The 286,148-nt window shown below is 36.5% G+C and overlaps 7 protein-coding genes across 14 annotated transcripts; 1 reads left to right on the top strand and 6 right to left on the bottom strand.

The window, feature by feature from the left end:
* Window positions 1-53,868: 53,868 nt before the first annotated feature.
* Window positions 53,869-55,795, bottom strand: LOC131429406 (beta carbonic anhydrase 1). Of its 2 annotated transcripts, XM_058593492.1 has the most exons (4): window positions 55,595-55,795; window positions 55,059-55,199; window positions 54,455-54,727; window positions 53,869-54,390 (listed from the first exon to the last, which is right to left on the bottom strand). In XM_058593492.1, the coding sequence occupies exons 2-4, from the start codon at window positions 55,149-55,151 to the stop codon at window positions 53,989-53,991; spliced, it is 768 nt and encodes a 255-aa protein (XP_058449475.1). In that variant the 5' UTR covers window positions 55,152-55,199; window positions 55,595-55,795; the 3' UTR covers window positions 53,869-53,988. The 2 variants fall into 2 exon arrangements, with proteins under 2 accessions (XP_058449475.1, XP_058449474.1); XM_058593491.1 differs by lacking the exon at window positions 55,595-55,795 and having other exon boundaries at window positions 55,059-55,582.
* Window positions 55,796-62,138: 6,343 nt separating this feature from the next.
* On the bottom strand, window positions 62,139-64,499 carry LOC131431131 (ras-related GTP-binding protein A). The gene is made up of 3 exons (XM_058596645.1): window positions 64,211-64,499; window positions 63,747-63,846; window positions 62,139-63,605 (listed from the first exon to the last, which is right to left on the bottom strand). Exons 1-3 carry the CDS (start codon window positions 64,220-64,222, stop codon window positions 62,653-62,655), a joined length of 1,065 nt encoding a protein of 354 aa, XP_058452628.1. The 5' UTR covers window positions 64,223-64,499; the 3' UTR covers window positions 62,139-62,652.
* A 4,352-nt stretch (window positions 64,500-68,851) lies between these two features.
* LOC131432312 (GILT-like protein 1) lies at window positions 68,852-77,113 on the bottom strand. Its single transcript, XM_058598518.1, has 5 exons — window positions 76,864-77,113; window positions 76,628-76,759; window positions 69,824-69,985; window positions 69,076-69,216; window positions 68,852-69,008 (listed from the first exon to the last, which is right to left on the bottom strand). Exons 1-5 carry the CDS (start codon window positions 76,933-76,935, stop codon window positions 68,919-68,921), a joined length of 597 nt encoding a protein of 198 aa, XP_058454501.1. The 5' UTR covers window positions 76,936-77,113; the 3' UTR covers window positions 68,852-68,918.
* A 9,141-nt stretch (window positions 77,114-86,254) lies between these two features.
* Window positions 86,255-207,811, top strand: LOC131432494 (serine/threonine-protein kinase Pak). Of its 5 annotated transcripts, none has more exons than XM_058598803.1 (9): window positions 86,255-86,426; window positions 86,630-87,213; window positions 99,213-99,896; window positions 105,846-106,000; window positions 168,931-169,102; window positions 190,153-190,424; window positions 201,376-202,509; window positions 202,643-202,861; window positions 202,926-207,811. In XM_058598803.1, the coding sequence occupies exons 3-9, from the start codon at window positions 99,782-99,784 to the stop codon at window positions 203,007-203,009; spliced, it is 2,151 nt and encodes a 716-aa protein (XP_058454786.1). In that variant the 5' UTR covers window positions 86,255-86,426; window positions 86,630-87,213; window positions 99,213-99,781; the 3' UTR covers window positions 203,010-207,811. The 5 variants fall into 5 exon arrangements, with proteins under 5 accessions (XP_058454786.1, XP_058454787.1, XP_058454785.1 ...); XM_058598805.1 differs by having other exon boundaries at window positions 86,257-87,213; window positions 201,376-201,595; window positions 201,788-202,509; XM_058598804.1 differs by having other exon boundaries at window positions 86,255-87,213; window positions 190,165-190,424.
* Window positions 207,812-228,185: 20,374 nt separating this feature from the next.
* On the bottom strand, window positions 228,186-232,438 carry LOC131433078 (structural maintenance of chromosomes protein 6). Its single transcript, XM_058599837.1, has 9 exons — window positions 232,263-232,438; window positions 231,919-232,201; window positions 231,001-231,859; window positions 230,747-230,943; window positions 230,066-230,688; window positions 229,351-230,006; window positions 229,081-229,282; window positions 228,428-228,789; window positions 228,186-228,362 (listed from the first exon to the last, which is right to left on the bottom strand). The coding sequence occupies exons 1-9, from the start codon at window positions 232,341-232,343 to the stop codon at window positions 228,338-228,340; spliced, it is 3,288 nt and encodes a 1,095-aa protein (XP_058455820.1). The 5' UTR covers window positions 232,344-232,438; the 3' UTR covers window positions 228,186-228,337.
* An 8,639-nt stretch (window positions 232,439-241,077) lies between these two features.
* Window positions 241,078-265,969, bottom strand: LOC131433079 (methionine-R-sulfoxide reductase B1). 2 transcript variants are annotated; one of them, XM_058599838.1, is made up of 3 exons: window positions 265,695-265,969; window positions 247,448-247,747; window positions 241,078-241,939 (listed from the first exon to the last, which is right to left on the bottom strand). In XM_058599838.1, the coding sequence occupies exons 1-3, from the start codon at window positions 265,888-265,890 to the stop codon at window positions 241,743-241,745; spliced, it is 693 nt and encodes a 230-aa protein (XP_058455821.1). In that variant the 5' UTR covers window positions 265,891-265,969; the 3' UTR covers window positions 241,078-241,742. The 2 variants fall into 2 exon arrangements, with proteins under 2 accessions (XP_058455821.1, XP_058455822.1); XM_058599839.1 differs by having other exon boundaries at window positions 241,078-241,906; window positions 265,695-265,966.
* Window positions 265,970-270,951: 4,982 nt separating this feature from the next.
* On the bottom strand, window positions 270,952-273,976 carry LOC131430016 (ficolin-1-like). 2 transcript variants are annotated; one of them, XM_058594622.1, is made up of 5 exons: window positions 273,797-273,976; window positions 272,053-272,196; window positions 271,856-271,992; window positions 271,565-271,797; window positions 270,952-271,490 (listed from the first exon to the last, which is right to left on the bottom strand). In XM_058594622.1, the coding sequence occupies exons 1-5, from the start codon at window positions 273,937-273,939 to the stop codon at window positions 271,098-271,100; spliced, it is 1,050 nt and encodes a 349-aa protein (XP_058450605.1). In that variant the 5' UTR covers window positions 273,940-273,976; the 3' UTR covers window positions 270,952-271,097. The 2 variants fall into 2 exon arrangements, with proteins under 2 accessions (XP_058450605.1, XP_058450606.1); XM_058594623.1 differs by having other exon boundaries at window positions 273,726-273,939.
* Window positions 273,977-286,148: the final 12,172 nt, after the last annotated feature.

Genomic DNA, 286,148 nt, shown 5'->3' with positions numbered 1-286,148 from the left:
TGGGACCTAGGGGTATTATTATTTGTATTTGCTTGAATTGTCACATGCTTCCCATCCAAGGCTCCAAGACACAGCGGAATCTTCTTCCACATATCTTCTGTTTGTTTCGGCATTGCATCGTCGATTAATTACACGACATATCTCGTAGACAGTCCCAAGTCTGTAACCAAATGCTATGGTTTTTTGCGTGTCTCCTGTTGCTAAATATTTGAAATCATAAGACGAACACAAACTATAAGCCATCTCAATGTTCGTTATACAATTGTTGATTGGAGTTTTCTTGACATTTACAAACAAAACTTGTTAACAAATCAATGAAAATATCTTGAACAAACTGCCAGCCTCTCTCTGGAAGTCACTGCTAATCGGAATGTAGTGTCATGCTTTTTAAAACACGGATGAATTTTACTCAACAGCGAGTTGAAACAGGCTTCTGACTTTCGGAAATATTCCTTGATCTCGTCATTCACAAGCTGCTTATATAAGATGGTGAATTCACCATCAACTGCGCTTTTTCGCCAAAGTTCGTGCATCCAAATCTTCTTTCTTTTTGCCTTTCTCTATAGAAAGGTATTAGGTTTTGCACGATGACGACACAAATGAACTGCTGATGAATCAAGTTCATCTTTGACAGTTGCCGTGTACTTGTTTTGTTTTGCGACTGCAAGTTAAAAATTGAAAAAAATGACGAAAAAGTGCCTGTTAACAACGTATTCCATTGTGAAAATAACTAAAAAGATTACCCTGAATGTGTTTCCAGCATCAAGGAGCGATATATGTATGAATCTGTTGAGTATGAGGCGACTTGCAATTTATACATTCGAACGATGAACTTATGATGAACTTTTAAACTGTAAACAAGTACACGTCGTTCATTCTGTTCATTTTTGTGAGGTTATGTCATGTTCGTGTATTTTTTCTGTAAACATCTGAAAGACTGTGATCTTGGGATATGTGAACACACACTTATACATGCTCGCGAATATTAACACATTCGTTTGGATTCGGCTAATTCGATGAATTTACATACGTACCGCAAAATCAATGCCGTGCTTAATTACACAGTTAACTGCTTGGTCGCACCTGCTAGTAGAATGCAAGTTACAGTCGAAACCAGTAAACTTCAAGCTCATCTAACATTAAGTCATTACAAATAAATATTTCCGTCATTTGACAAATTAGGTTTTTTTCGAACGATGTAAGTATGAGGAATTAAGTCACCTGTATTATTCAAATTTGTTTGGTATGTGGCGCAAAGAACAATTCTTCTTTGTCACAGACATTCTAAATTCAATAGAGGCTAGCGGTATGATAAACCGACATTTTGATACAATTTTGACACATTTTCAAAGCTGTTTTATTCAATTGGTTTTAAGTACTTGAAAGATTGTGCTCAGCACCCTTTTTCGAGACATTTTGCCACGTTTCAGTTTTATAACGTTGTGGTATTAAGAAATTGACATTTTTATAACTGCTTACAACTACACAGTTCGAAAAATTCTTGTGATTTTACATCTTATCAGATGCACATAAATGGAGCGTAATATTTCACACAAATTTATATTCAAGAACATGTAAAATTGTATGATTTGAACATTACATGGCTTTAAAACGAAAGGAATAAAAATCAGAAGATCGACATCAACAACGCGAGTTGAACCGAAAAACATTAGATCACAAAGCACACCAGTTAGTCGACTGAGCCACAGAAGCACATATCTGTTGGCTGGTAACTAGTGAGCTGAGCTGAAGTAGATCGCCCGTAGTGGCACTTCGTGATTGACCGAATGAGTGGAAATGTACAATGAACCAATAAAATGAAGCTTGGGAGAAGCAAATCATTTTCACTGTACATACCCACTCACTACTAACTTTTTATTAAATGATCAATAACGACGCTGGCTACGACCAAAGGCTGTGCTACTGAGGGAAAGGAAGGAATGTTAGTCCGATACTCGTTGTTTCTAGAGACCGCGGGTACCACTGTATCTCCACGAGCATCACGGGATAGGAGATTTGTTAGTAGGGAGGGAGAGAGATCCGGATATGTTTTGGTAAACAATATGATCTCAAAAAACCTGATTTTCGATACTCAGGAGAAATATAATAAGTAGGAAAAATATAAAATATCTCCAAGGAACGCTCTCACCAGTATCCCTTTTCTCCTGCTCGCTCTGCTGTCAACAACGCGTGATAAAACACGACCACTGAAAGAACAAAATAAAAACACTCGCGAATGGGTCCGCTGCAGACCAACCCTAGACCTTCAGTCTGAATGACAAGATCGACTTGTAAACTTTTACACATTCCATAGAAATCCGACAACACCGACAATGACATACAGACGGCGCTTCGATCGGTTAACAGGTTAACATCGTTAAATTTTGGGGCGGCAAATTCACAGTATCCGCCGCTTGAGCATCTTTAGTTTCACGGATCATTATTCAATAAATAGCACTCTCACTACTAAACACATACTTGTCATACCTGCACTATTACTCAAAATAACTATTTCAACCAAATTTTTAACTATACATAGCAAACAACACATTGAAATTATACTTTTTTGAGAGCAGCACAAGGACACCGTATCGCACTCCCAGTGATGCCAACTCTCCATATCTGCTTGGCTGGTAACTAGTGCATATAAATTCATACAGTCTCACTTGCTATCCAAGTGCAAATTACACATGGAGCCAGTAAATTTCTGTTCGATTGGAATATTGTGTCATTTGAGAAATTGAGTAGTTATGAACAAGGATGGCTTTTATCGTATCAAAGAACGTTCAATCTTCACTCTTCACACGATTCAATCAGTGCCATCAAAGAGAAATGGAAAACATCGCAACAACAAACACCCGGCATGGCTCATTTAACATAGAATAGACACCAGTGCGAGAGTGAATTTCTCTCGATGACATTTCTGAGAATCAAAGGTTAGCACGCTGCTGTGGAGATCCTCTCTGAAGCAACAAACGGTCGCTTATTCTCGTTTCGCGATCCGATTCTATACAGGCAGTTGATAATTGCGATAGAATCATTTCACTATTGCCGCTTATTCTAACTATGTGCATATAACCTTTGTATAAGTTTTGTCTATGAAAATGTATGTGAATGCTCCACACAAGGGTTTTGAAATATTGCAACCTAGTATGAGAAACATCAAGATGAACCATCGATTCGATTTTCTGCGATAATTGTTAACTTGCGAACCTCTCTTGGGAAATTCCACACAGCAACGATCATTATCAGACTGTATATTTTTTCATGGGCCGTGAAATACTCAGAGTATGAAGTGGAGCGAAGAAATGTAGAAAAATTCTCTCGCGGTTCATGCATTGAGAGACTCGAGTTCTTATAGCATCTTCTACCGGATTGAAAATGTTGTATAAAATATAGATAGCAATATAGCAGCTTCTGTCAAATTTTCGGCAATCACCAACACTGGTTATGAATAGTATCGTTTTAAAAATTATGTCACCTGTAAAATTCATAATTTCTTTCAGTGTATAATTCGGGAGGAACTGATCTCATATGAGTTAAATTTTGATACTTAAATATAAATACGTTATATGATCACCAAACCTCTTGGAACGTGTTAAAACGTCTCCCACTGACAATATCTGTATTCTATTTATTTATTCATTTGTTTTTTTTTTTATTTACTTATTTATTTATTTATTTATTTATTTATTTATTTATTTATTTATTTATTTATTTATTTATGTATTTATTTATTTATTTATTTATTTATTTATTTATTTATTTATTTATTTATTTATTTATTTATTTATTTATTTATTTATTTATTTATTTATTTATTTATTTATTTATTTATTTATTTATTTATTTATTTAGGAGTAAGCCCACTGGAGCTGAGATTCTGTCATTCTCCTTCTCCAACAGGCATAAAACCTTATCATCCTTTGTATCAACAGATTAACAGTACGGCTGAAAAGTTCGTATCGTTTAATAGAAACACACATTTTTTTTGCCAAAATTCCTTTTTATTATTCAACATAATTGCCATCAGAGACGATACAGCGATTATAGCGATCTTCCAACTTTTCGATACCATTTTTGTAGTACGATTTGTCCTTTGCCTCAAAATAGGCCTCAGTTTCAGCGATTACCTCCTCATTGCTTCTAAATTTTTTACCAGCGAGCATTCTATTGAGGTCTGAGAACAGTAAAAAGTCACTGGGGGCCAAATCTGGAGAATACGATGGATGAGGGAGCAATTCGAAGCCCAATTCGTTCAATTTCAGCATGGTTTTCATCGACTTGTGACACGGTGCATTGTCTTGATGAAACGAAACTTTTTTCTTCTTCAAATGAGGCCGTTTTTTTTTTAAATTTCGTCCTTCAAACGCTCTAATAACGCTATATAATAGTCACTGTTGATGGTTTTTCCCTTTTCAAGGTAACGAATCCCAAAATACAGACGCCATAACCTTACCGGCCGATTGTTGAGTCTTTCCACGCTTTGGGTTCGGTTCATCGCGTGCAGACACTCAGCTGACTGTCGATTGGACTCCGAAGTGAAGTGTTGGAGCCATGTTTCGTCCATTGTTATATATCGACGAAAAAAATCGGTTTTATTTCGATATAACAGCTCCAAACACTGCTCAGAATCATCAATTCGTTGTTGTTTTTGATTGATTGTGAGCTCACGCGGCACTCATTTTGCACAAAGCTTTCTCATATCCAAATATTCGTGAATAATATGTCCAACACGTTCCTTTTTGTAGTACGATTTGTCCTTTGCCTCAAAATAGGCCTCAGTTTCAGCGATTACCTCCTCATTGCTTCTAAATTTTTTACCAGCGAGCATTCTATTGAGGTCTGAGAACAGTAAAAAGTCACTGGGGGCCAAATCTGGAGAATACGATGGATGAGGGAGCAATTCGAAGCCCAATTCGTTCAATTTCAGCATGGTTTTCATCGACTTGTGACACGGTGCATTGTCTTGATGAAACAAAACTTTTTTCTTCTTCAAATGAGGCCGTTTTTTTTTTAAATTTCGTCCTTCAAACGCTCTAATAACGCTATATAATAGTCACTGTTGATGGTTTTTCCCTTTTCAAGGTAACGAATCCCAAAATACAGACGCCATAACCTTACCGGCCGATTGTTGAGTCTTTCCACGCTTTGGGTTCGGTTCATCGCGTGCAGACACTCAGCTGACTGTCGATTGGACTCCGAAGTGAAGCGTTGGAGCCATGTTTCGTCCATTGTTATATATCGACGAAAATAATCGGTTTTATTTCGATATAACAGCTCCAAACACTGCTCAGAATCATCAATTCGTTGTTGTTTTTGATTGATTGTGAGCTCACGCGGCACTCATTTTGCACAAAGCTTTCTCATATCCAAATATTCGTGAATAATATGTCCAACACGTTCCTTTGATATCTTTAGGGTGTCAGCTATCTTGATCAACTTCACTTTACGGTCATTGAAAATCATTTTGTGGATTTTTTTCACGTTTTCATCGGTAACAGCCTCTTTTGGACGTCCACTGCGTTCATCGTCTTCGGTGCTCATATGACCAGTACGAAATTTTGCAAACCACTTACGAATTGTTGCTTCGCCCGGTGCAGAGTCTGGATAACACTCATCAAGCCATTTTTTGGTATCGGCGGCACTTTTTTTCATCAAAAAGTAGTGTTTCATCAACACACGAAATTCCTTTTTTCCATTTTTTTTCACAATAACAAAATTAGCTTCACTCAAAATGCAATATCTCACAAACTAATAATCAGACAGCTGTCAAATTTATACACGTATCTTTTGAAGGTTGGTACTAACTGAAAATGGTATGGATTTAATAGTGGCGCCCTCTCATAGAAACGATACGAACTTTTCAGCCGATCTGTTACATACACCCAAATGATACATAACAATCATCTTATCTTATCATTATTCTAATCTAAAACTTTAACGCCAACCCCAATCATATATATTTATAAATTCGTAAAATTCGTAAAATTTGTAAAATTCGTAAAATCTTTAAAATTCGTTAAACTCTTAACATACGCTAAATACATAAATTTGATCAATTGGTTTTTTAAGTAAAATTCGATACATTTGTTAAATTCGTTGAAGTTGAATAATTCGTATAACTTGGAAAACTGATATAGTTTTTAAAATTCGTACAATTTGTGAAATTCGTAATAATCGTGAAGTTCGATTACTTTCGTCTAAAATGCTGAGAAATTTCCAACAATACCAATTCCGATGGAATTTCAAATGTTTCGACTTGAGGAAAACGTTTGTCTTTGAAACGCACGAGCGCAATTAAACCCAAAAAATAATTCGTTTTGATAACTTGTTCCGACCGCAATTTGTTTATCTAGCGCATCAGGTGTTCGTGTAGATCGAACATGATGCCTTAATTGTTACAAACCGAAATTAGCACATTGAATGCAATCGATCTAAATCCGAATAAAATAAAACTTTCCTGATGCAATCCGAAACCATAACAAAGCAGCCGGAATAAAAGTTCAGTAGGAAACGATAATCATTTGAAATTGTTGAAAAATTAGCGCTGATTAGCTTCTTTCATTAATTCACAGAATAGAAATTTCTTTATTGCATCCCTCTTTCTCCCTCTGTTCGATTATTGAAAATCAACCTGGCGACGGGAGAAACCTTTCCGAATAAGCAAGTGGATGGAGGAGCTCGGATACATAAAAACGAAACAGAAACCCAGCAATAATCATAATAATCGCAACCTGGCAGCTCGCCACCGACAAAGTGGTTCACCCGCAACCCAACTCCACTCGTCCGATGTACCAAAACGAAACCAAGCTAATCGAAATCGAAACATTTTTTCCGACTGATCTTTTTTTCCCTCCAATCGACCGGCTGCGGTGCCGTCGGTGGCAGTCGACCACGCGAAGCGAAACTCAATTTCATCGTGTCGGAGGCCCAAATCGCGCGTGCCATAAATACAATTTCGAAACAAACGGGGCATTATTGGGTTTTACTAAATAGTGCAAACTCACGCACACACCTGTCGCTCGACGACGCCGGCACTGGTGGAACCAACTTTTTGGGACTATTTTTCGCCGAAGGCTCCCTCAGTCGGAGCCTCCGGCGTTGCCAATCGACATGGCGCAATCCTGTGCACCGTTGGAATCGACGCGCTATGTAGTTGTATCAAGTTCATGCACTTGGGAAATTGCATCCATCTGGTTTAGAAAATAAGGAGTGTTTAATCTGTTTATTGTCATGGCGATTACCTGTGGAGGCAACGCTGATGCTGGTGCTTGAGCAAGGTTTGTCGCTTGTGGTCATTTGAGTCTTTAAATGCTAAGCAACTTAGTTTTATGTGTTAACACAGCTTACGGTTTGCTGCTTGATCGAGCATTTAAGTCTCCACAATGACCACGACGAAAAGAGTAAGAAAACTAGGAAATAACTGTAAGAAATATACCGAATGACATTTCTCTAGATTTTCATGACAATCATGTGATTAATCGCCATCGGCGGTTCTTCAATAATCAATGGCACATTATGTCTACGCATGGCTGAAACATTTGAAAACAGACGAATAATTCGTTGTAATTAATATACCAATTCATGACAAAAAGTAAAAGATTTGTGCAATTTTGAAATTTACCGTGATATTTTCAACTGACACAACTCGATAGTTTAATCATTCCGACAATAAGTAAAATTGTAAAAACATTTGATTGTCGAAACATGTCATTTATTGTCAAAATCGGCAACGGAAAGTTTACTATCTGAAATTATAATTTACTATATGTTTCGTTTATTCGTCATGTTTTTGGCATGAATATGTCTTGTTGTTATGTACTTATGTATTTAGCTTTGTCAACACTAAGTCTTGCACGATGAATTTGACGTTTTCAGCATAAAGTTTAACATTTTTAACCATTACCATCTTCAGCACATTCATTTGAGCGCTATTTGTTTTGTTTACAGTTAGTTGAAAATTTTACCTCAGCAAAACAAATGGAATTGAATCGTGAACATTTTCGTGCAATGATTTGCAATTACGATTTTCGTCGTGGATTATCAAGACAAGAGTACTTCAATCAACTTAGTTCGACTTTTGGCAGTAGAGCACCATTGTATGGGACTGTATCTGGTATAACGAATTCAATCGAAGTAGTAGTTCGCTTGCCGTTGAACTCAAATAAGATCGTCCAAAATCAGTTGTTTTGCCAGCAAACATCGATGCTGTGAAAAATATGACAATGGAAGATAGCCATGTGACGTACAGTGAAATGGAGGCAGCCTTGGGCGTTAGTGTGAAAAGCTTATATGTAATTTTGCATGAACGTTTAGTTGCGAAAAAAATTGTTCACGTTGGATCCCACATTATTTGCAAATCGTTAAAAAAAATCGTGTCGATTGGTGCAAAGAAATTCTACAAAAAATCAATCGTGCTTCAAATTTGGTGTATAACATCTACACAGGTGACGAAACATGAATTTACTCATATGAGCCCGAAACTAAACAGCAGTCGACTGTATGGATGGTCCAAGAAGAACCAAATCCATCAAAGATTGTTCGCGCTCGAAGCACATCAAAGAAAATGGTGTCTTGTTTTTTTCGGTATAAACGAACATACTGCTACAGTTGCTTTAGAGGATTGTAAGACCGTCAATTCTGATTGGTATGGTGGTCCATTTGTTTACCAGAAGTTTTTCGTGAAATAAGGAAAACAAACGCAAGGCGCAAAATCATTCTTCATCAGGAGATTGCGAGCTCTCACACATCGGCTCAAACAACCAAATATTTGAGCACCCAAAACGTTGAATTGCTCGGCCACCCGTCGTATAGTCTTGACTTGGCACCTACCGACTTCTATTTGTTCCCTTCCGTGAAGAATAAACTGCGTGGAGAGTTATTCAATACTCCTAAAGAAGCTGTTGAAAGCGTCCAAAAACCGTGTTTTGGGGTACCTTAAGAAGAGTGGAAAAATGTTATGAAAATTGGTTCAAGTGTGTATTGATCATCTAGGAGAATATTTTGAAAATCAATAAAATTAGTCCCGATAAAATATAATACTGTGTTCATTTTAAAGCTTCAAATAAATTAACCTTGTGAGAGAGTGATAGGTTTTAGATCGCGAATAACTCGAGGTGTACTAAACGTAACGACATCATTTTTTCGCTATACCATCAGAAATATGATCAGCAGCTTATGATTAAATGTGAAAATGAAAAAAAGGTACAGAATTTTGCCAGATAGAAATATTCTTAGATGTTGACAGAAATAGATAAAGACTTCTCTCGAGAAATAAGAATTTATATTGAAGAAAAAAAATTTGACTCAAAACAAAACAAAAGTCGTTTAATGCTATAATTCTGATTTTAAAATTATAGAGAAAAATTTGTATATACAAATATTTTGACGAGAGTGAAAAAATAAATACAGTAGAAAGAAATCGACGTAATCATTTTCAAAAGAACCTTAAAGCAGATGAAACGCGTTTTTCTCGAAAGCAGGCTTTGAAAGACCGTATTCATCGTCATTCAAAAACTACTGCCCCAATTTTGTTCAAATTTTGCGCACATTTTCTACATGAAAAAATCCAGACCCCAACGCTTTCCTTTTCGTAGTTTGTTATTTTGAAAAGATTTTAGAGACACAAAATGGTGTTTTTTTCGTGAAAAATCGTAGTTTTGACTTTAAACAATCACCGAAAATTCAAAAATAAATTCAAAAAAAAAATCAAACACAAACATTGGGGTCTAGAAAAATATCTACTCTATCTATGCTGCTTTGATTTGTTGACTTCTGATTAGTCTGAGCTGAGATACAGGGGACACTGCAAATCATGATTTTAAGAAGCGCTCTTAAAAATACTTCTTCGCCGACTTATATCTCAATATTTTTCCACGAAAAAAATACAAAATGTTGTTCGAATGATGCTTTGTATTGTGCAATTGAATTTGAATATTTTGTTCAACGATAGTTCTGGGAAAAAATCGCAAAAATTATGTTTTTTTTTCATCATTTAGAACCACTGGCTTCACACAGTTCGTTGCCAGCACTGTTATCCGCCAGAGCCGTACTAACATTATCGTACCGGTCCATCACATTAGATAAAAACTTGTTTTAATCCACCTAGTGGTGCTATAAACCTTTCTCATATAACTTATGTTTTCATTAATGTTACTAAGGAATTCTTGAATATTGAATAGGAACAAAAAAAGTTAGTTTGGACATACATTATCATAACCTTTTCAATTTTAAACAGTTTTAACCCAAGTTAATAGGAATTTTCCGTTTCTTGCATTTACGTCTAAATGACGGTTTAATATTTTAAACACATCACACCCTGTTGTACCGGAAGCGGAAGTGAGATTTGAACAATGGTCAAAAGCAGTCTTGTTTTATATACGTTGATCCTTTTATTTGAGTCTAAGTTTATGGAAATCGACTTAGCTGTTTCTGAGAAAATAAAGAGAGTCCAATATTTGAGTTTTCGACTACTATTTCCGGTACTCCCGGATCGCAAGCTAGAAACCGGTATAGCTGAAGTCGATTCGTTTGGTCAGCAATTAGCTTAACCTAAAATTAAAGCAGTTAGAAAACAGTTTACGTTCTTTGCATTATCGCTCTATATGTCTGGTTGCAATTTCATACACACTACAATATATTTCCGGAACCAGAAGCCGGATCTGGATAAAAGTCTACATTAACTTATGGAAACATAATACTTTTCATTTGAATCTGAGCTTGTGAAGATCGGTTTAGCTTTCTGAGAAGTTGGAGTGATTTCCGATTTGGAACACTCTTCCGGTACTTCCGGAACCAGAAACGATGATCCGATTTACTCAAAGTCAACGTATTTGTTCATAAACTAACCATACCTGCCTAATTGAAGAGTTACTCGACTATTTGAATGTGTTTAGTTTGATTTTTCCGTGTCATTAATAGAAACACGACCCTAGACATGAAATTTTTATACTTATCAGCCAAATCTTTTTAATTGAACTTAAGCTTGTGAAAATTAAATGAGCGGTCTCTGAGAAAATTGACTTCACTATTTTAGTTATTTTGCTCATTTTACTCTGTAGCTCCGGAACCGGATGTAGAATCTAGATAAAATTATAAGCATTTCATTTGAACCTAAGTTGAAGAAAATTGATTGAGCTGTCTCTGAAAAAATTGAGTGTACTTTTTCTTCATGTGTTTGAATATTTCACCCCGTTACTCCCGAGCCGGAAGTCCGATCCGGGAAAAATTCCTAAGGGACCAAGAGACCTTTCATTTGAATCTAAGTTTGTGAAAATCGGTCCAGCCAGTCCAGCGTACTGAACGAACTGAGTCGAACGGTATATGACACTCGGCCCTCCGGGCATCGGCTAAACAGTCGGTTTTTACACCACGGTGATTGGATAGCTTTTCTAACACATGGATCAATAAGTCCCGAGACTAACAATGGAAACAACATTTTTTTTGCAAATTTGTTTATTATTCATCAACATAATCACCTTTTGGGGTGATACAATGGTTCCAACGTTTTTCCAATTTTTCAATACCATGTTTATAAAAAAATTTATCTTTTGCTTCAAAATAAGCTTCAGTTTCAGCGATGACCTCCTCATTTGAGCCAAATCTTTTTCCCTGGAGCATTTTTTTAAGATCAGCAAAGAGCCAGTAGTCACTGGGGGCTAAATCTGGCGAGTATGGGGGGTGGGGAAGCAGATCAAAGGCCAGTTCGTTCAATTTCGCCATTGTTTTCATCGACTTGTGGCAGGGTGCATTTTGTTCCATCGAAAGCAATCGCGGCACCCACTTGGAAAAAACCTTCTTCATGCTCAATTTTTCATGAAGGATAGTAAATACACTTCCATATGATATCTGTGTCATCTCAGCAATCTCACGGAGCTTCACTTTACGATCTTTCATTATAATTTTTGTCACTTCACTCACATTTTCCGGTGTAACGACTTCCACAGGTCTACCCGAGCGTTCCGCGTCATTTGTGTCTGTACGACCACGTTTAAACTAGGCGAACCACCGACAAATCGTTGCTTTTGATGGACAAGAGTCCGGATAACATTTTTCAATCCATTGTTTCGCTTGCACGGTGTTTTTACCCATTAAAAAACAATGTTTTATCGAAACACGAAACTCGGTTTTTTTCCATTTTTTAAACAAACTACAAAACGACTTTACTCCAACCTCGATAACTCAGCTGTTTCTGGTCGGATCGACATAAAATTTTGACCCGTTTCAAGCAAAGGTTAGTACTCTAGAAAGACGTGGTTACTGGTTTACTACGAGCGCCATCTCTGCTTAAGTCTCGGGACTTATTGATCCATGTGTTATATGAGAAAGACAAAAAAACATATTAAATCTATCAGAGACTGTTGCCTATTAGACAATCTGCATTGCATACTGTTCGCTTCGAATTAGTGGCAATTTTTACATCTATATTAGATGCACTAGACGCATTCTATGGGACAGCACTCAACATAGCGGACACATATTTATAGTCGGTTCTCTTTGGAACCAACATATTAATTTCGAGGAAATGTGTTCGATTTACTACACAGTTCGAAAATATCTTGTAATATTACATCTTATAAGATACACATAATTGGAGCGTCGTAGTACACACAAATTTGTATTCATGAACATTTAAAACTGTGTGATTTTAGAATTACATGGGTTGAAATCGAATGAAACAAAAAAAAACAAAAGATCGATAACAACAGCGTGACTTGAACCGAGAAACATTAGATCAAAATGCACGTCAGTTAATCGATTGAGCCACAGAAGCGCATATCTGCATAATGAATAATTGATACATATAGGGTAAGGGCTCCCTATTTCATCTCATTTTTAAGAACGTTACTTTAAAAACCTGATTTAGCCACTAAAATCACTATGATTTTTTCATATTTCTGCTTAATTAGCCTTGCTCCACATGAAGAATTAATTCACATTTCTTGGAAATTAAAATAATGTTAAAAAAGTCAGCTAAAAACACTTCTGATATGTTCATTACTCTGCTCCTAATTCCATCTCAAAGGATTTTTATTCATCCTATCTTTGGTCCTATATTCTTCCTATTAATTAGTAATGGCTCTAGTACACTCTCAGGCTCAAAATGTCCGAATTTTTTCTTGAAAATGACCTGATGCCAACTATAAGACAACACACGATATTTTTAGAACCAGTTTTGAATCATTTCGACGTTTAAAAATTTTTGGGTCGTTTTCGTTACCTTTCCTTTTAAATATAAAATTTTACTGTACAGTTAATTTGGTAAATTTAACAACAAAACAAAAAAAAGATTTGTTTTTATTTAGGCATTAGCCCTTCTAAAAACAAAATGCAGAGCCAGAGATGCCATTTGTACAGATGTATCTGTTTTGTATAGATTTGTGCGTTGATTTAAATTAGAGTACAGATTTTATACAGATTTCCTAAATCAAATACAGATTTGTACAGGTTCATAAAGAGTGAGAAGTAAAAAATTAGAATTTTCTCTGTGAGTATCTATTACTATTTGATTGCCTTAATTCTTCGAAAGTTCATTAATCAACGGACAAATCGCATGTTAAAATGGATATCTTCGCAAATATGAAGAGTTATCTTTTAACATCATTTTATTAGTGAAAACAGATAGAACAGATATAGACTTTTTATGCAAAGTAATACATATTTTCTATGAAAATATCTAGCATCTCTGTGCACAGCCGATGAAACACACACGCTTTACAGCGACATGACATATAACGGAAAGAAACCACTGCTACTAAATTTGCCACAATGGTTATTTCATTAGTATTTAATACGCTCTTTCTGGTAATATTCGAAACCGAAAAAGTTTTTTTTAAATAAAAATATCAATAATATAATTAAACTAATGTCACGTATACCAAAAAAATACTTGTTGATGATAATTTGAAGAAGAAAAACAATTTTGTTTTGTAACATTATGAGAAAACCTGGCAACTTTGCGAAACCAAATGAGATGAGAACAAAGCGCAATCAAGTGAACTAAGTGAAAAACTTTTATCTCATATTTTTGAAGACTTTTATTGCTTGTCGGGTAGTCTTTGAAGTTTTTAATTATTAATTAAAGCAAAGCCTTGGTATTACATTCCTGTAGTGGAATTTGACCTTCTGTTTCAACAGACTTCGCAGCCGATTCAGAGTGTACAGAACCATTGCATGGCTGGTGCTACGATCTTACTGACACTACGAATCCTTCCAGGTCGGGGCTCGAACATACGACAACTGGTTTGTTAGACCAGTGGCCCATGCATTGAACCGCAAACCCGGGACGTTAATTAAACAAGTGGCAAATGAACATTACTAATTATGAAGTCATCCAGCTTTCAATAGTAGTGTATATGTGCGAAACAGTGAGTTTGTTTTAAATGAAAAAAACGATCATCGAAGAATTTAAAACCATTTCTTCCAATGGAAAAGTGTGACAATAGCTTAAATATTCATTTTTAAACATTTTACAATTTGGTTCAAGTACGTTGTAAGATATTATTCATGTTCAAAGTAATGAGTTGAAGGGATGAGATGGAAATAGGAGCTCAGATGAAATAGGGAGCCCTTACCCTAAGACCATACCAAGATACTTGGTAGCCGAGTGCAAATTACACGAGGAGCCTGCAGAATTCTGCTCGAATGGAAGATTATATTTTTGCTTGCGTTAGCCGCGTTTTTTGTGTGTGCGAATATTTTCTGATGTGAATATTTAAATTGAGTCCTTTGAACAAACAGCATCAGTATTCAATGATTCCTATGTGCGATTCGTAGGAGCGGCAATTTGGACTGCTTGCTTGGTTATTAGAGTGCAAACGGCGTTTGAAAAATAACAATGACAGAATTATTTTGTCGATTTTCTTTGGGTGTCATTTGAACTAAACCAGCGGCAAATATCCGCATGTTGATAGAAATTTTGAAGGAACCTTAGAACGGTGCGGAACATTCAACCCGGAACCCGAAGCAGAATTTCGTGACCAAAAAGTATGTAAAGCTCTTGTACGACCTTGTATTGATGATGAAATAAGGACTTGATCGATGACTAAACATACGTCACGTTCTCGATGATAACATGTTTACAACGAAGAATGCCGGGAAGTGCGTGTACTGCTGTTCATCTGCAAGCATAGATGCAAAGGCATATTTTGTTTTGATTTGGCCAGTTGCCACTATTCCATGGTGATTGCGAACAAAATGGAAAAAATGCAATTGATTCCGTTTCCACTGTTCGATCACTGATGGGCTCCATCTAGTGGAAAGCTCGAGATTTCGTTCGAACTGGAGAAATAATCATCAAATGCAGTAACTCATGTTTTAATAAAAGTGCAGGAAAAACAACCATGAATAAACTTTTTAAACTTATTCAATCACGAATTTTAGAGCTTTTTGTGTTTACCAATCTACATTTAGATAGACTTCTATAAAATATAACTTATGTTTTATTGCGAGCTTTTCTTAAGAAATAAAAATTTCAAATTGCCATGAACGAAATATCGTAGAAGAGGTACAAATTCTTCGAAACTGATATCGAAACAATTCAATTTTTTGGATCTTATTAGCTGATGTCCAATCAAACTCACTTAGACTTTACTGATCTCCGATTTCTAGTCAAAAGATATTGGAATAGAACTTAGATAGATTTTTATAAATCAATTTAACACAGGGATTCAAGAATTACCTTTAAGCCGTCATTCAAGTTATGATGCAAAATATTAAAGAAATTTTTAAGCTGATGTCAGCGGACCTTGAAAGTTGATGATCAAACTACTACACATCTGATAAACTGATCCTCGGTTTACGCCTTCAGAAGTACCAAAGAAGGGATCAAAAATCTATCATAAAATCGATGAGAAATAGATCGATTTCACTTACAATTTCTACCACAATTTATCCTATAACTATATCGATTTTTCTTATAATCGAACTAAAGCTGGTTTTAAATGTTACAAGTAGCATCTGCGAACTCAATGAAACAAATGTATGTAGAAAATGTACATTTACATGTATATTTAAATTTTGAAAACAGTAGGATAAATAGTTCTCACATAAGTAGAACAACATGAGAGAATTGTATAACCATGGAAAAAAGAAATAGAATACAATAGATATTCCGTGGAATTAAACTCCTGTCAAGTTAATTGTTAAATACCAACTGTAGGACACATTTATAATGGAAACAAAAATTTTCAAGATCAAATATACGCAAAAGGATTGCAGTACTGTTTTTATTTTTTGCAAGATCGTCATTTTCTAAATTCGGTGAATATTTTGATAACCAAATTATAAACCTAAGGTTAAGTTTTTTTTGAGAAACCTCATAGCATCACAATCCAAGGAACGTTGATAGAGTAACGAAAAGGTTAAACCCGCTCCAGCCCACCACGCTCATATAATTACTGCATTGAAATCGTTTGGATCCCGCTTTGCTGAAAGAAGGGAGACATTCCTCCAATACTAGCAGCTCAGCCACAGCGGTTAAACTGAGCCTGAACTTGATCGGCATCGGTAAGATACAAACCGAGCCTAAAGACAACACCAACGGATGAATAAAAAAAACCATCGTGTCAGCTGCCCGCCGACCACTAAACAACCCCCTTTTTCGAAAGAAGCCCGCCCGCAACGAGAAATTAATGGTCGACTGGTGGTCAACATCGACACGGGAAAAAATGTTCAATTACAGAAAAATCAAATTTTCGATAGTTAAAATCTTAGGGATTGAAATTTCTGGTGTAGTATCGGAAAATGATTTCTCCAATTATGAGCAAAGCTGTTGTTAAAAGTTTACTTCATTAAAATAAAATATTTCTTTCCGTCTTCCAATCAACACAAGCCGGGGGCTTTCGTTTGCGGAGAAATGAAAAACGAAAGAGAACAACCGCACCGATTCAAAAGGCAAGCCAACAGACACGACCAGATTTGTAGAAGGAAGAAGAAAAATGTAGGTTACGACACACTTTTCCCTGCGCCTTCGTGCTTGAACTATACAACCACTATACAGGCACTAAAGGGGGGAGGGAGAGTTTACTTATTCACTCACTTACTTGTGTACTTGGCTTAGAAGAATATTTGCATGAGAGAGCGCAATTTTCGATCCTACAATGGTCGCTTGGTGATTCAAACTGTTGCCTAGCCGCGTGACGGGCGATATTCGGCTTTGAAGTTGTCGTACTAATCATTCCATTGCAACCTATTTGGAGCTCAAGCAAAATACAATAATCATATTATAATGATAGAGTGGCCCAATATTTTGCTTTTAAACTCATTCGCAGCAGGAGTGTCACTTTTAAATCTTTTGCCTGAGTCAAATGATTCTTGGCATTATATTGATAAAGCTAAAAAAATACTTCTTGATTTGAGCTGTCATTATTTTCTTCTGCATTCAGTGCATTTCCCACATACTAGACTTAACAAATATTTGAAACATGCATTGTTTTACCTTTTTGTTTACTTCAACCTTACGATCTTTTTCTAGCAACTACTTGTGGTATACGAATATGAAACTTATCAAGGAAATCAGCTTGTGTACACACTTAAAAAACCCTGTAATTTTGCATCTTATTAGGTGCACATGAATGGAGCGTCGCAGTTCATGCTAATTTACGTGGAAGAGCATTTAATATTGTCAGTTTTGCAATGACTGAGTGGAAACATATATATACATATATATATTCAAATAAATGATTTATTTGAAATAGATACGCTCAGAGACAGGACTCGAACCTGCGTTCTTATGCAGTTATGGCAGCTTTACGTCAAATCAACTAAAATTAATAAATCATTTAATATTGTGTCTAAAACTCCATGAAATGCGACCGCCGCGACTTGAACCGAAGAAATTGTTGGATCGCTAAGTACGTCTGCTTGGTTGATAAAAGATGCATTTAAATTCATACAGTCACACCTCCCAGCAGAATGCAAGTTATAGCCGAAACCAGTAAAATTCAAGCTGATTGAAATTTTCAGTCATTTGACAAATTAGGTCTTTATGAATTACATTGTATGAAGGATTAAGTCACCTGTAAAATTCAAAATGTTTTGGTGAGTAGTCTTCAGTGCAAAATTGTAAAACAATAACTATAAAGAAGTGCACAAACAACCATCAACATATTGTAATTCACACTCATCTAAATCTTTAGCATAACCTTGAGGCAGTACCAAGTGTTTTAAATAACATAACGAAATAAGAAAAGATTTTTTTTCATACATTACTTCTATATTTCCCGATATACGAAAAGGTGTCCATATGTTGCGTATGCACTTAAAGCTGCCTATTCCTTCTTACGTGATCTTTGGTCAGAAAATAACAATCCTGTTTGAACCGCTGACCGCATATCATCACTGCAAACAACCTTCTCACTACGACAAATTTAGGGAGAGATCAGACAAAAATTAATCCTAAGGTAAGAGCAATGGGAATGCTTTTACATCTGCTGGGACGCCGAGAGGGAAGGATGAAATGAAGGAGTATCCCCGAGCCAGGACTATTTGAGAGAGTCCGAAAACTCGACGATTGATAATTGTGTTTTAATCTTCATAGTAAAAATACATATTTAGAATGTAAATTATTTTGTTAAGTTAATGTATTTAAATCTCAAAATTCGATGTTATTCCCATGGCGACAACTTTTTAAGAATCTTCTTATGTATAGGGCAGACCGGGGCTATAACTTTTTGAAAATCGAAATAACATTCATTACAGCTTGGTTTGTAATCAAGTTATCAATACCGTGGTATAGCTTCAACCTTCATCTACAATTCCCAAATTGTGATTTGGAAAAATATGCATTAGTTTTCGTATCACGCCGTGATCCGCGTAGCTAAACCGGACTATATGGTTTCACACAAATATAAAGAACGAATACAGTAAGCTGCCAAATCTCAAGATACTTTAATAGGCGCGAAGAAAATGAAACTATGTTCAAATGGATTCTCTGTTGTTTTCAACCTTTCGTGAGACATAATTGTACTCATGGCAAATATAAATACTGGTTCGAAACTAGACCTGTTGCTGTACCAGATATTTTTTGTTGAAACCGACTATTTCAACTATGTAATGAACATTTTGCAAAAATTTTTTAGTTATTTTTTTTTATCAAGTGATTTAAAACAGAATAAGAATATAAATATCAATCGGTGTGTCAATGTGTTTCAAGAATTCGTTAAGAATTCCAAATCGAAAATTCCGTGCCCGTTTGAGTATCTTGTTTGGTTTAGCCCCACACAAATAATTACTTTTTTAGACGTAATAATAATTTATTGTCCACGTTATCAAAATCTCTCTGAATCAAGTTATCAAAATCACTTGAAAATAATATAAACAATGATACTATAAATAACACAAATCCTAGCTGCATTTAATACAAATTTACTATGGATAGATGTTAAAATGTCAAGATGTTATATCAAACATTTGTATTGATTATTTCTGATTATATATAAGATTGCTTTTATGTAAAATATTATTGTTGTATCTTAATTGGTTTAAAAATGCATATCGTAAATTATAGCTCATTTGCCTTTTCGTTCAGTAAGAGAAAAACACAAAAAATTATCATAGTCGTTTTTTTTTTGTATAATTATAAAAACGAGCTGCAATTTCAATATAATTCTGATATAGTTTTCAGATCGGGTAATCAATGTATTCAGTACGAAATGGACTTTTAAAATCACTAGCCAGACTGTCGTTTCGATGCACAGAATTCGAATATACCCAAAATTTCAGAAAAAGAAATTTCAGTTAAATCGTTCACGTTTTGACAAGATCACGAAAAAACGCAAAACTGAATTGAATCAGCGTCATCCAGATAACTGACGTCTGCCTGTCACATGAAAGCAAAGTTAATGTCTAGATAGAAATAATTGCTGGTTTATAAGATAGTTAGTGCTTTTCGGTTTAATCCCGTGTCCGGTCTAGATCCGCTCTCCCCTAGGGGTCCGGAATATTGCAGTCCCCTCAGGCCCAAATTCCGCTCTATAAATCTGCTCCCAATATGATAAGCCCAGTACTTTTGCAACAGAAATCTGTAGAAGACCGGTATAAAAACTAACACATATTTCTGTTTGCAGATCTCTCTTTCAAAACTTGCAGATCCCTTCTTCTAAAGATGTCAGTTTGTAACTGTGTGTGTGTATTTATGTAAGGTTGTATGTGTGAGTGTGTATATATATCATCATGTCTACTATCCTACCTATCACCAGGAAGAGCACCACCTCAACTTTTTGCTCGAAGAACGAAAAAATCTGAACTACTCGCACGCCGAGTTGTCAAAATTTTTGAATGTGGAAAGATCGCAAAAATGTCGAACAGTGAGACTAATTATTACAATCGGATCCATAATTTCTTCGTTCGAGATCTTTCAAAGTAAGATGGTAGTGTCTTATACAACTGATGAAACAAGCTGGATTGTTGACTTGCAGTTTGACAGTTGTAGCTCCAAATCATGACCAATCCAATGACTAAAACAACACTATTGTTCCGTTCTGTTCTGACCGAAGTTGACGTATTGGAATCATAGGAATATTTTAGGCCGGATTTTGGATCATCGTCAAGCGGAACCTCAAGAAGAGAGGAACAACACTCAGTAAGACACAGTTCAAGACAAACTGGCATTCGGCGACAAGAGAAATGCTACCAATGAAGCTGTGCAAAATCTGAAAAACCTCTTTGCAAGAATGGCCAGTAATGATCGAAAACACGTTTTCGTTCAGTACGTCAGTATAAACAACAAAACAAGTGTTTTTCAAATAGCAGAAACTTCACTGACAGTCCAGGAAGAAACGTAAAGAAAATTCAAAACGATTATGCGCCCCACTTACAAAATAAGGCCAACCACAAAATAGTCTTTAAGAACGATTTTTATACTCCGAACAACAATATAGACGATATACATTTATGCGGGAGCGGGTCATATCGACGAAAGCCATTTCGCCGAAAGTCGTTTCGCCGAATAGGTCATTTCGCCGAAAGTCGTTTCGCCGAAAGTCGTTTCGCCGAAAGGGTCATTTCGCCGAAAGGGTCATCTCGCCGAAAGGGTCATTTCGCCGAAAAGGTAATTTTGCCGTAAGGGTCATATCTCCTGCATGTTATGTCTCCTGTATAACTGATGTGGCGCAGCCACATAACCGAAGCCAAGATGGCTCGGCGGCTCAAAGCCGCCGAGCCGACGGCAGCTGAGTCGGCCGCCGACCCGCCGTCGGAAGCGGCGGCCTCTTGCATCCAAACCTGTAACCGCCTCGTTTGCCCGGTCTACTCAATACTAGGTTTCTTTGCTTTAGTTAGGTCCGAACGAGCGGTAGCGAGGTCGGACAGCACAGGAACTAAAACGATGTGGCGTGGCCGCATTAGTATTTTTTCATTTTCACTTAATAAACGGAAAATACCACCTACATTTACCTGGTAGATACACCTATGCAATTGCTTTGATGCTTACTAGCTAATAGTCAACAAGTTTTCTTAGGAACTACTCTCTGAGGTCCATGAATCAAATTTTACTCAAGAGTACAACAATCAATCATTATTCAAGAAGTACAATGGTAAGTTAACAAAACGGGCTTTAATGCTATCATCTTTCGTTTGTCTTTAATTTAAATCAATTCTAATTACGATTTCAGGATTCGGCGAAATGACCCTTTCGGCGAAATGGCTTTCGGCAAAGTGACCCATTCGGCGAAATGTCATTCGGCGAAATAACCCTTTCGGCGAAATGACTTTCGGCGAAACGGTGCACTTATTAAGTTGCGTTAAACTTCCATCAAAAATATTCTTTGGGATTGATTTGTTGACTCTTGAAAATACGGAAAGGTTGAACTTTATCGGTTCTAAACAAGGTAGATTATAGATTTCCTCGACATGTTCAGTACAAACGGTAATCAAATAAATTTTATCCAACTGATCCGATCGCTGGTGCCTGACGAACCCAACAAAATAATACAATATAATAATAAATTTTATGGGATTATCAGTCCTTTCATTTCAATTCGAGTTTGTGAAAATCTGACATTTGATTTTATTTGGTCAAAGACTATCGTGATCAGCAAACTAGAGAAATTTATATTCATCTAGTGGTGTGATGATGTCTCTCTGATATTACTCATATGTTTATAAATATTGTTATGGGATTCTTAAAAGAACTTTTCATTCAATTTTGAATGAGAACAAAAAAGTTTATTAGGGCAGCGAAAAGCCTAACCTTTTTAATTTGTAAACAGTGTTAAGCCATATATAGACATTTTTCCGTTTCTCGAGTCGTCACTTTTAAGCGACGGTTTAAAATTTTAAGCCATCATCATCTTACAATTCCGGAACCGAAAGTCGGAGTATATGACCACAGCACTTTTCATTATGAAAATCGGCTGAGTCGGCTCCGAGAAATCGGGAAGAGCTTCGTGTGGGAGCATTTGACCACTATTTTAGGTATTTCCTTCGATTGGCGATAAACTAACAAGGCTCACGTTTTTGGCACTGCTTAGTTTTTATGTTATTTTCATCGTCATTTTTAATGACGGTATGCCATTCCTTCCTTTATAATATCGGAAATGGAAGTCGGATCACAATGAAATTCAACACGTTGAAGATACGTTTGTCAAAATCGGCTCAACCATCTCTGAGAAATTTGATTAAATTTTATCTTAGAGTTATTTATACCTATTTCCTGTACTTCCGGAACCAGAATATGGGCCCGGTGTAACTGAAGTACGATTATTGTGACATCTACCAACAATATCTATAAGCTAGAGAAATCTATGAACGATTTTCGGAAAAATTACAGTTTTTGTATGGTCATTCATGAAAAAACACTTTGAAAATCAATAGTCATATACTTGAATGGTACATGATACGCGGTTCAAAAATAAAATGCATTAATTGCAAAAACATTGTATATTTTCCATCGCTTTCTACACATTTATGCCATCTTCCTGGTAATTTGTGAATTGGTGTTGAGCCACAGAAAATGCATGACCCAGCGAGGCAAAGATATATACGTGATCTGGTGAGTAAGCCGCGTGATCAAGCACTTCCCATTAAAACCTCCAGTGGCTTCTACTGATAAATTCAGGTTAAAAAGTTTTTGTACTCAGAACACATATTCGAGATATGGCTGACCTGCTAGGTGGCATAACCGTTTAACATAAAGTGTTACACACTCACGAGTAAAAAACGAAACCTGAAGAATTTTTTTAATATTGTTTCATATTTTCTATGTTCACTTCTGGTATGTAATACAGAAAAGTATATCGTTCTAGGTAAATTTCACATTTGACCAATGATTTAACACCTGCGCTTGAATTTTTTTTTCAAAGTTCTTCGAGGCACCTCTAACTAGAGGTTATTTGTTTGGCTTCCAGAGTCGAAATCTTCCTTTTTGATTTTTCGAATCCGCGTCAAAAAGCAATGATTTGGCAAGCAATTTATGTGTATGGAATACTTTTGAATCCACTTGCGACTACAGGGAATGTTTACTTCTGGGAATGCTTGCAGCGGTGGACACGGTAACCTAGTACAAAGCCAACTGAGTTGAATTCTTACCCAAGGAAATGTATCCTCCAAACTGTCCCCAGAGCGGACCAATTGAAACTATTTGAACCCTGACATTACAACTTTTGAAAGAGACTGAATCTAAAATATTTGGTAATGACTCTTTAGTGCACAGTTAAATGGCTCTCGGAAATGCCACTACAAACTGTAGTAGAGTATAATTGAGATTAGAATAACGAAATAAAAATCGAAGTTTTTCAAAAACTTAGTACGTATCTGTAATATGTCGAACTTCATCCTAGAATATTTTTTTTGTTTGCAAAAACCCGTAGTCTCCAAAGCCACCAAACTAATGCAGTTTGAATATAAATTTAGAAATTGACCTGATTTGGATTGGTGGACTTTCTTATTTCAAGCATCTCCTGCGGTTTGCCTGCCGACCTGCTGTTGGCCACTTGTTACTTTGAGCCGTTATTGTCAGTCAGATCTTGTCTGCTCCACTCGGCAAGATGAGAGCACGTTGTTAATTTGTCAATCACTTTCGACATCGCCGATCGTTCGTACGTCTGTCCGGTTTGTCCGTTCGTATAATAGACATTGATTAGCACACAGCAAAATGAATGATCAGGGGGTCGTACTGCGATATGCATACAAGTATACATTCAACATAGCGCCACAATGAGTAGCAGGATTATGAGTTTGGTTGCTTTTATCAAATGGCATGGAGGTATTTAGCTTGTGACTACAGAAGCAGAAAAAGTGAAATTTTCCTCAGAAATGCTAATGCTAATAATTTGTATCGCCGCGCTATAATGAACGGGTCGCGGGTTTGCTGTAACTTGTCGTCTTTCTGCTTCGGCTATGCTCGAGTGCTTTTGAAACCGAACGTTTCAGCGCAAAAAATGACACAGTCTCTGGCGTAGAACGGGTGAGTACAGAAGTAATGGAGTGATAAAATCAATACATTCATATTTACATTCACATCTGCATCCCAAAATCATGTTAGTCACATTCTATGCGATGGAATTGATTATTAAATCATTATTATGTCCCTGAGATTAACCTAGTAAGAACCGTCAAAAACTTCTCGTGATAAAAGCAAAAAGCATACGATAATTCCTAATTTAAAACAAATGATTCCATAATATATTCTGATAACTCTCAGCAGTATCAGTTTTAGATATAACTGCTCGAAATTCCTGATTAATGAAATGTAACTTTTGATTTGACAATAATTTATTCATATCAGAATTAGCTACATGGGTCTCCCGCAAGGCATCGAGCACCATTCTTAATCACTGATAAATCAATTTCATATGGCCACCACAATACGTATCGAAAAAAAAAACTTTAAACTTCCAACTCCTCACAAGTTATCCAATGTTTGGTATGATTATAGATGACATACTTACTTAATCATCAACCTCATCTGACGCTGTCATGCAACATACGGACAAAAAAATGTTATAAAGTGAATATAATATTTATCGTCCTGATAAATGATGATTAAACCATGCGATCAAAAATTTTTCCATCAACATTGCGAATCATCAAAGCTTCATTCAACTTTAGGGAAAAAAAAAATTCAATGTACGGCTGTATGAAAAACTGCAAAATGAACATAATTTGTGTGATATTTGTAACGGAAATACCACAGAACACATTAATTTCGATTCAAGAAAACAAACATTATAATTTATATAAATAGTGGAATAGAATCAGAAGAAATGCATATAAAACTCCTTCATTGTTCAACATAAAATTATTCGGATTGTTCTATAATTTATTTTCAGAAATAAATTCATCCGAGCTAGTACAAACTTTTTAAAAAAAAACTGTGTAAAGCATACGAGTAAAAATCCATTAAAAATCACCCTTGCGCAGTGCCTCTACAGGAGAATTCTTACACAAATGGAAATCTCTACTTGGATCTGTTCACTGTGCTAATATTTCAAAAGTAACTGACAGTTATATAGGGGAAGATGAGGTAAAACGGTGTGGTAGCGATGGTTCAATCATATCTGGAAACCTTTAAAAAAACAATTATGTCTCTGTTATAAGTAATTTTTGATGTTCGTTCCATAGTAATTTTCTAGGGTGAGGAAGACGATTTTAATTTTGTAACCAGTGAACTTCATTGCCAATCATTCGGGTTTCTAAAACTAGTTCTAATACAGACCATGTATTTGCAATTTTATAGAAAAATCGTCAAATTTGTCGTTTCAAGAATTCGCTTACAACAATTATCCATAAGTTATCAATTCAATAGATAATAGTGAACAATTTTTCACCTGGCGAATATTTCGTCAACGAAAAGTCTAAAGCTTTCTTCAAAGAAGAAGAGGAAGCTTTATGAGGGTGCATATTGCCCCGTGGTTGTCATTAGATTTAATCCGTTGTTTTGATGGATGTTTACCCGTTGTTTAAGATCATCCTGCCTCTATGTTCAGATAATCGTCAATCGTTTAGAATGTATATTTTTCATGTTTTCCACGATCGGGCGTTATGCCCCGCATATATTTCAATAGACAATTTTTAAGGGTTTTGGAAAATTAGATATTTCATGTATTTTTAAATGTATTCAACGAGTATTTGTACGCAATTTTGAGAAATAATGATTACGGAAGATAGTCATGCATGAAACTCTTCCGTGTTATTCTCTATAGTTAAGATATAGCTACACTTTCTTAGGGGGTGAATTTTACCCCATCTACCCCTAGAAGTGAAACTAACTGAATATTGATTATTTGATCATGCGAATTGTTTTATCATTCAATAGTCGGAATCCTATCCAAAATGCAAATAGAATTTTTTTTTTAGTGTTCGTTCAGTTTGGCTTCGAAAGAATTCGATTTCAGAAACTGATATAAAAGGGAAAACGAGAGGAGAGTTGGCATCACTGGGAATGCGATGCGATGTCCTGGTGCTGCTCTCAAAAAAGTATAATTTCAATGTGTTGTTTGATACGTGTAGTTAAAAATTAGGTTGAAATAGTTATTTTGAGTGATAGTGCAGGTGTAGCAAGTGTGTTTCTAGTAGTGAGAGTGTTATTTATTGAATAATATTGATCCGCGAAACTAAAGATGCTCATACGGCGGAAACTGAGAATTTACCGCCCCAAAATCCAACGATGTTAACCTGTAAACCGATCGAAGCGCCGTCTGCATGTCATTGTCGGTGTTGTCGGATTTCTATGGAATGTGTGGAAATTTACTAGTCGATCGTTTCATTCAGACTGAAGGTCTAGGGTTGGTCTACAGTGGACCCATTATTCTTTCAGTGGTCGTGTTTCATCTCGCGTTGCTGACAGCAAGGCGAGCAGGAGAAAAAGAATACTGGTGAGATCGTTCCTTGGAGATATTTTATATTTTTCTTACTTATTAGATTTCTCCTGAGAATCGAAAATCAGGTTTTGTTTTATTTTATTTTATTTGAAAGCAGGGAAAAGCCCGCTGGTGCTGAAATTTACAATCTCTCTCCAGCAGGCATAAAACCTCCTCATCTTTTTATATCAACAGATTACAAAGATCCAGCAGATATACTGCTTAATACTAAGGGCTTAAAGTAAAATTACTCCCGTGGGTGAAGAGTGACTGGACGGTGACGTTGAAGGCCGCATCCTGCTGTCCGTGAAGGTCCGCGGGAAAACCCCCAAGTCAAAAACACTCGGCAGGTGTCCGGTATGCTGGACATCAAAGACATCAAAGTGGCCCTCGGAGAGCGGTGAATAATAGCAATGCAGGAAAAAAAGGAGAGAAAAGAGAGAAGTGAATATTGTAGTAAATGGAATTACGAAGGGGTTCGAAGGGGTGGAAAGAGGGGGGGAGGCGTTTAGAAAGAAGTCGAAAGCGGCAAAAAAATCAAGTTAATTGTCTCAAAAGATGGTGAAAAGATGAAGAATGGGGGAAGCAAATAGTATTAGTAACATCATAAAGATCTAATTAGTTCCGAAGAAGATGGTGGACAGCCGGGGGATTGAGAGAGTCGAGCGAATGTTAGAAACAAACCTAATGGTGAATATTATTCTTGGTTGCATAATCGATAGAGAATGGAAGCAGACTTACTAAGGGAGCACTAAACTAAACTTGTGGATTAGATACTGAATTAACCCTAAAGCTAAATCTAGAATTTAAGTATTGGAGTTGGAAGGACTGTTTGAGATTGTGTTTAAAAAAACTGTTTTATGGTATTGCGAGACAGGATAAAATCAAATACATGAGAACATCGATTGAATAGACGACACATACTGGAGAAAGGTTCATTATAGCCATAATTAGTGCGAGCGGTTTGAATTCTCACGAATTGATGAGATAGAAGATTTCGAGAATTAATATTTAAATTTAGTTTGCCTAACAATTCGGGGCAATCAATTTGAGATTGCAACAGATCAGCCACGAACATTGCCCTGGAGAGATCTCGGCGAACAGATAACAGGTGTAGATCGTTCAGTTTACAGCGTTCCTGATAGCTTGGGAGGTTGTTGGGATCACTCCAAGGAAGACTACGAAGAGCAAAGCGAAAAAATTTACGCTGAATAGCTAGCGTTTGATAATAGGGGGCCCAGACGATATTCCAGAATAGCGTATTCTAGAATAGAACGAACCAGTGCGCAATATGGTGCTTTTAAGCAATATATGCTTTTAAAGTTCTTTGTGACTCGAAAAATAAAACCGAGTGTCTCGGAAGCCTTAGAGATAATATACTCGACGTGATGTTTGAAACTAAGTTTAGAATCCAAAAGGACTCCCAGGCCCTTTACAGTCGATTTTCGCTTGAGGATAGTTACGGAAATAGTATAGTTAAATACTACGGTTGTGCGTTTGCGAGTAAAAGAGATCACGGAACATTTAGATAGGTTTAATACAATTAAGTTGAGGTCGCACCAGTTGGAGAAAATATCCAACTGTTTTTGTAGGAATCTGACATCTTCGTGATCTTTAATAAGATGGAACAATTTAAAATCGTCGGCGAAAGATAATTTCAAGCATTGCATCGAATGGTTCAAATCGTTTAGATAAAGTAAGAACAAAATGGGTCCAAGATGACTGCCTTGAGGTACACCCGAGTTAGCTCGAAAAGGTGCAGCTATACAGTCTCCGATTTTAGTTATCATACTACGACCAATCAGGTACGAATGCAACCAATTCAGAAATGATCCATTGAATCCAAATCTGTCAAGTTTAGCAATAGCTATTTGGTGATTTATTTTACGTAGGATGTATAACATACCAGGTTGTTGAGATCATATTGTTTGCCATCGCCCACGGAAGGCCCCTCTAGTCTATATACAGCATGCGGGCCACCCGCCGGGTATTCGTAGCCTGGGGGTGTTTCCCGCGGACCCACACGGACCGAAGGATGCGGCCAACGTCATCTGGAAGACTCATGACATATTCAATCCACCGGCCGGTGCCGATCGCCAGCTGAAGGCTGGATCTGCAAAGTCGACCTCTGCGACCCCAATACAACATTATCCAGTTATTCTATCCTAGCTTTAAGCTAGTCGTTAATAAAATTAGAAAAACCCTTGACATCTTAGAGCAGTGTGCCTTAAAAATTATATTATTAAATAAAAAAATATTGTTTACCAGAACATATCCGGATCTCTTTCCCTCCCTACTAACAAATCTTCTATCCCGTGATGCTCGTGGAGATACAGTGGTACCCGTGGTCTCTAGAAACAACGAGTATCGGACTAACATTCCTTTCTTTCCCTCAGTAGCACACCCTCTGGTCGTAGCCAGCGTCGTTATTGACCATTTAATAAAAAGTTAGGAGTGAGGAGTGTACAGTGAAAATGATTTGCTTCTCCCAACTTTCAATTTCTTGGTTCATTGTACATTTCCACTCATTCGGTCAATCACGAAGTGCAACTACGGGCGATCTACTTCAGCTCAGCTCAGTTCTGCTCTTGCACGATTATCTGGAAAAATAATGCGATGACATAATTTTTTTTTTTTTTTCAAATAAACCTTATGATAGCTACAATGATTACATTCGGACACATTTTTGGAAAACTTTTCATAGAAATTCAACGAATTTAAAAAATTTCAACGAAATCGGTTATATGAAGTTATTGAGGGGTTTGGTACACGTGGGTACCGGATTTATGCTAAGTACACATAACTATTTTCATTTTGTACGTAAAAATGGTGAAAAGGTTTTCCAAAAATGTGTCCAAATGTGATCCTTGTAGTTTTATTTGAAAAAAAAATTTCATAACATCGAATTATTTTTTCAAATAAGTGTGAAAAATTACAAAAACAGTTCATTTTTTCAGAGCTATTTTTGATAAGACTCGGAAAATATTTCAAATTTTTCAGCCATTTTTGCTATGCTAAAAGATAAAAGCTTTTCAAAAGTCTGTATGTTTTTGGTTTTTGAAAATTTTTCAAAATTTCAATCTAAAATTTCCTAAAACCACCCGCGCGCATGGTACTTGGGCGATGGCCTTAACATACTTGAACCCGCGAAATAACACAATTGGTCTCTGATTTTTCTATTGGTCATCTACTATTTTGATGCTTCTTTTCGACAAACACTGGAGTTATTATGAACTGATGATTAGTAATATGAAAACCACAACATTATTCATTGTATAACGATGCTCACATTCGAGTTATCCACCATATCGAATGACACATATGACGAGTAAGTGCAGTTTTTTTTCTACCTGTTGATGACCGTGCAGTGCCATTTCCCCCAACCACTTTATTTCAAGGTGTACTATCGATCATTTTCACGCTCCTCCGATCGCTACCGTTAGATGGTAATGAAACCATTTACTCCGACTGTCTATTACGGTCACAGCCAGGAAAAGCCTATCATCAAGCATGAATGCTATTTAGCGAGCTCATCATCAAATCCGCCCCTATGTGCATCGCGAGATTTCCATGCTGCTGATATAACAGCAGCATGGTAAATAAATGTGTTACAAAAAACGAATCATGATCATGGTCGCGCTAGCTTCAGCTCACAACAATGTCTTTTTCTTCATTTTCTCTGAAAATTCTCCTTGGAATGAACTGATCGATCGCAGCAAAATTTATAAAGTTGATTAATTTTCTAAATATATCCTCGTATCAATCTTTCTGTAGTTTAAAGTTGACAACAAGTAAGGTTCTTCGTCATCGTTCGTTGCACCTGGTCCTATAGATCAGCAGCGGCAGTCACACTGGCAGAAAATAACTGTGCCTATTCCAAAAGCCTTACCGAGCTCATGTTGATGCAACTTCTCGCATGATTCAACCATTAGCGCTACAGAATGAGACCGAGTGACACAATTCATGCTATGTGTGTCTTTTTTCTTCATAAAAAATTGTTTTGGAATTGCCGTAGCAAATATCACACATACGTGTGATCTGTGAATTACGATCGCCGATATGCGGAAGTATGTTGTGGGATGTAAAATGTGCCTGTGTATAGTAAAATAATATCGATCTTAATAATAAGAACGAAACAGTTCAATAACTCCACATGTGCCTTGTTGGTGGTACTCTGAGTACCGTTACTGTTTAGTAGCTGAGATGTTGATGCTCAATCATTTGGACCTGAGATACTCACGTCCACGTAATTCCAGGATGATCGTTGCCAATCTAAATCAATTTCATGAAACTCATTATCGACTCACATCCGTGTTTATCGACTTCTATTACGAGAGTAATTTTCTCAATAAACAATATTCCATTCCAAAAATCATTCCAGATCCTGCCGTGTTCGTAGAACGATAAACCTGCTTCGATCCGCTGCATTATGCGGTCCCATGCCTACTCACGATATTAATGAAAGACCCGCAACTCTACCCATTAGACGGAGCGCCTATCTGCCGACACATGCCGACACGGTAATCTTCTTTCTGGCTGTGGCCTGCGGTGATGTCTGGATGTGAGATCGCGGCGTGCGGGAGAAAAAGTAAAGCCTGATAGCAGTGATGACGATGAGAAAGAGGTCAAATGTGGTTTGGGGGCACTACGTCGATTACGGGAGGGGGAGGGTGGGTAGGATAGAAAAACTGACGACGTGTTAGCTTCGTCAGACAATAGCATTTCCAGTGCGGCAGGTTGTGTTTGTTGGAGCAGACTATGATGAAGCGATGATTGATGTAGCGTATAGAAGGTGTTAAGCACGATGCTACGACCTCCTAATAATATCTACAAAATCAGCACCTACTGGGAAGAAAATCGCTCAGTTATTAATCAAGAGCTTCAATGAACACAAATTAAACGTAGCTGATCTACTTAACATGGTACACGAAACTATGTTAATGGTCAAATTAACGCATTGTCGCAGTACTGTCTGGATGCTGTTCGCAAGGCATTTTAATTCTGGAAGTTTTTGTAGTCTTCAACAACATAACACATATCATGCTCGACACTCATAAAGTACCATTTACTTAATATCAGCACACACTGCATATTTTTACTGTGCTCATTCCGGTTTTTATGGCAGAATTTTTGTGAAACCCTCTTCCGTCAGTGGTGATAGTTTTATTACTATTTAAAAAGAATTTAAAAAGCTGTGACAATTGAAATCCAAAAAAAAAAAGAAATTAATTTTGAGCATTCACAATGAAAATGTTGCGTTTCATAAGCGAAAAACTGCATGCAATTCAATGCAAATACAGCAAAATAAACATTCTGAATATTGAATATTGAGACAAAAAACTTTGTTTAAATTCCAGGTTGGTTTACTCTCATGGCGTAATTAGATTAATCCCAATTAAACGCTATTTAGTTAGCATGAATTTGATTTATAGAAGTAACAGAAATGCAAAGTTTTGCACAGCATTTGAACCAGCTCTCTACTGGAAAACCATGTTGGCTACGATAGCACTTGGTAGAGCACCATCTCATCGCACAGTGATGCCTCTCTATACAAAAGTAGGCAAAAATCCCAAACAAGCTGATAAATATTTGCTGGATGAGTGTTTCCTAATAATTTGAGGTCGCTGAATAACACATGGATCAATAAGTCCCGAGACTAAAGCAGAGATGGCGCTCGTAGTAAACCGTCTTTCTAGAGTACTAACCTTTGCTTGAAACAGGTCAAAATTTTAAGTCGATCCGACCAGAAACAGCTGAGTTATGTAGGTTGGAGTAAAGTCGTTTTGTAGTTTGTTTAAAAAATGGAAAAAACCGAGTTTCGTGTTTTGATAAAACATTGTTTTTTAATGGGTAAAAACACCGTGCAAGCGAAACAATGGATTGAAAAATGTTATCCGGACTCTTGTCCATCAAAAGCAACGATTTGTCGGTGGTTCGCCGAGTTTAAACGTGGTCGTACCGACACAAATGACGCGGAACGCTCGGGTAGACCTGTGGAAGCCGTTACACCGGAAAATGTGAGTGAAGTGACAAAAATTATAATGAAAGATCGTAAAGATAAGCTTCGTGAGATTGCTGAGATGACACAGATATCATATGGAAGTGTATTTACTATCCTTCATGAAAAATTGAGCATGAAAAAAGTTTTTTCCAAGTGGGTGCCGCGATTGCTTTCGATGGAACAAAAACAGCCTGCCACAAGTCGATGAAAACAATGACGAAATTGAACGAATTGGGCTTTGATCTGCTTCCCCACACCCCATACTCGCCAGGTTTAGCCCCCAGTGACTAATGGCTCTTTGCTGATCTTAAAAAAATGCTCCAGGGAAAAAGATTTGGCTCAAATGAGGAAGTCTTCGCTGAAACTGAAGCTTATTCTGAAGCGAAAGATAATTTTTTTTATAAACATGGTATTGAAAAATTGGAAAAACGTTGGAACCATTGTATCACCCTAAAAGGGGATTATGTTGATGAATGAAAAAAAATTTTGCAAAAAAAAGTTGTTTCCATTGTTAGTCTCGGGACTTATTGATCCATGTGTTATATTTCTGTCTTGATTATATAAAAAAATGTTCGACCTACCTCAAGTGACATGTTGAACCATGCTCGCTCTGGTGCATCGGGAAACTACGTTTTACATTTTTCCATAGAAAGTTATTATAATTGCTGGAAAAAACCGATAATATACATATATATATATATATATATATATATATATATATATATATATATATATATATATATATATATATATATATATATATATATATATATATATATATATATATATATATATATATATATATATATATATATATATATATATATATAAATATATATATATATATATATATATATATATATATATATATATATATATATATATATAAATATATATATATATATATATATATATATATATATATATATATATATATATATATATATATATATATATATATATATATATATACTAGCTGACCCGTCGAACTTCGTCTCGCCTGAGAGTTGTCAAACGTTAATGTTTCTTTCCATTATTTTACTGATTACTTGGCTTACAATAAACGAATTACGAAAAATTCATATCCAACACATTAACTCCGTCCCGAAGAAGCATTATCATCAAGAATTATTGTGGATATGTTCAATGCTTTTGTTACGCAAAAATTAAACAAATGCACCGATTGCCATCTCATCCTTCGAGTCAGTGTATTGAACAGAAATTGTAGATCTCTCTCAAACTAAAGATTTGACATGTGGGATGATGGATGGGATTGAATCATATCTGACTGGTCGTAGTATGACCGTGAGAATTGGCGACTGCGTTACTCCATCATTCATCGTGAGCTCTGGCGTTCCTCAGGGAAGCCATCTAGGACCATTCATATTTCTGCTATATCTAAATGATCTGAATTTCGCATTGCAATGCATGAAGCTATCATTCGCCGACGATTTCAAGCTGTTTCATCTCATCGAATATCTGAAAAACTCAAACTTCTTGCAGTCACAGTTGGATGTATTTTCTAACTGGTGCAACGTCAACAGAATGGTTATTAACGCCTTCAAATGCTTCGTTATCTCCTTCTCTCGTAAACGAACCACGATCATGTATGATTACACTATTTCGCAAGCTGTACTAAAACGGGAGACATCAATTAAGGATCTAGGAGTGTTATTGGATTCAAAACTTAGTTTCAAAGATCACATAGAATATACCCTCTCTAAAGCATTAAAGATGCTAGGATTCGCTCTAGTTCGCGAGTATGCTGTTGTTGTTTGGGCACCATATTATCAAACAGATAAGCTACGCATTGAAACTGTTCAGTGCAAGTTCATTCGTTTTGCTTTGCGTCGCCTGCCCTGGAGAGATCCATTGATTCTTCCGCGCTACGAAAATCGTTTTGCTATCTGTCCGCCGTGATACACAAAAAGCTGTTTTTGTCGCGGACCTCATCCAATCTCGAATTGATAGTGCAGATCTCCTACAACAGCTAAGTTTTGACATTCTTCGGCGTAATTTGCGGTTTAATCCCTTTCTCAGAATTCCTCGAGCTAGAACTAACTATTCAATACTTGCTCTGATGGATTTAATTTCAATTTATCTCGTAACGCCATTAAAACCCGTTTTCTCCAAATCTTTTCCCGCTAGTTTTATTAGGATAATTAGTCAATATGAATAGTTGTTAGTTAGCTTTGTAGTTTAAATAAGGGTAATTGAAGATTTCGTTATGTATCATTTGGTCAAATGTTATTTGTTGATACAAAAGATGAGAAGGTTTTATGCCTGCTGTAGAAGAAGAACCAAAATCTCAGCTCCAGCAGGCTTTTCCCTTGCTCCTAAATCAACAAATAAACAAATTAACAGATGGATGAAAAAGAGATGACCAAGATAAATACTTTAAATTTACCCCACAAATTTCCAAAAGCAGCCCTCGGGGATTGTTGTTTGTCATTGAATGTTAAGACTTATCTGTACTGAAGACGTTTAAAAATTTAATAGCAAATCCTTAGGGATTATCGAAAGTAATTAACTAATTTTGAACGGTTATCCATAACCTGCTTCACGCTAGTGATATTACTTAGTCGTGTTTGATGAATGTTCGTAGCAGGATAACGACAGGATCAATTTTCGATTAACGAATTAGCGATAAAATGAAAAATACTTGGACATTCGAAAGTTCAAATTACCCTTTTATTAAATATTGTGTCCATTAACTTTGACATGAACGCTATATTCGTTCAAGAATTGTATCAAAAGGCCTCTCATTCGTCGAGTCACCACATCGGTTTGCTTAGTATTCAGTCCTGAGAATCAATATTCTGTTCTAGCGGAGTGAACATGAGGAGTGATTATACCAGTATTCTACTTATCGTTAAAACCAATGTATAAAACAGCAGATCTCACAACTAATGGTTCTTACATGCCACGATTTCTCCTTCAGATATGACATTCATGATTCGCATAAGGTAATTCGTCAAGTAATTAAAAGTTCGAAAAATAAAATGATTTGGCTTAAGCAGCTTACAAATCTGTATGAAATGTTCAAAACGACGAATGTAACAATGAGAGATTTTCTTTGTTTACTTTCTCTTTGGATTATTACGGTACACTTAGCAATCCTTCACTCCAATTATTTACCGATAATAATAACTAAAGCTATCATCTTCGAATCTGCACTGAATAAATTACCGACAAAAAGCAGGAATGTTTCGCAATAATCTAAATAGAAAGTAATCATCTCTCATTGTAAGATTCGTCGTTTTGAGCATTTCATATAGAAATGTCATGAATATGTGCATCCTAAGCAGACCGTTTTGAAGTAAACCGCTCTTGAAAACTTACCCGAATCGGCTGAACAAACTTCAGCATGCTAAATGCCAGGAAAATATTTTCATCTGAACTCATTATTTCAACAGCAGAATCCTATCATTGATACGTAAAAAAATCGTTACATTATTTGATTTGTTCAACCCACGTCCACGATGGCCAACATTATTCATCTAACTACATCTACTGGTAAAAGATAGAACTTTTTCTTTTGTTTACGGTATAGCTCAAACAGTCATGTGCATGCTACCATAAGGTCATTGGTAAGTAATGATTTTGATACCCTATTAAGCACGTGTTTTCAAATGACGAATCAATCATGCATGTAAAATCTCCACACAAATCTACTCGTTGCGCGCCAAACGATTTTTCAAAGATCTAGTATTCTTTTCTTCAACAGCGAAATACTGAGCATCTCCTTGCGCGCCAAACATCAATTGTAGTTCTAGCAATCATTGGCGACTTTTACAGTGGAAAATTCCATTGTCCATACAAAATAACTTTATTGGTTTTTCCCACTTTTCCGGTAAGTTTTCCTAATTTTTTTGATGTACGAACCCGGTGGGGGTAAAAACTGATCAAACAAAAAAAAAGCATCTCAATCCGTCCATCCGTTCTTACGTGATGCGATTACAAAGAATGATCTCTGCATTTTTATATATATAGATATATATATATATATATATATATATATATATATATATATATATATATATATATATATATATATATATATATATATATATATATATATATATATATATATATATTTACTGTGCAATTTTCTCCGAGATGACTGAACCGATTTCAATAAGCTTAGGCTCGTTTGAAAGCTACCGTTAGGTCATTGAGCTAGTTCGAATATTCAATGGCTGTGACTTCTGGTTCCTGAGATATGATGTTATAAGTGACGTAACCTACAAAACACATTTGGGGGTCACCTCTAATTCCGTAAAGCGGTAGTGATCAAAAGTTTAATCACATCGAAAACCTGTTTTAACCCACCTAGTGGTTTTATTATGCCTTTCTCATATAACTCATAACAATATAAACATTACCGTGGAATTGGAACTGTTCATTGAATAGAAGTAGAAAAATTTGTTTAAACTAAGTCTAACAAACTCTACAAATCACCTGTAGTTCCGGACCCGGAAATAGTATCTTTACTTTGAACCTATAAGTTTGTGAAAATCAATATGGCCATCTTGAAGAAAGTTTGATGATTTGCAGTCTTCAATCACCATTTCAAAACCATTTCGAAACCGCATTCAGATGACCGGAATAGCCGAAGTTGGTTCGTTTGCCAGCAACCAATATGAAACGATATTGACATTATTTTATTTTTATATAACTTTTATTCTACCCCGGCTTTACATTCTTTTATTGTTTCGGTCGCACTTATCTTAAAATAGCTAAAATTTGTATCGTCTTTTACCAAAATCACACACTAGTAGCAGACATCCGTAATCGTTTCGTTTTCGTTATAGCGTGTGCGAAATAGAACAAAGCACGTATCGTTCGTTTTATGTTTTCTTCTTCCACGTTGTACGTATCGGTGTTGTACATATTGTCATTCTACATGGCGATTTGAAAACACTTTGACACTCATCACCCTGTAACTGCGGAACCGGAGGTTAGATCCGGATGAAACTTCACAATAGCTTTTAAGATAATATGAGCTTTAATTCAAATCAAAATTTGTGAAAATTGGTTCAAGCATCGAAGAGAAATCGAAGTGAATTCTATTTTTGGAGTTTTTCTTCGCCACTTTCGGTACTTCCGGAACAGGAAAAGGGAGGACCAGTAGTGCTTAATTAAGTTTTTTTTGCCTGCAAATTAACAATCTCTGCAAACTAGAAGAATTTATCAGACAATTTTATGGGATTTGAACCTGTTTTTGACCACAGTTCCTGGAAATTTTCCACTTATCATGTTTTAGTTCCAGAACTGGAAGTCGGATCCAGATAAAATGTTTTACAAATTTATAGGAAACTTTCATTTGAATCTTAGTTTGCGAAAATCGGTTCAGCAATTTCAGAGCAAATTGAGTGCACACTTTTTCTATAATTTTCACATGTGGTAATCCACGTAACTCCGGAACCGAAAGTCGGATCCAAATGAAATTCAATAGCAGGCTATGGGACCATAATACCTTTTATTTGAATCTTGGTTTGTGAAAATCGATTCAACCATCTCTGAAAAAATGAGTGCATATCCATTGCTTTTCTATATGAGAGAGGCAAAAAGTTCCCATGCAAATTTTAGGCTAAATCGGATATGCTGCCCGGCGGTTAAGGTTTGAAATTCTTCTTGAAAAATTACCACATGAAATTTCCGAAATCCGAAGTTGGTTCGTTTGCCATTACATGAAAAATCACGATTTAGTGTAATCTCAAAAAAAAAAACAAATTTGGAAAAATCGACTTTCTTGGACTTAAAAAAAGTTTGAGGTTTCCGAAATTGAATAAATAGTTTCGATGCCAAAAGCCTTAGAATTACGTGAAACGTCGAGAATTAGTACCAACTCAAAATTTTTTTTTGAAAAAATCGCCTGGAAAAAAAATCGACTGTAGGAAAATTATACGTGGAACGGCAGAATATTATTGACTATTCAAATGGCAAGAGACTATTTAAATTTCATTAGGTGAATTAAGAAGGGTTTTAACCTTTTTTCATAAAAATAAAAAATAGGTATAGAATTCGCTCAGAAAATTTTTCCGAGGCCCGGAGGCCGAGTGTCGTATACCAATCGATTAAGCTCGACGAACTGAGCAAATGTCCGTATGTGTGTTGTCAACAAAGAGGTCGAGATCTCAGAGATGACTGGACCAGGGTCGTAGTTAGAGCCTCAGGGACCCTGGGGTAACAAGTGAATTAATATAGTGCAGGGAAACAAATTGGGTTTCTGCCACCTGGGCAACACAGTGCACACGCAGAAAAATGGAGCTTGTTTGAAAGAACAAAACAGTTAGTAGATTTTTAAATTGGATTTTTGTTAATATCTATCTAGAATAAGATTGTTTCAACCCAATTTCCCCCTTTAACATTAACAATGATCTCTGTTTGATGTGAATCAACATTTTGGTCTAACTCAACAAAATAAATTCTGTTCCAGCTAATTTTTTTTTGTTGCAATAAACTACCAATTTTTTGCTTATCAACAAAAGTTGAGTTGATTTTATTAGCAAAATCTTTGTTGATTCAATTCTAATTTATCTTTATGTTAATAAAAAAAATTGATTCCTTTCATCTATGATCTAATTTGTATAATGATACAACACCGTTTATTGTTGAAATAAACCGTGTCAGAGAAACTTTTTCAACTGTGAATAAACAAAATAGTTTGTACGTGTTTCAAAAAGTGAAATTTCATCTGCTCATTTCTTTTCCGTGGAGCATTTCAATCCAAGCGTAAGTATTGATAATCGATAATAATATAAACCTCATTTTACATAACACGTTTTCTTTACAAAAACAAAATTGTTACAGGATATCTCTATTTTAACTGATCTGCAAAGGCATCGCACCATGATTGTGGTTTGGAAATTAATAATTGTAATTTCATTAAATGTAAGTAATTAGAATTACTAAAATAAAATAAATCGAGAAAAAATGTATCAAAAATAACCCTCTAAATTATTTTAAAAGAAATTATTTTACTCTTAACAACAACAACAAAAAAGGATTTTAAGAAACAAAAAGCGTAAGTAGAAAAAATTATCATTTTAGGTTTATATCTTATCATTTACTTCAACTGCCAAGTTTATAAATTCAAAGCACTATAAAGATCACCGTCATCTAAAGTTAGTTCATTGTAAACTGATTTTGCAAGTTAAGTTTACTATGGAATTGTTTGTTAAGAAACTGACAGGAATGCACAAGTCAAATATTTGTTATTTTTAACAAAATCTTTATTGAAAGAAACAAATTCACTGAGACAAATCAAACATCTAGTTTTGTAGTTTCAAGCAACAATGTTTGCTATATGAAACCAAATTTTCTTTTGTCACTATTTCAATAAAATAAATGTGTACCAGAACGAATGTTTGTAGAAAGTTTTGATCCCGTTTTTTCAAAAACATTATGCTGATGTACAATACGTATATTGGCCGGATAAAACGTCATCGCATTGCGCCAAAAAAACACTTTCGTTCCTGAATACCCATTCGATCCCATTTGTACCCAAAAACCACAACCCGATAAATCTACCTCAGTGTCGCCTAATCGAAGATTTCTTCGGGGGTTTGAGCTCCTTGGTGTACAAAAATAACTGGAGAGCCACGAATTGCTAACAGTTGATTGGTAGAATCAAGAGATGCATTCGCAAAGTTGACATGAAGGCCGTACAACGCTCCTGTTCCGACATCAAACGGAAGCTTCACCGAACATCCGATTACGGACCGTTTTCAAATGTTCACTAATTTTTTTTCAACAATGAACAATGTATCTTTAATTTCAATAAATCAGATCTTCCCCAAATATGTTTGTCTTTTTTGACAGCTTGAGAAAAAAATCCAAAATTTTAGTTGCCACCCGTTATATTTGAGTTTAGACAATAAAATAAATGAACATTTAGGGGTTTTTGGTTTGTACGTAAAGTACATATTTAGTTTCGATTTCTTCGCGTTTCGTCTTCGGCTCATCAGTGCTTAAAGCAGTTCAAATTGAACCGCCATCTCCGCCTAACAGTTTAATTTGAACCGCTAAGCAGACGCAAAGTCCACACTATTTATGTGACCCTTTAAGGATATGACACTAGGTGCCATATCCTATCTGACGTCTCGGACGAAAACGAATGACGACTGACTACTGGCCGCCGCAGAATTTGAACATTTAGGGGTTTTTGGTTTGTACGTAAAGTACATATTAGATGGCGGTTCAATTTGAACTGCTTTAAGCACTGATGAGCCGAAGGCGAAACGCGAAGAAATCGAAACTAAATATGTACTTTACGTACAAACCAAAAACCCCTAAATGTTCAAATTCTGCGACGGCCAGTAGTCAGTCGTCATTCGTTTTCGTCCGAGACGTCAGATAGGATATGGCACCTAGTGTCATATCCTTAAAGGGTCACATAAATAGTGTGGACTTTGCGTCTGCTTAGCGGTTCAAATTGAACTGTTAGGCGGAGATGGCAGTTTAATTTGAACTGCTTTAAGCACTGATGAGCCGAAGGCGAAACGCGAAGAAATCAATAAAATAAATGGTTGGAAAAACTGAGCCGCTTCCAACATTCAGCTCATGCAAATTTTAGATTTTTATACACTTAAAATGTATTGCTGAATTTCAGCAAAAAAATTACCCACATTTGCACCGCTGACTGCTCGGTAATCATCGCGACAAAATCTTTTATTGCTGAGAATTTCGGCTATCATAAATTTGTTAACAGTCAATTATTCCCGAACTTGTCAGCAACAATTTTCCTGTTAGCTTGGCAAAATTATTCAGGATAAAATAATGAATGGCTGAATCTGAATCAGCAATGGAGCGTAGAAAGGATTTCGATTCATTTTAATTCAAAATACAAAAATGAAAAGCTAATCTCAAAAGAAAACACTACGGCTAAAAACATCTGTTTCTAGTGCTTCTAAATGCAAATTTTTTATGTATGAAAATCTTTTCACGAAATAACAAAATATTTCAAATTCATAGGGTAACGGCTCCCTATTTCATCTGAGCTCCTATTTCCATCTCATCCCTTCACCTCATTACTTTGAACATGAAAAATATTTTACAACCTACCTGAACCAAACTGTGAAATGTTTCAAAATAATTATAAAAGCTATTGTCACACTTTCCTATTGAAAGAAATGGTTTTAAGCTCTTCGGTTATCGTTTTTTTCATTTAAAATAAACTCACTTTTCAATTTAGGATACATTTTCGTCTCAAGATTTACAGTTCGTCATGTTTCTGAATATCGACTAATCGATTCGTCTCAAAACATGATCACTATTTCGCACAATTACACTACCATTGAATGCTGGATGGCTTCATAATTAGTAATGTTCACTTGCCACTTGTTTAGTTAACGATTTAAAACTTCAAAAATTACCCGACAAACAATAAAAGTCTTAAAAAAAATATGAGATGAAAGTTTTTCACTTAGTTCACTTGATTGCGCTTTGTTTTCATCTCATTTTGGTTTCGCAAAGTTGCCAATTTATTTCATATTGTCACAAAAAATAAATTGTTTTTCTTATTTAAATTATTATCAAAAAGTATGTTTTTGGTATCCGTGACATTAGTTTAATTATATTATTGATATTAATATTTAAATGAAACTGTTTTGGCTTCGAATATTACCAGAAAGAGCGTGTTAAATACTAATGGAATAACCATTGTGGTAAATCTAGTAGCACTGGTTTCATTCCGCTATACGTCAACATAACGCTGTGAAGTGTGTGTGTTTCATCGGCTGTGCACAGAGATGCCAGATATTTTCATAGAAAATATGTATTACGTTGCATAGAAAGTTTATATCTGCTCTATCTGTTTTCACTAATAAAATGTTGTTAATCATAATCAATTATCTGCATAAAAGATTTCCACTTTAACATGTGATTTGTCCGTTGATTAATAAACTTTTAAAGAATCACTGCAATCAAATACTAATAGATACTCAGAGAGAAAAGTCTAATTTTTTACTTCTCACTTTCTATGAATCTGTACAAATCTCCATTAAATTAAGGAAATCTGTATAAAATCTGTACTTTGATTTAAATCAGTATGCGAACGCAAAAATCTATACAGTACAGATAAATCAGTATAAATGGCATCTCTGGCTCTACACTTTGTTTTAAGAAGGGCTAATGAATAAATAGTAACTTTACAGTAAAATTTTAAATTTAAAGCAAAAGGTAACGGAAACGACCGAAAAATTTTTCAACGTTGAAATGATTTCAAACTGGTTCTAAAAATATGGTGTGTTGTCTCATAGTTGGCATTAGGCCGTTTTTAAGAAGAATTCTGACATTTTGAACCTGAGATTGTAATAGTGGAATATTTTGTTTTGATTGCTGTCGCCATTGCTAATTTATAGGATGAATAAAGGATCAACGATAGGATGGATAAAAATCCATTGAGATGGAATTAGGAGCAGAGTAGTGAACACATCATAAGTGTTTTTAGCTGTTTTATGAATATTTGTTAAATTTTCAAGAAATGTGAATCAATTCTCAATGTGGAGCAAGGCGAATGAAGCAGTAATATGAAATAGTTATAGTGATTTTAGTGGCTAAATCGGGATTTGAAGGCGACGTCCTTACAAATGAGATGAAATAGGGAGCCCTTACCCTATATTTTCCAGCTTCACGAGAAAAGGCGACGTGTTTTTTTTAACGCTCTACAGGTAACATTAGATGACAAGTGTCTAGCCGAATTTCAGTAAACAGTAACACACTGTTCTCAGCAAATGGATTTGCTTATTTCGGTATATTTGTCGTTTACTGACAAACTCAGCATGCCAAACTTCGACAAAAAATGCGCTTTATCGAGATATCAGAACATTACTTTAACGAATTTCGGAAAAGAGCATGTGGATTATTTACAAAACAATCAGTAAAATTTCAAGATACCGATTAAGATTAGCATTTCATTATGTCGAACTCGAGAGTCGGATTTAAATGTGTGCATTAGTTGTTCAAAGCCAGTGGATTATTGATTTTGATTGACGTGTAAGCTGTCAGCGTGAAAATATTTTTATTTTGACCACCAGTTTTGTAGTTCGGAAAACAAAAATGACATTCCTAAACTGTCATTTTTGTTTTCAAAACTGCAAAACTGGTGGTCAAAATAACAAAACTTTATTATTTGTGCCAAATTAAATCAATTGAATTCAGGAAACCATCTAATATTTTTGAATCATTGCGTGCGCTGGTTGCTCCATGCAGGTGAGCTTTCCCCACTCTGTGAATTAATGTGGACATTAGATTGACGGGCCTATCCGGCAAATGTGTTTGGAAAATTTTCAAGAATCGATCCAACATAAACCAAGTACACTTTCTAGTCTAGTCAAGTGCAGTTTTGTTGAGCAATAAACCCACGCAAACGGTCAACGAACGTTCCGATGGCTCTTCAATGTCAGCAGTTCAAGATCATCTCCACAGGTGCACGAAACATGTTTCGAAACCAACACCCCATCCGGTGTCCGGTCACCGAGTCCTAACCGTGCTTGTTTGTTCGATTTCCTTCGCGTATCTCACATTAGACACGCGTCTGATTGGCAGACTGCACTTTGCACACACCACCTCGTAAATGTTTCAAAACATTATTGCATATAGATTTCGAAAATGAACGAAATGGAAAAAAATCGCTGCACATATCGGGCGCATCGGAAGACCAAGGCGTGCACGCTTCAATTATTTTCCACACATCGTACGCTGAATCTGCCGCAATATCCGCACCTTCAATATCCGTTAGCGCGAATGGTGGCAGTTATGCCGACCACGGTCATTAAGCTCCGTACTAGCAACGGCAATGAAGTGAAGTGAATGGGTAACTGGAGGTTATGGGTCTTTCAGTGCCTCCGATTGCACATTCCTTTCAAGGTCACGAACTAACGGAATCCATGCATTTTTGTTTACCTTTTTGCACTGCTGCATTTTCTACTGGATTTCCTTTCAGTTTGAAGAAGGATCCCTGCGCTAACAAACAGGTAACTTCAACCTCTGCGGAGAGGTTATTCACCGAATCAAGGTCAATATTCTAATAAACCTTTCGGTTGTTTTGCTTCACCGACAGAGGCACGCCTATTCTTATGTAATAGCCGGCAAGAATTCTGATTTAATCGTTCGAAAAATGTTGCTTTTTCTAGAAAACACGCAGGTACAGGGGTTCGGATGACCGAGCATAAAACGGACATGAGCCGGTTGACTGCCCAGTGTGCACCGGTAACTGGTCCATGTGATTAAGATCGTCTTTCCCGAACACCCCATTGCCACAGCCATCATCATCATCATCATCATCATCAGTAACGTAAACGCCGAAACTGCATCGTAAATCCTGTGAACCCTTTTTCTTATTCTTCCACTCACCTTGCGATTGATTCTTGCTCACCGGGGCAACCTAATGAGGTGATCGTGATCTCGCGATTAAGTCTCCTATCAGTCGTTTTTTTGGTCATATTCAAAGCTTTAGGACACCAACAATGGTGCAGAACATATGAAGCCAATATAGGATATCATTCTTTTTTTCCCACAGTGTCCTGCAATTAGTCATGTTCATATTCATGAGCAGAACGCAATTCTTTAAAGGTCTGCTCCAATACCTCTCAATAATTCAATATCACAGTTTTGTTTACGCAGGAGTCAACAAACCTAAAAAAAACTCATCAAAACTGCTCGCTCAAACCTCGGACCGGACCATCTCCACGACTTCGACTACGCCAGGAGAACTGATTGTATTCGATCTCGGTGGGAATCGTAAAGTGAATAACCTTTGCCACACTGAATGGATGGAGAGAAACATGCCCGTCCATCCCATATGAAGGATGAAGGAAACGAGCAAGCAAGAATCACCTATTAACACACTGGCCCAGAGGTAGTAATTTTGTTTCCTTGCGTTGTTTTTCTAGCTTGTCCGGCCGGAGTAGATGACTCCGGTGGTGGATCGTATCCAAGCAACAGCAGCAGCAGCGGCATCCAAAATTGCCCAAATAACCAGTCAGCCAAGGGCGAGAAACTCTGAGACGAAAAGAGAATCCGAAAAAGGCATCACCCAATATAAGGATATTGAACTGTGTAGTATAATTTATTGCTTCTGATAGATTGCTTTGGAATTAGGTAGGCTACGAGATGAACTTTGTAGAAATTTCGTCAGTCATCCAAACATATTGAAGAAAGGGTACAACTAACTTGAGATTTAATAATATTATACATCTCGCGTTTTTGTTTTCCGGTTCGTACCTTTGAATATCCCGTAGACAATCTTATGTTCCTAATCTGATTTTGTTTTCCACATATTTGGTTGCTTTTTCATTACTGAAATACTACCTTATTTTCCTGAGTTTCGCAATTTCTGTTTCAACTATTTTACCTGTCTTTATTTCTCAAATTTATTATCACTTATTTTTTTTTGGAATTTTCTACACCTATGGCCCCGTTTTACCGTTTTTTTATAAATATGAAAAATAGGTAAAATGGGGACGGGAGGGTCGAGTGTCATACACCAATCGTTTCAGCTCGACGAACTGAGCAAATGCCCGTGTGTGTGCATATGAATGTGTATATTTCTGTATGTGTGTTGTCAACAAAAAAAAGTCGAAATCTCAGAGATGACTAGACCGATTTTGATCAACTAATCGCAAATGAAACGTCTCCCTTACATCCTGAGCGCTATTGAATGTTTTTGAGATCGGACGTTTACTTTGTGAGTTATACGAACTCTTATGTCATAATTTTCAGTTTTTGATAATATCTGTCACAATTGATCTTGAAAACAGAATATGCCTTTAGACTTAGATTCCGCACAGTAATAGCTCTCCAACAAGCCAAAGATTGTCAAAATCCGTCCACTCTTAACGGAGATATCAATATTTTTATGTAAGCGACTTTTAAGCGCTTGATCATAAAGCTATGTTTCGGAGCAAAGTGAAACACGATTTTCAATACTGTTTTATGCAATTGTTTCTTAGCACCTGAATGACTATGCACAGCACCCATTTTCATGACGTTTCGATTTTAGCACGGTTTATTGGCAACCTAATCGTTCGAACATGACATTTATTATTTATGCTTGCAACAATAATTGCTGGAAGCAGGGCCAGTGAAAGGGTACGGTGGGTAGTACTACCCACCCGAAAATTCCAAAGGTGGGTAATTACCCACCTGAAATTTCTAACGAAAAATAATAGTAATATTAGTATCATTTATGACAATAAAAGTAGTTTTATTGTAACTGAGAATAATAAATAAAATCAGAATTATGAAATGCTAGTACTCAAGGTAGAGCAAGGATGTGAAGATATACAACAAAAAGGTGAAGCGTGACAATGGTCACTTGAGCATGCAGAAATCTTATATTTTTGTATATCATGCTTATAGAATGATTTGTCCATGGCCCTGAAATAGGCTTCAGTTGCGGCGATGACTCTCTCAGATCATTAAATGACAAGTAGTCGCTGGGGGCTAGGTTATTGAGAATATGATGGGTGAAGAAACAGATCGGTGCCCAATACGTTCAATTTGACCATTATTTTCATTGACTTGTGGCACGGTGCATTGTCTTGGTTAAAGATGATTTTTTTCTGCCTCACATGAGGCCGTTTTTTATGATTCCATATTTCAAACGCGTTAATAACTCCTAACGCAGAAATTTTGTAGTTTGATATTGTATTTAACCCTTAAATGCGCAATTTTGTTTTACAACAAAATATCGAAAACGTTTCAAGCTTCGAATTTACGCGTCTCATGCAAAGTTATATCCAAACAAAATGTTATTTAAAAATCGACTAAATAATACTTCAAAATAGTGAGTCGTTCTCCCCGGTACGAATAATTACCCACCTGGGCTTAATATGTTTCACCGGCTCTGCGAAAGATTATCTATATTCGGAAGTGTGCAAGAAGCATGTCAGTTTAATTCGTGTTCTCGTTATCCAATTATGCCTCTCACATTAACCACCCGCACTTTAAAAATATTTGAAAAGTCTACGAGGGAAGACAGAAGGGTTAAAAAGTACCAAATTTTGGACTACGTGGTTTATGAACGGTATTCTACATCTAAATTCGAACTATGTTACTTACTTATTTGCACATGTGGGAAGTTACAACTAGAATACTTTAAAGGCGTTTGTGAGCATAGATGTTTATTGGATTCCGCAGCTTTAACAAGTTATAGGTAATTTAAAATCATTGTTATTGTATGCGCAGATTTTTTTAAACGACACAACCAAACAAAAACCGACGTTCTATGGATTTCCTGTCCCAATATTGCTGCTTCTAGTAGATGCGATGAGCACATTTATTGCTCTCGATCTGCAAAATCAAATTTCAGTTTTTAAATGAGTATTTTTCATCAAAAACTCAAAGTTTTGTCAATTATTCTAGCTGTAAATTCTTAATTTTAAAAAGCACTAGTGAAATTAATGTCATATGTGAAAACTCTATCTCTTTAAATATTTAAGTCAATTATAAAAAAAAAATATTTTAAACAAATGAGTTTATAACCAAAAATGATCCAAGTAATTATAGGCATACTTCCATACGTATGAAAAACAATCATCATGTCCTGAAACCCCCACCGAACCTGGTCAGATTAAAGAAGTTTAAATAAAAACATTGCAAAAAATTAAGATGCGTTTTCGATTTTAGTAATATGCATTCTGTTCTGATCCCCCTGGTGGTGTAATGATTCCTTTCTCATTAACGTGAGACTTTTTCTTCAACCTTTGAAAGAAAATAACATTTTTAGATTTTCTTTATTGCATTTATATTCCATTAATCTTTTCATTATTGTTTCTTATTTTACTTGTTTGGCAAATATTATTTGCATCAGTATTATGATTTAACATTTTGTAGGACGAAATTTTGAAAACTAGAATTGAATCGTCCTTAGCTCAACACACTGATTTCATATATGGGACAGAAATGCAAGCATTGATCGATTAGTCGAGTAATCGATTATTAACTCAGATAATCGAATTATATTTCATCGATTGGTTTGAAACTAATATTCGATTATTAAACTAATCGATTTACTTGAAAAATGCAATAGTAATAATCGAATCATTAATCGGAAAATCAATTATTAATCCAGATAATCGATTGGTTTAAAAAAAATATACTCGATTATTGAACAATCGAGTAATTCGAAAAATTCAACATCCATCGACCATACTTCTACACAAATAAAACTGCGGCTTTCGAAATCATCGCCTGCCAGTGCAAAATCATCGATGTTTTCCAGTGCCATCATCATCAGTGCTCACGGCATATTTAAACCCCAAACTGTCCTGCATAAAATCATAATCAGCATAAGTTGCTTAATAATGGTCCGCAACTCTAAAAAAAACATGCAATTATTAAGGAATGTAAGTCACAACAATAATTGTAGTGGGCTCTTTTTATCTAGATAAATTGTCGGGTTAGTGCTTTTCGTAAAGCAGTTTCGAAGCTTGCGCTATAAAACAAACATTATGGAGAGCTTTAAAAGGCGTGAGCTTTTTATGGTAAATCTAGTCTTGCATATATTATTATAACCGATTATAACCCGGGGGTTTGAAAATTTGAATGAAATGAACTGATATCGTCAGTTCCATCAGATTATGTGTTGAAGATTATGGGAAACGCAAAACCAATGTTAGAAATTATTCCACCGTATGATATATCATACACACAAATGTTAGCATCAAATTTTACATCACTTTACATATTATTTGGGATTTTTTTATAGATAGAACCTTTTTAGAGCCTCTGCTAATGTTTTTTCTCAAAATATAAGCATTAGCGCATAGTTTGCACTGTCATTTCTAGTCGTTAGTAGGTCAAAGGTCAGGGATCAAAATACAATTAAATTTTTAAAAACAAACAGCAGATTTAAAACACAAAGAAGTTGGGTAGTGTAGTTTATCTGTTTTTGTTATAGTGAAGCTGTTGGGTAGTGCAGTTCCACAGTAAGTAATTTTTTAAAAATATACATTTCTGCGTATGATATATCATCCGCTAGGACATAATGGGTTTAAACATAAATTTTTAAAATCATGGCGTGGTTCTTTTGAACAGAAGATCCGAAATTATTCTATAACTTTGATTTTGTAATATTATAAATTCTACTTCTGACACATTCCACATCCAAAAGAATTGATATATTCATTTTTTATTAACTATCGATATTGAACCATTCGGCACCATTGTCAGATCATTCGAGGCACTCGGAAAGATACTCCAACTAAACTTCTGAGTTTCAAATAAACGAAAACAAAAAATCAGTTTATATGAAAATATCAATTGAAAGGAAAGACCGTTATGCCAGTTATGCCTCGATGTCACTGTGGGAGTTTAATGAGCGTTTATATTTAGTATTCTATAATCACTATATCAAATATAGAAAATCTTCGTGCAAAAAAAAAACAATTGTTAATCAACCTAGTTGTGTGACATTGCCTTTCTCTTGTTATTCACACAGTCGCATAACCTATACAATCACTTTGAAATCTGATTTTTGAACCGAGGCCCGACTCAGCTCGACGAACTGAGCAAATGCCTTTGTGTGTATGTCTGTAAGTGACAAATAATGTCACCCGATTTTCTCAGAGATGCCTGAACCGATTTTCACAAACTTAGATTCAAATGAAAGGTCCGATGGTCCCATACAGGGTTCGCCATGAAACTTTTTTTTAAACATGCAATAAAACACAAACGGTTCATCCGATTTCAAAATTTATGTTTTCATATTAAAGTACAATCCTTCCGGTTAATTGTGGAATATAATTTCATTCAAATGGCTGCCTCGGCTGGCCTTGCAGTACGCCATACGGTCGGTCCAGTTTTTTAGTACATTTTCGATTGTATGCAGCTTTATTTCAGCTATGGCTGCACGAATGTTGTCCTTCAAGGCTTGAATTGTCTCTGGCTTGTCCACATAACACTTATCTTTGACAGCCCCCCCAAAGATAATAGTTTAACGGCGTCAAATCAGAGCTCCGAGACGGCCAAACGACATCCGAATTTCGACTGATAATTCGATCTTCGAAGACTGTGCGCAGAAGATCGATCGTAGCGTTGGCTGTGTGGCACGGAACGCCGTCTTGTTGGAACCAAATGGTGTCCAAGTCTTCCTCTTCAAGTAACGAGAAGAACCAATCGCTAATTATGGCGCGGTACCGCTCGCCATTGACCGTGGCGCCGGCTCCTGCCTCATTTTCGAAGAAAAATGTTCCAATGATGCCACCAGACCAAAATTCGCACCAAACCGTCACTTTCTGAGGATGCATCGGCTTCTCCATGATAACGTGCGGGTTTTCCGTCCTCCAGATGCGCCAATTTGGTTATTGACATACCCGCCGAGATGAAAATGTGTGAAGCATCCGAGAAGATGATTTTTTGGCAAAAATCGGCGTCTTCTTCAAAGTAAAACTGCACTATTTTTACGCGTTCCTCAAGCGTATACACAACAATTTTCGTTCAGCGGAAGGATAAAACTAAGTTTCCGTCAAATCAGAAGTGACATTAAGGTTACCAATGTCAAAATAACCGCTAGTTCAAAAAAAAGTTAGATGGCGTACCCTGTAGATCGCTATTGAATTTCTTGAACGATTTTCACAAATTAAGATCCAAACAAAAGGTCTTGAAATTCTTCAAACAGTCCCCGAAAAGTTGATCCAGATCCGACTTTTGGTTCCGGTATTATAGTGTGTGATAAGTGAAAACATTTCAATTTCGTGAGGATTTTTTCAAAAGTGATGAAGAAACGAGGTGCCAGTTTTTATAAAATTTACTGGTAAATTGATCTAGTTTTCAGATCTTGTTAGTTAGTGGATATATAAATCTACTTTGGGACTCCCCGGTTTCCGTTTCCGAACGAACCGATAATGAAGAAAAGCTCCAAAAACTGAACTCACTACGATTTCTCAGCAATGGGTAAACCGATTTTAGCAAATCATGATTCAAATTAAAGTTCTCAGTGCCTTAAAAGATACTGTGCAATTTCATCCAGATCCAACTTCCAGTTCCGAAATTACAGGGCAATGGGTATCAAAACTTTCAAACTGTCATACAAAATGATGCAAAATCGGAACGTGCTGGTCCGGAAGAAGAAAACACCACAGCCTAGCGCACAGCGTGCTTGGTTTAATTTTGTATAAGTAATATGAAACAAGCATCATTACTAGGGAGATACAAACAGGTTTTTTTTATTAGGATAAATTCTGGACACATTTTTTGGTAGAAGTTGTTTCAGATTGATTTGAGTAGATAACAAAAGTATGCTTCGGCGCTTACGACATATGTTTGGCAACATTTCTCAAAATTTAATATATTGAAAATAAAACATTTGAATTTGATACAGATTTGGTCAGATCTGATATAACAAATTGTGCTGATAGAAAAAAAAAACTGTATTTGTATTTGTATATTTGTAGGTTGCGTCACTTAAAGACTGTGCCAGAAATTATGGACGCAACCAAAAACCGCTGCCATTTCGCAATGGTTCAGAATCTGTCAATTTTTATGGCTGCGTCCTGTTGTTTACACTCTTCTCTAACCACTTGTGCAGTTGTTTATTTGTTTTCATTAGTTTGTTTCGAAATGCGTGGACTTTTAGCAGAACAACGTCGAAAAATTGTGTACAAATGGTGCACAGAACGCGGACTGTCACTGAGAAAGATAGCAAAAATGGAAGGAGTAAGTGAAAAAGCGTGCGAAATGCAATCAGGAAGTTCGGTGAGGATAACACCTTTGATGATAAACCGAAAACGGGTCGAAAAAAGGTCCTGCCAACCCTCAATTGGATAAACGTATACTGAAGGCGTTCGAGCAATAGAAGGAGGTTTCAGTTCCTGATGTGGCCAAACAAGTGGGCACTTCGAAGTCAAATGTTCTTCGTGCTAAAGAACGTTTGAATCTTCGAACCTATAAGAATCATGGACGACGAAACCTACGTGAAACTCGATTGCAAATCCATGCCGGGACCACAATATTATACGGTGCGAGAAGGGCAAGTGTTAAACCAGTCCGAGACATCGATTGAAGTCGAAAAATTTGGTAAGAAAGCTATAGTCTGGCAAGCAATTTGTAGCTGCGGTAAGATCTCGAAAACTGTTCATTGAAGCAGTGGTGACTGCTTCAATGAACAGCGAAATATACATCAAGGAATGTTTACAAAAACGACTTCTACCCATGATTCGAAGCCACAAGGATCCTGTTGTCTTCTGGCCAGATCTTGCTTCTCGCCACTACTCGAAATCAACGGTAGAATGGTATACAACCAAAAATGTCACTTTCGTCCCAAAAGACATGAATCCACCAAATTGCCCACAACTTCGACCAATTGAGAAATTTTGGGAATTAACGAAGGCACATCTTAGGAAACATGTCTCGGCAGCCGAAACCATTCAACAGTTCGAAAAAGATCGGAAAATAGTGTCATAACTTGTCGCCAAGAATTCTGTAATGAATTTAATATTGAGAATGATATTCTGTTGTTGTAGTCTAATATTATCAGTATATCGAATAAAATTTGAATATCTAACACTTGTGAATTATTTACAGCGAAATCAAAGTGCGTCCATACTTTCTGGGACAGTCTTTACACGATTATATCTCTAGATTAATAATCCAATAGTAGCTTACAAAAGAGCAGTGGCGTACCGAGAAAATTTGGCGCCCGGGGCAAAACAAGATTCGCCGCCCTCATCGTTGGTTTAGTGAGCAAAATAATGCTGAACACCATTGAGCGTATAAATATAAAAAACGCGATTAGTCGATTACGTCACTTTTACGATCGGAACCGAAAGTGTCAGCCATCTGATTCTTTAAGTTGATCCACAATTCAATGTTGGCTTACAAATGAGCCAAAAGTTGTTGAAATCGGTTGAGCCATCTCCGAGAAAGGTATAAAATAGAATAAACCTTTGAAAGGCGCACACACAGACATTTTCCGATCTCGTCAAGCCGAGTAGAATGGTATATAATACGGTGGGTCTTCGGAGCTCTGATCAAAAGTCGGTTTCTCCAGAAATTCTATTACCTTTCTATAGAGAAAGGTAAAAATGAACATAAATATAGCAGAACTGAAAAATGACATTACAAACAGAAAAACTATAACATATTTTATTTCATTTACAAAAACAAACATTCAGTTGAACAATATCAATGGAAGACTATTATCTTTCAATCTATTAAAAGCTGCCCGATTTCCCGATTTCACGAATAGAACCGTCTAACTTCCTCCTGGAGCTTATCGATGGTACTTTCATCGATCGGAATGAACCGTTTCGAGTTACGACTAAAGTAATAAATATCTCCTGTATAAATGTCGAACCACAAGGCATGGATGTGAAGGTCATGGGATTCGAGCCGCTTTTTCAGAAACCCGTATGAGGCGATATTTTCGATCTGTTGCAACGTGTTCACCTGTGACAGTTTATCTTCGATAGCGAACTGATTCTCCGGATCGATATACGCCACAAACTTGCGCAGAGGCGTTTCCGACGAAAAGATCAGTGGCTTGTCTAGGCCTATCTGTCTCAGATTTTGGAATTTTCCCAGACTGGTGTTTGCATGTTCGCAGAGCCACGCTCGCAGCGGCGATATTCGACGATTTTTCTAGAAAAAACAATTATTGTTCGATTGAATTTTTATGACGACAGAATGAAAACGCGGCACTTACTCTGGACGCAAACTCTGGATCTCGCAACTGGTACAACAGATTCATCGCCTTGCAGTCACTGTGCCCGCATACGATGATATGTCGGATGTTGTTCACAACACAACCCAGCTCCAGGGCTGCAGGCTCACAGCTAAAGTATTCGTCCTGAAAGTGTTCTGCATGTGGAATTAGGTTACCGGCGTTTCGCACCACAAACATATCACCCACATGCGTATCCGTGTAACGTGTTGGAATCATTCTACTGTCCATGCATGTGAAGAACACCGCTTTGGGCTGGAAGGAGAAAATGAAAAATAAACCTATATCCGAAACTAAAATTAAGAAAACTTTTACATTCAATTTTTTAGAGTCAGTTTGTTCCTAATCGCATTGAAAATGCTAAAATGTTTATTTTCAATTAAAGAAACTAGAAATTTATGAGTGAAATATTTTTTTTCAAAGAAACCAAATGCATATCTATCAACATGACACAACTCATTGTGCTTTACAACTTTTAACAAAATTTGTTTAGTTCATGTCACCTATCATTGAATTCGATATATGTTATCTATGAAAAATCGGAGATATCACTAGTCAATTAGTATTCGCTCTGAAAGTAGCTCACCTGTGGATTGTCTCGCACTTTTTGGAATTCCTTTACCATCTGCTCACGGGTGGTGTTCCGATAACGCATAACTCCTCGCAAAATTCGTTCCATGTCTATTTCCAAAATGCATTCAGTTCCTTGTTTCTAATAATGTAATATCTAAAACACACTAACTACAATTATTCATTGGACAATTAAATCAACAAGAACTGCGTATATCGGTGCTGTCATAACTGTAGCATGCCGAAAATGAATGCCAAACGAAAATGTTTTGCTTTCAATAATCACTCCGATCAACACAACATCTACAAATACTTCTTACAAGCAAAAAGTAAACATTCACTTTGAACTACTCGTTTCACCAACACAGCGCAATACACGTGCGTCTGGTGGAAGTAAATAGCGGTTGAACACGAAGACGACGACAGTAAGCGCGACAGTTCGGAACTCATACGATGCCCAACTTGTTCGAATTTGCGTCTACGGTGGACTCCGGTTGTCACTGATTAAACCAAACACACAAACACATATCTACATCTATTGTTCACACTTACCTGAGTAGTTAAACCTTAGTCGAAAACGAAATTGAAAGTGTTGCCCCAGACACGCCAAGTTCAGCAAAGTTCATACGCATAAGTCAAGGTCAAAGAAACTGCAGGCATTCAATTAAAGGACATCATGACCTTGGCATCTTTTCGATTAAACAGCATATATTTTCATGCAGTCCGCACTGCCGGACAATCCAACAGTAACTGAACTCATCTAACTGATATGATCACTGGACAATAGGGTGGTACCAGAAGCAGTCCGGCGAGACATGAACTTAATTACTTTCAAAAACAATCTTGCAAAAGTGCCAGTTCAAACAAGAGAAAATGATTTTGAATTAGTCTATTCTAAAATAGTTTGAGCGTAGAGAGGATAGATGAATAATTTCATTAGCAACAGTTAGTTTATGTTCAAAGAAAGAGAGACATGCGCAGAAAAACGTTTTGTTTGTGTTAGAAATTTGATGTATTTCAAATATGCAATACCCAAAAAAAAAGATGGATGGAAGCTCAAATTTAGTTGTAAGTGGATTTTATTTTGATATTTATTTAACAATTTACAATCTTTGCAAGCAACCATCATATTGCTGACTTAGCTTAGTAGAATGAAATTGAAGCGAATCTCTGTTGTAAATAAGACTAAAGAATTCAACTGAAAAAAGTAAATCCAACCAACATTTTGACATTATTCCGGACGTTTCAGAATAGTTATGAAAATGTCAATCACGTGATGTTTAGTAGTCCAAATCTGACTAACCAAATGAAATCATGAAATCAACTATTCTTTTGCCAAATTGCAGATTTATTACTTTCCGTGTGCTAGCCCATTAAATTAGATATATTAACTTGTATGTATTTCGTATTATTATACCAATATAAAAACTCTGTTTTAATCCACCTAATGGTGTTATGATACCTTTCTCGTATAGCTTATATTTTCATATATATTACTATGAGATATTTACAAAAACTTTACTTTTATTTTTTAAATATAAAGCAAATTTGTGTCGAAAAATACCCATTATTCTAAACCGTCTTTAAAAAATGAAAGGTTCTTTTCGGATTCCACTACGAAAAAACTATTTCCTTATGATACTAACGTAATAGCGAATGACCAGATATCGGTATTTCGAACGCTATTTGCGTTCTTCATCAGTGTCAAATAGCGTTCGAAATACCGGTTTATGGTTGTTCACTATTGCGCTAGTTTCATAATGAAATAGCTTTTTCGTAGTTCAATCCAGAAGAAACTTATCATTCTTTTCTAAGACGATTGAGCTCCATTCTACTAACCGCTCATAAACCAACCTTTTATACATTATTCGCTCAGCCGAATTTTCTCGGAGATCGTTTAACCGATTTTAACAAACTTGGAAGCTACTCTTAAGTTGTGAATCAAGTTCAAAGATCAGTTTCATATCACTTCTGGTTCTGGAGATATAATGGTATAAGTAACGTTATCGACAAAATGAATTTTGTTTTTTTTTTCGACAAAACGCGTTTTTGCACAATTTTCTCGAAGACCGATTATAACAAACTAATGTCGTTTTCGCTTGAGAAAACTAAAACTGACCCGAAACAAACATTTCCCACGAAACTGTGTAGGGTTTGCACTTATCAAAGGGAGTGTGAGCAAACCCGATATAAGAATTTCGAAACCGACTCGATTTTCAGTTCAATGACGTTGAAACTAGGTTGGAAACTGGCTTCAAACAAACGGTTTGACATCAGTTAGGTTGGAAACAGGGTTAGGTTTGGTATCAAGCGTAAACGACGTTAGGCTCTTTTGAAATTTACTCTTGGTTTATTAATCAATTTCGAAAATCAAATAACGTTTCACTTCTGGTTTCGGAGGTTTTTTTCTATGCACACAAAATGAAAACCACGTCAAAATGATGATTTATATCTTTGTACAATATTTCAATAGAATAAATAAATGTTAATTTATAGAAAAAAGTCTAAGGATCGTACATAAAAGTTTTGCGAAATACGTACTTTGGAATATTTGAGGAACGATAAAAAAGTTACGATTAAAAGTCAAACGTCTTTCCCAAGTGAGCCCAAATAATTGTACCTCAAACTATATTGCGAGCTTATCAAATAACCTAGTAGTAGCTTTCAAACGAGTCTGAGTCTTTCGAAAACGACTCTCTCATCTCCGAGAATGTTGTATTGAAAAACACTGGGGTTTGCCTTTTATGTCACAAATAACATTACATCTCTCGAACCAGAAATATTCGCCATAACCCATCCAAATTTGATTGACATTGTTAACGTTCAAATAAGCCTAAGTTTATCGAAATTCGTTGAGTCATCTTCGAGAAAATTCATCCGACGAAAAATGTGCGGTTAGTCGTTTACGTCGCTTATACGATTATATTTCCGAAACCAGAAGAACGATTTGATTTAAGAAATTTCAAATGAGCCCAAAATTGTTAAAATCGGCCAAACTTTCTTTTTGAGACAGTTGAGCGGTAAAAAACAATGCGTTTTGTCGGTTACGTCACTTATATCATTATATCTCCGGAACCGGGAGTGACAGTCATTGACTTGATCAATAGCTAAAAAGTAGCTTTCAAACAGGCCTCGGCATGTTGAAATCGGCTCAGCTATCTCTGAAAAAAAATGAGCGGCAAAAATAACGCGTTTTGTCGGTTACGTCGCTTACCATCAAGTGATAACCATTCGATCTTCGAGCTTAATCAATAGCTCAATAATAGCTTTCAATCGAGCTAAACTTGTTAAAATCGACTCCGCCATCTCTGAACAAATTGAGCAGTAAAAAAATAACGCTTTTTGTCGGTTACGTCACTTATACCATTATCCGCCATTTGATCTTCAAATGCAATCCACAGTTCAATAGTAGCTTTCAAACGGACCTAGGCTTGTTAAAATTGCCATCTCTGAGAAAATCTAGCGGTAAACAAATTCCGCATTTTGTCGGTTACGTCACTTATACCATCATATCTCCGTAACCAGTGGTCACAGCCATTTGTTCTTCAAACTTGACCAATGGGCCAACAGTAACTTTCAAACGAGCCTAAGCTCGTTGAAATCGGTTGTCATCTTCCAAAAAATTGAGCGGTATAAAATCGTTGAAAAGTTCACACACAGACATTGTCCGATCTCGTCGAACTGAGTCGAATGGTATATAACACTATGTGTCTCCAAGGCTTCGTTCGAAAGGCGGGTTTTCCAGCAATTCTAATACCTTTATATAAAGACAGACAAAAATGTTTCAACCTGATTTGTTTCTTTGTATCAAATTGATATCTCAAATTCAGATTTTAAAAAATGTTTTTAATATGTCGACTTGTGTTTTTGGCCAAATCAACGAATAAAAACCTTTCGACAGATTCAGAAAATACACACATTATATTTTCACAAATGCATGAAGTGAAGGTCGTCAAAAAGTGAGATAACTCAGAGTTCACAAGTTCCTATCTCATGCTTCCACGTGATTGACATTTGGTCAATAGAACGGCGTCGACTCGGTGCTATTGCCTTTCGCATTAGTAGCAGAAAGAGAGTGTGCAAATCGGTTAGTATGTAATCTCTCATTTACAACGCAGAAAAATATTAAAAATCATTTAAATAGGTTTGACATCCTAGTGTAGTTGAAGTGTGTTTAAACCTTTTAATGTGGTTTTAAATAGCCTTTAATTTATCCAAACTTTTAGTTCCCTTGTTTTGATAAAAACCGTCGGTATCATTTCTTGCATTATTCATAGATTAGTATTTTTCATCTCATCCTTAAATAATTCGACGTATATAGCAAAATACGTTTTATGAGTGAGAGTAACACAATCCGAACTAACCAAAAGTTAAAATAAAAGAGACTGATTTGGCTTGAGTAGCTTACGTTCATGAATAAAATTCTAAACAGCCCGTTTTTAAGTAATTATCCTCAATTGAAAGTTCGCGCGACGCAATCGAACGAACTTCTAAGCTACTTATAGAATACATTGTTCACCTTCTTTGCTGCCTGAAAGTTCATACGGAACTTGTTCAGTACTTTCAAGATGTCAAAACTACCACGTGAACTCTCAAGCAGCGAAAAAGTTCACACGGAACTTGTTCTATACATTCAAGTTCTCAGAAGTTTCGCGTGTATTTTCAAGCAGCAAGAAAGGTAATTGTGGAATTGTGGTTGCTTGGGAACTGTTTGGATATAAATAATTTTTCTAGTTTTATGTAGTTTATGATGTCGGTTTCGGTTGTGAAAATTGAAAGTGACCCATGATAGTTTCATGAAACAGTTTTCAAGAAACTGAGTTGGATTCTCACTTAGCCACGAGATTGTGAGCAAACCCAATATAATGTCGTTTCCCAAGTAACATTTTTAATATTAATAAATACATGTAGCTATCTTCAATGCTACATAATAAATTTTGCATTAAAACTTTAAACTCCACGAAAGCCTACTGATGAGGGCATGTTCCTACCAAGTGGACCATTCTTCATAAGGTTTATAAAGCAAAGTGAAGAATCAGCATAAAGCTGCGTTAAGACTTCAAATTCAAGAAAATTTTGAAACCAGCCTTACGATCAACATAAATTTTATTTGGATGGAATGAACTCCGCTATGAATAAACTGTCGTTTTGATAATATTTTTCTTGACTGTATGTGTGTCATGTATGCTTTGAATGCAATCAGTAAGAATTCATTAGACACATTCATTCATAAGTTTGAGGCTTTAACCGAACGTAAAAACTTCATGCGCTTTTATTTTTATCGTGAATGTATGGATAAAAATAGGAATTATAACTAATCGCCTTGAAATAAATACGGTTTTTGCAAAAGTCTCCATGATTTATGAAAATTTTTTTCTGTGATTCATCGTCTTTTTTGTATAAAACTATTTCGTGGCGATAAAACTTGTGCATACGTTCTGAACATGAGTTATAAAAGTCCATCATCCTTCCTCGTTTTTGCATTTCGAAGTTTATTTGATGTCAATAAAGGCTACGGCAAAGAACATCATAATGGCGGCCATGAAATTTTCCTTAATGCAAATTACACTTAATCTAAAAAGCAATGAATCAAATAGCCCACAACAAGAGTGTTATAAATATAGTTTAGAACCCTCAAATTTGCTCTGAGTGGAACTGTCATTAAATGAACACGCACACACAAAACTAGATTTATGAAATAATTTAACTGACAATAATGTTTTAAAGAATTTTTTTTAAAGCAATATAAAGAGCGTTTGCATGGTTTAATTCTAGTACAAATTGATTTATTTTTAGTCCAGTTGTTAGTCTAGGTAAAAGGTTATATAGAAGCTTTAAAAACAATGATATTACTTGTCAAAAGCGACACTTATTATAGTTGTTATAAAACAAGTAGTGATTGAGCAAGCAATTACAAAACTCCTATAAATTATAATCAAAACCATAAGGCATTCGAATTGTTACTTGGGTTTCGCTTGATGTCAAACCTAACCCAGTTTCTACTCTAACTGCTGTCAAACCGTTTGTTTGAAGCCAGTTTAGAACCCAATTGTAACGTCATTGAACTGAAAATCGTGTAAGTTTCGAACCTGATTCTTATATCGGGTTTGCTCACACTTCCGTTGCTAAGTGTTAACCCAACACCGTTCCGTGAAAAGTGTTTGATGAACCAATTCTGGGTCACATTCAGTTTTCTCAAGCAAAAACGACATTAATATTCAGAAGTGTGCAATATCATACTATTTCCCAAGAGTGCAGTTGACTGGTTCCGAATATTTGGATGCGATTGGTAGAAAATAGAACATTGTATAAAAACTGGGGTATTACTGTCATTTGCAAGTGATCGAAAGTCTCTCTGTAATGTTTGAATCCATTTCATGCAAATATTGCATTGAGGCGGGGCTGGTCGACGGAACGATGAGATCGTAACACAATTTGCATTGTGTACGGAATGGGTCATTGAAATTCAAGTGTTTTAACTCAATCCTTGAGTCATGGAATAAAGTTATTTGCATGAAATAAACGGAACACATAGAAACTTTTTTTTCTGTAAACCGCTGCGAGATAGGTTGAACACACACACATTGATGAAATATATTATACCATGCATGTATTACAATTGAGAGAATCGAAAAACTGTTTATAAAAATCTCTTTTTCATAATTGAATTGATTTCTTCTTGATTCTTAAACCTCAGTCTTTTGAAACTCTTAGTTGCTTTTTCTTCAGTGTACTAATAACACGAACATTTGAGAATCGACGGCCATCCATGGGTCAACCCAATAATTATAATAGCCAAGTTCAACATTCGCTACAACTGATAGAGGTATAATACCTTTCTCACAGTAGCTGTTGTGAATACATCCAAGATTTATTGGAAACGTTTAATGAAATGGTCACTTATCAGTCAATCAGGAGCTCAACACCAAGCATTCTGTTGCTTAACAATTTAGAAGCTAGATTTTTGCTTTCAACTAGAAAAATTCTTGGAAATTATATCAGAGTTTATCGTCGTTTGGCGCACACAAGTTATTCATGCTAGTATTGAATTTTGTCAAAAAATTAGGCGGGAATGGTCTACAAAAAAAGATTTTTTTTTCTTATTAAATTTTTATTTCCTTTTGGCTCTTCCAGTTTTCATAAATTCAATTCATTTCACTTTTTACATTGACAGGTAGAATTATGATTAAATTCCCTTTTGTTTCAGTCAACGAAAAAGGTATGTCGATAGCTCAAACCATTAAGTATATTCTAACCTGGTAGCTCGATTTGGTAGCTGGAAACGCATTTCCTGGAGCCGTCGGAATCAATGGCTGATTGGTTTGAATTTCTTCGTTTGATAAACTTCACTTAGTGATTAAAGCATAACAATTTGTTAAACTAAAACATTGAATCATATTGGATTAAATTGCAACAGACTTCGTTATTTATATAATCTATGATCATGTACGAAAGGCGAAAAGTTCACTGTACTTATGACTATCAGTAGGTCAAATCAGAGGAGAAAACCTGCGGGAAGATTATGGTACGAAGCAACACTATGGCGACTGGGTCAGGATGATTGCTCAGAAGTGTTACTTGAAATAAAAGTATTTCTTTTTGAATAAATATCAGTGGTACGGGTTGGTTGAATTTTGTTGATGTTGAAGCTGTTGCTGCTGAAGGTACTGTTGTTGAAGCTGCTGATGATGCGAGTAGTAATTGGAAGACCCTCCGTTGACCATCCCATGATTGGTGTGGGTACCCGATGAGTGAATGACATTAGTCGAATTCAAACTATTGGGATTTTCTAATTCTTCGAAATATTTCCTAGCATTCCGAATGTTGATTAGTGTGGCTTCGGAGGGGATAGAAGGGTCCGACATGATTACCATAACGTAAGTGTTGCTAGTGAAGGTGTCGATGAAAGCAGCAAATATGCTATTTCTCACTTCCATGGAAGAGAATTTTGCTCCCAACTTAGAACAGGATAATTTAAACTGTTTAATAATATTGGAGACCTTTTCGAATCGATGACTATCTCTGTGTTGCTTTCGTTGGCAATGCGAAATCACTAGGAAAGTAGCTCGTTCAAACAACAGTACTTCGTCGGCATCGACGACATTGGCAAAATAGTTCAGCGAGTGTTCTAGCGCTTTCACGTTAGGAATTAGCTGGTAAACAATGCTGCTCCACGCCCTGTACAGAGTTTCATCCCAAATACTGGTCCGAAAGGCGGTACACTCCAGCGGCCTGGAAAGTTTCTTTAGCTCCGCCTCGCGCTCTTTGAAGATAATATCACGCTGTTCTTCCGCCACTAGATCCATTTTATGCACCAGGCAGAAGATTTTGGCATCCGGTGAGTTGTGCATGATTGCCTCCAAACAGGACTGATAATAGTGCACTTCCTTCTCCAATTCACGACTTTCCACATCGAACACGTAAATCAGAACCTCTACGTTGCGGAAGATGTTATCCTTCTGGGAGGCAAAATATTGCTCCATGAACGACTCCTGGCCACCGCAATCCCACAAATTGAGCACCAGGTTGCCCAGAAATCGCACGTGTGAATGTTCGACATCGACTGGAATCGAAAAGAAAATTCTATTCAATTAAAGGATCTTTCGTAAAAGAAAACAGTTGAACAAAATTGGAATATATAGAATAAGCAAGATTTTATTTATATAATCATACTTTGAAATAAATGTCTATTTTGTATACTCACTTGTCGCTCCTAGTCTTCTAGTGTCCCGAGCAATGTAGTTGGCAAAAATAATCGAGCGCATACTGGTCTTTCCGGACCCACTTTTGCCCATCAACAACACCTAAAATAGCAACACATTATACCATCGACTTATGTTTGTCGTCTACTAATACAATAAAGCATAATTCTATCATATTCCATCAAATTAGGTATTAAAATTGAGCCCAACAATTTGTATCTGATTAAAACAGAGACAACGCAAGCATAAGAGCAAATTGTCCGTTTCTCTGGGTTAATTCTAATCTTCCACTAACATTTCTTAGCAGAACGATAATCGCACAAATATCAATAGATTCTCCCTTATCAAGTTGGGCGTTATATTGTGAGAATTGATTATGGCTCATCCGAATTTGGAATTCCAATTCCGCGATCATAAAGTACGAATAAGGATGCATCAGCAGACAAAAACATTTCGTATCTCTTACCTTCTTTTTCATCTTGTTGACCTTCTGCGTTTTAGTTTCTTCAAAATAAGAAATTTGATACGATGCAAATATTCAGCAACCAGCACGTTCCAAATGACTCCTTGCAATTCCTTCAACGCGCTATGACACAAGCTGAAAACGATGTGGTTATCTAGTCCGTGGTAGTAATTCTATTATCGATCATCCTCTAAATCTTAAAAATTTTGCAATCTCCGTCGTCTTGTCTCTTGGTCTTTTTGACTTTTGTACGGATCCTGATTTTTCACCAACACAGGCTCGGAAACGTGATATCAATTTTGACGTTTCTCTTTCATATTTCGATCGCCAACAGAACAGAGTGCTCATAAATAGGCGTACGCATAGTTGAGTGTAGAGTGTATTAGTTCTTAAACAAAAATCGTTATCGTTCTTATCGTTTATCGGTTTTGATACCCAGTAAATTCATCCGTCGGACGAAACAAAATTAAACGAAAAGAACTCATTAGTGGCCCTTACACGATCATTAAAAGTGTCATTACTAAGTAATGACACTTCTGCTCAAACGCTCGTCATTACTGCATTACTGTACATCATTACTTTTTAGCATTACACGTTCATTATTAATGATGAGTATTTGTGACTACTCCAGCAATAGCAATATTTTTATTTTCGTTTAGCTGAAAATAAATTTGATTTGCCATTGAAACGTTAAGGTTAATGAACTATTAACAATTTAAATCTACACTTTGTCATTTTTTCGCGTATAGTTCTAAAGATATTCATCACTTCCACAAAAAAAATAAGAAGAAGAAATAATGTTGGTAATGATGGAAAATCCACAATTCCATCATTACTGAACTCGTAGACCTTACACGATCATTAAAAGTGCCATTCCTTTTTAGTAATGACACTTTTAATGATCGTGTAAGGGCCGCTATTAGGTATTTTACCGTCACTGCTAAGCTCAATCGGATGAACACATTTTTACAATTCAGCGGTACTGTTTGTAAACAGATTTTTTTGTTTGTTTGTATGTTGACAAACGGATGAGAACGTTCACGGTCCATATCGCCTAAATAGAGTTTCAAAACATTTGTTAACGATTCGTTTCAGAGATTTATTGAATAAAAGTGGCTAGTTATGAAGTGTAAAGATGATTGTTTGAGATGTGTTCCTCGATTTTCTTTAAACTTGTTTGTAAACAGTACCGCTGAACTGTCAAGGATGAATTCTTGTTCATTTGGGATGTCACGATAAAAAATTTAATTAATGATGCAGTTTGCTATCGTACTGCAAAGTTTTGTGAAATATGTGTTATGCTTAATCTTTGTTTCAAAAAATTAAATGATGAGCAACTTTCGAAACACTTCCGTACAACTAGTCCAACGGCTTGACAATCTCTTACATGACGATGGTTCAACAATGAACCTCTGTCTGCCGAATTCGTTGAATCTCATTAATTTCGATTTAATATACTTGTTTCAAACTAGAATATGGTTATTCCAACTAGACCAACGGAGGACTTCTTTGGACGTTTTTTCTTAGAGGGCCCATACAAGTTAGTGATCCTATAACCAGAGATTAACTAAGACATTGTTATGATTCCAATTGAACAGTCGACCGTCCCATGACAAAAGGGCCTAACTGCCAATGACAGTTTCTCTTTGTTTACTTTTTCTTTCACGATTTACCGAACTGATTTTATATATATAGTGTCAGGCAATAACTTATTGCCCTACAGGGGACTGGATGTGAGTTGGGATTTCATTCGTGTGATGTCCAGACTCATGTCCAATCACTACACGTTAGATGCACATCTCCTTCGAATTGGACTTTCCGAGACTAATCATTGTGCTTGTGGCGAAGGTTACCGCGATATTGACCATGTCGTTTGAACATGCGATGAGTATCGTGATGTCAGATCTCAACTAATAAATTCCTTGCGTACCCAAGGTAGACTATCCAATGTCCCAATTCGCGACATTCTTGCTTGTCGTGACGTTCCTTACATGAAACTTCTTTATTATTTCATTAAGTCCATTGGAGTTCCAATTTAAACTTTATTTTATGTTAAACTGTTTTCTCTTTCATGAGTTCAACCAATAGCCAGCTATCCTATATTGAATAAAAGTGTTGAACTGATACAAACAAACCTGAAATAGTTATAAGATCATGTACAAAATAAATGTATTTCATTTAATGAAATTTATAATAGCAACTCGTTTGATAAAAACAGTGTTTAGATTAACTAATGAATACCTACATACTAATATGATATTCGTAATGTATTAGGTTTAAAGTACTATGTATTGTGGATGCCACGACGAAGAAAAACGTATGTATATTGCCTATGAAATAAACGTATTTATGGAAAAAAAACTTATTGCCCTTCATATGTACTTTCTATTGAAAAACTGAAACCAAGGCGTTAAAAATGTAGAACCAATTCGAAACGGTTCTGTTAGTCTTGTATGCAATAATTCGACAAAAAACAGAACCGTTAATAATCGTTAGGCTAAGTTCTCTGCTGGAAATGGTTATTGCACAATTACTGAACAAGAATTATTTAATGATTTGTATGGGACTTTGTAATCTTAAGTTTATCTTTTTTAAAGCGTCTTACGCTAAATTAATTACTTCTACATTTGAAAAAGGCCACAGAATGCGATGCGAGATTGTTCGATATCATGAGCTCGAGTTGTTATTAAAACGAAAACAAACATCGTCATAGTTACGGCGTATAAATCGACTAGAGCTTTTTCCATATCAATTTACAGTTCGGCTGAAAAGTTCGTATCGTTTAATAGAAACACACATTTTTTTGCCAAAATTCGTTTTAATTATTCAACATAATTGCCATCAGAGGCGATACAGCGATTATAGCGATCTTCCAACTTTTCGATACCATTTTTGTAGTACGATTTGTCCTTTGCCTCAAAATAGGCCTCAGTTTCAGCGATTACCTCTTCATTGCTTCTAAATATTTTATCAGCGAGCATTCTCTTGAGGTCTGAGAACAGGAAAAAGTCACTGGAGGCCAAATCTGGAGAATACGGTGGATGAGGGAGCAATTCGAAGCCTTATTCGTTCAATTTCAGCATGGTTTTCATCGACTTGTGACACGGTGCATTGTCTTGATGAAACAAAACTTTTTTCTTCTTCAAATGAGGCCGTTTTTCTGAAATTTCGTCCTTCAAACGCTCTAATAACGCTATATAATAGTCACTGTTGATGGTTTTTCCCTTTTCAAGGTAGTCGATGAAAATTATACCATGCGAATCCCAAAATACAGACGCCATAACCTTACCGGCCGATTGTTGAGTCTTTCCACGCTTTGGGTTCGGTTGTTATATATCGACGAAAAAAATCGGTTTTATTTCGATATAACAGCTCCAAACACTGCTCAGAATCATCAATTCGTTGTTGTTTTTGATCGATTGTGAGCTCACGCGGCACCCATTTTGCACAAAGCTTTCTCATATCCAAATATTCGTGAATAATACGTCCAACACGTTCCTTTGATATCTTTAGGGTGTCAGCTATCTCGATCAACTTCACTTTACGGTCATTGAAAATTATTTTGTGGATTTTTTTCACGTTTTCATCGGTAACAGCCTCTTTTGGACGTCCACTGCGTTCATCGTCTTCGGTGCTCATATGACCAGTACGAAATTTTGCAAACCACTTACGAATTGTTGCTTCGCCCGGTGCAGAGTCTGGATAACACTCATCAAGCCATTTTTTGGTATCGGCGGCACTTTTTTTCATCAAAAAGTAGTGTTTCATCAACACACGAAATTCCTTTTTTTCCATTTTTTTCACAATAACAAAAGTAGCTCCACTCAAAATGCAGTATATCACAAACTAATAATCAGACAGCTGTCAAATTTACACACGTATCTTTTGAAGGTTGGTACTAACTGAAAATGGTATGGATTTAATTCTAGTGGCGCCCTCTCATAGAAACGATACGAACTTTTCTGCCGATCTGTTATACGCACTCTACAGAGTTCATCGAAGGGTCTTATTTGCATGATACATGAAAATTCATTGATCATTCCATCTTGAGTTTATCTCTGATTCTACAGGTTAGCAGATATGTCTGTAATGAAATTTGTCTGTCTAACTCTTAGCTGCTACCAAATTTACAGGACTCCGATTTTTTTTTGCAGATTTCCGATGTTTTCTTTCAAACAGTTGATGAAAGTTTCACAATTTCGAAACTGACACTGCCATTGCTGAGATGTTGCTGACCAGATATTTAAGCTTCAAAAAGAGATAAAATACAAAAACCAAGACGAAATTATTCATACAAAGAATTGCTATCCACATTCTAAGAAAGAATCGACCCATATTTTCACTTTTTCGTTAAGTTAACTAAGTACATGCGTGTTCCATCGAATATAGGTAGTAATCTGAAGGAGCTAAATCTCATGAGTAGCATGCATGCGATTGCACTCCCCTTTGAGCTCCTCTGTCTACTCTCGGACCGAAAACGAAGTGTTAGACGAATCATTGCCATGAGAGAATATCATTTTCCTCTGTCTAATGCCATATTTTCGTCCTTTTAACTGAATGGATCGAGTCAACTAGATCATTTGATGCGTTGTAGCATTTTTTCGGATAAGTGAGAAAACATTTTGTTTTTTGAATGTCAAATAATGTATTTCAATGTCAACGATATAAAAAAAATCATATGGCATTCGTCGAAAATAAACGGTAATAGAAACTAACACGTAGCAATAGCATTGTTACTCAATTCGCAAATGACTCCCAGAAAATCGGTTTGCGCACGATCTTGCAAAGTTTGGTCGAATTGCTGGAATGTAAAAGTGAATGAAATGACAGCGTCAGAATTTCCTTGACTTTGACTCGGTTTGACATACCCCATTGAAAACAATCGTTGGCACGAAACTAGGCGCAATTTGTTGGGTGCGGCGTTCTGCTTCTAATTGTAATAATCTTCCCTGGTCACCTTCTACGCACGTCTGAGTTTCTGTCAGATCTACTCCAGAACGGAAGGCACACTGAAAACAATCAAAATAGAATTAAATATTACTCGTCTTATACAAGTCACCTGTCAAAATCCAGTTCTGACCGAACGACAATCAGTCGTGCTATGATGATAGATAAGCGCCGATTTTGACAAGTAGCTTATTGACCCTTATCATGAAAAAACGTGTGTAATGCACTTTAAAATGTTCTCTTTCTCTCTTACAATGTTAAGAATTGAATAAGAAAACGGGTCTTATCGCTTTATGCCATAAATATGTCTGTCAAGCTCCGATATGAATATCAAATATTCAGTATCTTGGTTTTGCCCTGGTAAGATTATTTTAGTACGTGATGCCCTCTTCATACGATTTTAGCTTTCTTGGGCTGCACAAAATTTCCCGAACTATTCTAACTTTCGGCTAAACTCTAACCCGACAATTATTTTTAATCAATGAAAATTTTCCCGGTTTTATCAAATGTCCTGAAACAAGTTTGCCATTTCTTTTTTCAGTGTGCGTAGCTACTCTCAAGTTTAGATTGGACTACGAGAAAAATAACTATACAACTGTGAGATTTTAATCAAAATTCAAATTCAAATCAAATTTCTTTACTTAATGGTTCTGCAGAAGAAATACTTACCTCCCACCCACGTGGATCAGCATCTGCATGCATCTGACAGGAAACGTACGAAACTTGTCGATCCTGTTCAGGGAGTAGATGTAGTACGCACGATTGAATTCGGTTCCCCTCACACTCAGCTGGACCATGTTGACACTCGAAAGACTCTCCATCGTTGATGCTCTGTTAAAAAAAACAACGTTCAAATATTAATCAGACTTTGAATTGGTCAAGGCAAAATCAATAATATAATGGCAATATAGTTCTTTATCTACAAGCAGATGGAATACCGAACCATTTTATCAGCCCCTTGCTATGACGTCATGAAACTGTGGCCAGCATCCTTCTGCAAAAACCAAAACAATGATGAAGAATGGCTAGCAAAAAATTGGATATTACAATCTACTTGTTTATTCAGTACCCTTGAAAGCACTTCCCCGCAAATTATCGATCAGAATATCATCACTACGATGAGGAAATTAAGGTTTAACTCGAATTGAAATGCTCGAATGTTTGTTTACCATACTCTGAGCGCTCTGATTGCCCACCAAATGCCCCAGATGTTGGCTACGATAGCACTTGCTGAAGCGCCCTATCCTTGCCACCGGGCTGCATTTAATACTATGTTTGCTCGAATCAGCATACGGGCTAACGGAGTTTAAGCAAGTCAAAAAATGTTAATTAAAATACCAAATTAAAGCTAAAAAAATGCAGCATCAGAGCATGTTCATCAGTTTTGGGTTGTATACAGTAGTGATTTAATAACCAGAGATCAACGGAAAGAAAAATTGTCGATCTGGCAACGAGTTAAGTATAACAAAAATTCTGGGACCACGGTGGCACGATTGTCATCTGCATACAATTGGCTTGAAGCCGAAAATTTTGGTTCTTGTTCGCTGTTAAATGCTGTGTTTAAGCAGTGTTCACACGTTCACATTTTTCTTCATGCGGTTGCACCAACATAAGAAAACGTTTTCGATGGAATATAATCAAACTATAATAAACCACAATTTCTTTTTCTTATTCAAAAAGAGATCAAATTACTTGTTTTATAGAGAATGCTAGACTAGAGTTATATTTATATTGGGTTTGAAGAAATTAACTTTTGACACCAGTGTGGTTTGATTGCATGGTGTGAACGAAGCTTAACATATTGTTGACAACAACGCCACCAAAACAAAATGCGTCGGTTTTGTGTGGTATCAATACCCCTCGGTCAGAGTTTGCTATAAAATCCGAACACTCTCTCTCTCTCTCTCTCTCTCTCTCACACACACACACACACAACGACGAGTTCGCATAATGAGAGCGTAGACCATCTCGTCCCGACAACACTCGGGCGTCCCTCTTCATCCGACCGCCAACGCAAGTGGACGCACCGGTAAGTTCCTCGTACCTATCCCGAGAGGACTTTTACGGACTTCCATCCACCAGACTCCTTTCCGAGCAATCCAAACCTGCACAGATTTCAGGAACCAGCTTCCATAGAAGGGGGTTTTTTTCGTGGTCCGGTTTGTTAGCTTGTTAACACATGCTAAAGTTCCGAGCCCAACACATAAATGGCGCTTGTTTTGTTGCAGTCAACTTATTTTCAGTTAACACTAACCTTCAAAAGACAGCTGTTAAAATTGCATGATATACTATTCATTAGTTTGTGAGTTATTGTGGTAAGCCAAGCTAAGCCAAGTCTTGGCATTACATTCTTTTTGTGGAATTTAGCCTTTCTGTTTCAACAGACTTCGTAGCCGATTCATAGCGTACAGGATCATTGCATGGCTAATACTACTAGTAGAGTGACACTACATTTGTTATTTGCAGGAGAATGGATCAAAAACAATTTTGTGTTTTAATTTTACGCTGCTTCTTGATGGGAAAAATACCGTTCAAGCGAAGCAATGACTTGAAAAGTATTATGGAGACTCCGCTCCATCAGAAACAACAATAAAACGTTGGTTTGCTGACTTCAAACGTGATCGTAGAGACACCGAGGATGCAGAACGCAATGTACGTTCAAATGAGGCGATAACATCAGAAAACAAAAAATATCTACAAAATCGTTTTGAATGAACGAAAAGTGAAGTTGCATAAGTTAGATTACATCGTAAAGATATGAAAAGAACGTGTTGTATCAGGTGTACAACTTTGCCTTCGCCGTTTTCCGATAGATGGCTGAACCGGCTGAGGCTGGTCAAAATACATAGATGATAATGCCTTTAAAGTGAGTGTGTACAGTGCCTAACGAATTGTCATCGTCGTTTTAGTGACAGTTGTTCTTGTTTTCATATTATTCATGCTCGAAAATGTCTGTTTATATGCCCAATTCTCACCACTTGCGGGAAGTTTTACTTTTCTGTTACAATTCGAAAAAATGCAGCTGAAGCGCATCGAATGCTCTCAGAAACTTACGGTGATGCTTCTCTGAGTAAAAGAACGTGTCGGGAGTGATTTTAACGTTTTAAAAATGGTGATTTCGATGTCGAAGACAAACATGGTGGTGGAAGAGAAAAGCTTTCAAAGATGAACAACTAGAAGCATTGCTTGATGAAGACCGGGTGAAACCATCACAGGAGATCGCTACCGAACGCAACTGATGCGGCTTAATCGCGCGCTAAAAGAAAAGCGGCCACAATATCAAGAGCGACATGACAAAGTTATCCTCCAACACGACAATGCTCGGCCTCACGTTGCAAAAGTGGTCAAAAAGTACCTGGAAACGCTGAAATGGGAAGTGTTGCCCTACACGCCGTATTCCCCAGATGTCGCCCCTTCTGACTTCCACCTATTCCGTTCGATGGCATACGGCTTGGCAGATCAACATTTTCAATCCTTCGAAGAATTGGAAAAATGGATTGCTTCATAGATACCGTCAAAAGAGGACTTCTTTTTTCGAGCCGGGATCTGAAAATTGTCGGAAAGATGGGAGAAAGTTGACGCTAGCGACAGACAATACTTTGAATAATACATCTGTAAGCACTTTCTCGCAATAAAGCTTTTAATTTTGGAAAAAACGGCGGAAGCAAAGTTGTACACCTGATATGAGCATTTGAGTATGAGAAAGCTCTGTTCAAAGTGAGTACAGTGGTTACTCACTTCACTGTTGACCAAAAACGAGGACTTGTTGATAATTCTGAGCAGTATTTGGTCATGTTTAAACGTAACAAATCGGATTTTTGCGTCAATATGTGACAATGGATGAAACATGAACTCATCACTTCACTCCGGAATCAAAACGATTGTCATCTTAGTGGAGAGCAACTGATGAACCTTGTCCAAAGCGCCCGAAAGCACAACATCGGCATCGAAAAGTTATATCCTTGGTATTTTGGGATGTGTGTGGTGTAATATGTATCGACTATCTTGAGAAAGGAAATACCATTAACAGTGAATATTATATAGCGTTATTGGAGTGTTTGTAGGCTGAAGTTGCAAAGAAATGACAGCATATGGCAAAGAAAAATATTTTGTTTCATCAAGACAACGCACCGTGTCACAAGTCAATTAAAACAATGGCAAAACTACATGAACTGAACTTCGAATTGCTCCCACATCCACCGTATTCGCCAGATTTGGCTCCCGGCGACTACTGGCTGTTCGCAGACCTGAACAAAATGGTCGCCGATTAGAAATTTCGCACGAATGAAGAGGTTATCGCTGAAGTTGAGGCATATTTTTAGGCAAAAGATAAATCGTTCTACAAAAGTGGTATTGAAATGTTAGAGCGATGCCGGAATGACTGCGTTGCTTTTGATGGAGAGTTGATGAATAAAGTTAATTATGAACCAAAAAAATCGTGTTCTCTTTGTTAGGCACGGGACTTTTCGGCCCATGTGTTAAGTATGAAATATAAAGTGTATCACTCAGTATTGTTTAAATCTAGTGGAAAAACAGTATAAAGCGCTTGTAATTTTTTAACGTTTCTTCCAAATATTGTATTATGTTGCTGCGTTAAACACACCAAGAGGTATTCACGATTAAGTTCTGCCCATTATTGTACAGAGTGATTTTTGAAAAGACGTTCCATAGTAAACTAAAACGTATTCACGAAAGTTGTTTAGAGAAAACAATTCTTTTTGCCTTTCTCATATAGAAAGGCTATGCAATCACTGTGAAAATCGACTTTTGAACCGAGGCCGGAAGGGCGGAGTGTCATATACCATTCGACTCAGTTCGTCGAGTACGCAAAATGTCTGTGTGTATGTGCGTATGTTTGTATGTAACGTTTTTTTGCACTAACTTTTCTCGGAGATTACTGAACCGATTCTCACAAACTTAGATTCAAATGAAAGGTCTTGTGATCCCATGAAAAACTCCTGAATATTATTTGGATCCGACTTCCGGTTCAGGAATTATGGGGTAAAATGTGCAAAAAATTGTGAAAATAAGTGCACTAACTTTTCTCGGAGTTGGCTGAACCGATTTTCAAAAACTTAGATTCAAATGAAAGGTCTTGTGTTCCATAAAAAACTCCTGAATATTATTTGGCTCCGACTTCCGGTTCCGGAGTTATGGGGTAAAATGTGTAAAAAAATTAAAATATGTGTTCTAACTTTTCTCATAGATATGACGTGATCGATTTTCATAAACTTAGGTTCAAATGAAAGGTCCTGTGGTCCCATACGTAATTCCTGAATTTCATCCGGATCCGAAAATATAGGGTAAATTGTGCTAAAAATTTTATCCATCACTGAAAAGGGCGAAAAGCCGTAAAAAATGTCTAAATCGACCTCAAATCTTCTCCAATTGATAGTTTTTATCAGTAAACGGTCAAACAAACCGATTTTGGTTATTCTTTCAAAAATCGAAGAAATTTTTTTTAAAGAATACCACAGTACTATATATGATAGTGCGATTGATATGAGAAAGGCATCATTACACCACTAGGTGGATTGAAACAGGTTTTTATAATTTTCGCAGTGGTCCGTTTAACTGCAAAATAGCAAAATAATTCAACTGAGTTGTCATCGTCCAGTCGAAATCTCGAACCTAATGTTCATAGTTTACAACGATAGCTAGTTAAAAAACATTCTTTCAAAATCAACTCTATGCTGGTCTTGGCTAATGCGCTCAAGTGCAGAAATGCAACATTCGAACAGAAATGCAACATTCTGACGGTGTTTCATTGCCATTTCTGCTCAAAAGTGGAAAACCAGAGCAATTCACGCCACCAGTGTTTTTCAATCAAAACCGCCATTAGAATTAGATATTTTCCTTTGATTAAAACAGTATGGTTTTAATCAAGTGATATTCGATTTATGAGCAACGGCTGAGATCATCAGAAATGTCTATATTGTTTTCTGGACTCGTAACGCACGATTCAGAGGTCCGCTTAGATCCATTTCTTTAATACATTCTCTACCGGAACGTTGACGCGTACCGGACGTCAAGACGATTCGTAACGATGACGTTATGTGTGAATATATTCAATTAATTTTGACGTTGACAGTGACGGAGGGAGCTGGACCGTCTGAATCGTACTTAATTGAGCATAAAAATGTATAGCTAAAATATTGAACGAACAATTCAATTCAATGAATTCTAACTACAAAAGCAAGCACCCTACCTCCGGAAACAGGGGTTCGATCCAAATGAAAATTGGAATATTTTTTATGGCATGTTTTCAGTAAGTTTTATCTAAGATGGAGAGAATCGATTCAACCATCTCCGAGAAAAGTGAGTGATAATATTTTCACATTTTTGGTGCATTTCACCATGTAATTCTAAACCGGCAGTCGAATCTAAATGATACTCACGAACTTTGTACGGGACCATAAAACCATTCATTTGAATCTAAGTTTGTGAAAATCGGTCCAGCCGTCTCCAAGTCACACAATTAACTGTATAACATATCAACCTGAAACAAGTGCTCAAACAGAAGAAAAGAATAGTAGATATCTAACTGCACGTACTCAATAGATCATTGATTTTTCTTCATCGTTCCTAACACTATATTATTACATTTTTATTCAAAACTGCGGCTGCGGTGCGAATTCAACTAGTGACATAAAATAATAAGCATCTTGAGGGAACATCGGCCAAGACAGTTTCTGATATCGACAAACTAACTTTTTCCAGATCAGTTCAGCCAATTGTTGTACCTAATTTGAGTGAATAAATGTGCTTCGCCGATTTACCAGAAAACGTTCAACGAATCTCAGAATATAGCGTGTCGATAACTGAGCAACCAGTGAAATTTCGTGTTGACATTCTCATTAAGCAATTTACTATGACGAGATGGAGAATTGGTTTTGAGTGAGAACTAATAATTTGAGTATTTACCGCACATAGATGGAAATACCAAAGTTCATATATAAGCAATGAACATTTTGAAGTACTTTTCTGAGCCTACTTTAAAAGTAAAAAATCACGTATGGAAATTTATGGTGCATTGAAAATACAGTAAAAATTCTTGTCTATGGAAAAACGAAAATTATAGTTCCATAATCTGTGAATAATTTAAAAGACATGTGTTAATAAGGTTTTTTTTGGGATATGATGATGTAACAGATAAATTACATTATCCGGCTGTTTAAAATAGATGTTTAAAGAAATGTGTAGCAAATTATTAACTACATATTCAATTAGTATTACATTACAAAAAGTGTTTCTATGAACTCCAATTAGGCCCTCTTTATTTGGTTCTATAAAATATCCTTCAAAAAATAAGAACACTTTTCTCGCTATCAGTAGACCACATTTTATGGTACACACACAATGAAAAAAAAACTATTTTCCCACGCTGAACAAACCTGAAGGTCATCATCATAATTTTCACTAAATCGAAATAATCGTGGAATTAAAATATAGTGCATTGCAAACTTGACTTACCACCGATTTTCCAAACGGTATAAACTCAATAGTAATGACACTCCTTATATCGTCATAATTCGGCGCTAGTTGATTGGTCACCCAACGGATGCTGTCTGGACACAAATGTTCATAGTATACTTCCACCTTCACCTGGAAATGTGCCGAAATCTATTTGTTAGCACTTATTCTTTTGCAGTAAGATAAACAAAAACTGGGTCGAACATATTTTTAGTTAACCCTTGTCTTTCACTTACGGTCTGTGCATTTAGCAAGGCTACGTTAGTAGCCACGAGGGCAAAAACCAGAACCGAAACGATCAACTGCATGGTTGGTGGATTCTTGCACTATTGTGGACTTAGGAGTTACGAGCACGCGCCTGAATCAAGAAATACTAACAAAACACACCAAACCAGCTCAACTACTGTAAAATGATCACTGCGCTCTGCAAGGCCTACTGATTGAGTTCGAGTATGCCAAGAAACTGAAGCCAATCTCTTTTACTTTTGGGTTTCAGAGGCAGCCCGGAACAGCTGAGCCGAATGTGAAGAAAATGATTGTATTAGGAAGGCGCTCGTGGGAATTTACAGTAGTTTGAGAAGTCAGGGTTGAAGCTCTACTTTTTATTAATATTTTTGAATATTTCTCAAACTCGAACTCAAAATGAAAGCCAAAAGCCATTTAAATATGTCTCTTTTCTAACAGTGCTCATAAGTTGAAATGATATTCATATTTAATGAACATGAAACATACAATGTGGCAACAGTCTGTGTGATTTTAATTCTCGCTTTCCACAATATCCGTCATGACGTCCATGATTTCAACCTATGTTCGGTTAGTAGTTGAGCCACGCACCAGCATTCTGAAACCCACTGGTAGATTGTTGTAGGTCTAGTATACGCTGTACTAAGATATTAATCTTTGGGTATTGAATTCACTACTTGCCAGTATGTGTGTATGTACAGCAAAAACCCGAACGCATTGCAAACAATACCATAAAATTACACATGTTTAATTTTTTGTTATACCGTTTAGTGGCGAGGAGGGGCGTCTGTGTCATACATGATGATGTTCCGTTCGAAGCAGATAACATTGGAAATATTTGGCATGTGTGAATTCCAGCTATAAATTCATTATCTCCTATCAAGCATGTCTCAGATATCAAATCTAGTTATTCCAGCTGTCAAAGGTGCCCGTCAATAGGCGTCTTTGTTTTTGGAGAAAAACAATTAAAATATTACAGAACGGTCCTGTGTTCGATTTCCAATCACTTAACATTTTTTAAGCAAAAGATTTAAAAATCCATAGATCAAGTTGAACGGGTATGTAGCATTATCAGTGTGATTTTAACTATGCTTTACCCTGATGAGCCAAACTTGAGACGCTAAAAAAAACAATTTAGACAACATTGAATTAAACAGCAGCAGCTTCATAAAAAAACACACATCCGTTATTTGTTATTCGAAGAAAAAAAGAATTTCTTTCACCCATTGCTATCATGCATGACGATTTGTAAAGAACCCATCTAATAAGTTCATTAGCACTGTTTGTAGATGAACTCAAATAACTCAGTGAAAATAACAGAAAATTTGATCTAATTCATCGTTTCATGCAATTTTTTTAACACAAGTTTTCATAAACTATCCAACTGACTAAAAGTTTCGATAAAAGGGAACGATTTGGCTTAAGCAGCTTACGAAGTTCGTCAAGAGTATTCAAAGCAGCAAATAATTAAGGAACTGAATTCAGGTTCAAAATCTAGTTCCAAAACCCAAGTTCCGAATTCAATTCCAACATGCAGGTTCTGAATTTGGAAAATGAGTTCTGAAACTGAATTTACGAAATTAAATTCTGATTCAGAGGTCAGTTCAAAATTTCTGATTTAAAGTTCAGATCTAAAATTTGGTTCCAAAATCCAGAACTAGAATTCATATATTAAATTTGAAGTTGAATTCCTGAATCAGAATTCAATTCAGCTTCAAAATCTAGTTAAGAAACCAGTTCCAAAAACCAAGTTCCAGAATCTGGAATTTGGATTTATTTCTAGAGTCTTGATTTAACTTTAAAATCTGTATTCTTGAACTAAATTCTAAAACTGAATGTTGAAACTAAATTTCAAACCTTAAATTAAGTTCAGTATTCAGTTGGACCAGAATCCAGGTTCTGAATTCAGTTCCAGAATCCAATCTAAATGAAGTTTCGAAAAGCGAATAAGAGTTCGACCTGAGCGTTTGAGGCTTTACACCATGCAGAAAGTCTGTTGTTGTTGTTGCTGTTGGTGGAAGATCATGACGTCCAGTTCCGTTTAAAGGACTATTCACACATATCCGGTCCGGTTCAGTGCCGGCACGACACCGTGCACGGATACTGATATTATTTCATTCGTTTTCTAAGCGCACCTATCCGTCACAGTACCGTTTCAGTGCAGCTCACCGTCAGTTTAGCGTCCGTCCGGCAAACTCAAATTCGTCGTCACCGATATTTTTTATTTTCACTGAAGTCGGTATGTTACTGAATTTGCTGTGCCGGAACGAAAACAACACGAAAACGGAACGGAAGGGTTCCGACAATAAAAGAACACTGGCGGCGCACTGAAGGCACTTTCACTGAACCGACACTGAACGGAAATGTGTGAATAATCCTTAAGGCACAAGAAGAAATAATCGATCTTCAATCATATTTCCTTGTTAATACACGCCCAGTTGAACATCGGGATTGAAATGTGCCTAACTATCTCCAAACCGTCGTCCGGATCCGAAGAAGCAAGCAATCATGATGAGTTTTCTTCATTGTTTCCAAAATTTTGAAAAAACTAAATTTTTTAGTTATTTATGATTATATAACACTGTTGAAAATTCAATCATAAATTTCTGATCATATTTCTGATCGTACGAAGAAGGAATTATGTTGATACGTTAAATGCGACTAGAGATATTCACAATTAAGTAAAGTGAAACGTATTCACATCAAAAATCAGATGCGTCTTTTCTCTTCCGCAGGTTTATGTTCTTCCAGCGCTGTAGTGTTGTAGACTGTAATGGGATATATTCATCGCTCAAAATTAAACGAAACGAAATCATAGCAAGAAAATTTATTCATTTCTGTAAAAGCCCGTAGGTAATAATGTAGACATCAAAATATGTATGATGTAACATGGTTTTATCAATTGATGAAATCGATAGTCCAGCGAAAAAAGGACCTAACTGCAATTTAATGCCTCTCTTTGTTTATTTTCTCTTTTGATTATTACGGAGCCATTACTGTAATTTTTTGAAAGTTTACACAATAAATCGAAAGCTTGTGCTTTTAACTACAAAGTTTTTAGAAGAGTAAGGTGTCAAATATAAAATCGATCCGATAAATCGTGAAAGAAAAGGAAAGCAAAGAGAAACTGTCATTTGCAGTTAGGAACTTCTGTTGTCAGACTATCGAAATATCAGTTGATTTTTCGATTGACCGTATGAGCAAGTGGCAGTTTCTCATTGTTCACTTTCTCTTTCGATTATTGTGACGTGATAATTAATAAGTTTTTTTTCATAATAAAAAGTTTTTCTTAGATTTTACAATTCTGTATAAAGTCGAAGGTGTCGGGTAGCATTTTATACAAAGAGTTGAGTGATAAACGTGAAAACCACTTGGTAATTAATAGAAGAGAAAGTGAACAAAAAGAAACTGTCACTTGTTCTTAAGGCCTTTTGAAAAATAATTAAGTATCAAAACATCGCAGTATTTGCATCGATACTAAGATTATGAAATAACATACAAACCAATATAAAATACTTGCTCGGTAATCGTGAACCTTAGAATTCAGTAACGGTTAGTTTGATTAGATCCTTGTTAAGAAACGTCGATAAAAATGGAAGTTTCGCAAGAATAACACGATTACACTACAATACCGAAGGAAAATAAACATGTTTAGGTGTCTTGCGCAGGAATTTTTTTTTGATCCGATTGCTTCTAAAGCGAATCAAAATGCCTTACTCTTATTTAGTATTAGATAAGTTGAATATTACTACATTCAAGTGCAAGTAGCCATGGAATGTGACACGAAATTGTTCAATATCATGCATGATTGAACTCGATTTGTTATAAACATGAAAACAAACATCATCATATTTACGGCGCATATAGCGACTAGACGTTTACTGTTTCGGTTCAACTATTCAGTGAACTGCAACTGGCGGTGACACGAGTTCATCGACGGGTCCTATTAAAATCGTACGCACTTCCAATTTTCGAGCTCAGTAAAGTAAATTGCCGAGACAGATCGGCAACACACAATTTATGTTTTCAGAGATTCACTGATTTTTTTTTTGTGCTGAACTCAACAATTTAACCAGCCCGAATTGCATATTTTACAATTGTACGTCTTTTGAAACATATGTAATGTAATGTATGTGGTATCCTGAATTATGTGATACCCACATTGAGTATGATTGGGTGAGCGTGTAGCAGTGAGTGAGTGCGGAATGACGGTGACATGCGTTGTGTCAGAGGCCGCGAACGAGTGTATAGAATATAAGTGGATATCTACGGAAAGGAGAATATCACAATGTATACTTTTTGTATGTTTATACGAAAAGAAAATGAAATCTTGATTCTCTATTGAATTTTGCTTTTGCCAAACATTGAGTAAAACTTTAGACAGTAAGCTTTTTGTTAACAATTTCCGTAATAACTGCCGTTTGTCAAATACAAGATTGCCGAGACTCCGAAATTTTATCCTTTGCTTAGATGATTACCAAGTACTAGGCGGTGTAAATTAGTTTGCAATTATTTTGACAAAATAAAATCAGTGTGTACACACTTAATTTCGTTCGGTAATTCTTTCATATTTAGACGAATTTTGAACAATTTTGAATTAGCGTAATCTGGTTAGAAACAAAATTAATTATGTGTTCATATTACATCCACCTGCTAGATAGACAATAGTTATTTTAAATATTGGTGGATGCCACGTGTAATTGAAGTGTGTTTAATATTTCAAAAACATTTACCTCAAGTCATGTTTCATGTTCCATATATATTGATCTCCTATAGGATCCTGAAAGAACAATGCGATTATCTGCTATTTCTAGCTTATCTGGTTCATCTGGTGTCAGGGAAATAACCGATGCAACCAGCCAGTTCCAAAGAAATAAGTGTAGTTGAAGTATTAAAATAAAAAAACAATACAATATACAAATGAAATAATACAGCACTTAAAATGAACTAACAATACACTGATTGTAACTTTAGATTCTCCTAAGTATAATCACCCGTATTGTATGTTTCGATCGAATCGGATTATTTCGATCGAAGGCGAAATTTTGCATTCTATTTCTCGATCGAGTTTTAGTTCTCATACAAAAGTATCACGCGCTTTGATAATAGCAGATATATTCAACGGTAGGATCGACTGTCCCATTTCGCTGAACGAAGTTAATATTAATGTGCGACCCACAGCTTTCCGCAACAGTGCTTTTCTTCGACTTCTTATACGACGTACCAACTATGGCGCAAATGGTTCCATTATTGGTTTACAGAGATCGTTCAACCGACGACACGATCTGCCACTCGTTTATTTAAACTGTATCGCAAATCTGACTACCCCTCAGTAACTCAGTATCAGTATCAGTATCAAAACGAAATTGATTGAAATTTTGTAATTACTTTTGTCTCTGAAGCGACTTCTGTAATAAGGACCTACATTCACTTCACTTGATTTCCACCGTGAAGTGATACCCATAATAAGAGTCACAGTCACTTCACTTTGTTTTCACCGTGTAGTGATACCGGTAACAAGGGCCGTTATATCATTTTATTTGCACCACCAGTAATTGTATGCAACGGAAATTTGATAGCATAGCAGTTACCAATCAACTACATCAGCATCTCACACCATCTCTATTAGAAAAATTCAATAATGAATTGAAACTATTGCATAGTTTTCATAAAATATTCAAATTATGCGACTAAGAATTTCTTCTAAGTAGATGAGTTCAGTTTTTTAGCATGATTTAGCAGAAATATAACATAAATAAATGCATTTTTTGTTACTGACTCAATGTATAAAGGATCTTTGAAAATAGCTTAAATTTAATAATGGTGTTTCAAATCGACATCACAGAACGCATTAATTTCATTATCGATCTTTTCTCATTGATTTAAACTTCTGTGAGGGCTCTTCTAGTGTTACGAAATAATGTATTTGGTCTCAATTGAATGCATAGTAGACGAAATAAACATCCTGCTCCACGTTTTTTTCAAGTTCTTGAAACAGTAATTTAATTTGATTATTATCAATAATAAATTCAGTTTCGTCTTGTGTCCGTTTTATTGGAACAGATTTGGAAATACATGACTTCACACAAGAGAATATATCGCTTTTTTTCGAACTTAATTTTTTTTTTGCATTTTCATGGCTACTGACAATCGGGATACTTTTCCAATTTGTTTGTTTATTTCTATATTTGCGGTTCCTTGACAGATAACGCATAGCAACCAGAACAGTGTTTCCTGAAAAGATTAATTCGACGTGAACATTTCAGAAAGGCTTTAAAACAATTGACATATTCTCTTTGCTTACTTTCTCTTTCGATTATATCTGCGTTGTTACGCAATTGTTCGTTACATGTATGATACTATTACAAAGCTGGAGATATTTTCTTTCATTCTATATGCAAGTTTGGTAGCTGAACGTGAAAATTTAGGTGTTATTAACAGAAGAGAAAGTAAACAAAGAGAATCTCTCATTGGTTTATGTGCCCTTATGAAATGTTCAAGTCGAATTGTATTATTATCAAGGGGTCGCTATATTTGTGGTAACTGACGGAAAATCACTCACAGACACTTTTTATTCCGATTTATCTTCATAGTGCCTGGTCGTGTCGTCGGTTCAACCGTGTTTCATCTGGGTATGATTTTAAAGTGTCACGAAGCAAAATACGTACAAATTTTCTGAATAATGTTAGGAATTATCATGAGGACCAATGTGTGTCTGTTGATTGTAAATAAATAAATAAATAAATAAGTATCACTCGATCGAATCAAAGAAGGCACATTTTATCATTCGATCAAAATATTTATATTAGATCGAAGTTGAGAATAGGGGCGAATAAGACCATTGTTCTAAATATTAAGCATATAAGCATCACTTGTTCAATTAATATTAATCATTTGATTTTTACATTACTGACATATGGAATTAGAATGGCCTCCATTAAACGTTATATATGTATTCTATATATTAGGGTTCGTATTGAATACTAGAGATAGGCAATTCGTTCGCGAACGGTTCAAAAGAACTAGTTCTTTTGAAAGAATGAACGAGCTATAGTTCTTTTTTCAAGAACGGTAGTTCCTCAGTTCAAAGTCGAGGGATCTTTTTTTTTTGTTTTTTGAGCTCCCTCAAACTTGTTTCAAGAACGGTACTAAAAAGAAAGTTTCGTCACGAAACCTCAGTTCTACTTCGAGGGACCTTTATTTCCTCGCTTAAGCTTACAAAACTAAGTTCTCGTTGAGTATTTGAACAAACAAACCAACTATGAATAGAACGATCGAACGGCTCTGGAGAACTAGTTCTTTCAACAGAACTCTGCATCACTGAACGGTTCTTTGAAATGAACTGTTTTGCCCATCTCTATTGAATACAATATATAGGGTAACAGAGGTATTTTGGCCACTTCATATATTTTGGCCCACCTAACAAACTATATGGATTCAATCGATCTTAGGTAACCCATGTTGCATCAGTTTGAAGCTAATCACATTAAATTACCTATTGCGGAAGGGTTTTTCAAAGATATTAAAACATTTGGTGGATATTTTTACAAAGTGGGCCAAAATAAAATCGATCCTAAAGCGGGCCAAAATACCTCTGTTACCCTACATGTCATAAATTGTTCCTAAGTTTGTTGTGTGATTATCTGGAAGTGGTTATAAGATGTGCTGATAAATTTGATTAAGTTATTTAATTAGCTATAATTAAAAATACCAATCGTGCAAATACATGAGAAAATCATAAGATGTGGAAATGATAATTTAGCTTTGGAAAATAAACGCATAATAGTATATAACTATAATATTGACACCTTTACTACTACATCATGTTTATCCCATAAATTTAGTTCCACTAATCGTCACTGCTGCTGTCAAGCAGAGATGCCAGATATTTTCATAGAAAATCTGTATTTTCTCATCTTCAAAATCTGTATTTATCTGTATTCACAACTAAAACGAAATTTTCACAATAATAACACCATTTCACGATTGAATATGAATATTAGTAGATATCTGCAATCTTTTTAAATATTTTCTCCTTCAATTCTTACTATCAGCAATCCCTCCCTCCAAGTCTTTGAACAGTATGTATAATGAGCTTTGCAAAACTTTTTGAAAATGCGCAAAGCCCTTTGAGTTATTGAGTCGACATTTTAGTGCCTAAACTGTAAATTCAAGTCAGGTCATAGTTTCTCAGTTTGATAATTACATCGATTTGCAGTTCAAATCTAAGTTCCATATTTTCATATACCCGATGTGTCAGAGTCGTTTTGTTGTCAACATATAGTGATAAAATCTATTCGTTTCGTTTTTTGTTTGGACCCCACTCTTCAATGCGGGTATTTTGGTTTATGTGGTTTCGAGAAAAAACTTGCTATTATTTTGTATTAACCATGTCGAATTTCGAGCCAAATAAAAGCATTTGTGTGGCTAGATATGATATTATTGTTCATTTAAGTGAAAAGGGTAACGAGTTCTTGTTGAGACTTATGGGGATCTTGTTGCAACTGTCAAAGCTTGTGAGCTTTAGTTTCAACATTTCAAAACAGGTTATTTTTATGTTATTGACAAAGAACTTTAAAATCGACCACAAATGTATGTAGATGACGAACTACAATTATCATTGGACTAAAATGATACAAAAATAAAATAAATTATGGCCTAGCATTTCAATTTCATCCTCAAGCTATTTCTGATAGTCTAAGAGCCTTGGGAAAAATTTGAAATGATTTGTAAATGGGTTCCACACAAACAGAATGAACATGCAAAAATCCAGTGCGAAATGCTCCTTTCACGCTTCTAAAGAAAACTGCATTGGATTGTAACTGTCGACGAAATATAAGTATATTTGGGAACCCGAAACGCAGAAATCATGGATAAGGTCAGGACAATCATCAACATCGAGTTAAAGATCGTATAGTTTTAGTAAAAAAAATGTTAAGTGTCTGATGGGTTTAGGAATAGTGAATTACGAACTTTTTGAACCTAGCGAAACAATTAATACCGTCCACTCCATGTAAAATACTAATACTTCGAATAAAAAAACAATTCGCCATCGTTTTTGAAAAACTCGATTTTTTCTTGAAGAAAAAGACATTTACAATTTTCGCAACTTTAAATCAAATTTTGTTCTTTGGTTACGAAACTTTTTTCTCATCTCTAGTACTAAATCCTAAACAATGAAGAAACAAAATCGTACTTTGTATGAAATCTGTATAAATCTGTATTAAACATACGAAATCTGTACAAAATCTGTATTCTGTATAAAATCTGTTTGGACATGTAAAAATCTGTATAATACAGATAAATCTGTATAAATGGCATCTCTGCTGTCAAGAGGTCGCCACCAGATTTGACAGCTCACGCAACCATCTTCAACATCACGAAGGCCACCAATCGGAGAGAAAGAATCCGCAAGAATATCGTATCGCACTGTGGTCGCACGGACAGCCAGAACACACAGCCATCGGACGAGAATCGCAGCCATCTCTGTGCTCTAGTGAAAAAAAAACGGAGAGCTCGAGTGGAGAACATAAAAATCGGATAGATTCCTGTTCCGGTCAGTGGTTTACCGTTTGATAGTTTCTTCCGGGTGCAACATTTTCAATCGGACGATGCATGCGATCCATGCGTAACCCCGAAAATCGATGTTTTTCTACCATTTAGGTGACGGTGAAAATGTTCATGTACGGACGGTGATTTTTCTTCCCGAGTCTTGAATGGCTTTTTTCGATGTGAAAGCTAATTATTTTCTTGATTTAGCCCTTCTAAAAGTTCCGTTAGTGTGTCCGAGTAATATACGTCGTTCTAATACTAAGTGATCGTCGAATTTTTGGATTAAGTGTCGACTGTGTAAATTTTGAGTATCGTTTTTTTTGCAAAAAAGTATCTATCATCCAAAAAAAAGTGTGAATGAAGAAAGGCACTCTAAAAGCTAGCGAAAAAGAGTGCGACGCATGCACCACAGAGAAAGAAAAAGTGGTGTGGAATCCTAGCTAGTGTGAGTGAGAATCATACAATTGCATTCATTGCATTGGACATCCAAAATTGAATTACTGTCCAGTAAAAGTCATTACTCAGTGCCAGTTATTCGCTAAATCTAAGTTAGATCTAAACAAGGATTTACCAAGAAAGTCCATTCAATTCGTTTTCTAAAGGACGGCAGTCAATCGCACACGCACACAACCAAGAAGAATACGAGATTCCTATTCGATTGATTTTTGCTACTGCGGCTCTGTTCTACAGTGCTAACTGGCTTGTTACATTCCGGTTCTCCAAGTTTTAAGGGTAGCAGCGTGCAGGACCCGTAGTTGAAACAACGAAAGCGAGTGCTGAACTGGCAAACGGTAAGTGTCTGAGTCATCGTATCTTTGTGCCGAAAGAGGCTTATCATCAACAAAAACTGTCAGGATTGGCACAGGACAGCTGTCCGATAGTATCCATGCTGGTACTAGAATCACCTAACTTGTGTTCTTTGCAGTAAAGTCTATCCACGCCAGTAATAATTACAAAAATTTTCTAGATCGGAAGAATAATGTGAATTAATTATATAAAAGATATAAAATGTGAATGAATCAATGAAGAATAATAGGATACATTGTATTTAAGAGCAGTTTTCTTCTTTGTATGAATAAAAGGTTGTTGACTGATAGCCTTATTGCAAATAATTAACGGAGATAAACTGTGAGCATCTACAACGCTCTATTTTCGATTTCTTGAAATGGCAATGTAATAGTTATGATTTCAGAAACCTCTATATTTCACACCACAATCGATCAGTGCTATATTTCTAAGCAACCAATAATTATCATTGATCTCTTACATTTTGTTTTTTTTTAACTGGACTTTAACGAATGATATCGTAACATTCCTGAATAAGACGACAAAGAAAAAGTGACACCATGCGAACGTGAGACGTGAAAAAGTACAAGAAAAACAAGCAAGTTATTTATAAATATAAATAAATCTTCTAAGTGCTTCAGCCCAACAGGCATACTTCATTCCACCTCCACATAATCGACTCCATCAGAACCGTGCCTGCTCGCATCGACTTGGTTGCTGGCTGGAAACGTAGCAGCTCTGAGTTGTTCACGGGTTTCCTTCACAGTAATAATGTGCATTAATGGGAGACTTATTCCATCCGAGACGATCACGCACACACGTCGGATTTAGATGCTGCCGGGCGTCAACGCTCGCGCCAACTTATATATCGCCATCAAAAAGATGTGACAACGGCCCGACGACGACGTTATGTCGTGACGCCGCCGACCTCTGTGGCACCTCATTACCTGATTGCTACAGCTGTCTGGACTGACTTTTGAATTCATTCGGCATTGTGAAGAGAAGCACACTTCTTATTCAAGACTAACTTCAGTTTGACCAATCATCTAGGTAGGCAATTGGGTTGGGAGATTTCGGCCAAACGATTGATTGATGTTCAACAATATTTATCGTATTGTCTTTTTGAGGCAATCTTTCTTCATTAAGTTTCGTTGCAGCTTAATTGCATAATGCAATAAGTTATTTTTCTATTCAGGATTTAAATAAGCTCGTGTCATTTTTTTTTAAATTTGAAACTTCAATGACAAAAAATGGTTACAAATTCAATATTCAAAGTATTGTCCATTCCAGTTGAAAACGAATTGCTATCTCAGTTGCAACGTCGAAGCGGCTATATTGATGAAGTTTCGCTCGACGTGCAGAGCGCCAAATTCTTCTATTGTATCGATTTATTTATATTATTGATACGAAATAAGTTTATAAAAAGATCCCATCCAAAAGTCCCTCCCGTGGTTGGTGGGCTTGACGGTATTGCAAACATCATCAGATACAATCAATTAGAGTTAGACTTTAATATAGATATATGTTACAGTTTTAGCTTAATTTTTTAGTTTAATGAATGAAATACGAAAAGTCTTGTTGATGATGTTGATGATCCGGGGTTTCGAGAGGTCGGTAGGGCTTAACTGAGCTCTGTTTTATGTTTCATTTTCATACTACCGGCCATTATTACCAGTGTGAAGTGGAAATTAAATAGAGTGAACGTATCCCAATTAGGTTTCACATGATGACATCAAACGAACGGTAAATGCAGTCCATCTTTGACGTTTATTGGTGGTTTGTGTATCATGGAATACTGTGGAATGAGATCGAATATTGTAGAATAGAATAAAATAATACAGACTGAACCAATGAGCAAACCACTGATAGCTGTCAAATGATGTTCATCCAGTTCATTTTGTGAAGTTGTGTAGTTTTCATGTGAGACCTGATGGGTGAGATACTTTAGCTCTTAAACTTGGAAAAGAAGAAGAATGATGCAGAATACCAGAAATATAAAAAAAGGAACGAATAAATAACGCAAGAGTATAGCTAAGTATGTAAAAAAATACATCAAGTATCCAACAGGTAAACCCATTTAAAAGATTATTATTATTGTTATTACTATTACCATTATTACGTTATTACATTACTATTACAATCATTACCACTACATTTCATACAGACCATTACAAGAACCACAATGTACATTATCACAAAACCAGATCAACGACCATTGTCATTACAAAAACAACAAGTATACTATAAAAACACATTATAAAGACAATTTTATACAATCTATTTGAATCAGCACTAAAAACAGTGACCTGTTGGCCACCATAGCCTAGGAACGTATGTGTGTTGATTTAAAATAGAATCTCATAGAAGCAAATCTTATTAAGGGTCCAGTGTAGAACCGAAGCAAGGGACTGCTGCCACTGTGACTACTTACAAAAAAAAAAGATCCCATCCAAAAGTATATCGTTATTTCATTGTATTGGAAAACACAAGCCCCAATCTTTAGTTTTCACTTACAACGAACTGTTACATCTGATATACACATAATCAATTCTCAGCCTTAAATTTGGTCATGCCGCTTTTTAAATATTTTTTTCAAATGATATTCACTGCTGATTTTTCTGATTTATAGACCATAGCTAGCATTTACTGTAGTCAAACCAATTTAGGCAGTTTCGAAACCTTTTTACATTGTCTATTTTATAATTCAAAATTTTAGTATACAGATTTTTATTAAGATTCGAAGGCGAAACCCGAAGAAAAAGAAGATTTCTTATCTTTCTTTAATAAAAGGGTATGCCATTATGGCGAAAAAGTTGGTGCACGTACGCAACTTATACAGTATATATAAAATTTCAAAAAAGAATTTGAAACAATACTTTTTCATATAATAATAGTATTTGTGAGTAGAGAGGAATAAAATAATAATATTTGTGTGCTAAAAGGAATACAGTTGCAAGAACAAAATGTAAACATTGAAACTATTCAAATCACCTAGCAGAACAGAGTGGACTTATCTCATCTTCATGCTTATTCTGGAGTTAACAAATTGCAATCATGCGACCAAAAGAATATAATGTTCTTGGCATTTTTTTTACATTACAAAGTAAAAAGGAAGCTGTTACATTGATGGATTATGTATAGTAACCCGTGTAGAGTGTGAGATCAAAAAGAAAACTCAATTCGATGTTGTGCTGTTTGTATATATCGATTACTTAATTTGCTCTCGTTTCGATCGTTTTAACGGATCAAAATCGAAAGCAGAAAAAATGCTGTGTGACATCAAACTGAAAACTAGTTTTGCTCTCAGTGAAAGCACATTGAAAACCTAATATGATGTAGATCTTCACGAGCATGAGCTAAAAATAGAACAGTCAAAACAGGTCCGGGATAGTATACATTTAGGCGATATTACTCGCAAGCAAGAAAAAAGATTTTATGCAATCTCCATATTAGTCGCAAGTAAGGAAAAAGATTTTATTCAATCAATCTCCACACTATCGCGGAGGGAATCCGGTTTCGAACTTAAGTGATTTGGAATGCGAACTTTTTGCAATTGCTATGGACTGTAAGTGCTAGATATAAGCAGACCGAAAATGTTCGCTTGTATGACAAGCAGTGTTGTTTCACAAAGTTGTATACAGGTAGTTTCTGTCAATGCACACTCGTTGCGTCGCTTCCATCCCGCATCCACCGTGAATAGCAGTGTGGCTATTTGAGCACGGTATGAAAATGTTCTCTTTGTCCTTCTCATATTCAAAGCTGTATCATTCGAACATTATAACATTAAATTGAGTTATCTACTTGATCTTACACAAGTCGGACATGTAATCACTTTGAAATGCGAATTTAGAGGCTCTGAAGACCGAACGTTTTACAGTGAAATCTTCTACAACACAGAGAACGTGAATTAGGAATCCGGCAAAAAGGTATCCCAGATCATTTGTTTTTTCGACTATTTGGGACAATGAACGCTTCTGACCACAGATAGAATTATAATGTCTTCAGTAAATTTTTAGTTGTAGTCAGTTCGGATTCACATCTCATCCAACTCAGTCGATAAAACAGAACCGCTTACGTTCGGGACAGAAGAAACCAAGTACAGTATTGTGTAGTGAACAATAGAACGACCTCGAAATGAGTGAACCAAACGAACAAAAGCTACCGCCGACACGAAAGAATACAATTGTTGTTGACTTCAGGCAGTGCAAAATTCGACCTTCGATACGAGAATTTGAAGGTTTGCTTAAGGAGCAAATGCATCTTGACATCAAAGGTGTGCATTTACTGTGCTGTACACCTGTGACAGGCACCAACAACAATGAAGCATCCCCTTTAACGAATCCATCATCATCCTTTATAGAACAAAGTACACCAGCTGCAGTTAACAACTTACCCTCCAACCAACCAGCAATTGCAACCAATGTACAACAAGGCGCATCTACAGCAACTAGCAACGAAAAGAAGACGGAAATCGACAACAATACCATCGATGCAGCAATGGATGACGAGACGAACCACGAACGAAGTGCTCCTCAATCCTCGCAGGAAGGAAATGGAAGCTCCTCTCCCCCTAGAAAAAGGGTGACAACGAGATCCAACTCAACAAATTATTTAAAAAATCGGCTCTATCGGCCACGTAAAGCTTGTACGCAAATAGGCCTGAATAAAAAATTTCTTTTAAATAAAAAAAATCGTTTTTGTGTAAACTTATAATTTACAATCATTTAATGCAGAATTAGTCCTGTGACTCAAAATTATGCAGATTTGGTTAGACGGTTTCTTTGGAAGAGTGTATTAAAGTTCCATGATCTATTAGATGACCGATAAAATACTTCTCATAGTATCTAGAGTAAAGCTTGCTTCAAATACAGGGTGATTTTTTAAGAGCTTGAGAACTTTTTTAAACAATAAAACGCATAAAATTTGCAAAATCTCATCGGTTCTTTATTTTAAACGTTAGATTGGTACATGACATTTACTTTTTGAAGATAATTTCATTTAAATGTTGACCGCGGCTGCGTCTTAGGTGGTCCATTCGGAAAGTCCGCTTTTTTATCGACAAATTTTGTTCAGCGATGAGGCTCATTTCTGGTTGAATGGCTACGTAAATAAGCAAAATTGCCGCATTTGGAGTGAAGAGCAACCAGAAGCCGTTCAAGAACTGCCCATGCATCCCGAAAAATGCACTGTTTGGTGTGGTTTGTACGCTGGTGGAATCATTGGACCGTATTTTTTCAAAGATGCTGTTGGACGCAACGTTACAGTGAATGGCGATCGCTATCGTTCGATGCTAACAAACTTTTTGTTGCCAAAAATGGAAGAACTGAACTTGGTTGACATGTGGTTTCAACAAGATGGCGCTACATGCCACACAGCTCGCGATTCTATGACCATTTTGAGGGAAAACTTCGGAGAACAATTCATCTCAAGAAATGGACCGGTAAGTTGGCCACCAAGATCATGCGATTTGACGCCTTTAGACTATTTTTTGTGGGGCTACGTCAAGTCTAAAGTCTACAGAAATAAGCCAGTAACTATTCCAGCTTTGGAAGACAACATTTCCGAAGAAATTCGGGCTATTCCGGCCGAAATGCTCGAAAAAGTTGCCCAAAATTGGACTTTCCGAATGGACCACCTAAGACGCAGCCGCGGTCAACATTTAAATGAAATTATCTTCAAAAAGTAAATGTCATGTACCAATCTAACGTTTAAAATAAAGAACCGATGAGATTTTGCAAATTTTATGCGTTTTATTGTTTAAAAAAGTTCTCAAGCTCTTAAAAAATCACCCTGTAGAATTGGAACAAAGACAATTGCCTGTATTTCAGTTATTTATTATTGTATTCAAGATCTTTTTTATACAAATGTAGCGTTTTCTTCATACTTTTAAGAAAAAATACGGATAAAATTATTCGTCACGGTTTTGAAGGAATTCTCGAATTTTTCCTGTAACACGGCTCAGTAGGCGGCGCACACCTTCTTCGTCCATCGTTTTAGCTATCTTATTCCACCAGGTCGTCATCTGATTGATGTCTTTGACAACGTTTCCCTTTGCCTTGAGTCTCCTCTTCATGATTGCCCAGTATTTCTCAATAGGGCGGAACTGGGGGCAGTTGAGTGGGTTAAAGTTTTTCGGAACAAACTGGACCACTTTCTTTGCATACCATTCTTAAACGGCTTTGCTGTAATGACAGCTTGCCAAATCTGGCCAAAACATTACAGGATGGTCGTGGGATCGAATGAACGGCAAAATTCGTTTTTGGAGACACTCTTTTTGGTATAGTTCCGATGTCATTGTCTTATTTGTAACGAAATTTTTCGTTTTTTTGCCGCAACTGCAAATGCCCGGCCAAATCATAAATTTTCTTGCAAATTTGTCGGCAAAAACAAATTTAAATTTGGCTGGAACATCCCCCCGAGCCGTTGCCAAGTAAAATTTTTGACCTGGGATTTGACCGAAGTCAGCCTTGACACAGGTTTCATCGTCCATCAGAAGACACCCGTTGAACTTGGTCAGCATCTGGTCATATAGTTTCCGAGCACGAATTTTGACCACACTATTCTGTTTCATGGTCCGATTTGGCTGTTTGCTAGCTCGATACGACTTGATTCCTTCCCGGAGTCGAGTTCTCCTCACGGTACTATGGGCAGCACCGAATTTTCTGGCCAAATCACGGTCCGACAGATTAGGATTCCTCTTAATCGTCTTCAAAATCTTACCACGCAATTTCCGGTCGTCAGTTCGACTCCGACGATCGGCTTGAGGCTTCCGAATCGTCGTCAATGTTTTCTTATACCGTTTGATAACGCGCCATACGGTATTTCTGGGCAATTTCAGCTGTTTAGCTAGCCTAGATGCAGACCACAATGGATTTTCCAAATAACTGTGCACAATTTTTTTTCTTTCTTTCGGCTTCCATGTTGATTGTTTACAAAGTACAGTCGATTTTCGGAATGTCAAAAATCATACGTGAAGCTGACAAAATTCCCGACACGTGGGCGCCAAGAGCTTCCAAATCCGTCCACCAGGAGCGCCACAATATGAGCAAAAGTTTGTTCCAATTCTAAATGAAGCAAGCTTTATATGAAGTTCTAAGCATTTATAACTAGGAATGAGAATTGTTTCGAAGAGTGTCTTCGACACAGTTTGTGAACTACTTTGGAATATACAAAAATAAACATATGTTTTCTTGATGGCTCCTATAAGCCACTAAAGTATTATTAAGAATTAGCTCTAGGTTCTGAAATCTGAGACTGAATGCACTGAAAATAATGGTATAAAAACTTTGGAATGAACTTGGCGACGTCGTATGATTACAAATATCGAAACATTTTTTTAAACTGAACGCAAAAATTGTTACAGGATCGGATACTTAACGTGTCTAGAAGGAATTCGATGACGTCAAATATATTTCTCATATCAAATTCTTAAATAACCTCTTTGTACGGCAGACGATCAGCGAGATGGGAATGCTAAAGGCACTATTCAGGTTGACCTGCTTCAGATAAACGTGGTACCGATGATCGCCAATTTATTCAATGCCTCCCAGACGTGTGGTTTGACACCAATATTCTCGTGGTTAAAAAGAAGGAGCATTATTTGCGTAAAAGTTGAAAAAATGTTGAAAAAATCGTTTCTTCGCGGTTATGGTTGCGGTCACTTGCAGGATCTCGGCAGGATGTCAAAGCATTTTTGTAAAAGGTAACAAAGGATTGAAGAAATAATTCTTCCATTGAAAGTTAACTTTATATTTTTGTTTTGCTATTTGAAATTTGCTCAATTTCAAAGGATTCACTAAGTTGTTGATTTTAATATTTTCATTTTTTGAATTTCACAAAACTTCTGCCTTTAAACAGCAAAATGATGACATAATGTGATATTATTTGAAAATTTGATGAGTCGATATCATATTAGGATTTCAATCTGATATTGCTATCAATATCATATTTCAATTTGCTCTAATTTTGATGTCAGACTTTACTCGGGAACACCAAACGAAATCAGAACAAACTCTGTTGCAATGGCTTTTTGTATAAATTTTAATTTTTGAATATGAAGCTCACATATTCAAAAAATACAAACCAACAAATTCTACATTTTCCATTTTGTCGACAACATCATCATTTTCGGATAGGGAAGCAACCTGACCCAGAGAACAGTCAAGTGGCACTTGACGAGAGGGCTTGATGATAAATCGGCTATTTGCTCTGAAAAGATTTATCATGCAAATTTGAAGATATAATTTCATACATTGACGAAAATATTTTAGAACTTTACCTATTGATACCAAATTATTGGATCCAGTACAGTTTCTAAATTCTGTGGTATTGTTTTGAACCGGCACTTCTGGCAGTTCTTCCACTGTTTGAACTGATGAGTCCCGCACCTACTCACTACCCAAAACACACTCTATCAACGTATTCCATCTATTTTTCTATTGATTTTCGCGAATGAGCGCTGGTTTCTTTTTCTTAGATGGTCGATGCATTTTGAAAAGATTGCATTACTTGAACTGTTTGTTTATTTTTTGCATTCCATAGCGACGGTAAATAAGACAACAGAGTTGCGGATAAAGGAGGGGAAGCAGTGTTTGAAATGGAAATTTTTAGTGTTGAAATTTTAGATGGTGACGTACGAAAGTAGTTTTGATCCGTAATTTTAACAATATTAATGTGTGACTAATTGAAAATATTGCCATTTTTAGTGCATTGCAAGGTTTTTTTACCTTTTTTTATAAATATAAATAATAGGTATAGAATTCGCTTAAACTTTAGAAAAAATTTCTGAGGCCCCGATGGCCGAATGTCATATACCAATCGATTCAGCTCGACGAACTGAGCAAATTTTCTTTTGTGTGTGTGTGTGTCTGTATGTGAGTTGTCAACTAAGAGGTCGAGATCTTAGAGATGGCTGGACCGATTTTGATCAAACATAAAAATGAAAGGTCTCCCCGTCACCCTGAACGCTATTGAATTGTTTTGAGATCGGATGTTTACTTTTTGAGTTATACGAAGTTTTATGTCAAAATTTTCAGTTTTTTGACAGTATCTGTCAAAATTGAACTTGAAAACAGAATATATTTTCAGACATAGATTCTGCACGGTAATACCTATCCAACAAGCCATAGATTGTTAAAATCCGTCAATTTTTAACGGAGATATCGAAATTTTTGTATAAGCGACTTTTTCCTCTATTCCAGCAGTAGAAGTTTTAAGCGCTGTCTGGCAAAGAAATGCTTGGGAGCAACATAAAACACGAATTTTTATACTGTTACATACATTTGTTCCTAAGTACCCAAAAGACTGTTTACAGCATGATATTTTGCCTCGGACCGATTTTAGCACGGTTCGTTTTTGGCAACATAATCGTTCGAATGTGCCATATGTAAACCAGATGATGGCAGAATTTTCGAGTTGAAAGCAATCCCATAATTATATTGATTTAAACTACTTACAGCAATAAATGCTGGAAGAACATAACAGTCATATACCATTCGAATCAGTTCGTCGAGATCAGCAAATGCGTTTGTGACAAATAATTTCACTCAATATATTTCGGAGATGACTCAACCGTTTTCTACAAACTCAAATTCATATGAAAAGTTGTATACTTCCAAACAAGGTTTTTCAGTCATACTTCCGGTTTCGGAGATACAGGGTGATTAGTATAAAAATGTCTATTGCACAAAAAGTAATCAAGTTCATCGGGTTAGCAGATTTGGATAGTCAATAACCAAATAAACTTATTTCATTTCTGGTTGTATTCAGTTTTCGTTTCGGAAGGCACTCAAAAATTTAATTCGCACTACGATTTCTCAAAGATGTCTACATTGATTTTCAAACATTTTGATACAAATGTAAACTATACTCAGGTGAATTTGTCTGACTTCGGCTACACCAAATTTCGAATTCCGACTCCAGTATCGAATCGTTTCTCAAAGCTCAATCGTTTTCCCAAAAAAAAAAAGCCAAATCGGATTTCAGAAACAAAAGTTCGAATTAAAATAAATCCAATTTTAACCAATTCTGACTTCTGATTCTGAAATTGTCGGATGATAAACTTTTAAACAAGGATAAATTTTTTAATATTACCATTTAATTCTGTTATAAGTTAACTTATAACAAAATAAATGGTAATATTAAAAAATTTATCCTTGTAAAATCATTCTGTTCAAACACTCAATCGAAATGGTAATGAATTTTTAAAATTCAAAGCTATATAGAAGATGACAATCCCGAAAAGTTTTAAAGTTGAACTCAAAAATATTGCAATTTATTCGTCATATGGCCATACGAATTGGTTTGGGTTATGCTGGTTCCTGAATACCTCTGGAAGTACCTTAAATTACCCTAAACTCTAAAGTGAAAATTACTTCGACATATCATGGAATGTTTAATCGATTGTTACATTTTTAGATTCAAATTCAATCCGATTTGCAATTTCGACATTACAGAGTAATGAGTGATTGATATCTCAAATTGCCACTCAAAACGACGGACATTAGAATAATGTCATGAAAACTGAAACACCGAAGAATATTCATGCAAAGAACACTCTTTACTCTAATAATAACATTCTTCTAATGAAAGTCCGAAAAAGTTTTGCACTAATCATTTTTCAGAGTTGATAGTTTATCGTAAACATATATCAATACGATGAGTGATTATGTCACCTAATTGCAGCAGCAATTCTACGCAACCTATTTACCACTACGCGTAGAAAAAATGTGTTCCATGGTTTGTTTACATCAAGAGCAGGGCAAAATAGCGGAAGGTGGAAGGGAGGGTAGGTGGTTTCTTGGTTGCCATTTGTGGCTCGCTTCCATAAGCAAAGCAAAGTCCTGGCATTACATTCCTTTTGTGGAATTTGGCCTTTCTGTTCCAACAGACTTCGCAGCCGATTCTTAGTGTACAGAATCATTGCATGGCTAGTACTATGGATCCTACTGACACTAAGAATCCTTCCAGGTCGGGGCTCGAACATACAACTGGCTTGTAAGACCAGCGTCCTATGCATTGAACCGTCAACCCGGGACGGACTCGCTTCCATGGTCACCTTAATATACTGAGGTCTTATTTTACGCGTAAAAAAAGCGCGTTACATTGGGAATCCGCATAAAAAAATCGCGTATAAAAAACCGCGTGTGATAGATCAATCGAAGGAGACTTTCGTGCAATCGCGCATTCAAAAACATGGTGATTGATTGAACTGTTTGATTGAAAATATCGATCATTAGAAATTCGGGTTGCCTTGTTCAACATCAATAGCTCGAACAACCCCATGGGGCTGATCCTTGTAGTTTTTTTCAACGAGAAGATACTGTCATTCATTTCTTGTATTGGCACGAGTGTAATATTTTGAAAGCACGACGCTTGATCAGTCACAGTATCTCTGTAATTGCATATTCATACCAAGCGATAAGTTGCTTATGGATTCCATCATACACATACTGTTGATATATCTGATATAGCTGACCTCTCTTAAGATGGAGTTCCGTTGTTCCCAATGGGAAACAGTCATATCCGATTGCCAAATTAGGGCAGTCGACGAAATATGGTAATCGAAACAAAGCATAGCTCTTTCAGTCTGGTAATTCAGTGTTACGACACTGCATTGCGTGCTTGCCTACACAATCAATGAGTGACGAATGACTGACAGTCGAACCGTTTCGAAGAATGCAGATGAAACGCTGACACGAACTTAAACCCTTTTCACGCAATCCGCTCTCAAGTACGCTTAAACTGATTTCGGTAATGCTTTGCAGTTCTTCTGGCCTTTCGATCGGTGCAGTTGACAACAAGTATTGAATCAGTTTCTAGGTTCTTGTTATGATGTGTATTATTTAACCGAGCTATCAGTGCTATGTCAACGTCGAATAAATTACGAAATGAAAGATAACAGATTTCCATACTTATCGATTCACTTGAGTTCAATGTCGCTTTCGTGGAACCAATGATTAATGCAACTTAGCTCACCACATCCTGTATTTTCTTTTATTTGCAGAACTCGCCACCGTCGGCAGTCATCATCACGACCGGACATTTGATGTTGGATTAGCTACTTGCTGTCACCCCTGCCTAGTGTAATGTCAGTGAATTTTATATAACGCCACCAGAAAGAAGTAAAGTGCTTCAAAATCACTCAATTTTATGGTTACCGTCGTCTTTGTGGCTTGGCTTTGGTTTTCTTCCAGAAAAGGGTCTTCTTTCCGTGAGTCAGTATTTTTAGTAGTTTCTCGTATTGGTTAAAAATCAATACAGTCAATAGGTGTTGGTCAAGTGTAGCGTGCGTTTATTTGTGGCAAGCAAAAATACGGAAGGAAGACCAAGCAAGCGGCGAAAACGTTATTTTGAGTGCTATTTTGTGATTATCGTCATTTCGAAGAGAGTGAAAAAAGCAACAACAACAAGAAAAATCGGTGTGAGTCTGTGTTTCTGTTCGAGTCACGCAGTCCGGCGGTCTTATCAACAGCCAGTGCCAGATAGTGCCATCGAAGATTGACCTTTCGATAGCGGTCGGTCTGTTGCGGATAACTGTGTAGTGGCAACGGCAACAACAGCATCAGCAGCAGCATGTCCAGCGAAGAGGACAAACCACCGGCACCACCGGTACGGCTTACCAGCAATCGAGGTGGTGGCGATCGGATCGATAGTACCGCACCGGTGGACATGAAACCTCTGCCCAAAGGTAAGGTTCGGATTGTGTAACCGAAAAAGGATTGCGATGTGTACTTCGGTTGTTTATCTCGGATTTAAGCACTTTCGATTTATGGGTTTACCGGATTTTTTGGTTGTACGAAAAGTAAATGTACTTTTGACGTAATTGACATATTTGGCATCGTTCGCAGTATGGGAGAAAGGGTTACTATAGGTAAAAGGTTGGGTGTCAGACTCGGTGCCCAGATTCTGCACAGTTAGACAGTGCCAAAAACTAATAGTGGACAGGGACTATATGCAATAGCACATTTGTATTATTGCCTTCAAGATATATTTCTAGCACTCGAAAACACCTCGAAAGTACTTCAAACGATAACCAAAAGTAACAGAAGTATTTGACCCGCTTCCAAATGCTAGGCACTAAATGTTGAAATATTGCTGATCGATCGAGAGGTTAATTGTCAATCCCAATCTAAATCTGGTTTGAATTTTCCGTATACATAAACTACAAATATCCCGAAATATAACATAACATTTCTCATCATTTCCTCTAGAAAAATATTTTTTTTTCAAAATTAAAAATATCAGAGATTTTCGACCTAGTCGAAAAGATAATTTCAATATTATTTACGATATTTGACCATCTCAAAACAATTTAAAACTTCATCGGGTGTACGGGTATACCTGTACGGCGCACTGCTTCATCAGTTTGTCTCTGAGATGTGATTTGTTTACATCACCAACATCCAAATGAGAACAAATCGAAATCAAATTATGATAGCTACATCAGATTGAAATCTTAATTTGATTTCAGCCCATCAATTTTTCAATTGATAATAGATTATGTTATCATTTTGCTGTTCGTTTTGGAAAAAAAACATGCCGAGGTTTTGTGAAACTCAAAAAATGATAATAATAAAAGCAACAACTTAATGAATGCATTAAAATAGAACTAATTTCATAAAGCGATACTGAAATGCAAAAGTAAATTTAAATGTAACAATTATTCCTTCAATCCTATGTTGCGTTTTACATCCTGTGACAGTTGGCAGATCATGGTTCCGATCAATAAAAAGATTTTTGTCAACATTTTTGCAGTTTTTACACCAATAATGCTCCTTATTTTCGGTCACGAGATCATTGGTGTATAACCAAACATCTGGAGGACAATGGATAAGATGGCGATCATCGGTGTCACGTTTCTCTGAATCTAGTCCATCTCCTTTAGCAATCTCTTGACATAAAGACTGTCCCAGAAAGTATGGACGTACTTTGATTTCGCTGTAAATAATTCACAATTGTTAGATATTCAAATTTTATTCGATATACTGATAATATTAGACTACAACAACAATTTCTATACAGACTTCTGGGCGACAAGTTTTGACACTTTTTTTTCCAATCTTTTTCGAATTGTTGAATGGTTTCGGCTGCCGAGACATGGGCAATTTGGTGGATTCATGTCTTTTGGGACGAAAGTGACATTTTTGGTAGTATACCATTCTACCGTTGATTTCGAGTAGTGGCAAGAAGCAAGATCTGGCCAGATGACAACAGGATCCTTGTGGCTTCGAATCATGGGTAGAAGTCGTTTTTGTAAACAATCCTTGATGTATATTTCGCTGTTCATTGAAGCAGTGGTGATGAAGGGTTTCGAAATCTTACCGCAGCTACAAATTGCTTGCCAGACCATAGCTTTCTTACCAAATTTTTCGGCTTCAATCGATGTCTTGGACTGGTTTAACACTTGCCCTTCTCGCACCGTATAATATTGTGGTCTCGGCAAGGATTTGTAATCGAGTTTCACGTAGGTTTGGTCGTCCATGATTATGCAGTTCAAATTTCCAGCAAGAATCGTATTGTATAGCTTTCGAACCCTCGGCCTGATCGATGCTTGTTGTTTCGGACTACGTTTTGGTTGTTTCTGCTTCTTATAAGTTCGAAGATTCAAACGTTCTTTAGCACGAAGAACATATGCCTTCGAAGTGCCCACTTTTTTGGCCACATCCCGAACTGAAACCTTCTTCTTTTGCTCGAATGCCTTCAGTATACGTTTATCCAACTGAGGGTTAACAGAACCTTTTTTCGACCCGTCTTCGGTTTATCATCAAAGGTGTTATCCTCACCGAACTTCCTGATTGCATTTTGCACGGCTTTTTCACTTACTCCTTTCATTTTTCCTATCTTTGTCAGTGACAGTCCGCGTTCTGTGCACCATTTGTACACAATTTTTCGACGTTGTTCTGCTGAAAGTCCACGCATTTCGAAACAAACTAATGAAAACGAATAAACAACTGCACAAGTGGTTAGAGAATAGTGTAAACAACAGGACACAGCCATAAAAATTGACAGATTCTGAACCATTGCGAAATAGCATCTGTTTTTGGTTGCGTTCATACTTTCTGGGACAGTCTTTAATGAGCCTTCATCATATCCGGCCAAAGGGCCTCATTCTCTTTCGAGGACTAATAGCGACTGGGACACTTGATCAATCACAGAAGGACCTTCTTCAGAAATTTTATATGAGAAATACATTTGACGTCAACGATTTCCTTCTGGTGAGGTGCGTTAAGCATCAGGTTCTTTAACAGTTTTTGCGTTCATGTTAAAAAAATGGTTTTGACTATTATTTTCGGTTTTCGTTTAAACCGTTATTTTCTCTGCTTCCAGAAATTGGAGATCGATATAGTCAAAGTAGTTGTTTTTTCGTGCATCCATTAACAAATCCTTCAAACAGATCAATTCACCAACCAAATTTCAACCATCCATTTCACCAAACTTCATGGGACCAACCGAGCAAAAAAAGGTCTTAACCCTGGCCCTAAAAATACGTAAAAGCGGTGCTGCAGTGAAACTTCATTCAATTCAATTAAAATCGAATATGTGCACACATTGACGATCAATCTACTACAGTAAACTTCACATTCCTTACACACAAGCTTCGCTGACGTACCGAACAGGCATTCAGTTCTTAATTTGTTTCTCTTTCAGTCGAAGCTTCGCCGTCAGTTGATCTCTTGAAATAACAAAATATCTCATTCAATTCTTTGAGAAAGCGGCGATGAAATGAGTTCATGTAAATATTCAATTTTTTTCAAAAATATCAACTACAGAATAAGCATAAATTAATTGTTTCCGAAATAATTTGAATTTTTTTTAATATTTTGGAACACATTTTTAATATTTTGGAACACATCTCATTACGTTTCAAACAGTCGAAAATTATCGATTTAAACTTGCTGGTGATAATCGAACATTGTTGATGTTCATCCTTAACTATGTTTTTCATAGCAGGATCACGAGAACGTTGATATTGTCGTCGACGAACATTCTTCAACCGAATGAGCAGTTGAAGATTGTCATCGATGATAAGAGATTTTAATTTAGTTTGAGCTTTGGGAACTGAAAGATTTTTAGCTTCGATAATGTAATGATTCAAATTATCAATTGCTGTGTCGATGTCCGCAGAATTTTCTAAAATAGTTTCATGATTCACATGATTTTCAATGTGAGATCTGTAGTCCAACCAATTAGCTCTATGATAGTTGAATATAGAACTAATTGGATTTATTAAAGCTTCGTTGGAAAGTCTGAATGTTACAGGAAGATGATCTGAGTCAAAGTCAGCATGTGTAATCGGTTCACTACAAAAATGACTTTGATCTGTTAGAACCAGATCAATTGTAGACGGGTTTTTCACGGAAGAGAAACAAGTCGGATTACTGGGATGAAGAACTGTGAAGTAACCAGCTAAGAGTTGATTATGGAGTATTTTACCATTACTGTTATTTTGCCTACAATTCCACTGGACATGCTTAGCATTTAAGTCCCCTATTACGAAAAATGTCGGTCGATATCTTGTGAGTTTTTGCAAATCGCATTTGAAGAAATTTAATTGTTCGCCGGTGCATTGGAATGGCAAATATGCTCCAGCGATGAAATAAATTCCATGAATGGTTTCAACTTCGATTCCCAAGCTTTCAATAACTTTAGTATTGAAAGAAGGTAATATTCGATGTTTAATTTGCCGTTGGACAAAAATGGCAACTCCACCACCCATTCCAGTAAACCTGTCAAATCGATGAACCACATAATGTGGATTACTTTTCAATTTCACATTTGGTTTAAGAAAAGTTTCGTTAGAAGATGAACTGGAAAGCGTTCCTGTGTTTTGATTATTTACATTAGAAGAATTAAGTGGTAGTTTTCTACCTGTGACTAGAGCGTAACTGTCATTAGAAGAAGATGATGCCGTGGTCGATCTACCTGTCAATAAATTGTTTTCGTTAGAAGACGAATTGGAAGGCGTGCCTGTTTGTTGTTTTGAATTCGAAGAAATAAGTGCCTTAGAAGAATTAGGCATGGCATTTGTAACGGTTTTTTGATTTTCAGATACTTTTTTCTATAGTTTTCAGATTATTTACATCACTTCGATTGAAGTGTATTAAGTAAAGTTCATGTGAAATTCCAGAGCGTGGTTTAGAAGTACAATTCGCTCTTTTTTCATAAGTATTACTTGGGAAGGGGCAAAACCAGGCAATTCTTTTAGTTCATTTTTAATTTCATCAATACATTGATCATTTGATAAGCCTTTCAAGCCTTTGAAGTGTCTGTCTGATTTTATATCGTATGAATAAAATTTATGAAGTTTCTCGGACAAATATCGGATAAGACGTTCATAGTCATCCAATCCATCAACCAAGACTCGACATTCTCCTCCTCGTCCGATTTGAAATGAGACTTTTACTTCCGAGAGAAAAGAAGAAAGCTCAGTACGGAATGCTTTGAAGTCGGAAATCATCACCGTCACTGGTGGTATAGATTGTTGTTTCTTCCCACAACGACAAGCGTCCATTTTGGTAATTTTTGAAGAATTTTCTTCTATGTCGCTACAATTGGATTAAGGAAGAATCTCGTAAATATTGTTAGACGGCATAGAATCAACGGAAGGGAAGTCCGTCCGTTGTCTTTTATTTTTACATTCAGATTCTATAAGATCGTGAATGTTATTAGAAAACTGTTGAATAACCGATTGTGATTTATTCCGTATTGAGTTGTTTTTAGCCTTAGGCTTGTTGCCTTTCCGGTTGGACGCAGGCATTTTTTAAATGAATGAAATTTGAAATTGAAATCACTAGGCTAAATTAATCTTCGATTAGACTCCTAGTTTGGATAGGTCTTGATAAAAACTGATTTTGTGGTAGTCTGACTGATTAGTTCGAAGAATAGTTCTTTGAATAGCAAGCCTTAGAAAAGGTTGATTAATTTCTTAGTCTTGAAAATGACTGATTATATTAAAATATCACTCTTTGTATGGCCTTGAGAAAGGCTGACTAATTGTTAGTCTTTAAAAAGACTGTTAGTGACTCAGGTAGCCTTGAAAAAGACTGAAGCCTTGGACCAATGAAACTCTAGGTAGCCAGAAAAAAATTCCAGGAACCAAGAGCTATACACGTGCGGTGCGAACGACTGTTCAACACCGACTGAATGTTGTGGCTTTTTTAAAATATCTAAATCCTTATGGGGGCTGGAGATTTTTTTTGAATATTCATTTTGGCACCCGCAGATCGTTCAGCATCCTTTCGAGGTTGCAGAATGTTTTTTTACATTTGTTTTGTGCTGTTTTCACTACTGTGGTTGAGGTTTATTCTTTCCTTCCCATAAGGCCAATGTTGAGAGAACATGGCAAGGCATTAATCTTCAAATAAATAGGGCAACGTGACTCCTGAGCCAATTTGTTCTGATTATGTGCTGATTCCAGAAAGTCGAACTAAAAATATTAACTTCGATGTAGATATAGACCATCGGTAAATGTTCAAAGAAATTGTCAAATGTAATAAAAATGTCAATTCCTTCATACGTTAGAGTAATGCTTACTGAGCCTTAAATTTACTCTCTCTATACGTATATAAATAAACGTTTATAAAAAAAGAGTTGTCTATCTACTTTTCTCAAACATTTTCCATTTCATTCCCCACAGAACCAGATGACGCCGACCGGAAGAAGAAAACGCTCAAAAATAAAATCAAGGTCTCCAAGGCATCCCACAATGACTCGAAACCGAACATCTCATATCCGACCAATTTCGAGCATACGGTCCACGTAGGATTCGACGCAATCACCGGCGAGTTCACGGTAAGCACCCTATTTCGACTATTCCAGCTAGATTCGCACGCATGTGTTACAGCTTGTCTCTTTTGTTAAAAACATTATTATTTGGACGTTACGATCCTTACAATATCCCGCTCTACAATATAATCGTAACCGACCGACACCGAGCTGTGACTCAGCTAACAAAACGTGCATTGACAACGGAACACATGCATATATTAGCTTTTCTGCACTCGTAATTTACATACAGCAAATTCCAATCGGCTCCGGCGATCATCACCACTTTCACTTTTACCCTCTTGTTGGCTGTGCGCACCCAAGATGCGATTTTCTGTTTTATCATCCGGTCGTTCTCCGCAAAAGGTTCGTTTCACCTACTGGTGCCCTGTTGTAAATATTTGCCTCGCTATTTCAGTTCGATCTTTACGCTTTACGATATTGCAATGCTGCATTGTTCGTGTTTTATTTTTGGCAAAAGCTCATTAATCGTTTCAACACCAGTCTGCTTGAATAGGTTGGTATCATTTTTCTTGTTTCGCTTTATCCATCCACACCAACACTGACGACGGTCCAGCCCTTTCGAAACGCTGCCAGAAATAGCGCACCATCCGAGTGATCGATTTATTGACTGATTTATGACGATTGTTGCTCCGTTTGGCCTTAAGCTTCTGCAATATTTATTCTCAGATATCGGAAGCCCGTGTTTGGCGGTACTCTTGCTGCTGATTTTCATGGATGTTCTCGTTATGCAACATCACTGGGAAACCGTGAAACGTTAAGTCGGACGTTTCTTGGATTACATTGTATAGAATTATTGCGTAATCATAATATCGGGGAGACCGGGGCTAAGCCGGAAACTTTAAGGAAATTAAATTAAAAGTAATAAGAATATTGGTATTGTCTCGAAACCTTACGCCTCGCAGTACTAAATAATTGATGTTAAAACTTATTTTAGAGTTTTTATTGAAGATTATTTGAAGGGTTTTTTCAATGAGTTTGCTAATTTGAAATAGTAATTTTAATGCTGATTTTAAATAAATAATTTTAAAAGTTTGCTGATTTGAAATAATAATGAAACGGCCATTTTTTTTATTAAGTAGATAATTTCTTGACATTTAACATTGCAATATGATTTCGAGTATATGGCAGCCACGACTATTTTTCACAAAGGTCACGCTGTAAGTCCAATTTTAGATCACTTTTTCAAATATTTGAGGGTGTTTTTCGGCAATGGCACGTTGAATATTGGTTTCCAAAACATCATCCGTTATTGGTTTATCAACATAAACCAATGACTTCACGTATCTCCACGAAAATTATCGAATGGCGTCAAATCACACGAACGCGGAGGCCAATTCATCGGCCCATTTCTCGAAATAATACTGTCGTTGAAATGTTTTTTCAATAAGTCGATTGTTTTGGCCGCAGTATGACAAGTGGCTCTGTCCTGTTGAAACCACACTTCATTCACATCCATATCTTGAAGATTTGGCAATAAAAACCATTGATCATGGTTCTGTATCGATTTCCATTCACGGTAACGCACCGTCCCGGTCCTAATTTTTAATGAAATAAGAACCGCTGAGTACACCAGCCAAACAGTACACGCATCGGTGATTCTTGAACTGTGTGTGCTCCAAATACGACAATTGTGTTCGTTGATGTATCCATTCAATAAAAAATGTGGCTTATCACTGAAGAGACTTTTGCAGTTAAACAGTCCAATTTTTATTGAACACTGATTTTGAAAATAAATTTCCACGTTTTGGAAGCGATGTTCTGGATGTATGATGATTTGCCAAACAATACTGAGTATAGACGTCACTTCACACTGTCAAAACAGTTTTCAGACAATAGAGTAATCTATGTTGAAAAACCTGTTTTAATCCGCCTAGTGGTGTAATGATGCCTTTTTCATATCAATCATACTATCATATGTAATACTGTGGCATTCTTCTAAATAATTTTCTACGATTATTAAAAGAATAACCGATTCTACGATTCCTAAAAGAATACCCGATATCTTTTCAGCGATGGTAAAAATTTTTTAACACACTTTACCCTATAATTCCGGATCCGGATGAAATTCAGGAATTCCGTATGGGACCGCAAGACCTTTCATTTAAACCTAAGTTTGTGAAAATCGGTCGTGTCATCTATGAGAAAAGTTAGAATACAAATTTGCATTTTTTGACACATTTTACCCCACAACGCCGGAACCGGTAGTCGGATCTAAATAATATTCAGGAATTTTGTATGCGACCACAACACCTTTCATTTGAATCTAAGTTTGTGAAAATTGGTTCAGCCATCTCCGAGAAAAGTTGGTGCACTTATTTTTACGATTTTTTGCACATTTTACCCCATAATTCCGGAACTGGAAGTCGGATCTGATTAATATTCAGGAATTTTGTATGGGACTACAAGATCTCACATTTTAATCTAAGTTTGTGAAAATCGGTTCAGTCATCTTCGCGAAAAGTTTGTGCAAAAAACGTTACATACACACATACGCACATACACACACATATACACATACATACATACACACACATTTTGCGTACTCGACGAACTGAGTCGAATGGTATATGACACTCGGCTCTTCGGGTCTCGGTTCAAAAGTCGGTTTTCACAGTGATTGCATAACCTTTCTAAGGAGTGTATCAAAAAGCAGTTAGCAACATTGATTATTGAATAAAAACCTGTTTTAATCCACCTAGTGGTGTAATGATGCCTTTCTCATATCAATCATACTTTCATATATAATACTGCGATTCTTGAAGGAATAACCGAAATCGGTTTTTTTTGACCGTCTACTGATAAAAACTAACAATTGTAAAAGATTTGAGGTCGATTCAGAAAATTTTTAAGGTTTTTCCCCATTTTCAGTGATGGTATACAATTTTTAACCCACTTTACCCTATATTTCCGGATCCGGAAGTCGGATCCGCATGAAATTCAGGAATTACGTATGGGACCACAGGACCTTTCATTTGAATCTAAGCTTGTGAAAATCGGTCGCGCCGTCTATGAGAAAAGTTAGAACACATATTTTCTTTTTTCTGCATATTTTACCCCATAACTCCCGAACCGGAAGTCGGATCCAAGTAATATTAAGGAATTTTTTATGGGACTTCAAGACCTTTTATTTGAACCTAAGTTTGTGAAAATCGGATCTCTGAGAAAAGTTAGTGCACTTATTTTCACTATTTTTTGCACATTTTACCCCATAATTCCGGAACCGGAAGTCGGATCCAAATAATATTCAGGAATTTTGTATGGGACCACAAGACCTTTCATTTGAATCTTAGTTTCTATATGAGAAAGGCAAAAAGCGAAAAAAACATATTTTGACATCAGTTTTCGATATATTGTGGAAAAATTACGTTTTCATGCATTTCACTGATTATATTGAAGAAAATCCTAGTTTCTGTGAAACGCTCGCACTTTGGACTTGACATTCTTCATTAAATTCTGCACAGTTACTTTTGTGACTTTCCTGGTGGCAGCTATTCAGTTTTTTTTAACTCCTACGTGTTATTTTTTGACAACCACTGTAGAACGGAGTTGGTGGTCGTCAAATAGTGAGATAACTAAGTCCTCACAAGTCCCTATCTCATGCCTCCCCGAGCGTCTATGATGACATTTGGTCAATAGAGCGGCGTCGACTGGGTGCTGTCGCCTTCTGCGTTAGTAGCAGAGTGAGAGGGTGCGAAATGGCTTGTAGGTTGAGGCCCATCCTGAAGTGCAGTGTTTATCATGGTATATTGCAGCATATAATTGTGTTGTTTATTACATCATGTATTATTATTATTATTTTTATTAGAAGAGCGTAACTTACACTGCGATATTACCTGTTATATTGTATCATAGCATATTATTTCATATATTATCGTCTTACACTATTTTATGTTATTATATACTATGTTGTATGGTATTATACTGCATTGCATTATATCATATTATATTGTATTATATTGTATTATATTTTATTATATTATATAATATTATATTATATTGTATTCTATTGTATTGTGTTATATTGTATTGCATTATGTTGTATTATATTATATTATATTATAGGGTTTATTATTAGTAGTACTACGTACCTCTGCGCAAAATATAAATTTGTTTTCCTTATAAGTTATCATTTTTAAAGTAACTTTCAACTAAATATCAAGGTCGTCACAAGCTGAGCTTCATGCCTACACGTGTGTCTGTGGTGACAGATGGTCGATGGAATGCGTTGATGGCAGAATGAGAGGATGAGAAATGACATATAAATTCAAGTAATATAATATCATAGCATATCGCAACATATCATTTTATTTATTCTATTATTTATTATATAATTCATTGTACTATATTATATTGTTTTTTATTGTTATTTTCATTATTATATTTATTGTTATTATTATTAATTTGTCATCAATAATAATAACATATATTATTTTTATAGATGTGGATATTATTATTATTATTAGAAGAGAAATATTCTACTTCCTGCAGTATTGCGAAGATAAGAGCATAACTGACACTACATTAACTGTTATTTTATATCATTGTATTATATTATATTAAATTAAAATATATTATATTATATTATGTCATATTATATTGTTTTGTAATCAATTATATCATTTTATGTTATATTAATTTCATTACACTATGTTTCATTGTATTCATCAATATAAAACATTTTGCACGGAGGCGTAAAGGGGAGGGAGCATCAGGGCATCGGACGAATTGATGACTGGACGAGGGATTGTGGATAGCCAGCCCAAGTCACTTGAAGGAAACTTGTTTCCTTCTGAAGGTTTGAAATGAGTCTGACGCGCCCTTCTCAAACAAACCATCAGGCGGGTTCAAGCATGTATAGCGATATGCTTCATCCATGCACTGGATATTATGGTTGGAAGAGCATCTTTTATTCCCGCGGAATACGAGTAAGTGACTCTACTTACGTATCCGCCCAACCCTTTTTGTTCGCTTTTCGGTAACAGCTATAGTAAGAAGGTGAGTGGATGAGTCATATCGGGGCTACTGTAAGTCTACCCGCATCCACTGGCAAGTCCTTGAACTGATGGTGGCTTCACTTCACATCACATCACATCACCACTGTAGAACGGAGTTGGCGTAGTGGGCTGAAGCCAAATCCGGCCAGAAGAAAGGAGGAGCCTTATGCTTTCTGTACAGTGGCAGCATTCTCTTCTTCAAACATTCTTCCTCGTACACCTTGGCGTTAATTGTGCCCTTCGTGAAGAAAATCGACGACCGCAAACCACAGGTACAAATTGCTTGCCAGACCAACACCTTCTGCCCAAAGTTTTCCATCGCCACCGTGGTGTCAGCGTATCCAGGTCCTGGTACACCGATTTCGTATAATATTGCGGTACGGGCAGCGCTCGAGAGTCTTCCTTGGCGTAGGTTTCGTCGTCGAACAGGATGCATCCATCTTTATTCTGTAGAATCCGGTTTTACAGTTTTCGCGTTCTTGTTTTGGCCTGAACTGGCTGTACCAGGGACTTTTTCGGCACATTCTGTTTCTTGTACGTTTTCAGGGAGTTCCGAACTTTGATCCGTTGAATCATCCCGATGCTGGTGTTGAACTGCTTGGCCAAATCCCGCGTCGACGCCGATGGGTTTTTCCCGATGTACTCAACCACTTTTTAGTCCCGACCGGGCTGGCTGGGACTCGTTTTCCTACCGGATCGGGGCAAATCCTTCATGGAAAGGGTCTTACCGAACTTCTCGATAGTATTTTTGACACTGGTGTGGTGCACTTTCACTCGTTTTGCAATTTCGTTGTACGTGACACCACTTTCTGAGCACCAAGTGTGCAGAATTTTCTTTCGCGTTTCCGGATCAATTCGACTCATCATTGAAACGATAAACCGTACCGAAACCAATCGATTGCGCAGCTTTTATTGACATGTAAACAAACATGTCACCGCAAAACACGCTGCAAAAAATTAAGCCATTTCAGAGTAATAACTGTTTGAATGTTGTTAACTACTTATCGATACATTCCTCATATGAAAAAGACAAAAACAAGCCTCCTTATAATGAACGGTTTTGGTTTAATTTATAGTAAATCTAGTTTTAGTAACACTCCAAGTGGATTTTTTGGAATGTATAGATTAAAGTAGACTAATTCTGAGTTCTACAAAATTACCCAATGCTTAAACCCAGTATTAGTCTACATTCCAAAAAAAAACAGATAGCAAAATTATCCAAATCGGTTCAGTATCAACGAAGATACAGCCATTTGAAAATACCGTACCGACTGTTTTTGAGGCTTGGTGATTGGTGTAAGTAAAATAGGCATGGTAAGAGGAAGATAAGTTATAAAAATAAAACTTAGATATCAATATATTTTTAAGCAAATCTTTAAAAATTTCAAGTCGAAAATTATGTGTCCCACTGAGTCCCACCTTCTTGTCCGGTTTAGCCCCGCACAGGCCATTCCTTTTCGAGACACAATAATAATTTTATTTTCCATGTAAACGAAAGCACTCAATAATCACTGGATTCAGCACGAAATGAACATTCAAAAGCACTAATCAGACCGTCATTACAATGCATAGAAAATTCAGGTAAAAACATACACATTTTGACCAAAAATACGATTGGCGCTAACTCAGTGTCATACAGCTTTCTGACTTCTGTCTGTTACATGAAACCGGATTCAAAAAATCAACCCCTGGCTGGTTTATAAGATATTCAAGCTGTCCGGTTTAACCCCGTGTCCGGACCCACCCCGGGTCTCCCCTATGATTTTATTTGAAATATTGAGTTTTTCCATAAATTTATAGGTCGATTGTTTATGGTTAAATTTGGTAAAAAGGATCTAATAAAAAAGTCGAATCTAAAAAATCTAAGAACTTGGATATTCACCATAAAAATTTAGTACTGAGATTGGGAAGGACAGAAAAATCGCTCCAACAAATATATCGACATCTTCGTTAAAAGTGGACAATCTGCAGCTTGTTGGATAGGTATTAACATGAGGTATCTAAATTTTGAGACATGTTTTGCTCACAAAGTCAATTGTGACAGATATAGTTGGTAATCTACAATTTTGGACATCAAATTTTGTGTAACTCAATACATAAACATCAGATCTAAACACATTAAAAAAATTTCTAGCTGACGAGAAGACTGCGACTAGTTTGATCAAAATTGATCCAGTCATCTCTGAGATTCCGGGATTCGTGGGAGCACACACATGTACACAAACATCCGTGTCCTGTTCGTCAAACTGAATCGATTGGTATTTGAAACTTTCTATATTTTACACAGTATAATATAATAAACTCGTTTTATAACCACTTTGGATCAGCCCTATTTACGTGTTTGGCATCGATACTCAACATGAAATTTTAACCTCGCAACTCCCGCGAATTCCGGAACCGGAAGTCGAATCCGGATAAAATTCAAAGCAAACTGTGAAACCTTTTATTTGAATTTCAATTTGTAAGTCTCATTTTGAAGGTTTCGTCCACAATTTGCGAGCGATACTTTCGGTACCGGAAACTGTGGACTGGTATAGCTGAAGATGGATCGTTAGGCCATCAACTAACAAGTTGAAATACGTATTCCACGTATTCTGCATCTTCACTTCAACTAACAGAAATTTTACTGACTCGCTGCAATTTTGAAACCGAAAGTCCGATCCGAATGAAATTCAACAGCAATCTGAAAGGTCATCTCTAAGAAAACGATTTTAGATCCTTTGTTAAAATTTTAGGTCACAATTTCCTATACTTTCGGATCCGGGAGCCCGAAATGATATTTTGACATCAACTAATGAGGTTCACAGAATTATATGGCTAGTTCGAATGATTCCGATTAAGTCCTTACGTATAAAAACACATTTTTGTCATCTTTTTTTCATTTAGCAATCTGTTCTTCCGGAACCGGAAGTCGTATCCGGATAAAATTCATTAACAGACTATGGATCCATAGAGCCATTCTCAGTTCGTGAAAATCGTTTCAATTATCTTCGAGAAGACGAAGCGCACTTTTTTTAAGTCTCTCTGGAACCGACTTGGTAAAAAGGCCATTGAATTAAATCTTAGTTATTGTAGATCGATTCGGTCACCTGCAGGAAAATTAAATGATTTTTCTAAGCTTTTTTATTGTTTGCGCGTCTTACACGGTAACTCCGGAACCGAAAGAAGTTTATTGAAATCGATTTACCGACTTCTTTGCTTATCACAGCTCAGCCACTTTTTCCACTTATTTTTACGCACTTTACCTTGTAACTCTGGAGCTAGAAGTCAGACCTGGAGAAAAAATCAATAGCGTTTTACACCATAGGCCCTTTTGTTTGAATATAATCTAAGTGAAAATCGGTTGAACCATCTCCGAGAGCGATCTCAACGAACTGAGTCGAACGGTATGTGAACATCCGGGGCTTGGTTCAATAGTCGATTTTTACGGTGAATTCATAGCCTTTTCATATTAAACAGCATTGTTAATAAATCGGATGTTATTAGTTCTACTGCAAGGGTAAATATTCGCACATAACAGAATGTACGTTCGAGTAATTACTGTATTGATTTATACTCAATAAAGAATTAAGGGGTAAGACCACCATGCACGTCACAAAAATTGAACAATTTTCCGGAAATATAGTGAAAGCTATCGAAATTTATTTTTCAGTGTTTGATCAAGTGTACTTCAACATACAAAAATAATTTTTTTTGATTTTTGATTTTTTTAAAGTTCCATGGTTTTGATTTTTTGAAAGTTCCATGGTGGCCTTACCCCTTAAACTCTGATGCATCCGATGCAATCAATCAATTCCCGATGGAGAAATGTTCAAGTTTATAACACATTATATACATGTACAGCTTCGTTGTAATAAATGAGTGGGAGATACCGTCCTTTCATTATTGTGTCGATTTCCGTTTCTCCCCATAATGCAGTTTCCAAAATCTATGATCATCAATAATGCCTGTTATTTATCTGCTGTTGGCACGGAATTTAATCATACTTCGTCTTCCGAAAAAAAAATGTTTTGCGAATGGAGTTAATTGATAGATTGATTTTTACTGTTTTTACAGAAAACTGTTACATTACCAAAATAAATTCTTCCATCAAGCTTCCTATAAAAATTTTATATTTCAGTGAAAGTTTCCTTGCGTTTCTCACGAAAACACCAGTCAGTCTTTCTCATAAATACGGAAAGAGAAATACACTGATGTAAAATTGAAGATTCCATTAAAACACTTATCTTTCATTAAGAAACATTGAAATGTTAAAATTATTAAATTATTATACGAATCATTATTTTCCATAACTCGTGGGGCATAGATATTTGAAATTTTTTTCTTGTTCTACCGCCGAAAACTTCCGTCACACCTAGTAGGTATTACCTACTACGGAACAGTGCCTCCAAAAACTGCAATTTCAATGCAACAAGAAAGCTCGTGAGAACATAACTGACTTTATTGCATATAACACCACTAATTCGTGCCAAATTTATTGGCATCTTTGAGGAGCAAAATTTTTCCTTGATATTATTACTTTATCCCAACAAATTCAAAACTTGTTCTAAATTGTTCAATGATTGCTTTTCCCCACACAACAAATCAGCAAATATTCATGATCATTAATAATCGTTTTCCGGCACTGCTTTTCCTGTTTTTTGCCCGCTGTCGAGTCGAAATTGAATCATTATTACGCTTTCCTAAATAGAATTTTGCCTCAGTTATAACAGTGTGAGTGAATCGATAATCTCCTCTTCCTTTTTTCATGCTATGATTTACTATACAATCATTCCAATAGCAATACAATTTTATCGAGTCTCATAAAATTTGTGTGAATTTAAATTTGTCGTATATGAGAGTTGTACTAAGGCTTGTTCGCAACAACATCTGGAAATATTAAATTTGGAATAAAACAAATTTACTGTTAGTTCAATCCAAGATGCATTTTTTATTCATTTAATTGTAAACTATTAGTCATCTTAAAACTTTACTTAAATAAGTTTACTCCAACCATTAGGCTTTGTGTTCTCAGCAACCGATTTTGCTGCTTCTGTCCGAGATATTCGAAACTTCTCTGTAGCATATTGTTTGTATTGAGAGAGTTATATCTTCTCGAGAGCCCAATACACCTCGATAGGTCGCAACTCCGGACAGCTAGGTGGATTAACCTTTTTCGATACAACATGGGCTCCATTCGCTCCATACTAAAGACTGTCCCAGAATGTATTAACGCAATCAAAAACCGCTGCCATTTCGCAATGGTTCAGAATCTGTCAATTTTTATGGCTGCGCCCTGTTGTTTACACTCTTCTCTAACCACTTGTGCAGTTGTTTATTCGTTTTCATTAGTTTGTTTCGAAATGCGTGGACTTTCAGCAGAACAACGTCGAAAAATTGTGTACAAATGGTGCACAGAACGCGGACTGTCACTGAGAAAGATAGCAAAAATGGAAGGAAGTGAAAAAGCCGTGCGAAATGCAATCAGGAAGTTCAGTGAGGATAACACCTTTGAGGATAAACCGAAAACGGGTCGAAAAAAAGGTCCTGCTAACCCTCAGTTGGATCAACGTATACTGAAGGTGTTAGAGCAAAAGAAGGAGGTCTCAGTTCGGGATGTGGTCAAAAAAGTAGGCACTTCGAAGTCAAATGTTCTTCGTGCTGAAGAACGTTTGAATCTTCGAACCTATAAGAAGCAGAAACAACCAAAACGTAGTCCGAAACAAGAAACATCGATCAGGCCGAGGGTTCGAAAGCTGTATAATACGATTCTTGCTGGAAATTTGAACTGCATAATCATGAACGACAAAACCTACGTGAAACTCGATTACAAATCTTTGCCGGGACCACAATATTATACGGTGCGAGAAGGGCAAGTGTTAAACCAGTCCGAGACATCGATTGAAGTCGAAAAATTTGGTAAGAAAGCTATGGTCTGGCAAGCAATTTGTAGCTGCGGTAAGATTTCGAAACCCTTCATCGCTACTGCTTCAATGAACAGCGAAACATACATCAAGCAATGTTTACAAAAACGACTTCTACCCATGATTCGAAGCCACAAGGATCCTGTTGTCTTCTGGCCAGATCTTGCTTCTTGCCACTACTCGAAATCAACGGTAGAATGGTATACTACCAAAAATGTCACTTTCGTCCCAAAAGACATGAATCCACTAAATTGCCCACAACTTCGACCAATTGAGGAATTTTGGGCATTAACGAAGGCACATCTTAGGAAACATGTCTCGGCAGCCGAAGCCATTCAACAGTTCGAAGACGAATGGAAAAAAGTGTCAAAGCTTGTCGCCAAGAAGTCTGTACGGAATTTAATGAGTAACGTTCACAAGAAGGTGCGCCATCTAGTCTACAATGACTAAGTAGCAGATGTTGAGAATAATATTTTGTTGTTGTAGTCTAATATTATCAGTATACCGAATAAAATTTGAATATCTAACACTTGTGAATTATTCACAGCGAAATCGAAGTGCGTCCATACTTTCTGAGACAGTCTTTATTCCAAAATATCTCTGGCGTAGTGACAAGATGCCAAATCAGATCATAATAACGAGGGTGTGCCAGGGCAGCGTGGGAATGGTAACTGGTCACTTCTTTATGCATTCTTCGCGATATATTACCTTGTTTACCGTTCCGGTAGTGATGACGCTTTGGTTTGCCCGACCACAGCTGCATATTGCCTGCCAAACCAAACAGTTTGAATATGTTACCGAATTAATTTTTAATAGACTTGTCGGAAAATGGTGTATCCAAAGAGTAATTAGTTAGAAGTGTATCGATTAAAGAAATGATGTAAATAGTAATGTGCCATTCAATATTCTCCCCATATGGTTTGAACCTGTAACCTTCTCTAATTCGTAGAGCTGCTCTGTCACTGAATGATTTCACATCGCAAGCAATATTTACCATTATGTGGCTCACTTTGCTCGATAAAATCGTCCAATGTAGCACAATTTCCTGACAACATGAGTCTCATAGTGCTGGCATATTGCCATGGATCCTTTTTTCAGTGTACTTTATCTTTGACAAATTGATCTTAAGTTCGATTCGCAAAGCTTCATTTTTCAGCCCAAGCTACATTCCCACCATCTTCTCAATGTTTCGTACTGTGAAGTTCATTCCGTCGGCGAAACCAAGTTGACTGAAACCTGAGACCTGAAAATCTTACCACAAGTGTTTATCTCCGCTTTTCTTATTACATTATCCTAGGTAATGTTCAAAAGCAAACACAAAATAATCTTCAAACTTTGTCACAAAAAGCCACATTGTACGTCAAAGTTACAAATTGAAGAGTGGAAGTAAATGGTTCTATGTCGAGGTCAAAGGCAATGTTTGTTAGTACTGCAAGTGTCTGCGAAGTCCGTCCGTTTTCTTTTGATCAGAATAATGTGCCTCCATGGAAGGAACTTACATGAAGAAAAAACGCAAAACTAAATAGTCACCACACACGTTCAGTTCAGTTAATTGTTCAGTTTTTTTTATTCCGTCCAAGGTTCATTTGGACTGTCCGGAAAACTGAGCGTGTATAGGCCGCTTTACACTATGGGACAGGAATGCCAGGTAAAGTTTAAAAAAAATTGTGAAAAGATTCGAAATGTCTGCGAACTAACATTACTCAATGAAGTGTGCTGAACAATTTCGGTTCTTTAGATTAGCATCACTCTTCTCAAAGTCAAAAATCAAAATAAAAAATGAGCCCAAATTAGTATCAGAAATTATTTAATAAAAAGAAAAAAAAATCATGAGACAATTTTGAAGAAAGAGAAAGGCATCATCACACCACTAGGTGGATTAAGAAGAGTTTTTTTCTTTTGATTTTCTTCTAATGTATATATAAGAAGATTTCTTTAAATCGTGGTCAAATTTTTGAATAAAACCCGTTTTTATACACCAAAAGTCGTTTCAATTCAATAGCGTTTTATGGGATCTTTTATTTGAATCTAAATTTCTTAAAATCGGTTCAGTCGTTTCTGAATATATATAGGTTTTACCATTTTGGCACACATCACCCTGTAATTCCGAAACTGGAAGTCCAATGCGGATAGAATTCAATAATGTTTGTTCTATATGAGAAAGTGAGTCTATTCATATGAATCAAAGTTTGTATAAATCGGTTAAGCCTTCTCCGAGTAAATCTAGTGCATATTTTTTCCTCATACACACACACAGACATTTTGCGATTTCGACGAATTGATTCGAATGGTATTCCTCGGATCTGAAAAAAAACGAGATTTAGTTTTACATTGATAAAAAACTTTTGAATTTCGATTGGGTGAAATTTTGTCTCGAGGTAGATTATTCCTCGCCTACCGTCCATACATTGCAAGATGGCCACCTTCAAAGAAAAAAAATTTCAAATAAAAGTGGTAAATAAAAAAAGAATGTAAAAATCAAATGCACAGGGTCCTCCATCTTTTATGTTGGTATGAAAACATTGAAAAACTTTGAGAAAAAAAACACTTTTTCTAAAAGTTATGTATTTTTATTCAGTTCGTTTCTTTACGATTTTTTTAGACTAGTTCTTGGAAACAATATCGATTGAGCGACCATCTTTATTAGTAATCACAAATTTTTCTGCGTTTGCCATTACCTTTTCGAGCATCTCGAGTGTTACAGCGTCGATTTCAGCACGAATGTTTGCCTTGACCTCGTCAATAGTTTGAGGCTGGTTGGCGTAACCCACAACAAGAAGACCGGGGGATTAAATCAGGTGATCTAGGTAGCTAGTCAATGTCGCTGCGATAATTTTTTCTGATGTGCACGTTGAGTTAACACAATGGAACGACTGTTTTCGATGTAAAGTGACACGTTGTTGTTTCGGTGTGAAGCGATCCATGGCAAAAAGTGTACAGAATTGACGTTTCCAAAACATATCTGATGTAATCACTCGGTTGGTAAATGTGAAAATTATTCACCGTTTACCTACCGACATAAAAGATGGAGCACCCTGTATGGCCTCAATACGTATTAATTTTCAATCATTCATTTACAAGCCCAGAGAATTTCATGGAAACCTGAGATGTGTTTGTTCCAGTTGGCGCGGAATTCGTCAATTGACTTCTCCAAGTACATACGTAATACACGAATGTCATTCCTCGAAAGAACCTGTCATTCCTTGGAAAGAACCTCGTCGTACTGCTTCATATGTTTTGCGTAGTGCTATCTTTATAGTACAAGAAAGATTGTACTCAACGTAGTTGAATTTTTTATTTTCTAGCGTTAATATGATGATTTCCACTTCGTATTTGGGTAGAAACCGTATATATTTTGCTCTATTGGAATTGTTTAATCGCAGCTTTTGTACCTTGTGTATGTCAGGGTGCAATTTTTGTTTTAGCAAGACTTCAATTTCGCTCACTGTAGATCGAATAATGCTGGTACCTAAGTTAAAAACCATCTTTTTAAGAATTTTTGAATAAATATTTATTGGGATATGAGTTAAAATTAAATTAATAAGATTTAAATTGGGTGTTCAGCCAGAGGTAGTGTAGGGAAAATTGTAAACCTACTTGTATTGTGTAAAACAACTTACCTTGTTCGTGCAATCGGCTTTGCCTATGCTTTTTGTTGTTTAGGTTTACTCTTCTCGAAATCCTCGTTTTGTTCACTACGCTTCATTGTATTTTGCTTCTATCTACGGTATACCTGTTTTCACATACATTTTAGAGCAACAAAATTTAACTTTATTTAAATGTTATCGAATCGATTTGAAGTCGAATGATTTGAATTCGATTCACGAAAGTTAGAAAAAAAAACATAACTAAATTCGTTTCGCTGGAAAAATTTTGATTTGGTAAGCGATTTGCAGTTGCTAACTAATAATCAAGTTGTTGATACAAATGAGTCTTTGAACTCCAAGCTCTTCAAAGAAGAGTGATTTCATGTTTTGGTTTTGATTAACTTCTACCATAGTCAAGATACACTATAGTGCTATCGTTACAACAGGGTGGACTTCATCCAAATAGACCTGAATCCCACCTAATTGCACTCGTGTCATGAAAATTGGGAAATTGTTAAGCGGAAAAAAGTATTGCATAAGTTCCTTGGATTACTTAGCGATAAAAGCTAGTTAAAAAGGCCGCCAAAGGTATGGCCTTTAGTTCACGCAGCGAATTCTCTTTTATGGTCTCTATGGTCTCAAAACGCGTTCCCCGTAATGGCAATTTGAGTCTGGGGAAGAGGAAAAAGTCACACGGGGCCATATCTGGAGAGTACGGTGCTTGGTTGATGATATTGGTTGAGATTTTGGCCAAAAACTGCGACACAACCAACGCTGTTTTTGAATGAAATTAAGCTTTTTTGGCACCAGCCGAGAAGCGACGCGTTTCAAACCCAAAACATCAGTTAAAATGTGTTCGGCTGATCCATAAGAAATGCCCAACAACACAGCAATCTCTCTAATCGGTACAGAACGAATTGCAACACGATTTGCTTCGCCGATTCAATGTTTTCTTCAGTAACAGATGTTGTTGGGCGGCCAGGGATCTCATCATGATCCAAGCTTGTACGACCACTTTTGAAGCGTTTATACCACTCGTATGCCTGTGTTTTTCCTAGACACGATTCACCAAAGGCCTTTTCTAACATTTTCAACGTTTCGGAACACTTAAATCCATTTGCAACACAAAATTTGATGCACGCACGTTGTTCTAAATTTTCATCCATTAAAAAAATCGCCACACGAAAATTTTTCAACTTCTTTGTATAGACGCCAAACAAAAACTAATCGTACGATATGCGTCAAAATTTGACAGAATGTGTATAAAAGTGTTGCCAACGTTGAGAGAATAAAAGTTTACCGATTGGACAAGCGCGGGAATTTTAAAATGAAAATTCCGGTTCTTTTTTGATCATAAGGTATGATACGATGTATTTCAAGAAAAAAACATTACTGAACATACAATAGTAAAGCTCTATTTTGACTGTTTTATTTCATCAAAACGGTTGTTAAGTGAATCAAGCTTCAATGCCTAGTGTTTCTGATGCTATCTGAGTTTGTCCTTTCGACTTGAGCTATTCAGTCATAAGCTATCTCTCCCTCAGGTCTATCGAATATCGATCGTTCGACACAGCATCAAACCAAACAACATCTAGCATATGTCGGGGCAGATACGAGCAACAAATCGATTTATTCGCGACTCGAGGACTTGTTTTATGAAATAATGCCTCAATAGTCGGCATATGCAAACAGCAGACGACTGCAGCATAGTGCTCCGGAAGGAAGAGAAAAGCGAGTTCAGATCCCGTGCTTCTGTTATGATAAATTGATATTCAGAAGTAAGCTTGTCACGAAACTGGCACATGAACGAATAGTACAGAAGAGGATTCATTGGATTGCCGCCTGAGGCAACCTGTGCGTACTGCAAAGGCTAACGCTAAACGCTTGAAAAACTATTAAAAAAATCAATTATTTTTTGTGACGAGGTTCGCTGGCGGGACGGCGGCTCCATCCGTTGAACATATTTGAACTGAACAATCCTTCCTTTTCATGGATCGACGCGTTGGATAAAGAACACCTCTAGCGTTAATCTTTCAACACATTTTATGCTCTATGCTATTCGTTGACACTGTTCGAACACATCTCCAGGTTTATGTAAATTTACCAGCCATCTGCCACAGCGAAGGAATGCACTGAACTCGCCGAAATGTGCTGTAACCGTTTCCGTAAAATTCCAGTCATTAGATAAATCCCATAAGTCTATTAGATGGGGTTTTATTTAATAAACGATTTAGAATGCCACTACTGATATTACAATCATCAACGTTGTGTGTTTGGCCTGTTTTTTTTTCAAAATCATTCAGACTCACCTACGAAGCCCAACGATCCAACTATCGCCCACACAATCAACACTCAAGTTGATATATGAGTGTTTGTATAGGTCCAACGGTTATTAGTTGCCGATGGTGTTGTGTAGGCTGACGCTAGCCTATTTTGTCAGTTCTCAATACGATGCGATCATTTGTCAACTGAGGGAAGTTCCGCCGTACGGTGGAATAAAATATTGAATATCATCTACATAGCACAAACGAATGGATTGTCTTCTCTATCTCTCTCGTGACTGTCTGTATACGATACCCAAATACTGCCTTTCCGTTTCGGCTTGATCTTATCCAAGAATGAGATACTATGACCTAGATAAAGCAAACACAAATATGCACCAGCATTTATGACTTTATGACTACCTTGGAATACGGTGTAGTTTTCGACGTTCTCCAATACGGTTTGGCCTGCGGACCTGAGTAGCGTAATAACGTCAGCAGCATCCAACGTTCCAATTCTTTTTTATGATGCTCGACTACAAAGCTTTTGTCAAGCGGTGGAAACATCTCCTCTTCTAGTCAACTGCATCACTTCGACCGACCGACAGTGACAATGAAAACCGCTACATCCACGGTTTCCCCCCAAAAGCCGTTGCGTTCGTATTAGATCCTACCAACCTACGAACGGTTGAAGCCTAGGTAGCGCGCAAAGTGGAAAAAGACACCGCGCCGTGTTTGTCTCGTACTAAAATTGGATTGGAAGGCGTAGAATTGCCTGCATTTCACACGGATCTATTTGGTTACATGCCTGAAGTGAAAATTCATCACGTCATGCTTCGTTTTCCACCTTTTTTATGACTTTGTAAAAATATATTCAGTTCTACGTTATTTACGTTGGGGTGTTGTTATTAACACGTTGTTTCCAGAAAATGCTCATACCGCTCCAAATGATTAGTGCTACCTATAGCTTGAATGATTCATACTATCTGAGGCTCCTACAGTCAATTGAAGGAAAAAATATACTGAAAACATAATGAATGAAACCAAAACGTTCACTGGACTGTAGATGGAAAAATCGGTCCCGTTACTTTCTTGCACCTGATTGTTGTAAAATATGGTAAAGTGGGGTGAGATGCGTCAGTGTTAAATCACCTCGTGAAATGACAACAAAAAGGTAACTAAAAGTAGCGAATTATATTTTATCTGGAAATATTTATAACCGATAGTAGGGTAACGGCTCCCTATTTCATATTTCATCTCATTTGTAGGGACGTTACCTCAAAAACCAGATTTAGCCTAAAAAATCTCTAGATTTATTTCATATTTCTGCTTAATTCGTCTTTCTTCACATTGGAAATTGATTCACATTCCTTGGAAAATAAAATAATATTAAAAGAATCAGCTAAAACACTTTCGATTTGTTATCTACTCTGCTCCTAAATTCATCTCAATGAGTTTTTATCCATCCTTTCGTTGGTCCTTTATTCATCCTATAAATTAGCAATGGCGACAGCAATCAAAACAAAATATTGCACTATTACACTCTCAGGTTCAAAATGTCAGAATTCTTCTTGAGAAAGGACCTAATGCCAACTATGAGACAACACACAATAGAACCAGTTTGGAATCATTTCCACGTTTAGAAATTTTTGAGTCGTATTCGTTACCTTTCGTTTTAGATTAAAAATTTAATTTGGTAAACTTATATCGTTTTCGCTTGATGTCAAACCTAACCCAGTTTCCACTCTTACTGCTGTCAAACCGTTTGTTTGAAGTCAGTTTCGAACCTAGCTTCAACGTTGTTGAACTGAAAATGGAGTCAGTTTCGAACCTGGTTTTAAATCAGTTTTACTCAAACCCCCGTTGCTAAGTGCGAAATCAACACAGTTTTGTGAAAAGTGTTTGTTTGATGAAACTACACTGGGTCAGTTTCAGTTTTATCAAGCGAAAACGACATTAATAAAAACCTTTTTTAATCCACCTAGTGGAGTAATGATGCCTTTCTCTTATTATTAATATTTTCAAAAAAAATCAGTAGAAGATTCTGTGAAGAGATATTTTTTTAATCTTGAATAAAATAAGAAATTTTCTTTGGGTATGAACTAACATAACCTTTTCAATTTGCAAACAGTTACGTCAAGTTAAAAAAAATTTTTTTTGAATTTTGCATCGTCACATTAAATGATAAAACACACTTTACCCTATGAGACTATAAGAACATTTTATTTGAGTCTGTTTGTGGAAATCCATGAAAGCATCTTTGGGAAAATTGAGTGTGTCTCGTTTTAGACTTTTTGACCACTATTTCCGGTACTTCTGGAACCGGGAACTTGGAACCAAAATAGCCGAAGTCGGTTCGTTTAGTAAGTAACTAATATAAACCTACAAATTGAATCAGTTTTGAGCCAAATCTAGAAGAATTTTACCCTTTCTTGCATTGTTGCTCTAAATGACGGTGTGCAAACTTAAACACACTTTACCCTATTAAAGCATGATGAAACTCAACAGCAACCTACTAGACTACTAGATTTTTTATTTTATGAGTGACATTATTAGGACACTTAGCCCTTTGGGCCACTTTTCACTAGTCAATTTTTCAAATAATTGCATAATCTTTCTATAAGAGAAAGACAATAAGTGTACTTTTATAGAAAAGCATCGTTATCAAGATTTTGTAATAACACTAACACGTAGGTACACATTGAATAAAAGATTTAGTAATTTACATTTTTTTCACCTAAAAAATATAGATTTAAATGTGGCAACCCGGCACGCTATACAAAATTGAACAAAGCACGCTGCGAACGGAGCAAAGCCGCACGTACCGACGCGTGCCAGTTTTACATCGTCATTTTGAATGACGATTTGAACGTTTTGACATTCATCGCCCTATAATTTTGGAAGTCTTATCTGGGGAAATTACTCAGTGTATTCAAAGACAATGAGAGCTTTAATTACAATCATGATTCGTGAAAATCGGCTTAACCGTTGCTGAGAATTCGAAGTGAGTTCCGTTTTTGGAGATTTTCTTTACTGTTATCGGTACTTTCGGAAGTGGAAACCGGGACTAGTAGTCCCAAAGTAGTTTTATATATTCACTAACTAACAAGATCTGCAAACTAGAAGAATTTAGCAGTAAGTTTCATTAAAATGTATACCTCGTTTCGCCATCGCTTGCGAAAAAAATGCTCATGAAATTGAAAATTTTCACTAATCGCACTGTAATACCGGAACCGGAAGTCGAATCATGATTAACTTTTCGGAGACTTTTTAAGAATTTTAAGACCTTTCATTTGCTTCTTAGTTTGTGAAAATCGGCTAAGAAATTTCCGAGAAAATTGAGTGCGCATTTTTCAATAAATTTGCTCATATTTCCTTGTAATTACGGAACCGGAAGTCGGATCCAAATGAAATTCAGGGAAATTGTATGAGACCGTAAGACCTTTCATTTGAATCTCAGTTTGTGGAAATCGGTTTAGCCATCTCTGAGAAAATTGAGTGACATTACACACATACATGTATGTATGTATGTATGTGTGAAGCCACCATCAGTTCAAGGCATTACCAGTGGATGCAGGTAGACTTACAGTAGATCCGAATTTGATTATCAGATAACTTTCATATTACTGCTGTTAAGAAGGCCAAAATGGGCTTTGAGGACCCGGCGCCTTCCAGCAATAACATCCGGCCATATAATAAAAGAATTCGCTGTACCAGCTTAAACCTGCCTGATGGTTTGTTTGTTAGAAGGGTGCGTCTTACTCATTTCAGACCTTCTGGGGAAAACACACAGCTTTCCCCTGTGAATCGGGTTAACATTTCACTCCTTCATCCAGTCATTCACTTGTAAGATACCCTGATGCGCTCCCATCCCTCTTCCCTTACAATGTACTTGAGTATAGTATTATATAATGTAACATAATACACTTTAATATAATTTCCGGCAATATAATACAATAAAACATAATATAGTATAAAACGGTGCAAATGTATTATAGTCTACTATAATATTTTATGATGAATATAATAGTATCATAATGTTATGTGACATAATATAGTAAAATATACCATAATATATTATAATATAGTTTGGTCACTATACGACACTGAATATAATAAAATATTATTATGCATAAAATATAAAAATGTAATACATCACAATGAAATATAATACACTTATAATATTGTGTATTAAAAAAATACCTTACAATACTATATAAAACAATACCAAACATTGTCCCATAATGTAGTATAATATAGTACAATGTAATATAATATAATACCACAAAATACGACGTAATATAATATGATACAATTTAATAATATATGTGTAAAGTGAAATGTGTAGTATGGAAATGAAAATGTAGCTGATAATGATAAAGATTATAATAATGGTAACGTTAGTAATAATAATAATAATAATCATAAAAATAATACTAATAGAAACAATAGAAATACTAATAATAATAATAATAATAATAATAATAATAATAATAATAATACTTAAATACTACAAAATTATATAATATAACATAATATAGTATCATATATTTTAATATATACAATGTCATACAATATAATATATTATAAATCAATATATAAAATAACAGTTAATGTAGAGTGTCAGTTATGCTCTTCTATCTTCGCAATACTGCAGGAAGTAGAATATTTCTCTTCAAATAACAATAATATCCACATCTATAAAAATAATATATGTTATTATTATTGATGACAAATTAATAATAATAACAATAAATATAATAATGAAAATAATAATAAAAAACAACATAATATAGTACAATGAATTATATAATAAATAATAGAATGAATAAAATAAAATGTTGCGATATGCTATGATATTATATTACTTCAATTTATATGTCATTTCTCATCCTCTCATTCTGCCATCAACGCATTCCATCGACCAATTGTCACCACAGATACACGTGTAGGCATGAAACAGGAACCAGTGAGGACCAAGCTCACCTTGTGACGACCTTGATATTTAGTTAAAATTTACTTTAAAAATGATAACTTATAAGGAAAACAAATTTATATTTTGCGCAGAGGTACGTAGTACTACTCATAATAAACCCTATAATATAATATAATATAATATAATATAATATAATACAACATAATGCAATACAATATAACATAATATAATAGAATACAATATAATATAATAAAATATAATATAATATAATATAATACAATATAATATGATATAATGCAATGCAGTATAATACCATACAACATAGTATATAATAACATAAAATAGTGTAAGACGATAATATGTGAAATAATATGCTATGATACAATATAACAGTTAATGTCGCAGTGTAAGTTACGCTCTTCTAATAATAATAATAATAATAATAATAATAATAGTAATAATAATAATAATAATAATAATAATTATAATAATAATAATAATAATAATAATAATAATAATAATAATAATAATAATAATAATAATAATAATAAAAACAATAATAATAATAATAATAATAACAATAATAATAATAATAATAATAATAATAATAATAATAATAATAATACATGATGTAATAAACAACAGAATTATATGTTGTAATATACTATGATAAACACTGCACTTTAGGATGGGCTTCAACCTACAAGCCATTTTGCACCCTCTCATTCTGCTACTAACGCTGAAGGCGATAGCACCCAGTCGACGCCGTTCTATTGACCAAATGTCATCATAGACGCTCGGGGAGGCATGAGATAGGGACTTGTGAGGACTTAGTTATCTCACCATTTGACGACCTAGAGTGACATTACACACATACATACACACAAACCCTCCGGGCCTCGGTTGTAAAGTCGGTTTTCACAGCGATTGCATAGCCTTTCTATATGAGAAAGATAAAAAGGAATTGTTCCTATTTAGGCATTAGCCCTTCTATAAACAAAATGCAGAGCAAGAGATGCATTTATACATATTTATATGTATTGTATAGATTTTTTTCGTTCGCATACTGATTTAAATCAGAGTGCAGATTTTGTACAGATTTCCTAAATTTCATACAGGTTCATAAAAAGTGAGAAGTGAAAAATTAGACTAGAAATTCTTTAAAAGTTTGTTAATCTTCTAAGTCAAAAAGGAGGCGAAAAGTCCTAGCGTCGAAGAAAACTTTTCAATGGAATATTCACATAGCCCCGCCCCTTTGATTATTTTTCAAGATTGCTTGAAAATTTATGGATAGCAAACGTTGATGGTAATGGGTTCAGTGATTTGAAGCTGTGCTTCTGTGCAATCATGCAAAAGAGCAGAAATTATCGTATTCTGCGTCTGCTAAAATTAGTAAAAAGTTGAGAAATAAGTAAAAAGCTACATATAGCCAACAAACACGTTAATGACACTGATATTCATGAATAATCCTACTCTGAAGCCAAGGTTCCTCTTGCTCGAAAAGATGTTCATGACAGCACACGATTAGCTTCCGTTTACAAGAAATGCTAGTGTTTTCCTCCAACAAGTGCACTGAAAGTCATTTAATAACTTTCGAAATATTCGCATTTACTTTCTTGTGGAAAATCAAGTTGTAGATCTTCAACACATAATTTAAAAAATATCTGAAATCTCAAAATCAGTATAATATATATTTAACTCTATCATTCTTACAGTACTACAGTACTGACAGTTCCTCTGCTCGAAGGCGATTTTCTGATTCGAGCCCAACTTCACATGTATTATTTTGCTCTTGCATTCAACTGTCGTTTCCAATTCGTTACATTTAAAGATAAATTAGGTTTTTAAGACTTTCTCATATCGAGTGAAATATATTTTTTTGACACTGAAAAACATATTTTCCCTCAAAATCAATTATCTTCTTGCTCTATCATTCTCCCTGTACATCAAGTATATCTGTTTTCACTATTCATCTCGCATTGTTGTAGTTGCCTTGTGAAATAACTATTCAAATTATGAACGTTTGAAAGCATTAATAATTGTTCAAAGTGACAATTGAACGGGTTATATAGTATTCGAATTAAAATTATATTGGGGTATTTACTGGTTTTTGTTCAGGAATTTCTATAATGACTGAATTATATTTTGTGTATCATGAAAGAACTGAAAATAGAAATGTATTTTGCTGTAAATACGAGAATGATAACGTTTTTCGCAAAACACTCATTGTTTTACCTAATCATCGATATTTCACGCCTTTTTCGTAAATATCACTAAGATTCATAAGTCACAAGTTCAATTTGTTCCATTTCCGAACCCAACCCAACCGGTCGTTGGCGATCAATTTCCACCTGGCGATTTTATCATATTGCAACAGAAATTAATCTTTTTCATCCAATGTTGGTCACTGCCCTGCGAGGTACCAAGATTTAGTTGTTTTTTTCCATTCATCCATCCATTCCAAACTGTGCATACCAACCGGAGTGAGTCATTACGCTAAGGGATCCGACAAACATATGAATGTGAACTAAACAACAACAAAATTTTCAATTTTATGTTATTTTTTCTTTTTTATTTACAAGCTGCCTTTGAGAGTAAGTATATTTGGCGCTTTGATTCTTTTTTTCTGTGGATCTCTATACTATGAAATCTAAACCTTATCTGAATTGAAACACTGTCAAACTCAATTTCACCCCCTGCTATGTAATACCTCTACCGAAACACACGGCCTTTCCATTTAATGTTGACACCACCTTGCTCTAATAATTGGAATTAATGTTGCCTATCAAAATATCGATGTATTTTTGGCTTGTTCTGCTTGTTATTGAACTTGTTTGTAGATGTTGCTATGACCAATAGAAAATAATGTGAAAGAAACTTGTAATATTTGATGTATAAATTATATGAATTCGTTTCAGCAGTAATTTATTTATATTATTTAAATGAAAATAAACGCAAAGAAAAATTTTTTTAGGTTCTCACAAATAAGATATAATAGTTTTTCCGAATGATCTATTTGGTATTTTATTCGCATTTGTCTTGGTTCCCTATTTCCTAATCCGAATGTGCGGCAGAAAGATTGGATAGTAAATATCTGACTATCTAATCTATTAATCTTTCTGAAAATTTAATTCTGAGAATCATGAGGTGCTCTGAGCAGTTCAATCATGAGCGAGCTCTTTCGGATAATCGAATTAGTGTGAAGTGATAATATTTTGTTATTACATTGTAAATTCAAACGTGTAACGAAGGCTTTAAAAATTCAGTCTCGGATCTGACCCAAAATATGTCTCTATAAATGTTCAACTGTTGATCCACAGGAAAGAAGTGGCTCAAATGGATCTCCATATAATCAAAAGGATTACAAGCGAGTACCTCAAAATTTCAAGAGGAATCCAAACAGCTATGTAAGAGATGTGGCGAAAAAAACTGCATTTGAGTAAAACTTTCGTGCAAGACACAAAAGAAAAACGTAAAAGACCACACAAGTACAAAGTTCAAAAGGTATAATGGTCCTATATTTTTCTGGTAGGGTTTAGCCTCGTGCCATTGCTTGAATTATGTTTTGGAGTGATACAAGACTAATGAGCTCATCTTCAAGTCGAATGACTTCAATCCCCCAAACGTACCTGAACTACGTCTTTTACTGGCCCATAATGGAGAAGGCGACTCGGAAACATTGAAAGTAGAATCGGAGGGAGATATGAAGATATATATGATATGATATAAAGATCCCAGTAAGTGTCATAGTAGAACTAAGAATTGGAAACTATATTAAGGGAGGCGAGAATATGGCAAACTCATGGCTGTTGGATTCTGATATGGCCAAGAAATTATATTCCAGCCAAAGCACCGTCGAAATAATTCGTATGCGAGAATCATTTGCTCTTTCGAGACAGTAAGTAATCAAATAGAACCTTGAAGCAGAATCTAGTGGTCAAAAGATGTGCCCGAAAGTTGTAGAATAATATTTTTACGAAATACGAAAGATGCATCTTCATGAGACGTACGTGAACTATGAACAGTCTATCGAATGAACGTTCGATGAAGCCATTGATACTGCCCCTAGTAGCTTATGATCTAATAAGGAATTATCAGCTGTGGACAAAAAATCACGAGTTTCATAATTTAAACTCACATCAATTTCTTAGTGATGCTTGAAACAATTCGGCCATCTAAATGCTATCAAATTTCATCAAGTTTTGAGTTTCGGTTCCAAAGTTACAGATGATAATGCGCTTAACCGAATATAAAATTCCCTGTTGTTTTGAAACGCAACAGAAGAACAATCTAAAAATATATGCACCTATTTCCACTGATTGAAAGGTTCTAGCAATTGATAGCAAATCAAAGTTCACTGACCACATGATTCCTTGATACTCTGTTCCAAAATTTTGTCTAAAGTATTCAAAAATCTTATCCGATTTTCAGTTCCAAATTTAATCCGGATTTGAGTTTCGGATCCAAAGTAACGGATTGATGAGCATAACCGAACATAAAATCCCTTTTTGTACTAAGATACATAACAAGAAAAACCTTGGCGATTAAGGGCACCCTTCCCGATCAGATGCACATAACTAAATCATAACACTAGTATATCAACAGTTGATATATATATAACAATTTGTGTTATTTTGAGATATTTAACAAATGAAAACTGTTGAAAGTTAATACTTATGATAAGAATATAATAACAAAATCAGTTATGATGATTTATTTTCATTTGCAAGACTCATGACAACGTTCATTATTAGAAAAAATGAGTTCTTCCGTTTCTTTATATCGAACAATGATGATCAGAATTTCAAAAAACTAAAAGAAAAGTTGGCTGTGATATAGTTAACTGTGTTAAATTTGCTTTCTAATTTATTACAACTATTGTTATAAATTCCTGCTTTCGGACTTCTGTAGTTATATCAAATTCAATCATAATTGTGATACAAACGTTTAAAAATCTGTTACGATTTTGTTCCCGCTAGAGTCTTTTTTGCTTTGATTTTTGTTATTTTAACAGCTTACCTGCCAGAAATATTTCAAAATTTGTTACAAAATATTTCTGAAATAAATTACATCAGTTGTTATAATTATGTTATTCCCATCTGATCGGGTTAGGGGGTAGGGTCTAAACTATAAAAAAAAAATCATCATTTTCGCTAATTTTTTCCAGAATTATAAATTAAACAAAATAAATTCCAATGTTTTGCATGATAAGAAGCATCATTTGAACAACATTTTGTAATTTTTTCGTTGAAAAATATTTAGAAATATGTCGGCGAAGCGGTTTTTTTGAGGACGCTTTTTAAAAATCATGATTTGCGGTATCCCAACGCAGACTAATCAGAAGTGAACAAATGTTTTTTCTAGACCCCAACGTTTCTGTTTGATTTTCTTATTTTTTTGAATTTTTCGCTAAAAAATCCGCCATTTTGTAGCTGTTAAACCTCCCCAAAGTAACAATCAACGAAAAGGAAAACGTTGTAAACGTGTACAAAGTGTGTGCAAAATTTGAAAGAAAATGGTGCAGTAGCTTTTTATTGACGATGGACACGGACTTTCAAAACCTGATTTCGAGAAGAACACGTTTAAAGTTTTTTGTCTATAAAATCAATAGAAACAATTTATTACTTCAGGGATTTTGTCTTTTATAATTTACTATAATGAAACGTAGTAGAAATCTTGGGCCTGTGCGCCGAGCTCTCATTCAGTATGTATATCACAACACTTTTAAAACATGTATAATAGACGTCACATCACAGATACGTATTTCGAAAACTACTTGTATTTACCATCAGTGTATCAGGTGTAAAAGTTTATTATTCTATCATAAATATTATACTAAACACTCAATGCTTGATCGGAGAAATAGGATGTCCAGCCAGCGACTGGCACCATTAAGAAGGTGACAAGCGATTATAAATACACTCTCCTACTCAATGCTTGATCGGAGAAATAGGTATAAAGCGAGAGGACTAGTGTTTGATGGACAGAGAAGATGTTTGGATGTAAGGTATCGGTCGGGTGACGGCCAGGATGTAGACCATGTTCGATGTACGTTGCTACTATGTCTGTTTCGAGTTTTGGAGTGGCTAAAACAAGATCAGAGTGGCGAAATGGTAGCGCGTATGCACGAAATGCATAAGAACGCAGGTTCGAGTCCTGTCTTTGAGCGTATCTTTTTCCAAAAATTCATCTTTTCTGTTAGTTTTTCTTTCGCTTGGCTTCTCCAATATATATTTCCGCTCAGTCATTGCAAAAACTGAACTCAGACCCTGTTAATTAGTGAAGAAACATTAGTTTACTTTGACCCTATTGCTAGCAATTTTGTTCTTGAATATTATGCCTGATTATTATTTGAGAATACTGCAATGAGATCTTTTCTTCAGATTGATAATGCGATATATCCTTTATAAATTTCTCTTCTCAAGTCTCGTGAATGTCCAAAAATTATTTTCATCTCAAATGTCAGGAATAGTTCGACAACATGAACTTTCAATCAAGGATGGCTTTTATCGTATAAAAGAACGCTCACTAGCAACTCTTCACACGATTCAATCAGTGCCATCAAAGAGAGACGGATATCATCGCAGCCACAAAAAACCGGCATGGTTCATTTAACATAGAATAGACACCAGTGCGGAAGCAAATTTATCTCGATGACCAGTCTGAGAATCAAAGGTTAGCTCGCTGCTGTGGTGATTCTCTCTGAAGCAACAAACGGTCGTTTATTCTCGTTTCGCGATCCGATTCTGTATGGGCAGTGGATAATTGTCATTTTACTATTGCCGCTTATTCTAACTATGTGCATATAACCTTTGTATAAGTTGTGTCTATGAAAATGTATAGGAATGCTCCACACAAGCGTTTTGAAATATTGCAACCTAGTATGAGAATCATCAAGTCTCTCTTGGTAAATTCCACATAGCACTAATCATTATCAGACTGTAATTTTTTTAAGGGCCGTGAAATACTCAGAGTATGAAGTGAAGCGAAGAAATGTAGAAAAATTCTCTCGCGGTTCATGCATTGAGAGACTCGAGTTCTTGTAGCATCTTCTACCGGATTGAAAATATTGTATACAATATTTTATTTTTATTTTTTTTTAATATTTTTTTTTAATATTTTTTTTTATTTTAATTTTTTTTATTTTTTCATTTATTTTTTTTATTTTGATATTGATAAATATCGAGCAGCTTATGTCAAAATTTCGGCAATCACCAACACTGCTTTCAATGCAAATGTTTCAAAGCCATTGAAATAGTATGGAAATGATGTTTTTCCTTACACGAAACATCGTTTCAAAGTAAAATTCGTGTTATGGTTATGGTATTTGATACTTTTGATCCAGAATAACTGTGCACAAATATACTCGTTCGAGAAGAGCGATCAGAGAGCAAACAAGAAAAATGAGTGACTAGATTGAGTGGTAGTGCTTAGCTTTTGTGCAAAATAAAATTTGCTTGTAACCTTTTTGTAGGAAAGCCAAATGACGTAATTCCTTTAATAAGTTATCATAATTCGAAATGATCGAGCACGATTCTTTCACATCGCAAAACCATTCATTTCATCTTCGATTTTCCCGCTCCTCGCTGAACTAAACTTCAACATAACCCTTCTAAAGTTCAACCAAAACACGAATGATACTGTAGATCTGTTGATCCGCCTCGATTTGCTATTATGACGATGGGAAATAAAACCTGAACTTCAATCAACAGGTTTGTTTTCCACTTGATGAAAACGAAAAAATAAGCAAAATGAACGATGTGTTTTTTATAAACAAACAAGCAAGCAAAGTGGTATTCAAATCAAAACAAACAAATTGATTCCGAGGAGTCACACCGCACAGTACAGTGCAGGGCAGCCAAACACGGACAGCGGGGCCTGTTGCGATCCCTTTTCCTAGTTGTGGCAGTGTTCAAAACGGGGTGCCGTGTGGAATCCAGCGGTTTCAGATCGTGTTATGGTTACACTTCGAAATGACTTCAATCGACTGGTTAACGCGTTGGAGTCGATGGAGCAAATTAACAATCTTATTTTCGTTATGGTTTTGTAAACAGCGGAACAGTACTCGCGTCGACGTGATGATCGGGTAAGCGTGAACTGCAATCATTTGTCAGGAGCGCACTTGCATACTTTTCTTATGTTAGGTGAATGGTTTATAATGCGATGATGCCGACAAGAGAGCTGCTTGAGATATAGCATTTTTATTTATTGTTGTTTTTTGTTTTAAGTGAATGTCAAAGTTTTTCGCAGCATTTTTTTTCACACGGATGTGGATTGATTGATTCATATGCAAGTTTTCAGTTCCGAGACAATTTATTTTTGCAAAAGGTAAATCATTATCGAAAAAACGTTTGAAATAAGTTAATTTGAATATAGCACAATAACTGATTAATTTTACTTCAAAATAATCAGATTAAAAGTATTTAGGGATTTTTATGAATTAATTTGTGCTAAAGTTTCGTCTTCGATTCAGCATTGCGTAGCAGTTCAAATAACTACTTTTGCACCTAACATTAAGTATTCGGTCGATGGGCCGCTTCAACCATTAATCTAACAATTACGCCTAACGCGATGCAAAACTATTAAGTTGTTCCTGAATACAATCAGCGAATTTCAAATAGATATTTATTTCAGTCTGAAAGATATTTGTACGCGTTACTTTAAAAGTAAAAACGGTGTTCTAGAGTTGTCCACGCACAAATATATCCACAAATTACGACTAGTGGCTACCGACTCCACGCGACTACTCATTAGTCGCACCCCAGGAACAATCCGCAAATTCCATGGAATCAGGAATCAGAACTAATTGGCTCAAGTGGCACGTTCCCCAAGTTATTTGAAAATTTGTACCTAGCCGTGACTTCTCATCATTTTTCTTATGAGAAGAGAAGGATAAAAGGAACATGGAAAAGGAATTGTGAAGTGGGTGAGATGGAAAAACAGCACAAAACATAAAGAAACAAATCGTTCTGCATCCCCGAAAGGATGCACAGTTAATAAAACCTCCAACCCCCGGGAGGATTTTGGAGATTTTACAAAAGCGACACCATTCTGCATTCCCGGAAAAATGCTCGACGATTCGCAGTATGTATGAGCAGAAGTAAATTCGGCACTCCATGAGGGATGCCAAACAATTTGCTAAACCCTATTAAGGTCAATACAGAAAGGATGCATTCACTCCTGTTTAAAATTAAAACGGTGTCCTAGAGTTGTCAACGGACAAATATCTACACAAGAATACGATGAGTGCGCGAACTCCACGCGTCTACACATCAGTCGCACTCCAGAAACAATCCACGAATTCCAGGAGGACACTGGGAGTTTTGGTTCCATTGTTGTGAGAACATACCGGAAGAACGGATTATTCAACCCATTGAACACAAATATCAAATACTTTTAGTGAAAACGCACATTAAGGAAACTACCAACGCATCATAAATGAGTATTCAATCTAAGACTTCCTATTATGATCTACTAGACCAAATAATGAACACCTTCTCGCACTGAGCCAGTTCTTAATTTGTCATATAAAAAGTGAACTAAGTTGAAATGAGTTTGTTTGAACGAAAACTAACAAGACCTACTAATTTGAATAGTTTCGGTTCTCTTTTAAAAAATAGTATCTCTTTTTCAGCGCCGTTACTAATATGGATTGGTATTTTTAGGTGTTATTGCGGAACTGGTAATCAAAAAGGGATAAAATTCTGTACCAGTTTATGTGAATACCGTTTCTAAATTTTATACAACTACTTCCGGGGTTTTCGGAAACGAAACCGGAACCAGTATAGCTAAAGTAACTGACAAGATCTGCAAACTAGAGGAATTTAATGATCAGTTTTAAAAAATTCTTTCCTTTTCAAAAAGTTGTTTATAAAAACACAGCCTTGAATTTGAAATTTTTTTTTTCTCACCTTCTAAATTCGGATCCGAAGGTGCGACTAAGGTAATAATCGGTCAAGTCATCTTTGAGTAAAATTAATGCGCATCATTTGGATTTTTTGTCTGTGGTTTCAAAACCGGAATTCGAATCAGGATAAAATTTAACAACAGCCTTATTCTCTTTCGTCGGAGTTTAAGTTTGCGTAGTTTGGTTCAGCCAACCATCCACCTGTATTTCTATGTGGCATGGCAACCTAAAGTCTTTGTATCTAAGTTTGGGAGATTCGATTCAACCATACGAAAAAAAACCAAGTGCAATACTTTGTCACGTTTTCTTGTTTCGACGAACTGATTCGAATGGTATATGACAATCGTCCCTCAAGGTATCATATCCAAAGTTTGGTTTCAAAGTGATTGTATAACCTTTCTGTGTGAGAATGGGGTGAAACAGTGAAAAGGGAAGCGGACGATTTTAGTTCACCACAATAATACCCAGATTTCATTGTCAGATTAAATGAGTACTTCAGACTTCAGCTGTAGAAGGAAGGACACAGAAAGAAATAATGAAATTTACACGAGATGTAAATCAATAGTAACATTGAATAGACATGGGTTAAATCGAAATTTTGATTGAAAACCTTCATCGATGCAAAACTAAATGAATATAACTGTATCATTAAATTAACACTTATTTTGCGACTAAATTATATTGAAACGTACATAATTGTAAAGTAATTTTATGTTTAATTACCTGCTCCAAATATGTGCATGAAAATAGATGTAAATTCACAAAAATTTTTATCTGTGTATAATATGATAATCGATCAAGCCATCTCTAAGAAAAATGAATGCACATTATTTTCATTTTAGTACATATCACTCTTTAGTTCCAGAACCGGAACTGAGATCAGGGAAAAATAATAACAGATATAAGCTCTTTTGTTTTCCGCCATTTTGCGAAAATCCCTTGGCTGGCATAAGGGTGACATTGGAAGAGATGGACAACTCCATCTCAGAAGCAAAGCTCTCGTACATGTACATTGAGAAATACCAAACGGTGCTCTTCTTTAATTTGGCCCTGAATATTGATTCAGGCTGCAAATATTGCCCACCATGCGCAGACATTGACCCTTATTTTCTGTCTATCTCTCACCGGGTAGACATAATAGAATTCACGTCATTTTTATACATAAACAGAGATGCATATTTTGTTATTATTTGTAATGCAGTCCTCTCCTGCATATTGAGTACTTGCCTATCCTTTCTAATCGACAATCGAACATATGTAAACTGGTTAATACTGTACCGGTAGTTAAATGTTCCTAGATAATTCACACACAAATCGCACCGCCTCTAGCTACATTAATTGTATTGCTACAATTGATATACACAACGGGGTCAGGCCCTGCCATCACCCTAATGAGCCGTCAAATGCAATGCGATGTCTTTTCACGCCTATGTCCGTTTGTCGCCGGAGGTCTTATTCGAGTTCAATGCAATTGCCTTCATTGGTCGAAGACCGCCTCGTCGACTCGACAACTAAAAGACAGGAAAAATTCTCTAGCACGTTCCATAAGGCGTCTTTGGTGGTAACAGCCGACTGCCATTCCGCGATGAAGCATAGATCACATTTGTACCAGCTTCGCGAAAGCACGTTCGGGTCGCTTTAGCACTTTTCCCGTCAAGTCTTTTACGCGCCAGTAATCGGGAAGGCTTCACGCGGGGCAGCACTCGTCCATACCTACATAATTTCTCTTTTTTTTTCTTTTGTCGCTTCAACCCCTAGCTGCAAAACGTTTGACTGTCGAGGGGGTCCTCGGCACGTTCAGCAGCAGATCCTATGATTTATGACCCCTGCTGCGGTGTCGGACGTCAAGTCTGTTGTGTGCAAGAGACAATTTGAAACCATGCGCGAATGCGAAATGATCCCTCACCCTCGCACCGACCGTCTGCGTCACGCTTGAGCCGTGCCATGCCATAACCGAAACCGCACTCCGGTCCTCGTTCCGCTATAGATTTACTACGACAATCCAAGAGAGCGAGAGATAGACAGAGATTAGTTATGTTGTTTGCACTTTCCGCTACTCCACGAAATTGATCACGCCGATCAGCAGCATTGCTAGCTATGGTACTTGCTGAGAGAGAGGAGAGGATCATACTGTCGTTGTAAAATTTTTGAATAGTGAACTTTTTAGCTCAAACTTTTAGTAAACTGAAACGCGTGAAAGGTTTTTTTCTCTATAAACTGTCATGTTAAAATTGTTCTGCAACCTAATTGTTTAAGAAAATAGTTTGACTCGTTTATTTTCCTTCTACAGGTATTAAGGCAGCTACTATGATTTTTTGTGGTCATGTTAGAAAAATTAACATTCATTTGATAAAGTGCCATATAACAAATTCAAAGTTTGAAATCAATCTAGTGTAGTGTTACTCTTGTTTCTTTAATATACCAAGTAATCTGAGCTCTGCTACTTAGTATAGTCACGCATTAATCTATGAGTGTATATAAAACATTCTTTTATAAACCGTACACCAATTCGGCTACAAATTTATTTTCAGTTTCTATATAATAAAATATTAGATACGTGTATCGGAGCTTTTTAATTAAAACAATGTTTTTTTTTCAATTAAAACTTTTCGATGTTTTGATAAAATCTGATCTAAAAAAAGAAAATCTAAAATGATAATTTTCTTTCATTGTAATATCAATGCAAGAACAAAATATTTATAGACGACCCCTATGCTTTGGATGATGAGCTACAGTGCGCGTACCCCCCTTTGGCGGATGGGGGTGGGAGTCAATTTATACTCCGTATTGACAAAGTCGGACCATACCGAGATCGATCGTTCGCTTATAAATGTAAAAGATGAAAATTATTATGTTATCTGGATCGATCACGTAGTGAACAGGACTAATGCTGCTTGAAATTGACAATAGGTCATTAGGTGGTTTCGAGCATTCTTATGCCTGGAATTGGTCACCAATTTGAATTATCTTGATCCAGTTGGGATTAATGTTAATATATCATATTCGTCCTGAATTTGGTGAATTAAATTCAAAATGGAGGATTAGTGTTATTAGGAATAGGAGTAAATTGATATCTTATGAACCGTTTAGGAACTTTCAAACCTTTCCGATCCGGTTCGGTATCGGTAATGTTTACAAATTGCAATGACGGCGAAACTGATTGATCAGGTGTGAATACACTCTCAAATCGGGATAGATTTGACTGTACTTAGATTTCTCAAACTTGGACACAGATGTCACCTTCTAACTAAGAGTGTGAGATGTGTGTTTCTGAAAGAGAGCGGTTCACGTGGACCATTTCATACAATCACACCTAGTATTTCATCACGAAATACATGTAGTTCTTGTTTCCTGGATGCGTGCTCAACACTAGAAGGCCCAAAACTTAGTATAGATCTAAATTACTCAAAAGCAGTCAAAATGATTGAAAGAAAGAAAGTCAAAAAACTGTGACAGAATAACTGAAAGCTAGTGCAGAGTACCTTAGTGTTTATAGCGTTAAATTGAGAGTTAAATAAAGATCACAGAATTTTAAGAAATCCATCCATTGTGTACATAGTGTGACTTTCCTGGGCAATCTAGTGTTAAATGCGCACCCTTACATTATATAATTTAACGAAATCACTCACATCTGATTTTATTTTATTTTATTTTCATGATAAAAAACACTAAATTAAATTAAATGAGACTAAAAACTAAAACTAAATGAGATTATTGTAATTATTATTATTATCAATCTTATTATTATTCCTTTATTCTTGATAATCTATCAACTTGTGATATTAACAGGTTTCTCCGGTATAGTAAAAAGCAATGCAATGGGGCAAAAGGAAACGTAACGTAACATCGACAAAGATAGAAACAATCAGAATAGATTAGATTTGATAGTAGACCAAACATATCTACATTGATTTAGGAACTTTAAAGTAATAATCGTAAGTACCGCTTCAGACATAAAAGACTATATAGGAAAGCAGGGCCAAGACCGAAGCGGATACAATGCGAAATTTTCCAAAGTTTCATCGACGAGGACATTTAAGACACAGAAGCAGTTGATAGGATGACAAAATACCAATACGATACAGACGCACGACTCAATGATTGACTGATTACAAGGTGAAGCACACACTTCCTGCCCAAGTGACAAATTCTCTGGCGAACTTGCAATAGAAGATATTCGTATCTTTCGTTGTAAATTGATAACCGTAAAGGAATCTGTCGCTTGGGTTACATGCTGGAGAGTTTCCTCCTTCGTTACTAGTGTTCATTTGGGCACCATAGCCTAGTTCGTCCGATATGTAAAGTGCGAATCGTTGTAACCACCCCCCTCGGCCAGAGTAGCCCATAAAGGAAAAAAAAGAACAAAATATTTATAGACGACGAATTTTCAGTTATTTGATATTCTAGCATTCAGAATAGAATAATATCATAAGCATTGATCTTATCTGATTCTGATGAAGTTTATTCAATATTATTTTATTTGAACTACTACTACTTGATCAATTGTACTGAATGAAATTGGAATAACTTAAAATTGGAATTTAAATGCTAATTGGTACATCACAAAACAGAAGCGGTACTGTTTCTCAACCAGGCACGATTTATTTGAACGCACGCCACAAAAGGTTGATTTATCCGAAAAAATTGTTTTCGTCCAATCGCGATCCTTGTATTTCCACCAAATGCAAATAAAATTATTTATTTTTTATTGTATGATAGATACACCAAAGCTTTTTAGTTAATGAAATCATCCAGTTATTCTGGAAATTCCATTCTGAGGTTCATAAATCAATCAGGAAAGCTCAACTAAGAAAATTATTTAAAAGCAATTTCAATACGATATTTAAACAATTGTATTATTCGGCTATTAGCGTAATGACCATGACCTCCACAGCACGGATAAAATTTCTTTCATTCTTACGAAATACTTCAAAATTCACCGTAATAAACACGAGACACGACTCACAGATTTATAACCTTACCGAAAAAAGTATTGATGAACAATGGATAATTTTTTTTATAGTAAACATTGTGTTTCATAAATACCCGAAAAAATTTCATTGAAAACGATTGATCAAAATTTCTGCACTTGAACATGCTCGACGATTTGTCTTTCTCTATCGTTTGTCAGGTGGAAACGTGTAGAATATATTTTGTTTCATTATTACTTGAGAACTTCCCCGAAAATAATCCAATATTTTTCCTAAAATATGGCATTTTTAAAAACTCAACTCCATATCAAAAGTGACACTCTAAATATACTATCAAAGTATCCCATTATCATTTACTTATTTTCTTCTGTTACATATATGATTTTTATTCTTACAACTCATGAACTTTGCTAGGCTTCCAGTCGATTTTATTTTCAAGATAACACTAAATCTCGACATCTCATGATTTTCTAAGACGTCTGACTTCAAGAAGGAAATTTCGAATTCATAAATTTCAAGCACTAGAAAATGGAAAATTTTTGAAAATCTAGATTTACAAACCGAAAGTAGTGCCCAAAAGCTTTGACACTTCAAAAAACCTATAGAAAATTTGAGTAAAATCGAACCACGGGTAGGGGACCCGCCCGGTGGCTAAAGATTGTTCACGATAAAATTATCTCAATTAAAAATCCATTACTGGTGCCCGGCTATTTAAGTGGGCTGCGTGAAGAAACTACGAACTTTTGAGTTCACTTCAGCCATCAGAGTCTATGTAGACTTCTCTGAAGCCGATTCTGCTGCTTTTGTCCATTTCGAAATACTCGAAATTTTCTATGATTATAGCCAAGGATGGCTTTTATCGTATCAAAAAACGCTCACCAGCAACTCTTCACACGATTGAATCAGTCCCATCAAAGAGAGACGGATATCATCGCAACAAAAACCTGGCATGGCTGATTTAACATAGAATAGACACCAGTGCGAGAGCGAATTTCTCTCGATGACATTTCTGAGAATCAAAGGTTAGCACGCTGCTGTGGGGATCCTCTCTGAAGCAACAAACGGTCGCTTATTCTAGTTTCGCGATCCGATTCTATACAGGCAGTTGATAATTGCGATAGAATCATTTTACTATTGCCGCTTATTCTAACTATGTGCATATAACCTTTGAATAAGTTGTGTCTATGAAAATATATGTGAATGCTCCACACAAGGGTTTTGAAATATTGCAACCTAGTATGAGAATCATCAAGTTGAATCATCGATTAGATTTTCTGCGATAATTGTCAACTTGCGCTTCTCTCTTGGGAAATTCCACACAGCAACGATCATTATCAGACTGTAAATTTTTTTAAGGGCCGTGCAATACTCAGAGTATTAGTGGAACGAAGAAATGTAGAAAAATTCTCTCGCGGTTCATGCATTGAGAGACTCGAGTTCTTGTAGCATGGTAGAATGGATTGAAAATGTTGTATATAATATAGATAGCAATATAGCAGCTTCTGTCAATTTTTTTGGCAATAACCAACACAGGTTATAACTTGTTGTTTGTATTGAGAGAGTTCTCTCTTCACGAGAGCCCAATTCGCCTCTTTCGGTACAACATGAACTCGATTCGCTTTACACCATTCCAAAACATCTGCTGTAGTGATACGATGCCAAAACAGGTCGGAATAGCGAGAGAGCAGCGTAGGAATGGTAACAACCGTCTCTTTAAGCATTTCTCACTATATTTCTTTGTTTACCGTACCGGTTGCGATGAAGCTTTGACTTGCTCGACCACAACTGCATATCACCTGCCAAATCAAATATCTTTTGGGAAACTTGACCCTTTTTTCATCCTCAAAAGCTCCTTCACGTCGTTCCGTTGCATGGCAGTATAAAAAGACATTCCCGGAAGTTGCTCAAAGTCTTCCTGTGTTCTCCAAGTATTCGCGAGACAACTTGCGAGACCATGTATTAGCCGTCACGTTCTGTTTATCATTACGATTCGGTGCTGTTTTCACATTTAACGACTTCATACCTTGCCAGTGTTTGATAATATGCATGGAAGTTGAAAACATTTTTATTTTTCTAGCCACAATACGTACCGAAAGATCTGATCTTTTCTGCAATATTAACTTCACTTTTGCGTCCTTCTGATGGTTCCTGAGATTCGTTTTTGTTCCGCTCCCAGCCTTCCTGACTGTTTTTAAATGTATATCGAAATTTCCTAGTTCCAGAGTCAAAACTTTTCAACAGAAATTTGGTTCGAGATGACACGAAATCTCGACGTGCTACGCATTTATAAGACATCTGACATCAAACAAATTTTATCCATTTCGGAGATTCGATCGATGATTTTTCGATATCGGATATCGGTTATCTTTGACCGCTGTGCGGATCCCCTCCCATGGCTCAAATTTTGCTTAGGGACTTTTTTGAGGTGCTAAAGCTTTGTGAAACTTAGAGATAGCCTTTTTTGGAACCACATTCTTTATATCTGTACGTGCAAAACTCGTATATCTATTTCAGGTGTTGTGTAAATTCGATAGTCATTTGCCTATCTTGTGCGTACAGTAAAGAATTTCCGCCAATTTATTTATTTCTCTGGTGAAACAAAAACTGCGATCTTATCATCGGCTGACGATTTGTGTCCTGTCTGATAAATTTCCTTCCTTTGAACGAACTACAATCTTCTTATCGTTGAAAACTGGTTCAATTTGCAAGCGGTGAGGCTCTATGCATAGGGGTTAAGAAAGTTAGTGTAACGATGCGAAAAAAATGCTTTAAAGTGATCAACGATTGTGTAGCAAATTTATAGATAACTAAATGTGTTAATCAATGTTATGGCATATGATTTTTGTAGAACAAAAAACCCCTTACTTTTCGAATATGCCTCGTAAATAGAAACACCTTGAAACTGATACTTATTTCGAATTTTATTTTTAGATTATTCTATTCTATACCAGTAAAAGTTTCATTTTATTGATACCAATTTTTGCCATTTTTTACTCCTTCATAATGGAAAAAAACGTCCTATTTTATACACTGGCATTAGTGACATATTTCCAAAAACATGCTACCATCACTGTCTCCTACGCATAGCCGAAGCAACTCTTTAGGCTGAAACCCAAGCACTTCGGTGACAGCCTTTAAAACTCTGAGGGTCGTACTTTTCTTACCATGAATGAATATGGACCCCGCATCTCACAGCACTCTCTCGCTTAGTCTCGCCGATTCTTCTCCGTAATCGGCTCCGTTGGCCACCCGACCGATGTTTTATTATTGCTTCGACGTCGCGGTGCTTATTGAACGGTTCAGGTCGCCTACCGCCGCCACCACCGGGGACGTCGTTTTCAACGCTCGCTTGGGAGGCTCGCACAGCTTTTCGGTGTCGGAGAAGTCGGAGACTGGCTGGCTGGAGATCGCGCCCAAGGAGGAGGGCGAAACATAAGCACTTTTGCTGGTGAGCTGTTAGTTTCGGTTTCGGTGCGTTTTGGACTGGATGTGTCCAATTTTTCGGTAGATCCTCAGGAAAGCTGCGTTGCTCGATTCGTTCCAGCAATCGTGAATTGATTCACAAGTGATGGACAATCGTGAGGTCGTTAAAGTTTCTGCGTGATATCGTAAAACCCATTACCTAGCTATTACGAGATGCCCAGGTGAGTGCGGCATGGTAGATCGGTTCTCAGCCAAGTGGCGATCGCGGATCACGCGGCAAAAAAAAAATTGAAGAAGCCCTCAAGTGTGTCAGTGTGATGGGAGCCGTGCGAGTCGAGATGAGATAAAGTGCATATGTTACGTGAATGCGTGTCGTTCAGGTGTCGATTTTCTCCGTGTGCAACCGGGAAGGGATTCAGCCGCGCGCAACTGTTGATCTGGTCATTCATTACGGCCTAACTGCACGGACAGGTTCCGAGTACGTTTGACCGATATAGGTGCGATTATGATTTATAGCGAAACATAAAGGTGGTTGAGGCCGGAGTAATTGTTGACGGAGGTGTGTGTTGTTTTTTTTTAATATACTGGTTTTAGCACAAGTGGAACCACGGTGGAAGATAATATTCGTGGGATAACATTGGAACGGATCGACTCCAGGTATTTTTATGTCTTTTCGTTTACTGTTCAAATTATACAATTTACTTTGTGTGTAGAATCAGTGAAATTTATGTCATTTGGAAAAAAAAACCTATCAGCAAATAAAACAATTTAACTCTTAAAATATGATGTTAGTGGTGTTTATTTACAAGCATTTTAAGTTGGTTATTGATTTTCTTTAATAGTACATGCTAGCAAATAGTCAAACATGAACACTGTAACAATTATTTGAATCATTACAGATCGGTCGAAATCATTTTTTGTTTCGTTATAATTTTCTATTTCAAAATTTCATTGGTAATTTCATTCACCAACCCATAATCCGAAACTGAGTTTCAATTGACAATGCAACTGAGTGGTGTTTGTTCTGAGTATGAAGTTTAGTCAACTGATCGGCTGTGTTTAGTCGATTTCACTTGAATGAAATGAAATGAAATTTTATGGCACTGGTAGCAAACTACGATACAATAATTTAAGACTTTGCTTAAGGAGCAAATGCATCTCGATTTAAAGCAGGGGCATTTGCCATAACTAAATAAATCGAATAGCGTAATCTTGTTTAGATTGAACTGTGAAGGCATAGAAATACAGAACAAGTTCGTATGATCTAAAAATCTGCAGTTCGCTCGGTTCTACTCCTCTCGTAAGAGCCCGCGATAGCAAAACTATTAAAACATTAGTTATATTTCTAAATTTGAATGGTGATATAAAAAGAACTTTAACCGTTCGTACAGAGTATCATGTATCGTGTTCAGTGCTATTTCTTTGGGTTGGTTTTTGGAGTTTGTACACATACCAGAGTGGTTTAGTTGGTAGAGCATCTCATCAGTGAGAATAAGAATTCGAGGTTTTTGAACGTTTTATCGCCGTGTTAGCCTATTTTATCGATCTAAAAAATGTGTAATCTTAAGAATCCTCATAATATTCAGTATCTTAAACTAATTGTGCCTAAACAGGTCAGTAGTTTTTCTTGTATGTATTTGTATTTGTGTCCGAAACACGAACCGAATCCGAACCCGACAGCATGGGGTCGGGTTCGAATTCAGAAAATAAAATGTCGGGTTCGAGGCGGTTGCGAGTGCAATTTTATTTATTAAACGGGTACGGGTTAGGTTGGGGTTCAAAAATTTTACTACCAAAGTTGTTTTTTAGAGGTTCGGGTAGGATACGGGTAATGATTTCGATTTTTTATCGAGTACGGGTTGAGTTCGGGTTTAAAAAAAATTATTCTCGGGTTCGAGTTGAGTACGGGTAAGAATTTTTAAAAATCGCTTACCCGAAATATCAACATTGAGAGTGAAAGACCTCCCAATCGTTATTAAAATTGTTGATAGTTGTAATTTTAGCGATGTAGATGCTGATAATATAAACCAGGGGCTCCCAAACTATTTTGAGCAGCTGACCCCTTTGCCAATGTGAATAGATACCTCAGACCTCCCATTACTTACCTTACCTAACAGCTGTAGGCCTGGGGTGTCCTTTGCTGTATCAAGAATACGTCTCCACATAACTCGGTCCATGGCTGCTCGTCGCCAGCCACGTAAGGCACGGATGCTGCTGAGATCACCCTCCACTTGATCGATCCACCTTGCTCGCTGCGCTTCTCTTCTTCTTGTACCAGTCGGATTAGATTCAAGAACCATTTTCACTGGGCTGTCGTCCGACATCTTTATGACATGCACAGCCCATCGTAGACGTCCGATTTTAGCTGTCCGTACGATGGGTGGTTCTCCTAGCAGCTGTTGCTATTCGTGATTCATACGCCGTCTCCACGTTCCGTCTTCCATCTGCACTCCGCCATAGATGGTCCTCAGCACCTTTCTTTCGAAAACACTGAGGGCGCGTTGGTCCTCTGCCAGCATAGTCCAGGTCTCGTGGCCATAGAGAACAACCGGTCTAATGAGCGTTTTGTAGATGGTCAATTTCGTGTGTTAGCGTACTTTTCTCTGCTGGTGTCATTATCGGCGGTCACCAGTGAGCCCAAATACACGAACTCATCAACCACCTCGATATCGTTACCATCTATCAATATTCGTTGTGGGAGGCGTAGTGTTTCTTCTCTAGAGCCTCTTCCTCTCGTGTATTTTGTTTTCGACGCATTTATGGCCAGTCCGATACGCCTAGCTTCAGCTTTCAGTCCGATGTAGGTTTCCGTCATCTTCTCAAGGTTACGTGTTACAATATCAATTTCGTCAGCGAAGCCAAAAAATTGTACGGGCTTTCGGAAGATCGAATCACACCTTCCTGGAATCACACCTTCCAGGCATTCTCGATCGATTGTGTCGTATGCCGCTTTGAAGTCAATGAATAGGTGATGCGTGGGTACGTTGTATTCACGACACTTCTGGAGTACTTGTCTTATCGCGAATATGTGATCCGTAGTGGCGCGGGCTCCAGTAAATCCCGCTTGGTAAGGCCCTACGAATTCCTTAGCTATTGGTGATAGACAACGGCAAAGGATTTGGGAGAGTACTGGACAAGAGGCTATGAACCACATTGGGGCCTGAATTGCGCATTGTCCAGTCGTTTACCAATCAGACCCCCCATAAACAAACTAATTTAGAAATTTCGAAATATTTTTACAAAGTGGGTCAAACTAAAATAAATCCTAAAGTTAAATTCAGGAACTGAATTCTAATACTGAATTCAGAACATGGATTTGGTCCACTTGGTTCTGAACTTAATTTAAGGTTTTGATTTTATTTCAGAATTCAATTTCGGAATTTAGCTCTATAGATTCAAAAGTTAAAACTAAGACTCTGCAATTGAATCCTAAACTGGTTTCTTGACTAGATCTTGAAACGGAATTTAGTGCCATTATTTAAGTTCGGAAGTCGTACACAGAACAAAAAGTAAGATTAGAATTCTAAATCTGTATTCTGCAACGAAATATTAGATCTTGAACTTCGAACCAGAATTTGAATTAACTTCTGAGCCACAATTTTATTTCCGAATTCAGTTTCAAAATTTACTTCCTGGATTCAGTTTCAGAGTTTATTTCCTAAATTCATTCAGATTCAGAATTCAATTCCAGAATTCAAGTACCGAATTCATGCATACTAAAATTGAAATCGGAACTTGGGTTCTGGAACTAGATAGATTTTTTAACTAATTTCAATTTCTTAATTCAGGTTAATTAGGAATCAAAGTTCTGGTGTACTTAAACAAATGCGATTGTAAATATCGCATAAATTTCTCAAATCGATTCTTTTTAGAAACATTTACACGTTCCCAAAGAACTATGCGATGTTTTCCTCCACTGAGTATGTAAATCCAAAAAAAAACAGTTTTAACATTGTTGTTCTCATTTGTTTAACGTTGTTAGTGTGATAGAATAGGTTTGTCGTCAAAAAGTCATACCTTAGTATAGATGCACCGTTACTATTCTGGAAACTAAGTAGTAGAAGTTGCAAATTTACTTAATCAATATTACCATTATTTATATTCGGAAGTGTAAAAGTAAAGTCTTGGCATTACATTCCTTTTGTGAAGTTTGACCTTTCTGTTTCAACTGATTTTACAGCCGATTCATAGCGAACAGAATCATTACGTGACTGGTACTACGATCCTACTGACACTAAGAATCCTTCCAGGTCGGGGCTCGAAAATAGGACAACTGGCTTGTAAGTTCAGCGCCCTATGTATTGATCCGCCAACCCGGGCATTTAGAAGAGATCAGCTTTATTCGTATTCTCGTCCTCCATTTATGTTTCTAGCATAACCCACCCGTCTTTTTTCCGACTTTTATAATACAGACTTCGCAGCCAAATTAATATGTGTACATTTAATGGTTAGTGCTACGATTCTACTTGTGCAAAAAGTCTTTCCAAATAATGCATTCGTCGAAGCAACGGCGGAAACAGAAACTCGTGGTAGATTCATGCTTAACGAATCACTAATTATTGTAGTTACGATAGTTTGTAAAAAATTTGTAATTCAACGTTGTCAACAAGCGAAATATACCGATTGCACCTTTGTCTTGAATAAACAATTAATCGCTCGAAGAATTTGTCTACTTAACAGACTGATTCGATGTTGAAGTTTTTTTTTCGCTTCTTTGTAATTGATGTTTCGCATGATAGTAAAAACAGGAAAATACGTTTTAGCCTAATTCATTTATCGCATTAACGTGTTTCGCTAGCTCTTCACCCGGGACCCTTAATCCTGAAAGGCTTTAAAAATCAACAGGCGTGACTATTTTTTCTGCACAACACTTCGTTTATTACGTATTTGTACCAAGCCGTCAACACCCACATTTCATAACATCGAAACTGGATCAGTTTCGTGGCTTAATTCGATATCGCAATCAACTGAAGGACTCCCCGACTTCAATCGCTTAAGGCTGTGTTGCACAATCCTGACTGGATAGTCCAGATATCGTTTGGTTTGGAACCTTACATACACATTTTCTCTGCAATGTAATAACGTTCACGTTTCCAATCAAACATGACATTCTGTATAAATGCCCGTCGCGCCCGCACTGGCGGACTCTGTCATCATGGTGAGTATGCAAAAAAAAACATGGACACGTTCCCCACGATCCGGTTACCAATCTGCGATTAACAGTAGTTCAAATATTTGAAACCGAACCTGATCGGCACTCCCGGACATCGTGCGGAAAATGCAAGATTTATTTCGTAGATATTTTCTTACACGGGACTTGTGGTTCAAGTTTTCCAGTACAGTTCGCAGTTGAACTAAAAATCTCAATTCTGTCTGTTGGTTGATTAAAACACCTTACTTCGGTTATATGCAATTTGTTATGAGTGCTCCTGTAAGTGCCTTTGCTTTTTTTTTGCTCCGGCTGTAATTGATTGTCTAACAAAATTCGCGCAACTCGACGAGTCGGTTATTAAGGATGATGTCTCAATGTACTTTCATAACAATAAAGTCATTTGGCTAAATCTGTTTGATCACGCTAAATCATGTCGAAAAGGAAACTGCGAAAAAGTTTGCGTGTGTAAATTGACGTCCGATTTATCAAGTCTTTAAACCAAATAACGCAACTGTTGATTTAAGATACTTATCAATATCTCACAAGTCAACATAATCACGCAGACCCAAACCCTCGTCTCGCTTACTCGGGGAAATTTTTGCCAATCACGTGATCATTGGAAGGAAAAAACGTAAAACGATCCACACCACTTATTACGAAATGATACGAAAGATCAAGATTAGTTTATTCTTCAAGTCTTACCCAAATTCCGTCAAGTTTTGGTGATCAGTATGTTGTCCCAACGCAGTAAGGTACACGAAAAAGTTACAAATATTTTCCGTATTCTGGTCATCCACTAACTCCAAACCAGATTAACTGACATAATTTACTGTGAATGTGAAAATACAAATAAATTACTTTCAGTTTTGTAATTCATACATTAAATCTGAGCTTCATCCATCTAAATTTAAATCAAATCGACCAAACCTTGTTTGTCTTTTTCCACGAAATAACACCGCACACGAGTAGCAAGATTAACACATTTGTGAAAACCTAATAGTACCGATGCTTTTGCTAGTTTTATTTTTTGCCGCGGTACTTCCCAAAGAGTTGAAACACGTCAAAGATTGTAGGCAATGCTGCGATCGAACGGTGAAATATCTACGGTCCGATTTCATAAGGATGTTGCCTGAGCCGCATGGTATGCCCGCCATTGCAAAGTCACTTTTTGATGTTCGGTCGGACCGAACTGTGCTACCGCTGTCGTTGCCGCGCTCTGACACACGAACGGACGGAACTGGTCAACTACTTTACGGCCGGCGAAATATGCGATTGTTGAAAACTTAACCAGAGCAGAGCTAACAGGTCAAGGCTGTTGCAGCGAAGCCTGTCAATCTTTTCCCGCCACGGTTCGACCGTGGCTGCAAAAACTGTTTCCATAGCGCATAGTTTAACTAATAGCTAATAGAGTCCTCAAACATCACCGCCCGACCTGTGGTTAAGATGAATTGTTACTCCTAGTAGTACGGACTATACTTCAAAGCGACGAGCCGCAGTTGATTTTAAGTTCTGCTTCGGTCGACAATCATTCACTGAGGGTCTTAAAAAAGTTTTTCAATTTTTGATTCGTTTTCTGTAGCTCAAATTGTTGCTTCAACCCTTCAAAGGATTAGCCAATTTTTCACGTAATGTTAATAATCCTTGAATTACCATACCTGAAGCGAAGTCTTGGCATTCCTTTTCTGGAATTTGACCTTTATGTTTCAAAAGACGCAGTCGATTTTTAGCGTACAGAATCATTGCATGGCTAGTATATTGACACCGCAAATCGCCATACCAGCGTGAGTTTGAAATTCTCCTCCTAGAATATACTTTTGATTTTTCAAACTGCCACTATCGATCCTCATTCCATTCCTATAACAAAAAATTATAACTATGACTCCATATAAGACCTTTTGAACATTGCTCAGCTCGAATTGTAAATTAACCCCGATTGAGCTGTTCTGTGAGCTTTGACGTTATATATAAGTTATATATTACATATAAGAAAGACAAATATAAAAGTTGAGAGTAATGATAGATCTTCAGATCTTTCTATTTTGTAATATATGAACACTATTTCCGGTACTTCCGGAATCGGAAACCGGGAACCAGGATAGTCGAAATCGGTTTGGTTGTCTACTGATAATGACTAACGATTGGAGTAGTCTCAAGGCCAGTTTAGAAGTTTTTTTTACGTTTTTTGTATCGCCGGTTTTTGCGACAGTATAAATTTTTTAATACACTTTACCCTATAATTCCGGAACCGGCAGTCGGATCCAGATTAAATTTGGAAGACCTTTCATTTGAACCTACGTTTGTTGAAATCGGTCATGCCATGCCTGAGCAAAGGAAGGACGTAATTTGAATTTTGAAAGGCCTTACAACTCCATATAATCAGTTCGTGCTCGCATCTCATCCGACACAGTCGAAAATTGCTCACGGCCGAGACGATAGAAACAAAGACAATACAGTGTAGTGAACAATAGAGTGTACGAAATGGGCAAATACGATTTAACAAAGCCTGAAACTTGGCCTACAAGACCAAATTCAATTTGTATTGATTTCAAGCGCTGTAAAATTAGACCAGCAGCAACCGAAATTGAAATCTTGCTTAAAGAACGAATGCATCTAAACGTTAATGATGTAAGTGAGATTCAATTCAACAAGGCGTCAAACTGTGTGTACAGTTTGTTCAAACGTGAAAAATATGCAATTGCATTTGCTTCGATAAATAACGGGGTACACCGTGTTGATCATGACAATGTTAAATATAAAATCCCTGTGTACATGGTGGACAATGCCATAGAAGTACGCGTACATGACTTTCCCCCGCAGGCCAGCGATCAGTTCGTTCGGGAAAGTATGTCGCAGTACGGTGAAGTTCTTTCCAACGAAAGGGAAGTATGGTGGAATTTTTTTCCGGGAATCCGGAATGGCGTGCGAATGGTACGTATGCAACTACGTAAAGCAATTCCATCTTACATCATTTGTGATCAAGACGGGATACATCCATGTAAAACGCTGATTACGTATAAAAATCAACTGGTTGCATGTCAGTTTTGTGAACAACCTGCACACTACGGCAATCCTTGCACTGAAACTGCGAAAAAGACTTCAAACAAAAACAAGGGCCATCGCTCAACAACGGAAACTAGTGAGCACAGTACTCCTGTTTCACCATAAAACCAACCAGCAACTGCCATTAATGTACGACAAGGCGCGTCTACAGCAACTTTCAACAAACCCAAGACCACGAATTGCAAGGAAAACGAAGAAAAAACGGAAACCAACAACGATACCACCGATGCGGCAATGGATAACGAGTCATATGCTCAAAAATGGATCTCACAAACTTTTTCAGAGTTTGCAGAACCGCTGGGTCAAATAATAGGTCTTATGGTCCTACCAAAAATTACTGTATGTTTTCGGATTCAACAAAAATTCAAGCCGTCGCTTAGAGTACGAAGGCAAAAAATTTTTGCAAACCAAATTTAAATAAAAACTAGTATAGTTTGTACCTCATGTTAGTTGGTGGCCGTACGAACCGACTTCGATTATACCGGTTCTCGGATTCCGATGCTGGAAGTATATATAATAATGTACCCACTTCGTTTTCTTAGGGATGACCTACACGGGTAAAGCATTGTTTCATTATGTATTTTATACTAGTTAACGCACATGTTTAGTGGTGGTTTCCTTGGTTTTTTCAAAAATGGAAGAGAAACATTTTGAATAGAATACCATGTAAATATATGAGATACCATGTAAATCATTACACCACTAGGTGGATTAAAACATATTTTTGAATTTGATTTTGTGATAAAAACTTATTTAGTCATATACTATCATGATCGTCCCGGGTTGGCGGTCCAATGCATAGGGCGCTGGTCTTACAAGCCAGTTGTCGTATGTTCGAGCCCCGACCTGGAAGAATTCTTAGTGTCAGTAGGATCCATAGTACTAGCCATGCAATAATTCTGTACACTAAGAATCGGCTGCGAAGTCTGTTAAAACAGATAGGCCAAATTCCACAAAAGGAATGTAATGCCAGGACTTTGCTTTGCTATCATGATCCGCAGCAATTTATTTATTTATCGGCCAATTTATAGAATTCGACATTAAACACATGGTTACTTATTAAAAACATACTCATGAAATAGAAATTTTTACTCACAGAAACCGATCTCATGTCCTACTGTCTGGCAGTGGTTTCCTAGTGTTTTGTTTATACATACAAACAACTTTAGACCAGAACTCTGAGAAAACTCAATCGAATTCCGATGACGCATCATCGATGCGATTAGCCCCGCCTCTATGCAATTTTTGCATCAAATGGATTCAAACATTACAGAAAGGCTTTCCATCCCTTGCAAATGGAAAGCAATCGATAATTACTTAGTTTATGTTCTTTTCCGATTTTATTAATACTGCAGTTTGCATCCAATGTTCTATTTCTTGCCAATTTTATCCAAATCTTCAGAGCCAACCAATTACACTCTTGGAACACAGTATGATATTTTTCCTATACTTCCTCCAGTTACTCTAATTCATAAGACGTATTTTACTTAGAACGACAATTATTTATGATGAGATGAAAAATGCTAATCTATGAATAATAATATCACAACCGGTTTTTATAAAAAAAAAACGTTCCTAATCCACCTAGCAGTGAGGTGATACCTTTTTTTATCAATCTGCATGTGTTTTTTGCATGAATATTCTTCGGTGTTTCAGTTTTCATGACATTATTCTAATGTCCGTCGTTTTAAGTGGCCATTTGAGATTTTAATCATTCAATACCCTGTAATGTCGAAGCTGCAAATCGGTTCGAATTTGAATCTAAACGTCTGACAATCGATTGAACATTCCATGAGATATTGAAGAAAGTTTCAGTTTACAGTCTACGGTTATTTACGGTACTTTTAGAGCCGGTATTCAGGAACCAGCATAACCCAAACCGATTCGTATGGCCATATGACGAATAAATTGCAATATTTTTGAGTCCAACTTTAAAGCTTTTCGGGATTGTCATCTTCTATATCGCTGAAATTCGATTTGGCTTTTTTTTTAGAAAACGATTGAACTTTGAGAAACGATTCGATACTGGAACCGGAATTCGAAAATCGGTGTAGCCGAAGTCAGACAAAATCACCTGAGTAGCTGTATAGTTTACATTTGTTTCAAAATGTTGGAAAATCAATGTAAAAATGTAAACATCTTTGAGGAATCGTAGTGAGAATTAATTTTTTGGGTACAATACAACCAAAAATGAAATAAGTTTATTTGGTTATTGACTATCCAAATCTGCTAACCCGATAAACCTGAATAATTTATGTGAAATAGACATTTTTATACTAATCATCCTGTATCTCCGAAACCGGAAGTTGGATCTGACTCTTAAAAAACAAGATGTTTCATAGAATCTTAAAACTTTTCATTTGAATCTTAGATCGGTTCAGCCATCTACGAGAAAAATGAGTTACACAGTTTTATTTTCGTTTCACATATCATCCTGTAGTTCCGGAACTAGAGGTCGGAACCAGACATAATTCAGAAACCTTGTTTGGGAGTATAAGACTTTTCATATGAATCTGAGTTTGTAGGAAATGGTTGAGTCATCTCCGAAAAAAATTGAATGAAATTATTGGTCACACACGCATTTGCTGATCTCGACGAACTGATTCGAATGGTATATGGCTGTTATGTGCTTCCAGCATTTATTGTTGTAAGTAGTTTAAGTCAATATAATTATGGAATTGCTTTCAACTCGAAAATTCTGCCATCATCTAGTTTACATAGGGCATATTCGAACGATTATGTTGCCAAAAACGAACCGTGCTAAAATCGGTCCGAGGCAAAATATCATGCTGTACACAGTCTTTTTGGTACTTAGAAACAAATGTATGTAACAGTATAAAAAATCGTGTTTTATGTTGCTCCCAAGCATTTATTTGCCAGACAGCGCTCAAAACTTCTACTGCTGGAATAGGGGAAAAAGTCGCTTACACAAAAAATTTCGATATCTTCGTTAAAAATGGATGGATTTTAACAATGGCTTGTTAGATAGATATTACCGATATTACCGTGCGGAATCTAAGTCTGAAAATATATTCTGTTTTCAAGGTCAATTGTGACAGATACTGTCAAAAAACTGAAAATTTTGACATAAAACTTTGTATAACTCAAAAAGTAAACATCCGATCTCAAAACCATTCAATAGCGTTCTGGGTGACGAGGAGACTTTTTATTTGAGACTAGTTTGATCAAAATCGGTCCAGACATCTCTGAGATCTCGACCTCTTAGTTGACAACACACATACAGACACACACACATACACACACGGACATTTGCTCAGTTCGTCGAGCTGAATCGATTGGTATATGACATTCGGCCCTCCGGGCCTCGGAAAATTTTTCTAAAGTTTAAGCGAATTCTATACCTATTTTTTATATTTATAAAAAAAGGTAACAAGTTGACAAAAAGTCTGCATAAATTAAAGCCTAACATAAGAACTACATTAAAAGGTTCAAATGCACTTCAGCAATATAACGTTCTATTTGAAGGATTTCTAATAATTTTCGCATTTCAAACGATTTATTACATACAAACCAACTCGCACCCTCTGATTCTGCTACTAACGCAGAAAGTGATAGCATCCAATCGACATCGTTCTAATGACCAAATGTCATAATAGACGATAAATATTCGGAAGTTTACATTACATTGAATGATGAAGGTTGCAAATAGCACACTGGAAAACTATTCTCTGTGTCTGTTATTATCTCGAAACATTAGGTGCGCAATAGTAAACAAATTTTAAATATAGTGAAATTAAATGGAACATATACATAGTCACAAATCTTGCGAATTATCTCCAAAGATTGAGAATCCGTTAGAAATACCAGATGCCAATCAGACAAACATATCTAATAAGCATGCTAACTACAGTACAATACCACGTGCTTTTCCATAAAGCAATTCCTTACTCAACAAACTCGTCTACTGAAATTCATACCTGGCAGAAGTATTCGGATCAGAGTCGGTATTTTGTGGGGGTGTGGAAAAGCGGCATCATTCCGAAACCATATTAGACAGCAAACCGCTTGTAGGCTTCCTGAGCTGTGGACGGGTTGTTAGTGACGGCTTACCGTAAACCATCGAAAAGATTTTAGCACTGGGTCTCCCACAACGGCGTATATCCAACACAAGTGCATCCAAGTGCAAGAAATTGCACTGTACCTGTGACATGTGGCACGAAGGAGTATTGTTAGTGTAAATGCCCCCACAACTGGCGGAACGATGCAGTAAAGTGACACAGAGGGATATAAAATATTCATACATATAGAAAACCTTTATGAAAATTGCTGTATGAAAAGGTGGTTTTAGTCGCGTAAATAGCCTAGTGATTGTGGAGGTGAGATAGTTACGTGATAGGTGCTAAAATATTGCTCTGCAGCAATAACAGATCGTAGATCATGAAACTGTTCCGTAGCTGAGATTAGGTACTCAAGGCTTGCAAACTAAAATGCATTACAACAATGTTAAAATAAACTGAAAGTGTTTAACCGTTTCTTCAAGCGACTTATAGATAGACAATTACCCGAAGGTTGTTCCTTCCTATAGTTTCCTGACATACGCCACCATTTAATAGGCATATCGTTACATATTTTGTACTACACATGCAATGTTGCTTGGGAATTTGGGGTCTTTTCTGCACACATGTCGACCGTTCGACGGACCAGTTATACTCACAGTGATCCAAACAAGCGAAAACCGAACCCCGTTTCGAATAAGGAAACAACACGCAAGGTAAAATATGCGTTGCACAAGTCTCAGACCTCCTGTCTTTACTAAGTTTATGGTCATTCGATCGAAATTTCAACGGTTGTGGCTAGTGACGTAATTCGATATACGTATAAAATCAGTATCATATCAGTATAAAATATAATCTCTCTGTTTTCGAGATTGACTCTCGAACGAAGAGAATAAACAATTGTAGAATAATTGAGCAGGAGAATCTCGAGTGTCAAACCATAATCACTTTATTTTAACGCACATTCAAAACCCCTGTGGTTTGGAATTGAATTAGACCTTTTGTTTTGGTTTTCTGCTCGAATCGATCCCACAAGTTTCAACGGTTTATCGACACACAACCGAGACCAAGCCACACGATCTCTTTCACCTGCATGCTTGATTGCGGTTGGTGTTGTAACAGTACGTGTTTATTTATTCCCCTACGCTTGATTTATTTTCCTCTGGAATGACAGGAACCAGGGAACGCGGAATGGAGTGAGTATGGGTGTTTCTGTTTTTTTTTCTTTCCAGTATATATATGACGAGGAAATACCCACTCGTAGAGTGAGACCCCCTTGCCGGTTCGAAAGGATCGAGATGAAAATACTGATCCCATAATTATGTGCATTCGCACGATTTACTCCAGTTCGGACGACATCGTGTCGGCTGCTATAGGTAGAAGACGGAAAGGATATTTGCATTTTAAATCAGTACAAATCAGGTGTTCATGCTACAAACGGTGCACGACCAATGGTCTTTCGAATACGATGTGGGCAAGGGACTGATAAAATGAAACGAAAGTAACACTTGTAACACAGAAAGCGACAAATAAGGCGATGATTCTAGCTTTATCCGATTCAAATTATTATTTTAGTTTGAGCGTTAACTGGTGCTGGTGCAGGATGGCTCAGGTTTCGCAAACCAGTTGTTCGAGCACTGACCTGAAAGGATTCTCAGTGTCAGAAGTATCGTGGCGCTAGACATGCAATTTCACTAGCAGTATATACTTTTCAATTTATATTATGAAGTTATTTGACTGGATCGCAAGATTAGTTTTTTAATTAGTTTTAATTTTACGAAATCCCTCTGCGGAACCACTCAACTTGCTGGTTTTTGACACTAATGGGTTTTGCAAAACCATCCATTAAAACATTGGCCGCAGATCAGTACATCACAATGGACGAAAAAGGCATGTCCTTGGATCGAGCATGAGAGAAATAATTGGATAGCGATTGAGCATACCTTACTTGTGCGATATAGTTGTCTTAGACAGGGATCATTCAGTAGTCAATCCAATTCAAGAGTGTCAAATAAAGCGAATCACTTATTAAAATTGTCATTTAATCACTATAACTGCAAAACATTACATTTTATTACAAGTCAAATCCATTCGAACTCTGTCCTCAATTGGGACAAGACTTTCATCATCACAAATTGTAGGTCGTTGCGTTGTCGAAAAGTAACCTACGATTAGAAGTAGTAAGCAAACGATGGTTAGATAGAAACCAACCAATCAATATAACTGGGGAAAGAGCAAAATTATGTCATAACATCCATCTATCTATCTATCTATCACAACACAACAAAATTTTGCATGGCACGACGTCGCAGTTAGTGACTTTCGCTGTCGATTTGCCCGAATGGTGACGTAAAATAAACGACTTTTATTTTCTGCTTCTTTCTTTAGTTGCAACGATTCTGTTCGGCATATAGAAGTATCTGTAGGCGTTCCATTTATGGAAACATGAACTTTCCTTTACATTCCCACTTGTTCTGTTTGGCTGCAATCTGTTGAGAACGATTACACAAAGAGCATCACCAAGTGTACTGATCGAACTGTTAACTGTCAACAAATCGATCACAATAGAGCAATTCCAGTAGCAAGTCAACCGATTTTACCAACTTCGGTCTGGTGGAAACTTTATACACGTTTTTTTTTTTTTGTATGACAAATTTTGCACGAATGCAAAGCCCAGTTTGACGCCAGATTTGTTTTAAAGAAGGTTAGATGTAAGGGGCTGGGGTCCACTAGGAGATTGATAGTACCTATTAGCTCTCTCCGGACAGTACCAGCCTAGATGCCGTGTGGAATCCGGCGGAAAAAAATGAACCAAGAATAGATCCACTGGGTTTCTGCTTCCATGTCGTAAAAGGCGACAATTGCAGGAGTTTCTTTTTCTTTTCAGTTATCAGATATTTTCAATATTTCACTTCTGATGACTCTATTTTACTAAATTATCTTTTCATTCAACCTATCAATTTCTGTCTAGCTACGGAGAAAAGTTTTATTTAGAATGTTTTCTTTTTCCATGTTATTGATTGTCTTTCAGGATTATAAATTGAATGATAAAAATCAACTATTGCACAAATCCGTTGATATTACAAAGTTAATAACAGAGATACAAATACAGATACAAAAGTTAATAACGGTATATTGAATACATAGTAAAAAAAACACTTGATATTAATATTTCAAACAATAAATTAATATTTTTCTCGGTAGCCGGCTGCCCAGATCAACCAATATAACCATTTAATAATTTTAATAAATAATTAAAATAATAAAGCGGAAATAAAACAGAATCAAGACGCGCGTGAAATCTGTTGACCTTTATTTGGTTATTTAAAATGATTTTATAACAACTGTTTAGAATATGTCAATGCAATGAATCAACTATTTTGTCTAAATCCTATTCACTCGTTTATTTTGTATCACGTAATTTCATTTATAAACAAAAATAGGGAAGTTTTTATTCTTTACGCGATAGTATTGCAATTTTTTTTTAGTTTCCTCGAAAAAAAGCTGTGAATCAAGACTTCCCGGGACTTCAATATAGGATATTGTTGAAACGTTCACTCGGGAAGTCAGTGAGTTTAGTGGTGCATCCGAGCATCTTGAAACCGGAACATATTGAGTCGCGCGCGAAACCAATACTGATTTTTTTACTAGCAAATATCCCTCTCCCGTGACACTTGTGGAGTGCGCAGTAGTATATACGGCCTCTAGTAACAACAAGTGTTGGACTAACATCCCTTCCCATTCCTTAGACGATCTACGTTCGGGCCTGGCCGGCGCCGGTACTGATCGATTAATTCTGGGATTACCAGAAGATGTACATTGAAGGATGATTTACCAGTCCCAGGTCGGATCATCTAGAAACTCCCTGTACAATTTCAGCTAATCCCGATCAGTAACGGAGTAGCAAACAGGGGTGGTCGCTCAAGCTCAAGCTCAAGATTTGTTTTAAAGAAAGTAAGATGTACTTTTTCATGAACTTTATTCATATCGTTGCATCTCAAAAGCTATAAATTGTACATGAACAAAGCCCAATAAGTTATCCGCGATCAATGGAGCACCCTAAAAAAATTAACAGTGGAAAAAAGTGAATTTCTTTTTAAAAAATTAGAAAATCAACCGAAAAAGAGTTGGGATGGATATTACCCACGTATCTTTCTCCTGACAGGATCCGCCATGAGTCTGTTAAATTAGCGTGCAGAATTATAGCCAAAAATAGTTTCACCGGGTTCCTGCTTTCATGTCGTAAAAGATTACAATTGAAATTGTAGATCGTTGCTCTCTTTCCCTGCTTTCAGTTACCAGATTTTTCAATGATTGAAAAATCTGTTAATATTATATTCAGTTAATATATTCAAATATCGGAAGTCATCTTGTAATCAAATTGATTATGTTATTTTTATAGCTTCCAATACGCATTAGCCATATGCAATGCAAATTCAGTGGAAAAAAAACCTGTTTTAATCCACCTAGTGGTGTAATGATGCCTTTATCATATTACTCATAACATCATAAATGTTACTAAAATCGCAAAAACAACTTTTCTTTGATGTGAAATAGTGAAGTTCGGACTTAATCTAACAAAATCCTGTAATTCCGGAACCATTAAGGTAGCATTAAAAACTCGTTTTACGAAAGCTAAACCTATTAAAGGTACACGAATGTATCATTCATTTCAACCAATAGACTCTACGAAAATCGCATGTAAAGAACATAAGAAACAATCATTTTTTTGTAAAAATTGCTCAAAAAAATTATGAAAAATTTTTTTTCATGATTTTTATACAATTAGTTTGAGTTTATTGTATTATCTGTGATATGTCAAAGTTTCATTCAAATATGTTTATTCGTTGGAGAATGGCACGGTTTTATTGAAAAAGTGACAAAAAATTTCAATTTGCAATAACTTGTACAAACAAAACTTTTTTGAGTGTTTCTTTTGGCAAGTCATTTTAATGATCATATAGATCTTAATTATCGATATTAGAACAAGAAATAAAAATAACGGTTTGCTCTCAGTTTTATCACGAGCATATCAGAAGCGAACTGGAGGAAGATGAGATTCTCATGCACTTCGTTTGGAATAATGTATGATTGCTGTTGGATTGCACAATGTATGATTGTACTTGACGTTTTTATGCACTACTAAATGTTTGTTATTGTTGTCTGTTGCGAAATTACATGTTTCACTGCCAAATGACTTGAATGTATATTGCACTATAAGTTTTGTTGAGCTGTAGCTCAGTAATTTTCAATGTCGATGTGAGTTCGCTCCTTAAGCAAGTTTCCCATTTCTAGTAACGAAGATCAAATGCGACAACGTTTATGTTCAAAAACGATTGACGTTAGTCGCGCAATCACCTCTTTCTTCTGTTCGTTAGATTTTCCCATTTCTAATCGTCTTATTACTAACTTCATTGTGCTGTTCGTTGTTCTTTTTAATGTCGTTCCAACAGTGAACGATGTACTGAGCCGTATGAATAGAACGTAGCATGCTTGAATTTCGGTAGTAAATGCTACATGTGGATCAGGTTCCTGTCAAAAGCAGAGACTTTACTACACAACAACATGCTACAAACTGTACTACTTACTTGAATTTACTTTAATGGTGCACATCCCGTCTTCGGAACATGACCGAACGAATTGTAGATTTCCAGGATACTCGATCTTGAGCCGTCGTTTTCCGGTCGCTCTGTACTCCCGTTGCGCGTGCATCGTCTTCGATTGCGCACAGCCGTCGCAGTCGACGACCTCTTCCAGGTTCTCTGCTGAACATCACGTAGACCATTCTCTCTTCCGGCATTCTTGCTACATGTCCAGCCCACTGTAGTCTGCCGTGTTTTATAAGCCTTCCAATGTCCGCATCTTTGTATACTTGGTACAGCTCATGGTTCATGCGTCTGCGCCATTCTCCATTCTCTTCTTTGCCGCCGAGTATTGAGCGCAGGATTTTTCTTTCAAAGACACCGAGTACTGGAACATCTGTTTCCTTCAACGAGTATGCTTCGTGGCCGTATAGAACAACAGGTAGTATCCACGACTTGTATATAGCAAGTTTGGTGCGTGTGTGCAAGCTACGAGACTTCAGCTGGTTACGGAGCCCGTAGAAAGCCCTATTAGCAGCTGCAATACGCCTTTTTACCTCGCGGCTAATATCATTATCGCATGTCACTAGCAGAGTTGCAAATTGTCAGTCATGTCAAATGACCTTGACAGACTGACTAAAATCATCGTCAACTGTAATCGGTACGGTCAACGTGTCTGTCAAATGAGATACTCGATAGTTCAATGACCAAGTAGGAGTATACTCAGTCAAAGACAGGTGTCGCATTTTGTTCTCTCTCTGATTCTCCTATTCCCTGTTGAAGTAAAAAAAAAATCCATGAGAGTATTAACATAAACATAAATTGATAAAGTTCATTGTTCTTCGTAAAAAGTCATCGGACTTCGGAGTTTATTGGTGTACATGAATTTAATTCAATGTTTATGCTGCTTGGTTAATATTTAGTCATATCGTAATCAAGCAGTGACAGGAGAAATGAAGATAATATCAATCGCATCGGCAATCAATTGTACTCAATCTATCTCCACCTCGGATCCTACACCGTTTGGGCTGCCTTTTTCTCTACCAGCCACCATGTACTTAGTCTTGGTAGAGTTTATCGTCAACCCTATTCTCGCAGCTTCTTTCTTGAAGGGCACCAAAGCCTCTTCCACAGCTGTACGATCCACACCATTAATATCAATGTCGTCCGCAAAACCAAGAAGCATGTGGGACTTATCGATGATGGTACCGTTTCTTTGCACGCCGGATCTTCGTATGGCACCTTCGAGCGCTGTATTGAACAACAGATTTGAGAGCGCGTCGCCCTGCTTCAATCCATCTAATGTCACGAAAGCATCGGATGTCGTATCTTGACGCTTGATTTCGATCCATCGAGCGTCGCACGACACAGTTTAATTAGCTTTGTCGGAAAGCCATGTTCTAACATGATCTGCCAAAATTCGTTACGTTTCACTGAGTCGTACGCAGTTTTGAAATCTACAAACAGATGATAAGTCCGCAAATTGTACTCCGAAACTTATCGTAAATTTGTCGCAAGATGAACATCTGGTCCGTCGTTGAACGTCCTTCTCGAAAGCCGCATTGGTATTCGCCGACAAAGGATTCTGCCAATGGATGCAGTCTGTCGAACAGAACTCTAGAATGTAACTTGTAGGCGGTATTGAGGAGTGTTTTTACAATCAAGTCGGTGGCCCTTTTTGTAGATAGGGCATATGATACCATCCATATCATACTGTTTACTACAATTTTTCGGTAGGTAGCACTAGAGGTTGCTACTCGTGTGTTTGCTGATAAAGTGAAGCAGAAAAATTAAACAAAGTGGCATTTTTGCAGCAGTAAGTATGTTTCTTGCTTTGTGCATACTTATTCCAGCTTTTTCGGTTCCGTTGCAATACGGTATGCAGTAAATGCTCAACTTCGAAAGCAGCATAACTACATGTTCGAACTTGTTTTTTTTTTATTCATACCATACCGCGTTACGGCCCACTGTGTCGACTGTCTCGAATGAGGTGTGAAAGCAAACTTAAGCTCAAGTTTGAAAATTATTCGGAAAAACTAAAATCTTGTTGCAATGTTTTTACTTTAAGACTGTAAAAAACCAATTTTTTACATTAATTTGATTAGGACCTTTTTAAAATGAAAAGGGTACAGCCGAAATCATTGCATAAATAAGTTGTTGATTATAAAAGCCATTTGAACACTACAATTATACCTGAAAATCAAAAACGATGAATTTGTCCAAAGTGGTTTTTCTTTTAGCTGTTCTGGAAATATTTAGGCATGATATTCAAAGAACTTGAATTTTGGTTTTAAACAAAATATTGTAAAAATAAACTATGTGCTTTTCAATTCCATTTTCGATTTTCTAATTCTTCGAAAAGTATTCATTTGTTCAGTGTATATTGAATTACCTAATTAAATTAAATTAATAATTTCGTTTTAGACATTCTGCATTTTTTGTTATAAAAAAGGTCATGAAATCACTGTGAAAATCGACTTTTGAATTGAGGCTCGCAGTACCAAATGTCATTTTTCATTTGACTCAGTCCGAAGAGATCTCAAGATATCCGAACTGATTTTTACAAACGTAGAAAGGTCTCGTGATCCTGCTATTAAATTTTATCCTGATCGAACATCCGATTCTAGACTACCAGAATAACATGTGCAAAAAATGAAAATATGCGCTCTCAATTTTCTCGAAGACCACTTCATCGATTTTAACAAGCTTATATTCAAATGACTGGCCCCACAGTCCTCCGGAAAATTTTGTTTGAATCCGACTTCCGGTTCGGGGGTAACGGCGTAAAATGTGTAAAGAGATTAAAAACTTCATTTTCTCAGAGAATGCTTGAACGGGTTTCTCAAATTTAAACTCAAACGACTGGTCTTATGGTCCCATAGATTAAATTTTATCTGTGTCACAGATTTTCAATACATCGATGAAAGAATGAGAATTGAAATTCTGCTGAAGACGTTAGTTTGGTAAGATGAAACCAAACTAGAAACATAGAAGAAAAAGTGACGTTTGCAATTATACTCTCTCATTTTTTCGATGAGAAACGAAAATGCTTCGTCTCTCTTCGTTTGTTCTGGTGTCGGTCATTTACAAATGAGACAGTAGAACATTGAAAATGAGACTGTTGGAATGGTTTCTTTCATTGAGAATGCGTGACAATTTTAAGCTCTGGTCGTAATAAGTCATATGAGAAAGGCATGATGACACTGATTGGTGGATTGAAACAGTTTTGTAGTACAAGTAACAGTGTTCAATTTGCAACGATATGGATAATGTGTATGCAAAAATATATCCGCTTTTTGAAAAATACAGGCCAAAGTGGAATTGGACTCTATTCGAGTATTTGTACCCAAAAACCGACCGGAACCCGTATTGGTCGGGTTCGGGTTTAGAAAAAAAATTGATTGTAGAATTCGGGTCGGGTGACGATTTTTGTCATTTCAAACGGGTACGGGTCAGGTTCGGGTCTAAAAATTTGGTCGGGTTCTGCTATTCGAACCCATTTTTTCGGGTTCCAGTCATGTACGAGTAAAGATTTTTATTTTTTTTATCGGGTACGGGTCGAGCACAGGGCCAGCTTCGATTTTAAGAAATTGCTTAACCGACCATCTCTAGTGTACAGGATATGATGTGTCATTAAATATAATATGATTTTACAATCTTTTTAACAAAAATGACCATTTACAATATTTATTCCTTCTCCAAGAGCGAGTGGCCCCACACGTGACATTAATTCAATACTCCCATCGATTGAGAACTAATTGGATTACAATTTAACTAAAAATACAATAGTTTAGAAATGTTCTGCAAAATTTGTACTCCGAACAGCTACGCAATGTAGAAGGAATAATTTATACAAAACCGAGAAACACTTTCTCTAAAATTTCAGTTATTAATTTATGGAATTGAGGCCAAGTTCCAATTAGAAAAGGCAAAAGCTATAAATAACACGCTCAAAGCCTATATCAAGCTCTCGCATGTTCTCTTAACACTCACAACAATATAATTATTGTTTCACCGTGTAGTAATTACCCACAGATTTAATTAACCATGATACTGTGTAAGGCCAAGAAATTGCTAGTCACTCTAAGCCTGGGTATTCAATACATATAACATGACATTAGTAGTGTGTGTGTTTGTAATCAAAGCACGTAAAATGTAGGAAAGTTGCATTGAAAAGTCAACAAAGTTCCTCCTTCGACGTAATGTTGGTTCTGCAACTTTTCAGAAGTATGAATATTCTAAATGAACTGACTGTCAAGCCGAAATTATACCTTTCATTACACGAATACCTGAATAACCTTGAAAAACCTCAATCGGTACCTAAAACAAAATAAGTATTTAGAGTGCTGAGCTTATGTGAACCACATGTCGATTTGAGTCAATAGCACATCTTTTACTTACTGCAAACATAGAAATTCTTATCTGTTCGAGTTTGTTTGATATAAAGATTCTTCACAGTGAAATAAGAATTTGATATTGATCTATTCTTTGTATATATTCTTAAAATAATAAGTGCTTCCTAATACGTCAAAAAAAGCCAGCCACCCTAAATCCAAAACACAAAACATCAGGCACAGCGAAAAATTCGCTGCCAGCACCACTAGCCAACTCTGGGATCGCGCCATGCTTCGCTGCTGTAAGCATAATTCGGCCGCACCGTCCTGTACCACCAGCCATGCTGCAAACTAAAAACTGAACGGACAACCTCAGACTCTCGTACCGCCGCGCAAAACGACCAAATTGCAGTCTCGGGAGTTTTCGTTTGAATTTTAATCGGAATAGAATTAAGTCGTTCCAGTGCGCCACCATCGGCTGCCTGTCGCAGTGTTTGTGCGGCTGTTCGATCGATGGTTTTGCCATAAATCTTCTCCTCACGATTATCCCTTGTTATTCCCTTAAGTATTCCATTCAACGTTTCACCTTTGGGGATAAGTGGCGAAATAGTGGTACAGCTTTCAATGTTGCAGTTCGGCTTACATTTGATTATTGTTTATAGGTGTTCCGTTTCTCTTGATTCGACTGGAAAGCTATGCATAAAGTATCGGTAGTAGTTTTTCACTCTTTCGTTGCGTCAATACTAGAATGTAAATGCATATTCAAAAATAACATTGTGCCAAAAACTCATCCGAAAATTCGTTAAGAGTTTATGTTAATGTATTGCAATTTTTCTCTATTTTCCAGGGTATGCCAGAGCAATGGGCGCTTATGTTGAAGAACTCTAACATTAGCAAACAGGAACAGAAGAAAAATCCCCAGGCGGTACTGGATGTGCTCAACTGGTTCGACAACAGCAGCAAACAACGACCCAGTTCCAAGTATATGACCCATGGTTTGCATACCACAACGCACTCTGGTAAGTTTTCACTGCAATTTAACGTTCGCTCCATTCTTCTTATCCTTCCAAAAAAGAAAACAAAAATAAATACGATGAGTTTGACTTTTTCGTTGATAAATACAGGGAATGGAAATTGTTGAACTTTGCAGTTTTTCGATATCCTCGTATAAACTGAACTAAAAACTTTGACTACGCTTTATGTTCATGAAATTCGTTTTGTGAATCGAAAAATGTTTCTCTTAGAACTTTTGCTACAATCATTCGAATGCCATTGCACTGAAATGAAAGGTGTCTGATTTAAAGGGTGATTTTTTAAGAGCTTGAGAACTTTTTTAAACAATAAAACGCATAAAATTTGCAAAATCTCATCGGTTCTTTATTTTAAACGTTAGATTGGTACATGACATTTACTTTTTGAAGATAATTTCATTTAAATGTTGACCGCGGCTGCGTCTTAGGTGGTCCATTCGGAAAATCCGCTTTTTTATCGACAAATTTTGTTCAGCGATGAGGCTCATTTCTGGTTGAATGGCTACGTAAATAAGCAAAATTGCCGCATTTGGAGTGAAGAGCAACCAGAAGCCGTTCAAGAACTGCCCATGCATCCCGAAAAATGCACTGTTTGGTGTGGTTTGTACGCTGGTGGAATCATTGGACCGTATTTTTTCAAAGATGCTGTTGGACGCAACGTTACAGTGAATGGCGATCGCTATCGTTCGATGCTAACAAACTTTTTGTTGCCAAAAATGGAAGAACTGAACTTGGTTGACATGTGGTTTCAACAAGATGGCGCTACATGCCACACAGCTCGCGATTCTATGGCCATTTTGAGGGAAAACTTCGGAGAACAATTCATCTCAAGAAATGGACCGGTAAGTTGGCCACCAAGATAATGCGATTTGACGCCTTTAGACTATTTTTTGTGGGGCTACGTCAAGTCTAAAGTCTACAGAAATAAGCCAGTAACTATTCCAGCTTTGGAAGACAACATTTCCGAAGAAATTCGGGCTATTCCGGCCGAAATGCTCGAAAAAGTTGCCCAAAATTGGACTTTCCGAATGGACCACCTAAGACGCAGCCGCGGTCAACATTTAAATGAAATTATCTTCAAAAAGTAAATGTCATGTACCAATCTAACGTTTAAAATAAAGAACCGATAAGATTTTGCAAATTTTATGCGTTTTATTGTTTAAAAAAGTTCTCAAGCTCTTAAAAAATCACCCTTTATAACGCATATCAGGAAGTTCAGTCAGAATTTTATGTTCTCTCTGCTCCTACTTCCACAATACAATCAAACATGAGTACACCAGGCATCTCCGACAAAATTTGGCATTTTGAAATAAAACCATTATCTATAAGATTACATCCAGGTGGCTTTGTGGATTGTTTCGCGGGGGAAGAAGGTGCTTCGCCCTACCATTCCTCGGGAGGCTGCAAAGTTTACGCATCGTTGGCCGTTGTCGTTTGTTATCGGGCTCTCCAGTCCGATCATGGGCCCTTTACATTACCTCCCAGCCTACCTGAGCATTCATGTCACCGATGACGAGTTTTACATCCCGCCGTGGATAGCTGTCGTAGGTTCGTTCCAGCTGCGCGTAAAATGCTTCCTTCTCGTCATCGGGTCTCGTCTCATGTGGGTAGTGCACGTTGATGATGCTATAATTGAACAAATGGCCCTTGTTCTTCAATACGCACATTCTATCACTGATTGGCTGCCACCCAATCACGCGCTTGCGCATCTTGCCCAACACTACAAATCCCGTTCCTAGAACTTTGGTTGTGCCACAGCTCTGGTAGAAGGTAGCCGCTCGATGCCCTTCTCACCTTCTGTCCCGTCCAACAAAGTTCCTGCAGTGCTACGATATAGAGATGGTCGGGTATAGAAATTCTTATACCCGAACCCGACCCGTACCCGAGTGATCAGCAAAAAAAATTATCCGTACCCTACCCGTACCCGATTAAAAATTAAAAAAAATACCCTTACCCGACCCGTACCCGATCACTAATAAAAAAAAAATTACCCGTACCCGAAAAAAATAAAAAATTTTACCCGTACCCGACCCGTACCCGATTAAAAATTACCTGTACCCGTACCCGACCCGAATGAGTAGTAAAAAATTTACCAAAATTCAGTTTGGAAAAAATAAAGTGTTTTAGATATCGAGCCGTATCAGGCTCTAGTTGATAAGTAAAATACATTAAAATGCTTGTTTACATTTAAAAATAAAAATACACTGTGAAGCATGAATACAGGGTCCGCCATGTAACTTTTTTTTAAACATGCAATAAAACACAAACGGTTCATCCGAATTCAAAATTTATTTTTTCATATTAAAGTACAATCCTTCCGGTTAATTGTGGAATATAATTTTATTCAAATGGTTGCCTCGGCTGGCCTGGCAGTACGGTACGGTACGGTCCAGGTTTTTAGTACATTTTCGATTGTATGCAGCTTTATTTCAGCTATGGCTGCACGAATGTTGTCCTTCAAGGCTTGAATTGTCTCTGGCTTGTCCACTTAACACTTATCTTTGACAGCCCCCTCAAAGATAATATTCTAACGGCGTCAAATCACAGCTCCGAGGCGGCCAAACAACATCCGAATATCGACTGATGATTCGATCTTCGAAGACTGTGCGCAGAAGATCGATCGTAGCGTTGCCTGTGTGGCACGGAGCGCCGTCTTGTTGGAACCAAATTGTGTCCAAGTCTTCCTCTTCAAGTAACGGGAAGAACCAATCGCTAATCATGGCGCGGTAGCACTCGCCATTGACCATGGCGGCGGCGCCTGCCTCATTTTCGAAAAAAAATGGCCCAGTGATGCCGCCAGACCAAAATCCGCACCAAACCGTCACTCTCTGAGGATGCATCGGCTTCTCCATGATAACGTGCGGGTTTTCCGTCCCCAGATACGACAATTTTGCTTATTACCATACCTGCCGAGATGAAAATGTGCCTTATCCGAGAAGATGATTTTTTTGCACACATTCCGCAACATTGCCATGATTTTCAAAGTAAAACTGCACTATTTTCACGCGTTCCTCAAGCGTATACACAACCATATTCATTCAGCGGAAGGATACAACTAAATTTCTGTCAAATCAGAAGTGACATATAGGTTACCAATGTCAAAATAACCGCTAGTTCAAAAATAAATTTTAGATGGCGGACCCTATAGGTTTCCAATGTCTTTGGTACTTTATACTCATTTACAAATGTCAACAAAAGGGAGTAATATCTACTCAAATTTTTCGAGAAGCATATTTACCCAAAATGTCGTAATACCCGTTGTATTCAATTTTGGGTAGGTATGGTTTTTACGAAACAGTGCGACTTTTGATTCGATTCTTTAGAACCACAAGTAAACGTGCTCATTATCTTGACACACAAATAAAAATTCACATTCGAATCACTTGAAAAATCACGTAAAATGGTTCCAAATGTCAAATTGAATATTATACGTGACGAAAATGAATGTTATGCGAACATCCCGTAGAATGAAATGAAGTATCATCGGTTCGTTTACGTGAATTGACCAAACATCAAATAATGTACGTGTATTCCCGGTGTGAAAAATTCAATTTTGAACATGGTTAACAATGAGTCCTTCAAGTGTAAGTAGTTTGAACATTCGTGAGAACTTTTTTTTTGGTTACAATTTATTACTACAAAGCAAAATGAATTATGATTTTGATTTAAATTAATCTGTCAACTATGCCCGTTTTGTAAGCCTCACAAACCCACACCCACTATGTTAACGGTAGCTGGTGGTTTTTACAACCTTTTAACTTCTGTGCCACCTCCGGTGGAACCCTCAACGAGTGAACACGGTGAAAATTTGAGTATTTCGCGAGAAAAGATTTTCCCCCTTCTTTTTGGCGACTCCACGTTGTTACGCATCGAGATTTTCATTTGTAGTCCAGTGAAAAGAAACGAAAATTTTACTGGCAATATAGCCTAACTTGCTGTGCCATCAATCGGTGTCATTTCAAGTGAGGTGACACCACCCAGAAATGAGGAATAGGAAGAACTTCTATGCAGATTTTCAGAAATAAATGTTCATGTTTTTATGGTAAGAATCTTAATGATTTATATGAAAATTTTGAAAATCTCCAAACAATATTTAACATAAGAGTTTTCTGGTATCTGAATGTGATATGAATATGAGTACTACACTACATTTTATATATGAATCAAATAATTTTTACTGGATTGTGCATTAAACAGCTTTAAAATGGCAGTCCATTAAAACCTACGTGAAAAGTAGAATCCGACCGCAACATCTTAGAGCTAAGGCAGTGTGTCTTATTAAATATGTTATAAACAAAGTAGGGCGGGAAATATTCACATAACTTTTCACGTAACTATGATTGATAGTTTTTTTAAATGAAGAGAAGAAATGTTTTTTTTCTGGGAAAAGATGCCAGTTGTCAGGTCTGGTCCTAGGCGCTAATGTCAAAACCCCTTGAATCAATTTGTTTATTTTTCGGAAGAACTGTTTTGCAATAAAAAATTCTCGTCAACGTGTAAACATATTTATGTGAAGTAAAAATGGTCGGGTAATCGATCAGAAAAAAAAATTTACCCGTACCCGAGTGAGCAGTAAATTTTTTTACCCGTACCCGACCCGTACCCGAGTGAGCAGTAAAACTTTTTACCCGTACCCGACCCGTACCCGATCGAAAATAAAAATGTTTACCCGTACCCGACCAAAAACCCGTCGGGTACGGGTACGGGTCGGGTTTCGGGTAAAATACCCGACACCCGACCATCTCTACTACGATATCGAAGCCGCGGATTTGAAGCTCATCATGCAGCATTCGGTCGTATCCTGGTAAGCCAAACGATTTGCAGTTCCATGTGCCAAGCTTCCAATCGTAGTCCTTTGTTCGGCTCCTGTGTAGTATTTCTTTCTTGATCGTACTTAACATGTGTTTCTCGGGCGGCTTGTTAGGCCTGCACCAACCTCGTGTATCGCCGGAGGGCCATCGTGTCAGCATTGTTTAGAGTCCCACAGTGACACAAGAACGATAATCAGCCGCTCCTAACATGGAGAACAGATGCTGTTTCGAGCCGCCCCAATATGGGGAACAGACGCTCGGGTAGGCTCGCTGTCTGTAAAAAGAAGCAAGTCCCCCCTTCCCTGTCAGCATACGACCACGGTCCCACCGGGGTTGGTTACCCGATCTTCCCTATGGTTACTCGTACCCCAGCCGGTACCGCGGGGAGGTAGGGATAGGAGTTACTGGATAAGAGGCTAAGAACTACTTTGGGGAATTGAATTACGCATTGTCTAGTCGTTTACCAACCAATTTTAGGTAATTATTTAGATTATATGTAGAAACTATACGCTGTTAGAAATATGGTTTTCATATTGTTCTGAAACTAAAACTTAAAAATCAATTATTTCAAAAAAGTTATTCCTCATTTTCGTTTATTTTTACCTTTTTATCTTTTTTATAAATATAAAATTCGCTCATACTTTCAAAAAAATTTCCGAGGTCCGGAAGGCCGAGTCTCATGTACCAATCGATAAAACTCAACGAACTGAGCAAGTGTCCGTGTGTGTCTATTTATGTGTTGTTAACGTCGAGATCTTAGAAATGACTACACCGATATTAATTGAACTAGTCGCAAATAAAAAGGTCTCCTTGTCAGCCGCTATTGAATGTTTTTGAGAGCGAATGTTTACTTTTCGGGTTGCACGAAATTTTAAGTCATGTTTTTTGACAATAACTGTCACAGTTGACAGTTGAAAACCGAAATATGTTTTCAGGTTTAGATTGCACATGGCAATAGCTATTATTAAAGTTTGGGACAAAATGAAACACGATTTTCAATCCTGTTGTATGAATTGTTTGCAAGCACCAAATGGACTGTGTACAGTATCCTTTTCCATGACATTTTTCTCGCAACAATCTTTTCACACAGTTTCTTGTTCACACAAGGGAACAAATAAAAGTCGTTAGGTGCCAAATCAGGACTATACGGCGGGTGGCCCATCAATTCGACAGTTTGGGTGATCAAGTATTTGGTTGTTTGATTTGTGAGAGCTTACATTATCGTGATGAAGAATGATTTTTCGTTATTTCACGAAAAACTTCTGGCAAACAAATGATGGTATACCAATCAGAATTGACAGTCTTATGATCCTGTAAAGTCGACTGCTGTTTAGTTTTGGCCTCATATGAGTAAATCCATGTATCGGCTCCTGTGTACCTACACTCTGGCGACTCTGACTCCGAGTAAAACGAACACGTTGTACGCGCCCCGAACAACAACTCATATAAAAAAAGAAAAAATAAAGAAACTCGCATGGATGCATGGTGCGAGCCGAGAAAATTTTCAGAGCGAAAGCTATTGGAGTCCGATCTAGAGCGACCATTGCTAAAACAAACTCATCAAAAGTTGTTTTGGCGACTCTGGGTCAGCTCTGGGGCTGCTCTGATCAATAAACGAAAACGGTATTAGATTCATATGAAAGGTCCTATGCTTCCATACAAGGTTCCTGAATTGTATTCGGATCCGACTTCTGGTTCCGGAACCAAAGCAACTGTTTAACGAAATTAGAATAATGTAACTCATTTTCTCGTAGATGACTGAACCAATTTCCTCCAACTAAGACTCAAATCAAATGTGATAAAATCCGCTTACAATGCAGGTGATATAGAGTGATTAGTGTAAAAATGTCAACTTTCAACCAAATAAATTTATTTCAGTTTTATCGGTATTCGGTTTTAGATCCCGGAAGGTATCCTTGAATTTTATTTGAAACGCAGTAAGATTTCTCAAATATGGCTACACTGATTTTCAAAAATTTCGAATTAAATGGAATGGTTTACAATCCCTCAGATTAATTTGTTAAATGATTTCGGCTACACCAATTTCCCAATTCTGATACCGAAAGTATCGGGAATAGAGGAGCTCCATCGTTTCCCCAAAGAAGGCCAAATCAAGTTCCATGAACAAAAAAAAAGTTAAAAGACAAAATTAATGATTTTTACCCGATTACGATTTTGGATTTACAGGGTGATTAGTTTTTAAAAGAATGAAGCTAGAAGATGACGGTACAAAAAAATCTTCTAAGTTGGGCTCAATACTATTCTAATTTATTCGTCATATTAATTCATGGGCATACGAACCGTTTTGAGTTATGCTGTTCCTTGAATACCGGTTCTGGAAATACCACGTCCAAAAACTCTAAAATGGAATTCACTTCGACATCTCATGGAATAATTATTCGATTGTCATACGTTTAGATTCAAATGTATAATTTTATGGCTGTGATAAGTGATTGAAATTACAAAATGTCATTTAAAACGATGGATTAAAATAATTTCACGAAAGCTAAAAACACCGAGGAATATACATGCAAAAACAGCTAGGTGAGTTAAGGATGTTTTTTATAAATATAGAAAAGGTATCGAATTCGCTGAAATTTTAGAAAAAATCTCGAGACCCGGAGGATCGAGTCTTATATATTAATCGATTCAGCACGACGAACTGAGCAAATGTACTTGTGTGTACATGTGTGTTGTTAACAAAAAGTTGAAATCTCGCAAATAAAAGGTCTCCTTGTCAGCCTGAATGCTGTTGACAGTTTTTGAGATCGGATGTTTACTTTTCAAGTTATACGAAGTTTTATGTCAAAATTTTAAATTTTTCGACAATATCTGTCACAATTGTCCATATAAACTAAATATGTTTTAAGACTTAGATTTTCTCACGTTAATAGCTATCCAACAAGCTGAATAATTCGTGATTTTTTTGTTTTGTAAACTTATATTTTCGTCCATAATTATTATCGCATTTTGATCCAGTGTCCAAAAGTGATACTAGTTGTGCGCCACAGCATGCAAATCAACTCCATTGTTTTACATAACCTTATAGCTAAAACAAAATACAATGTCACAGAGTTATTAAAATATTTGAAGTAGAAATTATCTACTTTTCCGAGAAAAAATGCTTTCAAGTTAACAAAATTCTAAAAACATTCGAAAACGACCGAAAATTGTAGTTTTTCAGTGTGGACTTTATTTCATTTAGTAATATTTAAAAAACTATAACTTTCTTCTATGATCTCTCCATCTTTAGCTATAATGCAAAAAACTAAACCAGTTACCAGTTACAATATATAGAAAATGAATAAAAAAATTAAAAATACCTTTTTCGAGAAAACTGTTTTTCAAGTTTTATTTTAATAGCAAAATAAAAACACAACTTTTGTTCACAGTGTATGCTTTCTCGATATAGTCCAAAATAATATAGGTTTTTGAAAATTTTAAAAGAATTTTTGCTTGGGTCCATCTCAAAAGTAAGGCTATAGTTAAAATGGCAAGCTGTTGATTAAAATAATCTCTTTTGATCATGAAGAATGTTCATACAAAATTTGAGCTAGATAAAAATATACAACAATAAATCGACCTTTGATTTCATATAGAGTTACTCTATTTCCTTTTCTCTTCAGTGTACGATCCTACTAACACTACAAATCCTTCCAGGTCGGGGTTCGAACATACGACAACTGGCTTATGAATTGAACCGCCAATCCGGAACCCGGGAATTTCGAGTCGTACGAAACCCAGTTTCGATGCTTACGAATCATGCTTGACTTTGAAGCGTTTTGACACACCTTGCCGACGAATCCTGCTTATTCCTCTTGCGTTTGAATCCGTCTTGGTCGTACAAGACTTTCAATTCAATATCTTCAAGTATATTCTTCATTCCATTATCAGTTAAGTGAAAATCACCATGCTTGAAGCGCAGAAATTGAATTATAATCAACCATTTGTAGAACAAGGGTTCAAAATATACTTGAAATTGTAAATGTAAATGTCAGTATCATCACCTTATCATCATTTCTTAAAATTTATGAAAACTTCGGCCGTCAAGCAAACATTAAAATCAATGGATGTTCTGTCATCGTCAATAAAGATCTTTTTCAATACAAATTAGCATGCCTGATAAATTACCGTTTTTTTTACGAAAACGATATCGAAATCAATTTAGCGGGTCAAAAATTATCATAATCTAAAGCATGTATCAGCATCAGCTTGAGGCACATAATGGTAGACAAATAATCATTAGAAAAATTGCAAAATCGTCCCAACAAAAAACGTATGCGATTGCATCAAAAATGTTTAAAGTTTACGGCAGCGGCCACAGTTCAATGCAAACATGTTTTGAAACTATGACAAAAGCATCATTAAGGACTAGATCGCTTTCGTTTATACCCCCATGATGAACGAAGCGGTGAATAGCTTTGGCAGCGAAAACTGAAGATGCATGACAAATCGTAATCTCTGATCTTTGCTGCAACAAAGAAATATAAACAATTTCAACCGAACATAAATATTTCCAATAACTCAGTCTAGTCTCTCTGCCAGTCGAGTGCCCGTGGACACCGACAAACCTTAAGGGTGAAAGTTCCGTAGTAGGTGGCTAGAGATGTTCGGACGAAGATATGCAGGCAAATCAATTTCCGTTTTTCGCGATAGATCTGTGGTCTCATCCGCTGGTTGCAGGCTTTGCGCGGGATGCTAACGAACACGTTAGTCATTGTCAATTTTAAGACGTGCCTCTGGCAGCATTATATCGCGCACACCCGTCAATGAAGTAATAACAGTAACCTAAAGGTCAAAATTTTAAAACAACCGTATTTCGGATGCGTCTGGTGTTGTGTTTCCGGACGGCGGTGACGGTGCGATGATGCATGATTGAGCACCACCACTGGAGCCGGGGGTAGACGCCGAGTTTGCCTTTCTGAAACTTTACGCCTCAATGGATATTGCTTCACAAAGTGCGGCTATCTCCAGCCCCTGCCTTCGGGGTATAAAACCAAATGCTCAAGGAAACAACAATGCGAAATACTAGTATCACTGTTTCTCATTCGCCTACCGACAATGGGCAGCAAACCGAGAAAAGATTAGCTAAGCAAAAGTTGATCTTTTCCGTGTGTAGGCTTTTTGTTTGGATTAATGCTCGGAGGTGTGTTCAATAAAGGATAGGCGGCGTGCCTGGGCAACCGAGACGACCGGAGTCCAGGCGACAAGTTGATTATTTTACATAGCGGACTTTGGGATATGTTATGTGCCTCAAGGCAGACGCGGTCGCTATTAGGCTTTCACCTAGTTTAACGTTTTGTGGATTTGAAGATTTGCACTACTGGAGTGAACTGAAAATGTTTGCATTTTTGATGCGAAATAGAGTTCTTTATTATCAAAGTCACTTTTCGAATTCCATTAAGGCCAGATTCCTCCGAACAATTATTAAAAAATCTTAAAAAAAAATCCGGAAACTTGAAAATGATATAGACTTAGTCCCGAAGGTACGCGCGACCGAAAAGTTGATAGAAAAAGGAGAGGGCGGTTCGCTCCCAGACATGATTACTGACTTCATGATTCTTCAACTGGGTATCACTCGTATTCCAAAACTATTACACGTATCAACATGAACCAAACGGCATTTCACTCGTTAGATGTCTCTCTATGATCGGACTTCAACCAAAAATATTCATTGTTATTTAAAACAGTTATTGACAAGTTATGCAACAAAAAAGGTGAAAATTGCCGACATTTTGTTTTTTTCTCGGTGGAAATTTTCCATTCTTGTTCCGACCATAGCAATTTCGATACAGAATATAAAACAGTTTATGTTGTTTAATATATGTACTTTTATCTGTAAAAAGTATAACTTTTAAATATTGTTTAAACAATAAGTGTAATTTAACAAACACACGTTATTTTTAAGGAACCTGGCCTTAAAAAAAAGTTTTATGAATTCGAAAAATGTTACATGGTGTATAAATATCTTATATAATGGTCGGTGCAAGAAACAAAGATCCACAATAGTAAAATTCTTTATTCCTCATGCTCTTCACAAAGCCATGTTGCCATACTTTCAAGTTTAATTGATTACAACGACAAATTTTCCATGCTCGTTGCCTAAATTATTTTGTTGTTTTTTTTTTAAATGAAATTATTTCAATTCTTGAGAATAAACTTGCAAACTATGATCGGTAGGAATTAGATTACGGACAAATATACTGCCGCTATATGCATAATTGTCTCATACACTGGGGTCTCTTTTTATGCATTTTTTTTTAATGCGGTTTCTTTTTACGCGGATTTCCGAAGTTACGCGGTTTTTCTTACGCGGATTTTCGAAGTTACGTGGTGTTTTTTCGGCATCAAAAAAAATTTTCGATTTTGGAAGTCTCAAAATTTTTCTATGTCCCAAAGTCGATTTTCACAAAAAAAAATTTTTTTTGAGATTACATCAGATCTGGACGTTTCATGCAATTCTAAGATATCTGGCATCAACAATTTTTTTTTTCTTTAGTTTGGAGGTTTTTTTACTCGGATTTCCGAAGTTACGCGGCTTTTTTACACGAATTTCCGAAGTTACGCGTTTTTAAACACAGACTTCCGAAGTTACGCGGTTTTTTCGCGATGTTTTTTTTTGTGCGGTACGTAATGAAATCGATCGCATTTCTTCCTCAAATCATAACTATAACTCATGATTTTATGATCAAAAGCACCGTTGTCCTTTGGTGTAGTTGTCTCCATGTTCAGTTTATCACATGGCTTTCCGTAGTGAACAGATTTTTGGCAATATTGACATGTAGCCATCTGATTGTCATAGGTAACAAGTGATTTGCACGGGATTCTTTTATCCTGACCGAAAGTCACATAAGAAGGTATAGGCCTCTTCAAGCGCATGCGTAACAAACGTACGCCATTTAGAATACCGGAAAAAACTTCCTCCACTTTTCTTTTTCGATAGAGAGAATCTCTCCGTATTGACATAGTTTTGCGAATATAAGGATCGATGACGCTTGAGAAAAGATAATGCACACGCACTTCTATAGCACTATCTTCCATGTATACTGGAATGTTGCACTTAATGGGCCGTATGAATAAAACGTAGCATGCTTCAATTTCGGTAGTAAATGCTACGTGTGGATCAAGTTTCTGTCAAAACATGCTACAAACTGTAGTATTTACTACAAATTTTCGGTAGGTAGCTCTAGAGGTTGCTACTCGTGTGTTTGCTGATAAAGTGAAGTACAGAAATTAAAGAAGTTTGTCTTATTACATTGAAGTAAATGCACACGTTTAATGTCAAGATGCATTTGCTCCTTAAGCAAACCTTCAAGTTCTCGTATCGAAGGTCGAATTTTGCACTGACTAAAGTCAACAATAATTGTATTCTTTCGTGTCGGCGGTAGCTTTTGTTCGTTTGGCTCACTCATTTCGAGGTCGTTCTATTGTTCACTACTCAATACTGTACTTGGTTTCTTCCGTCCCGAACGTAAGCGGTTTTGTTTTATCGACTGACTTTGATGAGATGAGAAAGCGAACTGATCATCAAAAATATCTGCTTCATTAGCATAAAAAATAATCATGGTCAAAATATATCTGCTCCCATAAAAAATAATCATTGTCAAAATATACATTACTGGCTGAATCTTTTTCATTTTAAGTTCGTTACTCAAATATTTTTCTTCAATAGAAAGACAACTAGCTGTCAATAAACTACAACTACAACACTTCTCGAACTGATCATTTATATAATATTTATTCATTTTATTCAAGTTAGTAAATTTTTTATATTGAAAAACTGCCTGACCGACTTAATTCACCGAAAGAATTGACATCCTATAATATCATAAACGAATTAAACATGGATATAACTTTCATTTGAAAAATGATAGGCTAATGTTTTGTATAAATGCCATTACAGGAGCAAACAAAAACCGATGATTAAATCTGATTGTTGATGTAGATTGCAATTTCAAAATATAAAAATTGAATATATCAACATTGATCACTCTAAGGATTCCAAAACGAATTGAAAAAGACATCGTGATGGAAAACATTACTAATTCTATATTGTTCGACAGTTTGCGTTTAGCATGCACCAGAATCTGAAATGTCCAAACTAATTGAGCATGATTTTTTGGCATTAAAAATGCCTTACTCTTCACTATATGGGGCCGGGTGTCAATTAAGAGTTTCAAAAATAGTCGCGTAACTTTTTAGTGTCATAATTTTGAACGTTAATAACTCGGTCATTTGTTGATGGATTGTTATAATTTAACAACCAATCGATTCGAAAACTTTTAACTCAAACATGTATGACGACGTCTATTCAGTATTTCAATAGCATACTATTGAAAAAATGGTTGGAATCGACCTATGTTTTCATCCACCAATCCCTGTTGTACAAAATGACGTCAACTTTTTGTTCGGCATAGGAGGCTTTGCGTCATGCATAAAAAACACCGCATCGTTCTGCGTAGTATGAAGAGAAATCTATAAATATAGGCTGCACAATATTTATTTGCCTAGTTGATGTTTGACTGTGAATAAAACAAGTAGCTCACCCAGTGAGCTGATGACTGAATTGTATATGCGTTCACTCGCTGGATTGTCGCTTTTGCATTATGTGTTGGTGTAATTTTCTGTTGTCTGCGCAACACCGTTTTCGCTTGAGTATCTTATATATCATTTAGCTATTGAAGAACCGAATCAGCGTGGTTACCGATTTCTTTTGAAATATCCCATGTATTTAGCAAATTTTAGGTCGATTTTGCCATTAAAAATGCCTCACACTTCGCTTCCCGAGGCTGGGTGTCAATTTAAAACATGCAAAACTAATCACGTAACATATTTCTGTCCTAATTTTAAACGCTTATAACTCAGTCATTTGTTGATGGATTTATTTAATTCAACAACTAATCGATTCGGAAACATTTAACTTAAACTTATGAGATAACGTCATTTGAATATTTCAATTGCATACCATTGAAAAATTGGTTTGAATTGAGTATTTTATTTCGGTTCTCTGGTAACTATCAGGCCAATTTAGAATTATCGGCTATAGATTTTTCGGATCTAATTTGCACCGCTTGTTCCTCGATGATTTGTTAATGGATTTTCCTCATTTGAATGATTCCAAAGCTTCAATATTGTAAGCCTAAAAATGTTTTAATTTGTCAACGGATCGGTTTGCATACTTAAATCTCCATTCCCATACGAACAAAACCCTAGAAACGTTCCATTTTTAATGTTATTGTGCTCGGTCGTGTCTAAAATACAAACCTCTAATTTTTTGTTATGAATATTGTTATAGATATTTTTGGGCACGTTTGGCGAGTCCATATCAATAATTTGTAGTTGTTGAATTCTAAAAATTCGATTTTCGAGTTGTTGATATTCTTCAAAATCACTAAACAATTAGTGTTTTCGCTGCGGGATCGACAAGTTAAATTTTGAGATTATTGTCATATTCATTTTGGTTATTGTGTTACGTATTTTTCAAATTTAAATGAATTTGAAGAATTCATTTATAAATTCATTGTAAATGGTCCTGTTTTGCACACAACCTGTAATTTGTTGCTCTCATTTGTTTCGCACAATTTCATTCAGTTCACACAATCAACCAACTAATACGAACGAGTATTGATGTTCGGAAGTGTGAAAGAAGCCTGTCGGATATTTTCGTACTCACGCCCTCCAGTTATGTCGCCGACATTATCCATCTGCTTTTTAAAATCAAGAAATTGTACTACGGAAACGTTGGTAAAATTCTGGAATTAGTATTAAGATGAATTCGTTTAGTTCTGCGTTCACGTTTAGAGTTTGACGAAGATTGAAAGTAAATGTCACATACGTTTATATCAATAGGGATTATTGACATAACAATGTAGCGCAACAGAGGTATTTTGGGCACTCTAATATATTTTGTACCTGTGTTCATATTTCTGGATGTAATCAAAATATAGTACATCGTATCGCAGAATTTTAAAGATTTTTCCGTTCTTTAATACAAAAGATATAAATATGTACTTCATTTCAATTATGACCAAAAAATATGAGCACCGGGACCGAATATTCAGAGTGACTAAAATACTTCCGTTACCCTATTCTCTCCCGAATTAGTAAATGAACCTATTATTTATTCATTTTTATTTTAAACCGTGTTTTCTGTACAATGTGTATGGAGAAATGTTATATATATTTGGGTTAGAATCAATATGCTGATTCGAAAAGCTGTCATATGTGCATAAAAAATGGAGTGTATTAATAACTTTTTCTGCCACCGCAAAGCCACTGTGATGTTTCTCGCGAATCGCAAGAGTAATTCATATTGGTATATAATATAAAGGGTGATTTTTTAAGAGCTTGAGAACTTTTTTAAACAATAAAACGCATAAAATTTGCAAAATCTCATCGGTTCTTTATTTTAAACGTTAGATTGGTACATGACATTTACTTTTTGAAGATAATTTCATTTAAATGTTGACCGCGGCTGCGTCTTAGGTGGTCCATTCGGAAAATCCGCTTTTTTATCGACAAATTTTGTTCAGCGATGAGGCTCATTTCTGGTTGAATGGCTACGTAAATAAGCAAAATTGCCGCATTTGGAGTGAAGAGCAACCAGAAGCCGTTCAAGAACTGCCCATGCATCCCGAAAAATGCACTGTTTGGTGTGGTTTGTACGCTGGTGGAATCATTGGACCGTATTTTTTCAAAGATGCTGTTGGACGCAACGTTACAGTGAATGGCGATCGCTATCGTTCGATGCTAACAAACTTTTTGTTGCCAAAAATGGAAGAACTGAACTTGGTTGACATGTGGTTTCAACAAGATGGCGCTACATGCCACACAGCTCGCGATTCTATGGCCATTTTGAGGGAAAACTTCGGAGAACAATTCATCTCAAGAAATGGACCGGTAAGTTGGCCACCAAGATCATGCGATTTGACGCCTTTAGACTATTTTTTGTGGGGCTACGTCAAGTCTAAAGTCTACAGAAATAAGCCAGTAACTATTCCAGCTTTGGAAGACAACATTTCCGAAGAAATTCGGGCTATTCCGGCCGAAATGCTCGAAAAAGTTGCCCAAAATTGGACTTTCCGAATGGACCACCTAAGACGCAGCCGCGGTCAACATTTAAATGAAATTATCTTCAAAAAGTAAATGTCATGTACCAATCTAACGTTTAAAATAAAGAACCGATGAGATTTTGCAAATTTTATGCGTTTTATTGTTTAAAAAAGTTCTCAAGCTCTTAAAAAATCACCCTTTATTTGCTTACTACTTCGTTTCATTTTTTTTTGCAGATATAATAGTATATAATTAATCTTATGATTTGATCAACCTAAACATTTTTCTATATGGAAGATCAATACATAAGGAGTGTATCGAAAATAAGCTATCCACAAATTTTTCTTTCAAATTTTGATGAAAAACGATATTTTATTCAAACTAAAAATTGATCCTCGTACGGTTAAACTTAAGCATTATGAAAACCGGATAAAATTTATGTTATTCCTTCACGAATTTTTGAACTTTTTACCGAACGCTCTTCATCAAGTTCTAGACAAGTGTTGCATCGCATTTTTTGGATGCTTGATCCCAATTTTTTTTGAACTCCTGCATGTTCCCAGCTGCCTTACCAGTCTTCTAAAAGATCCTCTTCACGATTTTCCAGTAACGTTCGATGGGTCGAAGCTGAGGACAATTTGGTGGATTGATATTTTTCTCAACGAAATTTATACCCTTTTCCGCAAACCAATTGAGAGTGGTTTTGGCATAGTGAGACGACGCTAAATCCGGCCAAAACAGTGGAGGTGTACTATGCTTCTTATACAAAGACAGCAATCTCTTCTGGAGACACTCAGATCGATAGATTTCTGCATTTATAGTTCCGGTAGTGTAAAAAATGGTTGACTTCAAACCACAGGAACATATTGCTTGCCATACCAGTACCTTTCGACCGAATTTCTCCACTTGAATCGACCTGTCCGCATCGCTCACATCCTCCCCAACGACGACAGTAATGTCTTGTGGACCTGGAAGGGTTTTTGAGTCCTCCTTCACATAAGTCTCATCGTCCATCAAAACGCATGCATCCAGACACTGCCAAAGACGCGAATACAATTTTCGGACCCTTGTTGCTGCTCGCTTCCTCTGTTCTATACTTTGTTTCGAGATTTTATGCTTCTTGTAGTTCTTCATGTGATTTCGCCTCTTGATACACTGGATCATTCCGTCACTGGTTCCTGCGTTTTTGACCAAATCACGTATTGACATTGATTTGTACTTCATGATTAGAGATACCACTTTCTGGTTCAGTTTCGGGTTGGAAGAATCGGGTTTTCTGCCTCTTCCTGGTAGAATAGTTTTCCCCAAACTTATTATTCATGATTTTAACACTGGCATGATGAATTCCAAACCCCTTCGCCAATTTTCGCATAGTAATCCCTTCTCACTTAGCCAGGTGTCCAGAACCTTAATTTTCACTTCCTTTTCAATACGCGACATTTTGAAAACGCAGAATTTCAACCGCACACACAAGTAAACAAACGAAAGCTGACAGCCAAACGCACAGCATGCTGTGATCTGAATATAAAAAACCATAACAAATACATGCGTACAACACAAATGTATGTGGATAGCTTATTTTCGATACACTCTTTAATCGATATAGATTTAAAGATTTCAAAACAAACATAGTAATTGAATGGCGACTCTTTTTCCTAGAGCGTTTTTTAAGATCAGCAAAGAGCCAGTAGTCCCTAGCGGCTAGATTTGGAGGACAAGGTGGGTCGACTTTCATCGACTTATGGAACGATGCATTCTCTTGAGGAAAGATAATTTTTATATGAGGCTGCTTTTCTCAATAGTCACTATTGATGATTCTTCTCTTTTCAAAATAATCCTTTCTGTATGAGAAAGGCAAAAACAAAAATATTGTTTTTGAGATATTCAATTTTAAAATTCCATTTGCGAGATAAAATAATAATACCACAATTTTTGTAGAATGTATATTTTCCCAGTAATAACCTAAACCATTACTGAAGACATCATATCATATATATGTTTGAAAATTTCCAAGAATTTTTTGCTTAGGTCCTTTTCAAAAGTAAAACTAAGGTTTGCTCGTGACAAAATCTGTGGACAGATTAAATTTGGAATAAAACAAAATTGCTGTTAGTTCAATCCAAGATACAGTTACTTAAAGAAACTCCGAACTTTCGAAATTACTTCAGCCATTAGGGTTTGTGCAGACTTCTCTGCAACCGATTTAGCTGCTTTTGTCCAAAGTTTTCGGAATTATGTTGTTGATATAGAGAGAGTTCTCACTTCACGAGAGCCCAATATCGCAATTTCGAGTAGTTAGATGGATTCGCCTCATGAACTGCATTCACGTTATGCCATTCCAAAACATCTTTGGCATAGTTACAAGATGCCAAATCATGCCAGAATAGCGAGGGTGTGTTATGGCTGCGTATGAATGGTAACAATCACTTCTTAAGGCAATCTTTACGGTATATTTCCTTTTTTGCCATTCCGGTAGTTGTGAAGCTTTTGCTTGCTCGACCACAGCTGCATATTGCCTGCCAAACCAAATATTTTGTGGAAAATTAACCTTTTTCTTGGTACTAAAATGCTCCTCTACTCTGGTCCGTTGCATGGCAGTATAAAGCACATAAGTTTCATCTTTCATTATCACGCAGGAAAACTTCGTCAAATATTAGCAATACAACTTGGAACATTTTTATACATTTTTATTTTGCATTTGGACATTTTTATTTTGCTTGCCACAGTCTTTTCTTTAACATTTGCTTCACCTTCGCGTCATTCTGGTGGTTTCTGAGATCCGTTTTTGTTCCGCGGCCAGCCTTCCTGGCTGTTGTCAAACGTTTATCGAAAGATTTGAGAACGTTATTAGAAATGCTTACAGGAAAACCAAGCTTTTTTTTGCAAGTTTTCTTACTGACAGATCCTGATTTTTCGGTAAAGAACTCGAAAATATTCGACACGTATTTTTTTATTTCGATATGGTACGGTGGAATTTTCGAGATATGATTTTTTGAAGTTTCGCGTTTTCAAAAAAGATCCTTTCTTCAACAGCCTATACTGTAATATCTAATAAAGATACAAAAATTCGCCCAAGACATGAAATGTGCGTCCTCTCCTTAGTTTTCAAATAAGCGATTCCATAAAACAACCTTTAAAGTTAGTTTCATGAAAAAGTTGAAAATCAATAAACAAATAAAAAAATAGAATTCTTTACGTTTCGCATTCACGCAATACGTGTCGAATATTTTTGAGTTCTTTACCGAAAAAAAATAGTTCGATGAAAAAAAATTTTTGGGTGGCTGATTTTGCGTGGAATGCCCCATACGTATTTAGGTGTCATTTTCGCATAATCACTCTTATTCTGGATAACGACGTATCGTTTTTTACGATCGTATTTCATTCGTATTCCTAATAACGCTAGCAAAATAGGTTGCTAGGATTCGACCGAACTATATTCGATCGATTCGGTTGTAAAAGTGGGTCTAGTCATCTTTTATATATTAAAATGAGCTCCATTTTGAAGTGCGTTTGCAACACAACAAGTCAAAACTTTTGGATATAAACTTTAATCGGCTTTTTGATTTCATGAAAGTCTACGTTTGTCTACGAGGAGGGAGGGGGGGAATGAATCAACCAAGCCAGAATTATTTTTTATTAGCTTAGCTTTACCTCAAGCAAGTCAGATTCTAAAAAAAGTAAATGTGTAACATTGCTGAAGTGCGAATTCGCAAAAAAATATCGTTCCCTATCGTTCATCAGGTAAAGATGATTGAAAATCATTGTATCTAATTGCCGCTTGTGTTTCAGTTATAACTAAGAATTGATGAAACCTCACGGTGAACTTTCAAAGTTAATGATATAACTAAACTAATTTTCAACGCAAATATCTTGTTCAGTGGCGTCTCGTCCTCATGTGCACTTCGTGCACTGCACAATCGGGTAAATTCAATAAAACGAATTCTCTTATTTATTTTTTAGATTCTCAATGTATTCGATGGAAGCAGGTCGGTTGGTACCGACTATAAAATAATAATGAGTAACAGTAATTCCACAAAATTTCAAGTATCTCTTGTCGCTGTATTAGTGTCTTTTCCATGCACTGGAGTTACTGCACAGATTCAAGAAGAGAACCAATTATTCAGCTCAGCTCTAAGGTTTGTTGTTCTCTCTGTCACGTTTGGCTCTGTGAGAACTTGTATGTACTAAGCTAGCAGGGTCTTCAGTGACTTATGGTTATGGCAGTTAAAAACAAATTGCTGTCCCTGTTGCAACGCTAAAACGGTTTTATTGATTAAGTTATCGACGTACAGAGCGCCAAATTCTCAGTTGTATCGATGATACGAAATAAGTTTAATAAAAAAAATTCCATCCAAAAGTATATCATTATTTCATTGTATTGAAAAACACAATCGAATATTTATTCATCAATCGTTAGTTTTCATTTAAAACGAACTGTTACAACTGATTTCATACCACATAGGCAGTGTACAACTCGTAAATTTCGTCATGAGAACCAAATTCATCTCGACTACTTGTTAAGTATTTATAGTAACATTAAGACTGTGGACCATCTCGCGAATTTTTTTAACTAAGTTAGAATTTGACAGTCAAGCAGTTTGTCGGTGTCAAAAATAACCCTGTTAGAGAGTATGATTATTTTTGGCATTTCGTTAGTTATTTTGCGACATTGAAAAAAAGGTCTTGCAAAATAATTAGTTTAGATCTTGAGCGAAAATCAATCATTTGTATTTTTTTGTTATCAGAGTTTAAGAAAATACCACAATATTAAGTTTAAATACATTGTCAACCGAAGTAAGGTCTTCTCGAAGTTATTCTGACGCTCTCAGTATGAGTCTACTAAAGTCTACGAGGGGAGACGGGGGGGTCCGAAAGTTCAAATTTTGGTCTACGTGGTTTATGAACGGTTCCCAACAAGCCGATTTCCTATATGAAACTGATATGCGAGTGGGGGGAATTCAGTCAATCACCAAAATTTCGAAACGATCGATATAGATCTATCAACACATTGATACGTAAATAAAATTTTAGAAAAGCAACAGACAAAGTCCCCATTGTACCCTCTTTATTCATATCTTCTCCCTAATCGATATATTATCCTAAACCTTCCTATTCCTACGCTAAATATCTCCAAGCGTGTAACGCAACAAGTGCAATATTAATGCTCAACTCCAGCATCGTCCATAGGTTCCTCGCTGAGCCGAGTCAGCAGCAGTAGCCCGAGCAGCACCCCGACGGATTCGGAGTCGCACGGTCCGGGCGTCAACCAGGTACATCTGTCCAGTTCTCATTCGCAAGCGTACAGCTTAGGACCACTGTCGTCGCATCACAACTCGACCGGCGAACGGGACAGCGACGAACTTGGCGGGCTCAGCAGCGGAGGCAGCATCAGTGGCAATGGCATCCCACCGCCAATCGCCAGTCGACCCGAGCGGACCAAGTCTATCGTGAGTATCGCTTCTTTTTAGCAGTAAGGCTTTGGCTTTGGATCTTGTTGATCCCCGACGGAATACGTTCTACGTTCGGGTTAGAGCAATGATCTCTCTGACACACTGATGCTTAGTTCCAATTCTTCAGAACCGGTGCGATTTATGATCAGCTGTAAAATGCCATACGGCTAGAATATTGGGTACAGTTGTATAACCCGGGGCGGAGCTTGAAAACCCAAAATTTGTTTATTTATTAGTACGTTCTCCGAGTTTTATTGTTTTACCCATTCGTTGAAGAGTGCGAATTGTTCTACAGACAGGATGTCGTAAAATACTGACTCGTTTTTAGGCACAACCAGCATACATTTTTATACTCTATAATCAACTTAGCATCTATGTGTCTGAGTAAATAAAAAGCTTGCAAAAATTATATGATTTTATTGAAGAATTACAGTGATTTGCGTTATCGACCCATAAATTTACAAAATCATTTTAATTAAATGAAACACAACTATCGGCAGCCGAAAAAAGTGACAACCTTTGCAATCCAAATGTTTCTAGTAATGAGAAAGTCATACATTTCAGCTACCAGCGGTCTTACCACGAGGGTAGGATTATTCAAACCAAACTTCTGTTGCTTCATTCCATAATCTTCTCCTCTAATTGTGCGTTCTCATTCTTCTTGCTCTGTCCCATCTGACCCAAACTAGTCGGGGGTTCCTGTTACCTCAATTCATTCATTTCCGTTTCTTGTAAGAAATTCCGAACATAATTTTCCTTTTGCTGTACCTGATTTTCGAAGTTTACCTTATCTACACAGGAATTTGGCACTATTGGTATGGTTTGGTCATGGTATTTTTTGTTTTTGCAATATGCTATTCCTTTCCCATAACATTGCCACCGTCGCCTACGTGCCTAACACCTAGAAGAAGAAGAAGAAGACGACGACGAAGAAGTTAGGGTCCCTTCTGAACCACTTAATCCATGATTTCCCATGGATGGGAGACCCTTTACCTCGATTCTTGCAGTATGAACTTTGTCTTCAAACTTGTCAGTAGTGTCTTTTCGGTTGCAGCGCCGCGATACGCAACAGATTACGAATTATTGAATTTATTGGTGTAGTAGTGAATTTTTTCGGTGATAATGTTTCAGGAAATTTATACAATTACTAACTCCTTCCAACGACAATTGTCTAGTTTGATCGAGCGGCTGTCGTTTTTGGTATGTAGAATGAATTTTATTATTTTTAAACTTTTTCCGGGTCTGTCGAATGGCTTATCGTGAATGTACACAGTAGAAATAAGCCTCTAAAACTTCATTGTATCAATTGTAACAAAAGATATCCATAGTATATAACAGAGTTCCTTGCGATTTGAAAATTACATGTTTTAAAATTTTTTCGAAATACAAAATAAAGATGGACAACAACAGTGCATTTGAAAGAATCCTTCAGAAATTGATATTTCTACCGAAAGAACTAGTTCTCATGAACCGTTCTGTTGATCGTCGTAGATGCATTAAATGTAAGTGCAACTAATTATATTTCGATGGAAAATTCTTGAAGTACAATGACTTTTGGCATGAATTAGTAGTAATAATCATTTTTCTTTGGGAGGTCACGAATGTATGAAATTTTTAGAATGTTCTTAAAAACTGTGACTATTTTGAAATATGTAATTATAAGTATACTTTCTCAAAGAATTTAATCACTCCTATTTTGTTAAAAAATGTTAGAGAATCGTCGTTCTTCAATCAAAAACTCCTGTTCGCTCATTCTGCAAAGAGAACACGATTTTTTTTTGATTCAACATTAACTTTATCCATTAACGTAATCTTCATCAAGAGCAACGCAATCATTCCAGCGCCGCTCTTACAACAAACGATTTATCTTTTGCCTCAAAATAGGCCTCAGTTTCAGCGATAACCTCTTCATTCGTGCGAAATTTTTTTTTTTTATTCAGCTCAGCGAACAGTCAGTAGTCACTGGGAGCCAAATCGGGCGAATACGGTGAATGTAGGAGAAATTCGAAGTTCAGCTCATGTAGTTTTGCCATTGTTTTGATTGACTTGTGGTGCGTTGTCTTGATGAAACAAAGTTGTTTTCTTTGCCATATGCGGTCATTTCTTTGCAATTTCAGCCTTCAAACGCCCCAATAACGCTATATAATATTCACTCTTCTTGGTATTTCCTTTCTCAAGATAGTCGACAAATATTACACCACGCACATTCCAAAATACCGAGGCCATAACTTTTCCAGCTGAGCTTTTGGGTGCTTTGGGCAAGGTTCACCAGTTGTTGTCCACTCAAAAGACAATCGCTTTGATTACCCAGTAGAGTAATGAATCCATGTTTCATCCATTGTCACATATCGACGCAAAAAGGCGGGTAGGTAATGTCAGAGACATAACTGGATGTCGTGAATACGAAAACAACTGACATGTTCCTTAACGCTTCCGAATATCAATTAGTTGATCGATTGTATGAAATTGTATGTAGAATTTGAAACGATGCACCTAAACTAAAGTTCAGATTAGTTAAATTTATCATTCTGATACACAAATATTACGAAATAACCAGTATAGTTCTTCATAATAAAATAATGGTGGCTCTGAAAAGAACCTTTTAAGATAGCGTTTGTGATGGAGAGTGATGAGTTGAATTCGAATTCCGATGGATGCCGCTGACTTCCGTCATCTAATTCCAGGCTGAACTGTTGTACGTGGGTGCGATACTGATATGGTTGGTGTAGGTGTAGCGTTTACAACCGATTATAATCTTTCAATCAAGAAAACAATAATTCGCTGGGTTGATCAATGATACAGTAGGCCTAATTTATTGAACGAAACTATCAATATGCAATAGAAATTCGTTTCTAGCATTCAGGAGGGTCAAATTGCGTTATTCTCTATGACATTAAACTCTGGAACATTTTTCGCAAAAACAAAGAAGGCTTCACTTGATCTCGATTACTGTGAATTTCACACAGCGAAAAGTGCACAAATCTAACCAAATTGTTCTTGATTTACACTAATTTGAGGATAATTACCTGCGATTTGCGAACAACAAATCCTAATAGTTCTTTAGAAAACTTTTAGAGCCATTAGAACGGCTGATATTGTGTAATGCTCTCCACCGTTGTTTTTTCCTAATGCTAATGACTGGCAGCTGTGACGTAATCGCTCTTGTCGAAAGCGAAACTAGCTGTGCAGACGACACAAAACACATCTGCTCGCAGTGGCGATAGAATCCAAACTGATTCAATTTTTGTTAAGAGATTTCCTTTTATGTGATTTCGTTTATAGCTTTTTCACTAATGGGCGGTCCTAACGGCTATAAAAATAGCAGCATACAGAATTTTTATGTCGATTATTTCATTTCGGATTTGCATAATTTATTGAAAGAAACTATCAATATGCTGTAGGGATTCGTTTCCAGCATTCAGAAGGGTCAAATTGTGTAATTCTCTACGACATTAAACTCTGGAACATTTTTCGCAAAAACAAAGAAGGCTTCACTTGATCTCGATTACTGTGAATTTCACACAGCAAAAAGTGCACAAATCTAAGCAAACTGTTCTTGATTTGCACTAAACTGAGGATAATTACCTTCGATTTGCAAACAACAAATTCTAATAGTTCTTTAGAAAACTTTTAGAGCCATTAGAACGGCTGATATTGTGTAATGCTCTCCACCGTTGTTTTTTTCCCAATGCTAATGACTGGCAGCTGTGACGTAATCGCTCTTGTCGAAAGCGAAACTAGCTGTGCAGACGACACAAAACACATCTGCTGAATTTGCATAATTTATTGAAAGAAACTATCAATATGCTGTAGGGATTCGTTTCCAGCATTCAGAAGGGTCAAATTGCGTAATTCTCTACGACATTAAACTCTGGAACATTTTTCGCAAAAAAAAAGGCTTCACTTGATCTCGATTACTGTGAATTTCACACAGCGAAAAGTGCACAAATCTAAGCAAACTGTCCTTGATTTGCACTAAACTGAGGATAATTACCTTCGATTTGCGAACAACAAATTCTAATAGTTCTTTAGAAAACTTTTAGAGCCATTAGAACGGCTGATATTGTGTAATGCTCTCCACCGTTGTTTTTTTCCAATACTAATGACTGGCAGCTGTGACGTAATCGCTCTTGTCGAAAGCGAAACTAGCTGTGCAGACGACACAGAACACATCTGCTCGCATTGGCGATAGAATCCAAACTGATTCAATTTTTGTTAAGAGATTTCCTTTTATGTGATTTCGTTTGTAGCTTTTTCACTAATGGGCGGTCCTAACGGCTATAAAAATAGCCGCACACAGAATTTTAATGTCGATTATTTCATTTCGGATTTGCATAATTTATTGAAATAAACTATCAATATGCTGTAGGGATTCGTTTCTAGCATTCAGAAGGACCAAATTGAGAAACTCACTACGATATTCACCACTTTTCGGAACATTTTTCTCGAACAATTTGTTGTACAGCAGCAGATATTTTGTTCTCTTCCTCAGAACGCGTTATGATTGGCTGGTGTTGACATGGATCAAATGAGACAGGTTTTTCAATAGTGTACTATTGAAATACTTCAATGCTTTTGCTATGCACGTTTAAATTGAAAAATTTCGATTCTATTGGTAGTTAGATTATATAAATCCTTCCACAGATCACTGAGCTATGAGCTTTCAAAATACGAGAAAGGCAAACGCGCCTTATGAATTATCCTCTTTGATACTCGTTTATACCAAACCTTTCAGAAAAGTTTAATTTTGAATTATTTGAGACTATGTCACAAAACTGAAAATTTTATCATAAAATTGTGATCATATTTCCGATGGCATGTCGCAAGAATTATGTTGATTCATTAGATACAACAGGAGATATTCACGATCAAAAACTTATCACTCTCTCAGAGGGTAAATTTTGAAAAGGCGCCCCATAGTAAAGTAAGTCGTATTCACGACAAAATTCTGGTTTGTTATGTTTAAACTTGGCCAACCACTGCTCAGAATCATCAACACGTTCTCGTTTTTGGACAACAGTGAGCAAACGCGGTACCCACTTTGAACGAAGCCTTCTCATAGTCAAATGTTCATGCAAAATAAGACCAACACGTTCTTTTGATATCTTTACGATGTCAAATAACTCACACAACTTCACTTTTCGATCATTCAAAACGATGTTGTGGATTTTTTCTTGTTTTCTGGCGTTACCGATTCATTTGGACGTCCACTGCGTTCTGCATCATCGGTGTTTCTACGACCACGTTTGAAGTCAGCAAATCAACGTTTTAATGTTGTTTCCAAAGGAGTGGAGTCTTCATAACACTTTTCAAGCCATTGCTTTGCTTGAACGGTATTTTTTCCCATCAAGAAGCAGTGAAAAATTAAAACAGGAAATTGTTTTTGATCCATTGTTCTGAAATTAACAAAATGAGCGTCACTCTTAGCACAATAACTCAAAAACTAATGATTAGAATATAATGTAATTCTAACAGCTGTCTTTTGAAGCGCCATCTATGTGTTAGGCCCGGGACTTTTCAGCCCATGTGTTAGCAGCAGTGTGATGATACCTTTTTTATCGATTCGTATGTTTTCTGCATCAATAATCGTTTTTCTCTAAAAAAATTTGTGGAACCGTGCTATAAACAAATCGATCCAAAATACTATCAGTCTTTCAATCACTCAGAAATTATTCCTAGGTAACCAGTAAGCACTAATAATGGCATTAAAGTAGCCTTTCATGAACATCAAAAATGCTTATAGCTCATCTGTTGTAAATCAATCAGAATTCAGCTTTCAGAATGCACACCAACCATAAATAAGCATTATCTATGAATAGCCGTATATTTTGCCAAAGTCGGTTTTAATTTAGTCTCAAGTGCGATTGAAATGCCAATTAGCGATGATTTGCTGTCAAAATGCGACATTAGTATTTGCGTATTAATTACCGGAATTGTATTGAAGATTGTGTCTAATTTTATTTCCAAGCGTCATTTCAAAAATCCAACAACTGGTATATGGCGAAAAAATCGATATCTCCGTGAATAGTTGACGGATTCTTACAATCTATGATTGTAATTTTATTTTAAAGCATCATTTCAAAAATCCAACGAAAAAATCGATATTTCCGTTAATAGTTGACGGATATCTCCGTGAATAGTTGACGGATTAGTATTACGATGCGGTATCTAATTTTGGAACAATGTTAAATCTAAACGGTATCTAATTTTGAAACAATGTAAAAAAGTTAAATCTACTTTTTGTGGTTACCGATAAACAATGCTTCATATCTCGACACCAATCCGTTTTAAAGAGTTCATGTGTTCGACATATTTTCTTTCTATAATATGGTCTAAAACATTTCCCAAGCTATATCACGCAATATAGGCAAATTATAACTTTTAAATTATTCTGAAGGTATTTAAGCTCCAAAATCAACTTCTGAAACGCAAACAAAATCGCATTTTGGTATGATTTTGAGCACTGTGCACTGGAATAGGCGGAATAGTCGCTTGCACAAAAATACCGATATCTCTGTTAAAAATTGACGGATTTCAACAATCTATGGCTAACTATGGATAACTATTACCTTGTAATATTTATTTCTCAAAGCATATTTTGTGTACAATGTTACAGATATTGTAAGAAACTGTTATTTTTTCACATAAAAGATCGGATAACTCGCTAAGTAAAGAAAAAACAAAAGCATAAATACTTCTTGGAAGACCTTTTAGTTCCAACCAGTTTGGTCAATATCGGTTCATTCAACTCTGAGAAACACGCCTGCTAATTTTGCGCACACATACATATACACAGACATTTGCTCAGTTCATCGAGCCGAATCGATTGGTATATGAACACGGTCCTCGGAAAAGCTTTCCAAAGTTTGAGCGAATTCCGTAATAATCTCACTAGGTTTTCTAGGTGATGCCTGAACCGATTGTGACAAACTTAGATTTAAATGAAAGGCTCGTGGTCCCATACGGAATTCCTGACTTTCGTCCGCTTCCGGAATTATAGGGTAAAGTGTGTTAAAAATTTTATACCGTAACTTAAATCGGCGAATCGAAAAACGTGAAAATTATTCTAAACTGGTCTCTAAACTACACCAATTAGTAGCTATTATTAGTAAACAACCAATCAAATGGATTCCGGCTATCCTGGTTCCTGGTTTTCGGTTCCGGAAGCACCGAAAATAGTAGTCATATATTCCAAAATGGATCTCACTTACTTTTCCCAGCGATGGTTTGACCGATTTCCACAAACTAAAATTCAAATGAAAAGTCTCATGATCCCATATGGAATTCTTGAATTTCATCCGGATCCGACTTTCGGTTCCGGAGTTATATGGTAAAGCGTGTTAAATATTGTACACCCTCACTTGAAGCGGCGAAACAAAAACTGTAGAAAATTTTCTAAACTGGATTCAAAACTACATAAATCGATAGCCATTATCAGTAGACAGCTAAACAAACCGTATCAGACTATCTAGGTTCATTCCTGGTTTTCGGTTCCGGAAGCACCGCAAGTAGTGGTAATATATTACAAAATGGATTTCACTTCTCTTTTCTCAGCGACTGGTTTGACTGATTTCCACACACAAACTTAGGTTCAAATTAAATGTCTCGTCTCGGAATTCGAAATGTTTACGTGATTTGTTAATTGATGATCATACGAACCGACATCGATTTTACCGGTTCTCGGGTTCAAGCGCCGGAAGTCGTAGATCATGTTCGAAGATCAAGTGTCTGTCATTTACGGTTCTGGTGATACAATGGCATAAGAGACGTAATCGACAAATATCTTTTTTTTTCGGATATGGCTTAAACGATTTCAGGCTCGTTCGACACTAATATTGGATTATAGATCGAGTTCGAAGATCAATCGGTTTTCTCCTCTGGTTCCGGAGATATAAAGCTTGCTTCAGATAGAATTGGAACAAAGACAATTGCCTGTATTTCAGTTATTTATTATTGAATTCAAAATCTTTTTTTATACAAATGTAGCGTTTTCTTCATACAATACGGATAAAATTATTCGTCACGGTTTCGAAGGAATTTTTCCTGTAACACGGCTCATTAGGCGGCGCACACCTTCTTCGTTCATCGTTTTAGCTATCTTATTCCACCAGGTCGTCATCTGATTGATGTTTTTAACAACCTTTCCCTTTGCCTTGAGTCTCCTCTTCATGATTGCCTAGTATCCCTCAATAGGGCGGAACTGGGGGCAATTGGGTGAGTTAAGGTTTTTCGGAACAAACTGGACCCCTTTCTCTTGAACGACTTTGCTGTAATGACAGCTTACCAAATCTTGCCAAAACATTACGGGGTGGTCGTGGGATCGAATGAACGGCAAAATTCGTTTTTGGAGACACTTTTTGGTATAGTTACGATGTCATTGTCTTATTTGTAACGAAAACTTTCGTTTTTTTGCCACAGCTGCAAATGCCCTGCCAAGTCATAAATTTTCTTGCAAATTTGTCGGCAAAAACAAATTTAAATTTGGCTGGAACATCCCCCCGAGCCGTTGCCAAGCAAAATTTTTGACCTGGGATTTGCCCGAAGTCAGCCTTGACATAGGTTTCATTGTCCATCAGAAGACACCCGTCGAACTTGGTCAGCACCTGGTCATATAGTTTTCCGAGCTCGAATTTTGCGAATGTTGCCGAATATTTTACGTAAGCGCTGAGGATGTTTTGTGAATCAATCTGAATAAATTTGTATTTAAAATGAGCCCAAATTCAGGTCAGAAATTATCTTATTTAAAGAAAAAACAAGCAATGTAACAGTTCGGCTGAAAAGTTCGTATCGTTTAATAGAAACACACATTTTTTGCCAAAATTCGTTTTTATTATTCAACATAATTTCCATCAGAGGCGATACAGCCATTATAGCGATCTTCTAACTTTTCGATACCATTTTTGTAGTACGATTTGTCCTTTGCCTCAAAATAGGCCTCAGTTTCAGCGATTACCTCTTCATTGCTTCTAAATTTTTTACCAGCGAGCATTCTCTTGAGGTCTGAGAACAGGAAAAGTCACTGGGGGCCAAATCTGGAGAATACGGTGGATGAGGGAGCAATTCGAAGTCCAATTCGTTCAATTTCAGCATGGTTTTCATCGACTTGTGACACGGTGCATTGTCTTGATGAAACAAAACTTTTTTCTTCTTCAAATGAGGCCGTTTTTTTTTAAATTTCGTCCTTCAAACGCTCTAATAACGCTATATGATAGTCACTGTTGATGGTTTTTCCCTTTTCAAGGTAGTCGATGAAAATTATACTATGCGAATCCTAAAATACAGACGCCATAAACTTACCGGCCGATTGTTGAGTCTTTCCACTTTGGACTCCGGAGTGAAGTGATGGAGCCATGTTTCGTCCATTGTTATATATCGACGAAAAAAATCGGTTTTATTTCGATATAACAGCTCCAAACACTGCTCAGAATCATCAATTCGTTTTTGTTTTTGATCGATTGTGAGCTCACGCGGCACCCATTTTGCACAAAGCTTTCTCGTATCCAAATATTCGTGAATAATATGTCCAACACGTTCCATTGATATCTTTAGGGTGTCAGCTATCTCGATCAACTTCACTTTACGGTCATTGAAAATCATTTTGTGGATTTTTTTCACGTTTTCATCGGTAACAGCCTTATTTGGACGTTCACTGCGTTCATCGTCTTCGGTGCTCATATGACCAGTACGAAATTTTGCAAACCACTTACGAATTGTTGCTTCGCCCGGTGCAGAGTCTGGATAACACTCATCAAGCCATTTTTTGGTATCGGCGGCACTTTTTTTATCAAAAAGAAGTGTTTCATCAACACACGAAATTCCTTTTCTTCCATTTTTTCACAATAACAAAATTAGCTTCACTCAAAATGCAATATCTCACAAACTAATAATCAGACAGCTGTCAAATTTATACACGTATCTTTTGAAGGTTGGTACTAACTGAAAATGGTATGGATTTAATTCGAGTGGCTCCCTCTCATAGAAACGATACGAACTTTTCAGCCGATCTGTTATTAATAAGACTGCGTCAACAAGACTGACAAGAGAAAGGTATTATCACACCACTAGGTGGATTCAGAATAGATTATTCTTCGTAATGATACACATTTTACACGTACTGAGTGTTCATAATTATAGTTTGTCGGTCAATTTTCGAATTCTTGAAATAGTGTTCTACCTTTTTCCCAGTGTATAGATTTTTTAGAGTGCCCAATCGATTTCCTCCTACTACTTTTACGATACACTTTCCTACCAATAACAGTGTCCGAGTTTTGTCAACGTGTGTTAACGATTTAAAGAAATTTTCATGCAAAAACACATTCCCCCTTTTTCAAAAACCAGTCTGGGGACGGATATAGCGTGATGAGTAAGTCGATACCTGGGTTCGATTCCCAATCCCGCATGTGAGGTCAGAAGGTTTTTCTGGTCCGAAGAGGTGACCTTAAGTTTAAAATCTCTATAATCGAAACAACAAAAATCAATCTTGAGTCAAATTAGGGTTACTCCATCAATGGTTTGTCATGCTGAAGATGAGTGCAAAGTTTCAGTTAAATTAGAGTAAGTCAGTAAGTTCTGCCACTATTTCTGCTGTTAGTTTCTTCACAAGGTTGTATAGGAGAAACACGTTTCCTTAAGGATGATGCAGTCATTGTGCGATTAATATTCATCAGATCCGACCTAAAGCGAAGCAGTCAATTTTGAAGGCAATCGTAATGTATATTTTTACTCGTGATTGTTAAAGACTGTAAATACGAAATTCAAACACGTCCCTGTAAATATATTTCTTACAGCAAAAAAGTAACAGGCGAAATGAATTTATACTCTAAAAGTTAGGGTTGACTTGTGTTACTCTAATCATTAAAGATCTATTTTTAGTTATTCAATAAGAGGACGATAAATTCTTAATCCTGTGAGTAAAACTCACTAATCTATCAATTTTTCCATAACACAGTATACGAGGCCTATCGATGATCTGTCGACGATCTCACCACCAATACCTCCGCATCTCAGTAGTAACGCGACGACCGGCGTCCGCAGTCCCACGTTCGATAAGAACAAAAATTCGACGACGATCCTCACATCGACGGTAAACACCAACTCGACAACGGCAGCGACGGCACAAACACCAACCGCCGCCAGTAATCTGAACAACGCCAATAATCAACTGCAAGGTAACGATGATAATACAATACTAACCGTACTAACACCAACTAGCAATAAAACCGACTCACTAATAACGGAAACGGCCACGACAACGGTCTCTCCGACTACCATATCGACGACACCAACGACGATAACAGCAACAACAACAACAACAACAACTACAACCACACCATCTACAACATGTCCATCCTCACCAACAGCAACACCAATGGGCACAACGACGACGGCTGTGCCATCTGTAGGAGGAGGTGGGGTCGGAGTAGCCACGACGACACCGACGACGAACAATGAACCCAGCACGCAGCAGCGCGCAAACCTAAAAAAGAAAAAAATGTCCGACGAAGAGATCCTCGAAAAACTCCGAACCATCGTCAGTGTGGGTGATCCAAAGCGGAAGTACAACAAAATGGAGAAAATCGGTCAGGGTGCATCGGGAACCGTGTATACAGCAATCGAAAGCTCAACAGGTATGGAGGTGGCCATCAAACAGATGAACCTTAGCCAACAACCGAAGAAGGAGCTGATCATCAACGAGATCTTGGTGATGCGAGAGAACAAACATCCGAATGTGGTCAACTATCTCGATAGTTATTTGGTATCCGAGGAGCTGTGGGTAGTGATGGAGTATCTGCCGGGTGGCTCGCTGACGGATGTTGTGACCGAGACCTGCATGGACGAAGGCCAAATAGCAGCAGTATGTCGCGAGGTGTTACAGGCACTGGAGTTCCTTCACAGTAACCAGGTGATTCACCGGGATATTAAGAGTGACAACATTCTGCTGGGGCTGGACGGTAGTGTGAAGCTAACCGATTTCGGTTTCTGTGCGCAAATTTCACCGGAACAATCGAAGCGAACGACAATGGTTGGCACACCGTACTGGATGGCACCGGAGGTGGTCACGCGAAAGCAGTACGGACCTAAGGTAAGTGTTTTTAAACCTATTGAGACTCACTCATTTATGCGTTTAATATCTATGAGCGAGCTGTGTTAGAGCTTTTTCACATTGCTATAATCTTTTGTTTTTTTTTTTTTGTGTGTGTGCTTGCACCCAACAGGTCGATCTCTGGTCTTTAGGCATCATGGCAATCGAGATGATCGAAGGCGAACCGCCATATTTGAACGAGAACCCTCTGCGGGCTCTCTACCTGATTGCCACTCACGGCAAACCGGAAATCAAGGAAAAGGAAAGGCTTAGTCCCGTATTCCAGGATTTCCTCGACCAGTGCCTAGAAGTGGACGTTGATCAGCGAGCTACGGCATTTGAGCTACTGAGGGTAAGTGACAAAGTTTCCAATTGAAAACGTTTAGAACTATCCTACTAAGATACTCAATTTACAGCATCCCTTCCTGAAACTTGCTCGACCACTAGCAAGCCTAACGCCTCTAATAATGGCTGCAAAGGAAGCTACAAAAGGACACTGAGATGAGGCCAAACCAGTGGAAAGCGGTACAGAGCCGGTAGAAGCAACGACTACAGCTGCTTCCTAAAAACCAGTGCTGTACTGTTCGTATGTTCGTGCAGGCGTGTGTATGTCGGAACTAGCAGTCGCTCTCGATCGCAATCGTAGGCGTCTGTACAGTGCTGTTGTACTGACACATGTGATTGATGCTTAAATCCAATGAGCTGAATTCTACACACAGAACAAGTCATGGCACATGTGATGACTGATGGATGCTAGTGTGAGCGCAAAGCGTTTGAGAGATGAGAGCGAACGAGAAAGTCAACCAATAATAGATCCATAAGAAACAAAATAAATTAGTGCAAGTACTATATTTAAAACATGTTACAACTAAGCAGAGAAGTCTAAGAGAGTTGTTAAAACGGAAGCAAGCTCTTCCTAGACGGAACAATAACAGAGAGAGACCACAATAGCAAATGTGTGAAAACATTTGAAACTTGAGAAAGCAAAGACACAACGTAAATCAAGCGAACGAGTGTACAATATTGTTTGGTAGTGTAGCTCATTGTAGTCTGAAACAATTGTAGAAACTGTGTGAATGTATATATAGAGTACAAATGGTGTAGAATCAGATGCAATGCAAAAACTAACATTTTTGCGCCTAATTTCGACCATCGCGTCTTTTCTCACGGATGGTCATATGATTGATACGTGTTTAGAAGCCAGAAGGAGTATACAGCATGTTCAAGTTCGCTCAAACGCTTACCACATGTAGAGACAAAATCCGACAAACAAGCATAGGAACGAGATTGACAAAATTACATCAAATCAAACCAGAAAATAAAATGAAAAGTGCCTACACCAAGTGTATGTGTCAGCAGAATATTATGCTTAGCCGCAAAACAAACCACAGAGCAAGAAGAACACGATTTAAATTATTTAACCAATATTTATGTGTGAGCTAGTTGTGAAGCTAGAACAAAAGTTCACAATCTAATATTCAAACAATACAAGTATTACCTGTCATTTAGCAATCACTTACGTTTTCTCCGTTTTTTTCTCAATAGTATCTATGCACTATCGCCGCAGCCACCGCTACGTACTAACGACTATTTGACTGCTTGGCTATATTTAGGAAACTATTTACGCAAGTCGAGTACTGGAGAATGAAAACAATAATTTCGTCGGTCGTATCATCATAGCTTTGTGATCCAATCACCATTCCGTCGAGGTTGGTACCATTTAGCAACAAAGAGAAAATCTACCAATCCTGCAATCCTGTCGGTAAGCTTGCAGGTTTGCGACGGACATGAAAGAGAGTGTACAAATTTGAATGTGCATGGCAATTTATCCTACCATCTAACATCACAAAATTCGCAAACCTATGTTCTATCCAACAGCACATTCGAGCACCTAGTTTTTCTGATTAATGAGGCTACATTTATATCTGTAATGTATTATCGAAAAAAATATTTTGAGATTTTAATTTTGATACATACTGTGTCCCTTATTACCGATATCACTACACGGTGAAAACAAAGTGAAGTGATTGTAACCCTTATTATCGGTATCACTTCACGGTGAAAATCAAGTTAGGTGGATGTAGTTCTATAACAAAAGTCGCTTCAGAGAAAAAATAATTACTTCGTTGAGCTTGTTGTTATTATGAATAACAAATCAACAAAATTTTGTTAGAAAAAAGATTTTTTTCACTACAGTGTTTACTGCACTGAGCGTGATACTGGTAATAGGTAAATGCCCTTTTCACCGTTCTCACTTCCACTTTCACGTTCACTTCACTTACATGTCACTTTACTTGATTTTTCCTATTACCGGTATCACACATAGTGAAGTGATCACTGTGGTGGAAAAAACATTTTTTTATAACAAAATGTTGGTGGCGTGATGTTCATGATGGCAGCAAGTTCATCCAAGTAATAACTTTTGTCTCTGAAGCGACTGCCGTAATAAGGACCTACATTCACTTCACTTGATTTCCACCGTGAAGTGATACCCATAATAAGGGTCACAGTCACTTCACTTGGTTTTCACCGTGTAGTGACACCGGTAATAAGGGCCAAAATCAAGTGAAGTGACATGTGAGTGAAGTGAAAGTGGAAGTGGAAGTGAGAACGGTAATAAGGGTCTGTGTCTATTCGTCGTGTTATTTTCCTAAATTTAGGTTCCAATTCCGGATTTTCATGGTGTTTGAAATTTATTAGTGTTTTGTCATAAAACTTCAAAATTACTTAAAATTGGGTAATAATTTTCTGTAATTCATAGAACTCGATAGATGATTACCAAATAAACTGATTACCGAAACTTCATTTATGTCGAATATTTGTAGAGCCTTCTCTCCTAGGCTAAATTCCTAAACCTTAGACTAAACGCTACCTATCAAATAACAACTGTGTAAAACTTGCGCCATCTTACTTACATTCTTTTATTTACACATTTTTTCAATTGTTGCGTTTTTGAAATCTTGTCTCCTTATGCACGTGAACTTGTCTCCTTATGCACTCAAACCCAAACATAGGGTTAGAAAGTTTTTCTTGTCCGAAGAGGGTTTCGATGTTTACTCCTCGGTTGTTAAAATGGTATCGAAGCAAGAGTAGCAACGGGCCAAAATTTTGCTCTCCCATCGCGAAAATCGAGACTACTCGCACGCAAATTAGTCGAAATTAATAATGTGCAAAACTAACAAGTACTATTGTAATAAAAGAAAGCTGAATCATGACTTTCTGATTTTGAAGATCTTTCTGAACAGGAATATTCAACGGCTACTGGAAGAGATATTTTCAGATACCTTGGGCTAAAGAAATATCGCGTGTGACGAGCCATCTATTCCAATGGCATGATGAGCGACATTTAAATCACGACCGGAATCATCAACCAAAAAAATTTATGTACCGGAGCTTCTAGAAAAACTTTTGTTTCCTTTGTTCAAACAGTACAAGTGCTCCGTCCTGTTTTGGCTGGAATTGTCATCTCGGTATCATGGAACGGTATTCCACGAACCAAATCCTGCTCAAGGAAATTATCCACCCAATAGAAAAAATTTGAGACAAGTACAAATACAAGAAAAAGCGACAGGCTGTTGTCAGCGAGTTGCAGTTTAAGGAAAACTGACAGCTCCTTCAACCATCGCTTCTAGTAGTGTGACGACGCCAGATCCGGCCAGAATACCGCGACTTCGCTGCTACGGTATTTCTTGATAAACGACGCAACTTCCGGCATGCATTTCTTACTATAAATTTCCCCGTTCATGATCAGTCCGGAGCGAAAGAAGAGCAGCTGTGACATCCCCTTCTCACTGATTGTCAGCCAAAGTCACTTCTTGGGGAACTTGGTGTGTGAAATGAACTTTATGTCGGAGCTTACTTCCTTTGTGTGGGAAGTAAAATACGAAGTTCCCTGCCAGTCGTTGCCATCCAGCCAGTTGACCATCTTATTTGGCCCCTGCGACATTGCCTGCAGCTCCGAAACCAGTGAACGCAACTTCCGCTTCCTGACATATGTGTTCATGGTCGCCAGGTACCTTTTCACTGTTTAGCCGGTTGCACCGACCTCCCGGCCAAGCGCACGCAGCGATGTTGCCACTTTTCTCTCGGTCTTCCTCTGCAGCTTCCTTTTGAGCTTTTTGTCGTCCGGAACCGGGCTTTTTTCACGATACTCTGATTGTTGTCTAATAGTGCCATCCGGCGTCCACAAAGTGCCGCACGATGTCCGTTTTCTACGCTCAGGGTCCCGTTCATTGAACGCGCACAATTCTGACAGAGTTGCTTCACTGTGTTTGCCATCCCGGTTAGAATTCGACTGATAGAGCTGTCAAATTTTGTATGCTGATTCATGGGTTACTATTATTGATTTGTTCGTTAGCGCGGGTAATGTAACAGTTCGGCTGAAAAGTTCGTATCGTTTAATAGAAACACACATTTTTGTTGCCAAAATTCGTTTTTATTATTCAACATAATTGCCATACAGCGATTACAGCGATCTTCCAACTTTTCGATACCATTTTTGTAGTACGATTTGTCCTTTGCCTCAAAATAGGCCTCAGTTTCAGCGATTACCTCTTCATTGCTTTTAAATTTTTTACCAGCGAGCATTCTCTTGAGGTCTGAGAACAGGAAAAAGTCACTGGGGGCCAAATCTGGAGAATACGGTGGATGAGGGAGCAATTCGAAGCCCAATTCGTTTAATTTCAGCATGGTTTTCATCGACTTGTGACACGGTGCATAGTCTTGGTGAAACAAAACTGTTTTTCTTCTTCAAATGAGGCCGTTTTTTTTAAATTTCATCCTTCAAACGCTCTAATAACGCTATATAATAGTCACTGTTGATGGTTTTTCCCTTTTCAAGGTAGTCGATGAAAATTATACCATGCGAATCCCAAAATACAGACGCCATAACCTTACCGGCCGATTGTTGAGTCTTTCCACGCTTTGGGTTCGGTTCATCGCGTGCAGTCCACTCAGCTGACTGCCGATTGGACTCCGGAGTGAAGTGATGGAGCCATGTTTCGTCCATTGTTATATATCGACGAAAAAAATCGGTTTTATTTCGATATAACAGTATTGATCGATTGTGAGCTCACGCGGCACCCATTTTGCACAGTACGAAATTTTGCAAACCACTTACGAATTGTTGCTTCGCCCGGTGCAGAGTCTGGATAACACTCATCAAGCCATTTTTTGGCATCGGCGGCACTTTTTTTCATCAAAAAGTAGTGTTTCATCAACACACGAAATTCCTTTTTTTCCATTGTTTTCACAATAACAAAATTAGCTTCACTCAAAATGCAATATCTCACAAACTAATAATCAGACAACTGTCAAATTTATACACGTATCTTTTGAAGGTTGGTACTAACTGAAAATGGTATGGATTTAATTCTAGTGGCGCCCTCTCATAGAAACGATACGAACTTTGCAGCCGATCTGTTAGCGTTTACACTATTGCTGGTTGCCAGCATGCTGGTGCCAGTGTACTGCCCCCTCTTAGGAAAAAAACGTTCAATGGTGGTCCTTTGTTGGTCTAACGCGTTGGATCATTGGACCACAGTTAAACGTTTTTTCCTAAGAGGGCAGTACACTGGCACCAGCATGCTGGCAGCCAGCAGAAGTGTAAACGGGGCATAAAGATAAACCCATGAAAAATCGGCAATTTTCGTCAATTTTTTTAAACGCAAATGTTACTCTGTATGAATTGAACTTGGAATACAGACATGATTTGAATCTTGTTTGACGAACTTTTGTTCGTAGCACCCTTTAAGTTTTTATATGCTCACTTTTATTTATGATTCGGTATTAATCATATTTACAACTAATATGTTGGCTTGATTCTGGACGGGATTTTGCAATAATTTCTTGAAAATTTGTCTACATATCTATATAAACTTGCCACGAATGAAATATCTGTATAGTTTCCCGCCTTGAGGATTATTTTTACTTCATCAGATTTAATTTTATTGATCAAGGAATTCAATCCGCTTTTGGTGGCTAATGAATTAGCCTCCCTGATCTAAATATACACATTTTGGTTTCAGGGTGAGGTTTTCGACCTCATCACATAACTCCTAGCCTAGTTTTTGAAAATTTTATTGCTGGAGCCAGCTGATTAGGTGGTGTTAAGCCAATAAGCTTATGGCAACAATAAATGACGGTAACGAGTCGGCTGAACCATCGTACATGGATATTACGGCCGTCGCCTTTTCACGTCAAACGCTGTTGAATTGGTAGTCATTTTTCTATCTAAATTCTGGTGGTTTTGTTTGTACTCTTCCAATTTCAATTCAATAATATTCAATGTTTCGCTTCGCGAATTTTTTACTAGTATGTGGAATTCCTTGTCTACGATATTGTCTTCTGATTGAACTAAATAAAATTCGAAATTTCTATGCGTATCTTCGCACAACCTCCTTTTTTCTTCTAATGAATCTCGAGAAAGTTTAGAGTTTATTGCTTTCTTAAAATATCTATTAATGTTTCTCAATTGTTCATAGTAATTCATTACTTACGCGTTACTGACAGCCTCATTGCTTATTATTCTACTACTACTTCATATCTTGTTCTTACATCTGCTTCCGCTTCCGGGATCACCTGGTTGACATCCCCCCGGAATGCGGGGGGATGTCAACCAGGGATCACCTGGTTGACTTGTTGTAGCTGCGCGATTGACCTCGCAGCCTTTAACGCCTGGCCTCGGGCGTGTCATTTAACTAAGGAGTGTATCGAAAAGTAGTTAGCAACATTGATTATTGAATAAAAAAGCGAAAAAACATGTTTTGACATCAGTTTTCGATATATTGTAGAAAAATTACATTTTTATGCATTTCACTGATTATATTGAAGAAAATCGTAGTTTCTGTGAAACGCTCGCACTTTGGATTTGACATTCTTCATTAAATTCTGCACAGTTACTTTTGTAACTTTCCTGGTGGCAGCTGTCCAGTTTTCTTTTAACTCCTGCATGTTTTGGGACACTGTACCTTCCTTCCGAAAGTGCCGCTTGACAATTGCCCAATACCTTTCAATTGGCCAAAGATCCGGGCAGTTCGGTGGGTTGATGTCCTTTTCCACGAATTGTACATTATTTTTTGACAACCACTGTAGAACGGAGTTGGCGTAGTGGGCTGAAGCCAAATCCAGCCAGAAGAGAGGAGGAGCCTTATGCTTTCTGTACAGTGGCAGCATTCTCTTCTTCAAACATTCTTCCTCGTACACCTTGGCGTTAATTGTGCCCTTCGTGAAGAAAATCGACGACCGCAAACCACAGGTACAAATTACTTGCCAGACCAACACCTTCTGACCAAACCTTTCCATCGCCACCGTGGTGTCAGTGTCGTTCAGGTCCTGGTACACCGATTTCGTATAATATTGAGGTCCGGGCAGCGTTCGAGAGTCTTCCTTGGCGTAGGTTTCGTCGTCGATCAGGATGCATCCGTCTTTATTCTGTAGAATCCGGTTATACAGTTTTCGCGCTCTTGTTTTGGCCTGAACTTGCTGTACCAGAGACTTTTTCGGCACCTTCTGCTTCTTGTACGTTTTCAGGGAGTTCCGAACTTTGATCCGTTGAATCATCCCGATGCTGGTGTTGAACTGCTTGGCCAAATCCCGCGTCGACGCCGATGGGTTTTTCCTGATGTACACACTTAAATTTTTTAGCTGAGTCTCGGCAAAAAAATGCCGAGATTCGCACAGCCGAGTAATCAGCAATCATCTCGGCAAAAATAAAATAACTGAGCGTCTCGGCACTCTCAAATTTGACAAACGTCAAATTCGCTGAATATTCGGCAATCCAATAAAACGAAAAAATGAAAAAAAAACACAAATTACCGAATCATCTGTAATTAAAAATCTAGTCAATTAATCTTGTTTGTAATTTCTTAACATTATAAACACACCATTCAGGATCAAAAATTCATTTTATTAACACTTAAAGGAGGCTTACAAATTTGTTGCCATTAGTGCTTAAAGCCTCTACCTTAAAACATGTAGCATAATAAAAAGCGGCGTTTCCGGATGCGGCCACCTTGAGTCGAGCTGGAAATATGAAAATAAAATTAAATATACAAAAATTTTCAATATCTCATGATGCATATACGGTATTTTTCAAAAAATAAACTTACTTTGATTTATTGAATTTGTCCATGCATTGGGTTATTTTTTCGCATATCCCCCAAAGTTTTGTCTCGAGGACTCTTTGAGCCCCGTGTTGGATGTTTTTCCTTTATAATGTGATCTGATAAATTCGCTTTTTATAAAGCGAAACATGTCACTATATTTGTTCAATATTTTTACTTGCAAGTGGTTCCACGTTTCTTCGAAGATTATCCATTTTTTCACTCGAGAATTTCATCAGAAAATAATCGCGCAATGCGAAGCGAAAATGTAACGCGGCAATAAATGACAGCTGTCGTGCTGAATCTCGGCAACAGCTAGCGCATATTCCGAAATCTCGGCAAACGTCTCTGCTGATGTCGGCATATCTGTTGTTTACTGATAAATTCAGCAAGCAATTATGCCAAATTTCGGCAAAGTGAAGCATTTTACCGAAATATCAGTGAATGCATATAACGAAGTTCAGAAACATGCGTATTGATTACTGAGCAATCAGCAAATTTGGGTGTTGCTGATCAGTTTCGGCATTTTATTATGCCGAGCTCAAGAAATGGTTTTAAGTGTGTACTCAACCACTTTTAAGTCCCGGCCGGGCTAGCTGGGACACGTTTCCCTACCGGATCGGGCAAATCCTTCATGGAAAGGGTCTTACCGAACTTCTCGATAATATTTGTGACACTGGTGTGGTGCACTTTCACTCGTTTTGCAATTTCGTTGTACGTGACACCACTTTCTGAGCACCAAGTGTGCAGAATTTTCTTACGCGTTTCCGGTTCAATTCGACTCATCATTGAAACGATAAACCGTACCGAAACCAATCGATTGCGCAGCTGTTATTGACATGTAAAAAAACATGTCACCGCAAAAAATTAGGCCATTTCAGAGTAATAACTGTTTGAATGTTGCTAACTAGTTATCGATACACTCCTTATCATATTAATTTTTATCGCTAGATTCACTGCCACTACTATTAATGAAGATACAAACGTCAAAGTCAGAATTTTTCTTTCACTAATGGCTTTGGCCCGTGACACTTGTCAACGGTTCGCCTTGTAAGTGGTTTTTTCGGACTTCACACGAAGGTGATCGATTGAGTGGTGTTTCAATAATGAATATGTATTTCGCTTTTTACTTAATTCTAGCCGTACAATTATTCTTATCGTTTCCTATCGGACGTACCTGGAGCGAAAGAAATCGAAAAAAGCCATAGAGAGGGAGAGAGAGAGAATGTTGTTGGTAATGGAGAAGGACTGGTAAAAACCACCCCGGTGGTGCGATTGTCATCTGCATACAATTGGCTTGAAGCCGAAATTTTTGGTTCTAGTTCGCTGTCAAATGCTGTGTTTAAGCAGTGTTCACATCTTTCTTCATGCGGTTGCACCAACATAAGGAAATGATTTCGATGGAATATAATTAAACTATAACAAACCACTTTTTTTTCTTATTCAAAAAGAGGTCAAATTTTTTGTTTTGCAAAAAATACTAGACAAGAGATATATTTATATTGGGTTTGAAGAAATTAACTTTTGACACCAGTGTGGTTTGATTGTATGGTATGAACGTAGCTTAAAATATTGTTGACAACAACGCCACCAAAACAAAATGCGTCTGTTTCAGGAACCAGCTTCCATAGCAGCTGGTGGTAAAAACATTCACAGCTGTGACGTCATAAATTTGAGTATCGACCTTTGCTTTATGCAGGTCAAGCAATCATGAATATATTACTAGCTGCCTGCGCGGTGGACTTAACCGAGGTAAATACGACATGTGCATTTCTGTGGGGTTTATGACTTGGATACCCAAATGCGTGGAAATGTCACATTTGGTTTCGGCCTTGTAAATTGTAATTAGGATTGATCAAGCTAAGATGGGATAAATTGTTATATTACACTCACTTGTTTCTCTCTCACTGATGTCAAGTGACTAATAAACCGAATGCCATTATGCAGAAGAAAGTAATGATTTTTTTTTATTTCATACAAGACGATGGTATCAATTAATCTACATGAAGCGCGTATTATTCGTTCCGTCAGGCTGTTGTCATTGTTATGGGCATAGTTTACCTGTTTCTGGCGTCCCAAAACATCCTGATAACTTAATATTCCTGAGATATAAAAAAATGACATGATACATATTAGCAGTGTTAAATTAAACAACGCTCGATTGGTAAGTTTTCAGTTGCGTGCTAAGGTATACTCGTCGGAATTGCTTGATTGAAATGTGCTACGATTATCTTGCTTGTCTGAGAAAAATGTTAAATAGCTCGAAAATGCTAAAAACATTTTTCAGATTACTTACGCCGAGCGAAGAGTGGCAAACAGTTCAACTAATCGGAATCGGTCATATTCCAAAAAAGGACATTCATCATCCTCAACAACAACAAAAAAAACTCTTCCTAACTTCTGAGATGGAGCTTATTTAGAAACAAAACAGTTGTATATATCTAAGTTTAGTGCAGCAATACAATAACATTCGGTACCGGTGCGCGTGTGTATGTTGATTACTAAACTATGTATGCCATTGTTGCTTTTTTACGAATGAACTGCATTTATATTGTAATAGTATTGCTATGAATTAACTTGATTCCCATTTACTAAAATGCTCTCATGTTCCTTTTAGATAGTGCTGCACCTGCTCTTATAACAATGCTCGCAATTTGAGTCGCATTTTCTGTTCCGCGTAGCAGCTGAAAGCAAGGCGCGTTGCAATATTTAATTTATCTGCCTTTGTCCCAGATGTGTCCCATTTATCTTAATATTCAACAGTAATACATGTACCGAAAAGGAATTTAACGAGAGTGAGCATAAAACTGACATCGGCATGAATTATTTCATTCGAATTTGACAAACCCGAAACTATTATTTATAATTTTTCATCCTACGGTGGTACGATTCAAAACAGCGCAAAAAGTACAGCATGAGGCTTTCGATGCGCCTAAGTCTAAATCTAATCAATTAATTATAATTAAACATTTGTATTTATGATACATACACACACGCATATATTCAAAGCGACGAAAAGCAAATAAAAGATTGAAGAAAAACCGAATTGCACACGAGATGTGCGACAAACCGAGAAAGTATATGTGGGTATACTTATTAGTTGATAGTATGGAATGCTAAATAATTATTATATATATAATCCTCTGGCTAAACATAAATGAGAAGAATTATTAGCATAAACGAAGCAACAGTGTACTATCAAGTTTAGTTTCTTCAACAATTATTATAAATTATATGGAAATTGTAACACAATCTACAGTAACTTACACATGTATCAAACACACATTTAGATTGAAAAAAAGTAATGAAATTTAGAGATGGAGAATAAATGAAAAACATTTTATAAAATAAAACATCAGTGTATATTTCTCAACTACTGTGAGCAGAAATCTTAAGGCGAGAAGCGTAGTGTTTCTTGTTTAGAACCTCTTCCTCTAGTGTTTGTCAGGTCGATCACTTCACATTCGGTTGAAAGAATGTTACCATTGTTATCTATGCACATGTCAGTCTGTGGCGTATGGCCTCCACGTGAGCGCTTCACCGACGACACGACGACCAGGCACTCTGAATAAATATTGGAATTAAAAGTGTGAATCACTATCGATAACCGAATATTGAGTGACCTCTTGATAATAGTCGGATCAACCAACCAATAGTTGGATCAAGCAATCTACGATCATATATCAAAGAATGAATAAAATATGATTCATGTCAGCAACCCAACGGTTTAGCCGAAAGATTCGTGGATACTTTGAAGAGAAGTCTTCGGAAAATGCACACGGGAGGAGAATCACTCGAAGAAGCACGGTACACCTTCTTGAATGCTTACCGCTCTACTCCTTCCAGTGACATCCAAATCCGATAGTTTCATTCCGGGAGTTTCCGCATACAACAATAATGAACAAAAATAGGTTCTCGAGCACCACTGTCTTGGTTGCTATACAGTAGTCGTAGGTTTCACACTCTCATGAAACTTTGTCATTTTTGATACGGTACAGCTGTTCCAGCGCTTCGTGATCACGATCCGGAAAACCGAATTCTATCTGTTTCGTTCTTCGTTCGCTCTCGTGAGATGTTGCAATATTTTAGCTCTTCCTGTCTTCTTCCCGTCGACCATCTGCTGGTATTCACATTCGCCGACGACACGACCTGCCACTCGTCTATCAAAACTGTATCGCAAATTTAACTACCCCTCAGTAACTGGAAATGTCAAAACGAAATCGACTGGAAAACTATTGAAACTGGCAACACAAGTTGATGAATTGTTGATTTTGAATAACAATTACTATAACCTTGGTTACTGCATATTAAAGACTTAAGAAATGTAAACAAAACGAACTGCCTCAAATGGAAGATCCTTATTTCGCAGTAAGTTAAAAGTTTTCCAGCATCATCACATGCCAGAGCGATGAATCGATTAGACTATTAGATAGAGGCTTTCGTTGAGACTGGCTGGAACTCGAACATACAAAAAAATGGCTCTTAAGAACAGCAGAATCAGGTTTCCATATTTGACCAACATCCTTTGAATTGTGTACTTTTAATGCGTTGTCGGTATCATGTATCGTTTAAATATCCGTCGAAGCTTGTTAAATAGTTTAACGTAACCAGACTTAGATCTATGACAACTATCTGCTATGTTACATAAATGAGTTTTTAAAAAGTGGTGAAGTTTGCAGTCATTAAATCGGTCAGAGCGAAGCTTCACTGTCAAACTAGTAAACTGGGTAATTCTGTTACGGAATTAATAAAAATGTTCAGTACTATCGGAAGTATACATATACCATTAATAACAACTTATAAGCTAAATTAACATTGCTTAAGCTAGGATTCGTTAGTTGACTGAATTGATTTACGGCTAAAAAGAGGTCGCGTGTAAGAAGACTGAATTTGTAAGCAAGAAATGCAATGTGTGAATTAAATGCATATTAAATAAGAAAATATATTTCCAACTTCAAGCTGCTAACACAGTTGCTCCGAAGATTAGTCAAATTGGCTCGCTGCGAACAGGAGACGATCAGAGTCTAGCTTCGTCATATTTCATAATATAATATTTCAAAATATAATATAATAGTTTAGACGATACTGTTGAATGAAGGCCGGACGGTTATATTCGTTGGTTTTAACTTTTTAAATCTATATCTTCAAACGACCACGACAAGTCAAGTTGAACATCGCCAGGGGACCCAGCCCTCGACGGATGGCTTGCGGTGCCCTGTACAGCTTTCAAGAGATCAAGTGATTTCGTTTTTACAATACCAGAATTTTTTGCTCTGCCTGCCAAAAGCATATTTCTGTCTTCAAATTTTGTATTTTGTCTCATGATACCTTCAGAATAATTCTTGAATTTTTTTTAATTGAGAGCTGATGGCACAAATTGAAATCTATTGAAAAGTTTCGAAAACTTCCTGAAATGGTTTGTTTATTTATTATAGAGCTCCTTGGTAACTATTTTATAGCAACTCAAACAGTGTTGCTGAAGAATTTTTTTTATCATTATCAAGCAGGGCTTGTATTGTGAATCCTCAAACGAACGAAGCAACAAAAAATATCTGCTGTGAACACTTTGCTTAACATAGCTGAATGAGAGACCTATATTAGAGAGAAACTGGATGCGTGAGAGTATATGCTACTGAGCAGACCAATTCCCCTTGCCAAGTAAATTGTCTGTGCTCTCATTCTCAGTTAACACATGAACTAAGCAATCCATGACAATGTAATGAAATGAAGGGTTCACTCTCGTTAGTATTGTACGAGAAAGAAGACCATGCCTCGCGGTGTGCTACAAGACGCGAAGCAAAGTCATATAGGCAATGTTTACGGTTTATTTTTAAAAAGTAGGTTTACAGAAATCATTTTTAACATAATGTTCGCATTCCAAGACCAAATTCGATCACATTTCAAACATACTTTAAACATTTTGTAGCAGAAGTTTTGCATTTGAGCCCATTTTCAAAACGATCAATTTGTTTCTTGGCAGTTTACACTGTGTATATATCCTAGAAACACTAAAAGCAATGTTCTTTAAATTAACATTCATCGGAACTAAAAGTTATGAAACTAGTTTCCTCATAGGCATCTACAATATGAGAACCATTCATCAAATGCTAACCTCATGAAGCATAGGTCTCAGCAAGCGGGCATATTCATGAACTAATGAACGAACGAAGCAGCTCTCCTGGCTTGGGTTGCGCTGTGAATTCTACCTGACATACGAATGTGTGTGAATAGCACAGATGGTGAAACCCTTTCGTTCATATTCGTTGCTTCAATTTGCAAGCCCTGTTATCAAGGGGTCGCTATATTTTTGATAACTGACGGTAAATCCGACGACACGACCAGACACTCCGAAGAAAAATCGGAGTAGAAAGTGTATGTGAGTGATTTTCCGTCAGTTACCACAAATTTAACGACCCCTTGATAATGATAAAATTAATCTTTTTAGGCAACACTGTTCTCGTTGCTATGCGTTATTTGTCAAGGAACCGCAATTGTAGAAATAAACAAACAAATAGGAAAAGTATCCCGATCCATTGTCAGTAGCCACGAAAATGCAAGCGAAAAAGGATCAAATTCGAAATAAAGCGATATATTCTCTTGTGTGCAGTCATGTATTTCAAAATCGGTTGCAACACAAGAGGAAACTGAATTTACAATCATGTGTATTTGCTAATAATCAAGTAAAATTACTGTCTCTAGAACTCGAAAAAACGTGGAGCAGGATGTTAATTTTGTCTATTGTGTATTCAATTAAGACCAAAAACATTATTTCGTAACACTATAAGAACTCTCACAGAAGTTTAAATCAATGGGAAAATAACGATAATGAAATTGCTGCGTTCTGTGATGTCGATTTGAAACATCATTATTAAATTTAAGCTATTTTCAAAGATCCTTTATACATTGAATCAGTAACAAAAAATGCATTTATTTATGTTATTTCTCTGCTAAATCATGCTAAAAAGCTTGATTGAATGAAGATCATTATTGGAGATGCGTTTGAAGTCTTCTCAAGAGAATTTTCCAAGAATTATCCAGATGTCATACTAAAACTATTCTATGGTTAGCAAAAGTCATAAAACAAATGTCTGTCTCAATGGCGTTAAAAAATAGTAATGCTGATGATACGATCTACTTAGAAGAAATTCTTAGTCGCATAATTCGAATATTTTATGAAAACTATGCAATAGTTTCAATTCATTATTGAATTTTTCTAATAGAGATGGTGTGAGATGCTGATGTAGTTGATTGGTAACTGCTATGCTATCAAAAAAAAATGATATAACTTATCGGTATCGCAAAAACATAGCGCTTCAATTAACTTTTAAGGGCCGATTCTTGTTCTTAGGTACAGTGGTAAAATGCGCGACTGGTATATCGACTCGGAGTTAGTTTTTGTTTATCTACACAAACATACCTTTGAACAACAGTATCCAAGGTTTCTGTTATTCGAAATCAATAATTTATCAAATCGAGTTGCCAGTTTTAACAAATTTTCAAGATATTTTGTTTTGACATTTCGAGTTACTGAGGGGTAGTCAGATTTGCGATACAGTTTTAATAGACGAGTGGCAGGTCGTGTCGTCGGTAAATCGCTCACAAATAATTTTTATTCCGATTTTTCTTCGGAGTCCCTGGTCGTGTCGTCGCATTCGCCCTTATTCTGAATGGTTTTTCGATCGAATATGGTTCGGTCGAATCCTAGCTACCCTTGATTTTGCTAGCGTTATAGTGGTTTTCAGCTTGACATAGAATGCGACGGAATCGCGCAGGATTGCGAAATAATGAGCGTCAGAACCACTGATGCCAGGTTTGCGGATTGGTATGTAAATTTGCAATTTCGTTTGTTAGCAGACTTTGCAATTAAGCCGACTTTTTTTGCAGATTTTCGAAATTTTTATAAACAATCGTCCATTTTAATGACTTTTGCTATTACTGTAGGGTTTTCGTTTGGTTTTTTCGTCATACTTCTAAATATTGAGGTCGCATAGGACCATTTCTAATACGCAGACGCCTAAAATTTCACCTGGCATCGCTGCCAGAGAATTGGACAGTTTTTTTAACCCCTTCGCTGTCTGTTGTATTGAAATTAACTAGCATTAGAGCCAAAAGAAAAATTATTCGGCTGTTGGATTGAGGCCAATTGCATTTTCAACTGGTAAAATTCCTTAGCGACAATTGTTATTTCATCGAAAGCATCAAATGTATATCTCTCAAAGACGACCAACTTTTTAGAGTAGACAAATAGCACAATCGATTAAAGCACGAGGTTTTGAAAACCAAGGCGTCGATTAATACAAAATATAAATGAAAAGGGTACATACTAAGCACAAAATAATCATTACGTACGATTCAGACGATCCGTCTTCTTTTGTCACAGTCAATCTCCGTCACCGGCACCGTCAACATTAATTACATGCATTCTTATGGAGCCATTCACACGTAACGTCACCGTCACGGAACGTCTTGACGGACGGAGCGTGTGAACGTTTCGGTAATGCCCCGTTTACACTTCTGCTGGCTGCCAGCATGCTGGTGTCAGTGTACTGCCCTCTTAGGAAAAAACGTTCAACTGTGATCCAATGATCCAAAGTATTAGACCAACGAAGGACCACCGTTGAACGTTTTTTTCCTAAGAGGGCAGTACACTGACACCAGCATGCTGGCAGCCAGCAGAAGAGTTAACGGGGAATAAAGAAAGTATTAAACTAATTTTGACGGAAGCTGACGTTTCGGTGACGGTGACGGAAGAAGGCGGATCGTCTGAATCGTACATTATGTCAAATAAATAGCACACGCTTAAAAAATCCGTGCAAGTTAAAGCCGTAATCATACGCATTATCAATATGAATTAATTATGACTGCAGTTTTCTTAATAATAAATAAAAAATTAGTTGTTGTAACGGTCAATTTAAAAAATATTTTTTTCTGGCTTGTGGTCTCGAAGGGGTTGAATCGATGCGAATGACAGTTTCGCTATCTTTGCGGCATTTTGTCGCTATCTTATCGCATCGCAATCTTTTCTAGCCGACAGTGAAAATCACTATATTGGGAATACGAATGAAATACGATCGAAAAAACGATACGTCGTTATTCAGAATAAGGGTTATTATCGTTGATTAGATATTGAATGACTACTTTGATTGCAACACTCTTCACTAAGCAACGAATCCAATTAACTTGATATTCTCTTTCAGCTTCTACAGAACCTTTGTAAATCCATCTGCAGGTTGCCGTTTTGTATTCACGTATTCCAGCTCAACTACTCCTTGATCTAGCACATCTTGGACGATGTTACATCAAAGATAAACTCAAGATTACAATGTCCCATACGATTCATTGAAAAATGTTGGGTTAGTAATCGTGAACCAGTTTGTTCAGTAATAATGTAATTTTATTGACCCTTCGTTCATAAGTGTCGACTAGTTCCGACAAAATGCCATGGAAACAATACAAGTTAGGAGAGAAAAAACATATGTTCACATACGATGTCCAGCCGGCGACTGGTACCATTAAAAGAAGGTGAAAAATTTTCGTGTGGCGATTTTTATAATGGATGAAAATTTAGAACAACGTGCGTGCATCAAATTTTGTGTTGCAAATGGAGTGTGTTATGTTAAGAGTTAAGTGTTCCGATACGTTGAGAATGTTAGAAAAGGCCTTTGGTGAATCGTGTCTAGGAAAAACACAGGCATACAAGTGGTATAAACGCTTCAAATGTGGTCGTACAAGCTTCGATCATGATGAGATCCCTGGCCGCCCAACAACATCTGTTACTGAAGAAAACATTGAATCGGCGAAGCAAATCCTGTTGCAAAATCGTTCTGTACCGATTAGAGAGATTGCTGTGTTGTTAGGCTTCTCTTATGGATCAGCCGAACACATTTTAACTGATGTTTTTGGTTTGAAACGCGTCGCTTCTAGGCTGGTGCCAAAAACAGCGTCGTGTTGATGTGGCCAAAGAGACGATTTCCAACGCAGATAGTGACCCCACATTCATCGAATGCATCATAACTGGTGATGAGGTGTGGATCTATGAATATGACGTCGAAACCGCACAACAATCGACCGAATTCATGATGCACTTTAGTTGGTTTTGGGTAGATTTTGACCCAAAATTAGGTAGCGGCTGGTAAGAGTGTAGATATCATCGTTGACATCCGTTTCCACAAGTAAACGCTGTGTTGGACTCGGTTCATCAATTGAATACAGTTCCATGAACTGTATCTGCTGCTGACTTTCGCTCATTTTGACTACATCTTGTGGCTCTCCTTCTAGAACAAAGATCATGTCGTGGATAATCAACTGTTTTCTGGAATTTTCTGATGAATTTCTTTCTTCTTTCCTTAGGAACGTGGACATATGCTATCGAACCAATGATCCTCAAATGACGTAAATTAGATTTCCTACCGCTCCAAACTTCTTCCGGTGTTATCTTGATTAACTTCGTCGGCCTTCTATTAACATTTTCTGCTACTCCTTTTATCTGAACAAGTCTTCGTGACGGAATCTATCTTTTAGTACGCTTTTTCTGAAGGCTGTTATCGTATACGGTCCCGTAGTCCGTTTTCAAAGCTTTTAGCTTCCTTCCTGTTTGGTGCTCAGTCATGGACTTCAAACTTTCGTATGTTTCAAAAGTTTGTTTCTTTTGTTTCAGTGAATAGAGAAAAACTTTCCGACTTGCACCGTCGATGAACGTTATCGCATAACGACTGCCACCGAAAGAAGGAATTTCGAAACCAAGAGTGAACTAAATCCAGTAGCTCTTCGGCTCGGGATACACTGGAAGGAAATGGGCTACCTGCATGCTTACTCTCAATACAAGCGATGCACTCTGTGTGACGTCATTAGGCAATTCGGTACGAGTCGTCTATGCCAAATGCCAAATACTTGATGTCAGTAGTGCTTCTTCGCTTTTTGCCTCTCTCTTATAGAAAAGCTATGCAATCACTGTGAAATCCGACCATTCGACTCTGTTCGTTGAGATCACAAAATGTTTGTGTGTGTGAGTATGTATGTCAGTGTTGTAGTGTCCGAGAACCGAATCCTCGTCTGAAGAGTCCGACATTTTTTTATGTTATCAGCAAGAAAAAAAATCCAACCATTCGCCTTGAAATTATTCTCCAGAATGACCCTTCCCTCCAAAAGCGCTCAAGCGCCTCTCTCCGCGTCTACTTACCTTGTTCGCCTCTACTTACCTTGTTCGCCTCTATTTACCTTATTCTTCGATCTATTTTCCAGAAACCAACCATTCCCGTTTTGCTCGGTCACTTTTCAAGATACTCAGATTGTCCCTTTTCATTTTTCGATCGAATGTGCAAGCCAAGACTTAAACCCAACCGATTACAACTGAGGTGCGCATTTTTTTTTTCACAACGGGGTGAGAAACGTCAAATATATAAACAAATGCAATGAGTGTTTTGTAAGAAGTTTTTTTTCTTTCATTTTATTTATTGCGTATTCTACAAGTGTGTATGTGACAAATAATGTCACTCGATTTTCTCAGAGATGGCTGAACCGATTTTCACAAACTCATAGGCCCTTATTCTGCGAGTCGAGTGACGTGACTCGACAAATCTCGCCTCACTGTCACATGACTGTAGTCACCCTATTCTAGGAGTCGACTCGGGTGACGTGGCAGGTTCATTCTATGGTGAGTGAGATGGTGAACCTCAAGTGACCTAAGACAAGACCTGACAACTGGCTTCTTATTCTTCCTTCCGAATCATCCTTCTCGTCATTTTCGCCCTGTGGAATAAATACCAACCTAAGACAAGACCTGACATCTGGGGGGGGGCTGCTTTTGTTCCAAAATGGACCAGTTTCTGATTGGCTGATTTTGATGTTGCCACCTGCACATTGTGAAAAGAAAAAACTTTTGCAGGGTACGCGAGCAATGATGCCAAGTATAAAGAAAATCAGAAAACAAATTTATTAAAATGTATAATTTTAGCTCACCAATAAAAATGAAAATTTTCGGAGAATGTTTCACTTTTTTTCAATCTCATTGGTAATAAATGTTTATAGTGGCAGGACTGTGTAATTAAAATAGGCATCAAGCCGTTTTTCTTTTTAGTGAATTAAAGTGTAACCAAAAAAGATCTGTTAAACTAGTGTAAATTCGAAAGTGTGTTTAGTTTTACGAGAAGAATGAACTGTTGTGTTCCACACTGTGGTCGCATTAAGCATTTCTATTCAAACCTGACTTTTTTCGGTTTCCAAAAGATCCGGCAATACGTCAACAATGGGTTCGATTTTTCGTTCAACATGAGATATTTCGTGTTTTGTCATCAAAGCTCAATTAATTGTTTTTAAGCATTAATATATAATAAAGAAATGCATTCACCAAAACATGTTTTATGTTTATTTCAAATCAAAATCCTAAAGTCTAAAAATTTAAAGGTAATATTTTTTTCCTAGCACAGTTATTAAAAAAAAATCTGTAAATATGGCTACACTGTAGCTGATACGTTGGTATTTATTCCACAGGGCGAAAATGACGAGAAGGATGATTCGGAAGGAAGAATAAGAAGCCAGTTGTCAGGTCTTGTCTTAGATACCAACGTATCAGCTACAGTGTAGCCATATTTACAGATTTTTTTTTAATAACTGTGCTAGGAAAAAAATATTACCTCTAAATTTTTAGACTTTAGGATTTTGATTTGAAATAAACATAAAACATGTTTTGGTGAATGCATTTCTTTATTATATATTAATGCTTAAAAACAATTAATTGAGCTTTGATGACAAAACACGAAATATCTCATGTTGAACGAAAAATCGAACCCATTGTTGACGTATTGCCGGATCTTTTGGAAACCGAAAAAAGTCAGGTTTGAATAGAAATGCTTAATGCGACCACAGTGTGGAACACAACAGTTCATTCTTCTCGTAAAACTAAACACACTTTCGAATTTACACTAGTTTAACAGATCTTTTTTGGTTACACTTTAATTCACTAAAAAGAAAAACGGCTTGATGCCTATTTTAATTACACAGTCCTGCCACTATAAACATTTATTACCAATGAGATTGAAAAAAAGTGAAACATTCTCCGAAAATTTTCATTTTTATTGGTGAGCTAAAATTATACATTTTAATAAATTTGTTTTCTGATTTTCTTTATACTTGGCATCATTGCTCGCGTACCCTGCAAAAGTTTTTTCTTTTCACAATGTGCAGGTGGCAACATCAAAATCAGCCAATCAGAAACTGGTCCATTTTGGAACAAAAGCAGCCCCCCCCAGATGTCAGGTCTTGTCTTAGCAAGTGACGAACGATTCATTTTCCCAAACGTCAAAACGAGTGGGAAATGTTGCCGGTTGTGTGGTTAATTTTGGAAATGTTGCCGGTTGTGAGGTTTAAATTTTCTCAATATAAATCTTTAGTGTTGAATTTTGTTTTTGGATTCCGGTTTGTTTTTTTTTTTTCAAATCACGAGTTCCGTTACCGTTAGTTAGTATGAATTGCCGTTAGTTGGTATGAATAATTAATGTCGATAATTTGCAAAGTACGCTTATGTTTTATTTGCAAAGTACGCTTCTGAGGAGCGAAATATCAACTGTAAGATTTGTTTATTTGATTTAAATTAGGTATTAAGTTCACCTACATTGCAGTCCAGACCACTGTCACTCATTCGAATAAAATGCTTACCAGTGGACAAAGACCCGTTGTAACATTCTTGTTCAAGTTGAAAGGATCGTACAGGATTCCTAATTGTATTCTTTCCAGCTAATCTCTCAACAATATCGAGTAGTTAATAATGGCTGCGGTTTAGGCAAGGACGAGTCCAATTAAAGTGTTGGTTTGATTATGGTACAGTGTGCTGGTATTCGAGTCTTCATGAGGCACAGATGCCCTGAGTATAATCTTCTATCTCGTTATCTGAACATCCTTTCTCTCACAAAATAATTCATACCAAGCCACTGTGCTGAAGATTGAATATTCAGTTTTCGACTGATTGATGATTGGCTTTTAACGGTCAAATGTTTCTGAGAGTTTCGAATGACTTTGGGCCACATAAACATGTAAAGTTACACTTAAATATTATATACAGTAGCAGGAGCACAGAATTAGCGATGGCGATTTAGCGATCTCAGAAAATACTGCAAACAAATTAGCACTTTGTCTGCAGGCTACTCGAAAGAAACCAACTCCTGCACTCCTGCTACTTCTACAAAATCAAATTCCTGCTAAATAACTTTTAGTTGAGTTTAATCGAAATAGTGCATTAGACTAAAACAACAGTCTGGATGAAAAATAAATACATAATGATTAATATTCAGCATGGAATATTTTGTCAATGAATTTTGAACTGAAAACACTTCCTAAGAAACAGCTGAGTACATTTTTGCAAATTTAGACCATAATAAAAGGTTTTATGGTCTGCCGTTAACTTTTTTTTTATGTCACTTCGGGTTCCAGAACAACAGGGCAAGTGTGTTTAAAATGTATTCCGCCATGTAGAGCAAAATGCAAAAAAAGACAAACTTCTGTAAACTTGCCTTAAAGCTTTTTATAAATTATATAGGTTGTGCTATATGCTTAAACAACTTTCCTTGTTCAAAATTCAAAGCTTTTTTTTCCTTAGTAACATTTATGAAAAAGTTATATGAGAAAAGCATCATTACACCACATTATGTGGGTTAAAACAGTTTTTTTACAATAATCTGTGCTTTCGCGCATTTCGTGAGTATTAGTCCTTTCATCCCAAAGTATTATGAGCCTAGTCCATCGTGCTCATAAAGTTGTATCCAATAATTTTACAGCTCAATCTTTCTTCTAATTCTCTGAAGTATACATTTATTCCGGATGAATTTTTCATAGGAAATCTGAAAAGTAACAACATAATTGGTACAATTAATTTTGGTGTTTAATAACAACATCAAACCATGTTAAATAATTCAATAGGTTTGAAAATATCTAAGATTTTTCGATTAATATTCCTCCTGTCACTTGCTTTACCGGTACCGACTTTGAAACTCACTGCGTAGTGACTCTTGTCACCCAGATTCGACTGCAAGAATACGGTGAGAGTTCATCGAAGCTCATTCTGGTGACTTTTGTCACTTCATTCGACTGTCAGAATCGCGTGACTCGGGTGACTCGACTTATCTCACCTCACTCGACTCGCAGAATAAGGGCCATATTCAGATGAAAGGTCTTATGGTCCTATAGATCGCTAATGAATTCATTCCCAATCCGACGTCCGGTTCCCAAATTACAGTGTGATATGCGCTAAAAAAAATTCACTCGCTTTTCTCAGAGATGGCGAGACCGTCTTTCACAAACTTTGATTCAAACGAAAGATCTTATGGTTCCATAGATTGCTATTGAGTTTTATCCCGATCCGATTTCCGGTTCCGGAATAACAAAGTAATAGTTGGAAATCTATGAGAAAATGTGCACTCAATTTTCTAGTAAATTTCTTAATCGATTCTTAAAAATTAAGATGCAAATAAATGGTTTTGAAATTTTTTAGAAGTACCCGAAAAGTTTATCCACATCCGACTTCCGGTTCCGGTATAACAGCGCGATAAGTGGAAAATTTTCATTTTCCGCTTCGGAAAGCACCGGTAATAGTGAAGAAAAGCTCCAAAAATGGAATTCACTTCGATTTCTCTGCGACGGTTAAGCCGATTTTCACAGTGATTTGTCTTTGTCTTAAAAGATACTGTGCAATTTCATCCAGATCCGACTTCCGGTTCCGAAATTAGATGACGATGAGTGTTAAAACTTTCAAACTGTCATACAAAATGACGCATTGGTATGTGCTGGTACGGAAGCAAAATACACCAGCTTCTAGCACGCCCCACTGCGTACTTTGTTCAATTTTGTATAGCGTGTTGCCACATTTAAATCTATATTATCTTGACATAACTGTTTACAAATTAAAAAGGTTATGGTAATTTATACTCAAAGAAAGTTTATTCTTATTGATATTATTCAAGTTTGAGAGCAAAAATCTTGAGAATCTTCTGATGATGTTTTTGAAAATATAAGTAATATGAGAAAGGCCTATCTGTATTCCAGATGTGATCACGTAGCCATCACTCTCTCGAATTTCACATCTTTCTACACTGAAATAGACTGTCAATTTCTTCTGACAAATTTTGCTGATTGAAAGTAGATTGTTACGTTCTTTGCCGCATCATTGTTGCTTCCACGCCGTTTCGCATTTTGATTGGAATAAAACGTTCCGCTTCCACCAGTAATTTTATATTTCGTTTGCAGCTTTACGTCTTTCGATATCTTGGCTTTCACCGCGTCCGACGTCAAAGCAGTGCCAAATACCTCGAGGCCCATTATCATGGGTTCATAATGTTCCGGAAGCTCCATTAGTAATAATGCAGCTAGCCATGAGCCGGCAACCTTGAAACGCTTCTACGCTGCAGCATTTGTCTAAACGAATCGATGATAGCTTCACCATCAGCCCGATTTTCCGTATTATACTGTTGTCCAAAAGAGCATTCCGCAGTTTCTTTATTCTTTTGCGTCATGACCCAGACTTTAATTACCTAGTCGCAAACTCGTTTCTTCGTCGATTTCTTGACTTTCAGTCATCAACACAGCGTTCCAAGGAACCCTAGCGGATGAGTGTCATCTTCATGGCGAACGCTCACGTGACGTAATTTTCTCGGCCTTCAGGCTTCTCAATAAACGGTGAAGCGACTCCGCTGATAGGACCACTTCCTACTGCTGATACTCCAACATCGGCTCCAATGCCATCTTCTTCTCCGTTGTTCATCGTAGGATGATTATTTTTGGATTAATCTTCTTTCATCCGTTTATGATCAATTCTGGGCCCATAACCAAGTTGAAGAGTAAAACATACAACTGGTTAAGTGGATTGACTAACGACTAATGAATCAACAACCTACGTTGCTAGGCGTTGCTAAGGCTATATAATACATTCGTTGATTATATATTGAATGACTACTTCGATTACAACAACGATGTACCAAAGATTGCCAAACTTCTCAACATACTCTAGCTGCAACCGATCGGAAATCTTTGAACGAACCTCATGCAAAGGATCTAGTCCAGGAATTTTGTGGCCGAAACGGAGGTGCTTTTAATCCTGAAGGCCCCGAAAAACAGGCAGAGCCATGCTGGTATTCATTTTTTCATTGGCCTTGGCTAAATGTCGTAAGGCCAACTGGCAAGAGGTTTAAGTAACTCTGTCGGTTTAAGGGAAGCTCTGTAAACGGGGTTTTTCGTTACTTCATTTCGAGCGTGGATTAACATAAAACTATGGGTTTCCTTATCTTCAATTTTTGTGTAGTTATTATTATTTATTAGCGTGTCAATTATATGTAAAAATATCGAGTTGTTCTTGGGATATGGTTGCCAAAAGTTGGATAAACTAAATGAAAACTAAAGAACAGTTCAACCTATTTAAAAATACATATCAGATTATAGAGTATTGAAAGAACGAAAATCCTCGTTCACAGGAGAAGCTCCCATTAATATGAAATATTGGTGAGAAAAAAAGCACTTCAGGAATCACGGGTTCAGACAAACAAACGCTGGAAGGAGATTCGTTTTAGTTCGATGAATCATTATTATTGAATGTTTCAACTACATTAAATATATTATGTAAGGACACTTCATTAAATTAACAAGGTATAGTCTACTGAAAGAATTCAGACGCATGGAATAGTACAACAGAAATAAAACCTAATACTTGTAACACAGCATTTCAGTTAGGTGTGCCATGGAAAACACTAACATCGTTCCGGGTCAGCCATTCTACAGGAGAAAAAAAGAACAAATTATTTACCGCCACTACCAGTATAAGCAGTACTGTTTCTTACCGATGAATTGTCAGATCGTCAGTCGCTTGAATATTGCTCATGTCTTGCGGTGTTAGAAAGCAGAACTGTCGATCAGCTTTCTTTTTTGTCTCGTTCAGCAGTAACATTGTCATCATGTGCCGATTGACCTGATCGGTGAAAACATCGTACTCGTCCAGAAAGTAGAACGGTGTGTCAACGCAGGACCAGAGCGCAATCAGGAACGCCACCGTCGAGTATGAGCGTTCTCCCCCAGAAAGCGATTTCGTATTGGATACCGCATTGGTAACGTTTTTATCTCGAGGCACGACCGAAAGAGCCAATGTACAGTTTTTTGCATCCATGACGATTTCACCGACAAACCCTCGTAGTTGCATCACGGTCTAGAATACATATTCATTGAAGTAAAGTCATATATATATATATATATATATATATATATATATATATATATATATATATATATATATATATATATATATATATATATATATATATATATATATATATATATATATATATATATATATATATATATATATATATATATATATATATATATATATATATATATATATATATATATATATATATATATATATATATATATATATATATATATATATATATATATATATATATATATATATATATATATATATATATTCACTTACATTGAACTTGTGTTTCACACGCAGTGACATGTGAGACTTGAGTTTGTGCAGATACGCATATCGAGCTGAGCGTGAGTTATGCAGTGTTCTGATAACCCTTTTCAAGGAATCCGTATAACGCAAAGAGGTATCCCGCTTCATCAATTTATTGTCCAATATGGCCTTGACATCAGCGATGTCTTCATTTTTCGAATTGATATGTCTAAATTGGATAATTTGTTTTAGCTAAACTGTTAACTCGACAAACAGAAACAAGTTCTTTGCACTTACCTCATGCGCTTTTCTGTTGAGGAAATGATCTTCTTCAGCCCATCCTGCGTATCAGTTTCAGTTAATTCAACACGATCACCCGTTTCTTGTGCTTCCTTCGTGGCAGCCTCCAGTGTCTGCTTCAATTCATTTCGTACTGATTGCATTTTCTGAACCTCTTGGGTCAGTCGGTCCAGTTGCTGCTGTTTGGTTTTAGAATTTGCCTGCATATCGTGCTGTTTCTGCTGTTCTGCATCAATCTTGCCTTGTATTTCTTGTAGTTCGCGTTCAATTACGGCCATGTGTTCTTTTTTCTCTTCGATATTACGATCCTGAGCGGTAATTTCGCGCATGAATGTTTCCAAGTTCTGTTTGCATTCGGAAATCGTTTCGCTGAGCTTAGTCTGAGAGACTTTCAGCTCGTCAAGTTCATTCTGAAGGGCAACATTTTCCGATTCAGCAGGGTATTCAATCGCCTTGAGATCCACGATTTTCGACTCTATTGTGTTTAGTTCTTGCTGTAATTTCGACAACTGCTTCTGTCTTTCTTGCAATTCTCGATTCTTGTCCTTCTGTTTCCGAGTCTCCACATCGATTATTTCATTCAATTGGCTCATTTCTTGATTAAGTTGAAGCATCAGACGTTCGGTTTGCTTCTTCAGTTCCGAAAGATTGACCTAAGTAAAACATAATTATTGTGAAAAGTAGTCAATTTTAGCAGTATTGGAAAGTTTACTTGTAAATAACGGGCAGGTCGTTTCTGGAGTCCATAACTTCTGTAATTAGGCATTGGGTAAAACTCAGAAAAAGGTTCCATAACAACAACTTTCTGCAAGTTTCTGGGCACATTTTCCTGTTGACTTGTTAGATCGATAGCTAAAGTTTGATCGTCCACTGCAAGAATCGTTTCTATCTTAACCTGATCGATCAAACAGTTCATTACCACCGGATCACTGACGCTGATGAGATTCATTAACGAGTGTGCGTTCTGCACTTCCTCCACCTGACCATCGCGAACATCATGGACCTGATTGTGAAAGCGACTGGTAATTATGGTTCGGCCCCGCATATCCCGAAACTCTCGATCAATTAACTGATTGAGTGTGGCACGGTCAGCATCCGAATTGACGTAGAATGCAGTCAACATGCCAGGTCCTATCACTGTTTCGATCATGGCGGTCCACTTCTTATTTTTTACTTTGATATACTGACCAAGTGGCCCACGAGGTAGCTCTGTGAATTTTCGCTGTTTGTATAGTTGGCCAATTCTGGCCACGAAGGACGGCATATTTTGCCCAAAAACTGACAAACTATCACGTGAAGATGATTCGAACTGTTTTAGTTGTTCTTCTGTCCTAGCTGGATTGAAACAACAATATGAATTTGTGCAATAATTGAAATTGAAATACAAACTTACATGTTTCATGCTGCTTAGCTATACGTCGATGATTAAATTCTTCTTTAGCGTCGGTGATTTGGATAAGCGTATTGTGATGAGCTTCCACGTCACGTTTTGCATTTTCTATCATTGCCTGCAATCCGCTCTTCTTGTCCGTCAGTTCCACTATTGTTTGTTCATTGCGTTTCTTTTCTTCGGCAATACGATTAAATCCTCTGAAAAATACATCTGTATATTAACATCGTACACACAAAGAGTACATTGAAACGTACGATTCATTTCGTTCTGCCAAAACCGTTTCTAGGTTTTTAATATCATCAGCCTGGCGCATTATCCGGTCGTTTATTTTCATCATTTGTCGTTTTTTGTCCGCAAGCTGTTCCTGCAGCTGCTGTGCGATCCTGCGCGCTTGTATATATTTTTCCTTTACTTCTCCGAACCCAACTTTCTTTCCTTCAATGTCATTTCGATAGCGCTGAATAGTGCGCTGAATCTCCTCTTCGATGGCGTCCTTGTTTTTAATGGCATTCATATATTCCTTCACCGTATTCAACTTCTCTCGCAACTGATCCTCTACATTCGAACATTCCTCCGATTTATCAGCCACTATTCGCCAACCGAGCTTAAGTTTTGCAGCTTGAACTTCTTCTTTGAGTTTCTCAACTGATTGTAAGTTTTCATACTTATGCCGCATTTCGACAATTTCGTTTTCCATGAAACGCAAACTTTTTTCATTGCATTCCAGATTATGTTTAGCATTTTCCAGCTGCGGTGTGCACCCGTTCAGTTTGCTTGTAATAGCATCGATTTGAGTTGCCTTCAAGAAAAGACTATACTGTTTCTTTTCGTCAGAGTCCTTCAGGAAGGATCGCGCCAAGTCTTGGTTTAAAACACAAACGGGATTGTCGACTTGGATGTTGAGATACAGAATCAATTTAAGTAATTCGCTTCGGCTTGTTGTTATGATGTTACCATTTTCACTTTTTAGTTTATAATTGGTAGCCCCAGAGGCATTGATCGTGCGCACTACGATAATTTTGTTACCATAAACATCTCGCTCAAAGGCATCAAAACTATCATTCTCCAAATGAATTTCAATCGTAGCTTGCGTCTCGCCATGTTTAATCAGCTCTGTAAAAAATAAGTCGTCGGAACTCACTAATGTTAAGAGATAAAATTTAATAGCTTACGTTTCACACTGCTGCTACGATTTGTCATATTAGCACTGCATCCTAGACCAATAGTTAGAGCAGCAAGGACGGCACTCTTACCGCTACCATTGTTACCAACCAATAAGTTTGCACGTTTATTGAATTCAACAACGAGATTTTTATGACACATAAAATTTTTAAGCTGCATCTTCAGAATCTTTCCACTACGTATGTTTTGTTGAATGTCATGGATGATTGCTCGTTCAATTGGATCGGTTGGCGTACCGTTGGACAATGGGATTGCTTGTGAGCTGCTGGATTCCTGAGAAGGGTAGAACCAATCGGCAAATTATTATGCGATTAAGCCAAATAAAAATACTCACATCTTCGCTGCTGCTTTCAATTCTACTGCGACGCTTTTTGGAGGGTACTTCTGGAGAATTTTCGCGTTTTCGTCGATTCATTTCTGAAACCTCCAGAAACCGATTTTTCAGCAACAAACAACTAAACACAAACACGAAAAATCTTGTCTGCGTTGTCTTCACAACGGTTCAATGTTTTGCTGTCAAATGGCGCGAAAACTGCACAGCTGACAATATGTGACAGCATTGCATGCTGTCACGATGTATAATGTATCGGTGACCTCCTGAGCTTTTTTGAATATGCCCGCGTCCGCTTTTCTGACTTTACTATTAGAGCAAATTCAGCAGCTAGAAGTTCTATATGGAAGATCTATAATAGAACAGAAACTGGAACAAACGTATCCCCAGCAAGCCGTTCTAGTTATTTTTATTCGACCAGTTCTTCTGTCAAATTTACAACAGGTCTACCGACGACACGACCAGACACTCCGAACAAAAAACTAAACGAAAAGTGATTCCACTCCAGTTACTACAATGATGAAAGACCCCTTGTTAATGATGGGAAAAATATTTCCAGCAACACTTTTTGGGTTGCTACGAACTCGTTACCCAGGAAACTTCCTTGCAACTCAAATGAACAAAAACAAACCGCTCCGCATTTCATACCAATATCGTAGAACTGCTAAGTAAAATCCTGCGTGGAATCAAGGATTGTATACTTTTTGTTCATTAGTGCTCACTTATTACGTTGGATTCGATCATGCAAGAAGTCGCTCAAAGTACGTGCGATCAACAGACGACGTATCGTCAACGTATCGTGAGATGTACCCAGACATAAAATTTTTCATCTAAGCGTCATCTAAGCGTTATTTTATGGGCAAAGCGCTGGAACTAAGCTTAAAATGCATACGGCCACCTTTGCGATTTGGATAAACTTTGATATGCTCGAAAAACCAAAGCCGCAGAAACTCAGGAATCAAGACTCATTTAGAAAGATAGAACCCTATAGCATCCAGAATGATACAGTACGACAACTAATGTGAAAATGATTTCGACATTCTCACGCACAACGAACTGTAATATTGTGCAAAGACAAAAATATTTGACATCTAGGACTACTGCGGGAAAACGGGTCTCATATAAACGGGAAACAGAGCTAAAGAGCTGGATACAAACATTAAACAAGAAAATGAAGACTGAAAGGTACCGTCGCTTCGGAGTCAAACGATCTCGTCGTAGATCTCCGTCTTAAAATCGTTCCTGGCGGTTTCGATCGATTCCTGAAATATCTTTCTACGAGCTGGCAAACGTAGGCACTTCCGTTCCGGCATGGAGTAGTGCTGTTGTACTAGGTCGGTAGAACGCTAGATGCTCATCTTTATCTGATTATATACGATTGCTATCCATCACGTAATGAACACTACGACTATCTGCGTAATTCATAGTATAGTGAAGATATGTTCTTCGGGAGACTTTAGAAATTCAAGTTTTTTTTGTTTTACGATAGTGATAAAATGTACTCTTTTAGCATAACCTCGCTGTTGAATGAAAATCTAGCGATAGAAATATATTCCTTCATATAAAATATTGTATTTTCATGAAGAATCGGTTTCGGTTTTCAAATAAATTCCCTTAATCATCGTGTGAAATCTGCTCCGTTCACTTCTACACAGTCACGTTATCCAAATGCTTTGAAAACTCCTTTCCAGCATTTAAATTTTTCTTGGTGAGCAAGATTAGACAAACTGTTCAAATCGAAGTACTTGATCTACAACGGAAAGGAAAATAGGAGTAGTGTCTTAGCAATATTATGATTCAAAGCTAGTACCTGCGCAAATACCATTTTTAAATTTTTCTTCATGCTGTAAATTCTTCTTGCTATTTCGGGGTTTACTGGGCGAATTGATCAGTATTTCGACATCCGTAATAACCAACCAACCGTTGTTCTTCTGGTTCGCACCATTCGCGTTCGATTTCTTGAAGGACAAATTATATTTTGTAAATGAACAACACGTAACCAAGGTTCTGGTAACTATTATTCAAAATCAACAGATTTCGTTCTTTGTTGCCAGTTTCAATAGTTTTCCAAGCAATTTCGTTTTGGCATTACCAGTTACTGAGGGGTACTTAAATTTACGATACAGTTTTTATAGGCGAGTGGCAGGTCGTGTCGTCGGGTCTACGATGTTCTATTTTTTGTATATTTGAAACACGAGTAAAACACTACTGGGGCTGCCAGTTTTTCTTGTTATAAAATCCAGTTTTAAATTTTGTAACTGACATAAATTATGCATCTAGAACTAAAACACTCCTGAACATGCCCTTAGCGGCCCTTACACGAGTCATTAAAAATGTCATTACTAAAAATTAATATCATTTTAATGAACGTGTAATGGTGCAGTAATGACGAGATTTCTATCAAATTTGAAATACATCATTACTTAGTCATCATTAAAAATGACAAAAATAATGCTCGTGTAAGGGCCGCTATTCTGTATTTCGAACGAATCGGATTTTTTCGAACGAATGTAAAAATTTGCATTCTGTAATTCTATCGAGCGATATTTTTGTGTGGAAAACTCGAACTCGATCGAGCTACAGAATGCAAAATTTCGTATTCGATCGAAACAATCCGATTCGAACAGTTGAACATCGGATCTAAGACTACTTCTAAACTGTCGTTCGAGTGCGAATATGATGAGATTTCCAAATTGTTTCCAAAGCGTGATGAGTTTTCCAAATTGTTTCCAAAAGATTGAGAAAACTTAATTTTCAAGTCATTTATGGTTATCTCATATTGTTGAAAATTGAATCGTAAATTACTGATCTCTTTTCTGATAGCATGAGGAAAGAATTGTGTTGTTGCGTTAAGTACAACTAGAGATTTTCATGATTAGGTTCTACCCATCCTTTCAAAGGACGTATTCTCAAAAGGCGTCAAAATTTCTCACAAAAAATTTATATTAAGTTGGATATTGTTGAAACTCTCAGAGAATAAATAAACACATTTTAGCAATGTTTTTGCAAAGTTGGTTTATTCAGCTTCCTTCCATATTCCTGCCCTCACATTGGACTAACACTACCCATTAAATTCTGTGCAAAATTTGCAGCTTCTTTCTTACACACTTTAATCCACTCTTTCTTAAAATTCTTGTCGTTTTCAAAGACCTTTCCTGTTTTCCGAAACTTTTCCTTCATAATCACCCACAATTTTCCTACTGGTGAAGTTCTAGCGATTTTGGCAGATTTGCTTCCTTTGGTACAAAAACAACAACGCTGGCATCATACCACTCCAATACCGATTTCGTAAAACGGCACAATGCCAGGAATAAATAAAACTAGAACGGATTGCTGGGGATACGTTTGTTCCAGTTTCAGTTCTATTATAGATCCTCCATATAAAGCTTCTAGCTGCTGAATTTGCTCTGGAGTAAATATTTCTTTTTTCTTTTTGCGATATTCACCTAACCCTAAGACAAGACCTGACAACTGACTTCTTATTATTCCTTTCGAATCATCCTTCCCGTCATTTTCGCCCTGTGGAATAAATACCAACGTATCGGCTACAGTGTAGTCATATTTACAGATTTTTTAATAATTTCATGCTAAGAAAAAAATATTTATTTAATTTTAAATTTTTATACTCGGTTTTTGATTTATTTATTTATTGAAAAAAATCCTTCGAGCTGATTTCTAAATGAACTAACAGAGTGGGAGAAAGCCCATCTGAGTTGAAAAATGTATATCATTCTCAGATAGCCATAAAAACCACTATCTTTTAAACCAATCACAAAAATTACATGATAACTACACAACTACTTAAAAGCTATTACAAACAACTTATAACAAATTAAATTATCCATAGATTATTTCAGATCACTTGATTTTTTCAACAAAGCGGCGGGAAGGCTCTCCAAACTCTTCTACTGCAGTGAATGTTCTTATGCATGCAGTAATTTACTCGATGTATCCGAATACAGTCCTCTGGAATCGGTTCTGAAGCAGGTTTGTGTTACGCAGTGATCTATTCGGTATTCGAAAATTAAGGTCATAAAGCAATTCAGGAGCATCAATCTCTCCGTTGATCAACTTAGCAATTATCAACGCCCGTGGAGTTACAATAAACATAAAAATGTTTTGGTGAATGCATTTATTTATTATATGTTAAAGCTTAAAAACAATTAATTGAGCTTTGATGACAAAACACGAAATATATCATGTTGAACTCAAAATCGATTCCATTGGTGACGTATTACCGGATGTTTTGGAAACCGGAAAAGGTCAAGTTGGATAGAAATGCTTAGTGCGACCACAGTGTGGAACACAACAGTTCATTCTTCTCGCAAAACTAAACACACTTTTGAGTTTACACTAATTTAACAAATCTTTTTTAATTCACTAGAAAGATAAACGGTTTGATGCTGATTTTAATTACAAAATACGGCCACTATAAATATTTATTACAAATGAAATTGAAAAAAAAAGTGAAACATTCTCTGAAATTTTTCATTTTCATTGGTGAGCTAAAATTATACATTTTAATAAACATATTTGCTGATTTTCTTTATACTTGGCATCTGTGTTCAGATTTTTCGCAATGCACAGATTTTTTTTAACCTTTGGCATCCCTGGGTGTATCGAGTGGTATATCGCTCGGATCCACGATGTAGAATTAACACTGCACACTTCGAAAAAATCCTGTGATTTTATATTTTATCAAATGCACATAAATGGAGCAATTTTACGTGCAAGAACATTCAATATTATACCTAAAATTCCATGACATGAAATTCATTGAAATAAAAAGAAGGTTATGATTGCGACCGCTGTGACTTGAACTGAGAATAATCGGATTACAAAGTACGTCCATTGATCGACTGAGCAACAGAAGAACACATCTGTATTCATACAGTCTGACCCGCTAGCCGAATGCACACTACAATCAAACTAGTAAAATTCATGCACTACAATCAAACTAGTAAAATATTAAGCCATTATTTGGAGGCCGCAGAACAAGCCCAAACCAAACGATTTCTTGGTCCATCGTCTAACAGAAGGCCTCCAAGCCCTTGGTGGGACAAAGAGTGCTCAGGTGCTAAACACGCGAAAAAAAATGCTTTCAAAACGTTTTTAAAACGAGGATGAGGAACTCTTCAGAACTTTGGAAAATTCTTGTTTTAGAAACCAAGTACAAGAACATACTTCGAGCCAAGAAATGCAGCTATTGGAGACATTTTGTCGAAGGTTTGTCAATACGACCAGTCGAATGAGAAATCGTTACGTAGGACATGAGAGTGAGGAATACTCGAACAGATGGATATTTGATTTTGCTTCTGTCCGCTCCTCTATAATTGTTACGTAAATGACATTGACAGCTAACCTCATGTACACTAAGAGAATTGCAAAAACCATTGCAAGATACCTTAGATCACTTGTCCGTTTGGGCTGTTCATCTGGGTGTCGAATTCTCTGCGGAAAAAACGGAGCTGGTCGTATTTCCAAGAAAGCATGATCCCGCGCAGCTTCAGCTTCATATGATGGGAAGAATTATCCAACAGGTTTTGACTTTCAAGTACCTCGGAGTGTGGTTTGATTCCAAATGCACGTGGGAAGGACACATTAGGTATCTGATAACAAAATGCCAACAAAAAGTAAATTTTCTTCGAAAAAAAAAACAGGATTTTGGTGGGGTGCTCATCCGCAAGATCTAATAAAATTGTATCAAACAACGATACTTTCAGTGATGGAATATGGATGCGTTTGTTTTCGTTCCCCTGCAAACTCTCATATTATCAAACTTGAGCGAATTCAGTACCGTTGTTTGCGAATTGCCTTAGGCTGGATGCATTCGACACATACAATGAGTCTTGAAGTTCTGGCGGGAGTTCTTCCATTGAAAGATCGTTTTTAGGAGCTTTCATCGCGACTGCTAATAGCATGTGAGGTACTGAATCCCTTAGTTATTAATAACTTCGAAAGGCTAGTTGAGTTTCAATCTCAAACAAGATTCATGACAGTATATTTTATCCATATGTTACAGGAAATCGACTCTTCAAGATATATTCCTATCCGTCACAGCCTCCTAAATGTCCCTGACTCAACTTAATTTTTCGACACATCCATGCAGCGTGGAATTCCGGAACACCTACGCTCGATGGAAATCCCAAAAATATTTTCAAGTAAGTTCAGTCCTATTGACTCTGAGAAAATGTTTTACACGGACGGATCGCGAATTGAAAAAGCGACAGGGTTTGGTATGTTCAACAATAATGTTTCGGCCTCATTTAGGCTTCAAGAACCTGCATCTGTTTATATAGCAGAGTTAGCAGCAGTTCATTATAGTTTGAGTGTAATCGTCACATTATCTCCAAACCATTATTTTCTTTTCACAGATAGTCTGAGTGCAATTGAAGCCATTCGCTCAAACGCTGCTGGCAAAAATGAATCATTTTTCTTGGGCAAAATAAAACAGTGTCTGAACGACATATTGAATAATAATTATCAAATCACTTTAGTTTTGGCTCCCGGTTCATTGTTCCATTCTAGGCAATGAAAGAGTTTGTCCAAACGTGGTGCTTTTGAGGGTGAAACTCATGAGAGACCAATTGCTTTCAATGAATTATATAGCGCGTCCCGCCAAAGAACACTTGCCAGCAAGCTTCTTGGGATATAGATTATCTGGGTCGGTGGATGCACTCAATTATTCCTAAAATATCGACAAAGGCATGGTTCAGGGGACTGAATGTGAGTAGGGACTTCATTCGTGTGATATCCAGACTCATGTCCAATCACTACACATCTCCTTCGAATTGGACTTTCCTAGACTAATCATTGTGCTTATGGCGAAGGTTATCGCGATATTGATCATATCGTTTGGACATGCGTGGAGTATCGTGATGTCAGATCTCAACTAATAAATTTCTTGCGTACCCAAGGTAGACTATCCAATGTCCCAGTAATAGTTACGAAGCAAATGTGTGCGATCTCAAAATCCGCTTTGCAATGCACGATTATTCAAATCCGCTTTTTTTTATTTGCACGGCCACGTTGCCTGCTTCCTTTTGTGCGCGACGTTTCCGGTCCGCTTATTTAAATTTAAATATTTGCGCGACCTTCCTGGTCCGCTCTGTGATGCGCGATATCGAGAATCCGCCATTTTTATTAAAATTGCGCGACCTTCCTGGTCCGCTTATAATGCGCGACCATAGTGATCCGCTTTTTCATTCATTTCATTTTCTCTTCGGCCATTTTCGTTTCACAATTGAACGAGAAAATCTGCGTACCAGATAGTACGATTGTAGCCGAATATTGGTATATATTTTGAGTTGCCCAATCGGACATATTTTCCGTCGTTTGCCATATTACTTTAGTTTAACGCCTTTTTGTGGTCTGGAATTATACACAAAAATATATGCGTGAGATAACTTATAACTGAAATGTACGCGATCTAACGATCCGCTTTACGATGCGCGATTATTGAAAATCCGCTCATTAATTTTCTTTTTTTTTCATTTGCACGGCCACGTTGCCTGCTCCCTTTATGCGCGACGTTTTCGGTTCGCTCGTTTATATTTAAATATTTGCGCGACCTTCCAGATCCGCTATGTGATGCGCGATTTCATGAATCCGCCTTTTTCAATTAAAAAAAAATCGTCAACATTTTTTTAAATGCATTTTAATGCGCGACCTTCTTGGTCCGCTTTGATGCGCGACCTTCCTGGTCCGCTTTGATGCGCGACCTTCCTGGTCCGCTTATGATGCGCGACCATAATGATCCGCTTGTTCCAGTTATTTTCAACGTTACGTAATCTCCAACGACGCTTCTTTTTTTTTCAATGGAAAATGAAAATCTTTGTGCCAAATATTTGAATAATTTTCTGTTGCTTTAGGTGATTCCGTTTCCGTTTTGAATAACTATGCTATTTGAATTGCAACTCCTGGCAGGATCGCCATTGTGCATTTTATAACTATTAATCGGAAACGGAATCACCCAGAGCGGTACACTTCTTACCTGTAAGGTTGTTCGTGGTGAAATGTGCAAAGCAATTCTGTTACAGCTCGCTTGACCTGGTGCAATGATGTCTACCGCAATTTGTCATGGCATACTATACATTAGTTATTATAAACTCGTTTGCACCCACACAGCATCATTGCTCGCGTACCCTGCAAAAGTTTTTTCTTTTCACAATGTGCGGGTAGCAACATCAAAATCAGCCAATCAGAGACTGGTCCATTTTGGAACAAAAGCAGCCCCCCCAGTTGTCAGGTCTTGTCTTAGACCTAACCAGAGACCATTTTGTAGAAACAGGAAATGAAAATTACAGAACTATAGTACACAAGAGAGAGCAAGGATGTGAATATATATAACGGAAGGGTAAGACGTGACACAGGGTCATTTATGCAATCAGAAATCTTCTAGTAACCTAACTTTTACCTTCTACCAGAGAGGTCGGGCTTAGACAGCTGATCAATGCGAGTCAGTCTCTGGTATGTTGAAAAGTAGTGATAAAGGTATTTTAACATTTACTATCCGAACCGGTATATTTATAATTAACAGTAATATTCCAATGAATATAATGAATAGTAATATTACAATCAAAGAAAACATAAATGGTTGCTTTCAGATATATCAACAGATTAAATGGACGGTAATGTATTGTCGAAACAATTATATATTTACTTTTCTCTAGAACAATCTAACAATATGCTAGAAAAAAAATTAGTATTGAAGTTATCTTTTTTTACAGTATTTTCGTTGACACGTAAATCAGACATGTCTTTTTGAATTCTTATTGATGTTTCAAAATGAAGTTTTCTCAATAATAAATGAAACTACTTTATATTTAAAACCTGTACATTCATGAGCTTTATTAGCCGGTAAAGTTTTTATGAAATTCATAATTCATGGTAAACAATGCAATTTACTTCGTTCATGGAGTGTACCTACTTATTGTAATAACAAACCGATTTATTGAGTTTAATATCTAAGTTAGTCTTTGTTATATGTATCATTAAATCAGAGCCTCGAAACATATTTTTAATGGACTCTGCATACAATAACGATTGCTACTGACGTTGAGAATTTTTTGTAACACGACGTCCAGCATAGGTCTCTAATTTGTATCAGTATTGCATAGAGAACATGTTTTTTAAACAGTATATTGACGAATGAGCCGAATCATCTGTTTCGCTCTATCCTGCAGAGATTATTAAAGTGAATTAAATAAATAATAAACAAATTGTTAAGTGTACGATAAATTATAACGCTGTACATTATGTAACCAGTCCTTTATCAAGGATTACAAAATAATCGAGTATATTGATTGCGGTTGTGATATCTTCGATGCATTTCATAGAATATCAATACCTATTTCTTGACGAATTTCACAGTTAATTTGTACTGTAATCGCTAGTCACAGTCATCCAATATACCGCAATATTTATTATGTCATCCTATGATTACGTTATAATATCGAAGCTGACCACATCTTCCTCAGGTTTCTAACTAGATTTGGCTGGCTCAGGACGCACGGTTCCTGCCGGGATGAATTCAATCGATGCCGAGTTGATGCAGTAACGCTTACGAGTCGGCGGAGGACCATCCTCAAACACGTGACCCATGTGGGCGGAACATTTGGAGCACCTGACCTCGGTCCGCATGCGTCCTGGTTGTGTGATTAATAATAGGAGATTGCCGCCTTAGTGTCAGTGTATAAAGCATTATTATCGTGGAGAGTACGTGTATAAAATTGTTCGCGATCCGGTTTCAGCACGATATAGATTAGTTGAAGGATGATGATATTCAGTATGAATGTGATGAGGAAAACAAGCAATTGAGTAACATGAATAAAAATGTGTAAGCATCGAAATAAAAACATGAAAAAAAAACGTAAGACGAAACCCCATATTGGCCGTTATTGTCCACAATTGCGAACAAAGAATCACGTTTGTCATTCACGGCGACATGAACGGTGTTGCAGCAAATCATAGTTCACAGTAATCAATCATTTGAGGGCAACATATTTGATCGATATTCAATTATTGCGTGTGAAGAGAAAGAGAAAAGAAAAAGAATTAATTAGAACCAACACCGTGCTATTGCGGTGGTATAACATTTTCTATCAGATGCATGACTGCTAAACTGAAAAAAATATATTTAAATCTGAAAAATAGGGCACAAAGAAAAACAATTCATTTCGCAAACTAACATCAAACTGAAACCGCGAGAAAAAATATTGCAACATCAAATTATAGAGTGCGCTATGAAGTGCGTGGAACAGAGATAAGGCGAGCTTTACTATGTCACATAAATGAATAGTTGAAAGCAGTTATATAGCATGATAACGCAAAGCGATAAGTGAACGTCCTTCAAATATGGTGATGGGCTGAAATTAAAAATATAAATCTGGCATTTTGATTAGTGCATTATGAACGATTAACAATGAGTGAATTTTTTTCTTGAACAATGAAGTTTTTTATCATCGCGGCCAACCCGAGCTTTTGACTATCAAGAAGTACTAGTACTCAAGGCATACCATATGGTAAAATTCAGGACAACAGAACCGGCGAACTTCATTTGTGATATCATGATGAAAAATTGTAATTTATTACAGCAATACACAATCCAATTCCTTTCTATAATTAATTAGCAATTAGTAGTCCATTAGCTAGAAATAATTGAAACAGTGAAATCTTGTTTATGCAGATTTCCGAAGTAATTCGGTTTTTATGCGAATTTCCGAAGTTGAGTGTTTTTTTTTTGCAATTTCTTTTTAAGCGGTACGTACCCCCGTATGATAAAACACTTCAGTGTATTGCACATTGGTATCATAACGCGACAAGGGGACACGGGCGCCAAGTAATGTTTCTAGACAAACAATTTCACGAACGGGAGACACTTATCCTTTCTCTTGACAAATTGCCATGAGAAGATAAGATAACGCAGTAGGCCATTTCTCGAGCAATAAATCGAAATTCTCAACAATAAATCGAATAACACTTGAGACAGTTGTCCGTTCAGAATGTCGCGGGCGTTCGTTTCTTAGCTTTCAGTTTACTACTTATTTCCATTTTCTGTACTACAAAACGCCAAATCCTAGTTGTACGAAATATTTACTATAAAGAGAGACCGGGTTTGGTTTTGCGCAAAAAATAGTACGGAAAATAATATTTCATATACTATTCAAAAGCTTCAGTTACAAAACGCATTTTGTTTGAGGAACATATCCCCATTTATAAGGGCGCAATCTGTTCGGAGCGCACCAAACTCAAAATCTAAATTCTCAAAATGGTTGGAGCGAAAATGGCCAGTTACATTTTTGGGTCGAAAACAATCTGACATGACAAAATATGGTGAATAAATTAATTTATAATATCAAAAAATGCAATTTTTCTCAAAAAAAATCCGCCATTTTGTAGCTGTAAAACCTACCCAAAGTAACAGAAAAAACGAAAAAAAACGTTGGGGTCTGGTATTTTTCATGTAGAAAGTGTGTGCAAAGTTTTCGAATGACGATGGACACGGACTTTCAAAACCTGCTTCCGAGAAAAACGCGTTTGCATCTATAAAATCGAAATAAACAATTTATTTTTCTTGGGAGCGCGTAAAGTCTAACCCTTACGGAAAATCATATTTTTTCTTTGTATTTTGTCGCCGTCGCATCCGAACAAAAGTCAATAGCAGTTTATGACACCATAAAACTCTTTATTTGAGTCTAAATTTGTGAATCTACTTTGTCGTCTCTGAGAAAATTATGCGAATTCCGTTTTTGAACACTTTCTCCGGGTCTTTCGGAACCGGAAACAGGGAACCAACATAATTGAGATCGGTTTGTTTCACCAGCAACTAACACAGCCTAAAAATTGAGTCAAATTTAGAAAAAAAAATTTGCATTATCCTGTATTTCCGCAACCGGAAGTCGGATCCGGACAAAATTCTACACTTACTCATGGGACCGTAAGCCGTTTCTGAGAGATTGGAGTGAACCAATTCTTTTATTTGAATCTAAGCTTGTGAAAATTGGTTGAGCGATCTTTAAGAAAATCGAGTGCACTATATTTTATTTCTTTGCACATTTTACCCCGTTACTCAAGCGTCGGATGTCAGATCAGGATAAAATTCAATAGCACTAGGATTAAATATTATAATTTAATTCTGTTGTAAGTATATCACGTCACTATACACATTCACTGTGTATCTCACAACACTTTAAATCATGTATAATAAACGTCACATCACAGATACGTATTTCGAATACAACTTGTTTTCTTCTTCAGGGTATCAGGTAAGTTAATTCAATAGCAGGCTATGGAACTATAAGGCCTTTCATTTGAATCTGAGTTGAAGAAAATCGGTTATGCGGTCTCTGAGAAAATCGAGTGCATTTTTGCACACTTTACTCCGTTACTCTCGAACTGGGAGTTGGTTTCGGGTAAAAATCAAAAACATGCTATGGGACCGAGAGACCTTTCATTTAAATCTTCAGGAAAATCGGTACAGGTTGTTACACACACACACACACACACACACACACACACACACACACACACACACACACACACACACACACACACACACACACACACACACACACACACACACACACACACACACACACACACACACACACACACACACACACACACACACACAAACATGTTGTGTACTCGACGAACTGAGTCGAATGATATATGATTGTATTGTTGCACTCATTTCCCACGGAGATGGCTGTACCGATATTCAAATTAAAGGTCTTATAGTCCCATAAAAAGTTCCCGGTTTTTTTTTACGAATCCGACTTCCGGTTCCGGGATTACTGTAACACTAACACTAACTTTTCTCAGAGACTTTGAACCGATTTTCACAAACTTAGATTACAACTGAATAGTATAATTATCTCTTACAAAGTTCCTGTATTTTGTTTGGATCCGACTTCCAGTTCCGGAATTACAGGGTGATTTGTTTAAAAATTCCAATTTTGAATAACTTTGTTACTTTTCTCACAGATGGCGTGACCGATTTCAACAAGTGTTCAAATGAACGGTCTCATGGTTTTATACAAAACTCACGAGTCCGAAGTCACGAGTACGAGTCAAGTTCCGAAATTACTGGGTTATGGATGCCAAATATTTCAAACCTTCATTTAAAGCGTACATTTTATCATATAGAAAGGTTATGAAATCAATTGAAAAATCGACTAGTAAAAATTAGCCCGGGATCCAAGTGTCATATACCATTCGATTCAGTTAGTCGAACTGAACAATGTCTGTGTTTATCAAATAATATCTCAAGGTTTTCTCGGGAATGGCTAAATCGGTTTTGACAAACTAGGGTTCAAATGAAAGGTCTTGTGGTCTCATGCAGAGTTCCTTAATTTCATCTGGATCCGACTTTCGGTTCCGGAGTTATAGGGTAAAGCGTGTTTAAAATTTTATACCGTCACGTCGGCGAAACAAAAAAAGGATCTCACTCACTTTTTTCAGCGATGACTTGATCGATTTTCACAAGGTTCAAATGAAAGGTCTTATGGTCCCACATTGAATTCCTAAATTTCATCCGGATCCGACATCCGTTTCCGGAATTAAGTTAAGATGGTTAAAACATTAATATCGTCACTAAAAGCGGCGAAGCAAAAACCGTGAAAACGTTTCTAAACTCGCCTCAAAACTACTGCAATCGGTGGTCATTGTCAGTAGACGGAACTAATTTTGACATTTCTGGTTCCCGTTTTTCGATTAAGGGCCGGAGATTTTAGTCATAGACTCAAAAATTGATCTCACTCACTTTTTTCCCAACCGACTTCGATTATACCGGTTTCCGAAGTACCTACAATACTGGGACTCACTTCGTTTTTTTTCAGAGATTGGCTAACTAATCTGAGAACGGTTTCATTCTGTTGGTTATACTAGTTTATGCACAAACCTTTTTGTTTTTCAAGAATCAAAAAATATTATTCTGAAGAATACCACACTTTTATATATAAAAATATGAGAGTTATGAGGCATCATTACACCATTTCGTCTATTTTTCTGCAAAATTAAGTATCTCAATAATCTCAATTAGAATTGTCAGCACAAGCATAAACATAATTCAGAATGTTGATTTTCATTGTTGAATATTGAAACCCGGTTACTATCTTCAGGTAACCGGGGAGAAAATTATCATTTTAAATTTAGTATCGTCTGATGTTTGTAGTACCTTCTCAAAAACAAAATTCACGGATTAAAATGTTGATTGTTGATATGAATAAAAACGAACTCGAACGTGTAGTTAATTCTACTATACCGATTTCTCGGTATTTATACCGATTTATGACCTCTACACCGCAATACAGATATGTTCTCCTATTATACCGATAATTGACTGATCATACAGATAAATATCGATTTGGGGGTTTTGCTTGGAGAGGCATGAGAAAAAATTGTCGTAACACTTTTGTTTGCTCACCTAACCGAGGCTCGATGACATTTTCCTGGTACTTAGGTTGCAGACATTCTGATACAAATATGGCACCGATAATTTTTTGCGCCGGATGGATTTTTGGATAAATGACCTGGTAACTTTGGTTTAATTATCAATTGAATCAAAAATGGAAAAGTAGGTTTAATCATCAATTGAATAAAAAATGTGATTGAAATCCATCATCGATGTAAAAGTAAATTAGAATGCCTTGATTTTTCAATGAACTATACAACAAAATTCAATTTACGCTTAGTTTTTCTTCTAAAGTAAATTGAAAAGTAAAGTCCTGAGGAGTAACTTTATATCCAATTTCCTGCTCCAAATATGTGCATGAAAATAGATGTAAATATTTTTATCTGTGAATGATTTTACTAAGACTCGAAGAAAATATTCTTAGCGTTTCCAACGCATTGACGCTAATTTTCTTGCGTGAAATGTGACACATTTGCGGTTTGTGTATATTCTTCAGACTCTTTTTTCTAACCGAAAACAAAGTGTTTGTTCTATGTATCAACAACCCAATTAATCATAATAGTTATGGAATCGATATCTTTTTTATGATGAATGTGTTAAATAATGAATGATATAAGTATTAGGTACTGATGTGTGATCTCAGTAATCGCACTTGTTAGTCGTACATCTCATTCTCGCTATTCAAATAAACTACATAAGTAAAATATAAAATAAAACTAGTGTACTTTCAAACCAAACAAAGCGCGCACACACCGTCGATCCGTTTCCTTACCAGCTAGACTAGAGTCGGCGTGCAGCGTCACCTTGCCCTTGTCGAGAACATCGTTGAACGCCGGCCAACCACAACCGGAGTCATATTTCGCATCCGAACTGAATAACTCCTGACTACACACCACGCAGATGTAGGTACCTTTATCGTAGCATTTGTTGTATTTTCCCGTGAATGGACGTTCCGTACCCGCCTCCTGGGTCACGTGATATTGAAGAGGGGTAAGTTTTGCTACCAGCTCATCCTTATTCTCCAAGCTCATTGCGCCGTCGCCGTTTGTGGAGCCGGAGGTCTTCTTAGAGTCTGAAATGATCGATCGAAAGCACACGCAAATATTAATACAGTAAATTGTCCCGACCCTTCCGTCAATTGTGCAAGTATTTATGATTGTTATCTACACATGATCAGTAGAATGTAGTTTTAGAACTTTAAACCCGTCCTTTCCCAAAGAGTCATCATTATTGTATGTTACATAGATTACATAATATGATAAAACAATTGGTTAGTACAGGCACGTTAACTGAGCAGTAAACAATTAAGTATATTAGGAAAGAAGACACCATAAAACGTCCAACGATGTCGCACTGAGCACACGATAATCAGTTGTTTGTGATCGATCGTTTAACATAAAACTCATGTAAACAGCCGCATCCGACTGACCGGAAATAGGCGCGCTACACATTATCGATTTGCCTCTGCCTATGTTCGAATTCCATATAGCCATCCCATCTACTAGATTGTTCAAATCGAATTACAATATTACACAAATTACTGGTTATTGCAGTGGTATAAATTGAAATTGTTTGATCTCTTAAACGACAAACTGTGTTTCGAATAGCGACGTTAACCTTTACATTTTTCGACTACAATGAAATACATACACCAAATGGAAATTAGGATTGTTTTAAATTTAGCAACGCACATTTACCACATTTCACATTCACCTGATGCGCACAAACTGTCTAAAATCAAGAAACACTCTCGACCACCTAAATTTCCAGAGACTAACCATTCGATTTTGGCACTTACTAACGATATCTTTTTCACTCTCTCTCTACACTATATAAAATGGGAGCAGTTGCTTTAAACAAAAACAAAAAAACGATGATTACCCAAGCGAGCATCCATAAACGGAAAAAACTGTCTTGAATGCTAAATAAGGAGCTAAAATTCACCTTGATTTCGGAATTAATCCCTCAGTGCAGTTGTGCTAAATTCAGAAGCAGTGAAATTCACGCCGTTCGATGAGTGTACACTTGATCGTGAAAATGGTTAAACTAAATTGACACTGAAGTCGATATGTCGACAAAAAAAGACGGTAGTCCCGCGTCGATTAGTGTCTGCCACCAACTAAAGATGTGTACTAGCGCCGATTGCGATGAACAACTGAAATATACATGCGCGAATACTGTGGCATGCGCGAGAACACATGTGACGAAGCAGGTTGCCCGAACCATGGCATATCTGACAGAGTGAATCCAACAAAGGGTAGTTTGTCTATCCCAAACATTTAAGAAGAAGTTTCTTCCCGTTTCGTCAAATATATATTATCGATATCAATGATGCAGAAATCATCTTTATAATATGAAAGCACTATGCTCAAGAAAAAAAGCACATCAAGTTGCGTTTCGCCTTTGAAGCAGTTCGCAAATATAAATAGGCCCATCACCATAGCAACCATGAGCGTATAAACATTTGCTTTCCAAACTGAGAGTGCAGCAGGTACGTGTCAAGGTCATATAGCTTGCAGTAGGTTCATGATGAAGCGATCGATTCACGCGTCTACGACAAAAGGATACCCCACAGTATGGCTCGGAAATTATGAGTACAATTATCCAACTCATTTCAAGTAGCTGGGTCCTAAGGCTTTTTAAAAATTTTGTTCAAGTATTGAAAATTTGATTCCATTCGATCATTAAAATGACAAAAGTAACATTCAAATAAATGTTTCTCATTTTTATTGTAACATGAGATTATTTGACACTTTGACATATCACTGAAAATACAATAAACTTTAACTTATTTAATTCCTTGAATTCCTTTCATCCGGATCCGACTTCCGGTTCCGGGGTTATAAGGTAAAGTGTGTTAAATATTGTACGTCATTACTTAAACCGGCGAAACAAAAAACGTAAAACAAAACATGTAAAAAAATTGTAAACTGGACTCAAAACTACACAAATCGATAGTCATTATCTGTATGCAACTAAATAAACCGATTCCAGCTCTTCTGGTTCCCGGTCTCCGGTTCCGGAAATAGTGGTCATATATTCCAAAATGGATCTCACTCATTTTTCTCAGCGATGGTTTGGCCGGTTTCCACAACCTTAGATTCAAATGAAAGGTCTCACGGTCCCATACGGAATACCTGAATTTCATCCGGATCCGACTTCCGGTTCCGGAGTTATAGGGTAAAGTGTTTTAAATATTGTACACCGTCACCTAAACCGGCAAAACAAAAAACGCAAAAAATTCACTGAACTGGTATCAAAACCGATAATCCCAATCTTAGGGTCAAATCTAAGGTCTTATGATTCTACCAAAAATTACTGCATATTTTTGGATACAACAAAAATTGAAATCGTTGTTTAGAGTATGATGGCAAAATCGTATAAAATCATCAAAATTTGAATAAAAACTAGTAGAGTTTGTACGTCATGTTAGTTGGTGACCGTACGAACCGACTTCGATTATACCGGTTCTCGGGTTCCGGTGCTGGAAGTTCCTACAATAGTGAACCCACTTCGTTTTCTTAAGGATGACCTCTGCGAGCAAAGCACTGTTTCATTCTGTATGTTATACTAGTCAATGCACAAACATTGCACAAAGTTAATGCACAACAATTTTGAATAGAATACCACAGTATGATATATGAAAAAGGCATCATTACACCCAGGGGCGGCCGGTTCGATGAAATATTGGGGGGCACAAAAAATTATTACTACATCATTAAACTTTTCAATATATAAAGCATTTTTATAAAGGAATCGGAAAGGTTAGAGCGCATAAAAAGCAACCAAGTAAAAATCACAAACATTTTCCCTGCTATTCCAGTAACAACCAATATTCGAAAGTGGTACAGTATAGCACATTTCACATTATAGTAAATTCGTTCAAAATTTTTGGTAACTTAGTTAAGAAATGTGAAGGATTTCGGAGACGAACTACGGGGACAACAGAAAAAAGTTTTATATCATAAGATATTCCTAGCAAATTTCCTAATAATTATTCCAGTTGCCAAAATATTGGGGGGGCATGGCCCTTTGTGCTTTGCCCCCCCATAGTTGCCGCGCCTGATTACATCACTAGGTAGATGTTCCTTCGAAAATGGGGAAAAATGTCACAACACAAAAACAAATCGTAGAATCTTAATCCGTTGAAAATCAAGATAGTTTATTTACATAAGCTGTGTTCGAACGAAATGCAACACTTTCTTTTGTGTATAACTTTTTATTGGATGACAGGGTGGCAAGTCGATTGCCGATTTCAATTTACCGGTTTTCTCGGTTTATGAGATAAAAATTCTCGGCCTCTGTTTTTTTAAATATTCTTTTAATTCATGCTTCAAGCAGAATTCTCATGTCCAAGAAATGTAATAGTCCCGCTAGTTAAGAATTGACATATTTTTCGGGTATCAGGATATAGAAATAGGAAATATTCATGATTACTAGTGCATATAAGAAAAGCAAAAAGCTTTTTCCAATCATCTAGGGGCTTTGGTTATACGTAACCGGTTTCTACTGAGCGCATATGACTGTCTTTATTATTTTTGGCATTAAAAATGCCTTACTCTTCACTATACGGGGCGAGGTGTCAATTAAAAACACAAATCTGGCTGCGTAACCCGTGTAAAGTCTAACATCAAAATGAGAACAAATTGAAATCTGATTATGATAGCAACATCAGATTGAAATCCTAATTTGATATCGACTCATCAAATTTTCAATTAATATCACATTATGTTATCATTTTGCTGTTTAAAGGCAAAAGTTTTGTGAAACTCAAAAAAATGAAAATATTAAAATCAACAACTTAGTGAATCCATTGAAATTGAGCAAATTTCAAATGGCAACACAAAAATACAAAGTTAAGGTTCAATGGAAGAATTATTCCTTTCATCCTTGTTGCCTTTTACAAAAAATACTTTGACATCCTGCCGAGATCCTGCAGTTGACCGCAACCATAACCGCGAAGAAACGATTTTTTTTTTCAATATTTTTTCACCTTTTACGCGAATAATGTTCCTTCTTTTTAACCACGGTTTTAAACCACACGTCTGGGAGGCAATAGAGAAATTGATGATCATTGGTACCACGTTTGTCTGAAGCAGGTCAATCTAAATAGTGGCTTTGGCATTCCCATCTCGCTGACCGTCTGCCGTAGAAGGAGCTTAGTTCAGAATTTGATATGAGAAATATATTTGACGTCATCGATTTCCTTCTATAGATACGTTAAGTATCCGATCTTGTAACAATTTTAGCGTTCAGTTTAAAAAAAAATGTTTCGATATTTGTAATCATACGACGTCGCGAAAATAATCTACTCGCCAAACCCGTTCTGAAAATACCCATAACTTTATATCCAACAGTATGGAAAAATTCATTGTTTACGAAGTTCGAACATCGAATATTGAATGTTTCAGATTCCAGAACCTAGAGCTAATTCTTAATAATACTTTAGTGGCTTAGAGGAGCCACCAAGAAAATATATGTTTAATTTGTATATTCCTAAGTAGTCCACAAACTGTGTCGAAGACACTCTTCAAAACAATTCTCATTCCTAGTTATAAATGCTGAGAACTTCATATACTCACTAGCGCTAGATACTATGAGAAGTATTTTATCAATCATCTTATAGATCTTGGAACTTTAATACACTCTTCCAAAGAAACCATCTAACTAAATCTTCATACTATTGAGTATTGAGAGGACTAATTCTGCATCGAATGATCGTAAATTATAAGTCTACACAAGAACTAAAAATTTACTGAAGAGATTCTGGTATAGAATGGTCATGGTCAGATGCGAGATAATCGTTCATTGTCCCAATTAGTCGAAAAAAACAAATGATCTGGGATACCTTATTGCCGGATTCCTAATTCACGTTCCCTGTGTTGTAGAAGACTTCACTATAAAACGTTCGGTCTTCAGAGTCTCTAAATTCGAATTTCAAAGTGATTACATGTGCGAGTTGTGTGAGATCAAGTAGATAACTCAATTTAATGTTATAATGTTTGAATGCTACAGCTTTGGATATGAGAAGGACAAAGCGAACATTTTTATACTGTGCTCAAATAGCCACACTGCTATTCACGGTGGATGCGGGATGGAACGACGCAACGAGTGTGCATTGACAGAAACTACCTACATACAACTTTGTGAAACAACACTGCTTATCATATAACCGAACATTTTCCATCTGCTTATAGCTAGCACTTACAGTCCATAGCAATCGCAAAAAGTTCGTTTTTTTTTTGCAGATTTTACCCATAAGGCACGCAAAAAGTTCGTATTCCAAATCACCTAAGTTCGAAACCGGATACTCTCCGTGGTAGTGTGGTGATTGCATAAAATCTTTTTTCTTACTTGCAAGTAATATCGCCTAAATGTATACTATTCCGGACCGTTTTTGGCTGTTCCATTTTTAGCTTATGCTCGTGACGTGTGACAATGTGCTTTCACTGAGAGCAAAACAAGTTTTCAGTTTGATGTCACACAGCAGTTTTTTTGCTTTCGATTTTGATCTTTTAACCGTTAAAACGACCAAAACGATAGCAAATTAAGTAATCGATATATACGAACAGCACAACATCAAATTGAGTTTTCTTTTTGATCTCACACTTTACTCGGGAACTTTTTTCTGTCTCAATTTTGGAAGTTTATAACTCAGTCATTTATTCATGGGTTTATAAAGGGTGATTTTTTAAGAGCTTGAGAACTTTTTTAAACAATAAAACGCATAAAATTTGCAAAATCTCTTCGGTTCTTTATTTTAAACGTTAGATTGGTACATGACATTTACTTTTTGAAGATAATTTCATTTAAATGTTGACCGCGGCTGCGTCTTAGGTGGTCCATTCGGAAAGTCCAATTTTGGGCAACTTTTTCGAGCATTTCGGCCGGAATAGCCCGAATTTCTTCGGAAATGTTGTCTTCCAAAGCTGGAATAGTTACTGGCTTATTTCTGTAGACTTTAGACTTGACGTAGCCCCACAAAAAATAGTCTAAAGGCGTCAAATCGCATGATCTTGGTGGCCAACTTACCGGTCCATTTCTTGAGATGAATTGTTCTCCGAAGTTTTCCCTCAAAATGGCCATAGAATCGCGAGCTGTGTGGCATGTAGCGCCATCTTGTTGAAACCATATGTCAACCAAGTTCAGTTCTTCCATTTTTGGCAACAAAAAGTTTGTTAGCATCGAACGATAGCGATCGCCATTCACTGTAACGTTGCGTCCAACAGCATCTTTGAAAAAATACGGTCCAATGATTCCACCAGCGTACAAACCACACCAAACAGTGCATTTTTCGGGATGCATGGGCAGTTCTTGAACGGCTTTCGGTTGCTCTTCACTCCAAATGCGGCAATTTTGCTTATTTACGTAGCCATTCAACCAGAAATGAGCCTCATCGCTGAACAAAATTTGTCGATAAAAAAGCGGATTTTCTGCCAACTTTTCTAGGGCCCATTCACTGAAAATTCGACGTTGTGGCAGATGAAATTATCTTCAAAAAGTAAATGTCATGTACCAATCTAACGTTTAAAATAAAGAACCGATGAGATTTTGCAAATTTTATGCGTTTTATTGTTTAAAAAAGTTCTCAAGCTCTTAAAAAATCACCCTTTATAAGTTAACTACCAATCGATTCGGAAACCTTTAACAACATATTAGGAAACGTCAAGTATTTCAATAGTATACCATTGAAAAATCGGTTTGAATTGACCTATGTTCTCACGAGCCAATCAGAGCTTGCCATAATGTCAGCCTGTCGACCGTACGAACTATCACACAAAAGGAAATCTACAAATATCCATTCACTCGAAGGATAGTCGCTTTTGCATTGTGTGGATGCCATTTTCTGTCTGGTTCATGCCATGTTGAGTATATTGAGTATCAATTAGCAGTTGATTTTGATTCTTCGGTAACTATTGGAACGATTTGAAAATTGATGTTTTAAAGTAGGTATTGGTTTCAATTAAATTGTAGTTTTATGATAAGGAGAACCGAGAAGGAATAGTTTTCTGTATTAGAGCATTTAAAATTCATAAGATTATAATTAAACAATTTCCAAAAAGAAATATACCATTTACATAAGTCCTAAAAAGTAGATCCGTAGAGAGGGCAGAAATTCGTAGATATGCGTCAGCATTGGAAATTTTAAAATAGGCTTATTGAACACACCAATCTATTATAGACACGGACATTATTCAACGTTACCCAATAACAAGTGTCAAACATAGCAAATACATCACCGGTGACGCTTGTCGTGAACAGAAATGTCTATTTACGAGCGAAGGCAGAAGTTCGCAGAAAACTTTTGTTATGAATATTACCGACCGAAATGAAAATTTCAGTTCGATGTCATCATGATCGGTCGTGTCTCGTACACAACCCTGTAATTTTGTTGGTATACATAAGGTTGAAAATGTATTTAATAAATCAATCGGAAACCCAACAACAATCTTCGCTTGCAATTTCAAAGCAACACAATACCGTCATTGCCATTGCAATGTATAACAAATTGTCTTATGGACATACGCTGATTAAATTGTGATAATTTGCTTTCAAATTGAATGTGATGGACATCATAAATTAATTTGTTGACAATGTCATGTCGAACAAAAAAATTAAATTCTCATCCAATAAAATCTAATTTAAAATCATTAGATCTTAAGGCTGAATATTTTACTGGTATCTTTTTGGCAGCACTGTTTTGGACAGATCACGCGTGAATCGTGTCTTGTGTCATTGTAAAACTTGTTCAGTTTGGTCTATGAATGGGCACTGGCAAAGTTATAGGAAGATCCACATTTTTTATCGAAAAATTGTGTTCAACGACGAAGCTAATTTCTGTTGAATGGATACGTCAACCAGCAAAATTGCAGCATCTGGAGTGAAAACCAGCGAGAAGCATTGCAAGAGCTACCGTGTTTAAAAGAGTGTGCCAAAATTGCGGAAGCGGAGCCGTGGCCAACATATGCATGAAAGCATCTTCGAACATTAAATTATATTAATCATTCACTCTGGTCTCTCTTCAAATGTCGAATATTAATCATTCTATCGATTCCAATAAAGATTTCTTCAATTTTCTCAAAATTTTTGCATTTTTAAATCTAATCCTATACCTCTTGAAAATCACCCTTTTTGTATACCTAAAGTTCAGCAAAACCGTTCGAACGCCTGGCTTTTTTGAAACACAATTGTTTGTTTATTTTACCTGTTAGTCAATAAAGTAACAAAGTTAGTAAATAATTAAATAAATAGTAAATTTATAAAATGCGACATGTTTACAATTCAAATGCGTTGATGAGAGACCCCACAAGAACACAAAAAGTTTGATGGATCGAGAAAATAAATTTTAATACGCCTCGTTTAACATTTAGCACGGTTCGTATTTGCCAACATAATCGTCAGAATATGACATGGTATGATGCAAACTGCTTGAGGCAATAACAACTGGAAGAACAGAATTTTAAACAACTAGTTCGACATTTATACGCATTTATTTGCACGGATCTTTTTATAAAATAATGTATTGAACTCGCTCAAATTTTGCAAAAATAAACCGAGATCCACAGAACCAAGTTTCGCATACCAATCGATTCATTAGACAAAAGTTTTTGTGTGTATGTTAGTATACAACAAAGAGGCGCAGATTTCATAGATGCTGGTCCGAATTTGATCAAACTAAATGCAAATATAAGGTCCCGACAGCTTATGCACAATTGTTTTTATTTTTAGATCCGATGTTTATTTTTTTAGTTAGATAAAGTTTCATCAAGAATGTTTAGCTTAACATTATCTGTCACAATTGTTTTTGTAAACAAAATATGTTTCAAAAAATACCTTAGAGCAAATTCAACAGCTGCAAAATTCATATGTAACTGAAACAAACGTATCCCCAGCAAGCCGTTTTAGTGTTATTTATTCGAACAGTTCTACTGTCAAATTTAAAACTGGTATACGCTGCCGTTCTATTTTTTCTATATTCGAAACATATGTCGTTTTCGTTTTTAAATTGTACTACACCGGTGTAGCGAAAGCTGCACCTAAACCGTTCGTTTTTACCAATTGCACTACACCAGTGCTACACTTTTTCTGCACCGATACCACTGGTGTAGCACTCATCAAAAGTTTGGAGTAGCTCTGTGCAATGGAATCGTTAATTGTAGTCAATGGTTACTGTTTATGTTTTCGTCATTTTTGTTCGTTTATTCATGTCATGGTGTAGCACTGCACCGGTGTAGTGCAAATTAAAAACGAAAACGCCAATAGATAAAGCGCTGCTGGGGCTGCCAGTTTATTTTGTTATAATTGCTAGATTTAAATTTTAAAGCTGATATAAATTATGCATCTAGAACTAGAACACTCCTGAATATGCCCTTATGGTATCGTCTACTATTATTGATCAACATAATCCGTTATGTAGACGTAATGAAAAAAATGCCCTTTGCAAACCACTTATTTTACATCTGAGTGCCATGTCTACACTGATGTCGCAGACGAAATATATAATTTTTCGAGCATGATAGAGGAGTTCGGAAGCAAAATTAGATACAATGTTCAACGCAATGATTTTTGAGTACTTGAAAACCTGAGTACAGTATTCTTTCGAACGGATATTTTGCACGCATAGTTTTTAGCACAGTATCTAGGAAATTTGGCATTAACTATTCACTAAATCGATTGACTTAATTGATTTCAGCTATCTTCATCTTACTGCACATATATAATTTCATTTGACTTAAAACTATCGAATATTTATGCAAAAACTCATGCAGATTGATAAGAGGGTATCACCTCACTGCTAGATGGAATGAGAAAGTTTTTTTTCATTACAATTAAAAGAGGCTAATCAAAAGCATCCATTAGGACTTTTTGATGTTATTCACCCCATGGCGCAAACATATTCTCTAGATGAGGAAAGCTACAAGCTTTTCAAACAGGCTGTCTAGGCAATATGTGAAGCTTACTGAACAGTCGACTTGCCGTGTGTTGTTATCTATTGTGGAATAAGCCAATGTCAACAGTTGATTTCTACTATCTAATTTCATTACGACTACTTACTTCACTGCCGCGCTTTTAAGTATGCAGAGTTCATATAAATTTCCAATCTACCAACGAAATTATCAAAACAAATCAATTTATACATACAAGTTCATAGGTTATATTTCACATCAGCATTAATATTGAACCGATCCTCAATTAGCAAATGTAACTTGTTGAAATTTTGAAATACCGATGCAAAAAAGAAACGTTTATGATGTTTCGCTACAAGTTTCCCATATGGAAATCATAAGTCAATCTTATGATCTTCAGAAAAAAAATTTCATTTACCTACTTACGAATTTCATAAATCAGACCTATGAAGTTCGTGAGATACACCCCTGATTAGTGTCAAAATGTAGATATGAAGTTATTAAGTTGTTTACATACTTCATAAAAAATACTTATGAAATTCATCGCTACTTTCTAATAATTTTCATGACGATTGTTACTGATTTCCATGGTGAATATGAGTAGATATATATCATTAAAAAAGGCGAAACTGTTCTTCCATTTGTTTACGTAAGTTTCTCGATCCGTGTTTCATACCAACAAACAGGGCGATACTTTCATTGCCAGAAAGGAAGGACGAAACTATTTATTTTCATTATTTTGGAAGGTTTCGAATTTTTAATACTAGAAAAGGTAAATGAGACGACAGGTAGATTTGTCTTAGCCGCGGAACCTTGCCAATTTAACGAAAAATGCGCGAGGGTGTAACTTAATAATTCACACAAGGAGCATAGAGCTAAACAAATCGAAAAAGGGCGAAACACTTTTTATGTTAATTTATTCAGTGGATATAGAGAAAAAGTGGAAAAAATTGCATAGCTCTTAAAGATAAACCAACAGTTTATCGATTAATCACAAATTCGTCTGAGAATATATGATAAATTTTAAATAAGAATTGAAACCAAAGTCTCAAAATTCATTGATGTTTTTCCCCATTTGTTGTCAATTTTAGATTCGCCCTTCTTTGAAAAACAGCTGATATAACTTATGTGAATGAACGTAAACCTTTTATGTTCTTGCGTAAGAAATTTCGTATGCAAAAAAATCAAACTTTCAGCTCATAACCACTTCACCATAACACGAGCTAGAATGGTATTACAATAAAATTAGTGTAATCAACACAGACGATCACTAAAAGTGTCATTACTAAAATATAATGTCATTTTAATGAACGTGTAAGGTGCAGTAAAGACGAGTTCTCCATGGAAATTTGGAATATCATTACTTAGTGATCATTGAAAATGACATTAATAATTCTCGTGTAAGGGCCGCTAATAGGTATTTTTTGTGTAGGAATGTAATACTAAAGCGGCCCTTACACGAGGATTATTTTTGTCATTTTTAATGATAACTAAGTAATGATATTTCAAGTTTGCATAGAAAACTTGTCATTACTGCACCATACACGTTCATTCAAATGATATTGTTTTTTGGTAATGACACTTTCAATGATCGTGTAAGGGTCGCTTAAGACTACATTTTTGCCTTTATCATATAGAAAGGTTATGCGATCACTGTGAAAACCGACTTTTGAACCGAGGCCCGGAGGGCCGAGTGTCATATACTATTCGACTCAGTTCGTCGAGATCATAAAATGTCTGTGTGTATGTGTATGTGTTTGTGTGTGTGTATGTATGTATGTGTGTGTGACAAATAATGTCACTCAATTTTCTCAGAGATGGCTGAACCGATTTTCACACTTGGATTCAAATGAAAGGTCTTAGGGTCCCATACAAAGTTCCTGAGTTTCATATAAATCCGACTTCCGGTTCCGGAATTACAGGGTGATATGCACAAAAAAAAGGAAAAAATAGTCACACACGTTTCTCAAAGATGGCTGAACCGATTTTCACAAACTTAGATTTAAATGAAAGGTCTTATAGCCTTATACAATTTTCCTGAGTTTTAGTTGGATCCCACTTCCGGTTCCGGAATTACAAGGAAATATGTAAAACTTTATGAAAGGCGTAGCCGCATTAGACCTTTCAAAATCACAGTGAATTAGAACAAGTTCTATTAAGCAGCATGTTGATCTGTTATGCCAAATGATCATTATGCCAAATAACCATTATACCGAATGCCAAACGTGGACGCCCCGTTCATGGGCAATAAATTTCTGAGGAAAAAGCTTGGACTTTTTATATTCTGGAGAATGCTTTTCTGGAAAGCAGTATTCTGGAATAATGTACACTCTGGCAGAGATGTCTATCTCCTCTGTGTGACGAAGAGCAAGCAAAATTTCTCCCCTCGCACTGACAACTTCAACGAGAGCTCTTCTCTTTCACATTTATACACCACTGTTGTGTAAAGTGTACACGCATCATGAGTGCGTTTGTTTATTTCCTTTTACCTCTTCCACTGAATCGCACCAAAGTGCTAGAGCATTAGCTAATAAATTCTCTGAGGTGGATGCAGATACTTTCACAGAGGTGTACACGCCGGTGAGCACTCTGCTGTATGGTTTTCGTAGATGAAGCGTGGACACGCAAAATCAGCAAAATAAAACAATTTATCGTAAAATTTTCGGTTTTCCTTGCAAATTTTTCATAGCAAGGCCAGATCTACTCTCTATTAATTGAAGTTCACAGAAGTGTTCGCTCTCCATCACGCGCCAGTGGTCACTTGGGTGTATTTAGACGAGAGCGCGTGTGAGCGATTCATGCGAAGAGAATGTGTTTCACTCGCGCCAGCTGCTTTAACCACAAGCACACACTCAAATGCTGTCTATTCGACACTGAGAAGAAGTGCGCTTTCCTCTTTGTGCGGTGCTTTGTTTTTTTCATCCTCGGTGTGGCAAAAAATCTGACTCTAGCGTGTATCTCTCTGGTGAAATGCCATGCCATCGATTAATCACAAATTCGTCTGAGAATATATGATAAATTTTAAATAAGAATTGAAACCAAAGTCTAAAAATTCATTGATGTTTTTCCCCATTTGTTGTCAATTTTAGATTCGCCCTTCTTTGAAAAACAGCTGATATAACTTATGTGAATGAACGTAAACCTTTTATGTCCTTGCGAAAGAAATTTCGTATGCAAAAAAATCAAACTTTCAGCTCATAACCACTTCACCATAACACGAGCTAGAATGGTATTACAATAAAATTAGTGTAATCAACACAGACGATCATTAAAAGTGTCCTTATATCCTTATCCTTATATTACATTTTGGAGGGGAAAGGGTTCCAATCAGCTTTTTACAGCCCTGTCCAAAATGTATTGCCCTCCCCGTTAATTTGTATCAGGCCGAATTAGCGCATGCGCGCCATATAAACACCTCTTTCAATATGAGGAAATTACATTGTTACCCAGCAGTTTCTATTATTTATTCATGTTGGTTTTCTTACCTTTGTTCATAGTTTGTATTCTGTTTTACCTTAATTCCAGTGTTCTATTCAGCTGTGATTCGTGTCTTTTGTTGTCACTTTTCACTCCGTACTTTTGCTGTCATGTTATGTTGCTTCCTTAAATGTAAAAGTTAGTTGTATGCAATGGTGTTTATATTCTTACCAATATTCCTTTCTAATTCTTTCAGCATTTTCGTATTTCTTGTTCCTCATCCAGTCATCCGTTTCCAAAAAAAAAAAAAAATAAAAAAAAAATTAGTGTTTCATTGATCTTTGTAGAGCAGCTCATCATGGTTCGACGGATAAGAACTGAGGACATGCGTTTTTATTTAAATGATAATAACACTTGGGTTTAATAGTATTGCTACAGCATGTTCACATTTCTTTATCTTCGGTTGATACTTGACAGTATATTACCATCCGCTCAGGCACTTTTGAACATCTGGTACACTGACTCGCAATCGAAATGTGTCACAACCAATTTGATACAACACACCCGAGGGAACGGTATAATGTATGTTGTACACACAAAAACACATACATATACACAGGCACACACGCATACACACATGCATACATACCTACATATATTCCACAAGCAAGCATCACAACATTGAGTTACTATTTCTATTCTAATAGATTCTAACTAAAATTTGTGTGCCAATAGTCATCTCATTAGTAGAGTCACCATGTTATTTTACCGATTACTCGACTTTCAATAAATTTATTGAGATAAAATCGAATACAAAATCTTTGCCTCGTCTGTAAGAAGCAATGACACATAAAAGTAGTTCGGAAATGATTCAATACTGCTGTTTTAACGAACAAAAAAAAAAAATGCTCCAAATTTAATGTTATTTTTGAAATTAATCTATCAAACAGAGATAACAGATCACACTCTAACTAATGGTTTTCGTACATGACATGACTAATGGTTTTGAGATGAATGGAAGTACCGTTACCCAATTTCTATCTCTTCTATTGGTCGATCGTTAATCCTGAGCTGAAACGGTGGCCTTTATTACCGTTCTTGCATGCACTCACTTTTACATTTCATTCACACATCATCTCACCCATCAGGTCCCAAACGATACATCCTCACAATACAAACTGGATGAACATCGTTTGACAGCTATCAGTGGTTTGCTCATTGGTTCGGTCATTATTATTTTATTCTATTCTACAATATTCTATTTCATTCCACAGTATTCCATGGTACACAAACCACCAATAAACGTCAAAGATGGATTCGATTTACCGTTCATTTATTGTCATCGTGTGAAACCCAATTGGGATACGTTTACTCCACTTAATTTTCACTTCACACTGGTAATAAGGGCCGGTAGTATGAAAATAAAACATAAAAAAGAGCTCAGTTAAGCCCTACCGGCCTCTCCAACCCCGGATGTTGGAGCGTAATGCAATCAACATCTTATTCAAGTCGTTCCATATATTATTCATTTAATTCAATTATGAAACTATAAACTGTAACGCATATCTTTATCAAATTGTAACGCTAATTGATTGTATGTGATGATGTTTGCAATACCGTCAAGCCCACCAACCAAAGGGAGGGTCAGACGATCATTAAAAGTGTCATTACTAAAATATAATGTCATTTTAATGAACGTGTAAGGTGCAGTAAAGACGAGTTCTCCATGGAAATTTGGAATATCATTACTTAGTGATCATTGAAAATGACATTAATAATTTTCGTGTAAGGGCCGATAATAGGTATTTTTTGTGTAGGAATGTAATACTAAAGCGGCCCTTACACGAGGATTGTTTTTGTCATTTTTAATGATAACTAAGTAATGATATTTCAAATTTGCATAGAAAACTTGTCATTACTGCACCATACACGTTCATTCAAATGATATTGTTTTTTGGTAATGACACTTTTAATGATCGTGTAAGGGTCGCTTAAGACTACATTTTTGCCTTTATCATATAGAAAGGTTATGCGATCACTGTGAAAACCGACTTTTGAACCGAGGCCCGGAGGGCCGAGTGTCATATACTATTCGACTCAGTTCGTCGAGATCATAAAATGTCTGTGTGTATGTGTATGTGTTTGTGTGTGTGTATGTATGTATGTGTGTGTGACAAATAATGTCACTCAATTTTCTCAGAGATGGCTGAACCGATTTTCACACTTGGATTCAAATGAAAGGTCTTAGGGTCCCATACAAAGTTCCTGAGTTTCATATAAATCCGACTTCCGGTTCCGGAATTACAGGGTGATATGCACAAAAAAAAGGAAAAAATAGTCACACACGTTTCTCAAAGATGGCTGAACCGATTTTCACAAACTTAGATTTAAATGAAAGGTCTTATAGCCTTATACAATTTTCCTGAGTTTTAGTTGGATCCCACTTCCGGTTCCGGAATTACAAGGAAATATGTAAAATTTTATGAAAGGCGTAGCCGCATTAGACCTTTCAAAATCACAGTGAATTAGAACAAGTTCTATTAAGCAGCATGTTGATCTGTTATGCCAAATGATCATTATGCCAAATAACCATTATACCGAATGGCGTTATGCCAAATTGTTCATGGGCAATAAATTTCTGAGGAAAAAGCTTGGACTTTTTATATTATGGAGAATGCTTTTCTGGAAAACAGTATTCTGGAATAATGTACACTCTGGCAGAGATGTCTATCTCCTCTGTGTGACGAAGAGCAAGCAAAATTTCTCCCCTCGCACTGACAACTTCAACGAGAGCTCTTCTCTTTCACATTTATACACCACTGTTGTGTAAAGTGTACACGCATCATGAGTGCGTTTGTTTATTTCCTTTTACCTTTTCCACTGAATCGCACCAAAGTGCTAGAGCATTAGCTAATAAATTCTCTGAGGTGGATGCAGATACTTTCACAGAGGTGTACACGCCGGTGAGCACTCTGCTGTATGGTTTTCGTAGATGAAGCGTGGACACACAAAATCAGCAAAATAAAACAATTTATCGTAAAATTTTCGGTTTTCCTTGCAAATTTTTCATAGCAAGGCCAGATCTACTCTCTATTAATTGAAGTTCACAGAAGTGTTCGCTCTCCATCACGCGCCAGTGGTCACTTGGGTGTATTTAGACGAGAGCGCGTGTGAGCGATTCATGCGAAGAGAATGTGTTTCACTCGCGCCAGCTGCTTTAACCACAAGCACACACTCAAATGCTGTCTATTCGACACTGAGAAGAAGTGCGCTTTCCTCTTTGTGCGGTGCTTCGTTTTTTTCATCCTCGGTGTGGCAAAAATCTGACTCTAGCGTGTATCTCTCTGGTGAAATGCCATCTCTGCACTCTGGAAAGAGCTTTTCTGGGGAATGGTTCATTCTGCAAGAAATTTTCCGACAAAATGGTTTTCGGGGCAATGTTATAGAATCTAGTGGCCTCATACATACCTCCTTCGTTATTTCCAGAATACCAGAAAAGGTTCAAGTCTTGATGGTATCTGGATCATACGTTTCGGTCGGCTTGTACTTGGTTCCTGATTAGTATTCGACTGAACAATCGGCTGTTTCGTGTTGTTCAGATTGGAATCAGAAGCTCCTAAATCAGGCTGAACTGAATCATTGGGATTTTGTTCGTCTTTGGATTCAGGATTTTCTTCAGGTTCTTGAGGTACTGGAATCGGGGTAACTTGCAATCCAAACTCACCGACGAAAATGTTGAGTGGAGAATTTTTTTGAGATTCGTCTTCTTGCTCACTATAGCTATGCTTAATTTGATTTGCATGTGATCTGATGAGTTTCCTTCTCCCATGCCAGTCATTCAGAAGAACGTTAAAGTTTACTTCGCCGATAGCTTCAATGATATCTCCAGGAGCCCATTTCTATTTTGAGTTGCTTTGGTAGACCTTCGCATAAGCTTTGTTACCTGCTTGTAAGGTCCAAAGTACTGCACCATGCCTGCGGTACTTCGGTTTTTTGTACGTGTACTAACAATCGATTGTTTGGATACATTGTTTAATTTACTTATCATCTTACTTTGAATCTTCTAGTCATAAAGGGTAGTAAATAGCACACTATCATTTTATATAAGTATCTTATTTAATGCTAACACAACATTCTGTTCGTCATAGATGATGCAGGTCGAGACGGCCGAAGGCAAATAACCATTATGCCAAACGGCATTATACCAATAACAATACTCTAGCGACTAATGCCTTCGGGAATATGGTTTTCTGGACTTTGGTACATTCTGGGATTTTTTTTCTGGATTTTATTACTTTCTAGAGTTTGTATTTCTGGAGATTAGTACTTTCTAAGCAATGATTTTCTGGGGCAAAAGCTTCGGTTTTTTTATGTTCTGGAGAAAAGTTTTCGGGGAAATGTTATAGAACCTGCCGTCTCGAGAAAACAGATCTCTGTCAGTAAAGGAAACTTGGTTGATGGATCGAAATATAGTTCTTTTTTCTCTATCCAAGACAATTCAGTCGTTTACCGTCAAACCGTTAAATATGAAATATATATCCCGGAAAATATTTGCAACAATATTCCAAAACCTTAAACTGTAGTAATTTACCTATCACCTGTATTAGCTATATTTTTTTATATATAACTATTATATAATGAAAGGTATAAAGCCGATTGCAGTGGAAAATAGGAAAAGGAGATTTAGCTGCCCACCTGCGTTAGAGTTCAATGTTGTATGTAGTTGTATGGACCGGCTTCCAGTAGACCCCATTGCAGTAACTGGAACAGCTAGCACCGGCGAATGATGTACTGGGAGAAAGTTTCGATTCAAATTGATATTTTTCCAGGTACACGAGACTGAATACCGCATCAAATTGTCACTTGAACGCAATATTTTATTCACAAACATTGTGACTCGTAAGCAAAGGTCAAAGTTTAGAGTATACTTGAACTAGCGATTTATTGATTGTACAAAAACAGAACACTGACAATCTGAGTAACTACAAACTTACAATATAATTAATCAGCATGTCAGACATGCATTACACTTTGTTGGGAAGAGGAATAACATCCTACATACACATGGAATGCACTTACCGAAATGTATCTAATTCTGGATTTAGTAGTAAGTGACCTTGTATTTTTTCTCCGAACTACGTCCCATTAAAAATATTTCAAATCAACTTTCGCCCAAAATTGTTACGCCCGAAAGAAACTTTTGACTGATAAATAAATTTATTGCAATAGTCCAAAATTTAATTCAGTAGTGTACTTTCTAGCATGACGATTGTAAAAAGAAAACAAAAAAGTAATTGACAGATTCAAGAGACAAAAATAAGTTAGCTTGGGTTTGTTCCACAACTCACTCCACACTCAAAATAATAATCATATTATAGTTACGTAAAAAGTTATGTGAATATTTTCCACCCTATACTTTTCACGTAGGTTTAATGGACTGGCATTTAAAAGCTATTTAATGCATAATCCAGTAATAGTTACGTGTTTCATAGGTAGTACTTTACATTTTAGTACTGTTCATATCACATTTATATATCAGTTCATATAAAATTTAGATACCAGAAAATTACTATTTTATATTTTGGTTGAAGTCAAAAGGGAGATTTCAGATTTTAATATAAATCTATGAAATGAAAAATGCCATGAAATATAAAACATTTATTTCAGAAAATTGTCATATAATTCCAATGGCCTAAAAAGCAACTAATAACGTCGTGATAATCTCAAATCGACAAGCCTCCAGAAATCGTTTATGTTGTCACTGCCATCCAACCGAAGCCGAAGTCGAGATGCAAGAAATCCCACAACACTACCGATGCAGGTTGAAGTCGCATTACATGGTTCCAGTGTCTCTAGCTTTATACCGACGGCCTGTTTGAAGCATTCGGCAGGAGCGGGTAAACTTCCGGACTCACGCAGGCACTCGGTCCAGTTGAACACATGGAAACTTTCATACTGGAATGATCCGTTCGATGGAGTAAAAAATTGTAATTAAATAACTTTTCTCGTAAATATTTACACTACTTACACTTCGAAGGCCACTGCTCGCCATTTTCAAAATCGAGTTTTTCACACTGGAAATTCACGTAGATTGTTTGACGTTTCGTCAATTCACGTAAACCTTATGTGATGATTCTATTCATTTCAGGGGATGTTCGTATAACATTCATTTTCGCCACGTAAAATATTCAATTTGACATTTGAAACCATTCTACGTGATTTTTCAAGTGAATCGAACGTGAATTTTTATTTGAGTGCACTGTTTCTTACACACTGATGAAAATCGACACGTTAGAGCCTGCCACGCTTAGAAAAAGTTACTCAGAGTTTGAGTATTAGTTACTCATTTTCAAATGATACATGGAAACGTCAAAAATTGAGTAGTTACCATCAATAATAATGAGTAACTCTTACTCTAAATTTGAGTTTAACGCAAAAACCCGTTTTTATGTTACTATTCGCAAGATCAGTCTAAAAGTTGTAGTAACCATTTGTAGCAACAGGTTCTATTTTTTGTTAGTAAGATCGCGTATTTCAAAAGTGAGTCGCTTAACACAAACGGTGTTGTGTCTGCAAAAACCACAATTTTTGGACTGTCCTCTTGGTAGTGCCATCGACGCAGTTATTGTGTCCAGAAGGGATCCGTACTGTGCTTCAGAATGGAAACAAATGTGCTCAAGTGTGGCATTTATGTGGAACAAGTGTCTGATTTGTTGTCTGAGCAGTACTGACATGTGTGTTAAGCTACGATTGACAGACTACTCCAAGCGATCGCCGCTTGATATGATATCTCGAAGTTAGAAATTAATTGTAAACGGAATAATAAATAAACACAGTATGATTATTTTATGTGTTGCGTGTCAATTACTAAATATTTTAATACAATACAATTCAAAAAAGGAGCAATTTTACGCAAATTTGGTATATGTGGAATTAACATTTCATTCAGAGTTTAACTAATTACTCTATTTTTGGCACATGGGCAAATTAAGCATTACTCAGTAAATGAGTAGATTTTACCCAAAAATCGTTTCCAGTGGAAGAACTCAAATTTGAGTAACTAAGGAGTTACTCAAAATTAGAGTTGTTCCACTTTTTCTATAGATGAGTGGGATCTTACTCATTTTTGAGTAACTATTTTTAAGCGTGTGGAGCTAGGACCTGACAAAATTCACTTCGAGAGCCAGTTTCGGACCAGCTAGTGATTGGTTGAAATTGACATAAGCCAGTACAAGTTGTTGAAATTGAGATTACTGCAGGGTGGCAGAAAAGGTGTTGTCAGTATCGTCGGTAACAATGTAGTTTGATATTGCATATATTGTCTTTCGGATAAACTTTTTAAAATTCCCTATCTTTACGTTTCGTCTTAGACTCGTCAGTGAAGAGCAGTTCAAATTGAACTGCTTACTGCGAACTTAAACAGTTCAATTTGAACCGCTAAGCAGACGTAAAGTTATTGCTATTTGCAACACACTTGTAATAAGCACCGAAGTGCTAAGTCTTTCCTGACGTGCCGAACGAAAACAAGTTTCGGCTAATACTGGCCGATTCAGTTCAATTTGTTTGAAAGTCCTGTCAATGTGGAAAGTATACCAGCACATTTAACAATCACTGGATGATGCAAAGTGTGATATGGACGAGAACATTTATTATGTTAGTTGTACTTGAGAATAGCACCAAATGTTTGGATACTTCTTTTTGTTAGTATTTTTCTCAAATTGACTACTTTGGATACTTTAGTTAATAAGCTGCAAAAATTAATTGCCGAAAAATGTGTTCTAGAAAAATTTGATAAATTTGTTTCAACTAAACGTTTTCTTTAAAACAAGCATCTAATCAAAATGAATTCAGAGCTATATTTTTGACTGATATAACATTTGTCTAAGTGTTTTCAAATGATAAAAATCATGTTATAAGCTTTTCAAAATAAACAATTATCTCAACTGGTAACAGTGATCGCGAGTAATGTATTATTTATAACAGGAAGAAACCGGAATAAGAAGAGAAATATTTTTCTGGAAAAGAAGCCAGTTGTCTGGTCCTGTCCTAGCGTTAGGGCAACTTCTGCAACTGGAAATTTTATTGTGGTTTGCATAATCACAGGTGCCAAATTGCAGATTTGCATGTAAATTTGCCGATTTCTTTTGTAAGCAGACTCTGCAATTTTGCAGACTTTTTACAGGATTTTGAAACTTTTATATACAGTCGTCCAATTTACTTTTAAACTTTTAAAATTGCGTCAGGCTTCTTGTTTGGTTTTTCTCGTCATACTTATAAAATTTAACGTAAGTGTTAGAGAATTTCTAGTATGCAAACGTGGCTTCTCTGCCCAGGAGTTGGACAGTTGTTTTAGCCCCTTCGCTGTCTGTTGTACCAGACCCTGTCAGCTTGGTGCGAAATCATTCTTCAATTCAACAATGTCATCGCACGGCATCACATTCAACATATCATGTCAAATGTATGAATGCGCATTGCTGCTACTTTGTGGTGCACGAATTTGACATTTCTCTCCCCTACTGCTATGTACGAGATTCTATGCGGATTCGCTTAAGGGCGCCATGCTCACGAAAAAGGATGTTGCCAATGATTTGTTCGAGAAATGTGAGAGCTGGATATCTTGTTAAGGTTAAGGAAAATTTCATGTCCGCCATTTTGATGTACTACCGTTGCATTTATTGACATCAAATAAATTTCAAAATACGAAAAAGGAGGAAATACGTATACGATTGACTTTTAAGTTTCACTTTCAGAACGCTTGCACTAGTTTTGACGCAACGTAGCTAATTTATATCAAAATGACGATAAATCACCAAAAAAATAATTTGCATTAGTTATAATTCTTATGTATGTATGCATTCACGATAAAAATTAAAGCGCACTTTTTACTTCTGAAAAAAAACAAAGTCGTGAAACTATGGAGTTCATCCGAGTAATTTTTATGTTGATAGGTTTAAAGCAGGGGTATGCTGGTTCTTTTTTTCTATACATAAATTCTATGAAAAACTGTTAGCTTGGCTGCAATATGATCTTATAATGGTTCAGTTTCAGTTTCAATGCGAGAATTATGATGTAACACTCAAGAGAGCTACAAGTATTTACTAAAATTGAAAATGTTACTTGAGATAACCTTACAGAAAAATAGAGTAATGTGTGTTCGTCTTCTTGGTGTTCTTTAAATTCACGTGACGACTATTTTTGAATACGCCTCGGGTGCCATGTTTACTATGGCTCTGGTTGTCATTTATTGTCTCAGAAGCACTAGGGTTGCTTAATACAGGTAGGTATACAAAAGTTTTCGATGTCCTTGCTACACTCAAGCATACCGAAAAATTTTCTTTACCGGCTGTCCGATTTCTTACAAGACCTATTGAATAGGGTATAGGTTTTCGACAGTACTGATATGTAGCCAGTCAATTGTCGTATGTGAACAGCGATTTGAATTGGAATCCTTCGCTTCAAATAAACAAGTAAGAAGGAATTGGCCTCTACTAATGCGTGCGTAATTCATGAACACCATCTCGTTCCCCCAGGGAAAAAGTTCCTTCTCACTTTACTTCAGACAGATGAAGGTCATGCACATCAATGGAATTTTACACAATGTACACGGGTATCACAGAGAATAGACATCCAAGTAGAGATTTCAATTTGTGTAAGAAATTTAACGGTTGTTTAAAAAAGCAATCACTAAGTAGAATTTCTTCTGTAGAAGCGCTTCGAGCAACCCAGCAATTCCTTATGAGCTCTTGCGTTCGACCTTCCATACAATGGTAATTCATGCTTGCAAATTCGTGCGCATCGGCGATTTTTAATGGATTTTTACTTGTATGTTTTAAATGCTATATTTTATTTATATGTGCATGGCTTGACGAAACAAATAAATAAAAGAACTAAAGTGTAAAATATAATGAGAAAAGGATCTTTTGGAAAGTCGGTTTGAAGGTTTTAAACAAGATTTTGACATGAATACTAGTGCGAGATGAATTTTATTATTGTTAACATTAAAGAAAGAACCAAGACTCCATTGCAAAACGTTTATGGCGCATTTTCAAATTGATTGCAAGTGATTCAAGCTAATCTGTTACTTCTGTATCACATCTTCTAAATTCTAACCAGAATTTTGGATGTCTTCAATCCATAGTTGTACCCCATAAATGCTTTCCAGCACATCGATGTAGCATATTCGATGACTTCTCCTCTCACATATTTCCCATTTAAATTAGCAGCATGACATGAACTATACCACCATGCTCCGTGATAGAGAACAGCACAACTTTGGCTGTGTTCATCATTATCTTGATCATGAGTAGAGAACTTGTAACTCAAATGTTTCGAAAACGAATCTCCAGCGGTACCACTATACAGTCCAACACTCTTGAGTACATATTTTTGTTCTTCACTTCCAATCTGGAACGATGAATATTTTGCTACGGCCGTCCTGTCATCCCAATCGGTCATCACGAAATGAATCTCACGAGGTTTATCCTTGGTCAACTATAGCAAAAATACATATAATTAGAAAGAAATAGTGTAACGTATCCTGATACGATCGGAATAAAATCTATGACCTGATAAATGTTGTCATTGCCCAGCCAAAATTCTTCTTCTAAATTGCCAAAGCCTCGTTTGTATTCGGCCCAAGTCCGATAAAAGTCTAACGTTCCCAGAAATCTGCGCTGAATGACAACCCATCCACCCGATTCATAGTCAGCATCACAATACACGGTGATATTATTTTCATTATGGTTAAGAATGTAAGTTCCAGATTTTTGAGCTTCTTGACAAGATTTGATCACGCGGTCTACAAATGTAAAGATGAAATGAATAGAAGAATGCTACAAATTATATGGAAACCGTACTTGTTGGTAATTTTTCGTGATTGACAGTTGCGTTGCATCCACTAATAACCGAACTTCCATTAGAGAATTTTATATCGACAACCATAGGATTGTTGAAGTATTGCGCCAGAAGATCAGCCATGTTCATATTAATGCAACTGCAATGATAACAACTTATCGGAAATCTTCATCGATTAATCAAATTTATTGTACCATACCTTGGAATGCTGACAGTCGTTCCGTTAGATCCACCATCTTCGATACCCATTATACCTAAGATAATCTTCATTCTACCTAAAGCTAACCGAGAGTAAATTATCGACCAAGACGCCTTCTGTATCACATCGTTTAACGTTGCAATTCTATATAAGTTTAACAACAATTAGTCTTATTATTACTCTTAAGGGCTGAGGCCAGTGTGTTTTAGGGTGATTTAGAGGGCTATTTTTACGCTTCAAATCTGATTTTGTAAGAAACGGTGACGAATATAAAAAAAACCCAACTGACAATCTCTAAATAAGTTTGGATTATTCTGTGAAAATTTCAGAATGATTCATTGACTTTAGCGGTCGGGAAAGTCTTTTTTCTGAAGGAAGAATTGCTTAGCTGAAAACGCCGCCTTTCAACGTGTTCTTTGAATATCTTGTTCATTGAATATCTCGCCCTCAAAAGCATGGATCAAAAATCTATCCTGACAATGTCTACATAATTTAGTTTAGATGCGATTAGTGCATATGTTGTCGCGATAAAAATTAAGTGAATGTTATTTTTGTAAAGGTAAGTCCATTTCTATGGCGGCACCATTTTTTATGCTCTTGTGTCCTGGTAACGTAACGAAACATGAGAGAGAAATAAAATCGGCTCAGCAAGGCTGCCAAACAAGCGGTAGCTTTCTTGGCCACTCGGCCACATCGAGAGTTATTTTGCACATTTGCGAGAGAGCATTGAGGGAAACGTAATACGCAGAGCGAGCCACGTGGTTTTACGCGACCTAGTGACCTCAGCCCTTAATGCAAAATATATCATCAGTGTAACACCATTAGATAATAACACACAAAACAACTAACATCCAAGTAGAGATCTTAAACTGTGGAATAAATTAAACGGTAGCTTGCAAAGTGATCACCAAGTAGTAACTCGCCTACAGAGGCACTTTGATCAGCCCAGCAATCGTTTATGGGCTCTTGCGTTCGAGCTTGTATACAATGGTAATTATGCTTTACAGTTTTTTAAAATTCGTATGAGCTCGGATGTCTGTTCTTTGTGAAAATAATCTCTTGCTCTTTAAAATCTCTGCTAAGTTTGTTGGGAAAGGAAGTGCACATATGCAATTTCCCTTCAGAATTTAAAACAATTTACAATCCTGCATAGTCGAGGAAAGGACTATTCAAACATTTCAGTTCCGTGACGATTCAGCGAAAGTGCCTTCAGTGCGCCGTCAGTGTTCTTTTTTTATCGGAACCCTTCCGTTCCGTTTTTGTTCTGTTTCCGTTCCGGCATAGCCAATGCAATAACATACCGACTTCAGTATAAATAAAAAATATCGGTGACGACGAATTTGAGTTTGCCGGACGGACGCTACGCTGACGGCGAGCTGCACTGAAACGGTACTGTGCCGGATAGGTGTGAATGCGCGCTTAGAAAATGAATGAAATAATATCAGTATCCGTTCACGGTATCGTGCCGGCACTGAACCGGACCGGATATGTGTGAATAGTCCTTGAGCTTGAGATATTACAATAGACGACGATAATAATCATGGACGACGAAACCCAAAGAGGGGTCTCGCGTTCGGGAATATAATAAATATATGCTGTTGAGCTTTCGATCTCTGTAATAATTCATTTATTGATTACCTTATATTTTCAAATCTATTTATGATCATATCTACCTTCATTCTTTCGTAAAGAATAGAAAAGTTTCAGTTTTCTTTGAAATATCAAACAACTTTTCTACACTTACTCCTGTTCCACCTGGTTAATCTCGTTCCGAATACTATTCAGATTCGTCTTGTCCGGATTTTGGCAGGGCTGTCCAAACACATTAGAATCCGCAAGAAGTATGCAAGATACTAGCAAGGAAAATAGATATGCACACCTTGCCATTTCTTGTAAAACACTGACTCTGGAAATTACTGGCACTGATTCCTACAACTGAGGCGAAAACGCAGCCCCGAATACTTTTATATGTTTGAGTTTGATGCGAAGCAGCAATAAATTAATTTGAAATTGTACATAGTGGTAATTTATGGTACTCTTGTTATGACACTGAACAGATTTTTATCTGATCTGCATGAGGTTCTTGGAATCGTTTGAACATTACAGCCTGTTGTATAGCAATCTGGAGTCAAATGGTGAGTCTGTGATAAATCTTGAGATGGTTTTGAAATGTTGAAATTTAATCGTCGAAAATGGCTATTTTTCTACTGCGAAATGTATATCTAGTTTAGTGAAAACCGGTGAAGCCATTATCGAAAATATATACATAACACATGGATCAATAAGTCCCGAGACTAAAGCAGAGATGGCGCTCGTAGTAAACCAGTAACCACGTCTTTCTAGAGTACTAAACTTTGCTTGAAACGGGTCAAAATTTTAAGTCGATCCGACCAGAAACAGCTGAGTTATCGAGGTTGGAGTAAAGTCGTTTTGTAGTTTGTTTAAAAAATGGAAAAAACCGAGTTTCGTGTTTTGATAAAACATTGTTATTTAATGGGTAAAAACACCGTGCAAGCGAAACAATGGATTGAAAAATGTTATCCGGACTCTTGTCCATCAAAAGCAACGATTTGTCGGTGGTTCGCCGAGCTTAAACGTGGTCGTACCGACAGAAATGACGCGGAACGCTCGGGTAGACCTGTGGAAGCTGTTACACCGGAAAATGTGAGTGAAGTGACAAAAATTATAATGAAAGATCGTGAAGTGAAGCTCCGTGAGTTTGCTGAGATGACACAGATATCATATGGAAATGTATTTACTATCCTTCATGAAAAATTGAGCATGAAAAAGGTTTTTTCCAAGTGGGTGCCGCGATTGCTTTCAATGGAACAAAATACCCTGCCACAAGTCGATGAAAACAATGGGTTTAATCTGCTGGGAATTGGGTTTTGATCTGCTTCCCCACCCCCCATACTCGCCAGATTTAGCCCCCAGTGACTACTGGCTCTTTGCTGATCTTAAAAAAAATGATCCAGGGAAAAAGATTTGGCTCAAATGAGGAGGTCATCGTTGAAACTGAAGCTTATTTTGAAGCGAAAGATAAATTTTTTAATAAACATGGTATTGAAAAATTGGAAAAACGTTGGAACCATTGTATCACCCTAAAAGGTGATTATGTTGATGAATAAAAAAAAAATTGCAAAAAAAATGTTGTTTCCATTGTTAGTCTCGGGACTTAATGATCCTTGTGTTACACACAGGCATTTTACGGTCTCGATTAACTGAGCCGATTGATATATGACATCAATTAATAAATAAATTGTGATTCCTCAAATATATGTTAAAATAACAATTCTTCCCTTGCTACATGTTCGGACATGGTCATCTAAGGTATGGATCATTTCAAGTACCATGTCAGTTTAGGTTGCTCTTTGAGCATGGTATAAACTACAGCAGACCCTGTCAGCCTAAAGAGAAATCAATCTTCAGTTCAGCAACGCCATCGCACGGCATCACATTCAACATGTCATGTCAATTGTATGGGTGCACAGTGCTGCTATTTTGGGGCGCACGAATTTGACATTTCTCTCGCCTACTTCTATGTACGAGATTCGATGCGGACTCGACTGAGGGCATGTTCGCAAAAAAGGATGTTGCCAATGATTCGTTCGGGGAATGTGAGAGTTGGATATCTTGTTAATATGATGTCTTTGCTCAAAGATAATTCAAATACATTTCAAGTTTAATCACTGTTTTCTTCATTTCACTGTTGCTGTGCTATTGTTTAGGTATTGGAAAAACCAATTGACAATTATAGTATTCTGTGTAACTATTTTTAGCTCTTAAGGTGATCGTAGATAGAAGACAGGGAAAATAAATGTAAAAGTATTGGTGAAACAACACTTTTTCATATCGTAATAATATTTGTGAGTAGAGAGGGATAAAGTAAAGATATTTGTGTGCTGATAGGAATACAGTTGTAAGAGCAAAATGTAAACATTGAAACTATTCAAATTACCTATCAGAACAGAGTGAATTATCTCATATTAATGCTTATTCTGAAGTTAACAAATTGCAATCATGCGACCAAAAGAATATAATGATTGTGCCAAAGAAGATAGTTTACTGTTTGCCTTCGCTTGATTCTTGCCATATTTCTTACAGTACAAAATAAAAAGAAAGCTGTAACATTGATGGATTAAGTATAGTAACACTTTTATGCTGTCTTTATTTTTTCGTAATTATTTATTAATTTTTAATAGAAATATTTTTTGCAATATTGTTTTTAAGACATAATTTTTGAATAAATTATAAGTTTATCAAGTATAATTTTGTCAAAATAAATATCATCTCTCACATTAGTAAAAATGTAATCAGTATGATTACTGGAATTTACAAACAACATTTAGCATGTTTCCGCTTTACACGTATGTAATAAAGATGCTTGTGCTTCTATAGTGTAGTTTTTATAAAGAGGTACCTATTGATACCACATTATTGGATCCAGTACAGTTCCGTGGTATTGTTTTGAACCGGCACTTCTGGCAATTCTTCCACTGCTTGAACTGACTAGCCCCGCACATGCTCACTACCCGAAACACACTCTATCAATGTATTCCATATATTTTTCTTTTGATTTTCGCGAATGAGCACTGCTTCCCTTTTCTTAGATGGACGAGGCATTTTGTAAAGATTGCAATACTTTAACTGTTTGTTTATTACTTGCATTCCATTGCGACGGTAAATGAGACAACAGAGTTGCGGCTAACTAACCGTTTGAGGCTTTATGAAACACAGAAGGTCTGTACTTGCTGCTTTTGGTGGAAGGTCCTCTCCACGACCTCCAGTTCCGTGTAAAGCATAAGAAGAAATGATCGATTTTTTACCATGGTTTACCTTTTAACACGTTCAATAGAACATCCGGACTGATACGTGCCTGACAAGTACAATTCGAGATATTCAGTTCTACCTTTTCTTTCGCAGGTCGAATTTCGAAAAAACGTCCCATAGTAAAGTGAGACTATTAACATAAAAAATGACTGATTTTATAGCTTTCAAAAGTTCAGATTTACAATGTTAAGTTTGTTCATTCCAAAGGAATCGTCGACAAAGTTTTCGGATTTTTTTTTAGAACAGCTCTTGAGTTGCAGATACTCAACTGAAAACCTACACACCTAGAAAAAATCCTGTAAATTTTCGTCTTCTGATTTCCTACGAACGTCAAAAATGACTAATTTTTACAGTAAATCACATTTTTAATACATTCTGACATATTTTCAAGAGCTGAAACATACAAATTTACACAGCCTTTCCAGCAGGATTGGTATTTTTGACATGTATTTAAAACATTCTTAAATTTGATGAATTACGTTCTTCTGAATTGTGTCAATTGTGGATTTGCCACAGAGGACAGACATCCAAGCTTATACAATTTTTTCAGTGGACGATATTTAACGGTTGTGGTCACCATGTAGCAACTCGCCTATAGAGGCCTAAAGCGTCCAATTATCGCTTATAGGCTTCTGCCTTTGAACTTGCATACAATGATAATTTATGCGTGCAAAATCGAACGCAACAGCGATTTTAAATGAATTTCCGCTTAAAACAGCCTTTTCAACAAAGTTTGTACTAACTTGGATGGCTGTTCTCTGTGGTAGTGCTTATAAATGTAGTGATAAAAATAAGTAGATCAACCATGCAACGTTTCCTACGCCCAAGACAAACGCGAAAACGAATGGTATACCAATTTAATTACTCCGGTGTTCATAAGCCCCATGGTGCTCATGGAACCCCCTTATACTTTATTCTTATCTGAAATTTTGGGAAAGCAATATATTCCACCCCGGGTTTTGTTATAAACGTTTACCGAAAACCTTGCTGAAAACAATGTGAATTATGACTAAAATCATTCTCACTTCCCGGAAATTGTAAACAGTTTATTTAATGGAAAAATAACCTGATGATACTGGTTTGGTTTAGATATGATCGTAAATATCAAATTTCTTCAAAGGATATTACAAAACAATTTTCATGATGAGATACCATACCATAATCATTTTGCAATATATTTCTCGAAAGTTGTCTGGTTGAATATTTGTTTTTCAATGAGTGTAAGAAATTTAATGGTTGTTTGACAAAGTGATCAACAAGTAGCAATTCGCCAATGGAGGCGCTTTGAGCAACCCAGAAATCGTTGATGGGATCTTATGTTCGAGCTTGCATACAATTTTAATTTATATGTAACGGTGATTCGTTTGTTTAACACTCCAAATACCAAGCCTCAAAAAAAGTTGGAACGGTAACTTTGAGCTGTCATAGCTCAGCTGTTTTTCAACGAATCTCAATAAATTTTACACCTTCGAATTTTGTGAAGTTCGTAGATTGATTCAAAAACTTTGTAGGAGTTGGTTAGTAAAGAAAAACCAATGAAAATTTGATTTTTCCCGTTCCAAGTTTTTTTCACGCGTCCAATATGCCCTATCTCCTTTCAATTTTCTTTCCTTTGGCATAAACGTCGCATACAAAATATTGAATACCTCAACTTTACCGAGTCATAACTTTGTTGTTAGTCAACCGATCTTTAAAATTTGTACACCATTGGAAAGGTACTACTTCCACAAATAAAATTCACTGAAAAAAAATTTAAAAAAATATGGTTGTCTTCCCAAAGTTATAATGAAAACTGTAGATAGATGACCTAAGGAAAGATAAGACTTTTTACAATGATCGTAAATATCTCGAAATTCAAAGCGATGACCTATATATTTTTATACATCATTTGATTGCTAGTGATATCATCTACAATTTTCGCTCAACTACCATTCCTGCACAATCAAAAGAAAACATTTAAAAATCGATGAATTTATAAATATATATGAATTTTTCATTTTTTTTCACATGTTTGTATATAACTCAAAAATTAAAGCGATGACATGTACATTTTTTTTATTCAAAATATTGGAATCATTACCAGAAACAATGTATTGATGATCAAAATTATATATCCGTTCAAAGAAGCTCAAGAAATTTGGTACAAATACAGAGAATTTCTATTATTGGGAAAATTTGGCCAAAAAAAAATCAAAACTTTGAAATTTTATGACATATATATTTTTATTATTTTAGTTGGAAATTTATTATGAACAAAATTTACAAAAAAACTAAAACTTGGATTTCACTGAAAATCTTGAAAAATTTGGTAAATATACCTAAACTCTAAAAATAATTATGGAATTGGACAAAGATCTAAACAATTTTCATGCACAACCCAAACGGATTTGATAATTACTAAAATTAGATTTTTTGTTTTAGATTTTCCGTTAAATCTAATAAAATCGGTAGAAGATCGGAAATTTGAAAATTTCTGGTATATATTGCGTTCCAACGTTTCTGCAAATAAAAGTGAAAATATTGGAATCCGTTTTGATTTCATCTGTTTCAAAGAGACGTAGAATTTGTTTTTTATTAATAAAATAAATTTTGTGACAACACAAAAATTTTAAATTATTTCAATGGCTTTGTACAATAAGAAATAGAACGTAAAATTATATGAATTTCATATACTAACCCATGGCAAAAGAAACCAACTACAATTTAAAAAAAAAACCTGTTTTAATCCACCTAGTGGTGTAATGATGCCTTTCTCATATCAATCATAATATCATATATAATACTGTGGTATTCTTTAAAATTGCTTTCTTCGTTTCTTAAAAGAATAACCGAAATCGGTTTGTTTGACCGTCTACTGATAAAAACTATCAATTGGAAAAGATTTGAGGTCGATTTTTCAAGGTTTTTCCCCATTTTCAGTGATGGTATACAATTTTTAACCCACTTTACCCTATATTTCTGGATCCGGAAGTCGGATCCGCATGAAATTCAGGAATTACGCATGGGTTTGTGAAAATCGGTCGCGCCATCTATGAGAAAAGTTAGAACACCTATTTTCTTTTTTTTTTGCACTTTTTACCCCATAACCTTTCATTTGAATCTAAGTTAGTGAAAATCGGTTCAGCCATCTCCGAGAAAAGTTACATACACACAAACGCACATACACACACACATATACACACATATACACACATATACACACACATACAGTGTTGGTGATTGCCGAAAATTTAACAAAAGCTGCTATATTGCTATCTATATTGTATACAACATTTTCAATCCGGAAGAAGATGCTACAAGAACTCGAGTCTCTCAATGCATGAACCGTGAGAGAATGTTGCTACATTTCTTCGCTCCACTCCATACTCTGAGTATTTAACGCCCTTAAAAATATTTACAGTCTGATAATGATCGTTGCTGTGTGGAAGTTCCCAAGAGAGAATCGCAAGTTGACAATTATCGCAGAAAATCGAATCGATGATTCGACTTGATGATTCTCGTACTTGGTTGCAATATTTCAAAACCCTTGTGTGGAGCATTCACAGACATTTTCATAGACACAACTTATACAAAGGTTATATGCACATAGTTAGAATAAGCGGCAATAGTAAAATGATTCTATCGCAATTATCCACTGCCCATACAGAACCGGATCGCGAAACGAGAATAAGTGACCGTTTGTTGCTTCAGAGAGAATCCCTACAGCAGCGTGCTAACCGTTGATTCTCAGCAATGTTATCGAGAGAAATTCACTCTCGCAGTGGTGTCTATTCTATGTTACTCTAGCCATGCCGGGTTTTTGTTGTTGCGATGATATACGTATCTCTTTGATGGCACTGATTGAATCGTGTGAAGAGTTGCGAGCGATCATTCTTTGATACGATAAAAGCCATCCTTGCACACATACACAGGCATTTTGCGTACTCGACGAACTGAGTCGAATGGTATATGACACTCGGCCCTACGGGCCTCGGTTCAAAAGTACAAGCAATTAAGAACAAAAACATATATCTTAAATTTTCCGCTATCCTAAACGACATCAATTCTATCGATTGATAGAATATTAAAATTTAAATATCACAAACTTAGAATTATTTCGGAATGTATAGAATTCGAAAATTATTTGAATTTTCTATTAGTAAACAATTCAGAAAAAGTAGAATTCCGAATTTAGCACAAAAAATCACACGAAATTAAGTAAAACTTGTTTTTATCCACCTAGTTGTGTAATGATGCCTTTCTCATATCTCTCAAATTCATAGATAAAAAATGTATTCTTCAAACAGTTTTGTTTGATTTTTGAAAAACATGAAAGCTAGTGCTAGTGAAGTGAGTTCCACTATTTCAGGTACTTATGAAACTGGAATCGCCCCGAATATTGGATTTGCAGCAGCCTTTGCGATTAGCACCAACCAACCAATCTATTTGCAGCTTACAGTTGTCTTCGTCTCGAAAAACAACCTCTTCGTTTGAATGCTTTTCACTGAATGAAACCCTACACCTATGTTATCAGAACTAATTGGCTCAAGTGGCATGTTCCGCTAGTTATTTGGAGATTCGTGCCTTGCCGTAGCTTCTCATCAACTTCCTGATGGGAAGGGAAGGATAAAAGGAACATGGAAGGGAAATGGGAATTAGGTGAGGTGGAAAAACAGCTCAAAACATATAGAAATAAATCGTCCTGCATCCCCGTAAGGATGCTGAACGATCTGCAGGTGCCAAAATGCACGGTTGATAAAACCTCCAACCACCGAGAGGATTTAGAGATTTTACAAAAGCGACACCATTCTGCATTCCCCGAAGAATGCAGAATGATTTCTTCCCGAATATGCACTTGAATTAATTTAACACTTTAGAACAAAAATACCTTATTTTCATATATAGTTAAAAATTGACTTACATGATACGAATATTTTTCAATGAAAAAACACAATGTTTGAACATAATTTTAAAAAAATTTAAAAAATATCTCCGCCTTTTTTTTATAAACATGCTCGAAAATATTTTGTGTCAAATACAAGAAACGGATTTTTTTCATTTGCCTCAATGTTAGCAGTTTAAAAATAACCTGTTTTTGAACTAGTTTTGCTCATAACTTCGGTTCAGAAAACGCTACCTGAATACGCCAGTCATTAAAAAATTGGGTTTAACAAACTCTAAAAGATGTTCAAAGATACCTATACGAAAAGAGAAAAATATAAATGCTAGAGCGAAAAATCTGATTTTTCGAGGAACACCCTAAGTTGCTCTTTAAAAATAGCTATAACACTAAAACCGTTGAAGATACTACTATAGTGTCCTCAGCAAAGCTGCTCGATATAAGTTCATCTACATTTTTTCCGAAGAATGCAGTCCTCTATCTCAATACATCCGGAAAATAAGTTTTGAATCACCTTAATAATAAGAGCCACCCTAATATCATGTACATCGACATATGGCTTATCTTCACTGATCATTTGTTTTGAAGGCATCATACCTCTAAAGTATAAGGTTAAGCCACAAATGTTTTTGTCCCCCTAAATTGTGGATCCGGACCACTATGCAATGCAATTTTACTCGGAAATTTTTAAATTTCCGATCTTTTACATATTTTTTGAGATTCTACGACACACCTACAACAAAATCAGAATTTTAGTAGGTATCAATTGCGTTTGGGTTGTGCATAAAAATTGTTTAGATTGTTTGTCCAATACAAAAATATAACTATTTTTAGAGTTTTGGGTTATTCACTAAAATTTTTAAAATTTTCGGTGAAATCCAAGTTTCAGTTTTTTTTTTGTAAATTTTCTTCATAATAAATTTCCAACTAAAATAATAAAAAAATGTGTCATAAAATTTAAAAGTTTTGATTTGAATTTATTTGGCAAAATTTTCCCAATAATACACTGAAATGAAAATCTTATTTATATTCATTAGATTTGTCATATGAATCATATGCAGAATATAATTCATAGAAATTATATGGAAACTTATAATCTTTATTTAATGTGTACGTCAAATCTAAATGGACGTTATCATAATGAAAGTTATAAAAATATCCCATATAATTTATATGGAAATCCGATGGAAGTCGTGAATCGTACTGCTTGAAGCTGAAGAAATAGTTGTGTCTCCGATATTCATCAACTGCTCCAGACCATTTTTTTCAGGAAGTTCCGCATCTCAATGTAATTTTGAATCGCTGACAAGACAGCTCATCCAACTTCGTTCAAGGATATGCGTTAACGGACCATGAAATATATATCCGGTACATTTCATTACTCTATCTGTCTAGTAAGATTCATTTTTATTTTCAGTCTCGGGATCTCACTTCTTTTTCGCAAATATCATGAGGTGCTCCCTTACCGAACGGAATACTAGTAAAGCTTGAATCCTCAAAGAAAAGTAGTAGTTGGCGATTATCTGCTATTCGTATGAGCTCTATTGAAAGTTATATATATATATATATATATATATATATATATATATATATATATATATATATATATATATATATATATATATATATATATATATATATATATATATATATGTATATATATATATATATATATATATATATATATATATATATATATATATATATATATATAATTTTTTTTTAAACTAGTCATATGGTATATATGAACCTATCTAAATAAAATCGAAGTGAATATTATATGCGCTTCATAAATTGTTCCAATGTATGTTGTGCGAATATCTAGTAATGGTTATAAGACGCGCCAATAAATTTGACTCAGACTGGAAATTTCATTCGTTATATGGAAATCCTGTAAAAATAACGTTAAGAAGAGTTTTATGTTTCATAACATTATCTCATGTATTTGACATGATGTTGAACACATCTTGTAACTATTATTGGAAATGCTAATAGTGCAAAATCATTAGAATATCATATAATGTGAAAAAGAAAATTTAGCTCAGTGTAGAAATTCTCTGTATTTGTACCAAATTTCTTGAGCTTCTTTGAACGGATATATAATTTTGGTCATCAATACATTGTTTCTGGTAATGATTCCAATATTTTGAATCAAAAAAATGTACATGTCATCACTTTAATTTTTGAGTTATATACAAACATGTGAAAAACAATGAAAAATTCATATATAGGGTAACAGAGGTATTTTGGCCTCTTTATATATTTTGGCCCACCTGACAAACTGTATGGATTTAATCGGTGTTAAGTAACCCATGTTGCATCAATTTGAAGCTAATCACATTAAATTACCTATTGTGGAAGAATTTTTCAAAGATATAAGAACATTTGGTGGATATTTTTACAAAGTGGGCCAAAATAAAATCAATCTTAAAGTGGGCTAAAATACCTCTGTTACCCTATTTATAAATTCATCGATTTCTTAATGTTTTCTTTTGATTGTGCAGGAATGGTAGTTGAGCGAAAATTTTAGCTGGTATCACTAGCAATCGAATGATGTATAAAAATATATAGGTCATCGCTTTGAATTTCGAGATATTTACGATCATTGTAAAAAGTCTCATCTTTTCTTAGGTCATCTATGTACAGTTTTCATTATAACTTTGGGTAGACAACCCTATTTTTAGTGCATTTTATTTCTGGAAGTAGTACCTTTCCAATGGTGAACAAATTTTAAAGATCGGTTGACTAACAACAAAGTTATGACTCGGTAAAGTTGAGGTTCTTAATATCCGATTCGCGATGATTCGTCAATAAAGATATACTTAAAATAATCTACAAACTTCACAAAATTCGACGGTGTAAAATTTATCGAAATTGGTCAAGTAACAACTGAGCTATGATAGCTCAAAGTTACCGTTCCAACTTTTTTTGAGGCTTGGTGCTTCGCGTAACTTTTTAAGGCTTGGTATCAGGAGTGTTAAGCTAGGTTGTCTGTCTCTGGAGAAATTTAGGAAAACAGTTGTTTTTGCATAACACAAACACAGCATTTGTAAAAAAAACTTCTTTAGCGTTTTTCTAATGTCGTTTTTTGACTCAATTTGACAACGTTGAAACTAGGTTCGAAACTTGCTTCAAACAAATGGTTCGACAGCAGTTAGGGTGGAAACTGGGTTAGGTTTGGCATCAAGAAAAAAGGACATAAGCTTGTGCATAGTTTATAGAAAGTGTGTAGTCTATAGAAAGATAACATTCAAATATCCCATTTCCCCATTACACAATACAAGTAGGTTTAGAATTTTCCCTACACAAAAATCTCAGAATTGCGGAAGCAAATGATGTCCTCATGGTAATAACCAAATATATATAACAGAGCTGAAAAGTCACCACTTGTGGCTGAACACCCAATTTAAATCTTAATAATTTAATTTTAACTCATATTCCAATAAATAGTTATTAAAAAAAAATTCAAATATCCCGGTTGAATTTTCAGAAGGCCGTAAGAACAAGTGACAGTTTCTTTTTGTTAACTTTCTCTTCTATAAATTAGCAAGCGATTTTCAAGTTTATTACTCAACTCTGTATAAAATGATACCCGAAACTTTAAATTTTAAAACAGAATTGTAAAATTCAAAACAACATTCATAATCCCGTTACAATAATCGAAAGAGAAAGTAAATAAAGAGAAACTGTCAGATATGACAGTTTGACCATACGTGTATGCTTGTTTAGAAGCATTTCACGCATTTTTTTATAACGGCAAATAAGCCATCCATTAACATTCACGTTTAAGAGTAATTTCGCATGACTCGGCACTCGCTGAGAGTAAACCATAATAGTAAACGGTAGAGAAAACTTTTCTCTTTCGTCTGGTGTTAAATATAATACTCTATTTTTCATAGCTCGCCTGCAATTTATTTCAAAAGTGGAAGTTGAAAGGTGGCTTATTGGCCGTTATAAAAAAAAACGCGTGATTTATTCTTTTCAGACCATTTTGGACACTTCCTGTGAAACTCTCAACGGGTGAGCACGGTGTATCGTGTTAGTCCGGAGAAAATTTGAGCATTTCGCTAGAAAGAAAGCGAGATTTTTGCTTGTAGTCCAGTAAAAAGAAAGTTCATTGGACTATAAACAAAAATTAACATAGCAATATAGCCTAAGTTGCTGTGCCATCCAATCGGCATCATCTCAAGTGAGGTGACGCCAAGCAGAACCAGAAGAAGAATTTATGAAAAAAATTTTGTGGTAAAGAATAACAACCAATTCGACCTTAATTTTTGTGCGCACTTCATCTTTTGGTTTGAAATTCAACCTACAACCAGCGATGCCAGATAGTAGTAGTGTCATTTCCGTAGATTGGCATTTTTCTCGGAAGCTCTCACGGTGAAAA

The sequence above is a fragment of the Malaya genurostris genome, chromosome 2, assembly GCF_030247185.1.
Source record: "Malaya genurostris strain Urasoe2022 chromosome 2, Malgen_1.1, whole genome shotgun sequence".
Taxonomy (NCBI): Eukaryota; Metazoa; Arthropoda; class Insecta; order Diptera; family Culicidae; genus Malaya; species Malaya genurostris.
Note: the sequence above shows the minus strand (reverse complement) of the source record. Positions and strands in the feature narration are given on the sequence as shown.

What these genes read in the sequence shown, in the direction of transcription:
- LOC131431131 (XM_058596645.1), bottom strand. An exon ending in TAGAAGACTAGGAGCGACAA is followed by an intron (nt 63,606 to 63,746) that starts GTGAGTATACAA and finishes TTTCGATTCCAG; the next exon opens with TCGATGTCGAACATTCACAC.
- LOC131432312 (XM_058598518.1), bottom strand. Translation starts at nt 76,935, where the DNA reads ATGCAGTTGATCGTTTCGGTTCTGGTTTTTGCCCTCGTGGCTACTAAC. An exon ending in CTGATCCACGTGGGTGGGAG is followed by an intron (nt 69,217 to 69,823) that starts GTAAGTATTTCT and finishes GATTGTTTTCAG; the next exon opens with TGTGCCTTCCGTTCTGGAGT. An exon ending in CAACGATTGTTTTCAATGGG is followed by an intron (nt 69,009 to 69,075) that starts GTATGTCAAACC and finishes TTTACATTCCAG; the next exon opens with CAATTCGACCAAACTTTGCA.
- LOC131429406 (XM_058593492.1), bottom strand. Translation starts at nt 55,151, where the DNA reads ATGGAACGAATTTTGCGAGGAGTTATGCGTTATCGGAACACCACCCGT. An exon ending in AAGTGCGAGACAATCCACAG is followed by an intron (nt 54,728 to 55,058) that starts GTGAGCTACTTT and finishes TTCTCCTTCCAG; the next exon opens with CCCAAAGCGGTGTTCTTCAC. An exon ending in ATCCAGAGTTTGCGTCCAGA is followed by an intron (nt 54,391 to 54,454) that starts GTAAGTGCCGCG and finishes TGTTTTTTCTAG; the next exon opens with AAAAATCGTCGAATATCGCC.
- LOC131433078 (XM_058599837.1), bottom strand. Translation starts at nt 232,343, where the DNA reads ATGAATCGACGAAAACGCGAAAATTCTCCAGAAGTACCCTCCAAAAAG. An exon ending in TTGAAAGCAGCAGCGAAGAT is followed by an intron (nt 232,202 to 232,262) that starts GTGAGTATTTTT and finishes TACCCTTCTCAG; the next exon opens with GAATCCAGCAGCTCACAAGC. An exon ending in GACCTGCCCGTTATTTACAA is followed by an intron (nt 230,007 to 230,065) that starts GTAAACTTTCCA and finishes TGTTTTACTTAG; the next exon opens with GTCAATCTTTCGGAACTGAA.
- LOC131432494 (XM_058598803.1), top strand. Translation starts at nt 99,782, where the DNA reads ATGTCCAGCGAAGAGGACAAACCACCGGCACCACCGGTACGGCTTACC. An exon ending in GCATACCACAACGCACTCTG is followed by an intron (nt 169,103 to 190,152) that starts GTAAGTTTTCAC and finishes GCTCAACTCCAG; the next exon opens with CATCGTCCATAGGTTCCTCG. An exon ending in GAAAGCAGTACGGACCTAAG is followed by an intron (nt 202,510 to 202,642) that starts GTAAGTGTTTTT and finishes TGCACCCAACAG; the next exon opens with GTCGATCTCTGGTCTTTAGG.
- LOC131430016 (XM_058594622.1), bottom strand. Translation starts at nt 273,939, where the DNA reads ATGGCAAGGTGTGCATATCTATTTTCCTTGCTAGTATCTTGCATACTT. An exon ending in TCACGAAAAATTACCAACAA is followed by an intron (nt 271,798 to 271,855) that starts GTACGGTTTCCA and finishes TTACATTTGTAG; the next exon opens with ACCGCGTGATCAAATCTTGT. An exon ending in GCAATGACAACATTTATCAG is followed by an intron (nt 271,491 to 271,564) that starts GTCATAGATTTT and finishes TTTTTGCTATAG; the next exon opens with TTGACCAAGGATAAACCTCG.
- LOC131433079 (XM_058599838.1), bottom strand. Translation starts at nt 265,890, where the DNA reads ATGTTTGTGAATAAAATATTGCGTTCAAGTGACAATTTGATGCGGTAT. An exon ending in AACATTGAACTCTAACGCAG is followed by an intron (nt 247,748 to 265,694) that starts GTGGGCAGCTAA and finishes CGATCATTTCAG; the next exon opens with ACTCTAAGAAGACCTCCGGC. An exon ending in CGCCGACTCTAGTCTAGCTG is followed by an intron (nt 241,940 to 247,447) that starts GTAAGGAAACGG and finishes ACTGACACTAAG; the next exon opens with GCGGCAATCTCCTATTATTA.